General features: G+C 45.1%; 2 protein-coding genes and 1 pseudogene across 9 annotated transcripts; 1 reads left to right on the top strand and 2 right to left on the bottom strand.

The window, feature by feature from the left end:
- Nucleotides 1-36,903: 36,903 nt before the first annotated feature.
- LOC146797927 (5S ribosomal RNA) lies at nucleotides 36,904-37,015 on the bottom strand (annotated as a pseudogene).
- Nucleotides 37,016-47,297: 10,282 nt separating this feature from the next.
- LOC146797925 (uncharacterized) lies at nucleotides 47,298-244,151 on the top strand. 8 transcript variants are annotated; one of them, XR_014968555.1, is made up of 5 exons: nucleotides 81,657-82,151; nucleotides 86,192-86,278; nucleotides 226,441-226,575; nucleotides 242,671-243,050; nucleotides 243,757-244,146. XR_014968555.1 is itself a non-coding variant. In XM_085625134.1 (2 exons), exon 1 carries the CDS (start codon nucleotides 82,610-82,612, stop codon nucleotides 83,540-83,542), a length of 933 nt encoding a protein of 310 aa, XP_085481260.1. In that variant the 5' UTR covers nucleotides 81,657-82,609; the 3' UTR covers nucleotides 83,543-83,556; nucleotides 86,192-87,263. The 8 variants fall into 8 exon arrangements, 1 of the variants encoding a protein (XP_085481260.1); XR_014968553.1 differs by lacking the exon at nucleotides 81,657-82,151 and adding an exon at nucleotides 82,163-83,556; XR_014968556.1 differs by lacking the exons at nucleotides 81,657-82,151; nucleotides 86,192-86,278 and adding an exon at nucleotides 47,298-47,878 and having other exon boundaries at nucleotides 243,757-244,151.
- Nucleotides 75,197-80,838, bottom strand: LOC146797926 (uncharacterized). Its single transcript, XM_085627784.1, has 2 exons — nucleotides 78,939-80,838; nucleotides 75,197-76,303 (listed from the first exon to the last, which is right to left on the bottom strand). Exon 1 carries the CDS (start codon nucleotides 79,883-79,885, stop codon nucleotides 78,953-78,955), a length of 933 nt encoding a protein of 310 aa, XP_085483910.1. The 5' UTR covers nucleotides 79,886-80,838; the 3' UTR covers nucleotides 75,197-76,303; nucleotides 78,939-78,952.
- Nucleotides 244,152-288,358: the final 44,207 nt, after the last annotated feature.

The raw sequence follows: 288,358 nt of genomic DNA, 5'->3' as shown, positions 1-288,358 counted from the left end.
ACCAACAAAGCACTGATGCCTAAAGCTGAAGCCTGAGTGCATCAATGGGGGTGGGGCAATGGAAACGGCTGAGGAGAAAAAAGCGAGAAGCCACGTAACAATGGGAGGTTTACATTGCCCCGCCCGCATTGGCTCACTCAGCCTTCGGCGGACATACCATAAATACCAATTGCTCACATCTTATGTCCTGATGAAGAGCTCAATCTCTTGAGATCAAAACGCCATCGACCTCCTTACAACAAAAAACTCCTTTTATTCCAAATGATTTGTACCAAGGAGTTTTTATCTAGGTTGTCAATGCAATGTATTTTTTTTTTATTTCTTCTTTCACCACATCACGCTCTTTTTCACTTCTATGTGAGTACTGGATCTATAAACCCAAACAACCTATATTGTTAAATAAATAAAACTGATTCTATAAAAAAATCTCTTTTTTGCCTATCTTTCAACATTATCCAGTAGAGGTTTTACTGCCAGACTGTATATGATTAACAATCACGTTTGATGATAAGCCTTTTTAAGGCCTTATGGGCCTTGTATGAACCATTGTCTCTCTCAAAACTATCATAAACCCCAGGTTCAAAGATTGGGGTACCCTTGTTATGTTATACACGGAATGTTGGGTCATTGATGGAAGGTTGCCCAAAAGAGCGTATGTTCAAGTTTGAATGTGATGCAAAATCAAAACAGTAATTCACTGAAAAAACAAAGATTAAAGTGATGTAATATGTGCTGAAATGAGACAAAAATAACTTTACTGAGCTAATTATAACTTGTGCCCTCGTCAGGCACTGCTTATGACCTCACATTTTACATTACCCAAGGCCTATTAAATTACATCATTTGTGACATCACTGACGATATCTCAATCAATATCATTGATGACATCATTGATAACACCATAGTCTTATTAGCATAGAGTTACTACATGTATACATGTGGGTGCACAGCATGGAAATAGCATAATTCCCAGTGAAAAGTGTATTTCTGCATATTGAAAGTTAAATGGCACTCTATTTACGAACTAGTAAAGTCACCTTAGTCATCAATGTGCATAGTTATGGCCGCATTTCCTGCGAAATAGGGTTTTTTGTTTTGCCAATAAATTTGTTGCCATTTGACAAACCTTCACGAAACGTTCCCAAAAACAATCCATTCACCTCAGCTCCTTCCTGGCAAGTTTTAGGGTGATCTGTCAAGCGGGGGCTGAGGGAAGGGTTGGTCCTAAAACCCTTTTGCCCCCGTGCTATTTCCATAGGTAATTTTAGCCAGCGGTACAGCCAAAATGGCTTAACGGAATTACACCAAATTTGGCAGGAAGCTAGATCTTTATGTAGAAAGTGTTCTTTTTGTGTTTCGGTGTAAATCCATTAAGTATTTTGTTTTAGAATTCAAGGTTAAAAATGTATGGATATATTAACAGTTGGGCTGAAATAAAAAAAAATCAAGCCTTCTGATTGGCTTAGTGGTCTTTTTGGTGCAAGTGGTCTGATTGGCTGGCCACAAGATGATCAGAAATGCTGCTGCAGCCATTACAGGAGTCTGGAACTTGGTCCCCTGCACTGAAATAGTTTTTTACAGAAAATAAATAAGTGGGCAGGTAGAGATACCATGAACACCTAGCCAAAGGGACCATCAATGGGGCCCTTTTGTCTTCACTGTCCTGCGGGACACAGGATTTTTTTTTAAGGGTAGGCCGTCGGGGAGGATAACGGTCTGTGTGACATCACATATTTATTTTTTTATTTGGGAAGGTGTGTGGAACCTCCTTTCCCTTACCATCATATGGCCCCGGGGACCCCATGCCTCTGGGCTAGATATAGCTTTGTCTCAGGATCCATATCCTCTGAGAATGAGTGAGTGAAACAGTGTTTTCACTGTTCTGCTCCTTTCATGGGCGGGAAACAAGAGGAAGGCAGTTACGGCCCAGTGGGAGCACAAAGGCAATCATTGCTGGCTCCAGCATAGGCCCAGACTATAAGAGCTGCGTGCCTGGAGCCGGTGGGGCTATAGGAGCCTTGGGGCCCCGCAGACTCCCCCCAAAAAAAAAAGCTCTAAGGGGCAAATGTATCAACATCACCATTTGCGATTCTCAAATAGCGATTTTTAAAGAATCGCTATTTGAGAATTGCAAAACGGGATGTATTTAAAAAATTGCAAACTTTTTGCGATTTCTTAAAATTCCTTAATTGCGATTAGCAAATTGCGAAATCGCAATTAAGGAATACCTGCCCATTAATTTCTATGGGCCAGGAGACCCATAGGAATGAATGGGAAGTAATTCTCAAATAGCGAATCGCAATTTGCTAATCGCAATTTGAGAATAATTTCAAAGGTGCAAGGGTGTCATGATGACACCCTGATGCACCCCTGAAATGAGCATGTGTGTGCATATGGCGCACATACATGCCCTAAGGGCATGTATGAGCGCACGTGGCACTTTGTAAAATTCAAAAAAGTGCATTTTGAAAGGAAATCGCAAATTACCACCAACTGGAAGTTGGTGGTAATTTGCGATTTCTTAAGGATAATTCGCACAACTTGGGTGCTTTTTACATATCATTTAAGAAATCGCAATTTGCGATTTCTTAAATGCTTACGCAAAATTAAGAAATCGCTAAATTAGCAATTCCTTAATTTTGCGATGGGATTTGGCTCATACATCCCGATTACCGATTTTTTAATCGCAAACGCTGTTATTTTGCGAATCGCAGCGTTTGCGATTAAAAAAACGTTTGATACATATGCCCCTTAGTGTCCCAAATGGAACCGGGTTAACAAAAAATACCCTGCTGTGGGCCAAGAGGGCCCTATAAGGCCCTTCGAGGGCTAATTTACATATTTGTCCTGCTTTGTGGTCACGAAATCTGGGCAGGGGCACCACCAACATGCTACAAAATGCTGTGTGGGGCAGCAGCTGTGCGTGGGGCTGCAGCGAGTGCAAATCATTTATTGAAAGTAACCCTATGTTTCCTGGAGCAAATAACATGACCCGCAGGAAACGTTCTAGCCTTCCAAGAACTGGAGTGTTTGCTCTTTCCCTAAGAATTGTAGGGCCCCCTTGTGGTGAGTATCATGGCAACATTACATAGCATGTAAAGCATAAAAGAAAGACACTGATAGTGTTTACTACTGTTAACAAAGCAGTAGGCTTGTCTTCATATGTTGATGTGATCACTCCTGGGCAAAGCCAATAAGATTGTTTCATTTATCGATGGTGGTCATAGACATCCATATAAAAGGCATCAAATCAGTGATGTCATGAATGATGTCATTGAAAAGCTCATGAATGATGCAATATTTGAGGTCATGCATGACGGTGACAGAAGTAATAGTTAGCTCAGTAAAATATAACTAGTGGATTTCAGTGTTTTGTTTACTTTAAATGGTATTTTAACTGAAATGTTTGCTTATATATATGCACACACACATACATATGTGTATATATATATCTATGTTTCGTAATCCTTTCTGTCAACGGTCTCTCCACGATCCAGTCCCCAGAACCAAGAAAGGCGCGAACTCCACTTTTTGCAGTGCAAGTATAGTTTTTTATTATTTCTTTCAGTGCATGGCCGCCATGACGCGTTTCGAACCTCCAAGGGTTCTTGATCACATGACACACCACGTCATTTCCCCCCGCTTTTAAAGTGACAAGTGCATAGTTTTTTTCTTTTTCTCTTTTCCACTGAAATAATGGAGCAAGAAAACATACTATTCGTGCGATTTCTGCAATATTGCAAACAACAATATTAAATTCATGACAATTGTGTTTACTTTATGTTTGCATAAATGCCCAACATTATTGAAGAGTGGAGATGTTATTTGAATTTTGATAACTATTGTCAGTTACTCGGTAACATTTCTTTGACGATATCATTAACATCCCTGCAATGACCATTGCTATAAATGCGTAATGCAAAAAATGCGTTCAAAGCACAGTACATCATTATCTAATATACCAATTGATTATTATAACGATATAAGTACGAGTTCCAAATACATCATAGCATAATGACTGTTCATCTCTTTGTTATACTCATGTTATTTCTGTGCAAAATACGCTAATGGATGTAAACATTTCCGACTTATGTAAACAATCAAATTATCATACTAATATGTAAACTCTAATGTTTGTGCAAAATGGCAAAAAAAGTGCTGGTGCTTAAACTTTAACTGTGCCTATAGTTAACTTTATCTAGAGGTGTATTGTACAGTGCACATGAGCCCATGTGCTTACCATAAACTCCTAGACTGAGGAAAACGAATCTGGGAGGGGGGAGGGGCGTTTTTTTTTTTTATTGAGATGCCAACCTTGTACCGAAATCAATGATGTTATAGCCACGTATGTAAGTCCTCTGTTGTATTTAAACCATGTGGGCTTTTGCTGTCTAGTTCTAGAATATATTTGGTTTCTAGACGCCTCAACATGGCTTCCCTGTTTCCTCCTCTTCTTGGGGGTGGCATGCTGTCAATTGCATAAAACTTTAAGTGGTCCATATTACTGGAATGGACTTCCTCAAAGTGGCGGGCCACCGGATAACTAATATCTTTGTTTGTGATGGCCCGCATGTGCTGGAGTATTCTCTTGTGGACCTTTAACTTTGTGCTTCCCACATAACGCAGTTCACAAGAGCACTCCAGCACATACACAACAAAGTCTGACTTACAGGTTAAAAATTTGTTTATAACAGAGGGCTTGCCTTTAAAAGCTGTTGAAAATGATGTTTTATTCTCACCGTGTTTACATGCTTTACATACCAAACAACGGACAAATCCTTTTCGATTGGTCAGCCAATTGCTACTCGTGGTGACCTCTGGACTACTGCTGACTAGGTGGTCCCCTGTGCTTTGTGCCTTTCTGTATGTTATCTTGGGTAGTGCTGGCATTTGACTCCCTATGACTGTATCACTTTGCACTAAATGCCAGTTGTCTTTGATTATTTTTCTTAGGCTGTCTTTTTGTTTGTTATACGTGAGTATTAAGCGGGGGCTACTCTCTGTGGCAGAAATTTTCATTTTTTATATATATGTATATGCGTGTATATATATTATCTACTGGCGGTCGCCAGTAGATAGTTATAGTTAGGATCGTGTTTCCATAGGAAATCCGCAACATTCTATTTGGAATAACTTTGGCGCCGATTGACGAATCCTCGCAACATTTTCAAAATAGGTGGGGCGCTCCGCTCCTTCCCTGAAAGTCTCGGGGGGATTCGTCAAGCGGGGGCTGAGAAAAAGGGGGGGTCCCAAAACGCGTTTTCCCCATGCATTTTTCCATAGGACCTTTAGTCCAAGCTACAGCCCGAACGGCTGAACAGAATTACTTGAAATTTGGCAGAGAGGTAGTCCTCTGGTGTAAATCTGTTCAGTATTTCCTGAGAAAATAGCATTTAAAAGCATATATATATCTATAAGCGCGCACCGTGCGCGTACGGTAAACTTACCGTACGCGCACGCTGCCGTGCGCGAGCGCGATTCTGATTGGTTGTTAGATCTTAGTAAACATTCGAATCGGTCGAAACCAGGAAGTGTCGTCCGCCATTTTGTCTCTCGCAGTCTGAGGGGGTGAAAAACAAAGGTGGAGAACGTGAAAAGGGGGCAGGGTGGACAATTCCTGACCCCCTAGCCTTTGTCAGGGGGTCCCAGAAGGCCCCCAAGGGCCAAAATTTCTTTTAATTTTTTTTCGAAAAATCGCGGAGTGTGCGTAGCGTGCGTGTACGGTAGAAACGGAAAAATTCCGCGAAATGTGTAACGTGGGCGTGCGGTGCGCGAAGCGCACCGTATGCCCACAGCGCGCGCACCGTGCGCGTACGGTACGCGCACGGTGAAAAACCTTAAAAAAAAAAACAAAAAAACATAACTTAGCATTTAAAAAACCGTACAAATTCACTGAAAAGACCATAGGTTTCACACACGTTATATTTAGGAATTAGCATTTAAAAAACCTTGCAAATTCACTTAAAAAACCATAGGTTTCACACATGTTATAGTTAGCTGGACATTTCACTCATGAAAAACCATTGAAATTCCCCCGTTATAGTTAGTGCAGGCAACTATAACTCACGCGACCGCAATCCTCTGCTGATGACGTCAGATATTACATCACTGATGACATATGTGTCTTTCTGAAAAAAAAACATTTGTAATCTATGTATAGCTAAAAATTAATGGAAAAAGACATGGGTAAATAAGTGTCTAAATACAGTGATGTAATATCTGACGTCATCAGCAGAGGATTGCGGTCGCGCGAGTTATAGTTGCCTGCACTAACTATAACGGGGGAATTTCAATGGTTTTTCACAAGTGAAATGTCCAGCTAACTATAAGATGTGTGAAACCTATGGTTTTTTAAGTGAATATATATATATTCACATATATACACACACACTTATATATATATAGAGAGAGAGAGATAGACAGACAGATAGATAGACAGATAGATAGACAGATAGATAGATAGATAGATAGATAGATAGATAGATAGATAGATAGATAGATAGATAGATAGATAGATAGATAGATAGATAGATAGATAGATAGACAGACAGACAGACAGACAGACAGACAGACAGACAGACAGACAGACAGACAGACAGACAGACAGACAGACAGACAGACATACACGTATATATGCCAAAACAATTCTGCCACAGTCAGTGAGAAGAAAACGGGTCACTGTGGATTATCATTTCAACTAACTTTCTTTATTGCGGCAGAAAACTGATAGCACGGTTGACCTCTCCAGGTCTTGGTCACATGACCACAGATTCAGAATTGTGCACTTTTAAACCACGTCACATAGGATGCGACAATAATAAACACACTGAAAAGAATTACATTTCCCAGACCCACTTTAAAAGCATAATTGTAATATAAGTAGAAAATTAAAAGGACGATATTTCATTGACTTCATGTCAGTCACATGAAAGGTGACAAATAATAAACAATAACCATGCGTAATAACAATACGAGAATTGTTAGCATGACACAGGGATGTGTGGTAGGTAAACACAGTTGAAGGCTAGTAGTAGCCAAAACTACATGCATGTCCTAAGATCCCATTGCACTAATGAATAAACCGAAAGTTTGTGTGACCTTGTTTTCGGCCATCTGGTCATTTAATAATCTTTACTACAGGGTCTAGTACACATAAAATGTAGTTTGACATAAATGGGGCAATATATTATAAATACATTTGATAGGCAACGTAGCACACCACAAAGTCACAGTAATATCACAACTTTTCCACTTAACAGATCATATCCATCCAAACATATAGTTTACGTAAGACTATAGATCATTGCCCAGTTCTTCATTTTGATGTTAGCTTCTTCTTCAACATTCTGCAGCTCTTCAGTCTGCAGCTCTTCAGTGCAGTGTGACCGGCCCGGCGGCCTGCCTGGATCAGAGGCGGTGCAGTACCACTACCCCCGCACTCTGAGAGAGAAATTGGCAGTGCCGTCTGCCATTATCCTTGGGCGGAGCTTCGGTAGCAGAGCAGCAGGGAGGCTGTTACGGAGTCCGGCTGGTGCTCAGACAGCTGGTCCTGTGTTTCCACGTTGGAGACTGTAGAGCTGCAGAATGTTGAAGAAGAAGCTAAGGTCTCTCATGGAGAGAATGAAAATGGCCTTGAAAAAGCCCTGCGGGCGAAACGCGCGTCGGCTGCTGTGTTGAAATTGGAAATAAAATTGGAAATAAATATTGAATACAACATCAAAATGAAGAACTGGACGATGATCTATAGTTTTACGTAAACTATATGTTTGGATGGATATGATCTGTTAAGTGGAAAAGTTGTGATATTACTTTGCCTTTGTGGTGTGCTACAAACAAATGACAGAAAAACAAATGTGCAGAACAGGAAAAGGGGGCAGGGTAGAAACACCCTGACCCCCTAGGCCTGCTCAGGGGTTCCCAGAAGGACCCCCAGGGCCAAACAAAAAAACATTTTTTTTTTAAATCGCGGGATGCGGTGGGGAATCCGCGGATCTGGCCGTAAAAAAAAAAGAAAGCGTGGGGTCCCGTGCTTCGTGTTAATAAAGCCTGGGGCAGTTGAAAAAAAGTGTGGGGGGCCCCAAACCCTCCCACACTTGCCCCGGGGACCGCCACCTCCCCGGGGCTTGATGAAATAGGCGTGGGGGTAATGCACCCCCCCCGCAGCCCCGGGGACGTTACGGACCCCCGAGCCTTGGGGACCACCACCCCCTGGGGCTTTGCATTATGTGGGAGGGGGGCGCGCGGCCCCCCCTCCTGGAGCCAACGATGGCCCTGGGGACCGCCACCCCCCCAGGGCCTGCTCCTGCAGTGTCCCGGGGTGCCCACCCCCAGGACACTGCTGTTTGCAATGACAGGATGGAAGCCTCGCGGCTTCCACCCTGTCATTGCAAACTCTGCTCTTCAATGAAGCAAAGCAGAATTGCTTTTCCTAAGGGTAGCTGCATGTCAGCAGCTCCCCTTGTGGAACAGCAATGCCGGCTCCCGCAGGACGCGGGGTGCCGGCGGGACCGTGGGGGGATTGGGGACCCCCCACGGTCACCAACGGATAGGGCCGACCCCGGGGGATGGGGTCCCCAGGGCCAGAAGTGGCCCGGGAGGGGGGCCACGCAGCCCCCTCCCCTAAAAATGGTTTCAAAAAGGCAGGCCAGCTCCAGGGGATGGGGTCCCCGGGGCCATAATAGGCCTGAGGAGGGGGGCCACGCGGCCCCCCTCCAAAAAAACAAAACAAAAAAGCAATGGCCAGGCCCTGGGGGATGGGGTCCCCGGGTCCAGAAGTGGCCCAGGAGGCCTTAGTAGGGGGGCCACACAACCTCCTTCATAATAAAAAAAAAATTCCATGCCCGGGGGGATGGGGTCTCCGGGGCTGGAATTGGCCAAGGGAGGGGGGCCCACGCGGCCTCCTTCCTGTAACATTTTTATTTATTTTTAAAAATGGGGGTCAGGCCCTGGGGGATGGGGTCTCCAGGGCCCATAAAATAGAAAAGGAAGGGGTACATACAGCCCCACTTCTTTAAAAATAAAGAAATTTAAAAAGACTGGCATCGCGCCGGAGGCCCTGACCCCTCCCTGCAGCACTCTGCAAACGCGCCCCCTGGCGCATTGTAAGATGGGGAAGTAATTCCCCTTGAATACTGGGGTCCCTGGGGGCCAACTAGCCCACCAGGAACCTCCAGTATGCGCCACGGAGCTGCGTTGCAGAGAGGTGTTCAGAGGCCACGCCCCTTTTACACCTCTCTGCAACGCAACGGTACCTGGTGGGCTAGTTGGAACGCAGGGACCTTCAGGGTTCAAGGGGACTTAATCCCCCAATTTAAAACGCGCCATGGGTCACGTTTGCACAGTTGTGATGGGAGGGGGAGGGGCCTGAGGTGATATGTGTGCAAATACGCCCAGTGGCGCGTTTGAAGTTGGGGAATAAATTCCTCTTGAATCCTGAGGGTCCCTGGGGGCCAACTAGCCCACCAGGTACCTCCAGCAAGCGCCACAGAGCTGTGTTGCAGAGAGATGTAAAAAGGGGCATAGCCACTGAACACCTTTCTGCAACACAGCTCCCTAGCACATACTGGAGGTACGTGGTCGGCTAGTTGGCCCCCAGGGACACTCAGGATTGAAGAGGAATTAATTCCCCAAATTACAACCCGCCACAGGGCGTGTTTGCACACATGTGACCTCAGGCCCCGCCCCTTTCCTTCACCACTGTACAAATGCGCCCCCTGGCAAGTTGTAAGTTGGGGAATTAATTCCCCTTGAATACTGAGGGTCCCTGGGGGCCAACTAGCCTACTAGCTACCTCCAGTATGCACCAGGGAGCTGTGTTGCAGAGAGGTGCTCAGAGGCCATGCCCCTTTTTACACCTCTCTGCAACACAGCTCTGTGGCACTTACTGGAGGTACCTGGTGAGCTAGTTGGATCCCAGGGACCGTCAGGATTCAAGGGGACTTTATCCCCCAACTCAAAACGCGCCAAAGGGTGCGTTTTTGCTCAGTGGTGAAGGGAGGGGGCGGGGCCTGAGGTGACATGTGGGCAAACACACCCTGTGGTGCGTTTTAAGTTACGGAATTAATTCCTTTTCAATACTGAGGGTCCATGGGAGCCAACTAGCCCACCATTTACCTCCAGTAAGTGCCACTGCGCTGCGTTGCAGAGAGGTGGCCAAGGCCATGCCCCTTTTTATACCACTCTGCAACATAGCTCTGTGGCGCTTACTGGAGGTAAGTGGTGGGCTAGTTGGCCCCCAGGGACCCTCAGGACTCAAGGGGACTTAATCCCCCAATTTACAACACACCAGGGGGTGCGTTTGCGCAGTGGTGCAGGGAGGGGGTGTGGCCTGATGTCACAAGTGCGCAAACGCCCTGTGGCGCTTTTTAAGTTGGAGAATTAAATCCCCTTGAATCCTGAGGGTCCCTGGGGGCCAACTAACTCACCAGGTACGTCCAATAAGTGCCACAGAGTTGCATTGCAGAGAGGTGTAAAATGGGGCATGGCCTTGGACCACCTCTCTGCAATGCAGCTCTGTGGTGCTTACTGGAGGTGCGTGGTGCGCTAGTTGGACCCAGGGACTCTCCGGATTCAAGGGGACTTAATCCCCCAGCTTAAAACGTGCCACAGGGCGCCATTGCACAGTGGTAAAGGGAGGGGCGGGCCAGAAGTGACATGTGCAAAGACGCACTGTGGCACGTTTTAAGTTGGGGAATTAAGTCAACAAGGCTTTGTTGCAGAGCGGTGGTCCAGGCCATGCCCCTTTTTACACCTCTGTGCAACGCAGCTCTGTGGCGCTTACTGGAGGTACCTGGTGGGCTAGTTGGACCCCAGGGACCCTCAGGATTCAAGGGGACTTAATCGCCCAACTTAAAACGGCCACAGGGCGTTTGCACACATGTCACCTCAGGCCCCCACTCCCTTCACCACTGTGCAAACGCACCCCATGGCGTGTTTTATGAGGTAGTTTTAATCCCCCTGCCCTTTAATGTACTAGGGATTTACAGAGGAGGTAATGCTAATCACAGGGGTACCCCAACGCATAGTGTTCCCTAGTGTACGTAGGTGTTTTCACTGTATTCTAAGTGTCTTTTAGCATAGCACTGGCTCTAGGCCTGGTTAGTCAGAGTCAGTTACCACCAGTACCAATCTGAAAAAGTTGTGGGCACAGGATGATTTTGCAACAAGGCCTCTTTCTGCTCCTCTGTCGGTTCTATCTGCACGTCTTTCTTCTTCCTGCACTTTTCTTCATCTTTGTGGACTTCTGTTGCTTCTTTCTGCATTTCTTTTGTCTCTTTCTGTGCTTTTTTTCTTCTTTCTTCACATGTCCTACCTCTGTAGGCATAGTTAGAAACTAGCATTTAAAAAACCTTTGAAATTCACTGAAAAAACCATAGGTTTCAGGCATGTTATAGATAGAAATTAGCATTTAAAACGCCTTTGAAATTCACTGAAAAAACCATAGGTTTCAGGCACGTTATAGTTAGAAATTAGCATTTAAAAAACCTTAAAAATTCACTAAAAAAACCATAGGTTTTAGGGAAAGTTATGGTTAATTGGACATTGCACTCGTAGAAAACCCGTGAAATTCACCTGTTATAGTTAGTTCAGCTAACTATAACTCGTTCCCCCGCAATGCACTGCTGATGATGTCACATATTACATCACTCATGACATGGTCAGTGACATCACTGATGACATCTCAAATGACATCACTGATGACATCATCCATGTGATAAATTGATGCATCTTCTCACACCCTAATATAACCTTTGAGACACCCACTATAAATTACAGACGGCCATTCTCAAAACCATTGACACTCCAACACCAATAACTACATACCCACTCGCTGATTCTTAGGTCTACACACACATCCACTCACTCATCCGTACAGTTACTCATACTTATGGTCACTCAGTACAGGACTATCATATGCACTCATACACCTATATAGACACTCACACACCACCACTCATCCAGAGAGGTACTCACACATCTAGTCAGTTATGCAAATAAATAATCACACACCCATTTACTCACCTATATAGTTATACACACACTTGCTCACTTACTCATACAAATACTAGAACATTCTTACGTTCTTATACAACCACTGATACAACCATACACTCATCCATACAGCCACTCTCACAATCACACACTCGCACTTATAGCCATTTAAATACTCTAACACACATATATACTGCATTTTAAATATGTAGTTACTCGCAAATGTACCACTGAGATATACATTCACTCACTAACACACCCATACACGCACTCACCCACCCATGCAGTCCATCACAGATGCACTCTTGAAACCATGCACCCAGTGAATCACCCACTCACATATCTATGCACAGAGTCACACACACCCCACCCACACAAACACTCAGCCACCCATACAGATACTCAGACAACCAATCAATAACACATATAGACACTCATGTAGCTATTCACAAACCCATGCTGCCACTTACACACCAACAGACAGATGGATACAGACATTCACACAGTTTACTCACCAACCCATGCATTCAGTAAGGTATGTTTAATCACTCACTTATAGACTCAGTTACGCACCCACTAAATAAATCATCCATTCAGACACTTATACACCCACTCATTCTTCAATACGCCTTTCCCTATATATATTAAACATAGTTAAACTTTACAGAAACACACAGTCACTGGATGATGTCACCAGTGATGTAATTTGAGATGTCATCAGTGATTTTATCAGTGATGTCACTGACCATGTCATGAGTGATGTAATATGTGACGTCATCAGCAGTGCATTGCGGGGGCGCGAGTTATAGTTAGCTGAACTAACTATAACGGGGGAATTTCACGGGTCTTGTACGAGTGCAATGTCAGGTCAGGCACCTGGGGGGAGGAGGGTGCGCCTGGGAGGGGGAGTTGGGTTTTTCTATGTTTTAATCCACTGCATGTTACCTGTGGCTGAATGTTGACGTCAAACTTGCACATCTTGCTGTCGCTTTGAACTACAGTAAAATGTACGCAGTATAATTATAATATTAAAACAAATTTAAACAACAACAAAAATTAACATACATGGCAAGACAAATACATGTCCTCATGTTGATGCTAATGTATTAAGAACCTCTTTTAAATGCAATAACTGTGATTCACACTGGCAATCTCTCCGTGCCCACAAAACAAATTCCCTAATAATGATTATTGCCTCCCAGATTAAGTCGCTGCCTAAAGATGGTAATTATAAAGTCAATTGCCTGCTTCTCAATACTCGCTCCCTGATAATACACACTGTAGAGCTTGTGGAGCTATTGGAGCAAGGTGATACGGATATCGCTAACTTAACAGAAACATGGGTAGATGATGCATCTGACCCCGACTTCATTGCATGTCTGCCAGAAGAATACGAGCTAGTTAGGCATGACAGACTACATAGAAGGTTATCAATAATTCATCGTAACACAATTAAAGCCAAGTTTAAGCCTCTTCCTCACCTTAATTCAGAGGCTTTGCTCTTTGTGCTAAAGATTCAAAACACCTACACCTTTTATAGTCTACTGATCTATCATCTTCAAGGCCCAAAAGAGAATTTCATACAGTCCTTTTTGGACTTTATGGAAACCTGTGTTGACTATTCCTCATTCGCCATTTTAGGTGATTTTAATTTTCATCTAGAGCGTCGGGATGATACAAATACAGAAACATTACTGGATAACCTTCAAAGATTTGACCCCCAGCAATCAATCAAAGAAACCACTCATGCTGCTGGTCACACACTACACGGCATGGTCTCTAACAACTTTACCTTAGGGATTGATAACTTACTCCTATTTACATCAACTGCCATCCTGTTCAAACTAAATATACCCACAAGCAATTCCTGTCATAATAAGGAACCAATGATACGTAAACATCAGGTTTAGAAAAAGGTTGAAAGTGTCAAACTTGATGCCTTACTGAAAGAAACAATCCTTCCACTGAGTGATGATTTAGAGCAGGCCTCAATGGTATATAACTCATGGATAAATGAGGCTATATCTCAGCTAGCCCCGGCAATGAATAGAGTAAGCCATTGTTAAAAACGTCCTCCGCACCATGGTTCTTCCAAGATCTTTGTGAGCTAAAGAAAAAATGTACACACCAAGAGCAGGTGTGGAGAGCGCAATATAGTCCCCAAGAAAAACTAAACTATAAAAAATTACTAATATTACTAACTGAATAGAGAAAGCAAATTAAAGTAGTTAAAACAAACTTTTACACAAACAAAATAAAAGCAGTTAACAATTCCTCCAAGGAGCTACTTAAAACAGTTAAAGTGCTAACAACGTTTGGGAATAAAAATAAAATCCCAGCCAGCTAAGACCAACTCATCTTTCACTTTTACAATTAGGAGAGCTAACAAAACTCCAGCAAAAGACGGCCAAGATTCTTCCCAGTTCTTAGTACTTTTACACAAATCACAGTAGATCAAATTGCTTCTACCTTAAAAACGATCAAATCTGAATCTCACACTGATCCCTGTCCTCCTGAGGTGATGCACTTGGTCTCTGAAACAATTGCATCACACCTAACCTCAATAATGAACAAGATTTGGGAAACAGGATGTACCCAAGCACTCTGGAAAAAGCTTCAATACTACCATTGATTAAAAAAAAGCCCCCTGGATCCTTTTGAAGAAAGAAATTATAGGCCCATCTTATGCCTACCACTACCAGCTAAAATACTAGAGAAAGTAATGAACCAAGAGATTATCTCCTTCCTAGACAATAAAATCTGCCTTGACCCTACTCAACATGGGTTTAAGCCTAGGCACAGTACAGAGTCTGCTCTTCTGGCGGCCACAGAAGAGATTAGGTACATTGTTGATAAAGGAGATAGTGCGGACCTAGTCCTATTGGACTTATTAGTCGCATTCACTACGGTTGACCACTATTTTCTTGTACAATGCATAGAACAATAGGCATAAAAGAAACAGCTCTTAATTAAATCAGATCCTTTCTCATCAATATATAGAACAAGTTGTGTCACTGGGTGGATATACTTCTACTCCTTTTAAGCTCCCTGTGGAGTCCATCAGGGGTCTTCTTTGAGACCAACTCTTTTTAATGTTTAGATTACTCCCCTTGTTCAACTGATTTGATCCTTTGGGTTCTCGTTGTACTCATATGAAGATGATACCCATTTAGTGGCATCGGTCTCATCTGACCCAGATAAAGTTGCATTTCAGTTCAAGGCATGCATGAACAGCATCGCTCAAAGCATGAGCGTGAACTTTTTAAAGCCTAGCGCTGACAAAACATAGATGCTGTTGTTTGGCAACAATAACACCTTTTGGGATAGGGCCTGGTGGCCACCAAACTTAGGACCTCTATCAGTCTGGCACAGAGGCTAGGAATCTGGGTGTTGTGTTCAACAGAAGATTAACATTTGTTGAACACTCAAACCAGGTAACCTCCTCCTGTTTTCAAATCTTGAAGATTTTAAAGAAAATTCTAAGAAAAATTCTATCCTATCTTTCACATTGAGTTGAGTAAAACAACACTTATCATTTTTTTAAAAATGACTTCTGCAATGCTTTATTTGCAGGATCTCAGATACGAGTCCTCCATAAACTTCAGACTCTCCAAAATGCAGCAGCCAGAGTTTTACTAAATCTCCCAAATGTCTGCTTGGTGTCTTAATCTATGAGAGAGCTTCACTTGCTCCCTATCTAAGTATGCATTCTGTTCAAAGTGCTCTGTTGGCTCCTCAAAGGATTACATCAAGATGGTCCATATTTTCTTCTTTAAATGATACTCTCCCCCTCTAACTGGTCTAGCACAGCCAAGAAAGTGCAAGTACATAGAATAAGTAAATCTCATTTGCCGGAGAAAGTTTTCCTGCTCCGCCTCCAATCAGTGGAACCTGCTTCCAGACCACCTGAGATCCCAATCTAATCAATTAAAATTCAGGAAATATCTAAAAACCTGGATTTTTAAATTTACTGTCTCATTCCTAGTGCTGATTCGGGTTACTGTTCTTTTTAAGATGCTAGCGCCTCATTTGCATTAGCACGATCTATTAAACCCCCATAACATTATATATATATATATATATGTATATATGTATATATATATTACCTGCTGGCGGTCGCCAGTAGGTAGTTATAGTTAGGACCTATTTTCCATAGGAAATTCGCAACATTCTATTCCCAAAAACTTTGGCGCCGGATGACGAATCTTCGCGAAATTTTCAAAACTCGTGGGGCACTCCGGTCCTATATATATATATATATATATAAACCTAATGGTGGTCGCCAGTAGGTAGTTATAGTTAGAACCAAAGTTTCCATAGGAAAATAGTTTTTTGTTTTGCCAATAACTTTGGTGCCGCTTGCCGAATCTCCACAAAACTTCCCCTCTTTGGTTCAGCTGCTGTGTTGAAAGTTTCAGGGTGATGCCCCAAGTGGGAGCTGAAAAAAATGGGGAGTCCCAAAAATGTGTTTTCACTATGTTAAGTCTACAGTGATTTTTCATTTTTTGTACACGCCTACAGCCCGAACAGATGAACGAAATTACATCAAATTTGACAGGAAGATGTTAATCCAGAAAGCGTGCTTTTTAGGTCTCGCCTGCGCCAGCGCATGCGCTACTCTGCGAGACATTTAGTAGGTGGGTTTTCAAAGTGCTGCCACAAGCTTTTGGTGGCCTAAAGCTTGCGTGCACGTGAGCGTGCACACATGCAGCTGCCATCTGTCTTTCCTCTGTTGATCACGATTGCAATCACTTTCACTTTCACCGCACGGCCGTGTCACTTTCATGGCCGCGCGGCCAATGCTTGCTTTTAACCCTATGAGGTGGGATGGGCTGCGTTACACACAGTGGCTGGCTCCCAGGACTCGCCTACTTCTGACGTCAGTGTTTACACACTGTGTTTGAACCTGATCTGTATTTCATGTCTGAAATAAAAGTACAACTAACTGCCTGAGTAAATAATACCACTGCATAGTGTGTGGCAAAGAATAAAGCAAATGTTGGAATTTATCATCACAGCATCGCAACGATGCTTTCAATTATTTGAGAATGAGAAATTATGATAAACACTTGGGTCAACTTTGAGTGTTTCCTATTTTCAAGGAAGTCAGAAAACAGCACCGTTATCGTTTTTGAGTGTAAAGCTGTGCGTTACAGCCTACATAGATCACGGTACTCATGGCATCATCACCATTGTGCCCTGTGCCTTTCTTTTCTTCTGCACAGCACCCTCTTGTTTTAAAACTCTTATCAGTGCTTTGCGCCACCCCAGTCACCCTCCGGCATCTTGTTGCCTCTCCCTTGATCCGAACTCGCTGCTTGTTATTAAATGCAACACCTGCGAATGTTGTGCTCCTGGCGCAGCATGCATCGGCTTTGTGTTCTCATTTCATTTTATTTTAATTCTGAAAGAGCACTCGATCAGTGCACGTTTTATGGACGCCATGCTTTATCTTTCAGCATGGAAGCCCAGTGCCTTTCTTTTCTTCTGCAAGGCGCCTGCTTGTTTTAGAACTCCTAGCAGTGATGGAAATTGGAGTGTGGATAATGGTAGACCAACTCCTTCTGAAAGGCGGTTTAGCTGTTTTTAGGAGATTAAATGCGGCGGTGTTGGCCTGCATTATTTTTCATTGCAGTCTGTTTCCTAGTTTTCCCTCCCAAGACTGCTGCGTGCTTCTGTGAAACCCCGACCCAAATCCATATTGCTCTCTCTTACCCCCTGCCACTTCGTATTCCTCCTCCTTTTTCGTATTTCTCATTGTTTTCCCCTCCTATTTTTGCCCTCTTGCCCCTTCCTCTCTGCATCCTTTCTTTTTCTCCCAACCGTTTTTTAAATGCACATTGGTAAAGCGCAAAGAAGAATCCGAGCACTTTACATGAACATCAGTTGCATTACAAAAGGTCATATTTATTTTGTGTTCACGGGGAGATGAAGCGATTTTTTTATGTTAGGTTAGGTGGTTGACTTCAGTGTAATTTTGTAATCTGCATCTGTACCTTCTAAAAAATTACATTAGTCCGGCTGAGCATACCATTGATGTTGGCATCCGCCATGCTGGCGGTGTTACAGGGAAGGGCGTTCATTACACATGTTCAATGTTTTTGAAATGTGCCTGTGCTCCTCTCTGTGTTGCTGCACGTTAGCGTGCCACCCATTCAATATTGGGAAACTCATCTACCTTAGGTAACCTGCCCCAATCCCTGTGTGCGGGCTTTCCTGCTTTCCTTCCAGGAATATATTCTACTATTTCTGTTAAGCAGTTAAAACCGCATGTATATTTCGGCTTTTAATTGACTCCTCCCGCCTCCAAGTTCTCCCCACCAGCATCCGGGCAGTATTTTCACAATCAAAGTTACTTTTGCCCTCGAGGCTTGGACAGCATGTTTGGTCCGGAGGCTTCCTGTGCTGGGAGAGGATGTGGCATAGCGGCCAAAGCTGGCGATTAAGGGACTGGGGAACCAGGTTTGATTCTCGGCATCGTCTCAACATCCAGTGATTCTGGGCAAATCATTTAATCACTATGTGCCTTTAAAAAAGTGTTCCCTTGTTTGCAATAGGGCCCGCTGTATATTTGCTATGCTGCTGAAACCAGCTTCACAGTGAAGCAGCACCCAGGCCCCCACATCACAGCTATCCTCATTTTGAGCCTTTCATTCCCTCGGTTGCACCCCGTGCTTCCTGATCGTAGTTGGAAGAGATCATCCTCATTTATACTGCCTGTCAGGTTCAATGTGCATTCAAACCAATCTGCTGACTTAAGGGAAAAACAAACAAGCGTTTGCAGTGCAATAGTTCTCGCAATAGTTCTCGCATTTACACGAGTTTGATCTATTGTCATTATAAATGACAATGCCTTTTATTTTTTGTTTTGGTTTTTAAAACATAAATAAAAGGCATTGTCATTTCTATTGCCAATAACTTAAACTAGCATAAATGCGAGACCTATTGCATTGCAAATGCTTGTTGTGAATTGGTGTGAATCCGTTCAGTAGTTTTTGAGATATCAAACTTAAAAAAATATAGATATCTGGGGATGCGAGTCCTTGCAGTGGACTCGTAGATCCTACTAAAATTTGATTGGCTGCCAACACTTTAACCATGAAGTGTCAGCAGCCATCTTGGGACTCGGCTTGAAGCTGAGTCCCAGAAAAAAAGTAAAAAACTAAAGAAAAGGGGGCAGGGTAGGAATACCCTGCCCCCAAACATGGTTGGGGGTCTCTCAGGGACTCCGCCGAGGGGAAAAAGCATTTATTTATCTTTCATTTTGCTGCAGACTCCAAGGTGGATCTGCAAATCTGTAGCAAAAATGTTCTTAAAAAGCAAGCGGGGCTTCCGCGCTTGCTTTAGAATAACACCTGGGTGGGCCAGGTCTTGGGGCATCTGATAAATATAGGAGGGGGCACACCGGATCAAAGTCTCAGGGACCTCTTCCTCACTAGGTCACTTTTAATTATGTTTGCAGGAGGGCCCACTGGGCCTGTGTGCAGCCCCGTGGACATCCTCCTCCCTGGGGCTGATTACAGCAATGTGGGGGGCCTCGTTGACCCCCCTGTCCAGGTACTGCCACCTTCCTGGGGCTAATTAGAATAATATGGGGGGGCCTTGTGAAACCCCCTGCCCTGAGGATGACCACATCCCTGGGCTAATAAGAATGAGGTGGGGGACCGCCACCTCATCGGGGATTTATATATTTGTGTTAGGTTCCTCACAGACCCTACGCCAGCCCCGGGGACCACCACCTCCCTGGTGTGGCCCCTGTTCCCGGGCTGTTCTCAGACCCAGGGACTGTCACCTTCCAGGGCAAGCTCCCAGTCAAGGAAGAAGGGAGGCCAGGTGGATCTACTACTGTAGCTGTACATGGCCCCAGGGACGGCCACCCCCCAGGGCCAGCTCCAGCAATGTTCCAGGGTGCTTACTCCCGGGACATTGAAGTTTTCTATGGTTTGGTGGGAGCACCGGTCCCGTCAAAACAAAGCAATCTCTGCTTTCAGCAAACAAGAGCAGAGTGGCAGAGAAAGAATGCGTGGCCACCAAAAACCTCTCAGCAAACCTACTGTGTGGGACTTGCTGGAAGTAATAGGAGGGTTAGTTGGCCCCCAAGGACCCGCAATAGCCAAGGGGACTTAATCACCCTACTAGTGGTACAACAGGAGGCGTGTTTGCAGAGTGGTGGAGAAAGGGAGCATGGCCTGCTCCAGATCTCAGCAATCCTGCTGTGTGGGACTTACTGGAGGTAATAGATGGGGTTGTTGGCCCCAAGGACTTCCTTGGGCCCCAATTGCCCCTACTATTATCTCCAATAAGTCCCACACAATGAGATTGCTAAGAGGTCTTCGGAGGCCATGCCCCCTTTCTCCAACACCTCTGCAAACGCGGCTCATGGTGCACTACTAGTTAGGGGATGAAGTTAACTTTTCTCCTGAGGGACATTGGGGGCCTAAAAACCCTTCTGGTACCTTCTTGTGTGTCCTACACAGTGGGATTCCTTAAAGCTGGTCGGAGGCCCACTGATTCATAGGTTTACACACACATCCACTGACTCACCCATACAGCCACTCATACACCAACCTACTTACTAATAAATCCACTAATATATCCACTCATACACCCATTCAGCAACTCACACACTGTCAGTCGCCCATAGAGCTACTAACACACCTACTCACTCACCCATAGACTCAATCACACAGCCACTTACTCACATACACTGTTATACACAGGTACTCAGTCAATCAATCTCCCATACAGCCACTCACATACCAACTCACCAACCTATATAGCCACTTAGACACCAACTGACAGACTGACACAGACATTCACACAAACTAGTCACTCACCCATGCATTCCTTGTGACTCCAAATCACTCACTTATACAGTCAGTCACACACCCACTTCATCATCCATACAGGCAATCGTACACCAACTGATTCACCATTACACATAAGGGTTATTGATTGGTTGTCTGAGTACCTGTATGGGTGCATGAATGTCTGTGTGGATGGAAGAGGGGAGTGTGACTCCCTGCATGGATGTGTGAGTGGGTGAATCACTGGGTGTGTGGGTTCATGAGTGTATCTGCAAGGGGCTGTATGGGTGAGTGAGTGTGCGTATGGCTGTGTCGGTGAGTGAATGGATGTCTCAATGGTATATGGGTGAGTAACTACATATGTGAAAGGCAGTATATGTGAGTGTTGGAGTATATAAGTGACTGTATGAGTTAGCGAGTGACTGTAAGAGTAGCTGTATTGATGAGTGTGTGCTTGAGTCAGTGATTGTATAAGAGAGTAAGTATGTGTTAGTATCTGTATGAATAAGTAAGGTGGTGTGTGTATAACTGTATAGGTGAGTAAGTGGCAGTGTGATTGACTCTTTGGGTAAGTGACTAGTTGTATGAGTAGCTCTATGGCTGGGTGGCAGTGTGTGAGTGTCTGTATGGGTGTATGAGTGGATATATCAGAGGCTGTATTGGTGAGTGACTGGGTGTATGAGTGGTTGTATGGGTGAGTCAGTGGATGTGTGTGTAGACCTTTGAATCAGTGAATGGGTATGTAATTACTGGTATTGGTGTGTCTATGGTTTCGAGAATGGTAGTCTGAAATTTGGAGTGGGTGTATGAAAGGTTATATTGGGGTATGAGTAGGTGCATCAGAGATTATGTGGATGATGTCATCAGTGATGTCATTGACCATGTCATGAATTATGTAATATGTGACGGCATCAGCAGTGCATTGCGGGGCTACGAGTTATAGTTAGCTAAGCTAACTATAATGGCTGGATTACCCGGTTTTCGTACAAGTGAAATGTCAGCCTAACTATAAAGTCCCTGTAACCTTTGTTTTTTCTGTAAATTTCTAAGGTTTTTCAAATGCAAATTTCTAACTTTAACCTCCCTGAAACCTGTAGTTTTTTCAGTGAATTTCTAAGGTTTTTTTAATGCTAATTTCTAACTATAACGTCCCTGAAACCTGTGTTTTTTTATGTGAATTTCAATGGATTTTCTAACTAGCAGTCTCGTTTGCAGAGTGGTGGAGAAAGAGGGCTGGGCCTCCAACCATAGCTCAGGAATTCTGCTACGTAGGACTTACAGGAGGTACCAGGAGTACTTCTTGGACCCCAAGGGCCCTCAGTAGTAAAGTGGACTTCATACCCCAACCAGTAGTGTGCCAGCAGGCAGGTTTGCAGAGTGGTGGAGAAAAGGGGGTGTGGCCTCCGAAGACCTCTTAGCAATCCCACTGTGTGGGACTTACTGGAGGTAACAGGAGGGGTAACTGGCCCCCAAGGACATCCTTGGGTGCCAACTACCCCTCCTATTACCTCCAGTAAGTCCCACACAGCAAGATTGCTGAGTTCTAATTCCAGGCCACGCCCCCTTTGTCCACCACTCTGCAAACACGCCTCCTGGCGTGCTCTTGGTTGGGGGATGAAGTCCGCTTTCCTGTTTGGGGTCCTTAGGGGCTAACTAGCCTACCTGTTACCTCCAGTAAGCTCCAAACAATGGGATTGCTCAGAGTTGGTCGCAGGCCACGCCCCGTTTTTCTGCCACTCTGCAAATGCGCCTCCTGGTGCACTCTTGGTTGGGGGATGAAGTCCCCTTGCCCCTTGAGGGTCCCTGGGGACCAACTAGCCCTCCTGTTACCTCCAGTAAGCCCCACACAGATGGATTGCTGAGACTTGGTCAGAGTCCACATTACCTTTCTCCACCACTGTACAAACGTGCCTCTTGGCGCACTGCTGCTTGAGGGATGAAGTCTACTTTAGTGCAGAAGTCCTCAGGACACAAGGGGACCTCATCGCGTTCCAGCAGTGCGCCAAGAGGTGTGTTTGCAGAGTGGTGTAGAAAGGGGCGTGGCCTCTGACCACCTCTCAGCAATCCCACTGTGTGGGGCTTACTGGAGGTAACAGGTGGGCTAGTTGTCCCCTAAGGATCCTCAGCATTGAAGGGGACTTCATCCCCCAACCAAGAGCACGCCAGGAGAAGAGTTTGCAAAGTAGTGCATTGAGGGCGGGTGGCCTCCGGCGAGTTGCCGGCTTCATTTTTTTTTTTTTGGAAGAGAGGCTGTGTGGCCCTACTTACCCTGATTGTTTTAAGCCCCAGGGACTCCATCCACCGGGGCCTGACCCATTTTGTTTATAACAAATACAGCGAAAAAAGAAGGGGGGCTACAAGGTCCCCCTTCTGAGGCCGATTTTGGTCCCGGGAATCCCATCCCCTGGGGCACGCCCATTTTCTACATTCATTTTCAAGGGAGGGGGCCCAGCGGCACCCCTCCGGGCCTTTTCGGCCCCAGGGACCCCATCCCCCGGAGTATGGCCACTTGTTTGGGTACCGCAGGCGGAGCATGAAGGCCCCGCAGTTCTGCCAGCTCCTGCCTCCTGCGGGAGCTGGCATGGCTTTTTACCCCCCGCTCCCTTGGGGTAAAAAGCAGTGTGCTCCACTTTGAACAAGTGAGAGAAAAATACTCCCACCATCCCATAGCAAACTGCAATGTCGGGACACTGCTGGGCCTGGCCCTGGGGGGTGGCGGTCCCCAGGGCCATTTACAGCTCCATGAGGGGGGGTTACATGGCCCCCCTCAACATTATTAAAGCCCCTGGGAGGTGATTTTTCAAAATAGGAGGTGGCGATCCCTGGGGCTCCGTGGGGAGCCACTTGGCCCCCTGCATTTAACATAATTAGCAAAGGGGAGGTGGCTGTCCCCGGGGCTGTGTGGGGGGCTGAAGGTCCCCATGCATTTATTTTAAAAATAAAGCCGTTCCTTGGAGGTGGCTGTCCCTTGGGCTGCAGGGTGCCCGTGGGTGCCCATGTGCCCCCCCCTGCATTTAATAAACACAGCCCCGGGGAGGAAGCGGGCCTTAGGGCTGCGGGGGCCTCGAGGGCCCCCACATCTATTTTAATTATTTTAATTATTGCCCCGGGACCTGGCCCACTCGGGGCCTTACAGAAATCTATGTGCTTCATTTTTTAAAAATCTTTCTGCCAGATTTGTGGATCCAACATTAATCCTGCTGCATTTTTTTAAATGCTTTTTTGGACCCTGAGGGTCCCTGTGGGACCCCCTGAGCAGGCGTGAGTCCCGTGCTCTCCATGCCACTGGAATCAAGCTATCCTGGCTGAAGAGGGGTGAAACCCCAAAACCGGTTCTAGGATGCTTGTTTCCGGTCCAGGGAGGACCTGGCTTGGCAGTTCGGGCTGGACTGTTCCCATGAGGCACAGGGTCAAGACTGATTTGCATATGGCAAGGTCTAAACTGGGGTGGCATGGTGAGCAAAATAACGATGAATTTAGGCCCAGATCTCTGTACTGGGGTGAATGTATGGCATTGTTCTGCATTCTGTCCATTAACTGTTGTTTTTGCATTTGTCACCCCGAGTGGGACGGGTATGTTCAGACGTGAGTCCTGTGCTCTCCATGCCACTGGAATCAAGCTATCCTGGCTGAAGAGGGGTGAAAACCCCGAAACCGGTCCTAGGATGCTTGTTTCCGGTCCAGGGAGGACCTGGCTTGGCAGTTCGGGCTGGACTGTTCCCATAAGGCACAGGGTCAAGACTGATTTGCATATGGCCAGGTCTAAACTGGGGTGGCATGGTGAGCAAAAAAACGATGGATTTAGGCCCAGATCTCTGTACTGGGGTGAATGTATGGCATTGTCCTGCATTTTGTCCATCAACTGTTGTTTTTGCATTTGTCACCCCGAGTGGGGCGGGTATGCTCATACGTGAATCTCATGCTCTTCATGCCACTGGAATCAAGGTATCCTGGTTGAAGAGGGGTGAAACCCCGAAACCGGTCCTAGGATGCTTGTTTCCGGTCCAGGGAGGACCTGGCTTGGCAGTTCGGGCTGGACTGTTCCCATGAGGCACAGGGTCAAGACTGATTTGCATATGGCCAGGTCTAAACTGGGGTGGCATGGTGAGCAAAACAACGATGGATTTAGGCCCAGATCTCTGTACTGGGGTAAATGTATGGCATTGTTCTGCATATATATATATATATATATATATATATATATATATATATCTTCAAGCGAGTATATTGCCTCAATCTGAATTTATTTGCATACGCGCAAATTTCACCACAACCACCACCGACGCATTTCAGCCCAAGCGGGTCTTGCACCCGGTACTGTGAGTCCATCCTCTCTTTCTCTATTTATGCTCATTCCCATAGTAGCCCATTATAAGGCATAATGGGATTTGTAGTTTCTCTTGCAACGGTTACAGCTGTAGTTAGTCCATTTAGTTGCTCAGCGCTTACGGTTACACAGTTCGTTGAGTTCTATTTTTATTAGGGGATTTTATCTTCCGGTTGGTTCGTATTTATTTCCACCATATTACTTACGGATATTATCTGACGTTAGTAGTTATCTGGCTTAGTGCCCAATGTGATTCCATGTACAGTTACACAATGCTAAGTGCTCATGCCAAGTTTATTTGCTATCCTGTGTTTATATAGTTTAAAACACTGACGTCAAAGTGCCTTCTGAAGTCTAGTGCTTCAGTTTACTTTCCTTTTTTCCCTTCATACTTGTAGCTATTGTCATTTAGCGCTTAGTGCGATTGTCATATTGAGAGCTCAGTGCTCTTGTTTAGCTTATGATCTGTAGTAGTTGGATTTATTCAATTCTTGTCTGGTGTTTTCATTACACTCCTTTCCTGTCCGGCATGAATCTCTGTAATGTTTCCACATACCGCATGCAGAAGTTCCTTATGTTTCCATAATTAATGTTTCTGGTTATTTCTCTCCCCTTCCTTTTTCCGTATTCATCTCGCTTTCAATGTGTGCCATGCTCAATTTATAGATTGATGTACAGCTCTTCATCTCCATTTAAACCATAAGGAGTCTTTGTTCTGAATCTGATAATCATTCTTAATTCGAGTCGTCTTAATTTCAGAGTTCTATTTCCCCCTGTTTCATTTTTTGGGACCGTTGCTATTCCAAGGTACTTTATATCTTGCGAGTTCTTATTGGAATGGGTGCAGAGATGTTTCGCAATGGCATAGTTAATATCACCATTTTGGATCACTCTCAGGTGTTCCAGGATCCTCTTCTCGAGGGGACATATAGTACTTCCTATGTATCTTAGTCCACAAGAACACTCAATAACAGACACCGCATACGTTGATTTGCATGTGATTCTCTCACTGATGTTGAAGTTTCGTCCCCTGTAATCCTGTATCTCCTTCATGTTCTTCCCAATTCTGCATGCTTTGCACTCATCACAAAGGATAAAGCCCATTTTCCATTTGGTTAGCCAGTTATTTGTTTGAGTCATAGTGAAGTGGCTTTTAACCGGGAAACAGCCATTACATCGCATGCGATTATAACTCAGTTGTTACAACAATCGCGTTGTTTCATCGCAGTACCACAACTACGGAAGTCGTTACAACGACTTGCTGTAGGGGGCGCTCTAAGATAAGGAATAGTATAATTTACTATTCCAACACCTTCCCTACTGTTGCACACACTGGAGTTGGAATAGTAAATTATACTATTGCAACATCCATCTCGCCCTACAGCAAGTCGTTGTAACAACTTGCATAGTAATGGTACTGCGATGTAACAACGCAGTCGATGTAACCACTGTGTTGTAATCGCATGCATTGTAAACGCATGCGATGTAGAAGTATATATTCCTTTTAACCACCTTATCTTTAAGCAAGGGAGCTTTACGCTAGGTTACACTCAGTCTCATTCCTATTTTGTCCCCCATGTCAAGGTCCTTTTTTTTTTTTTGACTTTTGCTCCATGTCCAGGTCCTTTTTGAGAATATTCCAGTATTTTTTTAGAAAGTTCACAATTCTGTAATTCTTTTTGCTATATATGAGTATCCCTCTCATCGCATTATCCTCCTTGTTCTTTTTTGTTTTATCTTTGCTGACAAGAGTGGTTACTCGTGCCAAGGATCTTGCCTGTTCCTGGCCTTGTTTCATGTCTCTGTGCTTGTAGCCTTTCTGAAGGAATCTTCTGTCCGTCTCTTGAAATGTATTCTCCATTACCGTGTATTCAGGGCAATTACATCTCATCCTCACAAACTACCCATATGGAATGCTTTTTTTCAGTTGATGGTGATGAAAGCTCAAACCATGCAGGAGGCTGTTGGTTGATGTTGGTTTTCTATATACCTTGGTCTTAATTTGATTGCTCTCTAGGTACACTGTAACATCTAGGAATTGTATTTCCGCCCTGCTGATGTTATATGTAAACTTCAGACCTACTGATTTGTTGTTGAGGGTCTGGACATATTCAATTAATTCATCTGAGCTCCTGTTCCATATCAGGAAAAGATTGTCTATAAATCTCAGCCATTATGCAATTTTTGCCGTACATTTTTCGTTCTCCTCTCTCCAAGCTATGATTTTTTCCCACCAACCCATGGTGAGGTTGGCATAGCTTGGAGAGAAGGAAACTCTCATGGCATTTCAGCATTTCTGGGAGTATATTTAATGATTGACTAGAAAAATATTATTTCTGAGGCAGATTTAAATCATTTCCATCAGCATCCTTGTGTGTTTCAGTTCTTGGATGTTTCTCTGTTTTAAGAAATTGCTAATGGCTTTGAGGCCAACTTCATGACTTATTGACGTGTATAAAGAAACCACATCTATTGTTCCAAGGTGGAATCCTTCCTGCCATCCTCTGTTGGTTAATATCCTCAAAAAGTCACCGTTATATTTGATATATGAGCTCAGGTTCATTACCATTGGTGCCAGGAAGTGAACCACATATATGGAAATGTTCTCATATAAGGAGTTGCAACTCAAAATTGTTGCTCTACCTGGAGGGTCTTTTAGAGTTTTATGTACCTTTGGTAGAAAGTACATTGTTGGCATTACTGGGCTGTCATTTTTTAGGAATGATGCCTCCTCCTCGTTTAGAAGTCCTTCATGATGCCACTTATTGACTTTGAATTCTAGTTCCAAAGTCAGATCGTTTATTGGATTTGAGGTTCGTTTTACGTAGCTTTTACTTTCATTGAGTTGTCTCATTGCTTCCCGAATAGAGTACTTTTTGTTCTGTAGCACCACATTTCCTCCTTTGTCCGTAGAAAAAAGAGAGGATGGTCTCACAGTACCATGAGCAAGACCCACTTGGGTTGAAACATGTTGGTGGTGATTGTAATGAAACTTACACGTATGGAAATAAATTCAGATTGAGGCAATCTACTTTTTTGATTCTTTGGTGATTCATATGTTCAAGAGACAGTCCTCCCTCGACACCGATATATATCCTTGTGGCAGTTGACACTCCATAGGAAATGCATTTTTTGTGTTGCAAATAACTTTGGCACTGTATGACATTCTCCCCAAAACTTTCCTAAAAAGGTGCTACTTTTTCAATAGTTTGTTCATGAAACTTTCAGGGTGATTCCTCAAGTGAGGGCTAAGAAAAAAGGAGGGTCCCAAAACTCAAAAACCCTATGCATATTCCATAGACTTATTTAGGCAAGGCTACAGCAAAAACCTGTTGAAAGGAATGACAGATAATTTGGCAGGAAGCTAGATTTTGGTCGGCACATTGTGAATTTTTGATTTGGTGTAAATCCATTCAGTAGTTTTCGAGAAATTAATTTAAAAAAATATTTGTATATCTGGGCAGTTGAATCTGCTAGAGGCTTGCAAGAGTCTTGTGGGAGCGCCAGTTTAAAAATGAAACATTCTTATTGGTTCACAGAACTTTTTTTCCCTTGGGTCATCTCACTCCCACTGGAGTCAGACTCCTGCGGGAGCGAGAGCTCTGATTGGCTGATATCAACATGAGAAAAAAAACTCTGGCAGTCATTACTGGACTTCAGGAGTGGGACTTAGTCCCCTGTCCTGAACTTGTAGAAAATAAATAATATATGTTGCACAGTAGGGATACCCTGCCCCTGAAGGCTCAATGGCAACACAACGAGGGACCTCCCCGGCCACATTTTTCTTTTAATGGCTGCTCTGACTTCATTGTTTACTTAAGGGGAGAGGGTGCGTGACCTCCCCCTCCCGAGCTGTTTTTGGTCCTGGGGACCCATTCCCTGGGGCCCAATCTAATAATAATGGGGAGGGGAGCATTCAACACTCCTTACAAAGCTGTTTCGCCCTGTGGACTTTATCCCCGTGGCCGAAGTTCCTTATTATGGTGAGCTCCCACTCCCTGAGTTATATTCGGGACCCTTTCGGCAAGCCTGTGCACACACTACACAATTCAATACTTCTTTCGATATAATGTATAATTTTTGTAGAAATCAAGAACACGTATCATATCAATAATATCAGAGAACAGTGTGGTTGTGATTGTACTATCGTTTTTAATCCTCAATGGTTGCCCAGCCAACACGTATTTCTTCTGGCGAAGTACCCCACAACTTCTTCAGGGCTGAAAAGATGTACAATAGGACATAATGTATCCTTCACAACAACAAGATGATATGTACATACCATATTTCAACACAAAATGAGAACCCTAAGTGAAAACATGCACTTGCCTAAAAGTGCACGCATGCTTCAATGAAGCATAACATAGTATTTATTCTTAACACACTAAGCCTGTGGGGTCCAAAAATAATAGTACAATACCCTTTTAACATGTGATATTCTATGAATGTCAATAATCGGTGGGAATAAAGACTGCAAAATTATTGAGCCGGTAGTCTAGCGACAAAAAAGGAGAGAAGCAGAGATCTGGAAGAGAGAGAGATTTATCTCCCTATTGTGACACATATGTATCTGTGGTATGCACATATCATCTCGTTGTTGTGAAGGATACATTATGTCATGGGGTACTTCCCCAGAGGAAACACGTGTTGGCTGGGCAACCTTTCAGGATTAAAGAAGATATTACAATCAAGACCACACTGTTCTCTAATATTATTGATTGGTCCTCCTCCCGGTGCCTTTAACAGGCCCTGTTGACCCTATCCCCTAGGACATCTAATCAAAATATAAGGGAGGGGGTCCCCTTCCCTGAGCCTTTATTGGTCCCAGCACCAGCTCACTAGCTGTGAGCCAGGGCGCCAACCTCAGGATACAGTAGTTTCCTTCAAATCACCCGCCAAAGGGAAGCAACCACAAAGTCTGCTTCCAGCAGGTGAGAGCTTCAAAAATGGTCCAACTACAAGAAAGTGTGTCTGAGTGCACTTGGTCTGCTGTGGGGTGTCTGTGCTTTGTGTTGTGAGGAATTTGTTGCGTGTTTGTGAGTTGGCTGAGCTACGCTGTAGTCTTACGGGCAGAGAAGAATTTCACTGAGTTTTTATACAACTCCGCGGAAGTGAAGCTCTACGATCTCCGCCCACCCCTAGTTACCAGGGACCAAAAAAGGATTCTGGGAAGGGGGCCACACAGCCCTCCTCCTTTTTTAAAAAATAAACAGCCCCGGGGATGGGGTCCCAGAGGCCTTAGAACGAATGGAGAGGGGGCCGTGGAGGCCCCCTCCCCTTTGTTATTACATATGGCCCTGGGGGCAGAGGTTCCCAGGCCTATTAAGGGTCAGGTAGGGGGGTTTCATGCCCATTCTGTGCCTGTTTAGTTGTGTTTGGCCCTGGGAGATAGGGTCTCCAGGGCCAATTAAGGGTCTGGGAGGGGGCTGCATGCCCCCTCCCCTTAAAAAATATGTTTTGCCCCAGTGTATAGGGTCCACGGGGTCTGAAGGCCAACCCTACACTACACACACACCAAAGGCTGTGCATGGTGTAGGGTTAGAAGCCTGCTGGGGGGCCTCACAGCAAGAAAAACCCTGTGCCTAATACCTTGCCGTGCTTGGCCAAAGGTTGTGTGTGGTGTGAGGTTGGCTGCCTCTGGGTAGGCTGATCTGCGGCCAATCCTTGTTGCCAATCCCCTGCTATGCACAGCTAAAGGCCTTGAACGGCATGGGGTTGGCTGCCTGTGGATGTTTTGCCGCAGGGCCTTGCGGCATGTTGGCTTTACGTATGGTAATAGAAGATTACTTTACGTTAAAAAAACTTGAAATTCACTGAAAAAAACAAAGGTTAAAGTAATGTTATAGTTAAGTGTGATAAAAAGATCTGTTTTTGTTTTTAAAAACACCTTGGAAATTCACTGAACAAAACAAAGGTTAAACTAACGTTATATTTAGATGAATATGTCAGTGACAAGTATAGCATAGCATGTTCTATGAAATCATTTATGACATCACTCATTCATCTCAAATAAAATCATTGATTACATCACTGATTACATAATTGATGACATCATCTAATTAGTGTGTTAGTTTGTTTTATAGTTTATATAGTGGTGGGTAACTACTGTATTACTTTTCTACCTAATTTTGTACAGCATGTGTCCAGCTATTGACAGTAAGTGTTTATAAAATGCAAGTGCTCCTAATGCATCATAGGTGTGTAGAGGAATTGAACACTTTATACGTCTTTGTATTGAAGTGTAACTCAGTGTGGAACTTGTGTCCTGGATGTTCCACACGCTTTTTTTCGTTCTGAAGAAAATGTTTCTAACAGGGCAAATATTTTACAGAGTAGATACTAAGTATTGTAAGCAGCCTTGAGTTAATAGACAGAAGTGTCTCAGAGTGACAATTTCTACATAACATTAAAGAGTGTGTACAGCAGGTACTTATCTATGTACATATACTTCTTTTTCTTCAGAAGATGGGCTCACTGTAATGTTTTCACCACAGTATGAACGCTGCAGATAGTATGATCTTTAGCACATTTAGACCTTGGTTAATTTAAGTGAATTGGACAAGTTTTGCATTGAGTGTTCTCTGTTCTTAGTAGATACTTTGTAATACTCTGTGGTATATTTCTGCAAACTGTGTGGTACAGAGTAAACTGTTTCCGAAGAGTAAGGAGTATTAACAGCACCCACATTTCTACTCATGTCCACTTCATTTCTCACGGTAGGTTCAGTGACTGTGAGGGTTTTGATACAGATAAAAGCTGTCTGTAGTAAGACGTTAATTTTGGAACAGACATTGAGTATCTTAGGGAACTTGGCTTTGGCTTTCTCTGAACAGTTGTGTATATATTGAACACCAGGTGCAATGAGAGTTTCCCAGATATCTGTGGTTGATTGTTAATGTGAACTAGGCTACTCGTGAAGTGTATGGTATACGGACAATGTGGCACATAACCCATGCTTTCTACACCTAAGAGAGTTGTTTCTGTGATGGCATTAATGATGCTTCATATTATTCTGAGCTATGTTCTACTTACCTTCAGGCCACTAATACTATGCTAATTTATAAAGTAATGTGTACAAAAGAAGATTGAATGATGTCATCAGTGATGTCACCAATGTTTTTGCAGAGTGGTGGAGAAAGGGGAAGATGCCTCTGACCAACTCTCCGCACTCCTGCTGTTTGCAACTTACTGGAGGTAACAGGAGGGTGTTTTGGCACTCAAAGACCCTCAGCTTCCAAGAGGCCTTCATCCCCCAACCAGTAATGCACAAGGATGCACATTTGCAGAGTGGTGGAAAAAGAGGGTGGGGCCTCTGACCAGCTCTCAGCAATCCCCCTGTGTGGGACTTACTGACGGTAACAGGAGGAGCTCTTGGCCCCGGGGACCCTACCCTCGGGGGTCCGGTCTTTTATTTTATTTATTCATTATCATGAAGGGGGTCTACGCAGCCCCCCTCCCCCGGATGATTTCAGCCCCTATTTCTCCATTTCCTGGGGGCCCGGGCTTTTATTTTATTTATCCTACATTGAGATGGGGGGGCGCGCGTCTACCCTCCCCAGGCCGGTTTTGGCCCGGGGACCCCATCCTCCAAGGCCCAGTCTTTTTCAAATGGAGGAGGGGGCGTGCACCCCCCTCCCTCCACAGGCCAATTTCGGCCATGGGGACCCCTTCTCTCATGGGCTGGCCATGTATTCTGGGTGTCCCCGGGACACCCAGTCTCCGCTGAGACCACTAAAAGGAGCATGAATTCCACCGCAGTCCGGACCGGCTCCCGCCTCCTGAGGTAGCCGGCATTACTTTCAGACACAGGGAGCTGCTAAAGATGCAGCTCCCTGTATCTGAAACCAATTTGTCAGTTTCCCTGTTCGCGTGATGGTGGGCAGATAAACAGACGAATGCTCTGCTTCCAGCAAGCGAGAGCATTTTCTCAGCTCAAGCCGAGTCCCAAGATGACTGCCAACACATCCTGGTTTGAAGTGTTCGGGAGGGGTCGCGGATCCTCAGTGTACCTATATATACAAATGAAAATGTATTTTAATAACTCCACAACTACTGAATGGATTTATACCAAATGATAGAAAGGCACTTCCCTGGACCAACATCTACCTTTCTGCCAAATTTGGTTTAATTCCGTTGAGCAGTTTGGGCTGTTGCTGTGTCTAAAGCTCCTATAGAAATTAATCGATGGAAATGCATGTTTTTTTCACCTCCCCCCTCCTTTTTCATGACCACCGCTTGAGGGATCACAACAAAACTTTACATGCGCAACAATAATCACCAGCACACTTTGTTTGGAAAATTTTGTGAAGATTCGTCAAACGGTGCCAAAGACATAGGCAAGTCAAAAAATGCTTTCCTTATGGAAACATGGTCCTAACTGAAACTACCTACTGACGACCAGTAGGAAAAACAAATACATATATATATACTTTTGACATTTTGAACACCATAAGTATCAACCAACGAGGTACCTAGTTCCCTTTCCCTGCTTTGTTTCTGTCTTTGTGGAAGGGAAGGAATGAGGCATACAGACTGGCTGGAGCCTGCTCCTAGCTGTGTGCAGCAGCAGAAACGTTCCTGATGCCACATATCTCTTTGCAGCTTTTCATGCATTTTTGTTTTTTTACATGTCTACTTTGCAGTTTACAAAGCACTGAAGTTTAAAAGTGTGGTGCAGTAAACCCTCTGACAAGTTTGCACACCCCTGCCTAATAAAATAATTCAGACTTTACAGTTATGTATCCTCCCTTTCTATGCACATGGTCAATAAAAACAGTTAAAAATTGAGTTATGGTTTTGCTAAACGTGCAAAACCAATGAAACTCACCAGTTATGCTAACCAATGGACACATAACTCACGTTGCCCGTCATGCTCCAAACCCTTTCACAACTGGGCCTGGGTCTTTCTCCCATCTCTTTTGAGGCCATCCAAGTTTGTTCTGAGATATTGCTTTTTTGCCCTTATAGCCTCTGGCTGTCTTCCCTGTAGAGGTAATACTCCCAGCATTCACATCTCCCCTTAATGGAAGAAGCAGCAACATGCTTGAAGTGCTAATATTGAGTTGCCTGCTTGTTTTGTAGTGTGTATTTGGTTTGCGATGTGTAAATGGTAATTAGTGTCTACCAAGTAATAAAAGAAGCTTTATTCAGGAAACAAACATGCCCAGGATAGACAACACTACACTGCATTACAGAGCTCTGTTTAGCCACTCATCTAATAAAAAAAGACTTCAACAGGAGTTAAGGGTACAACAGGGGTACAATATGAACCTTAAAACACATCTTGAAGGCACTGAAATACATTAGGAAAGGTGCTTTTGAAAGAAATCATAGTGTTATGATACAAAATGGTTGCAAATTGAGCATTCAGCCTCATCTGTTAGAGTGATTGTGAGTGTTGAGGATATCTGTGCTGTTCATGTGTGCATGCAGCAGCTACCATTCCTTCTGACAACACGCTTGTCCCTCAAGCCTGAGAGTAGCCTATGTCCTGGGTTGAATCACGGCCAAAAATTGGCATGGGCATCCACAAACAACTGCCCCACCTTTGCAGATCACAACTTTTCATGAAACATTGCTTGGATAGTATCAGGGAGTAAATCTGGGGAGACTTTCGTGAAAAATTAAACTTCTCAAATGTTCTAGGACCGTTAGCATTCTCCACTTGCTGGAAACACTATTTATTCTCTGCAGCTCTCTCACACATCTTCCAATGAATCTGTCCCTGAAATAGTTGCACACTCTTCGATCTTCTAAGCCCTTACTCATCCTCCGAGTCTCTGAATCCTCTCTCTGCAATCAGGTCCTAAACCCCTGGTCAGTCCTATGATCCTTGCTTGGCCCTGACTAACGTGACCCCAGAAGCTCATGCGGATCCTCTTGCCAGTAGGCTTCTGTTCACACTTAAGAGTCCATAGTTGCTGCTCATCCTAAGGCCTTCAGACTCTTGCTCACCATCAGTTGGTCTCTAGCCTACCCACTTATTAAAGGACCCTGAAGCTCATTTCCACTCTCCGGTCCTCTGAGACTCCTGCTCAGGCTCAGATCCTTAAGGTTCCAGCTCACTCTCAAGTGCCTTTGGATTCCAGCTCATCATCTGGTCACCTGATTTCCCTGTTTGCTGTCAGACCCTGGAGCTCTTGTTCACTCTTACTTGGAAGCTCCAGGGCATCCTCCTTTAACCATGAGATTCTGCATAACTTATATATCCATATAGCTTCCTTGATGTTTTGCTCAACCTAAGGGTAGTGTCACCACCAGATGACTGAAGCTCCTGCTCTCTCTCAATCCTCACAGGGGACATTGAGGGTGAACATTTGCTTCAGAGGTATAGCGGAGTTTAGGTAACTGAGCCTCAAGCTCACTCTCAGGGTCCTGAGGTTTATGCTTACACCAAGTTGCCCGAAATCCTGCTCACTCCAAGGTCTTCAAGGCTTCTGCTTGTCCCAATGGCTCTGGCCCACCAGGGGGTGGTAAGGTTCCTGCTCAGTGTCATTTACTTGTGGCTCCTGGCCACGCTCAAGTGCCCAGAGGTTCCTACTCAAGGACATTTATCATTGAAGATCCGGTCCACCTTAGACCCCTGGAACACATGGCATCCCCAGGTTGCTGAATCTTCTGCTCAATTTCACATACCAGAGGATCTTGTTTACCTTCAGATCACTGACTTTCCTGGTCACTCTAAGGTCTCTTGATATCTCTGCCCACCCTTCATAAGTCAGAAAACTCACTGCTAAACTTCAGGCTTCAGTGGCTGTACAAATCCAAATCTTTCATGGACTTTTTTGGTTGCCACACAGAAGTCTCTATGTGTGTGATGTCTTAGGTGGTATAACAAAGCTTTGTACTAGGGGACTTTTATACTGTGGGAAGACAAATGATATGAATCTGCTTGACTTGCTGAAGGACTTCACTTCAACTATATGCTTTCCTTTCATTTTCCACAGGTTATCTGTGCCTTTGCTGCCTCTTTCATTCCCCCATGCGTATCAACAGCCTTTCACTCCTCCTGCTAGCGTTTATCCCTCTCTCTCCCCTTTCTTTACTCTCTTATTTTGCATGTACTCTCACGTTCTCACCAACCACATGTCAGGTTCGGAACTCTTTCTTCTAACCTTTAGGAGTGAAGATGTTTATCGGTTCCGTGTCTTGATAGTTCTGGTCTGTCTGAGGTAGGGGCTACCCTTTCTGGTAGCCACAGTGCTGCTGACAATTCAACGTCAGGGCAGACAGTGCCTTCCCGAAGGAGTCTCCAAGATGAAAAAAAACAGAAGGCAAAAACTCTGATTGAAGCAGTGACTCCAGAATCCAGGTGACAGGACACACCAAGGAGGATAGTCAGCAAGGCGACAACAGACCTGGGAAGAAGAGGAGAATTGCAGAAGAAGGAACCCACAGGAACGAAGTACCAAACTGTAGCAAAGTGTCACCAACAGAAGCGAATAGATATCAACAGGAGAAAACAGACACCAACAGAAGTGAAGAGACACCAACAGGAGCAAAGAGGGTTGCAACACAAGAAAAATGAGAATTCCACCCACTTCTATACACAAGGACAGCAAGGAAGTGACGCAACAGGAAAAGGAGAACCACCATCTTGGTTTAGGAAGAAAAAGGAAAAAGGTTAGAAAACCTCCATCTTGGAATGGTGAAGGAAAAACAGTACTCAAGGCATTCAGGGAAGCAGACAGAAGAATTTTGGAAGGCATGAACACGAAAAAATAGCCTCTAACCATGACTGCAGGCAACTCATTTTAAGGTCCCTCTAAGATTCAAAAAAGTCTACAGCACCTGGTATTCCCAGGCAGTTTCCCATCCAGGTACTAACCAGGCCCGACCCTGCTTAACTTCAGGCGAGATCAGGTGCTTTTAGGGTGGTGTGGCCGCAGGCAGGCCACTGCCTACACTGGCGGCGTGCCCCAAGAGAAAAGAGAAGTACTGAAGGGCGCATCTTTGTGCCCCGAAAAGAAACGGTGGGGCACCGCACTGAGTTGCAGCATACCCAGTGTCCAGAAATAGGCGCCGTAGACTGAGTTACGGCCCACAGTGGTGAGGCAGGAGGTGCGCGAGTCGTGACCCTGTCCACCGCGTAACACCACATCTAATAGATTTTCAACGTTTCTGTAAGTATGTCCATATATCATACCAACTTTTCATTCTGTCTCCCTCCCTCTGTCTTTCTCCCATTCTACAAACCCCTCCTTCATCATACTCTATCCCATTATTCCATCTCTTTCGTTATCGATCCCTCTTTTCCTCTCTCTCTCTCTCTCTCTCTCTCTCTCTCTCTCCGTAGTTACCCTGATTTTCCCCATTTCAATTGCCCCTGCGCTATTTCCCTCCCTCTCTCTTAGTCTACAATGCACCCCTCTATCTCACTCCTGTCTCCCACATACATAATAATAAACCAATATTTGTAAAGCGCGAACAAATCACCCCTAAGGGTCTCAAGGCGCTGGGGCTGTCAGGGAGATTAAGCGAGTTATTGCCCAGAGTCACATGGTGCTGGGCTGAGCTGCAGCCAGTGCCGGGGATCGAACCGTGAGCCCTGTGCTCCGGAGTCAGCTGCCCTGGCGGCTGCACCACACACTCTATACTTTGTTCTATTTCTACCTCCCATGTCCTTATTCCCCACTCTCTCAATTCCTCTTGCCTCTTTGAGATTTCTTTCTCCTGTCTTGAAAAGTCTCCCTTTCTTCAGTTATGTCTTCTCGTGCCAGTCACCCTCATTTCCCTCTAGCCCTTGAACTTATTTGTGTCCTACACCTAAGGTTATATTTCATTGTGTCAAAATTACTGAGTTGCTGCTGTCAATAACTACCTGCTTTATCAAACCTTGTCCTTTGCAGAAGACCACTCTCTGTAGACATTAAATAGATTCATGTCCCTGTGAGTGCTTTCAGTTCTGCATGCTTCTAAAGGTTAGGAAAGTGAAAAGACCTTGTTCTAGCTTTGGTAGACATTAGACCAAAAGAATGTTTATTGCTGAGTGGTAAAGGAAAATCCACCTATTTCTGGAGGAGTTGTTAGATACTGTGGAAACTCCACATGTGGCATTTCTTTTACCATACTATCCTTTTATTGAAGTGATAGTGCCATATTAGCCCTTTCTTGGGTTCTACTCCTGATTTGGCACTTCTTCAAGGTATCGCCAACCTCTAAATCAAGCTGTAGGCTGCTCAAAGTCAGAACTAAGAAGTGTGGGTGAGGACTTGATTCATCCTTTCCTTATTATTACTGACCAGGAAACTTCTAACATCCTTTTCTGCATCCATTCTTCGCTTTGTCATTCACTATTCTTTTTCTCCCTTTTCCATCGCCCTTCTCCACTTTTGTTTCCTACCCTATCTTTACCAATCTCTTGCTCTGACCTTCTCTCCACTTAGTCTGTTCTCACTTCATCTTACACTTGGCTGTTTCCCTCTCTCATTTCCCCCCTCTCACTCTCTCATTGTGCTTATCTATAATTATTTGCCTCCCTTCTCGCCTCTTTTCCTCTCTTCTCTCGTCAATCATTTCTCCCTCTTTCCTATCCCCCTCTCCGTTTGTCTCTACTCCCCACTCCGTCTCTTATTTCCTTTTGGCTCTGTCTCTTTTTTATCTCTCCTCTGCTCTTACCTCTCCCTTTGTCTTAAAATGGAGGGTGAATTACATTTTTCACTCCAACATTGTCAAAATCGAATGTTCATTTTTACCATTTCTAGTCATATTGTTCTTTAGATGTAGTTATTTCAGTCCGAAGTGTTTTTTCGGAAGTTCCTTCTCTCTTAGCTGTTGTATATAGCACTCTCCCCATTGCACAAATGGATGGAATTTCATTAGAATGAAATTTCCAATTTCAATCTGGTCTGTCACTGCGCAGTTTGTAACCAAGAATATTGGCACTAGCCCCTTTCCCCAAACCTCCCCACCCCCGCCCCGTAGCTTTCTACCCGATCGTTGTGGCCTGCTGCGAGAGACTGAAGCTCACGTCAGGCGGGTGCAGCTCTGAAAACCAAGTAAGGGGGCGCGCTTTAGCTTACACGAGGGACGCCTGCGCACGACCTCGACCCCATACCTCTCACACTTATCATTTCTCTTTCTGCAGAGTTTGACTGAGGAGCGCACTCCTCCCGAACCCCGATCAGCGATCAAGCTCAGCCATTGTGTAAATATCGTTTTCCACCCTAGCGCTGCCTACAGGAGCGACGCCGCTCCACTTGTTTCTTTAAAACTACCCTGATTGAAAGAGCCACGCGCTCCGCACTACGGCTTTCGCCAGCTTTCTCATATGTGTGTTCACGCACCACTGGGTTTTCCACCGTGGCTAGGCTCCACAATTGTATGATGCCTCTCTGCATTTCACGGTGTACAAATACTTCTTCATGACAACCCTCAGTTGCCGGTAGTCTAGCATGAATAATATGCACAGCCTTAGATCAGACATATTTTCCATCTGCTGCTGCACCTTCTCAGCATGCGATATGCTCACTGTATGTCCTGATTGCATCCACAGGTACGATCACTTGACAGATACGTTTGGATAATCGCAGCACCTAAGATAGCATTTTATAATTGCTGAAACACTTTATTTGTTATATATGTATACATGTTGTGTGCTGTCTCCTTCTCTCCCACAGGTCTTTTTCGCTTCGGTGTCCGCAAGTACGTAGACACCCGTTCCACACACCTTAGCGAGTGTGTAGGTATAAACATTTTTTTCATTTTTTCACTTCTCACGTGGCACTACTCACTTTGCCACTCACCACTTTAACTGGTCCTGAAGAAAACCCCACATAGATTTCCTTGCGGGCTGAAACATGTAGACCCACCACACATACAACTATAAGATAATTATTACTTTCTTAGTTGCATCACGTATAAAGTTTTAACCATATCCTGAGCCGCCAGTAATAAAATTAGAACGGCAAGGATTCTCAGAGGTATTTTTAATCCACACCACATCACACTTTTGCACCACACCAGCTCCGCTGTAACCAGGCGTCGTAGCACAACCGGGGGGCATTCGGCCACCCGGTTGGGACCCCAATGATGAAGCATGACACCAACCAGGTTGGTGTGTGAGGGGTCTTTTAACTAACCCAGTGGGTTCCCAAACACTGCACCGCAGTGATCGTACCACACATACTTGGGTTTGTCCACCATTGATTAAACATGGGAGGAGATGCACCATGCTGTGCCTCCTCAGCCGGCCCATTGACATTCTGCCCATGACAATGGACCGGCCTCACTCTGTGGCTTGTTGAGAGTCACACTCGAGCTGTAGCAACCTTTCAGGTTTTGCCCCAGCAAAGAAAGTCGGCACAGGTATGTGGGCCTGCTTTTCCACTTCTGAATGGCCTTGGGTGGGCCAGGGCCTTCCTTGGCTGGGCCTGGCCCACCCTCTAGAACCGGGCCTGACTGTTTTTTTACGGGTCTTCTTGGGAGAGGGCGAGAAAGTAGCCGTCCCCGGGCTCCGTTTTGGCTCCTCGTTTAACAGACCTACAGAGCACTGATCCCGACCTTCGCCAAGTTTGCAGCCGCCTAGACTCGCTGTTATATTACATCTTTGAACAAATATTTCACCTGTATTGGTATCAATGCATACAGGCGCGTTAATATATCACTGGTGCAGCTGGTGCAGCGGCTCCAGTCCCTAGGGTTTGTAGGGCCCACAGCAAGCTGATTATGGGCAGCTTACTAAACCAATTCCAAGCTCGGAGAAAGCATTTGAAGGCCTCTGGAGAGTATTATTAAATACAACATAAATGGCATTTTAGTCTCCAGAACCTACTCGTCGATGTCTCCCGTGGAGACGGCAGGGGTGGGGGGAGGGGGCTGGGGGGGAATCCGTGGGTGAGTTTGAGTGTAGTGGAAACATGCCTGCATCTCTTCTTGCCTGACACTGGAATCAGCTGCCACCAGCAGCGGCGTGCGCAGTTGACGTCACGGCGCATTACCTTGACAATGAGGCGAGCCCGGGGGTGCAGCCTGCGCACAGTGGGATTCGAGGAACTGTGGGTGTGCCGCGAGGAGCTGACATGCACCGCTCCAGGAACTGGCGACGGGGGAGCGGCAGGGGCTGCGGCGCTGGCTTTCGAAGACAATCCGCCTCATTCCTGCCTTCTGCAAACACAACCTTTTCTCGTGCCGTTACCACAGCAGCAGATTGCTGCTGAGTACAACGCTCAGTTCACCACAGGGATGGAAAAGACTAACGTCCAGTTTCCAAGGGTCATTCAATATGCAGTATGTGATTACGTTATGCAAATATAACAAGCCCTAAGGAGTGGATTAGTGCATCCGCGTGGTGCGATTTATATATTTAATCATTTGGATTTATTAAAGCTATGGAGGGCAAGAAGCGTATTAAGATTCAAGGGTAAAGGGACATTTTTAGCAGAATGTCACGATCTCGCGGACGTCAATTAGGAAAACGATGGTAGCAGATGTTATCGCCGACTTGCCACTTTGTTACTAGGCTGACTATATTTTGAGAAGCAAAAACCGGGACAGGCCGGACATAAAAATAGGACTAACGCATTTAGGGGCATATTATCAAGCACGGCGTTAAAATGATCGCCGCTTTAGCGGCAGAAAACTGCCGCTAAAGCGGCGATAATGGGCTTGATAATATGCCGCAGAGAATTCCAATAGAAGCCCATGTTGACACCAGAACATGGAGTCCTATGGGAATTCTGGAGGGCATATTATCAAGCCCATTATCGCCGCAATTTTAACGCCGTTTCTTGATAATATGCCCCTCAGTTTCATTATCTGGCCTTTCCTGTTGTTTGCATTGCTTTGTAAATGTGTGGACATGAAAGCATACACACTCGTTTGTAAATGTATATGTGTTTGTATATGTGTGTGCACAAAAAAAAAATATATATATATATATTTTTAAAAACACACGTGCTAGGCTTGTAACTGTATATATACATATATATAAATATATATGAATATATATATATATATATATATATATATATATATATATATATATATATATATATATATATATATATATATATATATATATATATATATATATATATATATATATGGACCCTCATGCCCTCCTCTCCCTGTCTCTGCTGGGAGCAGGCAGCCACCCCCGTCCTGTGCTGCCTGACAGAAACAGATAAATTACTTAAGTTAAAACATTTCAGTCTTCAGAGACACCTGCTTTAAAGAATTACTTGGCCTTTGTAAAAAAAAATCGGGACGTTTACATAACATTAAGAAAATTGTTGGGACTCTAGGACAGTCCTCTTAAAAGCAGGACTATCCGGGCTGTGGGGCACGACATGTCCCTACTTCAACAAAAACAGTTCCCCTGTTTTTATGTTATAAGATAACCATCCCGGGTCTGATAATGTCTAAAGCTGAGAGGTCTCACTGAAGTGGAGAGGAAAGAATCTCTGGGGCATATTATCAAGAAACGGCGTTAAAATTATCGCCGCTTTAGCGGCAGAAAACTGCCGCTAAAGCGGCGATAACGGGCTTGATAATATGCCCTTGAGAATTCCCATAGAAGCCCATGTTCTGGTGTCAACATGGGCTTCTATTGGAATTCTCTGCGGCATATTATCAAGCCCATTATCGCCACTTTAGCGGCAGTTTTCTGCCGCTAAAGCGGCGATAATTTTAACGCCGTGCTTGATAATATGCCCCTAAGTTCTGTAAAGTGGAGTGAGGGACAGGCAACTAAACCAGCAACCTTACCAGGGTCCCTGCTGCCTGAAAGAAATATACATGTGTGTGGCTGATTAATCTGCAAATGTAAAGGCTCCTTGGAATCTGGTTATCTAAAAACTATTGGTTTGCGTATTTAGTGGCACCTTATTTTACAATGTATGTAATGCAAGTTAAAAGTAAAGACTTACAAATTCACAGTGCGTTTTAGCGCAGGCTGGGACATCATAGCACTAAAAATACACAAATCACTTCCACCACTGCCCCAACCAAGATTCATTTCCCACTTATTATTTTAACTTTCCTTGATTTTTCATTCAAGGTGCGCTTTATTTTATTTGCAGTTACCTGAAGGTGAAAGACCTAGAAAATAGTTTTAGAACAGTTTGTTTCTTTTTAGCCATGCCTTTGGACTCTGCCCCACTGCACTCAGGATCACAGTTCCCATGTTTTATTATGCGCTTCTACCGCTGGGTTAAAGGGGAATGGAGGCTGTACAGGAACAAATAATAAACTTAGAATCCTGTTTAAATGTTGTATCTATCCACTCAGTGGCTTTTTAGTGCTTCCCACCAGCAAATAGGAGGCTACTGAGGGACTAACAGTAGGATAAGGGGGTCAGTTGTTGGAAGTCTGCATCATGTTCAAGGGCGTAGCTTCCACAGCAGGTGCACCAGGGCACAGAAGTTGGATGGACATTCTGATCTTTGAATATTGCTATATTTTATCATTCAAAAAGCAGCCATGGGGGCGGTGGGGGGCAATTCCTTGCTTGCACCAGGTCCCATGACACCCCAGCTACGCTACTGACTGTGTTTTAAAATATGAAGGCAGGGATTAGTTGAAAGGGTTCAATCATGTCCGTTTATGCATCCTCCAGCAGGCGTCTAGCTACCTATGCCCTCTAGACATGAGGGTGCTGTTCTCGCCTCCTAGACAATTTGTTGTGTGACTAGTGCCAAAGGCTCATCCATAGGGACAAATGAGAGTTTCCCTTCCTCCCAGGAGCTGCCACACAATGTCTGATAGATGCTCTGTCTGTTTCGTCAAGTTTTAATTCACCTTTCAGAGTTAGCATTGTGTAGTGGAGGAGGCGTGGTCCTCCTCTTGAAGTGCTTGTAGAGGATAGGTCTGCAGGGCTGCCATGAATCAAAGTGTGCATGTTGGCCTGCACAAAAGCTGTAGCTATCGGAATCTGACATGCGAACTTTTAAGGCCTCTAAACCGCGCCGTACTACAGAGCCTGAGGGAGGGCTTTATTTGTAAAAAAAAAAAGTGCCAGGGCTCTAGTCAGGAGGCCTCTGCAGCTTGCACCATTCGATGCCACTGACGTTGTTGCCAAGGACAGTACCTACACAACTACTACTAACTAGCACACCACAAATGTGACAATTGAGCCTGTTCCAGACCTCCAAAGCTATAAAAATATCTTGGGCGGCAGTTATTAATTGTTTTTAATGTGTACTGAATTAATAAACAATTGCTGTTCTGCTCATCTCTAATTTACACAAACAGCACCACGATGTGGCAGCTGTCATAAGTGCCTGTGTCAACAATTAAGTGCCAGTGCCAAGCACCGGAAACCACTGGCTTAAATTAAGCCCTGGCCTGAGGGACTAAGACGGCAGGTTTCTCGTTTCCAATGGAGAGTTGACTTGCTCTTCTCAAGCCAATCCCAACGCCACTCCCATATGCTTTTAATAAAAGTCTTGTACTCTTTATTTTAAAGAGCAATGTTGGGATTGGCTGGGCCAGGCCTACACAAAGCAAGCTTCACCGCACTGAATGGCATGCAGCCTCAGGGTGGTGGAATAGCATACGGCTCAAGGCTCTGAGAGGGGCTGGTCCTCCGCATAGCAGGGTGAGAGCATCACTGAGTGGGCATCGCTGCAGGACTTGGTAAGTAGCACTGCTGAAGACAATCGAAAGAGCATGGAGCCCTGTTAGAATCATCACTAGATGAGTGGTAACAATCACAAGAAGGCTGCACTGTTGAGCTGCTCTGTCAGAAACTTTGAAATAATGTACTGTGTATCAGTCCGCAATGAAGGAATATACGATGTTACATCGCGGTCTATACACCGCGATACCTTTACAACACAGGCATTTCAACGCAAGTCGTTACAACGACTTGCGCTGGAGGGGGCTGGACTTAGGAATGGTATGATTTACTATTCTCCATTCTTTCTCTATTTACTCCAGTAAATCATACTATTCCTTAGCTTAGAGCGCCATCCAGCGCAAGTCATTGTAATGGCTTGCGTTGTAATGCCCGCGTTGTAAAGGTATTGCGGTGTGAAGACCGCAATGTAACCGATTTTTACCGTGATGAAGCATCAGTCCTGATGTGCATTAAGTACAGCTGCGTGCATGTCTGTGGCCAGGAGGCCTCACTTAATATTGAAACTAACCAAGCTTGCTGCACCACTACCTTGTACAGGTGAAGTGACAAAAAAGCTGCTCACATTGGGAGTTATTTTTATTTTCACAATCTACAACTTCATTAAACTCTTTAAAAAAAGTTAAAATGAGGGTTTCTGTTCTTTTCTGAAAGGTCTCCCAATGAGAATTTGTGTTGCTCAGTGATATTCAACTCTCTTTCAGATATCTGGAGTTTTGAAGTAAGGCTTGCAACTGAGGATTTCTTATATGTTACATAAAAACATCTAAATTCAGACTTCTGAAGGTTTGAATCTTTTTTTGCGCTACCCTTATTGGTTGATCAATAACAGCAACTCTTAGTTTTCTTTTTAGTCTGCCAGGTACAAATATCTACAGCTTGTTACGTTTAGAAATGTTTGTAATTAACTCTTAATGTTTTTGTTAGGCCTGGGCTAAAATTCCGTTCCGCTCGCGGAAATTCCGATAATTTGACATTTTCGTGTTCCGCGGAGAGCGCCAAAATGTCAAAATTTCCACAATCCGCATTTTACCGGAAATTTTTTGCTTGCTCGCGCTGTAAAATAATACATTCTCGCGTGCGCGCGATCGCCTTACCTGAAACCCGCGTTCGCCGACAAGTTTTCCCGATCCGGTCGCGTTCTCCACGAGATGTTGGATTGTTCGTAGCCATTTGCGCTGTCTCGCGACAGTTCGCGTCCGCAGTAACATCATTCGTTGCGCGATCACGTCTTTCTTCTCGCGATCATGCACCGCGAGACAAGTGAAAACAAGATGGCCGCGCCCGCGAGCAACCACGTTGGGTAAGTTGGCGAGCTGCGACCACGCAGAAAATACCACGAACGGGCGGGAAAAAAACTTCTGCATCTTCGCGATATTTCCGCGTGTTTGCAGAGATTTTTTACATTTTCGCGATAATTTGCGAAAGTGAATTTTGCAAATTCCGCCCACCTCTAGTTTTTGTTAAAGGAGTTCAGTGGGTTACTGACCCCGCTGCTATGATCATTGTTTCACCTCCAGGATTGTAAGAATTGGGTTCACCCAGCACATGGCAGTCATACAGTCGTTCACGCCTCACCACTTTAAACTATATCCAGTTGCCACTGGTAAGTAGGATAGTTGAAGTTTGGTACCACTTCATATAGTTGACCAAACTGTGTAGTTCTGGAAGCATACAGTTATGCTGCTATGTGCCTCCATTTCCACCGATGCGGACAATTTGAGATCACTAAACAACAAGATGTTTTTTTGTGTTAAGACTTGTGTAGAAACAGCTTTTGCATGATATGCACCAGTGGTTCTTAACCTGTGGTCTGGGAACCCCTGGGGGTCCGCGAAGTCTACGAAGGGAGTCCGCGACTGCTCAGAAAATAAAATAACATAAACAGTTTAATAAATTGTATATAAGTGAAGAAGCATAATGTAAAATTGAAAATTTTAGAAAGTTCTGCATATTTGAAGGACTTCGAAATTGGAGGCTAAAAATTAGCTTAGTATCCTCCGATTGATTTGTATGGGAGATGAGTGACAATTGAATTTAAGGAAGCTCCAACCTTCCCATTACAATTACAATTTTGTTTTTTATATATATTTGTGAATATAACATAATAAATTATAATATAGTATAGTATTTTTTCTGTATTTTTGTGGGGTTTTTTGTAGCACAAATCATTAAAAATGCCGAATCTTGGTCACCAGATTCCCAGAATGAATCAGTGGCGGGGTCCTCGGGTTCCAGTAATGATTAAATGGGGGTCCACATAAGTCGAAAGGTTAAGAACCACTGATGTACACATTTGCCACAGAGGTTGCAAATGCAAAGCCGGGACTTGACTTAACTAGGAACTCTGGTTTTCCTTTATGCAACATTCCCTAAGAAGGAATGGGCAAGGAGCATGCTTCAGACGGTGAATTATAGTGCCTCTAGATGGCGCCAGAGGTTAGCAAAGGGGCAATGGTCGTGTTTTTCCACAATGAAGGCATAACACCTGATCTAACGCGGTGGTTCGAGGTATTCTGGTACCCTGAACTTGAGCATTACATCTAGCTTGAAAAAAACGACGACGTTCCTTCCCTTGTGCCCTCTGTTTTTGCACACGAGTGTGGGGGGAGAAGGAGAATCTCTGCTGTGGCAGGGGCGGACGAGGAGGGAGTGCACCGGATAGCGCGAAGAGCTAAGGGAAGGGTGGAGCTGATAAGGAAAAAGAAGGCGCTGTCGGGGAGAAAGGAGGTCCGCACACGGGAGGGCTGAGCCAAACTGGAGTAAACAGAGGAAAGGCAGAGGAAAATGGCGACCGTGGAAACGCCGGAATAGTACGAGAAGCAAGGGAGCAGCGAGGGAAATCCGACTGCTGATGAGACAGGGGCAGAAGGTAGAAATGATGAAGAGCGGAGCCTACCGGGACGGCAGGCGGGTGAAAATTCGGAGCGTAAAAAAACTGCAGAGCGGAAAGAGCGACGTATGTCCGAAAGAATCAGGGAGAGCAAAGGATGCCGACATTAAGGAAGCAGATAGGGAAATAGAGGGAGGGAATGAAACACAGAAATAACACAGCAAAGCAAAGAACATGCACGTGTAAGAAAAGGAGGACGTACAGAGAAAACTTCAGATGAGAAGGAGCGCAGAGACAGACAAAAGCTGAACAGAGACTGAGGAGAAAGCAAAGAGTAAAAAAAGGTAGGACAGAGAATGCTTAGAAGATAGAGGACAGAGGTAAGGCAGTAGGTAGAGGGGCTGTCCAAGCGGCGGGCGAGGTAAGGCCTCAACCACCAGCAGGGGACGCAAAATAAGAAGAAAATAAAACGGGAAAAAACATTTTCTTTTAGTGGACTAGGAGTTCACCAGCAGCAAAATTGTATTTTCCCGACTCCCCTGACAATTTCACTGCTCACGCAGAAGGGAAAAATAACGAAAAAGAGGGCGAGGTATGGTAAAGAAAGACTACACAGGTGAAAAACAAGTAGTTTAGGAACTGTAGAGGGTAACAAGGAAATCATATCAAAGAGAGAGAAGAGGAACAGGGTATTGAAGCACATGAGAAACAGAAGAATCAGAAGAAAAACGCGGTGGATAGGAACTTCGCCAGACAAACCCTCTAATAAAAGTATGGGGAAAATATTATTTTAAACGAGCGGCCAAGAAAGGAAAAACATGTTTAGTTGTGTTCTGGGATCACTGCCATAAAAAAAGAAATACATCCTCGAAGCACAGCTGGGCTATAAAGAGAGAACATTTAACACTGCATTAACAGTTTTGAAGAAGCCTTTTACGAGGATTACCAAAATGAAGAACATTCCTGACATGCTTTTTTTCCTAGATTTAACCATAACACCTTTCATAGCACTACTCCAAACCCTAATCCTACCTGCAGGTCTAACTTTTAGGAGAGTTCTCACCCTAAACCTATCCCCAACACTGTCAATTTAAGGATAACCTGAAGAAAAATTCCAACTTTGACTAAACTTTATCCTTACTAAAGTCCAGGACAAAAACCTTACACCCACTTTAACCCAACCCTTTTATTACTCATCACCCAAGTCCCAACAAAATCTTTACCCTAGCCTTTTCTTCAAGTTTAATCCAAACTATTACCCTAACCTGGGGCCTATGTGAACGAGCTTGGGGGCATATTATCAAGGTCTTGCTATAGACTTATCGCAGCTTTTAGCGTCCATTTTCAGGCGAAAAGCGGCGATAATTCTATCGCACTATTATCAAGCAAGCGCTAAACTGCTTTAGCGCTTGCTTGATAATGTAAGCGACCGTTTTCAATTACGCCTTGCATGTCATCGCTAATGACATGCAAGGTAGGCGTTCCTGACTTAAAGTCCATGAAAACGGTCGCTAACACAACATCGCCTTATTACCAATGCGGCCCGAATCCAGCGACACAATAAAAAACGTGCGATAAGCGCTTTTATTTCCCTAACGCCTAAATGAAATATGACTTAGCCATACATTACAAGGGAGCTGGATAGTCAGGTTACGACCACGCTTGCCTATTAGCAAGCTTTTTTTAATCGCACTGGCTTTATTGCAGGATTTCTCCCTCTATCGCTGGCTTTCACATCGCATCTTAGCGGCGCCTTGATAATAGGCCGCTAATGATGCGATGTGAACCAGTGATAGATGGCGATAAAAAAAAATGCGCTAAACGCCCTTAGCGATATTTATCGCATTTTGTTGATAATATCCCCCCACGTGTTTGTGATTCCAAGATCTCATGGTAATCGCTATGGTGTAGTGAAGAAAGAAAGACAGTGGAGATTTACTGAGAATAGAGTGTTGGGGTTCACAGAAGGACCCGTTGGGAAGGAGGATACAATTCTGAAAAAGTATATAATATTCTTACTGTTATTAATAATATATCAGACCATAATCCCCAGCCTACAGAAAATAAATGGCTCAGAGAGATGGTCCATTTAATAGCTATCACACAGTATAGTTAGTTTTTAATATTGCATTCAATCTTACATTGTACATATTAAAAATCTGGACTACAAGGCTATGTAGTGACTTGCCCACAATCACATCATTTTTGATGACATGGAAACACCATGTTTAGAAGTTAGAACTCACGAATCCATGTTTCAAAGTCATGATAAGTCGATGAGAAAGGCTGTTTTGGGAATTGGACGGTAGAACCAATGTTGCCTTTTCACTGCTTGACTCCACAACCTCATAAAATGTCCTTGCATCATTCAGTTGACTCAACTTTGACAGAAGGAAAAAAGAAGGAACATGAATACTATTTACTTTGTTCCAAATGACAGTATTATCTTACTAAAGAGAAAAAAAACGAAACTAGGAAGCGGGATGTAATATTTCTGGGGATTCTAAGCACATTCCGTACTTCACGATCAGTGCATAAACATACAGGGATATTTGGCACATTTCTCTCTATCCCTCTCTCCCTCTCTTTCTCTCTCTCTCCCTCTCTCTCTCTCCCCACTTCTCTTACCCTCTCGAAAATCCAAACACTTTCCCAGCAGAATGTTATTGGTATGTTGCCTGCTCTCCCTCACCCCATCACAGCAAATATTATTTTACAATGTGTTTTTTTTTGGACCGCAACGCAGTAGAAAAAAAATAAAAACGTGAAAAGTACTTTCTCGGGGTAGAAGGGGAAGAAACATCGGTTTTACTGCAAAGAATTAAGGTGTGCTACTTCCTCCCCTTACTTTCCAATTCCCTGTTGGGTGTGTTAGATGGTGGACGTTTCTGAAAACACCATGAACACTTCAGAGAGGTTGAGTCTGAGACACATTCCTAGAGGAAATCTAACATTAGACATAGCAAAGGCCCCAAAACACTCAACTCTGAGTCCACTGACCCGCCTCAAACCCAGCACACATCCTCCAAGAAGACCATGAGCCAAACCCAAACCAAAACCCTAGAACTAAATGTACACTCAACCCTACCCCGTACCCAGCCTTCAACACAAACCTTCGAGGGACTCTACTGAGACCCTCAACTGGTGTTACAGGATTAAAAGTATTAATGATGAAAACATTGTTCTATTCTTTAACTGGTGTTCTTTATTGTAACATAAAGAAAAGAAATAAAGCTTAATTTTCACTTATTCGGTTCGTTTTGGTTTCGTGACACCAGCATCTTTCAGGGGAAAAAAAGGGTGAGGGACTTAAGAATATCAGAGCAAGACTCTTGCTTCACCATTTCTACTCTACGTTCTGCATAACAAATAATACATGTATGAATAAATACTCTTATTTTATCTTCACCTTTATAGGTTTTTCCATGACTGAGAAGGTGGAGTGGGGGTGGGGTGGTCAGGAAGATGAAATGAGAAGAATGGTAGCTGCTGAGAATATGTAATGGGAAAAAAAAAGAAAAAATTATGTCTTGTGGTCAAAGGAAAAGGGAGGGAAAGAGGACCAATCATAGATAGTAGGTACTGCCGAACATGTGCCGATTTACCTATAAATAATGAACTCAGATCCTGATGACCATAGTTACGTTTCGGCGCCCCGTCTGTAGTTCTTCCACTCCGCAAGGTCTGTCATGTATAACAGAGGGCCCACCCACACTGTATAGGGATCTCTTTAGGAGTTCAGTCAGATACTAAATGAACATCATTCTACTATGCTCTCAATTCTGTTAATAATGTGCACACAGTGCTTAATTTGAGCTGGTTGTTGCATGTCGGGCCCAAACGTTCTCATTTTTGGGCAACGTCAGTTATTGTTCCTTATCAGACTTTGACCCTTGTACAGGAGAGTGAAAAATAAAGATGAAAGGAGGGAAAGATGGAAAGAAGGTGGCAAACAGTAAAAGCAGGGACCTACAAGAGTGGGATAAAGGGGCAGGGAGTGCCTGGCAGGGGATTAAAACGATTTAAGACTAGCCATCCTTGGTATTCTTGACACCGAAATACAATAGCGTGCCCGGGGGGCTTCTTAGCTAAATCTTGGGCCATAGAATTTTTTTTTTTTACAAATTAACAGGCATATTATCAAGAAAAGGCGTTAAAATTATCGCCGCTTTACCGGCAGAAAACTGCTGCTAAAGCGGCGATAATGGGCTTGATAATATGCCACAGAGAATTCCAATAGAAGCCCATGTTGACACCAGAACATGGGCTTCTATGGGAATTGATAATATGCCCCCAAGTACTGTGTACACACCAGTACTCTAAGTGGGAAGAAGTGGGAAGGTGGGTGGGAAGGGGTCGATGATGGGTGTGACTAAGAAGGATATCTAAGAAACCTGAAAAAGAGCCTCGACCATTGAGACAAAAAAGCTTGATGTAATGTCCTATTACTTACCAGTAATCTTCATTACTCCGGGTCCCGTAGTCCTCGACACCGTCATGGACAAGTGAGATGTAACTATCTCACTGACAGAAAAAGAACGAAGGAATGCTGGACCTACCCTTCCCCCTCCCACTGGGAGTACTTAAGGAGTACCGTCCCAGCATTCCTCCTGAAATACCAAGCCCCAATGAAGGCCGGCAGACAGGGAGGGAGGGAGGGAAGTCATGACGGTGTCGAGGACTACGGGACCCGGAGTAATGAAGATTACCGGTAAGTAATAGGACATTACCCCCAGGTCCCTCCGTCCTCGACACCGTCATGGACAAGTGAGAAATACCAAAGCAAACACCGGCATTCATACCAGAAAACACAACAAACCACCAGGATAGCAAACAAACCCAGAGATTTATTGGAAATAAAGTAGAAAAAAACATTAGGAGCGAACAGAGCTCAACACCCCCAATGCAAAACCTCCATCATCCCCCAACAGATTGAGGAGGCGATAATGCCTGATGAAAGTATTGGAAGAGGCCCACGTGGCAGCCCTACAAATCTCAGAGAGAGGATCACCCTGAACCTCCGCCCAAGAAGCAGCCACCCCTCTCGTAGAACGACCCTGAACCCCCAAAGGAGGAGGAGAACCAGACAGAGAGTAGGCCAAGGAAATGACTTGCTTCAGCCAACGGCCGATGGACACAGAAGAAGCCTTACTCCCAAGCGAAACCGCACCAAAGGAGACAAAAAGGGAGTCCGACTTGCGAAAAACCGCCGTACGGTCCAGATAAATGCGCAAAGCCCTGCACACATCCAACAAAGACCACTGGGGACCACCAGGAGAATCCAAAACAGATCCCAGGGCAGGTAAAACCAACTCCTGACATCTGTGAAATTGCGAAGAAACCTTCGGCACAAAAGAAGAATCCAGTCGGAGCACCACACCCTCCTCCGTGAAGGAAAGAAAAGGAGGCCACGCCATCAAGGCTCCCAACTCCCCAAGACGACGAGCAGAGGTGACAGCCACCAGGAAAACCACCTTGAGAGTGAGAAATTTTAAATCCACCACATCCAAAGGCTCAAAAGGAGGACCGATCAAAACCCGCAGGACCAAAGGCAAATCCCACAGGGGAAAAGAAGGACGAGGAACAGGCCGAGAAACAGTAAAACTGCGTAGAAGACGAGAAACCAAGTCTTCAATATCCGAAAGATTCCCCCACGGGGAACGAAAAGCCCGAACAGCGGCCCACTGGGCCCGCAGAGTAGACACAGCCAAACCCTTCTCGAAACCTTCCCACAAAAATTGAAGGACAACCTGCAAGGAACAGAACAAAGGGGAGACCCCCAACGCCGAACACCAACGATCAAAATAACCCCAATGCCTATCATAAGCCTTAAGGGTATGAGGCCGCCGGGAACGCTGAAGAGCCACCGCTAAATGTTCCGGGAAACCGCGCCGTCTCCAACCCTGCCTCTCAACTTCCACACCGACAACCGCAACCGGAGAAGTGACAGGCACGGGGAAGACCGAAGTGGAGACGGAGACAGGGGAAAAAACCAGGGACCCTGCACCGCCAAAAGACGCACCGTCGGAAACCAAGACCTCCGAGGCCAAAACGGCAGGACTGCCACCACCTCCCGATCCTCCTGACACAAACGGGCCAGAAACCTGGGAACCAGAGCCAGGGGGGGAAGGCATAGAGGAGACGCGACGGCCACGGGAGAGACAGAGCGTCCACCCCCCAGCAACCCTCCTGCAGAAACCGGGAGCAAAACCGAGGGAGCTGAGCATTGTGCCGGGAGGCAAAGAGGTCCAGAAAGGGATGCCCAAACCTCCTGCACACAAGCCGAAACGCAACCGGGGTGAGAGACAACTCCAGAGAATCCGGAAAGCACCGACTCAGGGCATCCGCCACAAAGTTGTCCACTCCCCGAAGATGAACCGCCGTCAGAGACAGCAGATGGCCCTCCGCCCAACAAAACAGGGGCACCACTATCGCATTCAAAGAAGCCGAACGAATCCCCCCTTGATGATTCAGATAAGCCACCGTCACCATATTGTCAGACTGCACCAACACGTTCCGACCGAGCAACAGATCCCGAAAACCCATCACAGCTCGGGACACCGCCGTGAGCTCTCTCCAGTTGGACGACCGGCGGCTTTCCAGGAGGGACCAACGACCTTGAAGGGAGCGAGACCCCAAGGTCGCCCCCCAACCCAAGGCGCTGGCATCCGACGTCAAGACCAGAGAAGGAGAAGACTGCAGGGGCAGACCCAAAGACAGATGATCCCTCACAGACCACCAAAGAAGAACCGGGAGGACCACCGGAGACACAGGAATAAGAACATCCAAGTCACGGGACAGGGGATCCCAGAGAGACAGGAGGTACACCCAAAGGGGGCGCAGATGAAAACGTGCCCAGGCCACCGTAAAAACTGTTGCCGCCATCAGACCCATAAGACGCAACCAAAGGCGCACCGGAAAGGCACCCCCCACCCGGAAACGACGAGCAAGGTTCACCAACGTCACAACCCGAGGCTCGGGGAGGAACACACGGTTCAGATCCGAATGGAAGCGGGCCCCAATGAAAACCATGTCCTGTGACGGAGTCAGTTGACATTTGGGCAAGTTGATTAGGAAACCATGGGCCCGCAACGCCGAGCACACCACCTCCCTGGCCTCCAGCAACAGGACCCGAGATGAAGCATGGATCAACCAGTTGTCTAAATAGGGGTACACCATCACCCCTTGGAGATGAAGCCACGCGACCAAAGGCGCCACCACCTTTGTAAACACCCTTGGCGCCGACCGGAGACCGAATGGCAACACCATGAACTGGTAATGACGCCCCTGAACACAAAACCGCAGAAACCTGCGGGAACGAGGATGGACCGAGACATGGTAATACGCATCCTGAAGATCGAGGGTACACATGAAGTGACCCGGCAGCACCAATGGAATCACCCTCTGCAAGGTCTCCATGCGGAAAGGAATCTTGGCCACCCATTTGTTCATAACCAAAATCAAGCGGAAACCCCCCGTGTTCTTTGGAACCAGAAAGACCAGGGAATAGAAACCCAACCCCGTCTCCAACGGAGGAACCTCCTGAATGGCACCCTTCCGAAGAAGGTCCAGAATCCCGAGAGAAAGATGAGACCGCTTCACACGACTCGAAGGCCAAGGAGTCGGCCGTACACCCGAGTCTGGAGGAGGAGCCGTAAACTCCAGAACATAACCCTGGCGAATGATGTCCAACACCCAGACGTCGGAACAAGACTGAACCCAGGCATCCAGGAAGAAGCGCAGCCGCCCTCCAACCAACAACCCGGGAACCACCGCCAAAGAGTCAGGAACGTGGCTTGGCAGGGGGAGGGGATTTAGCCTTACAGTCCCGACCACGGCCAGAAGCAAACCTACCCTGGCCTCTCACAAACTGCCTACGAGAAGCAGGGCGAAAGAAAGATTTGGGTTTAGAAGGGACAGGAGCAGTAGCAGAGACTTTAAAAGAAGAAGAATGTTTCTTTTCCTTAAACAATTTGTGCAATTTCGCCTCCAACTCCCCCCCAAACAACATTGTACCCTGAAAGGGCAACCTCAAAGCGCATGCTTTCTGCGCAGAGTCAGTTTTCCAGTCCATAAGGACAAGACTGCGACGTGCAGCCACACAAGCCCCCCCGGACAGAGCAGAAGCACGCACAACGTCAAAGGAGACATCAGACAGCAGCTCCACTTGACGCTCAATCTGCTCAAGTAAACCAGAACAGTCCGTGGCATTATCCATAGACTGATAGAGAGACTTCAGGTCAGACAACAGGGACTGCGACACATAAGTTCCGTAGATGCCCGCCCTCAAGGCCAGGTGGGAACCAGAATACACCTTACGGAGCGCCACATCCGCCTTCTTGTCAACCGGATCCTTCAGCACAGCATCTTCAGCAAGGGAAGTACGCCCCACCAAACTAGCCACAAACGAGTCAATAGGAATTGAATCAGGCAGTTCAGTAGCCATATCCTGCAGAGGATAGAGTTTAGTCATGAATCGCGGAATCAGAATGCGATCAGGATCAGCCCACTCGCGCTTCAAAACATCCTTGATGAAGGGATGGACAGGTACATCGACAGTGGCAGCACTCTGAAATTGTCGCAACAAAGGGCCCCTAGAGGTACTAGGTGCGTCCCCGTCAGGGAACCCCATGTTCTCTTTAACATGCTGCACAATAATGGTCATAGCATCCTTGTCCACATATTTGCCCTTCAACTCTTCATCCCCCAAACCAGCAGACTCATCGCCACTAGAGGCCGAAGAAACAGGAGCAGGACACCTGCGACGGGATCCAACATCACCCATCTCAGTCAAAGTTTCCCTGATCAAGCGCTTAATATGCGCATCAGCACCAGCATCACGGCGCCTGGACCTGGCAGGTGAGGGAGACCTGGAAGCACTAGAAGAAGAGGAAGACCTCTCCCGGTGATGTCTTTTCCTGGAATGCTTTCCCATCGTAAAGAACACACCAACAACAGCAAAATCGCCAGAGATAACAACCGCTATGCAGTACTCACCCCAAACGCTCGTATATAACGAGTTTCCCAAAGCCGGTAACCTCGAGGCGCCTGACTTCCGTCCACACGATCAAAAACCGGAAGTCAGGCATGACGACTTCCGGCCGGGGAAGTAGCTCCAACCAATCCAGAGGAACAGCTCGGCCGCGCCCCCCAGCAAGCCCGGCAGGCCAGGAGAGGCGGCCATCGGGCCAAGATGTAACCAACGCGGTATTACACCGCCGCGAGGCTGACGAAAATGGAGAGGCCCGCGCCACTCCCCCCAAGCCCAGCAGGGAGTGAGAGGCCAACAACGAAGGGCCGCCGGCACCAGGTAAGAACCAGCAGCCACAACGCGCGATCCAGAAAGAAGGCAGGAGCGCCCCCGCTCCTGCCGCGTCCTCACACTGTCAGGATGACAGAAAAAGAACAGGAGGAATGCTGGGACGGTACTCCTGAAGTACTCCCAGTGGGAGGGGGAAGGGTAGGTCCAGCATTCCTTCGTTCTTTTTCTGTCAGTGAGATAGTTACATCTCACTTGTCCATGACGGTGTCGAGGACGGAGGGACCTGGGGGTAATACATTTGAAATGTAACCCCATGCTTGAGAAATTCATAAACAGTGTCTCACAGGACAAAGAATAACTGAACTCAGCAGGCAACCAAGTATTTATTTAAAAGTTATATATTTCTGTTATTGTCGACCATAAGGTACATTTAAAAGTAAGTGGTGATACCTTAGTTATTCAATGGGAATAAAAGTGGATAAGCAATGGGGCAAACAATGTTTATTAAAGTCTACCGAGCACAATTTTAAAACAAGTAGTAGATGGGGTGATTAAGATCATGTTTATCTTAATGTGAATGTAAACATGTTTCTGCCCTAGCTTATGTGCCACTACGTTGGGGTATTCATCAGGATCAATAATGTACCTATCCTTTCCCCCAAGACAACCACTCACCATGCACTAGTATTTATTCTATATAGGGATTTTACAAGAAACACGTATTTATGAGTATGTTGTGGGGTTGGTGGCAAATCAGTAGCATGTCAGGTTTGCTGTATCACCTGACATCATATTAACATGACCAGTGTTTTGGGGACAGACCTATTGAAAATCCCCAAGCGCAGAAATGGATTGAGAATCAAAGCAACCCTGACAAAAATGCTCAAACCAACCCTGCTCCCTTCATCTCCTCGCACATCTCACTTTTTCCATCCATTCTCTCCTCTCTGATCCCTTTCTCTCCCTCTGCCACTTCCCTCTCACCCTCTATCGCTCTCCTTCTCTTGAAGCCTCCTGTGCCTGATGCAATTATCCTGGGGAATCAGGGGGGGGGGGACTGACAGAGGCACCAGGAGAGGCCCTGGGCTTTCCAAAGTGGGCTCTAGCCCACCAGAAAAATGCCCAGTGGAATAAAATGCCTGTCCGGCACTGCCAAAGTGTCCTCACCACTGCTGCCCAGAGTGAAGGGGGCAGAGTGGGAGTAGTGATGATGCAGAGCGCAGACAAGTGAACAAACATCCAATAATGTTGCACTTTAAAAATTGGTTTCCAGTAGAAAGACACACACACACGTACGTTATTAGAGCGTAGTGCCAGGGGGTGTTACACCCCTAATAAATATATTTTTTGATGAATAGTTGGGTAAAAGTGGTTTCAGTTGGGTATGGTGTGGTGCATGTAAGATTTCACCAGTGATGTTTACATATACACAGAATAAAAACGTGCACACACTCTCCCTCACTCTGTTTTCCAACTCTTAAAAATTGTTGGTTATTTTGACAAAATCTGGGGGCATATTATCAAGCAGCAGCGATAATTATCACTGAACGCGCTTAGCACGTTTTTTTTTACTAACGCTGGCTATTGCTGGAATTCATCGCCATGCTAGCGCTCTATTAACAACGCTTAGCGCAATGGCAAAAAACATTCCAGCGATAGCGGGGAAATGGGACAACATCGCTGGAAAATCTGCGATGTTTACTGAAAAACGGCGAAAAGCTTGTTGATACCACTTTGTGGCCGTGTCCCCATAATCCACCTCCCATGTTAGGTATGCCTAAATCAGGATTTTAACCCCTTCCACGCGTGGCAAATTCCACCGCGATGCAAGTGGGGCGGGGCTGAGCGTGGCGCTCAGGTACCCAGGACGGCTCCAGGCCGTCATAAATCACGGTGGGTGTGTGCTCGTGAAGGCCGGGAGCCGTCCGAACTCCGCCCACTAATTAATTCGCCCGCACAGGCGGGGAATTAGCCACGCGTGGGCAGAGCGGCAACGGTCGGACAGCTCCTGGCCGTCATGAGCACACGACTACCGTGACTCATGACAGCCGGGAGCCGTCCTGAGCATGGATGTGGTTAACAGACAATAGAAACTAGCGTTAATGGCGCGTTAGCGTGATTATGTTTATCGCTACGCCAGACGGGGCCTCGTGGTTAATATCCCGATGCTGCCTTAGCGATACTTTCCCTGTGAAGTTTTGTCAGGCACGCCTACTTTGCATTCATTAGCGATGCGATGGGATGCATAATGAAAATGTGCGCTAAGACTTGGAAACATGCGCTAGCGCGCCCTTGTCAATAATGCAATACAATTATCGCCGCTTTTCGGCCGAAAACGGACACTAAAGCAGCGATAATGGGCTTGATAATATGCCCCCTGGTGTTTTCTCTCACTAAGGGGCATATTATCAAGAACGACGTTAACATTATCGCCGCTTTCCTGCCTCTAAAGCGGCGATAAGGGGCTTGATAATATGCCCTTGAGAATTCAAAATGAAGCCCAGGTTCACACCAGAACATGGGCTTCTATTGGAATTCTCAAGGGCATATTATCAAGCCCCTTATCGCCGACTGCCGCTAAAGCGGCGATAATTTTAACGCCGTTCTTGATAATATGCCCCTTAGCGCTCCTACCAATCCGCGCTCCCCTCCCTTTCCACTGCTCCTTAAGCCTCTCTCATGCGCCCTCCTCGTTTTATACTGGATTTTAATTTACAATGCCAGCTTGACTGTTGGGAAATCTGAAGCCACCCTCATCTCACTGACCGAACGACGCCCCTGCGAGTTATCCAGCCTCAAAAAATGTAGGGTCGTTTTTTCGGGATTTCTAAAGTGTTATTACTGTTATTTTGAAAAACAAATGTGCTCTGAATTACTCTACGCGGCTCCGACGATCATCGAGAACATTTACTTAACGTTCCCCTAAGGCCTGTTTTCTAGAATTGAGGAGTACGCTGGAAGCCTCGAAGTACCCTTCGCGAGACCCTTTAATGATTTCCGGGGGCCTCTGCCCCCCCACCTCTTTCTTCTCGAGGCGGAGGGACTTCCACGGATGAATCAGAAGTTGGTCGCACTCTGCTCGTCACACCAGCAAGTTGCCCCAAGGAACTGTGGTCAATGTAGTGGCGACGGCGAGTACGCCTATGCCACGGTGTATGTAGAAAAGTATGTGTCGCATTAGCCATCCCTGGACACGTGTTTCGAGGTAGTTGCCTCTCGTCAGCAGGGAGCAGGTCAGTGTAAAGGGGTGCCGCGTGGACTGCCAAAATGTAATTAAAACAGGTAGAGTACCTCTCATGGCGCGCAGGTGCAGGTCCAAGGCTCGTCAGCCCGTTGGCTCAAGGGAGCCGTAATAAATGAATCAGAAGTTGGTCGCACTCTGCTCGTCACACCAGCAAGTTGCCCCAAGGAACTGTGGTCAATGTAGTGGCGACGGCGAGTACGCCTATGCCACGGTGTATGTAGAAAAGTATGTGTCGCATTAGCCATCCCTGGACACGTGTTTCGAGGTAGTTGCCTCTCGTCAGCAGGGAGCCGGTCAGTGTAAAGGGGTGCCGCGTGGACTGCCAAAATGTAATTAAAACAGGTAGAGTACCTCTCATGGCGCGCAGGTGCAGGTCCAAGGCTCGTCAGCCCGTTGGCTCAAGGGAGCCGTAATAAATGAATCAGAAGTTGGTCGCACTCTGCTCGTCACACCAGCAAGTTGCCCCAAGGAACTGTGGTCAATGTAGTGGCGACGGCGAGTACGCCTATGCCACGGTGTATGTAGAAAAGTATGTGTCGCATTAGCCATCCCTGGACACGTGTTTCGAGGTAGTTGCCTCTCGTCAGCAGGGAGCAGGTCAGTGTAAAGGGGTGCCGCGTGGACTGCCAAAATGTAATTAAAACAGGTAGAGTACCTCTCATGGCGCGCAGGTGCAGGTCCAAGGCGTTAGCGTGATTATGTTTATCGCTACGCCAGACGGGGCCTCGTTGTTAATATCCCGATGCTGCCTTAGCGATACTTTCCCTGTGAAGTTTTGTCAGGCACGCCTACTTTGCATTCATTAGCGATGCGATGGGATGCATAATGAAAATGTGCGCTAAGACTTGGAAACATGCGCTAGCGCGCCCTTGTCAATAATGCAATACAATTATCGCCGCTTTTCGGCCGAAAACGGACACTAAAGCGGCGATAATGGGCTTGATAATATGCGCCCTGGTGTTTTCTCTCACTAAGGGGCATATTATCAAGAACGACGTTAACATTATCGCCGCTTTCCTGCCTCTAAAGCGGCGATAAGGGGCTTGATAATATGCCCTTGAGAATTCAAAATGAAGCCCAGGTTCACACCAGAACATGGGCTTCTATTGGAATTCTCAAGGGCATATTATCAAGCCCCTTATCGCCGACTGCCGCTAAAGCGGCGATAATTTTAACGCCGTTCTTGATAATATGCCCCTTAGCGCTCCTATCAATCCGTGCTCCCCTCCCTTTCCACTGCTCCTTAAGCCTCTCTCATGCGCCCTCCTCGTTTTATACTGGATTTTAATTTACAATGCCAGCTTGACTGTTGGGAAATCTGAAGCCACCCTCATCTCACTGACCGAACGACGCCCCTGCGAGTTATCCAGCCTCAAAAAATGTAGGGTCGTTTTTTCGGGATTTCTAAAGTGTTATTACTGTTATTTTGGAAAAACAAATGTGCTCTGAATTACTCTACGCGGCTCCGACGATCATCGAGAACATTTACTTAACGTTCCCCTAAGGCCTGTTTTCTAGAATTGAGGAGTACGCTGGAAGCCTCGAAGTACCCTTCGCGAGACCCTTTAATGATTTCCGGGGGCCTCTGCCCCCCCACCTCTTTCTTCTCGAGGCGGAGGGACTTCCACGGATGTGGACCCTAGATACAGCCCCTCTTTCACCACCTGCTAAAATACCACGGCGCTTACCAAGAAGCATTTATGCTGCCTTTTTCCAGCGTTCTATAATTGGATTCCTTTAAAAATGTCCGACCTGCGCTCTGATTGGCTGCCCGGGGAGCGCCGAATTTCTTGGAAAGAAGAGATTTCTGGTGAACTGCAGGCGCTGGAGACAGAGCGCGGGGGGGGGGGGGGGGGCGTGGGGGAGTTATTTTTCCGTCCGATGAGCTCATACCGCGAATACCTATAGAGAGTGAGGCTTAAGGGGGGGGGGGGGGGGTCGTTGGCAGGGTAGACGTGATGGGAAGACATCGTGGCGGGACAGGCAAGAGGGAAAACGGTGATCTAGCGTTCGGGTGGGGGCAGAACGAAACAATTCTAGGGAGTTTGGTGACCGAACGAGAGGACATTACCGAAATGGGGGGGGGGGGGGGGTTGAGTGTGCGTAGAGAACAGATTAAGGAAATGGGTGTATTAGATAAATGGTGGTATGTAGGTGTCAAGTTTGGGTACAATGTGACTGCGTGAGACGGTGTGCACGATTTTGGGGAGAAAGGGGGTTAATGCGTGGTTAGTCTGAGCCGGTGGTGTCAGTTGGGGCACGCAAGCACTCATTTTGGGCCGGCAGACTTTGACCCAGAGCAATAGAGTGAGAATACAAGGGGGGGGGGGTGTCGGAGAAACATGGGAAACATGAAAAAAAGATAAAGCAGACACCCGCAAGAGTGAATTAAGTGTCTGGTGGTGGACAGGTGCGTAACGCCCATTAGGCTCCCCCCCCCCACCCTCGTGTGTGGCAGCCCGGGCTCAGACAGCTTCCCTGGCACACACACAGCCGCACCTGAGTACTTCACAGGTCTTTAAAATAACAAATACCATTTACTTGCTAACGAGGCTTTTTTGTGTTTGCACCCCTTCTTAGAGCTTCTGCATCTCCACTCTACATATTGCTGGAAGAATTACCCCCCACACACACATTTTTGGGTGCCCCTCCCCCGAAATGTGGCTCTAGTTGCGCCTCTGGTGGTGGATAAGAGGCCTGAGATTGAATCCATAGTGCATGGCCTCAGTTGTATTGGCCTGGCATTCATTAGCGTACAAATTAACCACCGCTATACCCTGATAGGATGAAAGGGGGGGTGCTTGTACTGCACATTTGATGAATTACTGGAGGGTTTTAGGGGACAGACATTATTTTGGGGTCAGGGACTGGAAAAAGTGCGATTCTAGGGTAATAAAAATATTTTGGGGAGGGAGAAGTGGAGTTCAGGAGGGAAGTGGGTTTATGAAGGAGCAAAGTTATTATTGGAGTAAAAAAATGATAAGTGAATGTCTGACAATCTCAGCTACTGGTAATTATTTGGCTGTATTAAAGCCCATTTTATTTTGCTCGCTAAGGAACTCTCAACTTATGCAAATCGGCTTCTGCTTTAATGGATCCCTTTAGATGAAAAAAACAAGCACCCCCAAACTGAGTTTGGACAAGGCTTCTTCAGTGAGGCATACCTTGAGATCTACAACACAGTGATCACAGGGCGGCTCCTCGTGGACTTATCCATTGCACTTTGAGGGGCCTGGGGAAATAGAAAGATTCTGGGTGGAGTGCAGGAATCCATCTCAACCACTGGCAATTGCTTGGGCAGTATTCATGTCCGTCTTGTTTTGCCAAACATGCCTCTATAGCCAAATCTCCTGATCCTGGGCCAATGGAAACAGTCCTATCTGACTTACCAGTCCAGGTCCTCTCCTAATGGACCACTGGCAACCATAGGCTATATTCAGTCTACATATGCCTCATCAGTGAGGTGTAGCATGAGTTCTGTGTCACAGTGGGCACCAGATCTGGGCATACCTGCCGCACGTAGGGTGTTCCTATTAGAGTAGGAACAAGCAGATTTTACTCTGCCTAGAGTGGCATGGTGGGTGAAAAACAATAGAGTGGAATGCCAGTGTAGCAACTGCCAGCGGCTGAGACTAAATCAAGCATTCCTTCCATTGCTGTGCTGTTTGGGGTTGACGTTGGGTGTCTTTCAGGGGTAGCAGGTGAATTTGAGGCGGAAGTGTGGTTGACTGAGGAGACAAGGGTAATTTTGACAGCAATCGAGAGCTCTAAACTGGCCCCGGAGGGAAACGGTTCTGGCTAGGAGGAGCAGGGTATTACGGGTACCTCAGAGAGTTACTTAGAGAAATAGTGGAGGCAGAAGACAGAGGTGGTGTTGGTTGGGTGAGAGGGGTTAGGGTGACCAGGCGACCCACTTTTTCACCACCTGTTCCTGCAGATTTAAGCAAATGTGGCTCATGTCCCGGTTTTCAGAGAGGGCTGGCTGAAAACAGTGGGAGGAACTTTTTGTGTGTCCGAAAACAGGACTAGCAAGCAGCTCCTATCAGAAAGAAATTCAATTAGCAGATAAAATACTGGGGTTAAAATTTACATTTTATTTCCTTAGTACTTATCTGCTCTGTCATTCTGTGCCCCTCGGCTGATATAAAATGACAGTCCTCCTTCTATTTTTGCGAAATGTCTGTTTTTTGGTTTTCAAAATCTGGTCACCCAAGAAGGGGGTGCGTTGAGATGCCAGTCTTGTTCTTCTTGTAGAAAATGGCCGATGGTAACCAGGGAAGGGGCGGAGGAAGAGCTGTATTAGGTTTAGTTGCTGTGGAAGCATTCTCAGAGGAAGGTAACATTGTGGTGGTACAGCTCAAAATGGAAACCAGTGGCCACCACACCTTTAAGTGCCTTTAGGTGCGTGACTCCTCGAGCGTCATCTTTGGAGGTCAGCTTCTTGGGCGTTGAGGCTTAGCTCAAATAGTTAACACATTCATTTGAGGTACAGGAGATAAGGGGGGGGGGAGCACATATGAAACTGAAACGGGGTGGGGGCTGTGGGGGGGGGGCTGAGGGGTTCTAGCGGCCCTAGCACACGTCCCTCAAACAATATACAACAAGAACAACACTTTTTGTTCTTAGAGAATACATGAAAAACATTTCATATTTCCGGTTGCCATAAAATGAAACATTCGATTTGTTTTCCCTGAGCTTTACTGTGTGTGGCACGTTTCACAAATAGCCTTCCTGGGTCTTCCCCCGTCCTCCAACGAGAGGCCGTGTCTGCAGATCCGTCGCGGATCTCCCGGCACACCGAGCAGGATGCGCCGGTGCCATTCACGGCTGGTATCCTCGGGCAGGGTGCCGCCACCCTGGGCAGTACGTTCAGAGACTGGGCTAGGGAGGAAAGAACCCTGGCAGCGCCCGCTGCCCACCCTGAGAGTCTTTCACCGGTCCCTGCGGGATTCAAATTACCTTCCATCCATGGAAGTTAGTAAACCTGTTCAATAACGCAGTCTCGTTTAGAAATCTCTCTTCAGTAACTAGATGACCACTCCCTCGCCCCCTATTCCACCCTTGAGAAAGACTACACACGGAACAGCTTGTTTCATGGTCCACTGACAGGAATCTGCAAGGTGGATTTCTATGCCACAACCTACACGTCCCATGTTTCCTTTCTAATCCAGGCTGATTCACTCAGCCTTTTATCCTTAAGATTTGGATGAAATGCGCACATTGCGTTATCAAGAGTCACTTGTCCTTCACAGTAGATGGTAAGTGAGGTATAAAACGTCGCAGTAAGAATATCTGTGAGTGTGACAACTATGTATTGTCACATTATGTCTTTATCCCTGTTGGAAAGTTAAATCCTCCCTTGGGACTGTTTCCCTGCTTAGAGCATCTCCTCGCAGCTCGCGCCACATGGCGTCATTCTAGTAAATTCTTCTAACACTGCTCTCCCAAGACCGCGAGGGAAATGAGGCAGAGCGCTCAACACGCGGGCTCCCTTCAGCTCAGTTTTCTAAGAGAAAACTAATCGTTCTCTTTGCCGAAGGTAGCATCGTATGTTTTTTTTTACTCTACACTCCCTTTCGTCACCTCATAGCCTTGTTTCAAATATCTTTCCTTCTGCGTTTCTTTCTTTCGTTCCCTCTTTCATTACTTTGTGTGTTTTTCTTTTTTTGTGGTATAGCCATCTTTTCCTACTCTCTTTAACACGTTCAACGTTTGCTAGCTTTTACTCCCTTTTCTCCTTTCTCTTTGGATCTTATTTCTTTCTTTTTCCCCATCATTTACTTTTACATTCTCTCTTTTTCTCTCTTACTTCCTCTCTCGCTCCCCCACCCGAGATTCTTTCTATTTTTCCTTCACTTTATCTCGGGTTTCTTAGCACCCCTCCCTTTTGTTTTACTTAAGCAAATGTCTTCCTTTTTCAGAAACTTTGCTTAAATATTTCTCAATTTCCTTCTTTTCACTGATTCCTTGGCCTCTTCACCCTCTCTTCCATCCTAGCCTTTGCTTTCACCTCATTATTTATTATCTATTTATTTTCATCTATTAGTTTACAGTGTGGAACTGTTAAACCTAGTTGTTCAATTGTGATGTTCCTCATTTCCCCCATTTTTTTCAGTTCTTTTACTGACCAGTGTGTTTTATTATTTTTATTTTGGTTTCTGATGTCATAATATCCAATTTTACTTCTCAGGTTGCTCTTCTCTTTTCTTTTACTATTTTCTTTTACTTTTTGCTTTGTTTTTCAAAAAACTTTTTCACATTTTAAATCTCCTTTTCATTTTTTCCGTTATCTAATTGCTCTTTAGTCTTCCCTTTTCTTTTTCTACTCCAAAGTTTTTTTGGTCTGCTTGTATTTCACTTCTTTAGGTTTTTATACAACATTTTGCTTTTGTTTTCAAATTTACGTTTTTTTAGTTCCTATGATCTCATTGGCATTTTCTAATGTACCCTTTTCCACATTTATTTGTCCTTTTACATTTCAGCCATTACTTTTTATTAACCCACTTTCACTTTTATGGTGTCCCCTTCACTGTTCTATTTCTATTTACTTTTTTGTTTGTTGATTTATATTGCCTGAATGCTTAGTGTTTACTTTTCATTTCTGTATTTAATATACCCACAGGCTTTCCCCCCTTTGTTGTGGTTTCTCATTTATGTGTTCATTTTCCTTTTACCATTTGTATTTATTTTTTCTTTCCATGTCACCTTTTTGTTTACCTAGTTTTAAGTGCCTCCATTGTGACAACATTGGCAATTATCCTGACTGGTGCATTCACCTCAGAGCTATACAGCAAAGGTGCGTGGCCTGTTTTGAAACAGGTGTTATATCCCTCAAATTCTCCGACCAATACACACACAAAGCGTACTGATGACAACTTTTGAAACGTCTTACAAGAAATGCATCCCTGGAGTCCACTCCCAGTGGTATACAAACCAGTTGGAACAGTACCCAGTGCTGCCTCAAGGGAGGCAAGTGCATGGCGAGGTGGTGAGTCAACCCACAGCTATTGTGTCTGCCTGAAGGGCCCAAAAGTGCCAAGCTAAACCTTTGCTTACTTCAGTGATATATAACAATTCCTCCACAGTTATCCTGCACGCAGGCCTTGAAAGGCATCTTCAGTGCTAAAAACATCTCCCCACAGTCCCGCTACCCCATTGTGTCCCTCTATTAGGGTACGTCTCATTGTGTAAGAGCAGTCCTGTGGCATGACGCCAAATAATTGTGCCCGCCACAAAATAGATTGAGGAGATTCTGTGATGGCTCTTGCCTAGTACATATACTTCTCAGTTGTTACACTCGCAACCTAAGATCTGCTACTCAAGGCCTCCTAAGTGAATGGTAGCAGAATATTTTTGTCCAAATAGCATTTGAAACTAATATTGACATATATTGTTTGACATATATATTGTGTACTAAATATTATTTTGCGAATATATCACCCGTCTAGAGGTAATAATAGAAAATCTAGCACCCAATGATATGATATTTTTGTAATCAATTTTTCGGATAAAATATTTGTGTCAGACAATTTTTTCTGTATATGATATTCCAATATATAAATCTTTTAACTTTACCAAAGCTGCCCAGCACAGATTCCAGATTGTGGAACTTCACTCTGTTAAGACCCCGCAGCTAGATTTCACTTCCACTGCTTACTTAGGCTAATCATTTAGCACATGAAAGGAAAATAACGCTAAACAAACACTGGCGAAGAATAGATGCCAGGATTTAATGTGCTAAAACACAAAAAGAAATTGCCTGAATTGACTGAAATCGCCCACTCGATGAAGACCAACTGTCTGTAGCTGAACACTGATGAGGCAGAAATTGGGATCCTTGGGAAGACCATAGCACTGTGGGACTCCATCAGGTGGCCAGCAGAGCTAGAACCAACACCCACCCCCACCACCTCGAACAAGAACCTCAGGATCGTCACTGACAGGAAACTTGACATGAATGCCCAAGTCTTACTGTCATTGCCTCATTCCTCTATACCCTGAAGATGCTGAGGAAGATGTTCAAGTGGCACCCTCTATGCTGGGATCAACAAAAAACTCTCCCGAAAGTTGCCGACCATTCAGAACTCGGCGGTCAGAATCTGCCTTAACTTCCCATGCTGCACTCATGTCACGCCACACCTGAAAGAGCTCCACTGGTTCTCCATACACAAAAGAGCACAATTTAATCTCCTCACCCACACTTTTAATGCATAACACTGTCCTAGCATAAGTCAACAATTGCATCTGCTTTCACAAACTTTCCCGACACCTCCACTTATCCGGACCGCTATGTGCATACATCACACACATACGGGTTACCAGATCCAACAGTCAAGCATTCTCCTACTTTCCTCCCAAAGTATGAAACTACCCGCCACTACACATAAAAGCCTGGTCCTCACTTCTTGAATTCCATATGAAGCTGGAGACGTGTTTTTTTAATAGTTCCAATAGGTCATAGGTTGACTACACTCACCCCTGCTCAGCCCCAGTTATCCTCCCGGGTGATAGCGCACTCTACGAATTTGCGTAACATAAAATAACAGGACAATGATAGGCACAAGCTCATTTGTCCATACGTTAGCAAAGAGGAACCAACAGAATGAGAGGCATGGAGTTGCACAATTGTCGCTCATGCATTGCAACGCATGCACGCCACTGAAGTGGAAGTAGACTCCCAAAAAGCAAATATTAATAGGTGACAAAGAAACGCGCCTCTGCTCTGAGCTGAAATATGATTGACAAGATGTCAAGCCAATGGCTGAAAGAGGTTGATCAAGAAAAGTCAGCAGTTGAAAGAGGTGGTCCGAAAACCCATTGTATAAATACTGGAAATAATGGAGCCTGTTTTGATAACGGCGGTGTCAAATTCAGAACTAACCGATGTGTTACTTGAACACACTGAATAATAAGCTGCGCACAGTGCCAACCAACCAAACAGTGTCAATGTGTTTTTATTCAAAAGATGCAACACATGGCAGAAAACTTGTTTGTGTCATATGCTTCAGTGTGTTTTGTCCTTAGACTCCGATTTGCGTTGGTTTCTTTTGTACATCATTCCTCATACCATACTCAAACATGCTGCTATGAGTAATCACCCATTCTCGCACCTTTACAGTTGGTGCTGTGGAAGAGTGGCGGGGTGGGGAGGTGGGAAGTGGTCGAGGGGGACAAAAAAAATGTACCTGCAGCCGTCCGCGTTGCTCTCTTCTGCTCTTCTCGCAGGCACAGGCTCCCAGACTCCACAATGGCCAATCCTGGCCAAAATGGCCAATCCAGACGCTGCTCTCATGTCATGAGAGCAGCGTCAGGATTGGCCAGAGCGCTGAGGATTTGTGCTCCCAAGGAGACTGGGAGACTGCCTGCTGTCCCCAACCCAGCAACGTAGCTTCAGCTTCAGTGCGTATAACGGTTTTCCCGTATTGAGGTGGTTGGCCAAACCGTCAGGCGCACCGATACACCGCTCCTTCTGCGCCTGTCGTCCCCCATGGCCCGCCCCCAAAGATTCGGCAGAAAAGGAAAAATAAAACAATAACAAAAAAAAGTTTATTATCGTTGTATTGTCCTTTTCCTGCCATTTTAAGGCAGCTTGCGGGGGATAGGGGGGCGGGACGACACTGCGCCACCATAGCTGATGAGTTGCGGCTGTTGTACTATGTAGCAGTTGATTGAAAAAGTCCCTATTGTACAACATTTCCGACCAAAATGTTGTATGGTGCTGTTGTTAAAAAAATACATGCATAAATGAATGAATTAATTACTTAATGAATGTATCACTTAGTGATACTCTTTAGTTTGAAACCACAAAGGCTACAGAGCTGCATGTTATGCCCCTTATACATTCCATCATTTAAAAAACGCTTTTACGCTGTCCATGCATACACCTTGGAAGAATCCCTAACAAGAATGTATCACTTTCCCTCGGCTATTTGTGGTACATTCCATCTAAATCTAGTGGTGGTAGCAGGGTCCAAGATTAATAGGAGGACACCTTTTCGCAGTGGGATGTGCAAGTGTTGTCATCATACTTTGGACCCCTGATCTGGGACACCAACTACGAAACAAGGGCTCCGCCATCTTGGGCACCTTCTCCTGTCCAGAAGCATCAGTATGTCTGTTTAATCCACTGAGTCACCAAGATGTTTGGCGTAGGCTCATGAGTGTAAAGGCGGTTACTCCCTTTTGGGCCCCCTTCTTAGCCTGCATTCTTTTTACACTCGAGAGGTGTAGGATAATCAGGAGCCCCATACGACATTTTCAGGGGAACCAATCACAGTGCTTTCGCAATCGTCCTGTTGCCTGGGCCATTACATACACCTCTTTTGACATTGCTGTGTGTATTACTGCAGGATCGGTGCATTATTCCCAGGGCTACTGGAATTATGTGGCAATTGAGGACCAAATTATGCGGTGGAGCTATTAAATTATACGAAAAGTAAAAAAAAAATGTGCTGCACCTTAAAGAATGTGAACAGTTCGCTAATATGACATGTAATGTTTCAACCTATCCGAGAAACAATGTCACCCCATTTACTGCCTGACTACAGCAACCAACAGCTGAACGGTGGCCGTTTAACTTTTGCAGTTTGTCTGGCGTGGCACTGCACCCCGTTCACAGCAATTTGAATAACTTTTCACCCGTTTGAGCGGATTGATGCTGGGTTATGTGGAACATACGGCAAGTCCATATGTATGTGGAAAATGATGTAACTGCACAAACCAACGGCCCCTTTTAATTTGCATCTCATATTCCCACGGAATCAATGGTAAAGTTAATTTGACTCTCTGCCCGGAAGTGACGATGATTAATAATGTTTTTTTCTGTGCAGTGTTGATACTGTCTGCGAGCACGAGGTTCTTGAGTGGAAATGGAGCATCTGACATAGATACTTTGACTGTATTTGTGCTCATTTTGAGCGTTTCGTTGAACTCTCTGCTGTTTGCAGGTTTAAGGAAGAGAAAGTGGGCGGGAGAGGTGTTCTGCATCGTTCTTACCAGTGCTTTAAATGGGCCGGTACTGTCAGGTACGGAGTACCGGCACTTTTTTTTATTTTGAACGGGAGAGTACCGGCACTTGTTAAGGGAAATGCCATACCTTTAATAGGAAAGTACCGGCACTTGTTAAGGGAAATGCCATACCTTTAATAGGAAAGTACCGGCACTTGTTAAGGGAAATGCCATACCTTTAAAAGGAAAGTACCGGCACTTCTCAGAAACAAGCAGGTACTCTGTTACAGAGTACCTGCACTTCTATTTTTCCATTTCAAGCACTGGTTCTCACTTACTCACCTCAGTATCTTTGTGACTTACTCCTGCCCAACTTCTCTCTAGAATAGTCCATACCTCAGTGTCACCTCTCTTCCCATTAGCCTCCCATTTGCTTTACTTCCCTACAATGTCATTTAATGTACAGCCGTTCTTCGACTACTACACTACTCCATTTTTTACGACACTAAACTCCTGTGCCCTTTGACTCACCCCATCCGTCTACACCCCCCCCTGTCACAATCTCTCTTTTGCTTTCCTCTTTCTGTTTCCTCCTCCCTCTCTCTTTCCCATCCTAACTTCCAAATGCCCCAGTTTATGTTTTCTCTTTCTCTGCTCTCTTGCTAGTGCACCTTTTCGAACCTTTACCTGTTTCATTCCCCACTTTCTCGCGTTTCACTGCATCCATCCCTCTTTATTCTATTAGTCTTAATATCTCCTATCAACTTTCCAATCATTATTTTCCCTTTTTTATCTTTGCCTTTTTCTGGGGTTTTCTTTTTTCCTTAATCTTGTCCCTTTTCACAGCCCAGGTCCCCCTCCCCTCAGTTTATGTATCTCTCTCCTTAGCTATATGTCTCCTTCTGTCCCCTCTTAGTCCCTCTCTATATCGCTTTCTTCTGTTCTCTTCTGCCTCTCAGTACGTCCTTTTCGGCGTTCTTCTCGTTTCTGCCACTCCTTTACCCTCTGGCTCGTCTTTTTCCCTATCGGTATCTTTGTTTCTTCTTTCACTGGCTCTCCTGTTCAGCTCTTTTCCTCGTTTGAGTTTCCTATTCACTTGTCTCTCACTTCTCTCCTCTCCCCCTTTCCTTTCACCCTTTTTCTAATTCACCACCACTCGCTCCTCTTCACCACATTATTTTCCCTCGTCGTCTCCCTATTTTACTCTTCTATGCCTACCTCACTCTCAACTCTATTTTCTCCCTCCCATTTACTATCACAAGGCCTCTCTCGCCTTTTAGTCGCCTTACCTAGCTCCCGCCAGCTTCTTTCCCACTCCGTCCACCCGAGACCTGTCGCCCTCCTTCCCACCCACCCCCCTCAGCCCCAAGTCCCTCTAGACTTTTAGTTGGCAAGCGACACGCAGGCGGGAGTGCAGCGGAGGGTGGAGGGACCCTTTTGTTCTCAGGAGTGCCGCGGATTCTAGGAAGCCTCCTCAGGCCTCACAGAGGCGATTCCTAGAACTGAGGCTTATTGCTGTTGCTGACTCTGCCTGCCTCCGATTCCTAGTAAAGCTTCAAGCTCCCACCCCCTCTCCCAGACCTGCCAGCACCGCGCAGCCAACAGGGGAGACGTTTTATCGCTTCCATGTACATTTTATTAAAAAGAACTTTAACGGGGAGGCCTCGCCGGAGAGGGCAAGGAACCCGGTGCAGCCGCCATTTTATCCTTTCTGGCCCACGGTGTTGTTTTTTTCTTTCATACAAGGCGGTTGGCTGATCTATTCGTAGATTTCTCCAGAGGCCTCGTTTGCACATCCCTTCCCACCCTAAGTTTAATTCCCGTTACTTATTGTTTTAATCGCCCTTTTCTCAATTTTTATTCTAGGAGGCGGGTATCCTCCCTGCAGTCCTGCCTTCACACAGCCCCTTCACTAATACACGAGAGATGATGACGACATTCAGTCATTGGTCGCAGTACTGCACTATATTAATCAGTTTTCATATGCCTTCAATATTAGCTGAATGTTCGTTCTGCTTTAAGGCTTTGAGGGCCGGAAGTGAGAGCGCCTGCGCCAACGACTTCTTATCCAGGCAGTGGTCAAAGTGGGTTGGATCGGAGGGGCACGAAGTGCCCATACTTTTACATTTAATTTAAGTAAAACAGTTCCTCTACTGTTTGTGAAACGACAACCGTACTGGGACTGTTGATTCCCAGAGTTGAAATGCTGCAGGTGAAATGTAAGGCAGGGAGTCTCCTGTTCTGTGAAACCAGCAGAGGGGCAGACAGCTATACAAGCCTTCTTGCCAGGGTGACTGCTTGCCTCAAAGAAATGTAAATGTGCGCAATTTGTTCATTTGCAAATGCACAGGGAACTTGAAAGTCGATATTGCCTTTGATTGATGGAATCATTTGAAGTTTACTGATGTGACAGCTGTATTCTTTTTGAGTGGCATTGCAAAGAATTAACCAGCTGAGCTGTGAATGGTGTGCATTTAACCTCTTCTATGCCCATGACGAGATTGTCTCGTCATGGAGCACGGTTGCGCTGTGCCCATGACGAGACTATCTCGTCATGAACCCCGTCCGCTAATGTAACGCCCGGCACATGAGGGGGAAAGGGCGGGGCACTGAAGGGGTTAAAGGACAGGTAAAAAAAAAGTGCACTATGTACAGTCTGGGTATTACTACATTCTATATTTTGCAACACTTTTTTTTATCATAAACCTTTTTGCGCATTTTGTAGCAGCCTGTGTTAAACTGTGTGTAATGCAACTTAAAAATAACGACTTACATATTCCCAGTGCTTTTTGTCACAGACTGGGACCTCACAGCACTAAACAAACAAAAGCCACTATTCTCCAATGCAACAACCGGGATTCAATTCCGTGGCTTATTGATTACAGACACATACCTCTGCAGTGCACTAAGCAATAGAGGTTTCATAATGTACAATATTGCGTTTCCCACTGATTAACTTAACTTGCATTTATTTTTCATTTAAGCTGTTCCTTACTTTATATGTCATAGTAATAATATAAGTTTATTGTATTCATCAAAAGATTACTATAAAAAGATACAAAACTACACAATCAGTACAAGTATCAGGAAAACAGTCAAACATTCAAAGAAAAAAGTATTTTATAATCAAGGCATAAAATGCAGTTTACTTGCATCTGGACACAGGTGGATACAATTCAGAGCACAGGCAATTTCATTTAATCACAGAGTCGATGATTCGTACACCTGTCCTAAAATTTTCATATTGTTGCACAATTGTCCTCGAGGTTGTCACAGTTTCAAGCGGTTTAAATGGTAAATGTTGTTTTTCCCCTACCGAAAATCCCTGGGAAATGCCTTTTCTTTAATGCAATTTTTTGAGGGAGTGCACAGACGTCCAGAGACATATGGTTTGCAATCAGTATATAGAAACAGTTTGCAAAAATCTTGATATAAGTGTAATCAAAGCAAAGTATAGACATTTACATGTTGGAGGCGCTTTATAAGTATATTCTGATAACCTCACTAGCATTATTATTGCACTGTTGTCCTGGACACTTTTACAATCTCGAACAGCCTCTACAGTTGATCTTATTTGATCTACTAAAAATCTATGGGAACTAACTTTTCTTTTTAAGTTCAAAAGTGAGTTTATTGAGATAAAAGAAAATACTAGCACAGAAAGTATAAAGATAATTAAAAAAAGAAAAATTATATATAATAAAGCAATTCAGTTTTGATAAACACAAAGGATCAAAAAATGTAAGTCAAGTAAACATGCCAACTGTAAGAGAAATAACAATATCATATAAAGAATCGGTGAACATATGAGTATTACATTCTATGTTAATATGCGCACTACAAAGTAAAACATAGTTAAACCATAAAATATTAATATGAAGGGAGTCACGGAGGTTTAGTCACTTCTTGCTGGAAGGGAGTGGGAAGCAGAGAGCTTTGAGCACAAGTATCAATAAACAGTGTACACTAACTTTTCTTAAATACGCAGATGTGGTGCAAAAGTACAAAGTATGCAAAAAACATCTAATTTAGGATACATTGTGTAAAAACAGCTTGCTTGAATCCAGATACAAAATAATCACATCAGGGTATATATATATATATATATATATATTCACCAAAGAATGACCTTGTTTCCTGGAATCCGTGTCCCATTGGCAGGTGGCGAGTAAAACCGAGCAGGTCTCCCGGTAATTTTATAAACACACAGCGTCTTCTTCACAGAAGGACTCGCACTCGGGAAGGAGAATGGACTGTTTATTAGTCACTCGTTACGCGTTTCGTCAGTGAAACTGACTTGATCACACGAAGTGTACAACAAAAGGGAGGTGTATACATAGCTGAGAAAATAAACGACAGACAAAAGTTTGTCTAGTGGTGTCTGTAACGTTGGCGGCCATTACTGAATGTCAAAAGGTTGCCAGTTTGTACATATATACACGTAAATAAATGGTTACATGCTGTATCAGTGACATCAGCATATGCAAAAATAAATATACATAGTATAACAGCTTAATGTAACCAGTATTACTAAAAATTACGCAACAGACAAAGATTTGTCTCATACTGCATACATCTTAGGCAGCCATTACTAAATGTCGAAGAGTCAAATGACAAAATATAAAATTCCGTGACTATGTTCTTCAATACATATTGTGCCCATTGTTCAAATTAAACCTCAGTGGTCAAAATCAAAGTACACAGGTATCTGCATAATGGGCTGAATCTAGCTGATTATGAACCTATGATTTGCATAGTGCCATGTATTGAACACGCTGTCACAAAATAATTACAATATTGCAAGCATATAATTCACATACACAAATAGTGTGTGCTCGCTAGTGCACTACATTACTCCACAGCAAATAAATAGAGGCAATGTAAACGGTGCATAGAAACATGTCCCATATTGGGGATCTTGAGTGGTCACATGACATACTGTATATTTATATATATATTACATTAACTTATTTAAGAAGTCAAGTAACCCCATGAAATTCAATTTCAATACAAATCCATGTTGGAAAGGAAATATATACGGCATAGTGCCTTTATGCACATAGAGCTTTTGCTTGTTGCAATGTCAGTCGCCACTCAAATCAGACACAATTCTAAACCATCAGCACTGTACCACCTCCTATGCAAAATCAGTGCTATAAAAAATCATAAGCTCATCAATGAAACGAGAAAATTACAAAGAAAGAATGTAATGTAAACTTCTTTCCTTACTGTGCCCCCTAGAACCGGGAAGAAAAGGGTAGGGTAACCGGTGCGGATGAGAGTAATCCAAAAGAGATGGCGACCCTTCCTTTCCTCCTGTGCAACAAAAGAAGAAAGAAAAAAGAAGAGAAGGGAAATTATGCCCAATTTCCTAAGAAAACATAAGTTTAAAATTGCACATATTAGTACTATTAGGTCATAGTACCTATAAATGGCTAAAAACATTCATTTTTGAACAACCAGCAATAGGATATATCTAACCCCAGTAGGGGGCTATTTCCTTACGGAAAAACAGAAGGCACATATGAGAAAGTAATTATTCTTCATGTAGGTGTACGCTCAGTTCCTCATCCAAATTGTGTCCCTTAGGGAACTTAGTTTCCAATATCAATATCCATTTAGACTCACGTTTACGGAGTAGTAAAGTTCTGTTACCCCCTCTTGGGCCAAGATGGATTTGTTCAAGGATGAAGTAACTAAGCAGGGAGCTGTTGGATAGATGGAAAAGGTCAAAGTGTCTTGCAATGGGATAGTTGGTATCTTTCTTATTGATGGCCCGCATATGCTCTAACACTCGTTTCTTAGCCATACATGTAGTGCTCCCCACATACCATAGTTTGCATGGGCATATCAATACATAGATACAAAAGGACGTACTACAAGTTAGAAATTGGTTAATCATTTTTGGTTTGGTTTGGCCAGGAATATTCACGGTTTTGGTCATATGGCTGTTACGGCATGCCTTGCAGTGGCCGCAAGGATAAAAACCAGTAAGGTTCTGTACATTACCTGGCGTTCTGTAAGTTACATCACTGTGTACCAAAAGATCTCTCAAGCTACGACCTCTCCTGTAGCTTATTCTAGGTCTACTTTCAAAAGTATGGCCAATGATAGGGTCACTTTGTAGAATCTTCCAATTACTGGTTAGTATTTTGTGAATTGGGTCTGAGTTACCACTAAAAGTGAGTATCACCCTGTTGGTTCCCTCTGTGGAACTTTCTGTAGTGTCCGTATTAAGTGTTTGTGCATGGTCTATGGAGTTAACTTTAGTAATGGCTTTGTTAAGGACCCATTGAGGGTAACCTCTTTCCCTGAATCTTTTGACCATGATTTCCTTCTCACGATGGAATGCGTCATTAGTGCTACAATTTCTCCTCGCTCTTAGCAGTTCACCATATGGAATGCTCCATTTGAGTGGTTCTGGGTGGCTGCTAAGAGCGTGAAGAAGTGTATTGCCCGCTGTAGCCTTGCGAAACAGACTTGTGTGTAGTCTGTCTCCTTGAGGTTTGATCAGTAGGTCTAAGAACTCCACTGAGTGCTTGCTCATACTACTGGTCAGGGAGATGTTACGATCATTGCTGTTGAGTTTATCTAAAAACTCAATAGCAGTTTGTTCGGTGTCAGTCCAGATAACAAAAAGGTCATCTATATATCGTAACCAGATTTTGACTTTACTGAAAGAATCATTGAGTGTGCTGTCTTTCCTGATGTCCTCCTCCCATTTGCCCATAAATAAATTGGCAAAACTTGGGGCAAAACAAGTCCCCATTGCTGTACCAAGGATCTGTTTATAAATGATGCCATCAAACATAAAAATGTTGTTGGTGAGACATAGATGCATCATTTGGAGTACCATGTTCGTGTGTTCTAAAAATTCGATCGGTCTTTTGTTCAGATAATATTCGCATGCTTGCATCCCTTGTGTATGATCAATAATACTATACAAAGAATTCACATCCAGTGTGAGCATGAGGTCATTCGGTTCCCATTTGATATTATTGAGTTTGAGTAAAAAATCTTTGCTGTCCTTAACATAGGAAGGGAGTTCTACAACATATTCTCGCAAAAAATGGTCAACGTATTTGGATACATGCTCAAAAGTACTGCCTATAGATGACACAATCGGTCTTCCAGGGGGTGTTTTTGGGTTCTTGTGAACTTTAGGGAGAAGATATAAAACAGATAATTTCGGGTAATCACGTTTTAAGTAGCAATACTCTTCCCATGAAATATAACCCTTTTCCTCCCAAAGTTTAAGTTTGGCCCAGATGTCAAAAATACTGGCATTATACATGTCAAAGTTTGATTGCATATAGAATCTGGTATCATTAAGCTGCTTTTGTGCTTCTTCCATATACATTTGTTTAGACCACAAAACAATATTGCCCCCCTTGTCAGCGGGGCGTACAACAATGTTGGGGTCATCACTAAGTGTTTTCAAGAATTCTTTTTGTTCAATAGATAGATTGAACTGTACATTTCTAGTTTTATTTTTTTGATGTTTCAATTTTAATAAAGATTGTGTCACCATTTCATGGAATGTATCTATGTTATCATGGGGAAGGTTGGGATAAAAAATGGACCGGGGTTTGAATTTGGTGGACACCGCCGAGTCCGTTGGGATGTCTAGGTCTACTGCTTCGCTAGAAATGCTTACCGGTGTCTCATTGGCTAGAACCTGCATATCACGCAGGATATCTGCATCTGCAACATTCAAATTATACAGAGGACGGCCAACCTCTTCATTTACATAGCCTTGGTTGGTCTGATCCCGTTTGTATAAATAATGCCATTTCTTCAGTTTGACTTTGCGAATAAATCTGTACAAATCAATACGTGTATTCGCATAATTAAAAATTTCCGTAGGGCAAAAAGTCAAACCTAGGCATAAAGTACTTTTTTCGAACATTGTCAGTTGTTTATCACTCAAATTGATAATGGTTTTATTTACCATGTCCGGATCCATTATTTCCTGTTTCTTGAGCCACGCATCTTGTTTCCCATGAGCTCCTTTGTGTTGTTTTGATTCCCTTTGTTTTCTTCTTTTGCGTCTTTGTTTGCTCCTCCCCTCCCTCTTCCTCTTCCACGGCCTCTGCCCCGTGGTGTTCTTCCTCTTCTCGGTGGTGACTGTATATTCTCTCTTGGTACTTGTCGGCCTTTTCGTAAGACCCGAAACTCGTCTAAAAAAGTAGCTGTGCGAGTGGTGGGTGGTCTCTCCAAAGATGAACCTGTAGTGGAGACTGAAATATCTGAATCCGATCCATTCGTTTCTGGAATTGAGGAGACCACTTCATTTTCCACTGGTTGTGTCGGTTCAATGTTGGGTGGTAGGTCATTGTACAAGTGATCATATTTATGACTATACGTTAATATCCGTCCGGATTCATAATCCACACAGTCTCTGTGGAGTTTTCTCTGCTTACGATTTTTTATGTCCTCTTCATGTTGTTGAAGTTTGGGTTTAAGGTCTGCCATGAATTTCTGTATCATATCTTGTTCACTGCATTTAGAAAGATCTGTTTCAATAGTATTGATCTCAGACAGAATCAGTTCACGGTCTTCCCATGCGTATTTTATAAGTATGTTCAGCATATTTCTAGAGCTATTCGCTGAATTTTCTTGCCAATCCTGTAACATGCGAGGATTCTGAGACTCATATGAGGGCATGATATAAATTCTTAAACCCCTCGGGACCATTTGTTTATCCACATAGTCCTGTAGAGAAATGGCTTCCCACCACTTTGCAGTTTCTGATTTTTTAAGTTTTTCCAAGCGTTTCAATTTTACGTTCAGAGAAGTGTCCATAGGTTGTATTGGTCTTGAGAGGCTACTCCCTACACCAGGAGTACGTGCTAGCAGAGTTATCGCTGCTGCTCGTCGTTCTGTTTCCGTATCCATGCCGGTGTTCAACAGGTTCAGTGAGACAATTGGCCACTACCATCAAGTGGTCATGCGTATTATATTCAAATACCAGCACTTTGCATAACACTGTCTTTCTCCCTCCCCCTCCACTTAGTTGGAGGTTCCTGCTGCCGCAATATACTAGGATGCAATATCCGAGTGGTATTCACGATTACGGCGGTTTTGTGTCTCGCTATATTCTATTGATTACTATTGATCAACATAATCGTTGCTGTATCCCATGCTTCACGTTGTTAGATGAGTTAGGCTTATGATCCGCAACGTGGATCTAGAACAGCGTGCACATCTGATACAGCCCAGATGACCTGAACAGGGGGAACGGAGAGCGTCTCCTAAAGCAAATGCGGGTAGGAGAGGCAGGGCACGCTTGCTCCCAAACGCTATCCGCCACCCACCTCGCATACGCTCCCCGTTAGGGAAAAAGAGACACTCACCTCCCGAAGGCTGTTGAAAACCGCGCAGTCTCGGACCACAAACTGCAATCTTTTCCACGAAGTCGAGGCGGCCGGCCGCTGGATTCCTCCGTAATATTCACCAAAGAATGACCTTGTTTCCTGGAATCCGTGTCCCATTGGCAGGTGGCGAGTAAAACCGAGCAGGTCTCCCGGTAATTTTATAAACACACAGCGTCTTCTTCACAGAAGGACTCGCACTCGGGAAGGAGAATGGACTGTTTATTAGTCACTCGTTACGCGTTTCGTCAGTGAAACTGACTTGATCACACGAAGTGTACAACAAAAGGGAGGTGTATACATAGCTGAGAAAATAAACGACAGACAAAAGTTTGTCTAGTGGTGTCTGTAACGTTGGCGGCCATTACTGAATGTCAAAAGGTTGCCAGTTTGTACATATATACACGTAAATAAATGGTTACATGCTGTATCAGTGACATCAGCATATGCAAAAATAAATATACATAGTATAACAGCTTAATGTAACCAGTATTACTAAAAATTACGCAACAGACAAAGATTTGTCTCATACTGCATACATCTTAGGCAGCCATTACTAAATGTCGAAGAGTCAAATGACAAAATATAAAATTCCGTGACTATGTTCTTCAATACATATTGTGCCCATTGTTCAAATTAAACCTCAGTGGTCAAAATCAAAGTACACAGGTATCTGCATAATGGGCTGAATCTAGCTGATTATGAACCTATGATTTGCATAGTGCCATGTATTGAACACGCTGTCACAAAATAATTACAATATTGCAAGCATATAATTCACATACACAAATAGTGTGTGCTCGCTAGTGCACTACATTACTCCACAGCAAATAAATAGAGGCAATGTAAACGGTGCATAGAAACATGTCCCATATTGGGGACCACTCAAGATCCCCAATATGGGACATGTTTCTATGCACCGTTTACATTGCCTCTATTTATTTGCTGTGGAGTAATGTAGTGCACTAGCGAGCACACACTATTTGTGTATGTGAATTATATGCTTGCAATATTGTAATTATTTTGTGACAGCGTGTTCAATACATGGCACTATGCAAATCATAGGTTCATAATCAGCTAGATTCAGCCCATTATGCAGATACCTGTGTACTTTGATTTTGACCACTGAGGTTTAATTTGAACAATGGGCACAATATGTATTGAAGAACATAGTCACGGAATTTTATATTTTGTCATTTGACTCTTCGACATTTAGTAATGGCTGCCTAAGATGTATGCAGTATGAGACAAATCTTTGTCTGTTGCGTAATTTTTAGTAATACTGGTTACATTAAGCTGTTATACTATGTATATTTATTTTTGCATATGCTGATGTCACTGATACAGCATGTAACCATTTATTTACGTGTATATATGTACAAACTGGCAACCTTTTGACATTCAGTAATGGCCGCCAACGTTACAGACACCACTAGACAAACTTTTGTCTGTCGTTTATTTTCTCAGCTATGTATACACCTCCCTTTTGTTGTACACTTCGTGTGATCAAGTCAGTTTCACTGACGAAACGCGTAACGAGTGACTAATAAACAGTCCATTCTCCTTCCCGAGTGCGAGTCCTTCTGTGAAGAAGACGCTGTGTGTTTATAAAATTACCGGGAGACCTGCTCGGTTTTACTCGCCACCTGCCAATGGGACACGGATTCCAGGAAACAAGGTCATTCTTTGGTGAATATTACGGAGGAATCCAGCGGCCGGCCGCCTCGACTTCGTGGAAAAGATTGCAGTTTGTGGTCCGAGACTGCGCGGTTTTCAACAGCCTTCGGGAGGTGAGTGTCTCTTTTTCCCTAACGGGGAGCGTATGCGAGGTGGGTGGCGGATAGCGTTTGGGAGCAAGCGTGCCCTGCCTCTCCTACCCGCATTTGCTTTAGGAGACGCTCTCCGTTCCCCCTGTTCAGGTCATCTGGGCTGTATCAGATGTGCACGCTGTTCTAGATCCACGTTGCGGATCATAAGCCTAACTCATCTAACAACGTGAAGCATGGGATACAGCAACGATTATGTTGATCAATAGTAATCAATAGAATATAGCGAGACACAAAACCGCCGTAATCGTGAATACCACTCGGATATTGCATCCTAGTATATTGCGGCAGCAGGAACCTCCAACTAAGTGGAGGGGGAGGGAGAAAGACAGTGTTATGCAAAGTGCTGGTATTTGAATATAATACGCATGACCACTTGATGGTAGTGGCCAATTGTCTCACTGAACCTGTTGAACACCGGCATGGATACGGAAACAGAACGACGAGCAGCAGCGATAACTCTGCTAGCACGTACTCCTGGTGTAGGGAGTAGCCTCTCAAGACCAATACAACCTATGGACACTTCTCTGAACGTAAAATTGAAACGCTTGGAAAAACTTAAAAAATCAGAAACTGCAAAGTGGTGGGAAGCCATTTCTCTACAGGACTATGTGGATAAACAAATGGTCCCGAGGGGTTTAAGAATTTATATCATGCCCTCATATGAGTCTCAGAATCCTCGCATGTTACAGGATTGGCAAGAAAATTCAGCGAATAGCTCTAGAAATATGCTGAACATACTTATAAAATACGCATGGGAAGACCGTGAACTGATTCTGTCTGAGATCAATACTATTGAAACAGATCTTTCTAAATGCAGTGAACAAGATATGATACAGAAATTCATGGCAGACCTTAAACCCAAACTTCAACAACATGAAGAGGACATAAAAAATCGTAAGCAGAGAAAACTCCACAGAGACTGTGTGGATTATGAATCCGGACGGATATTAACGTATAGTCATAAATATGATCACTTGTACAATGACCTACCACCCAACATTGAACCGACACAACCAGTGGAAAATGAAGTGGTCTCCTCAATTCCAGAAACGAATGGATCGGATTCAGATATTTCAGTCTCCACTACAGGTTCATCTTTGGAGAGACCACCCACCACTCGCACAGCTACTTTTTTAGACGAGTTTCGGGTCTTACGAAAAGGCCGACAAGTACCAAGAGAGAATATACAGTCACCACCGAGAAGAGGAAGAACACCACGGGGCAGAGGCCGTGGAAGAGGAAGAGGGAGGGGAGGAGCAAACAAAGACGCAAAAGAAGAAAACAAAGGGAATCAAAACAACACAAAGGAGCTCATGGGAAACAAGATGCGTGGCTCAAGAAACAGGAAATAATGGATCCGGACATGGTAAATAAAACCATTATCAATTTGAGTGATAAACAACTGACAATGTTCGAAAAAAGTACTTTATGCCTAGGTTTGACTTTTTGCCCTACGGAAATTTTTAATTATGCGAATACACGTATTGATTTGTACAGATTTATTCGCAAAGTCAAACTGAAGAAATGGCATTATTTATACAAACGGGATCAGACCAACCAAGGCTATGTAAATGAAGAGGTTGGCCGTCCTCTGTATAATTTGAATGTTGCAGATGCAGATATCCTGCGTGATATGCAGGTTCTAGCCAATGAGACACCGGTAAGCATTTCTAGCGAAGCAGTAGACCTAGACATCCCAACGGACTCGGCGGTGTCCACCAAATTCAAACCCCGGTCCATTTTTTATCCCAACCTTCCCCATGATAACATAGATACATTCCATGAAATGGTGACACAATCTTTATTAAAATTGAAACATCAAAAAAATAAAACTAGAAATGTACAGTTCAATCTATCTATTGAACAAAAAGAATTCTTGAAAACACTTAGTGATGACCCCAACATTGTTGTACGCCCCGCTGACAAGGGGGGCAATATTGTTTTGTGGTCTAAACAAATGTATATGGAAGAAGCACAAAAGCAGCTTAATGATACCAGATTCTATATGCAATCAAACTTTGACATGTATAATGCCAGTATTTTTGACATCTGGGCCAAACTTAAACTTTGGGAGGAAAAGGGTTATATTTCATGGGAAGAGTATTGCTACTTAAAACGTGATTACCCGAAATTATCTGTTTTATATCTTCTCCCTAAAGTTCACAAGAACCCAAAAACACCCCCTGGAAGACCGATTGTGTCATCTATAGGCAGTACTTTTGAGCATGTATCCAAATACGTTGACCATTTTTTGCGAGAATATGTTGTAGAACTCCCTTCCTATGTTAAGGACAGCAAAGATTTTTTACTCAAACTCAATAATATCAAATGGGAACCGAATGACCTCATGCTCACACTGGATGTGAATTCTTTGTATAGTATTATTGATCATACACAAGGGATGCAAGCATGCGAATATTATCTGAACAAAAGACCGATCGAATTTTTAGAACACACGAACATGGTACTCCAAATGATGCATCTATGTCTCACCAACAACATTTTTATGTTTGATGGCATCATTTATAAACAGATCCTTGGTACAGCAATGGGGACTTGTTTTGCCCCAAGTTTTGCCAATTTATTTATGGGCAAATGGGAGGAGGACATCAGGAAAGACAGCACACTCAATGATTCTTTCAGTAAAGTCAAAATCTGGTTACGATATATAGATGACCTTTTTGTTATCTGGACTGACACCGAACAAACTGCTATTGAGTTTTTAGATAAACTCAACAGCAATGATCGTAACATCTCCCTGACCAGTAGTATGAGCAAGCACTCAGTGGAGTTCTTAGACCTACTGATCAAACCTCAAGGAGACAGACTACACACAAGTCTGTTTCGCAAGGCTACAGCGGGCAATACACTTCTTCACGCTCTTAGCAGCCACCCAGAACCACTCAAATGGAGCATTCCATATGGTGAACTGCTAAGAGCGAGGAGAAATTGTAGCACTAATGACGCATTCCATCGTGAGAAGGAAATCATGGTCAAAAGATTCAGGGAAAGAGGTTACCCTCAATGGGTCCTTAACAAAGCCATTACTAAAGTTAACTCCATAGACCATGCACAAACACTTAATACGGACACTACAGAAAGTTCCACAGAGGGAACCAACAGGGTGATACTCACTTTTAGTGGTAACTCAGACCCAATTCACAAAATACTAACCAGTAATTGGAAGATTCTACAAAGTGACCCTATCATTGGCCATACTTTTGAAAGTAGACCTAGAATAAGCTACAGGAGAGGTCGTAGCTTGAGAGATCTTTTGGTACACAGTGATGTAACTTACAGAACGCCAGGTAATGTACAGAACCTTACTGGTTTTTATCCTTGCGGCCACTGCAAGGCATGCCGTAACAGCCATATGACCAAAACCGTGAATATTCCTGGCCAAACCAAACCAAAAATGATTAACCAATTTCTAACTTGTAGTACGTCCTTTTGTATCTATGTATTGATATGCCCATGCAAACTATGGTATGTGGGGAGCACTACATGTATGGCTAAGAAACGAGTGTTAGAGCATATGCGGGCCATCAATAAGAAAGATACCAACTATCCCATTGCAAGACACTTTGACCTTTTCCATCTATCCAACAGCTCCCTGCTTAGTTACTTCATCCTTGAACAAATCCATCTTGGCCCAAGAGGGGGTAACAGAACTTTACTACTCCGTAAACGTGAGTCTAAATGGATATTGATATTGGAAACTAAGTTCCCTAAGGGACACAATTTGGATGAGGAACTGAGCGTACACCTACATGAAGAATAATTACTTTCTCATATGTGCCTTCTGTTTTTCCGTAAGGAAATAGCCCCCTACTGGGGTTAGATATATCCTATTGCTGGTTGTTCAAAAATGAATGTTTTTAGCCATTTATAGGTACTATGACCTAATAGTACTAATATGTGCAATTTTAAACTTATGTTTTCTTAGGAAGTTGGGCATAATTTCCCTTCTCTTCTTTTTTCTTTCTTCTTTTGTTGCACAGGAGGAAAGGAAGGGTCGCCATCTCTTTTGGATTACTCTCATCCGCACCGGTTACCCTACCCTTTTCTTCCCGGTTCTAGGGGGCACAGTAAGGAAAGAAGTTTACATTACATTCTTTCTTTGTAATTTTCTCGTTTCATTGATGAGCTTATGATTTTTTATAGCACTGATTTTGCATAGGAGGTGGTACAGTGCTGATGGTTTAGAATTGTGTCTGATTTGAGTGGCGACTGACATTGCAACAAGCAAAAGCTCTATGTGCATAAAGGCACTATGCCGTATATATTTCCTTTCCAACATGGATTTGTATTGAAATTGAATTTCATGGGGTTACTTGACTTCTTAAATAAGTTAATGTAATATATATATAAATATACAGTATGTCATGTGACCACTCAAGATCCCCAATATGGGACATGTTTCTATGCACCGTTTACATTGCCTCTATTTATTTGCTGTGGAGTAATGTAGTGCACTAGCGAGCACACACTATTTGTGTATGTGAATTATATGCTTGCAATATTGTAATTATTTTGTGACAGCGTGTTCAATACATGGCACTATGCAAATCATAGGTTCATAATCAGCTAGATTCAGCCCATTATGCAGATACCTGTGTACTTTGATTTTGACCACTGAGGTTTAATTTGAACAATGGGCACAATATGTATTGAAGAACATAGTCACGGAATTTTATATTTTGTCATTTGACTCTTCGACATTTAGTAATGGCTGCCTAAGATGTATGCAGTATGAGATAAATCTTTGTCTGTTGCGTAATTTTTAGTAATACTGGTTACATTAAGCTGTTATACTATGTATATTTATTTTTGCATATGCTGATGTCACTGATACAGCATGTAACCATTTATTTACGTGTATATATGTACAAACTGGCAACCTTTTGACATTCAGTAATGGCCGCCAACGTTACAGACACCACTAGACAAACTTTTGTCTGTCGTTTATTTTCTCAGCTATGTATACACCTCCCTTTTGTTGTACACTTCGTGTGATCAAGTCAGTTTCACTGACGAAACGCGTAACGAGTGACTAATAAACAGTCCATTCTCCTTCCCGAGTGCGAGTCCTTCTGTGAAGAAGACGCTGTGTGTTATATATATATATATATATATATATATATATATATATATATATATATATATATATATATATATATATATATATATATATATATATATATAAGTAGTAAAATCATGCGGATAGGGCTTTGTAGGCCTGATCTAAACATTTTGTCAGCATTATTATTGCACTGTCTTCCTCTGACAGCCTCCACAGCTGATCTTAATTTTGCCTTGTTGAACATAGGCCGCAAATGCTTTTGTCTTGAATGCAGAAGTTTAGGGCAGATACATAAAACGTGTAGAAAAGAGATTTAGTCGAATTCCTACAAAGCAGACAAGCGGTTTTATCTTTAAAAACTGGGTTCCATTTACCCTCTAATTCATAAATTGGGATATAAAACAATCTGAACCTTAAAAATGTCAGTTAAACATACCCAGGCAAGTTTGACCCTAGATGTTCTTGACTCTGCAAGGAATAGGTATCAAATACTAAGTTCTTATGGCTGTATCATTTGACCTGTGCCAAGTCAGAGTCCCTCTGTTTGAGAGTAAAGGTTCTACAGAGCAGGTTTTTCTTGGCTGGTCAATGTATCTATGCCAGTTCCTGTAGATCAGGTAGATTGAAAAATGACTACGTTTGTGGTGAGGTGTGCAACTTCAAGTCCTTGTATGTAGTTTTGCTTACTTTCTGATAAATAAAATATTATAGTGATGTTGTATCTGCTTTTGCATAGTGACAGAAGTAATTCATTATGCTTCTGTGGTGGAGTGATGTTAGAGATCTTAAACTTAATTCTAGACTGTTCAGTGAGGGGTAGCTGTGCGGAGATGTAGCAGATTGCATACATGTTGTATAAAAATTGGATCAAGACTGAAAATGATCTTGTGGTTCAGCGTGGGAGATGAATAAAGCAAATATGGAATAAGTTTCATTTTTAGTGCTTTCAGGTATAGCCAGATTGCTTTCTTGCCAAACAGATTTGCAAAAATCAGCACCAGTTTGGTGAACTCAAGCTTTCTAATGGCTAGATGGCTGGACCATGATATCTTGCTGTCAAATATCACCCCGAGATAATCATATCGTTTGACTATTTCGTTACCTTGGACCCACCCCACAAGTTCAGTGTTCTTTCCGAAAGGTCATGATGTTTTGGACAAATTTGCAATTAATCTGTTCTCCAAGGTAAATGTATGCAAGTGGTTTAATTGATGTTGTAGGCCTTTTGGCATTTGTGACAGAATCACCAAGTCATCGGCGTAGGGCAAACATGTTATTTTTGTACCTCCCATCTTAGGTGAAATGCCATGATCCGACTCCAATGACTCGATTAAACCGGCGATGTATAAGGAAAATATTAAGGGGGCCAAAATACAACCTTGTTTGTGGGGGAAACATCGTTTACAACGCATGCGATACATGGCATGCCATTACAACGAGCTCATTACAATGACCGCATTGTTACATCGCATACCATTACAATGCAAGTTGTTACAACGATTTGCTGTAGGGGACAGAAGGTGTTGGAATAGTAATTATACTGTTCCAAAATCCAGCACCCCTCGTACAGCAAGTCGTTGTAACAACTTGCATTGTAATAGTATGCAATGTGACGACGCGGTCATTGTAAGGACCGTGTTGTAATAACTATTCATAATGTGTACTCCAGAAGACAACATCTAACTTGACCAGATCTACCGCTAAGCCGCTTGGACCGGTTGCCTGAGACGAACATGAGCTTCTTATTTGTTCTGATATTTCCTCCTTAGTAATATCAGGAAATGTTGTGAAGTCTTTTTGAGGTTCAAATGAGCAGGTGATGACTGATTTATACAGGGACTTTATATGAATTTCCCACTTATTGTTTGAGAAAAACAGGTAATCGGGCTGCTAATATAACCTGAGCCATGATCAACCAGAGTCCAAAAGGTGCTTTCATTTTGAGGTAAGATGGTGGGCCACAATTTCGCCCAGGCATTTTCTTGGCTGTCTCTTTTTATCTGTGTATTTTTTTTTCATGAATGCAATCTTCCGATATTTGATTCTTACATCGCGATCATTAGACGCAGGTAATTTTAAAGTGTGTCACAATGTCTTACCATAGACTCTTTGACTCACTTAGTTGCTGGGTGAATAAGACATGTTTTGCTGTACATTTTGTAACTTCGTCATCAAAACAGACAGTATGTAATCTAATGTATTTTACCAGGTGTTCATCCAATTCTCACTTATCTTGAGTTTCGAATGGTCATTTTTGCAGAATGAGCGAAGTGGTTGTAGGACTCCAGCTAGATTTAATGATTTGTGTTTCAAAGTTGTGTTCCATTTGAGCTTCTTGCCATTGACAGTGATCATATGATTGCAGTTTTCCCTTTTCCGAGTTTAAAGCTGATCTTGTTTAAAGTTAACAACTAACTTTAGAGGGTTGTGGTCACTGCCAGGCCTCTGAATAATGAAATACCCTTTGCAGAGACTATGGTAGGTATAATGGGCAAAGGTGTAGTCAATGATAGTGGATGTAATTGGACCCCGGAATTTAGTTGCAGCGGGTTGGTCTTTGGCAAATCTCCCATTAAATTATATAACCAGAGTCTGCCAGAAGGTTGTAAGTGAATCTGTTTTGGGCATTAGAACCCTTCTGTTTTCTCTGATGTATTATTTTTGGCTGAGGGATATTATAGCTTAAGTCTGGGTCCTCTGTGGCTGGAGAGTGGTTCGCTTGTGGGTTTAGTTAAAGTCCCCAGTCATGATTACAATTATCTGCCCATACGTTTCCATTAATCGCTCCAGTTCTTCTGAAATTTTGTCATACCTTTGTTTATTTTTTATGAGATGGGGGAAAGTAGATATTTATAATCAGCAACTTTGCGGTGGATTGGCTTTTGAGTAAAACTGCCAGCATATAATCAGAAGACAATTTTAATTTGATACTTTTCATGCAGAGTTTGTTACTGATTAATGTTGCCAACCTTCCACTCGGTCTCCCAAGGATCTTCTTTTTTGCTTTGATTTCATGCTCAGTGTAATTTGAGACTATTACGGTAGAAGGGCGATATGTTTATTGAAGACATATTACACCGTGATATTGAATGAAGTTTAACAACTTTACCCCCTAGTAGTTCGATTGCCGGTAGTAACCTGCGATATTCCAAGATATAATAGAAAATTAATTGTACCGAGATTTCACGGTTCTCTGCCCATTAGGTATACTAGTTGCTTATTAGGAGTAGAGATTGATCGGTTTGTCAAGAGTTTGCTGGTCATGAGATAGATCACACTTTGGGTGCAGTTTCTCGTGATGAGATTTGTAGGTTTTCAAATCTCGTAGTTGTCTCTGGGCCTTTATAATCCGGTATAATTATGAAAGAGAGATTATGGTACACAGCGTGCCTATGTGAATTCCTAAGCACATATTCATATTTTGGCTTTTCAGGTTGTGAGACCATTATTCCACAGGCTACTAAGATCAGTCTGATAAGGTCTCTCTTCGGCCAATATCCTTTGGGTGGTACCTTGTGTGGACCAGTTAGTTCTAGTAGTTTCAAAGTGTGAGTTTATTTTGCGACAGAGGATAAAACGAACGGTTAACAGCGAATGTGAGTCAAGATCGTTTAGGTCATCAAAAGAAATTAATAGCTTCAATATGTTCTAGTGACTTAATATGTCATGAGGACCTTCAGATTTATATGATGGTGTAAAGTCTATTATGTACTTCTCTTGACTGGAAGGCAACTCATTGTGGATAGCTTTATAGTGCAGTGGCTTGGAACGTTTGTGGCCGCCGTCCATGCCTTCTCTCTGTTGTAGGCGAAAGAAACTTCCATTAGATTCAGATTCTTTTGCTTCCAATATTGGATACGAAAGGCTTGAATTGGATGAAGCAGGTAAATTAGAGGGATTGTCATCTAGTGATTTTGCTAACCTGGCTACATCAACCAGGATCTGCTTGAGCAGCTCAGAGTCATTTATTTGTGATGGAGATAGATTAGTAGGCCATGCAATATGTATCCTAGACTGCAGCACTTCACTGTACGATGGTTGTGGTATCACCGTTGACATATCAGAGGTTGATGGCGCATCTAAAATGGCCAGGGCAGGAGTTATGCTTGGGTGTCATTATTGCCATGTATGGAGTAGGTGTCAGCTGTCTTTCTGCAACTGTAGTATTTTTGACTTGCTTATTATTAGGTAATTGTCTGCTTGAGACTGATTTGGTAGATCGTTTTTCTCTGAATTTTCAAACGTTATGGAGCATTGGGGATCACTAGTATTACAGGCAATTGTTTTCATTGATGGTTTGTTAAATATAGGGACATTTTCCCTTTGTTCCATGATGCTTGGACCTGGATTTACTTGTTTGATTAAGTTTTTATGGTTTTTTGAGACGTCTCTTGCTTAAATAAGGAGCAAAGCCATCTTGGAGGTCTTGCAAATCTTCCGAAGTCTGCAACTCATTGGGGTTTTCCACTTAGGGCGATTGTGGGATCAGTGCAATTCTTGACAAATGGTCCAAACTCGAATCCCCTGCTGTAGGGATATCAGTTGTGAGAGACAATAATGGTACTTTGTCTGGTCTGCTAAAGGTTTTTTACCTTTAATGGTAGAAGTTGTAGGGAGTCATCAATATCATCCAGCTGCTCGAGGTTTCTTGAGGATGTGGTCAATTTGCTCAGGTTCTAATTGATCAACAATAATACTTTGGAATATTCTTTCATCAGTGCCAGTTCCCCAGTCATCTGTTTGAAAAAAACAACCAGCTCAGCTACCTCGGGTTATTATCATTTTATTTTTCCTTTTTTTACACTGCAGAAAGCAGTGGGGCGACGCTCCTCCGCCTTAGCGGAGGAGCTGCCACTGGTAAATATGACTCGCTGCAGTCATTGCAGCCAGGTAAGCCCTTGGTGCCATAAAAGAGATGGTCTTCAGGAGATGATATGATGTAAGCTAAACCAGGTCACGGATTAAGCAGTTCATCAGTTTGAAGTCCAATGCACAAGCAGCCTGGCAGTCATGCGGTACAGCTCAACCGCTAGAGCAAATACCATGCAATATAGAAACTTATCAAATAGAGAATGCAACAGGAATGATGACCAAGTTGGAATTGTATTCTGATTCTCCACTTGGTTCTTCGGTAGACCTGATTTGAGACGGTCAGTATATAGCCTCACATTCACACCAGACACAGAAGGCAGTATTTCCTCGTCCAAATATCTACAAGCAAATTCGTGGGTATCTTTGTTGCATATCGGCCCTGACTCACCTAGAGACACTTGTTTTGAGACAGAGATTAGGTCACTGAGAAACATTCGAAATGAAGTGGCCAATGGTATAGTTATTTTTGAGAAGTCATAGCAGAAACAAATGGCAGCTGTGGAGCTGGAAGCTTATCACTGCAGCAGTATCATCATAAAAAGCATCGGGCAGATTTACAAGCCCCTTGCGTCTCTTTTGCGCCGCTGTTGCGTCACTTTTGTGATGCAGAGGCGGCGCAAAGCCAGTGCCATGCTGCGGGGTATTTACAACGTGACGCATCTGGGAGATGCGTCACGTTGTTAAAGCCCTGCGCCACATGTAGGCGTTCCGGTGCAGGGGGGGGCGTTCCGGCGCAGGAATGCCTCCTAAAAGTGGCTGAGTGAAATCTACAAGATTTCACTCAGTCACTTTTGAGCCCATGCTGCGTCAAAACCCTGCGCCTGCCTGAAGCAGGCGTAAGGATTGACGCAGCATTGTAAAGATAGGGCAACCCAGAGCCTTGCTGGAGCTGCCTCGCGCTTGCGACGCAACTCCAGCAATGCGCTGCCTTTACGGCACAGATGCGTAATGTATCTGTCCTTTTTTGCCCCATGGTGTGCCGCATTGTAAATGCGGCGCATCCATGGCGGCGGAGCTGTGACACACAATAACTGGCGCATCCCTGCTGATATGCAGGGATGCGCCAGTTATTGTAATTCTGCCCCCATGTATTTATGAGGATGTTTTCTAGTTCTGGCACTAGCCAAGACTTTTGATTTAATAAATTATATGTTTAATAATAAGTGATTTCAGGCATGCCTCTGCATCTGTTGGTCTGCTTTTGTGTCATTCACATTTTTCTTCAACCCACTACAGCATACAGCACAGGACAATGGGTCAGCCCACTTCAGCCATTGGTTAACTTCACTGTGAGCGAAGGCATTCTGCTCATTCACAAGAAGAACATACACACGCAAAATAGTTCCTTTCAGTGCCAGCAAAAACTGTGGCAAGGTGTGGACTTTTTGAGACCCCAAAAATATTTTTGCTTTTTCCAAAGTTTTTCAAAAATTGACTACAGCACAGCAACTTCCACAAAAATGTCCTTTTAAACTAAGGGTGAGCGTAGTGCTCCGCTCCGCCAGCGGAGTGTGCGTAGTGATGCCTGCTTCTTTGTCCACGAAGTAGGCGTAGCAGGCAGCGCTACACACACGCCACGGCGGAGCAGAGTTGCCCGCCACCCGCCACCCGCCCACCCTCATTTTAAAATAACTTAAAGTGTTTAAAAGTAAGAAAATGTCTTACCTGAGGTGCGGCGTCCCGGGGCTCCCTCTTCCTGCTTCAGCGGCAACTTCTTCCTCACAAGTGCGCATGCGCGGGCGCCTGCGCATTTCTCGTGAGAAATGCGCATGTGCGGGCACCTGCGCATTTGCATTTGTGAGGAAGAAGTTGCCGCTGAAGCAGGAAGAGGGAGCCCCGGGACGCTGCACCTCAGCTAAGACATTTTCTTACTTTTAACCACTTTAAGTTATTTCAAAATGAGGGCGGGCGGGAGGCGGGCGGCGCGCAGTGGGGCTACGCGGAGTGCGCAAGTGTGCGTAGATTTGGCCACACTATGTGATGCTTCGCGTAGCCCCACTACGCCCACTACGCCCACTACGCCCAGGGTTATTTTAAACCCCATGGCAAAACAAAGTAGGCATTATCAAAGCCAAAAGACTGGCAGCCAGTGCCATGCCGATCGACTTTGTAAATGTTTTTTTGTTTTTCATTATCCAGACTGCTATCCTAAGGAAGACTAATGTCCTAACATACTAAAGGCCCTACTGAAAACCTGGACAGCTGTCTAAGTTTCCAGATTAAAAACATGGCTGCATGTCCAAAGTGTGAATTTCCTGCAGCTGGTGATATGCATATATCCTTCTTGGTCTTTTCGCCACTCCCCCGCTGCTCATCCGCCTTGGTTCTCCTGATCGGGTGACCGTGCCGCAACCCCCGATCCCCCTCAGTTCTGTCCTGCTATGGTGACCTTGCCAGTGTCATTGCACTTTGTTATCCTGGCTCTGTTTTGTCTTCTTGATTTTTCAATCCCCTTATAGCTTGGTTTGCCTCATTCTCCTTAAGGATTTCTGCCTTTTGAGTGTATGACTGTATTGCATGACTGTATTGCTGCCGATTTCTTGACACTTTTTCCCCACGTCCTGCTCCCAGCCTTCTGGCCTCTCTGCCGGCTGCTCCCTCCTCCCAGGACTACTTATGCAGACCGCTGCGCGGCCCCCTGTGAGTAGTCCTAGACCCTATTGGCCTTGACGTCACTCCCCAGCTGCCTCTCCTCATCTGCTGTCGCTCCCTCTGTCGGGTGACCGCACCCGAACCACCGAGCCTCCCCCCCCGCCCCACATGTTCGGTCCTGCTGTATTGACCTTGCCGGTTTCATTGCACTTTGTTTGCCTCACTCTGCTTTATTTACTTGATTTTCCAATCCCCTTGCTGCTTAGTATGCCTGATCCTCCTTACGGCTTTCTCCCTTTTGAGTGTGTGACCTTATTGCGTGACTATATTGCTGCCGATTTACCGTCAGTTTTGCACTGCAACCCGCTTCCCACCCTCCGCCTCTCTGCCAGCCCCTCCCACCTCCCAGGACTACTTATGCAGGCTGCTACGTGGCATCGCTGGTACGTCAAGGGCAAGCCCACCTGCACCCGTTCACGCCTGGACCACGCCCAATGCCAGGACCACTGGTTCTTCCGCCCCACAAAGCTACACTGATGTGGACCTCCGAGCCCTGGACAACGGATCTCCCGACAACCACTTCTGCCGCACATCAGGGCATACCACCAGTGGGCCGTTCTCTTTCTAACACTGCCGCACCACCTTCAACACCGAAGCAACCAGCGACACTGGAGAAACTGCAACACGGCAGCATCCACCACATCGACCGAGCCCACCACAACACAACTCCAGTGCATCCTACTGAATGCATGATCCCTTGACAAATGCACCAAGGAGATCTGGAACACAATCTCATACCTCACCCCGGACAACATCTTCCTGACGGAAACTTGGCTAAATCCCATTTCAACCCCAGACATCACCATCGCCATCCCTGAGGGCTATAAGATAACACACTGGGAGCGACCCAACAAACACGGAGGTGGAATCGCCATCATCTTCAGGGACAACATCCACTACACGATATCCCCAAATGACCTGACCCGATAATGGAACACATCAACTTCCAACTCCACACAGATGGAAAAAGCACCATCAGACCTACAGACTACCAGGACCACACCCCAGTGGTCCAGGTGTAATGCCATCTCGGACCTCATCGCCCCGTTCGCAGTCGACTATGAGCACTACATCTTCCTATGGGACCTCAACTTCCACCTCGATGACCCCGGCAGCGCCAAAAACCACCAACCACCTGGAGAGCATGAGCAACATCGGCCTCAAGCAGCTTGTCACCAATTCTACCCACATTGCAGGACGTATGCTGAATCTCATCTTCACCTCTAGTGACAGAGTCCGGTACAACCACACCACACAACTCACCTGGTCTGACCACCACAACATCCACTTCTCCATCTCAGGATCCACCCAATCTGACTGTACCTCCCAGTTCCATGTGCAGAGGCTGGAAAAAGATATCGGAAGTAAGCCCGGTGGTGTACTCCTCTCTGTTTGTGCAGGTACCAAAAGATGCACAGAGCAGAGAATTTTCCTCGCTTGCTCTCCCTAACGTCAAGTTCGTAAGTGAGGTAAATCCACCTCCTGGTGACTTTTTTCCTCACTCGCACTCCCCAACGTCAAGTTGGCGAGTGCAAGCGAGAAAAATCCTCTTCCCGGCGAGATTTCCTAAGGTGGGCAGGCGGATTTCTCAACAGGGGTGGGTGCGGATTGTTACGACCACTCGCGTTGAGAAACCTTCTGTTGGCGTTGAGAAAGTTGCCACTCAAGTAGAAAATCTACATGAGCAGCAGAAAAGAAGCAGCCCCCACTTGCGCTGCGAAAGGTGCCATTCCCACTGACGTTCCAGTGCAGGACAAACACCATCTCGAAACTGGCTGCAACGAATCCTATCAAGTTTGGTTTCAAACATGTTGGAATTTTACTTCCCACACCGTAAACCATGTGGGAGGTATGATGCCATGCACCGTAAAGCTCTTTTGGGAGGCCCTCGGTGCTCCCAGTACCAGTCTTCCAGACCCAAACAGCAATCTAGGGCTGCTGCCGGCCAGAGACACATTTCTGCCCTCCTGGTGGTGAGCCAAACTCAGGCTGGGGAAGGCAGAACAATAGGTATCCTGTCACAGGGAGATGTGACCACCTCCCAGACAGGGCTTAGTGTATTTGGGCAGGGTGGGAGTGCTTGCCAACACCACATAGACTGCGTGCAGGGCACACTTGGTGCCCTCCATGCATAGTACAGTTCAAACCAGTTCAGGGGGCCGTTGGCTCCCGCTCTGCTGCAAAACTGGACATAGGACAGGGGAATATCCTCCCCGTTATCCAGCTCCTCCTTAGGGAGGGACCCTGAATCATCCCTACCCTTTCCTTAGGGTATTTAAGGGCTTACATGTGGGTGGGTCCCTAGATTCGTCGTGGAACAAGATTCATTTCAGACACCACTTCTTCTTCAACTGTCTGGGCACTCTGGACTTTGCTCTGGGCAATAAGGCTGCAACCAGGAAGATTGCTGCGGCTCCTGATTTCCTCACCCTGCTCGTCAGCTGCAACCATACAGGAACCTTCAAAGGCCTGTAGGCATCCAAGACACTTGAAGGAATCTCCTTTGAAGTGAAAGAGTCACTTCCCTGCATCTGCAGGCATTGCAACTAAGCTGACCAGTCTACTAATTCTGGGCTCCCTCGTACTCCAAAAGACACAGCAAAACAGTTTGTGGTTCTTCTCATCCCTTGAGACCTGCGCTGTCTTCTCACCAAGTATTAGGCCAGTATCGCTCGCCGGAGCCGCAGGAACTGAACCAATGTGCACTGCGTAGACTTTCAGTTGCAAAGGCTTGTTGGCTTCCTTCCACCAAGATCTTCAGGCTCCAAGTAGCGCCACCCTCAGGTATCTCCAGTGATCAAGATCTTTGTCCTCACCACACCACTTGCATCTTGGGCCCGCATCTTTGGTGAGTTGCTCGAGGTCCTCTTGTGACTCCAGTGCCTCTGGTCTATGGGTCCTCTTTTCGGTCATCGTTGAATTCTTTGGGCTCCCCTGATTGCTCGGGGCCAGCCTGACTCCCCTGCTTGTAGGCGTCTCCTGGACCTTGCTGGTCCCGACATTACACATTCTTCAACTTCCATTTTGGTTGTAGTTGCCAAGGCTTGTTGGTGCTCCCGCCAGACTCTGACCCCCTCAATGCTCGACATCTGATGTGAGACAGCTCGTGTACAGCTCCTGGTCTTCCACAGCATCCCCTGGTCTACACAGCCACAGTTTTAAGGTCACCGTCAGCTCTCCTGCAACACTTAACATCAATCAGCATTTGTCTTCCATGCCTCCTATTCACTCCTGAGTGGCATTGACTCGGTCCCCTCTGCTTGCAGGTTCTTCACATCTTGACTCCACCTTTGGGTTCCACCGGAACACTTTCACCTTCTCCAGCTGCGGCATCTTCCTGAAGTCCTCCATTGAGTTCAACACCTGTTTCCGATGCAAATTCACACCTATGCACCCAGCTTCCCTGGTGCAGGTATCCTGTTTCTAAGGTACTCACGGGTGGGGTGGCTCTCCAACCTTCTGTCTTCCACTGGGTTTCTTCAGGGTCCACTGGAAGGGATCCTTCTTCTTTAAAATTCAACCGTGACTTACCCATTGACTTGCATTGATCCCGCGGTCGTGTTCCCACTCTGTACACAGATTCTGTGGGGCTCCTGGTTACCTACTTTGGGTGGTTCCTTGGGACCCCAGCACTTTTACGTCTTCTAGGTATAGTCTTGACTCGAGTCATGGTTTGCATTCTACTATTTTAGTATATGGTTCGGTCTCCCCCTGGTGACCACTGGTTCTTACGTGCTACCTACCTGTTTCTATTGAAACGTATTGTGTGTATTGTGTATATCTCCAGCTAGGAGATATTTGTATGTGTTAATGAGTGTCTTATATAAATACATAATTTTATAAATACACTGTGGGGTTCTTTTTCACTTAATCTATTCCTATAAGATTATGTTCTGGTAAAACAAGCTGCTTTACACTCCTTCTGGACTCCACAGCTACCTCTTAGAAAGCTTTCTAAGGTTGTCTAAGACCACTAAAATCAACATAAGGGTTGTCTGGATTGGTGCAAGGTGCCCACTTACATAAGTGTACACCATATACCAAGCCAGCTTCTCACTCTAAGCGTACTCCAGCACTTACGGAACTCCGCGTAGGGCGGCGGAGTATTTTGGAACGCGGAATATCGTAAACTCTGCCATGGTTTAATCAGAAGACCAGTGAACAATGCTTTCTGCTACCACCTCCCAGACTCTACACAAGACCCAGAACAAACAGCAAAACCTTCTCCCAGTGGATCACAGAATGCGCCAACACTATCGCCCCCTCCAAGACAGCCAAGTTGAAAAGACCATTCAAAAGAGCCAGCTGATTCACTGAGGAACTGCACTCCACTGAATGCAACTGCTTGTTACTAAAAAGGTAGTGGCACAAAAAGACAGAAGACCACAAAGCCTTCAGGACCGCTCTCAAACAGTACTACTTCCTCCTAAAAGAAACTAAGAAGAACATCCTTGCTGACCGCATTGAATCCAGTGCTAACCACAGCATAAACACTTCGCCATCGTGAAGGAGTTCTCCAATCCTGCAGCCACAAGAGTGACATAACACCCTCCCAGGAACCGTGCGACAATCTTGCTGACTTCTTCAGTGATAAGATCTTGGCCGTCTATGAAACTTTGAATGCCAACCCTCTGCCACCGACAGCATCAACCTGCTCACACCCTCAAAACCAAACACATGCTCACCTACTGCGACCTCCTCACCATGCAAGACACTATCTTCATCATAAACTCTGTGCACCTTTGAAGCAAGACAATCGGCGATGATCTAATGAAGGTCTTGAACACCACCACCAGCATGGCCACCTTCCCTGAGGACTGAAGACATGCTGAAGTTAGGCACCTCCTGAATAAACCATCTGCCGAATTAGCTATACCAAAGAACTACCGTCCCATTTCTTTGCTCCCCTATCCTGAACATTTTTGGGAGCAAGCGATTAACCAGCAACTCACCCAACACCTAGAAGACCATGACCTTCTGGACCCCTCTCAATCTGGATTTCGAGCTAACCACAGCACCAAGAAAGCCCTGATTGCGGCCACCAATGGAATCAGAGTGCTCCTGGACCGTAGAGAAATAGCAGCCCTCATCCTGTTTGACCCATCTGCCACATTTTACACCGTCTTCTATCACATCCTGATCAGCAGACTCCGCCACACCGGGATCCAGGGAGATGCCCTCAAATGAAATGAAATGAAATGAAAAAAACATTTATAAAGCACATGGCTACCCAGGAGCATCCCAGTGCTAGGACTGACACGGGGGAGGCAGAAAGAACTAAGGAAACAGAAAGGTCTTCAGTTGTTTACGGAAAGCCAGATGATTGGAATCTATGCGAAGATGTAGTGGCAGAGAGGTCCAGAGTTTAGCGGCGTTATAAGAGAAGAGCCGTCCACCACTTCTAGCCTTTTCGATCCTAGGGACCTCGGCCATATGCAATTCATCTGCTCCGAAGTTTCCTATTAGTTTTGTGAGGTCGGATCATCGCTGAGTGGATAGGAGGCCCGTTCCCCTGCATGGATTTCTATACTAGGTACAGGGCCTTGAATCTAATACATTCCTGCACTGGGAGCCAATGAAAGGAGAGGAGTGTAGGTTTCGCCGATTGTCTGTTGGTAGCTCCAGTCAGAAGTCTGGCGGCGCTGTTTTGAACAGACTATAGTTTGGAAACTACTGTTGTGGGGGCACCCAGCTATAGTGCGTTACCATAATCCAGTCTGGAAAGTATAAGTGATTGGACCAGTACTTTTTTAGCTTGAAACGGGAGTAGGTGGAAGACTTTACCGGCTATTCTAAGCAGGACAGAGCAGATGCCTGCCGTCTTCCTAGCCTGTACTCTAAAGTTCAAATCCTGGTCCAACCAGATGCCCAGGCTCTTGATTTCTGACTTAGGGACCGGGGGGAGGACCCATACCGACTGGCCACATGGAACTGGATTTAAAGCTAAGGTGGTTGCCGAATATCATGAGCTCAGTTTTTCCGCCATTAAGCTTGAGCTGAGACGCATCCATCCAGTTCAAAACGTCCTCTAGACAAGAATAGAGGCCCTTGGTTTTTTGATCTGCTTGGTTTAACGCTACCACCAATTGCGTATCATCGGCATAGGTCACCATGCGGATTCCAGAGGGGGCTACAATGGTTGCCAGAGGAGCCATATACACATTAAAAAGGTTAGGGCTAAGCGATGAGCCCTGAGGTACTCCGCTCGTAAAGAGGTAGGTTTAGATCCGATGTTCTCCTCAAATACCTGAAAGGATCTTCCCTCCAGAAAGGAACACAGCCATTGGAGCACCATGCCTGTTACTCCTATATTCCTGAAACGATGAACCAGGATCATATGGTTCACCGTGTCGAACGCTGAGCTCAGGTCAAGGAGTATGATGGCAGACGAACCTCCTGAGTCTAAGATTTTTCTACTTTCCTCCACCACTGCTAACAGGGCCGTTTCGGTGCTCTGACGCGGTCGGAATCCTGTTTGAGAGGAGTGAAGCAGGTTGTAGGTTTCAAGGAAGCCGGAGAGGGTTTGAATAAGGCATTTTTCTGGCATCTCACCTATTCCTGGCAGAAGGGAGATAGGGCGGTAGTTGCCCATATCCGCTGGATCCAGATTAGGTTTCTTAAGTAGAGCTTTCACCATGGCCCCTTTCCAGTTGGTAGGAACTATTCCTGTGGAAGTGAGGCGTTAATCAGGTCCGTCATGTTAGGGGCTATTATCGAAGCTGCCTGCTTCAGAATGTTAAGCGGTGCGGGATCCTTGGGTGATCCGCTCTTTACGGAGGACAGCAAGGTAAGGAGTGATTCCTGTGGAAGGGGGGGGAGACCTCTAGTGTGTGTTCAGAAGGACGTGGGTCGGGATCCATCTGCTTGTAAGGGGTCTTGCCATTGTCATCCTTATACGGCAGGGATTCAAGAATATTCTGAACCTTTGTGGTGAAATATTCTGCCTGTTTATTGCAATGTAGACCAGAGGTGCCTGGTGCTATTCATGGGATGGGGCTTTAAGTAATTTTTTAATAATAATGAAGGTTTCTCTAGGAGAGTTGGCGGCTGATAAAATCTTACCCACGTAATAGTCAGGGCTTTTTTTTATTTCTGATTAATAGACACAAATAGCTGCCCTGTATTCCAACTTTTTGATGGGTAGGAACTCTTTCCTTCAATGTCTTTCCTTAACCTTATGGATTGCCCCATTCCTCACCGGTAGAACACAAAGGATCTGTCTCCCACCGTTTACCTCGGTGCTTAAAAATATAATCTGCGGGGTACCCTAAGGATCATCCCCACCCTCTTCAACACCTACATAAGCCCCCCCTGGCTGACACCATCAGATCACACGGGCTCAACATTATCTCCTATGCTGATGATACCCAGCTCATCCTCTCACTGTCCTAAGACTCCTCCACCACAAAGCTAACTTTGACAGATGCATGATGAACATCATGGACTGGATGAGTGACCCTGTCTCAAACTTAACACAGACAAGACAGAAGTCCACATCTTTGGGAACAACACCTCGCCATGGAACAATGGATGGTAGCCCGTGGAACTCGGCCCACCCTCTTACCCCCAACAGACCATGCCACAACCTCAGCATCATCCTAGATAGCAAGCTATTCATGAAGAAACAAGTCCGGGCAGTCTCATCCGCCTGCTTTCACACCTTTCACAGGTTCCGCAAGATCTTCAACCGGCTCCCAGTCAACACCAGAAGGACCATCAGGCAGGCCCTCATCACCAGAAGACTGGACTATGGAAACACACTCTACGTAGGAATCACTGCACGCCTCCTGAAGAGACTTCAGACAATATAAAAATCAACGGCAAGACTCATCCTCAACCTCTCCAGAAGGACCCACATCTCACCCCAACCCAAGAAACTATACTGGCTCCTGATCCAGAAGAAGAAATGCCAGCTTAAGATGCTGACCCACGCTTACAAGGCCTTGCGCGACGAAGGACTAGCATACATCAACAAAAGCCAGACCATCCACTAGCCGACCAGACACCTTCCATCTGCTTCCTTCTTCCCCGAAGACACCCCTCGCCTTTGCCGTACCAACAGCAGTGGATGCTCCTGGGGCCCTCAAACAGTCTGAATTGTCAAACTTGTAGTAGTGTCATGATTAGTAGATGCGTAGTAATGTCAGCGATGGCAGAGACAATGGGTGGTGCAAGCTGCGTTGGGCTCTTGAAAAGGGCCTTGTCACTTATTTTTTCACAAATTAAGCACTGAGTGTTAGCGATTGTTGGATAATGTCTGGAATGCTGGATGATGAATGTTTTCTAACATGAGAAGAGCAATACCTGTTACTTCATATGGGGCTAGTGGCTTGGAGAGAGACTTCTATAATTTGCTTTCCGCCTGCCTGGACTCCGCCAGATGTATCTGAGCTGTAAAACCTTTTTTTTCACACTGGACACCAAGGGCCTCATTACGGTGGTGGGTGGACTGCCACCGACAGGCTGTCAGTGGGGGTCTGCCCAACATCCAGGCCATCGGCCGAACCGCTGGATTACAATACCAGAGGTTGGAGCACAGAGGTGAGGGGGAAGACTGCCTCCTCCGACAAGATCGACTATCCTGTTGTGGTGGTGGTCAAACTCCTGTCCCGACAAGGGAGGCGGTGCCTGTGCAGGCCCCGATTTAGGGATTAGGATGTCCCTTTCCAACTGCCTTTTCATGGTGATCCAAACTCAATGAAAAGGCAGACAGAAACAGATTTTGGCAGCTTCAAGCAGGGCCCCTGTCTCCCATGGGCCACTGCTAAGTGGCCTGGGGGGCACATGTAGTGCCCCCCCAACACACTCATGCACATGTGCCAGACAACACATGGTGCCTGGCACAAGGTGCATGGATGTGCACAAAGTGCCTTTATCTACTGCTGCTTGTGCTTTGGCCCTTTTCCCGGGCCACAAAAAAGTTGCAGTACAAAAAAGCATTTTTATGACCGCCTACATGACAGTACTATCCTAATAGGGCAGGTGGAAGCGCCAACTCATTGTCGGACAGACACCTGCCCGATACGATAGCGTCGCCTGTCCGACTGACCGGCATCGTAATCAGGCCCTTAGAGTTGAACAAGAAAAGAAACTAGTGTGTTGAGGCTCTTGTAATGATTACGACCCAAAAAGTGGGGGTAATTTAGCAAGTGATGCAGATTTTCTGCAGGCAAATGAAAATTCCCAGATGTTGATATGGTCCGTGATTCTTTTGGCTTTGTGACTATATGTCAGTCTTGTACGCTAATATATGCTAAGCAATGGGCAGGGATTCCAAATGCCTCAAAGTAGGAACAGCTATTTTGCATTCTTCTAAAGGCAACACGAGATGAAAAGTGACATGCACATATATTCTTGGTGTTGAGGAGAGGAGTACTACTCAGGAAGTCATCTGCACACACATTTTATTTTTGTTTTTGTTTTCTTATGATGGGTACTGTTGTGTTATCATGGGCACTGCAACGTTTTTCTTTTACCTTCCACGGCAGAAACATTCATTTGTACAGAAGTTTACTTGGCATTAATCAACTTTCATAGACTATTGAAAGAGACTCTCTCCTGAGCTACATTATTTAAAAACCTGAAAGAGGACGTAAGCTTCTTGGGAAAATGCAGGTGCTCTTAACTTCACAGTTTCATGCCCAGATTCCCACTGCAGCACGGGCGGCTCCTCCGTAATGGCGGAGGAGCGTCACCCCACTGCCTCAGCCGAAAAAATAAAACAATATTTTTTTTATTTTTTGGCTGTGTGGGGATGGGCGGGGCCAGGCAATGGGAGAGGGAGTGGAGTGATGTGCACTACTAACTCTGCATGTCTGTTTGGCCGGCCATCTTAGGTTTCTCCAACCTGGCTGTATTGTACGGCGAGGCAGGAGAAACAGCACACACTCCCTGACCTGAGTGGAGCATCGAAGCTGTCCGCTCAGGCCAATCCTTGCACTGCTCTTATAAAGCATTAGAGCAGCGTGGGGACTAAATGAGGAGTGGGACCAGGAAGCAGAAAAGCACTGAGGCATGAGGCGGCAGAAGTAGCATGAGATTTTTTAAATTCTTTTTTTAACCCCCTTGCGCACTCCCCCTGCCGCTCCTTCCGCACCCTCCCTCCAGACGCTCTCTCTACCTGCCCCACAAATGTCCATATGTATAGGCCGCCACTGCACTGCAGAGACCACTCTTCTCCATGCATGCCTTTCTAACACCTTACGCAGATTGCCTTCCAGCTGAGCGCAAACATGTTATCTCCCTGGAATGAGATCTGCTATGCTGATGCATTCTTACTACTATCTATGTTATGTTAGTTTTTTAGGTCGAGAGAACCGGCCAACTACAGTTTCCTTACTCTTGTAAGTGTTGATCGGTTCATTTGGAACTCCTTGTTTTATTTCCTCCTACTGTTACTGTGTGGAGTGCCACGGACACCGCGTGTCATGTTTTAGCAATGCACCCGCTTTAATGTTTTTCAAATTTAATTACTTTGGCGCCCGCTTTTCATTTATAGTGCGTGCTTATGCACCGCTTGTTATTTATTTATTCTTGCTCTCTTATGACAGTGTCTCTGCTTCCACTGTCAGTGCTATTGGTCCACAGACACCGCACGCCATCCCTTTAAAGAGCCTGCGCTGCTCCTTAACCTGGAAACAACGGGGCAGATTTATGAGCCCCCTGCGCCTCATTTACGCCGCCGTTGCGTCACTTTTGTGACGCAGCGGCGGCGCAAATCCTGCGCCATGCTGCGGGGTATTTACAATGTGACGCATCTGGGAGATGCGTCACGTTGTAAAGCCCTGCGCCAGCAGTAGGTGTACCTGTGCGGGGGGGGGGGCGTTCCGTCGCAGGAACGCCTCCTAAAAGTGGCTGAGGGAAATCTACAAGATTTCACTCAGTCACTTTTGAGCCCATGCTGCATCAAAACCCTGCGCCTGCTTGAAGCAGGCGTAAGGAGTGACGCAGCATTGTAATGATAGGGCACCCCCGAGCCTTGCTGGAGCTGCGTCGCGCTTGCGACGCAACTCCAGCAATGCGCCGCCCTTCCGCCATCAGATGCGGCACGCATCTGTTTATCCCTGCGCCACGATGCGCTGCATTGTAAATGCGGTGCATCTATTGTGGCGCAAGGGTAAACTTTCATGACGCATCCCTGCTGATTTGCAGGGATGCTCCAGGAAACATAAATCTGCCCCAACGTTTTCCTTCCTGTTCGGTTGATAGGAAGGAGCCCTACAGCCAGTAGCCATCACCTGTCCTTTGCTTACCATCCTCCTAGCTCAGCCTCCAGAGAGAGCAAGCCCGACAGAGCCCCTTCCCATGCCTGCCCCTTCAGCACTGAGCCAGAGAGAGCGGGCACTCTTCCTCCCCATGCTCCAGCACCCACCGTAGGGACGGAGAGGGGGGCTGGAAAGAACAGCTGCAGCCCTTCTCCAGCTTCGGAGACCACTTATCCGCTCTCTTGCCACAAATCCCCTTTTACTGGCTTCTGCCTTGCCAGGCTGGACGTGCGCAGCTTCCAGCTCCCACTCGCCACTCTGACAGCTGATCTCATGTAAGTACCAACCAGCCCACTTTCAATCGTGTCTTCTGCAGCCCACTCCCCCAATGTGGATTTCTGTAATTTCATGTATTTCTTTGTGCAATGTTCGAAATGGGGTTTCTGGTTGGCTAGGGTATACATATAAGCCAGGTAGAACCCACCACTCTAGTCAGGGTAAGGGGGTTACACATACAAGATAACCCTTGCTAACCCCCTTGGTAGATTGGCAGATCAGTCAGGCTTATCCCAGAGACAATATGTAAAGCATTTGGGAAAAACACACACCAGTGACACAATGGGCATTCCACAAAAAGAGATTCCACACAAGGTTATTAAAAAAATATCCTTTGTATTATTCAGAAAAACACATTAGACCACAATCAAATCAATCAGTAATCACTTTGCAAATTGGCAATTGTCATCAACGTAACATATAGTGCACTGACGTAATTACTCCTAAGGAGCCCTGGACATAACTCACTTTGCGAACTATCATTTGTCATAACACAATAGGTAGGGCAATACAACGAAGACATATATGTAGCCCATGTCATAAATAGGCATATGAAACACCTACATCATCAAAACATCATTACTGTGGATAATGAGCAGTTCCTGACAGTGAGACTCGTTATCTTGTCTCTACAGGTACAATATAGACTATAGTTACCAACATCATCAGGACACGCACCTGTAACCCTCATGCATCCTTATATGAGCCTGGAACGTAGGCCATAGGAGCCTCTGTGAGAGAAGCTGGCCTTATATATGATGTCCACTAATGTAAGAGGGCACCCTGCACAAGTCCAAACAACTCTTATTGTGATTTAAGAGGTCTTAGACAACCTTAGAAAGCTTTCTAAGTGGTAGCTGTGGAGAGCAGCCTTCAGGCTTAGTCCAGAAGGAGTGTAAAGCAGCTTGTTTTACCAGAATGCAATCTTATAGTATAGATTAAGTGAAAAGAACCAGACCAAGTATTTATAAAAAATATGTATTTATTTTATAATACTCTCTAGCATGTTTCAATATCTCCAACACGGAGATGAGCACAATGCACACAATACTTTAGCACAGAAACACAGTAAATATCACGAAATACATAGTGGTCCTGGGGAGGACCAAACCATATACTAAGAAAGTGGTACAAGAATCAGAACTCAGATCAAGACAGGGTCGAGAGGACGTAGAAGTGCTGGGACCCCAAGGAACCACCCAAGATGAGTAGATAGGGACCCCACGGAGAGCATGTGCAGTGTGGGTACATGACCGCGTGCTCCATACAACTCGATGTGCAAGTCACGGTTGGATTTGTAAAGATTAAGGACCCTTCCCAGTGGACCCTGAAGAAACCCTGTGGAAGACAGAAGGTTGGAGTGCAACCCCAACCGTGGATACCCTAGTACCCACGTTACATACACCAGGGAAACCGGGTGCATATGTGTGAAGTGGTGTCGGAAACTGCTGTCGAACCCAATAGAGGACTTCAGGAAAGTGCCACTGTGGAAGAAGGAAGAATTGTCTGGTGGAATCTGAGGATTGGTTCTTGATGAGAGGTACCTGCAAGCAGAGGGTACAGAGTCTGTGTCACTCAGGAGTGACCAGGAGACTTGGAAACGAATGCCCTCCGATGTCGGGTGTTGCCGGATGGATCACAAGGATCTTGACTCGACAGCTGTGAGGATCAGGGGATGCTGAGGGGGACCAGGAGCCATGCACGAGCTGTCCCACGAAGGATGTCGAGTGCTGAGGGGTCGGTGTCCGGTGGGAGCACCAACAAGCCTTGCAAATGCAACCAAAGCAGTAATCAAAGAAGGAGCAACGTCGGGACCAGCAAGTTCCAGGGGACTCACCACAAGCAGGGGAGTCAGGGCAGGCCCGAGCAATCAGGGGAGACCAAAAGAAACAAGTGCATCCACAGGCCGGAGGCACAAGAGTCGCGAGGGGACCTCAAGCAGCTCACCAAAAGATGCAGGCCATGATGCACACAATGTGGTGTGGCTGAAGATTCTGGTCACTGGAGGTGCTCAAGGTTGGGGCTACCTGGAGCCGAAGATCTTCTTTGAAGGAAGCCAACAAGTCTTTGCAACTGCATTTTGGAAGCGTTGCACAGTGGTTGGGTTTTTGCAAACCCCCACGAGGGATACTGGCCTCAAACTTGGTGAGAGGGCAGGGCAGGCCTCGGAAGCAGTGGGAAACCACTGCCTGTGTGGCAGAGCCCACAGAGTCCGTAGGAGCTCTGGATCTGCAGATCGGGTGACTTAGTTTCAGTGCCTGCGAATGCAGGGGAGTGACTCCTTCACTCCAAGGGAGATTTCTTCAGGTGTCTTTGATGCTTCACAGGCCTTGGAAGGTTCCTGTATGATGCACAGGCACAGACGATGCAGCAGACTGGAAGGGAGATGAAGTCAGGCCCAAAATAAGTCCAGCGAAGTCCAGAGTGCCCAGACGGTAGAAGTGGAGTGGTGCCTGATCTGATTCTTATCCCATGAAGAATCTAGGGAGCTACACCCAGGTAAGCCCTTAGGTACCCTAGGGAAAGGGTTGGGAAGATTCAGGGGACCCTCCCAGGGGAATGTCTGAACAGGGGGAAGGTTACTCCCATTTCCTTTGTCCAGTTTCGTGCCAGAGCAGAAGCCAACGGTTCCCAGAACTAGTTTGAACTGGCCTATGCACAGGGATACCAAGTTTGCCCCTCAAGCAGACTTTCTGGTGCTGACAAGCGCACCCACCCGGCGCAATACACTAAATCCTGTCTGGGAGGTGGTCACACATCCCTGTGACAGGATGCCTATTGTTACACCTTCCTCTACTGGAGCTTGGCTCAGCAGCAGGAGGGCAGAAATGTGTCTCTGGTCAGCAGCAACCATTTTATGCTGTCTGGGTCTAGAAGGTTGGCACCGGGAACACTAAGAGTCTAACGGAGGGCTCTTTCAGTGCTTGAAATTATACCTCCCACACCGTTTACGTTGTGGGGGTAGGATTCCAACATGTTTGATAGCAAATATGATAGGATTCGTTGCAGCCGTTTTCGAGATAGTCATTGCGTACTTACGCCATGCCCCTCTATACAGTATAAGGCTGCATCACTGACAACCCGGGAGAATGGACTCTGTAGGCTGCACGAGTGTCCTGCTCATGCAGGGGCACCCTCTCACTTAGAACCAAGCACCCTGCATTCAGGATTGCAAAGGCCTGCTATAGAGGTGACATATTGTTCAAGTGCAGTGACCCTTAGATATAGGAAATCTATATCTTAAGTAAGTGGTGCAAGCACCAACTTACACAGGCTGAAATGGCAGGCCTGTAGTCCCATTTTGCATGGTCTTTCATGGGCGGCACAATGCAAGCTTCAGCCCATGAGAGACCTCTGGGGTACATATGCCCTGGGCACTTTGGTACCAAATACTAGGAACTGGTAAGGGTACCCCAGTATCCAATCTGGAATGTACCTAAGTACTCAACAAAATAATTTATGGAGAAAGCAGAGAGACTGGGGATCTGATTGGCAGGAACCCAGTCAGACTAGTCAAAAACAGCATCACATCAAGCAAAAAGTAGGGTAACCATAGAAGCAGATCCTACTTTCCTACAACCCCCAAATGTAAGGAGATGAGACTAACCTTGCCCAGTTGAGTCTTCATTTTCATTTTCTAGCTGGAGAGTCCATCTGCATTCACATGGTTACTCCCATGTCTATGTTCCACTTTATAGTCCATCCCCTGTAGGGAAATGGAGAACCTCAAAAGTTTGGGGTTTTCATTCTTCATCTGTTTAAGCCATAAGAGGGGCTTATGGCATGTCTGAAAATTCAAGTGAGTGCCAAACAGGTATGGCCCCAACTTCTTCAGGGCCCAGACCACAGCAGAGGCCTCCATCTCTATAGCTCACCAACGTTTCTCTGTGGGGGTCAAGCTTCTGCTGATAAAAGCGACTTGTTGATCCTGGCCCTCTGCATTAAGTTGTGACAACACAGCCCCTACCCCCAACTCAGATACATCTCTTTGGACAATGAATGTTTTAGAGTAGCCAGGACTTCGCCAAATGGGAGCAGTGCTCATGGCCTGCTTGAGGTCATCAAATGCCTTCTGACAGCTAACTATCCACGGAAATTTCTTGGGCATTTTCTTTGATGTAAGATTATTCAAAGGAGTCACTATGGACCCATATCCTTTGACAAATCCTCTGTAATACCCAGTCAGGCCCAAGAAAGCTCTGACCTGAGTCTGGGTAGTGGGAGCAACCAATTCCATTATGGTTTGTATTTTGCTCTGAAGTGGTTGCACTTGGCCTCCACCTACCAGGTGGCTCAGGTACATAACTTTACTCTGCCCTATCTGGCATTTAGTAGCCTTGATAGTTAGGCCTGTTTTCTGCAGAGCTTGCAAAACATTCTTCAGGTGGACCAGGTGATCCTCCCAGGTGGAGCTAAAGACACCTATATCATCAACATATGCTGCACTATAGGCTTCCAGGCATGTGAGAACTTTATTCGCCAACCTTAGGAATGTGGCAGGTGCATTCTTCAAGCCAAAGGGCATTGCAATAAATTGCTAATGCCAACTAGGGGTTAAGAATGTTGTTTTTAGTTTGGCATTGTCAGCTAGTCTGATTTGCCAATAGCCGGCAGTAAGGTCAAATGTACTTACGAACTTGGCTGAGACCAAAGTGTCAATAAGCTCATCTACCCTAGGACTTGGGTGAGCATCAGTCCTAGTGACTGCATTGAGTCTCCTGAGGTCAACACACAACCTAATCTCTCTTTTTTCACCCTTGTTGTGAGGTTTAGGTACAAGGACCACTGGGCTAGCTCAAGGGCTATCTGAGGGCTCAATCACTCTCAACTCCAGCATCTTTTGGACCTCTGTCCTTATGCAGTCTCTGACATGGTCATGCTGCCTGTAGATTTTATTCTTGACAGTTATATTCTTACCTGTGTCCACTTCATGGGTACACCAGGTGGTTTGACTGGGAGTCAGAGAAAACATGTGCCTGTATTGATTGAGGACCTTCCTGCATTCAATCTGCTGTTGATCAGTGAGGCTGCCTGCCAAGGCTACACCATCACTGACCGATCATCAGGGTTTTGTGAGAGGAGATCAGGGAGAGGGTCACTCTCTTGCTCCTGTTCCTCATCAGTTGCCATGAGCAAGCCCATGCCAACCCTGTCAACAAAAGGTTTTAGCCTGTTCATATGAAGTACCATATGAGGACTTCTGGGAGTGCCAAGGTCCACCAAGTAGGTGACCTCACTCTTTTGGTGTGGGGTCCACTCCATTTGTCCTAGAGAGCTGCTGGGACCCCAGGCTCCAACACTCACACAGCTAGGACAGCCTTATGGTCATGCCAAGCGTTTTTGAGTTCTTGGCTTGCCTCAAGTTGTTTTCTGGCCTTCTTCATATACTCAGCCATGCAGGAGCGCAGACCAAGTACTTAGTCCACTATGCCCTTTTTGGGAGGTTTGAGAGGTAGCTCCCATGCCTCCTTCACCAGACACAAGGGACCCCTAACTGGATGCCCAAACAGAAGTTCAAAATGGCTGTAGCCAACCCGCTTCTGAGAGACCTCACTGTAGGCAAAGAGAAGGCAGGGCATAAGAACATCGCATTTTCGCCTAAGCTTTTCTTGGAGGCCCATGATCATACCCTTTAGGGTTTTGTTGAATCTTTCAACTAACCCATTGCATTGAGGATGGTAGGGTGTGGTGAATTTGTAATTAACTCCACACTCTTCCCACATTTCAGTAATATAACTTGACATGAAGTTTGTACCTCTGTCAGTTAAGACCTCCTTAAGGAAGCCCACTCTGGAAAAAGATCCTAAGAGGGCCCTGGCCACCACAGGAACTGTATTGGTCCTAACGGGTATGGCTTCTGGGTACCTAGTGTTTTGGTCCACCTCCACTAGAATGTACCTGTGCCCAGATGCAGTTGGAGGGTTCATGGGACCAATTATATCAATCCCAACACTCTCAAAGGGAACCCCAACCGCTGGAAGTAGAATCAAGCGGGCCTTTGTGGTGCCACCTGACTTGCCACTGGCTTGGCAGGTGGCACAGGAGTGACAAAACTCCTTTGTGTCCTCAGACATGTGGGGCCAGTGAAAGTGAGGGACAAGCCTGTCCCACGTCTTACTTTGCCCTAGGTGTCCTGCCAACGGAATGTCATGTGTCAGGGTTAGTAGGAATCCTCTAAACTTCTGGGGTATAACCAGCCTCCTGATGGCACCAGGCCTGGGGTCTCTACCCTCTGAGTATGAAAGTCCTTCATCCCAGTAGATCCTGTGGGACCCACTAACATTCCCAGCAGCCTCAGCAGCAGCTTGCTGTCTGTGGGGTTCAAGAGAGGGGCAGGTCTGCTGTTCCAAACCCAAGTCTGCTCTGGAAGGCCCCCTTGCCCCTAAGAACTCAACCTAATCAGGTTCAAGTTCATCTGGGGCAGTTCCTTTACAGTGCCCAGGATCATCTCCCTCAAGAGACAGATCCTCACTCTGATTCTAGGGGGTAGGCCCAGGCTTGCCCCTTCTGCTCCTCTTCTTGGATGGCACCTGGTCCATTGTTCCAGGATCCAGGGCCTGTTCAGTGGAAAGCTGCTCGGCCTGTGACCAAGTCACAGCAAACACACGTACAGAGAAAAACAGCATCACATCAAGCAAAAAGTGGGAGTAACCATAGAAGCAGATCCTACTTTCCTACACTCTGCATGGCTACACAGATAATGTGTCCTCGTACATGAAATGCTTCCTTTTCCCTCACCATGAGGGCCACAGCGCACTGGCGCTTCACTCCCAGGTACTTCCTTATGGATCTGTTATGGCCCCGCTGGACCAGGAAGACCATTGTGACCATTTTGCACCCCCTTCCCATGTGTCGCAAGGATAGAGGGAGGGTGCAAATGCTGCAGGAAGGGCGGGAGCCCTCACTTGGTCTCCCGCATATGTTAATTTAAGGAAGTGCAGCTGCCCGTGAATGTGCGGTGCTGCTGCGGCCCCAATACCATAACAAGAATGCCAATGGAAGGGATGTGGGCACACCCGCACTGCATGCCAAGTGGGGAGACGTCCTCAGTCTCCTGCCCAACAGCTAGAGCAACATACAGCTGCCCGCAAAGGAGCGACCCCCTCGCACCTCGAACCCAGGGTATCAGCTCCTGTGCTATTGGTTCCGTGATTCCTGTTGGGCAGGGCAAGGCAACATGACATTGGTGGTAGCTTCCCCAGGCGTGGTGGCAACTCTTTTTGCCCTGGGGAAACTCTGTGTCAGAAAGTGTGGCCTTTCTGTGTGGCCTGGACTTCTGCCGATACCAAGGCTTTGGGTAGGTTACCAGGTGATGCCGGTACTTGCTCTGCCGTCTTCCGGGTCGAGGCCTCCATGATCACTTCCTGGTTGCCCGAGGAAATGACATGGAGGCTCTTGGTGGGTGAGACCAACCAGAAGGATTCCAGCACTGGCTGCCAGCAATGCAAGGGGAGCGCTCCAGGGAGAAAAATGGTCATCACTTTCCCCACTCTGCTCTTGCAATTTTTTAAAAAAAATTAACATAAATAAAAGGCAGGAGGGAGCGCACATTTTCAAGTTGTCACTGCAGACTGAGCCCACGTCTCGGGCTCAAGGAACCCACACAGAGCGCTCCAACTGCTGATGATGAAAGGGAAATTGCTGGAAATAGTGCTCAGCAAGCACCACACGCTCCTCACACGCACTTTTGAAATAAAAGGAAGAAGAAGGGTAGTCCAGTCCTTCTGGCGCTCCAGACAGGAGTGGCAATAACAGGCCAACCCACTCCTCACGTCAGGGGCAGCACTACTCACACAATCTGCAGCTTTTCTTCCAGACAGGTTTTCCCTTAAGATCCAGCAAGGATCCTTCCATTAAGTCTTTCATATGCCTGAGACATCTAACAGGAGGCCAGCACACACAAGCCCTTGGAGATTCTTCACAAGCAGGATACCACAGCAGGGCAAAAAAGAGTCAGTCCTTTTTCCCCACCACAGACAGAAGCAGCAAATGCAGGACAACCCACCCTTCACTCAAAAAAGGCAGTGCTCCTCACACAGTCCTTCTACTCTTTTTCTTGGCAAGGTCCTCTTGTTAATTGAAGTAATCTAAAGTTCTGGGGATTTAGGTGTAATAATTATACCCCAAAATGTCACTGTTCTCTTTGTTGCTAGGTCTCTGAACCCAGTCCAAACAGATCCTGTCCTCCCTGGTGCAGCATGAACACAGGGGGCAGAGACAGCATTTTGAAAAAGGAGACACAGCCTATTCAGGTGCAAGTGAAGCTCCTCCCACCACTCTAACTGCAGACCAGGTCTATTCAGCCCCTCGATGAGTCACACAGGCAAGGCAGGGCACACCTCAACCCACCCCTGTGACTGTCTAGAGTGAATGCACATCCCAGCTCCTGTCACTCAAACACCAGACACTGAATACACAAACAGTCAGAGGCACACAGAGTGCACTACATTGGTAGGTCTGAGACACATTTACAGGGCTTCTCATGTGGGTGGCACAACCAGTGCTGCAAGCTCACTGGTAGCATTTGATTTACAGGCCCTGGCACACACCGTGAACTTTACTAGGGACTTACCAGTAAATCAAGCATGCCAATCACGAATAACCAATCATTGTTACAATTTATACAGAGAGCATATGCAGTTTAGCACTGATCAGCAGTGGTAAACTGCCCAGAATTCTAAAGCCAACGAAAACAGGGTCAGGAAATTTGAGGGAAAAGGCAAAATGTTTGGGGATAAACCTGTCAAAAGGACCAGGTTTAACAGTGCGGATGTATAACTAGGTCCAAGGGCATCAATGCAGTACTATAATGTGCCTAGTTATTTAAAAGAGGCAAAAGGGGTGCAATCGGGCAAGGGGAGTGGGTTTACCCAGCTGAATTTCCTACTATACAAGAACACACGGACACTTTCTGCAGAGGGAACAAGGGGCTTTTAAAATTACACGTTCAAGCATCAGTAGCAGGGATTACATGGGGGTAAAGGAAAGATCCAGTAATTGCAGGTATGCTTGTAACTAGAAGCTCTCATTATCCTGGGTTTTCAAAGCAACTCAAACATAACAAGCATTGGCTTAGCCAATAGGTCTCGCCTTTGGGACCTGATAAGTGTTTAGCAATGCAACAGTTGCATAACTAAATACTTATAAGGTCCCAAAAGCGAGACCTATTGGCTATGCCGCGAAAGTGAAAGTAATCATGGTAAAGCGCGGCGCGCACGCCCGCGCACATGCACTGTAGCTCTAGGCTGGCCTGGTAGCACTTTTTGGAGCCCTCTCAATAAGTCTCGCCAGACCAGCGCATGCGCTGGGTCAGGCGAGACCTAAAAAACAGCGTGCACACCGACTTCGAGAAGGAAACGTAGTTCTGTTGCCTGTAAATATTTGGATGGGATTGCAGCTGTGCCCTATAGGCAGATATCATGTCAGGTAAATGTCTCTCTGATTTTCTTTTTTAAATTGTATTGTCCAGGGATGTTTCTGTATTCTGCTGCTTTGAAAGAAGTGTGCTGGTGCTTAATGACCTCTTGCTGTACAGTTGTATGATAATTACTTATTGCTCACAGTATTGGACCCATTAAATGTCTCAACGTTAAAATAACACTTGTGCCAACCCAGTCCTAGCAGCAATTGTACTATTCAGGGACAAACCGCTGGTTTTGATATTTTTTAAGCCAGTTCAGAGCTTATGCCATTTTTACTGGTAAATAATGTAGATTTGAACGACCTCATTCGATATAATGCGCCATACCCGAATAAAAGTGGATTGCCACCAGTATCCTGTTGAAATGGTATCCTCTGGTGTACAGTATCAATTTACTTGTTTAATCGGTAACCTCTTTCGGCATACACTTCTTTTTCTCCAGTTTGCCACCATTTCAGAACTGGGTCCATAAAACTTGAAATGAGCGACAAAAAGAAGTGAAGAGTCTTTCTGTGTTGCAGCGGCACCATTTCTATAAAATGTCATGTAAAATGTCTCGCCTGCTTCTGCAGTCGGTAAAGTGTATTTGGAGCTAGAACTCATGTTATCCAATCTGGCATATCGGAAATTTCATAGGACCCATTTTGACAAAGTCACAGGGGAAGATTTACAAGCCCCCTGCGCCACCAGTACGTCACTTTTCGAAACGTACTGGTGGCACAGGGGGCTCCTCCATATTTACAAGGACAGGGAAAGCCACCCTGCGTGACTTTTCCTCTCCTTGTAAATACGGCCCCTTCACACGCAGCACTTTGCGTTGAAGGGGCGTTCCATGGGTGTGACTGTAGGTGTTCCCATGCAACACCCATTGAACAAGACACATCTCCAGATTTCCGAGAAATCGTAAATCTGGAGATGCGTCTGAATGCTACCCCACCCTAGAGGTGGCGTAGCGAGGCGCAACGAGGAGGAATGTTTGCATTTCTCCTCGTTATTTCCTCTTTCAAAGCGTGCTGCATTTTGTAGCACGCATTGAAAGAGGAAAATGCCTGTTGTGATTGTTTTTGTGCAGGAAGGTGCCCTTTCCTGCACAAAAACAATGATCCCACGACGCAGGCATCCTTGCGCCATGGTGCAAGGGTGCCTGCGCCAGCGCATGGCTGCAGTTTGTGTGCCAGCGCAGGGGGAAGCAAAGAGATGCGACATATTCTTGTAAATATGTTGCATCCCTGTGCTTCGGAAGTGCCGTAGCGTGGAGTAGCCAAAGGGCTTGCGGTGCCGCGCTGCGGCACTTTCTCGTAGATCTATCCCACAATGTTTAGATATTAAGGAGTAAACAGGAACATATGTTGCAAATAGTATCTAATTATAATATCTCTTTAAAGTGGCAATAATATTATTATTCAAAAAGGCACATCATGAAAATAATAGTGTTGATAATATTGGTAAAACTAACAAATACACTACACCCCACACAATTCCACAACTAAAAATTCCAATTCAACCCACATAGTTGCACTCAAACCACTTACATCCACTCCAAAACACATGGTTAAAAGACATTCTGGCACATGCATCAAGCTAGGATTTTGCGAGTCCTTAATTGCGAATATTAAGGATTCGCAATTAAGGACTCGCAAAATCCTATGCATGTAGGAATCGCTATAATAATAGCGATTCCTACACATTCATTATTTGCGACTCGCAAATTGCAAGTCGCAAATAAGGAATAGCTTCCCATTCATTCCTATGGGCCTACAGGCCCATAGGAATTAATGGGAAATTGCTAGCACAATTTGCGAGTACCAATAGGTACTCGCAAATTGTGCATGCAATTTCAGGGTGCCAGGGTGTCAAAAGGACACCCTGTTGCACCCCTGGAAACGACCTGTGCACATATCTTGTGCATACACATGCCCTAAGGGCAGGTGTGTGCGCAACATGAAACTTTGAAAAATGCACAAAAGTACTTTTTTGCAAAGGTTTTGCAAATTACCATGAAGTTCTACTTCATGGTAATTTGCGCACCCTATTAGCGAAATCGCTAATTTTTGTACTTTACTGCATTGCATTTAAGGAATCTCAATTTGGGATTCCTCCAATGCAATCGCAATTTAAGTAATCACAATTTAGAGATTACTTAAATTGCGATTTTTGCATTTGGGATGATGCATCCCAAATACAAAAATACCGGTCGCAAATGGGCAGATTCTGAGCATCTGCCCGTTTGCCACCGGTTTTTCTTTTGATGCATGTGCCCAATTATCATTTACAACGCCAATATCTCTAACACTCGCCAATGCGAGACCGATTGCATTTCAAATGCTTGTTTATTGTGCTTGTACACACTAAGATTGCGACACTGTACAAGATAACAAACAACAATAAGGTAGAATTTTTTTTTAAAAAGAGCAAATTACTTGCTTAACAGATTTTAAAAGTAGAGTTTTCATATTTTTTTGAAACAACAAAATTCAATCTGTTCCGCCTGGCCACAGAGAAGGATCTGCCCCCAAGAGACGCTGTCCAGACATTAGGACCCTCAAGTATGTCTCGGCCAATAGATCCCAGAGTGCATTGTAGCTTTTGCAGGTGAAATTCAGAGGTCAAAAACAGAAGGAGCAGGAACGACGTATAACACATTGGAGACTATTGAAGGTAACATGACTCTGTAATAAAAAACAACTGCAACGGGCACGGATGGGTAACATTTTGCTCCCTGACATCATAGCCAGCGATACCCGCACACAGCAGTGTTCTTTGGAGTAAACCAAGCACCACACAAGGCAACTCACAAGTAATACAACACGCCCCTGAGAAAATAATACACATCGTAATGCTAACAAATGAACAATAATTATCAAAAAATGAGTTCATTTGTTTAAAATGTAATAAAATTCTTGATTTAAAATGAAAATTAAATTAAACGTTTACGTAAAAAAATGCAAAATTATTTAACACAATTCAACACAAAACTATTATTAACGTGCAATGTATATTAAAAAATATTTATGCGGGTGGACTTTTTTTAATTAATAGTTATGAAATATGTTTTACAAATTAAATATATTTTAATTAAATATTGAAAGCACATTCACTTTAAGCAGTTAATACCCTTTAACATTTTATTTGTTCAAGGTTAATGATAATGTTTTGAATAATTGTCCATTATATTTTATATTAAATTATTTTATTGAACTTTAAATAAACGTTAATACTTATTCCCTATACTTTCCTTCAGTGTGTTCTGTGCCACAGTGGTGGAGATCACCACCTGCACGTGAAAAGTTACTTGCAGTAACTTTACACTTATAAATCCTCTGGTACGAGACTCCACCAGGAGGGTGGAGACATGTAAGCCTACATTAAGGGACTGATTATGGTGCCGCTTGGAAGGCCGAGCCGCATCGTAATGGTCTCCTCGGTTTACTTTCTGACTGCCTAATTAAGATATAGGTGGTCGGAAAGTAAACCGACCGGTCATTCCGGCTTGCTTCCGACAGGCTCAGTCAGAATCTGGCCAGTAATCTCAAGGGCAGGCCTTTCTGCCCATGAGATTACAATGCACAGTTTCTGACATGGTTACCATGCTGGTCTGTCCGACATGGAAACCATTTCAGAAAGCGTGTTTGGGGGCCCCCAGCAGGGCCCCCTTTGGTGCACAGTGAGCGGGCACCATTGATTCCTGCACCATGTGGCAGGTACCTTGAGGTGCCTGTTATGGGGTGCAGGGTTGAACCACACCTACCATTTCACTATAGGAGCATGCATTCTGGCCGATTTAGGGCCCTAATGCATGCTCCTATAGTAAAATGTATGAATGAGGCCAAACAGTGATCGGCCGCAACCGAATGAGGCAGTTGGGACTGCCGACAGGGTGTCAGTGGGTCACAGGACTGAGTCGGTGTCGGGCTGAAGCAATTCTGCCCAACATCGAAAAAGGCCCTTAGTTGTAAATCTACACCCGGAAATGATGAACAGCCAGTAATGGCTAGCAGGGAATGAGGGTGGCAGACAAAATAATACAATTAAAAAAATTCCATTTACCTAGTCAGCCGGCCGCATCTCTCCTCTGCTTCTCCGGAACCAGGAAGTAGCCAGGCTCTCCATAGCCAATCACAATGCTGCAATGAAGCATTGTGATTGATCTGAGCGCTGTGGATCGGCGTCAGATGGGAACTGGGGGCCTGGATATGTTCCCCACAAGGTTGTGTGGTGGGGAACATGCAAAGTGCTTATGACTGTTTGATCGGGCCAGGACGGCCGGCCAAGCAGTCATGTTCACTTAGAGAGTGCAAACCACTCCTCCCCCTGTGCCTCCAGCCCAGCCCCGCCCTAACTCAGTCCTGAACCTGTGAAAAATAAAATGCTAATAACTACATTATTATAATTTTATTTTTCCTGCTCAAAGAGGAGTTGGACGACACTCCTCCGCCTTAGCAGAGGAGCCGCCCCTGTGAACAGCATAAATAGTGTAGCACTTAGGTGTAGGTGTAGGGGTAAATGTGCACCTGTGTAAATCTACATATGCATATTTGGCTTTGTAAATAGACTCTAAAGTCTCTGGTATGGCAAGTAGAATTGTTAGTTTCACAATTTGCTAATGGAAGGCATATAAGCATCATACATCAGGAGAGGAGCTTAATGTGCACACCTATGTCAACTGTTTTCCTTTGTGACGCTGAAATGCAATTTTTATAGATAGAAAACATTTGCGTAGATTTGCTTTAAGACACTATGGGGCATATTTCAAGCTCCTATCGCCACAGGCATGTCACTTTTTATGACGTTCCTCTGGCAATAAACCCTTCGCCTTATTAACAAGGTGACGTTAAGTCAATTAACGATAGCTTAACGCCTCCTTGTAAATAAGCCTGCCTTTCATGCTACACTTAGCGTAAAATTGGCGGGCAATTGGTGTTGCGGTGGGGGTTCCGCTGCAGCATCCATTGATTGTGATGCTGCCCCCTATTTACAAGGGTGGCATAAATAGGAGAGATGCAAATGAAACAATTGATGGACGGAATGCTGGGCAATGCAAACATTCACCTCCAGTCACAAAGATCTGGGTTTAATCCATACCACTCCAGTTTGGACCCAGTCATATGCAAATCAGTCTTGACCCTGCACTTTGTGGGAACAGTCCAGCCCGAACTGCCAAGCCAGGTCCTCCCTGGACCGGAAACAAGCATCCTGGGACCGGTTTCAGGTCATCATCCTTCCTCAGCCAGGCTAGCTTGAATCCAGTGGTGTAGTGAGCACGGGACCCACGCTTGGGCATACCCTTCCCACATAGGGCGACAAATGCAAAAAAAACAATTGATGGATGGAATGCTGGGCAATGCAAACATTCACCCCCAGTCAGAAAGATCTGGGTTTAATCCATCATTCTTTTGCTCACCACACCACCCCAGTTTGGACCCAGCCATATGCAAATCAGTCTTGACCCTGCCCCTTGTGGGAACAGTCCAGCCCGAACTGCCAAGCCAGGTCCTCCCTGGACCAGAAATAAGCATCCTGGGACCGGTTTCAGGGCATCACCCTTCCTCAGCCAGGCTAGCTTGAATCTAGTGGTGTAGTGAGCACGGGACCCACGCTTGGGCATACCCTTCCCACATAGGGCGAAAAATGCAAAAAAAACAATTGATGGATGGAATGCTGGGCAATGCAAACATTCACCCCCAGTCAGAAAGATCTGGGTTAAATCCATCATTCTTTTGCTCACCACACCACCCCAGTTTGGACCCAGCCATATGCAAATCAGTCTTGACCCTGCCCCTTGTGGGAACAGTCCAGCCTGAACTGCCAAGCCAGGTCCTCCCTGGACCGGAAACAAGCATCCTGGGACCGGTTTCAGGGCATCACCCTTCCTCAGCCAGGCTAGCTTGAATCTAGTGGTGTAGTGAGCACGGAACCCACGTCTGGGCATACCCTTCCCACATAGGGCGACAAATGCAAAAAAAACAATTGATGGACGGAATGCTGGGCAATGCAAACATTCACCCCCAGTCAGAAAGATCTGGGTTTAATCTATCATTCTTTTGCTCACCACACCACCCCAGTTTGGACCCAGCCATATGCAAATCAGTCTTGACCCTGCTCCTTGTGGGAACAGTCCAGCCCGAACTGCCAAGCCAGGTCCTCCCTGGACCGGAAACAAGCATCCTGGGACCTGTTTCAGGGCATCACCCTTCCTCAGCCAGGCTAGCTTGAATCTAGTGGTGTAGTGAGCACGGGACCCACGTCTGGGCATACCCTTCCCACATAGGGCGACAAATGCAAAAAATGGATTTAGGCCCAGATCTCTGTACTGGGGTGAATGTATGACATTGTTCTGCATTCTGTCCATCAACTGTTGTTTTTACATTTGTCACCCCGAGTAGGACGGGTATGCCCAGACGTTGGGTCCCGTTCTCTCCATGACACTGGAATCAACCTATCCAGGCTAAAGAGGGGTGAAACCCCGAAACCGGTCCCATAGGATGCTTGTTTCCAGTCCATGGAGGACTTTGCTTGCCAGTTCGGGCTGGACTGTTCCCATGAGGCACAGGGTCAAGACTGATTTGCATATGGCTGGTTTCAAACTGGAATGGCATGGTGAGCAAAACAACAATGGATTTAGGCCCAGATCTCTGTACTGGGGTGAATGTATGACATTGTTCTGCATTCTGTCCATCAACTGTTGTTTTTGTAAATAGGAGAGAGCACCAAAATTAAGACCAGAGAAAACCTGGTCTTAACATGGCAAACCTAGGAGAAATGCTTAATTTCTTCTAGTGTTTCTGTTTCTATGTGTGCGACATTGTGCAGCACACATAGAAACAGCAAATCACCAGGAATAATTGTATATGTGCAGGAAGGTGTCCCTTCCTGCACCTACACAATCATTAACAAAATGGCGATTTGCAACTTCTAAGGGTGCTGCACAATGCAGCGCACATAGGAGTTTCAAATCGGCATTCTGAGTTGGTTACGTGCCAGAAGAAACACCTTCCTGCACATACACAATCATTCCCCCCAATGCATACACAGTTGCACAATGGTGCAAGGGCACCTGCGTTGGCACTAGGCAGCTAGGTTTAGCACCAGCATTAGGGAAAACACAGGGGAGTTCCGCACTCTTGTGAATATAGCGAATCCCTGTGTTTTTCAGAATGGCGAAGCGTGGCATTAGCAATTTTTGCTTGACGCCACTCTTTGCCATACTGTTGTAAATATGCCCCTCCGGGTGTATTTTAGTGGTAGTAAGAGTGAAATACTTGACCACAATCGTTTCAGCTTGATTACCAGATCTTTCTAATCTTATTGTATGGCCTATTAGTAAAAGTTATGGCATTTATCCTTTCATATCCTTAATGAAATATTGATACACTACTGGGAAAATCTAAAAATTAGTTTAAAATGTTTCCTAATGATCAAAATCATCTAGCAGTGGATTCCATGTGTGAGTATTTAGAGTTGTGGCAAGTGAATTTAATGTGCAATATCTGAAAGAAGTTAAAGACTGCACATATTTAATAGAGTCCACAACAATTAATCTAATGTGATAGTTATAAAATGATTTACTGTGCAAAGAAGTGTGGCATAAGAGCACTTGCAAGACACCCAATTTGGTCCATTAAACAGTTCATTCACATGCCTTATTATTAGAAATTGTGCATTGAAATTTGTGATGTACATGTACATAATTAGCATACATAATCACCATATTGTTCAATGTATGCAAAGTATTTTGTGCGCAAAGTGCATAAGCAAAATGATCTCTAAAACAAAAATACTTCGGCATGTTGAACAATTATCACACGCAAAACCATTTCATAGAAGGCTTTCCTTATGGGCAAACAATAATGCTGATTCATCTTTGTTCATTGGTGTATCGCTGCCAAGTGGCCCTGTGTAATATCTGAACCTTTCAGCCTGCCCTGGTTGCTCAGGTCAGAGCACTTTTCATGGTGGGTTCTTGAGCCTATGCCTGTGAATTATATTTAAGGCTTCCAGTTTTCTGTTTTTGCTGATTTTTACAGACAGAAACCAATCTATTTCCTGTCTTTTTTTTTTTTAAAGCAGAAAAATACAGAAAATTGTTCTTCTTGTGAGTGTCTCTCCTTGTTGTCCTTTATGAATTCCAGATCAACTGCTAAGCAGAAAGACGCCTTGGGGATTTAAAAATCAGGATGAGATTCGCTTAAATACAAGCATTTTAACATATATTTGTATATGATGCTAATATTTACCTGTTGGTGTAATGTTTTGTTATATTTGGCTTATTAATTTGCTAAAAGGCGGCAGGCATCAAAGTATGAGTGCATGTTTATCAGTTAAATATATGTGGAAATATACCAGGGGAGACCTTGGCTAATATTGAAACGAGTGGCAGCTTTCCATTTGGACTCCGCTGGGGAGCGCGAGGGGGCAGACGCTCTCTTCCGTGTGTTGGGGCGGGTGCTGGCAACTTACCTCGCCGCTGCTGCTGTCGACTTGCCACCATACGTTGGGAGCACAGGACTACGGCTCCCAGGAACCCCAGTGACTCCGCCCCCACCCGGCAGCACTTCCGCGCCCGGAGGCGCTAAAATCAAACGGCTCCCTCGGTGGAGCGGGAGACCTTGGCTAATATTGAAACGAGTGGCAGCTTTCCATTTGGACTCCGCTGGGGAGCGCGAGGGGGCAGACGCTCTCTTCCGTGTGTTGGGGCGGGTGCTGGCAACTTACCTCGCCGCTGCTGCTGTCGACTTGCCGCCATACGTTGGGAGCACAGGACTACGGCTCCCAGGAACCCCAGTGACTCCGCCCCCACCCGGCAGCACTTCCGCGCCCGGAGGCGCTAAAATCAAACGGCTCCCTCCGCGTCGCGGGACGCGCGCGGGCGGCGCCGGGCTAAGCCCGGGCAAAGGGCGGGCCGTCTGTGGCCGTCCGGGGCAGGAGGAGGCAGGGCAGGGCCATGGACTTTCGTTGTGGTCAATTGATGTAGAGAAACCTGGACCTGGAACCTGGGCTGATAGCAAGGTATACAGCTAAAACCTGTCTCTTACTCCGTATACTATACCTGTAGGTCGTGTATTAATGTGGGGGCCTCCTGCCTATTTGGTAACCGGCTAACTTATTGAGGTACTATTGACTTTGCTCCTTCCACTATGTCCAAACCAAGGGCCGCCAAAATGGTCACAAATAATGACTCAAGGACTCTGGATAACTATCTTGTTAAAGTAGTTAATAAAATTAACAAAGATAGGAGATTATCATTAACTAGGGCTAGCCCAGAAACATCTCCCTTAAGGCAGTGTTTATCTCCCTCACCAATGCCTCATAGTGCTCCGACCGTTTCTAATAATGAGAATGATTTTAATACTGATGGATCTGTGGTTGAGCAGGATTATTGTTCCGATCCTATCCTAGTACAGGATCGGACACCACCACTAAGGTCTCCTATAATTCAATCTCCCACCATGAGAGCGGTGCATGCCTGCAGGAAGGGGCCTGTTAAGAAAGTAGGGGGTCGTAAGCCTAAAAAAACTGGCCCAATAACTACTAATAGGGGAAATATTCCTGAGTCCACTAATAGCATAGAGGGGACTAAGCTGCTCCCAAGTCAAATTGATCTCTTGGTTACAATCCTTGAGTCTAAATTGGAAGTATTGATTAGTCCCTTGGTGGCTAAGGTAGAATCTGTGCTTCTTAGGGTTACTAGATTGGAAGGCCTTGTAGAATCCTGTCTGACTCGGTCTACTGTTTTATCTAGTGCCCAATCAGACTCATCAGGCTCCATGGATAATCGCCTAGTGGGTTCAGCTACACACTCTATAATCAGTAACAGGGTGGAGGGCTTGGGGGCTACTGTTCAGGCTCCACTAACTGTAATTGTGCCAAATGCCCCATCCTCGTCCTTATTGTCAGTAGGTTCTGCTAGTGCTCACAATATATCTAGTCAACCACAAACACTACAAAGGAGCACTCAGGACACTATAAGAGGGGCAGCCACTGTTGGAAGAAGTAAATCTAGGAGCTATAATTTTATTAAACTCCCGCCAGAGTGTGTACCATATACTGTGGTTCTAACAAATGTCCCAGAGGTTGACTCCCGTTTGAAAGGTCCTGGGTTAGAAACGTATCTTGCTCTCAAAAACAAGACGCTTGCTTGGTTGAATAAGAATTGTGGATTTCCATGTGCCCTTGCAAATGACATTTTATTTACCCGCAGAGTTAGTTGGATTGGCAATGGCCCTAAGAATACAGGAGGAGACTGCATTATTATAAATTTTAAATACCCGCAACATGTGGCAACAGTTCTCCTCAGAGCTGCCAACTTGCCAGCCCTAGAAAATGCGGTCTGTGTTAGACCTCTTGGTTTTTTCTATAATCATGTGGTAAATACCCAGTGTCGCCCGTTACATGTGCAAGGGCACCCTCTAAATGAGAATGGAAGAGGGATGGTTGCTTGTGCCCCGAATGTATCTGAGAATATGTCCCGGTCTCAAATTAGTGGGGAGTCAAATCGCGTTGACCTGATTAACAGGCAGACCGTTAACGCTCTACCTCTTCACAATCGGTATGCTGCTTTATCCTCCTTGGAGGAAAATGATTGACTGCCCAATGCCGTGGGGTGTTCTTCTCAGTCTCCAGCATCGTCTCTTAAGATTGCCACATGGAACATCGCTGGCTTAAAGAGCAAGACTGGGCTAGCCGAATGGGAGAGGACTTTAAAATCTTTTGATGTCATCGCTTTACAAGAGACTTGGGACCAATCGAACAGCTTTTCCCTGGATGGCTATTGCCATTTTTGTATTCCAGCCACAAATAGCGTGGCAGGAAGATCTAAGGGGGGCCTATTAAGTCTCTTCAAATTGGACATTAAAGGTACCTTAACTCAGTGCCATTCGGGTTCAGTAAATTGTCTAATTGTTGAGCTTTCTACCCAGAATAAGGCCAAGATCCTTTTTATAAATTTTTATAATTCGCATGCTAATGAATGCACAAGTCAAAATTTGGATGACTTGGATACATTTCTGTCAGTCTATAGTATAAATGTAAATACTTTTGAGTTAATGTTATTAGGGGACTTTAATATACATCCATGTACCCTACCATGTATTAGGAGGGATGAGGAAGGCCCTCCCTTTTCCTCAACTGCTCACCCAGAACATACTAGGCAGGGTGATTATCTTGAGCTTTTTCTTGCTAAATGGAATTTATATGAGTCTGGATGTGGAGATGGAAATATTAGGTACCCTACGTTCAAGGGCAAAGAAAAGGGTACTATTATAGATTATATTTGTTTGTCTTCTTTTTTGTTAAATAGTGTGTTAAATTATTGTACTGAGGTGTCAGTTTTTAGTGATCATAATCCTGTCGTACTTGTTTTTAAGAATTCTGAGTTAATTTCTCTCAAATCAGTAAAAGTGAGTGGGGGCCTGAACCTTAAAGCCAAAGACCAGAATCGTAGGCTGAAGTGGACAAAGATAGTCCCTGAAACTTTCCACAAAGAGGTCTTACTTAAAGTGGAAGCTGAAGTCTCTACATGTTTAGCGGAAAACCCAGATCCCAAGGAGGTTATATTAGCATTTGATCAGATTTGTACTGAAATTAATCGTAGCCTCCAGGTTAAATCTAGCCAGAAGGCGTTAGATGGAAATAGATGGTTTGACAAGAATTGCTCTAAAGCACATGGTGTATTACTAAAGGCATTAAAAACTATCCCTAAAGACAGAGCAGTTATAGCAAATGCCAGGAAAGTGTACAAAAAAAACATTCTAGAAAGGAGGAAAAGGAATCTGAAAGATGATGCCTTGGCTCAACTTGTAGATCCAGAAACCCTAAAAAACAGTGGTTTATTCTGGAAAATAATAAATCAGCCCCTTTTTTCTGATGAAACTAATACTCCCCTAGAGGCAAACATTCCAGATGAGGACTGGATTAAACATTTTAGTCAGATATATTCTAACATTGGCCCTCCTGTTGGATCCGTAGAAGATGAAGGCGGGGAAACCTGCTCTGACAAGGATGTAGTTATTTTTGCAGTTGCAGATGTAGAAAGGGCTATAGATCTAACCGCAAAAAACAAAGCCCCGGGCCCAGATGGGGTACCTGGGGACGTTTTCAAAAGTTTTCCAAAATTCTGGTCCAAGGTACTATGCAAGGTTTTTAATACTCTTGCATACGATAAAATCCCGCCTTCCTGGAAGAAATCTATAATTATTCCAGTGTTTAAAAAGGGTAATAGGCAAGACCCATCCTGTTATAGGCCGATCTCACTGATTGATTCATCAGTGAAAATTTTGGGCCGAGTTATTTTAACTAAACTGAACGATTGGCTAACAGAGAAAGGGGTCTTAGCAGATGTGCAGTATGGTTTTAGACCGAAAAGGAGTACCATAGATCAAGGCTTGAATTTGTATTTATTAATAGAGAAATACACGAAGGCGAAGGAGGGGTCCATGTATCTGGGGTTCATGGACCTCTCGTCAGCCTTTGACCTTGTAAATAGATCCAAACTATGGAAAATCCTACTTGATCTGGGACTGGATAAGGCTCTTGTTAACCTTTTAGCAGACCTACATACTGACCTAATAGCTTCAGTTAGAGTTACTACTGCGGGGCGATGCACTAGCCATTTTAACTCAGAAAGGGGAGTTAGGCAGGGGTGCATTTTGGCTCCCCTCCTTTTTACTATTTATATAAATGCTTTGGAGGCCACACTAAAAGATGCCACCCAGGACATCCCACGCATAGGAGAACTCGGTATTCCGGTTCTCCTATACGCGGATGATGCTGTCCTGCTTTCTCGTACTGGTGTTGGCCTCCAACGATTATTGGACGCCTTTGAGGTATTTATGACTTCCCTGGATTTAAAGATTAACGCTAAAAAGTCCCAGATTATGATCATGGGTAAGGGTAACAAAAACAAACTCCCTAAAACTTTTACCTGTGGGAAGCAAGAATTGTGTAGAGTAGCAACATTCCCATACCTAGGGATTACTTTCGATGAGAAAGGCTCCTGGGGTCCCCAGATAAAAAATAGAAACGTTGCCCTTGTAAAGTCATCTTCTGCTCTTCGGGGTTTTATGATTAAACTTGGCGCAAGGCCAATTGTTACTTTGTTAAAAATTTATGAAGCAAAATGCCTTGCAGTTGCAACGTATGGAAGTGCCATATGGGGTAATTGCTCTATGGAAAGTATACAGATCACGGAAAATAAATTTCTAAGATCGGTTCTTTCTCTCCCTCAGTCTACCCCCACACATATTGTTCACACTGAACTGGGTGTGGGTTACATTTCACATCTGATTAAACTGGCCCCCGTTTTAGCCTGGCTAAAGACTTGGTTGAATCAAGAAATTCCGCTCAACCATATCATTCTAAAAGGCTGTCTGCAGCTGGATAAAGTAAATAAAATAACGTGGTTAGTCTATATCAAAAACTGTTTTGATAGATTAGGGAGACCGGATCTTTTCCATTCCACGGATTTAATAACTGTTAAAGATATTGGATTGATTAAAAGTATGATGAAAGATCTGTTATGTCTAGAAAGAGAACAAGTAGAATATGAGAAACCTTCGGTGCGGGCCAGTATCATTTTGAGTACTCATGTGGGCCCTGAATTATACCTGTCTATTGTTAATCAACCGTTCCACCGGTTTCTACTTACACGCTTTCGGTTTAATCTGATTTATTTTACTCTTGGTCACTTTCAAACTTGGTGTCCTCCTGAAAAAGGAACGCCGTGTAATTGTGATGATTTCTCGATCCAGAACACAATGCACTTCTTGATGTTCTGTGACCATTACGCGGCTTTAAGAAAGAAATATTTGTTCCCAATTTTAAAGGAGGCGGGGTTTATACAGGTCAAACCGCCCTCCTGTATCTACAGTTATTGCAGACCCCCAGGATCATGTTCCATGTTGCAAGTTTTTTAGTGGGTGCTGTTAGGGCTAAGAAAAGGAAGCCTGTTATCAATCCGATTATTTTAATGTAACAAATTGGCTGATTATTTAACTTTTTACATGAATTGTAACATCTGCGAATTTGGGAGAATATTAATGTTTTATACTAAATGATGTTTTTATGATGTTTTATTTTACTGACACCCCTTCTTAAACATTTTAGATAATATGAATTGTTGATTTTTTGTAATATTGTAATATTGATTGTACTGTTTCTATGCCTTTTTATGATATTTATTTATCGAAATAAAGTACTGACTGACTGACTGATACCATTTTACAATTCCATTTATTCTCAAAACATAAAATAAATATGGATAAATACCAATAAAATGGCCCAAAAATAAATATGTATAAATACAGACAGAAATGTTAAAAGAATAAATACCATAAAACTGGGAGCCCTAATTATAATGTGAAAAGCATAGGTGGAGGACCTAGAGAAGCAGACTAACTGAATGGTAATGATAACAAATGTGTTCTCCATCACCATGTCTTCTGTTTGGAAAAACTGTATTTTTTATAGGATTTGAACTAACAAGGGAGAGAAGGAATATTTTTCACATCTTTCTTGCTAACATTGTATCTATGGCTGTAGGGAAAGATGACGCTGAAGAGATCCATCTTGGAAGGAAGGAAGAAAACAAGCATTGGGAAAGCCAAGTGATTTCACCTATGCTGGATGCTAACATTATATCTATGGCTGTAGGGAAATATGAGCCTAAAGAGATCCATCTTGGAAAGATAAAAGAAAGTGATTTCACCTATGTTGGATCTATTGACATTGTCAATTTTTTTTTACGTGTTACACAGCAGCGCAAACATTTACCATGCCATAGCACTTTATGTCTTTTTACTTTAGGCCATGTTGTGCAGAAACGTGTGCAACATATAAAAAACATTGTCAAAGCCAATTGATCTCACTTGGGTGAAACATATTGGCTTTGCTAATGCTTGTTTTTACTCACCATGGCATGGCGGTGTTTTACTATTACTTCCTTCACCTCGAGCTACTCTCAAGAAATACAAAAACTTAATAGGGTGAAGTGTGTTAATCATTATTAAACATCTTTGAAAGATGTATCATTTTGTTGACTAAGTCACATTTAAAGTGGTACTGCCTGTAAAAGGACACATTACCCGAAGATTTTGTTAAAGGATACTGACTTGTTTTAATGAAAAATGTCTGCACTCAGTTTTTGCTCGCTCCCTAATGCTCTGTTAAAATTATATAAATTGTAACAGCTAGAGCCTCAGACTTTTGTACTAGAGAACGAGGCATGAGTCCTGGCATCGGCTCAACTCATCCTGTGATTCTGGGCAAATCATTTAATCTTCCCGTGCCCAAAAAAGGAATCTGACATTGTCTAATGTAACTGGTGCTCATGTAAAGCACTCCAATGCCTCAAGTATATCAAAACTTCAAAAAAACACACACACTCCTTAGGTCTGGCTGAATTCGAGTAGACTATTTTCTCACTCATTATAAATCGACAAACTTCCACTTGATAATAAAGCATGTAAAATTATTCATGTACCAATTAAAATAAATAAATAAATCAAGCAGTTGCCCTTGGCGAGGAGGGACTGGCAGCACTACTCACTTTTACTGCTGTTTACGAAGCAAAGAAAAGCAATCTTGTCTCAGGAGGCAACAAATTGGACCTGCCGTACAAATAATACGAGAACAGTTCAGAAAAGGCTTTACGTGCATGTGCTTTGTTTTATACTTTGTGTTTATTTGGGTGGCTCAGTTGAGCTACAAATAATCCCAGTTTATGTATCCATCTTTTTACAAAACCTAGTTTGAATAAACCATTGGCTCTTGCCATCAATATGACATTTGTTAAACTCTAGCCACCAAAATTGGCTGTGATGAGCACCTCCCCCTTGCTTCATCTCACCTTAACATCCATACAATATTCTTCAGTCTTCTTCCACATAGTTGTGCCACTTAATATGAGGCATAACTCATCTGTGAATGCAAATCTACATGTGCGACGTATAATGAATGAATAGTATGTGTAAATACATACAAATAAGGTACACTGATTGCATTAATGTAGGTTCAGCAATGTTTCAGGAGTTTGTTTCTATTTATAATTAAATATTACCTTGGCAACGAACGTCGCATTATTTGCCCATGAAAGGTGAGTGTCTATGCTGAGCTTAATTATTCCCAAAAGATCCATGCATAAACATTGGAGACAAAAGTGTCACATTTTGCAGTTACCAGATTAGTAATCTTGAGAATTTCCCATTGATCAGCAAAATGTCGCTATCAATAAAAAAAACAAGAGATTTTGCAGGCGCAACCTAATCCAATAGGGGAGCAAACCATTGCACACATACACACGGTCATCTGTAGCCGAGAGAGCCCAATGCCATCACACTCACTCAGAGTATGCCAACACAAGCATAGGCAAACTGCCGCCTGTGACACTGACATCAGAGGCACAATCCTTGCTAATTGCGCCTTGCAATTTGCGCTCAATTGCGAGTCGCAAATTGCGAGGCGCAATTTACAATGAACTACAGTGTCAAAGACACTGATTGCGATTCTTAATAGGGGTCGCAAAATGGGACGCTCATGAATATTAATGAGCCTCTCGCAATTTGCGACCCCATTGGGAATGGCTGGCCTTCCCAGGGATGATGGCCTGCTGGGCTCAGCAGACAAACATGTCTGGGACTGCTTTTCAATAAAGCAGGTTTTTTTTAAAAATGCAGCCCATTTTCCTTAAAGGAAGACGGGATGCATTTTAAAAATAAAATGAAATGTTTTAGTTTAATTTTTTAAGGGCAGGCAGTGGTCCTTGGGACCACTGCCTGCCCCTAAAAAATATTTTCCCTTGCATTTGCAAAGGGGAAGGAGTCCCCTGGGGACCCCTTCCCTTTTGCGAGTGCATGACGGTAATTTGCAAAACATTCATACATGGCTTTGGGGTCGCTATTAGGAAGGGAATGCCCCTTCCTAATAGCGAGTCGCAATTCCTAAATAGCAAGTTGCAAATAAATTGTGACTTGCTATTTAGGAATTGTACATGGCCCTGTGACATTTTGCATGCACAAACAAAATAACGGAAGGCGGGAGTGCGTTTTAAAATACAAAAAGAAGAGCGCGAGGAGGGCAACATGGGTTTAAAAAAAAACAACGGCGAGTAGGGGGATATAAAAATAATGGAGATGGGGAGGGTGTTGAAGCTGGAGAACAGGGTCAAGCCTCGTAGGGAGGCTCAACATTCTGTGATTGTTGTGGTGAGGAGGGAGGGAACAGAACTCAGCAAAAAAAAGGATGAGAGTGGATATGGCGTAATGGTTAGAGTTGCCGACTTTTAAGCTGGTGAACCGGGTTTGAGTATCGACTGGAGGCTCAACATCCTGTGGTTCTGGGTAAATGACTGAGGGGCATATTATCAAGGACGGCGTTAAAAATGATCGCCGGTTTAGCGGCAGAAAACTGCCGCTAAAGCGGCGATAATAGGCTTGATATTATGCCCTTGAGAATTCCAATAGAAGTCCATGTTCTAGTGTGAACATGGGCTTCTATTGGAATTCTCCAGGGCATATTATCAAGCCCATTGACTTTGCGCCGCCGCTGCATCACAACAGTGACTCATCGGCGGCACAAATCTGGCGTAAGGGGCTTGTAAATTTGCCCCAAAGGGTTTTGCAAGCTCAGTGTAAGCCCTAAGCAGGCGAAACCTAAAAAGTAGCAATAGCTTCCATAGCTTCTCAATTCTTCCTCAAAGAGCCATTTTCGGAATAAGGCTGGAGCTGAGCATAAGTGACTAGAGATGGGCGAGCTTACAAAATAACAGGGAGAGCCAAATCAGAGCCAAGGCAAGGGTCTGGCTCGGATCTTAGAGCCCTTTCATGAATCAAGCCCTGCAAACGTGTGCTATGGAAATCATATAGCAAACATGACGTAAAATATGGCAGCCCTCTTCAAAATTCCAAAAAGTGTTTAGTCGAAGAAGCTTTGACATTTACATGTCACATTACAGCACTGCACTGAGAAATACACATTAAAGGTAATACTTTTTAAGCATGAACCGTTAGTGAACTAAGGGGCAAGATGGTTGTCAGGTAAACCTTGTACATTGTTATGGAACAACTTTACAATCTATTAATTCAAGCACAATAAGTTTTGTATAACAATTATTCTGAACTCACATATTTGAAAGTGCTTTATTAAGCTATAATGAAGAAACTTGAGTTTTGCTGAAATAAAATATTTGCCTAAAATCACAATTTAATCAGCAAGCCGAGATTTATTCAGGTTTTACAGTTCCACTTTGTTCACATCTGCCACTTAATGGGTATCTATTTGTATTTCCTTTTTATTTAAATACGTTGTTTTTACCAGTTTGTGCATTTTTTCCCAGTTTTGATATAGCGCGAACTCCACCTGAAGGTAGTGCAGCACTTTATATGAGCACCAGTTACATTACACCAGACTATATTCATTTTTGAAAGGCTAGGGGGTATTAAATGATTTGCCCAAAATTTCAGTATGCTGAGCCGACGCTGAGACTTAGGACGCAGGTGGAAGCCACATACGCAACTCAGTATGGGGTTGAGGTCAGGGCCGGACTGGCCGTAGCTGGCACGGGCAATCCCCCGGTGCGCCGCACGGGTGGGGGCCGGTTTTGGGCCCCTGGGGGCCGTTTTTGTTACAGGGCCGTTTTTGCAGCATAGCTGCAAAATCGACCCTGTAACAAAATCGGCCGAAAACCGGCCCAGGCAAAGAGCTCGGCGGAACCCCCAACTCCCCTGGGGGGGAAGGGGGCCGGCCAAGCACTTTGCAGGGCCGGTTTTGGTTCCCAGTCCGGCCCTGGTTGAGGTACAAACAGAACTTCGAACTGACCCAGACTTAAGGCTTGAGCCTGCCTAGAGCTTTCAGTGGCTTGCCCACCTCTATGAGTGACCCGACCTCGTTTCATAAGACATCATTGGTAATAAAGGTATCTAAGGTGTTGATGCAGAGGTGAGGTTAGACACAAGAACCAATTGCCGAGGACAGATACTGAAGGACTGAGTTGCAACTGCCGACCCGAAGACAGCATAAGGTATAAGTGAAAACTATAAGTGGCCTGGCATAATAAAAGCTTAGTAAACAAATATAGCTATATAAGTTAGATGGCTATCAAAATGTAGGATCTTTGGATAGGAAATAGACTAATAGGTTAGAGATGTGTGATGAGATATGTTGAGGCTTATCTAGAATTCGTCCTAATATGCATATTGTCTGCGGAGTTGTTGATAATTGTAATGATCACTCTATTACACATGATATGAGAGAAATGCAACATATTAAATAATTATACAACTGTAAAATACCATTTGTGTGTGCGTAGTAATTTGTAGGTACATGGACAGGACTCAATATATCATCACCTGGAGATAAGGGGTTTTTCTTAGTCTTAACACTCACTGTCTAACAGAGTATAACTCCTAGAGGAGGCATAAGAACACCGACCACTTCTCCTTTTGTTTGAAAAGGGTGTACATTTTCTTTTGAGAATCTACCTAGTGTGACCTTAGTAATATAGTGGTGAACATTAGAGGTGTGTTTCCCACACAATCCCACACCCACAGTTGTAATCCTATGATGTCCACGCCAGATGCGCGTAACATACTCAGGGGGGCTGTGAGTCATTGCTTTATGGCAGCAGTGTTGCTTTTCCAATTAGATGTGCTGTGTGTTAAATTCATGTAATTTGCTTTTGCATAATTAAGGCAAATTTGGCGAAATTAAGCGAAATTACGCAAAATGCAAATCTGTCATTTAGCACTACATTGTAGCATGAAGCGGGTACTCACATACAAAAAATAACAGGAAAAACAAGTGGTGTGAGGAACAGCCCCTTACATTCTGGCTGTTCATTTTATTCTCATGTACTCGCACTAAAATGTTGCCGTGAATGGCATTTATGGGAGGTGTCACAATTAGTAGCAGCTGCTACAAGACCCGGCGGAGGAGATGGAGTGGGAAAGTGAGGGGGCAGCGGGAACGGGAACAAAAAAAGAAGAAAAAAAGCCACCAACCTAGCTACGGCAGGCCGCGTCTCTCGTTCGTCCTCTTTTTTCGTAGCTCCGGTCGGCAGCAGGAAGCTACTAGGCTCCCCTGAGCCAATCACAACGCTGCACTGCAGCGTCGCGATTGGTCTGAGCGCCGTGGTTCAGCGCTCAGACGGAGTCTGGGAGGCTTTGCTTGTTACTCACCAAACTGTATAATGCAGCCTTGTGGGGAAGATGCAAAGTGCGCAGGACTGTTTGGGAGGCCCAAGATGGCCGACCTAGCATTCTTGGGCACTGAAGGAGTGCAACCACTCCTCTACCTGCTATGCCCAGCCCCACCCGCCTCGAAAACCACTGACTCTAATAGGAAAACTAGAATGATAATAACGATACGTTATTATCATTTTAGTTTCCCTATTGAGCAGTGAGGTGAAGCTCCTTTACCTTAGCCGCCACTATTCACAATATAATTTTGGGAATTTTACATAACAAGCGTAACATGAAATTCCCGAAATTACCTGAATTACATCTGCATAATTTTAATTTCGCCAGAGTCTATTAGGAATGCAAATGTGAATAAAGAACTGGAAGCAAGACTGATGACTATCATGACACATCTTGAAATTCTTTTCTTGAAGATCAGTAATAGGATTTGTTAAAGAAAAGCGATGATGGTCTGTCCACAAGTGTGTCAGCAAATTCAAACACATATTTGCAAACTCTACAGGTTTAGAAGGTAGGCCATTGCTTTTTGGCAAAGCTACAGCATGATTTATTGAGGCCACTCTTCTTTTTGGACAGCTGCAAATTAAACTTTTTATGAGGTATTTGCCAGTTCCCCGAGCAGAAAAAGAATTGCCAACAAACAATTCCCTGAAAGTGGCATAGTACCTTGAATTCCATTAAAGGCAGACACAGGTGGAGTTACTGGAAATACTGCAGGCGTTGCCATGTTTTTGAGTGAAGATAAGTATTAGTGAGATCAAGGCTGGCCATAGTCCTCTAAAGTCACATCATCATGACTATATACCTGGGCCTAACGCTGCATTGTCTTGGACCTTAAATCTGTGTCTAATATGATTGGATGTGACTTCCTCTGATACAGTTGCCAGGCTTTAAGCAATTCAATATGATCATTATGGAAATTGGTGAGCGCGAAAAACTCCTATAGGTTTCACAATTTTGTCAAGTATAGAAACATACTCATGCTGTGATTCCCACTCACATTGTAAATGAAACCAGGTTATTATATCCATGGATTAATCTTTCCATGTCTTTCGGTATCATGTTTAAATATACATTACATTACGCAATAATACAGTGTACATTAAAGTGCAGATAACAGAACACTCACAGATAGGAATCACTTATTGACCCATGCCATGGTGTTTTATTGTCACCTAAAAAAAGACTAATATTTTAGTTATTACTTTTGGAGTTGACATGCTTCAATTACTTACTGGTAATTCCATTATTCCAAGTGCTTTTTGCCTAGATTAATTACATAGTCAGCACGCATCGAGCCTCATAGACAGTAGGCCTGGGCGGAGTTCGCGGAGTTCCCCTTTGTGGAACTCCAGGAAGTGATAAAAAACTCAGCGGAGTTCCGCAAGTGGCAGAGTGAGGCGCAAACTGCCAATCGCACTGATCTTCCTGCCGCTCGAGTAGAAATTCTGCCCGACTGGCAGCACAAGCTCGCCAATTTACCGTTGGTGAGCACGAGCGAGGAAAAAACTCCGCTGCACTATGCGGAGTGGTGTTTTCTGCACTCCACCAGCTCCTCTGTGAGCGGAGTGCAGAAAACTCAGAAAACTCTGTGAATGGAGTGGAGTTCACCGCGAAGGCCTAATAGACACACCCTCGAAAGAAAGAAGCACATAAAAGACTGCCCCACCCCCTCACCATACTGTTTTGTTGACTCAATCCCAAATATACCCAAGTTGACCTGATCCGTGCAAGAAGGGAAGGTGGGAATAATGAATCCAGGCAAAAGAATTATTCAGAGTAATGCAATTATCGGTAAGTCATTGAGCCATTACCAAACTGTGACTTCTTTCACCACACTGAATTACATAGTGAGATGTAAACAGAAATAAGCAACCAGGACAATGGCCCAAAGTTGACCGAGAGACTATTAGAACCAGTGGCCTTGATGCCTTTTATATATCAGAAGTGTTTGCTTCAGATCAAGTGAATGGAGAGCTAGCTCCTCAGGTGACTGAGGATCAGGAAAAAACACCTGGTAAAATCATCTCCTGTTCTGTGTGAAACAGAGAGTTTATCTTAGGGACGAATGAGGGACCAATACACAATACAACGCTGCCTTCAAATACACACAAAAAATGATGCTTGTATGGCAAAGATCCTAATTCCCCCAACCTCCTACCCAAGGTGATAGAAACAAGGGAGGAGGTTCTAAATGTTGCCATCCTTAAATCCACTGACAGTAAAGATTCAAATGGGGATAATTCAAGGCATGAAGAAGTAGAGGTAAGCACCAGGAAAGAAATGAACGTTTCACAAGAGGTCTGATATTAGTGAATCCCTTAAAAAGCCTTTCTGCTAAATCCTGGCACCTGTCAAAATTCCCCAGGAACCTCTAAATGCCTTGATTACTGCCACCTGTGTTCTAAGGGTAACCACCTTGAAGGCCTAATGAAAATCCATCCTGGTCAAGGTCTAGAATGTACTGCAACTAAACAGACGGAGGGACTGGATGTCTTGCAATACAGCACCTTATGAATGTCAACCAGTGTGCAGTAATAGGACGATAGTGTAAAACTCCTTGTCGAAGCTTGAATAGAGGACACTAATCTGCTAAAAAACTCCCTGTGAACTAACAATGGGGCATATCATCAACGAGGCGATAAAAAATTATCGCCGCTTTTGCGTCCATTTTCGGGCAAAAAGCGGCGATAATTTTATCGCCTAATCAGCAAGGTCACGATATCGCGTGAGACCTTGCATTAGCGCCTGAATTCTGAACGCACAGCTTTACATCTCTAATGAGATGCAAAGTGGGCATTCCTGCCCTGACATGACTGGAGAAATGTCGCTAAGCGACATTTCTCCTATCATCAAGCCCCACGCTAAGAAGCATAGCGGCAAGAAAAGTAGCGATAACCCCTGTTATCGCTACTTTCCTTACGCCTGCTTCAAGACTGACTTAGCCATGATATCCTATGGAAGGTGGATATCATGGCTAAGTTTACCTTGCCCTATCATCAAGCTAACGCCAAACTTTGAGATTATCGCTGGATTTCCAGCAATAATCTTACGTTTGTCAGTTAGCGCTAGGAATTTTATTGCTTTTGAGATAAGCGTTGCTAATAGCACGCTATCTCAGCGATAAAAATCCACGTTAGCCGGCGATAATTATCCTAGCGCTAAGTGTGCTTAGCGATAATTATCGCCGGTCCTTGATGATATGCTCCAATGTCCTTTCAATTTCTAGGCCGAATTTCCTCAAGCTACTGACCTGAAGCAGGGAAAATGTATGGGGAGATGGGCGAACTGGAAGCAGCCATTCTCTTTCGCTCCACATGGCTACTATCAGAGAGAACCAAGTAGAACTAGGTGCTGGAGCTACCAAAGTTACTTCCGCTCTCTCTGCCCTCAGCATGACCAAAAATCTCAGCAGAAGAGGAAAAGGAGGAAAGGTGCATAGAAGACCCCCAGCCCAGGTGTAAGAAAAGGCATCCAGATCCCAACGGCCTTTGTCATCATTGCTTGAACAAAAGAAAGGTAGCAATGTTTTCTAATGAGTAGCAAACAAAGCCAGAACTAGACTACCTCACTTCTGACAAATCTGAAAGAAAACTTGAGGAGTTAGACAAAATTAGATGAAGGGTGTAATCTCCCTTCTCAGTTTGTCCGCGACAATGTTCACCTTGCCCTGAATGTACATTGCTGTCCATGACAGAATTATGGCCTGAGCCCAGCTAAAGACATGATTTGCAATGTTAGTTAAGGAATTGGTTTTTCTCCCTCTTTATCTGGTGAAGTAAGCTTTTGCCACACTGTTGTCCATCATGATCAGTACAGCTTTGTTGAAGCAGGTGAAAACAAGAAGTGAGAGCCAAATAAGTGATCTCTAGTTCTCCCTGGTTGAATGATTTGTTCAGTTGCATGGGAGACCACTGTTCCTGCACCTGAGGGAAACTGATCCAAGCTCCCCAAACTGTCATGCTATCCTATGTTGTTATAATCACTGGCTTCACCGGAACAGTCTTCAAGATGTTCAAAGGTGCCATCGATCAGACTAGGTTAATCCTGACCTCTTGAGACATTGGCCCCATTTATGATAAATCCTGGCACGCACGAGACATATTATTGAGAATATGACTGACTAGTTTGTTCAAATGGAATCTCTCCCCGGATACAGGAAGATGGTTTCCTTAAGTCTCCCTGCATCTGAGATCAATCTGCTACTGTCCTGTGTCAAGAGGCCTGAATATTCAGTGCCCTCTTCACTGGAAGCGAGACTAGGCCCTCGTCAACTTTCAATTTGGATGTTTTGATCTTGTTCAGGAACCAGGTGTTATTTGGACCGATTCATTAGTAATAATGACTTTATAGGGTTGAGAGCACTGTCTCTGTGAGTTCCTTTTTAGTCTGTCACAAGAAGAAATTACCAGGCAATCACCTAGATAGGGTTGGACTAAAATTCCCTTTGATGTAATGTTGTATCGCCATCGGAGGAGCCAACACCTTTGTGAATACTTGGGTGAGGACTTGAGGTCAAAGAGTAGAACCTGAATTGCAAGTAATAAGAAGGCACAGCGAACCTTTGATAGTTCTGTTGTGCTGGGTGCATTCAGACATGTAAGTAGGTATCTATGAGCTCTACCATTGCTAAAAAGTCCCACTCCGACACTAGAGGGATACTGTTGCAACACTACCATCCTGAAATAAATGGTTGTGACCCATGCAATCACAGCTTTTATGTCAACTACCGAACAGCATTCTCTCAACCCTTTCTTCACAAGAAAAAGAATGGAGCAAAATCCCTTTCCCTTTTCATCTGTGGGCAATTGAATTATTGCTTCTTTGTCCATTAATGTTTGATTACCCAACCATAAAAACACTCTTTTTACCGGATTGGAAGGGATGGATGTAGGAATGGTCCTCGACTCTGGTGGCAAAGTGTTGAACTCAATGCAATAACCTCTCTTCAGTGCACCCAAAGTCCATTGATCCCTTAAAGTTGATTTTCAAATCCTATAACATTTTAAAAGTCGGCCTCCTACTGAGGTTGTGATGGTAGATAGTCAAGGGTTATGTTTTGAAGTCCTATGGTGACTAGTATACCTGCACTTACATGCCTTCTGCGGTTGAACCCTTGTTTTCCTAGAAAAGTATGACTTAGAATGTACCTTCGAATAGTGTTTAGTGACTCAGTTCCAAAATCTAGATGATTTTGACAAAGCATTCTTATAAGGAAGGGCATGTTTCCTACCCCTGTGAGACTTGTTAATCGTTGAAACACGTTGATACCCAATTAACATTTTACCCTCAGATGCTAGCGCTGCTACCCGAATGATGTTTGAAGACATGCCAGGTAAACACTTGGGGCTTGATTTAGAGTTTGGCAGATGGGCTTATTCCAACACAGACGTGACAAATGCAACACACATACAAAGAGCAAAAAAACAAGGAGAAATTCATTATTTCTCCTCGTACTGTCATTCTAAGACCAGGTACTACCTGGCCTTACGTTTTGGCACTGGCCCAGCCTTGTAAATCTGGGGCACCGTCAAAAAGCAATGGGGTTTGTGGTGGAAAGCCCACTGCAACACCGATTTACCGCCCCTTTGCTGAAGCAGACTGCGGTGGAAGGGGGCATATTTACAAGGTGGTGTTAAGCCATGTTAAGTGGCTTAGTGACGCCTTGTAAATATGGGGAATGGCGCAACACTCCAGGCATATCAGAAAAAGTGACACACCGGTGGCGTTAAAGGCTTATAAATATGCCCTAGAGTCTGTTTTCTCGGAGGACGCCAAACTCCATGCATTCCTATAGATGCAGGTCCCAGTAACGTGTATGCCATTCCATATTTTTGTTTGCATTTCCTACCGCCGAGTTAGCAGTTACTTACTATTGTTAACCCTCACAATTACACTGGCATTCGATAGTAAATGGAGCATGCACTACTGAAAACACACAGTGTAGCTTCAAATAACATATTTCACTGTTACAAAAATAACACTGGATTAAAACTGTGCGTCCCAAAATGCAGCATGCACTGCTGAAATCACACTGGGTGGTGACAAATAACATCTTTAACTGTTACAAAAATAACACTGGATTGAAACTGTCGGTCACAAACACTTTAAGTGATTAGGGCCGGACTGTGGAGCCTAAAGAGGCCCTGGCAAAAATGCTCAAACTAGCTGCAGTCTCTCTCTTTCCATCTATTCACTATCTCTATCGCGTCCCTCTCTTCTCCCTCTCTGATCGCCTTCTTTCTACCTCCCAGCAACCAGCGGTCAAAGTGGGCGGGATCTGAGGTGCATGACATGCCCCAACGGTTTTAATTTGACAAAAACAGTTTCCTTACTTTATGTTAAAAGGCAACCCTCCTGGGATGGTTTATTCTGACATTTGAGATGCCTTAGCTGAAGTACAATGGGAAAGAGTCTCCTTTGCTGTGAAGGGACAGACAGCTGACCAAGAAACAAGCCTTCTAGCCAGGGTGCCTGCTGCCTGAAAGAAATGTAAATGTGCGCATTTGGTTAATCTGCAAATGTAAAGGCTGCTTAGACGGGCATTGGCTTTAACTGATGGAGCCATTTGAAGAGTTTATTTTGGTATGTATTGTAAGGTGACCTGATGAGTTGTGGAGTGCATGCTTTTAATGGGCAGGTAAAAAATGCACTAGGTACAGTCTGCACATTACTCAGATCATATATTTTGGAAGCTTTTTTGTTGTTGTAGCTTAAAACTAAACCTTTTTGTTCACTTTGTGGCAGCCTATCTAATACCGTGTGTAATGCAAGTTTAAAATAATGACATACATATTAAAGGTGCTTTCTGTCACAGCCTGGGACCTCATAACACTAAAAACACACATCACTATTACCCAATACACCAACCACAACCAGAATTTAATCCTATGGCTCTTTGGTTACACACACACACACAGATATCTGCAGTGACTGCATTGACCAGTAGAGGTTTTACAACAAAAATAGTGAGGGCCTGATTCACAAAGGGGCTCTGCGCTCATTCAGTGTGGGGATTCAGCCCGAGTGCAGAGACTCTCCAACGAATGCGGGGCCTCCGCAACGAGTGCGGAGTCAATTTGTGAATCAGGCTCTGAATCTCTAACAGACTGGTTTAGCTTGCAATTATGTGTTATTATACATCCAGTTACTTGAAGGTGAAAGGCAAACAAAATAGTTACAGAATATTTTGTTCTGTTTAGCCACGCCTCTGATCCCAGCCCCTCAAAAGCTCACTGACTCCACCCCCAGTGGACTCAGGATCAAAGTACCCATGCTTTTTTTAAGGCACTATACCGCTGCCTGCTCCCTATCTACCTCTGTCTCTTGAAGCCTCCTGTACCTGCTGCAGTTAACTTCAGGGATCTGGGGAAAGTGACAGAGGCACAAGGTGCTGCCATGAAAACCGGGCTCCAAGGGCTCCAGCCCACTGGGTAATTGCCTGGTGCAATAAAAGAAGGAAGTGTGAAGCACAGTGTTGGGTCGGCTGGTGGGAGCGGAGTTCTTGCTCGTTTGCCATCTCTTCTGGCAGCAGATACTACAACTGTTTGGGCTACTGTGAGAACTGCAAGGTGGTAAGTTGCTGATCAGAGCAGCCGCTGGAGGACTCCAATGCCCACAATCCCTTGCATGCCCATCAGTTGATGCTAATTGCCTGCATTTAAGGGTCAGCGCTGCCCCAAGGGCGGGTCCGTCTGCCCCGTCAGAGCCTGGAAGAGGCTGGGCTGGGCCACCCCCTAATGATTATCTTCCAGCCACCCATAGGTACTGTGTGAGATCTTAACCTTATCCAACCATCAAGCTGGTAAAGGGACAGTCCAGCGGCCATTTTGTGCCCCCAGTATGGCTTTTTAATACTTCGATTCACTTCTTTTTGTGTTTTGCTTTGAGCTTTGAGTGAGTGTTGACCAATGTAGAGTCATTGTTACATCTGAGTTCAGCGATGGTCAAGAGGAAGGCTGCTGAGGGAGGGACTGGGGTGGTGGTAAAGAAAGCCCAAAAAGTCAAAAATTACTTGAAACATGCAAGGGTAACTGTGTGCATGATTGCATAGATGCCTTCTTGTTGAATGTGAGTAGATTTTAGACTCACCTGTTTCGGACCCGTCCCCCAGCTCCAGGTGCTGCCCAGCAAGCAAAAGCGGATTCCAAAGATGTCTAAGAAATCTCTCACATGGGCTCAACAACCTGGTATTCCCCCGGTAGTCAGCCCTAAAGATGCTGGGCCTGGTGCCTTGCTGGAACCCAGCCACCCCCGACTTGGCCATCACATGTAGTAACCGGTTTCTACCTCTTTTAAACTCAGATTATGATTCTCCCAATACCGAGGGGCAGGTGGGAGAGGGGTATCCGATAGTACTAGCAACCAGGTCTTCGCCTCCTCAACTAGACATACATGCGTACAATAGTGACCTAAGGGGGAAAATCGACACCCTCAGGTCCATGGTAAGTGACCCTACTGGTCTGGTGAAACAGTTATAAGTGGGGAGAGAGAGGTCCTGCATGCAAACTCACGTATTTCACCCCCTTCTGACTAGCAACTCTACCCTCAAAACTTTGAACCTCATCCAACCACTGTGACTGCAAGTACTCCCTTCGCTTCCCCTGATGTCTCCAGTAGGAGGCTTTTGAGAACCCATAATGAGTTAAGCCTTGCTGGTGTGGGCCAGTCACTTTTTAGAGGAATGGGCCATCCTGTGGTATCACCGGCTAGCAGCGCCCCTAGGAGGCAGGTCATGGCACAGGAGCATTCTGTTTCCTCTGCCTCTCGCAAAATCTATATGGACAGTGTGCCAAAAAACACTTTGTGCTTTGGGCATGAGGTTGCCAACTCGGTCATGCTTTGGTTGCAATGCTGTTAAGGAATGTTATGTTATGTTATGTTATCATGATTTATAGAGCGCACAGCTGCCCCAGCAAAGGGGCGTCCCGGCGCTATAGTAGAAAAGGAACCAGACAACAAACAGTACCAGGAGAGACGATACAACTACTCTAGACAGCCAAAGGAAAAAGGAAGGTTTTTATAGCCTTCCTGAAGGCTGTCAGTTCCTCGATAGCACGGATATGAACAGTAAGAGAATTCCATAGCTTAGCCGCAAGTACTCTGAAAGAGCGACCACCTGCCCTAGCCCTCTTAAAACGCGGGATTGTGACCAGATGAAGCCCTGAAGATCTTAGAGATCGCGCTGGTATGTACGGCGAGATAAAATGCTCCAGAATCTGAGGAGAAGAATACTTCAAAATTTTAAAAGAAAGACAAAGAGATTTAAACTGGATCCTCTGAGCAACAGGGAGCCAATGAAGTTTATGAATAGTTTTTCTGGCCGAGCAGAATCTCGGCAGGCCAACCAAAACCCTAGCCGCAGCGTTTTGAACGCATTGGAATCTTGAAAGTTCGGCCAGATTGGCTCCCAGCAAAAGAGAGCTAGCGTAATCCAACCTAAACAGGATTGTAGCTTGTACAATGAGCTGTCTGGTAGGGGCATCGAAGAATTTCAGAATAGGTCTGAGTCTACGAAGAGTCCCAAAACAAATGGCAGCAGTTTTCTTAGTGTGGGAGACAAAGCTAAGTTTTGAGTTTTGAATCTGTCACCCACATAGTTTTTGCTTGTCCAGCCTATGCGCTTCCATGAGATAAGTGGATCAAACGAATCTGCAGTCAGTTGGGAACACACAACAATGAATCTGCTCTGTGCATATTAAGATTGGATGCCAGACCCTTTTTTGCCTGCGCTGTTGCTAAATATTTAGGGCATATGTGGGGCATCAGGAGGAAAACTCAAAAGCATGAATGTATTATTTATTTTTAGCTGACAATTGTACATACATAGGCGTAGATTCCGATCTCGGTCGGAAGGGCTCCGAATCGGATTCGGATTTGCCTAAGCCGATCCGGAGCACTTATTTCCCACCAAATCATTTACAGTTCCGAACGACCAAGTACGATGCCTGGAAAGCCTTAGCGCTGACCGAATTGGTTCAGGAAGGCATTTGAAGAGATAGAGACCTCCGGAGCCGATTCGTACAGCTCTATGGAGTAGGTTTTCCAAGCGAGCATATACGATAAACGATTCGGCCAGCCTTTCCGATTCGGTTTGCCCGGCTCAAAAGGGCTTCCGGAATTGGTCTTTAAGGGCACGTAGCTGGCCCCCCTTCACCTGGGGCCCTCTGAATCGGGCCCGTGGGAGTACCCATGGGTCCCCTTTTCCCAACCATGCACAGTGTGGCAGGCACCAAAGGGAACCATCCCTTTTGTCAATGCGAGACGATGTTCGCGTTCGGAACACAGGCTCCCATTGAAGTCAATGTGAGCCCGACCAAATCGTATCCGGAGTCATTCAAATGCATTGTACTCATTCGGTCGTACTCTCTGTACCCAAGTCGTCTGGAAAACATTCCAGACCGAGTCGTTCGGTATGCTTCCCGAACGAGATCGGAATCGGGCCCATAGATTCTATCTCCCAACTAAACACAACTGTACATTCAGTGCAAGCACAACTAAACACAACTGCAAGCATAATGCAAAGCAATTGCTATTCCTGTGGTAATAAACGTAACCAGACACCATATCTGTTTACTGTAGATCATTAAACCTGGTTTAGTTAATGCATCTCCCCATACATCCCGAAAATATGTTCATGAGCCCGATCTTAAGTGCTTTTTGGGAATTTAAGTCTTTCATTGCTTAATGTTATCAATTGGATTAATATGTCTAATAACAATGGTTTTCAAAATTATATTGGATGCAGGTTATGTGAATAGGATAATTTTGGTAATTTTGTGTTACTCTTGTTACCAAATGTGCCGAATTTACTGCAAATAAACAGAAACAACGAGAATGGCAGAAAGTGAGTGGCTATTGTTCATGGTGCTTTTGTTTATTTTTCACTTTTTCTAGTGTGAAATGCAGCCTCGTTTTGTGCTAAATTACATTGCTAAATGCACGTTTTGCACTTTGCATAATTTTGCATCATTTTGTGTAGTTTTTTTGAAATTGGCATTATTATGCCCAAACAAATTACTTGAATTACACACAGCCCTTAATCATTATAAACATTGTCTCCAGCCCAGAACCTTTCATCTACAAATCATTGTTTTCAGGTGTGCTAGTATGATCAGTTTAATGAAAGCAAAGCAAAACTACAACACCCAGAATGCATTGTGATATTACAGCAACACAAAATGTGATCTGTGTAACATTTGTGAGATACAAGTACAGCATCCCAGTGTTATAAAGGCATATCATACATAGGTGAACAATGGTAGAATTGGCATGGAGATTGCACTGTATTGATATCTAAATGTAATAATTCCAAAATGTGCAAGGAGTAGGTGGCCTTGGGACATTACACTTCCTTCACGTAGGGGCCGATTACGGTGTCGGTCAGAAAGCATCCCTACGATTCGGTCTCTGAAACATTTCCGACCGAATCGGATTTGGAAAGTCCGACCGACCGATTACGATGTTTCCGAACACCGTTCAGTTGGACTCCCATTGACTTCAATGGGAGCCTGTATTCGAACCGACTACATAGGCTCCCATTGAAGAAAGGAGAGGGTGGGGAGAATCGTGTACCCTGTGGTGGTCACTCCATGATGCCTGCCACACTGTGCATGGTTAGAAAGAGGTAACCCATGGGTCCCCCCACGGGCCCCAACGGGCCCCAACGGGAGGCCTCCAGGGAAAAGGGGGCCTGCTACTTGCCCCTAAAGTCAGATTCCGCAAGACGATCAATGTCGGAACAACTGATGGGGAAAGGCTGTATGAATCTGACATCGTAATACATCGGTCGGAAACGCGGTCCGTACACCCGTACGAGTAGGCCCTGAATGACTCGGTTACTCCGAATGCCGCCCGGAACCAACTCGGAAAGTCTGAATGGTTTCCGACTAACGTAATTGGTCGGTCGGAAGGCTTTCTGAATCGGTCGGAAAGACATGTTCCGAATCAGATTTGGCCGAACCGAATGCCATTCAGGGCCTTTCCGACCGACATCATAATCGGGCTTTTAGTAGAAGCAGTCTCTACAAAGACAGACCAAGGATTGCAAAGGTTTTGGCTTACTATAAGTTGCCCCATCATGATCTCACATGTGATTCCCTTTGCAGAGGGGCTAAATATTAAGTGCTTGAAGGAGCCATCTACCTACCTCGATGAGCCGTGGTGGGAGACATTGATGTGCGATGATCACCCATACCTGGTGGTGAAGTCTGACAGGTCGCATGGAGACACATTGCTGACCTGTGTGAGAAGCCCGGCTTGTGCACCTTGGTGAAGTCAATGGTAGAGGTGATCCTGCGCACCAACGTAGTGAGGTCCGCTTCGCATACTATAAGCCACCACTACACCGGGGTGCATGGAAGGAATTACCAACGGTGGGTGACGTCTCCCTGCATCACAGGACGGATGATGTTGGGCTGGCCGGATGCTATGGAGGGTGAAGCCCCTGTGCTACGCTGAACTTGTGTGCTCTGAGCGCTACAACTACACACCTAAGGGAGCCCTGCTGCATCAACTGCATCGGGTGGTCCACCAGCGGACTACGCAGTGACTGCTGTACCCAGCCCAGTGAAAGCACACCTGGCTCAGGCGCCTGCTGGCTGAGTCACAGATTTGGAGCGAGTGCAGTGGACTGCGCCACAGGTCAATGTCCCGGTAAGGAGAAGGTGGGACGCATAGCGCAGGAGGGCCTGGGGGGGAGTCGCTCATGCCAATCACACGTGGATGATGCACCCCCAGTGGGGGGCTCCACCACTATGTTGGAAGAGCGTTGTCCCACCACCTCAAGCAGGGCAGAAGAGCAACAATCATCACATGATGATAACTCAATCAATCAATCAATCACTCAGGGGAATTGTAATTGCGCTATTCACCCATGAGGGTCTCGCGTCACTGAGGGGGGGTTTAAGGGAGGGGGCACCTCTGATGTCTGCCGGTAGCTCGTTCAAGGTATTGGATGCAATGTGGGAGAAGGATCTTCCATCTGCTCTGGCTCTGTGGATGCGCAGGGTTTCGGACAGTGTGAAGTTGGAAGATCGGATGTCTCATCTGTGTACGTGGAAGTTGATTCTGTCGTTGAGGTATTTGATTAAGTTGTTGTGTAGGCATTTGTAGGTGTGACTGATGATTTTGAAGGTGACTCATTTCACCAAAGGGAGACAGTTGAGTCTACTTAGGTGTTGGCTGATGTGTCAGTGCCGGGGCATGCCGAGGACGAGTCTGGTGGCGGTGTACTGTAATGTCGGTAGTTTGCAGAGTAGGGACTTGTAAATGGCGGTGTAGAGTGCATTTCCATAGTCCAGTCTGCTGGTGATGAGTGCATGGGTGACTGTCTTCCTTGACTCTGGGGGTATTCATTTGAAGGTCTTGCAGAGGATGCGGATGGTGTTGAAGCAGCTGGAGGTGATGGCATAGACCTGTCTGTTCATAGTGAGGGATGGGTCAAGTACGATGCCGAGGTTTCTGGCGTGGTCCGAGGGGTAGGTGAGCTTCCTGGGCGAAGGCCAACAGTTGTTGTCCCATGCTGAAGGGGTGGGTCCAAGGACAAGGACTTCTGTCTTCTCGGCGTTGAGGTTCAGGCAGCTGTTGGTCATCCAGACTGCGACGTCCTGCATTCCTTTCTGGAAGTCGAGTCTGGCGGTGGTGTGGTCTTTGGTGAGGGAGAGGATGAGCTGGGTGTCATCAGTGTAGGATACGATGTTGAGGCTGTGTTGTCGGACGATGACGTAGAGGCTGCCATGTAGATGTTGAAGAGGGTCAGGCTCAGAGATGAACCCTCTGGGACACCGCAGGTGATTTACGTGGTATCAGAGAGGAAGGTTGTCAGTCTGATCCTTTGGCCTCTTCTGGGGAGGAATGATCGGATCCAGTCGAGGATTGTTCCTTGTATGCTAGCGTTGTGTAGTCTGGCGACTAGTGTGCGGTGGGAGACGGTGTCGAAGGCTGCTGAAAGGTCGAGTATGATGAGGGCTGTGGAGTGGCCTTGGTCCAGAAGGGTGCGGATGTCGTCTGTGGCAGCGAGTAGGGCGATCTTGGTGCTGTGGTAGATGTGAGGAGGGCAGGGGTCGGTGGGGTCCACCGAGTAGATGCCTCTCACGGTTGAGGCGGTGTATTCGGCTGTGACGGGCGTCCAGGTGGAGATGGTGGGATGGCTGGTGTGTTGGGGGTGGGGGGCCAGCTGTGGCATCTGGTGGATGGACAGCAAAGTTGTTGTTGAGTATTTTTGATCTTGCGGTGGAACTAGGTTCCACGCTTATCGCAGAGCTCTTGGGATGGGGTGATGTCTGTGGTTTCACTGCATGGGTTGGTGAATTCATAAATGACCTTGAAGAGTTGCCTGGAGTTGGTGGAGTTGTTGAGGATTTGGTTGTGGTAGTCCGTCATGGCGTCCTTGTAGGTGGTGTAGATTTCAGGTGTCCTAGTGTTTCTCCAGTTCTTCTCCAGGCATCTGCAGGTGTGTATTGCTTCTTGGAGATCAGTGGTGAACCAGGCGGCTTTCTTGGGGTGCTGTTTGTCGGGCTTGCGTAGCGGGGTGAGCTTGTATGCGCAGTTGGAGATCCATGTGTGGAGTTCACTGGCTGCGATGCTGGCGTTGGCTGTGTTGGAGGCTGGGTTGGTGGTTAAGGTCTGGCGGCAGTGGAGGCAGGTGAAATGGCCGTGGGTCGTGTTTAGCGAGGCCTGTTGTCAGTTTCTGAGTTTTCCGTGGTTGAGTGTGTGGAGGGTGACTGAGCTGTAGCAGTGGCTGGCTCGAGATCCAGGGTTCCTGGCGCTGGTTGCGGTCAGGATACGGACGGGCTCAGATGGGCTTGCCTTAGGTGCGCCTTCAGCCCACCAGCAGCGCGCATCTGCTGCACGACTGCGCAGCGGGTTCCATTAAGTAGAGGAGGGGGAGGAACGATGATCTCGGATGCAGGAATGCACAAAGACAGGGGTGCGGTGAATTCATAAATGACCTTGAAGAGTTGCCTGGAGTTGGTGGAGTTGTTGAGGATTTGGTTGTGGTAGTCCGTCATGGCGTCCTTGTAGGTGGTGTAGATTTCAGGTGTCCTAGTGTTTCTCCAGTTCTTCTCCAGGCATCTGCAGGTGTGTATTGCTTCTTGGAGATCAGTGGTGAACCAGGCGGCTTTCTTGGGGTGCTGTTTGTCGGGCTTGCGTAGCGGGGTGAGCTTGTATGCGCAGTTGGAGATCCATGTGTGGAGTTCACTGGCTGCGACGCTGGCGTTGGCTGTGTTGGAGGCTGGGTTGGTGGTTAAGGTCTGGCGGCAGTGGAGGCAGGGGAAATGGCCGTGGGTCGTGTTTAGCGAGGCCTGTTGTCAGTTTCTGAGTTTTCCGTGGTTGAGTGCGTGGAGGTTGACTGAGCTGTAGCAGTGGCTGGCTCGAGATCCAGGGTTCCTGGCGCTGGTTGCGGTCAGGATACGGACGGGCGCAGATGAGCTTGCCTTAGGTGCGCCTTCAGCCCACCAGCAGCGCGCATCTGCTGCACGACTGCGCAGCGGCTGCCATTAAGTAGAGGAGGGGGAGGAACGATGATCTGGGATGCAGGAATGCACAAAGACAGGGGTGCGGGGCCGCAGGGGTAGCAGCCGCGGGAATCGGGAAGTACGGGCTCAGAGAAGACAAAAATACAGAACGAAAAGGGAAAAACAAAGGATAACTAACTGATGTGATCATGCTATATATCCTCAGTGCGTGGGAGGGTGTGTAGGACTTCTCCAAACACAAAGCAGGCCATGGGCGGATTGGCATGCCCACTGAAGTGCAAAATGACTGTTTGGTCAGCCCACTCATTACGCCCAAAGCAGTCATGCGCACTTCCCTGTTCACAATGCAGGCTGCATTTCAGCCTGCACGGAGAACATGGCCACCCCTCCGGCCTCTAGCTTCATGACTTGTCCCATTGCCAATTACCAATCACACCGCCGCATTGCAGCGTTATGATTGACTCAGGGGAGGGAGCCTGGCTGCCTACTTCTTTTTCCTGGAAGCAGACACAGGAGAGCAGGAGCTACGAAGACATGGGACACGGCTTTGAGGTAAGACTTTACTCAATACATTTTTAGCAACACCCGCTCACACACACATCCCCACGTCCATGCACCATCCAGTGTTCTTTCCGGCGTTTACCACCTCACAGCTGTGCCTCCCCGCACTTTTCAATGGTGGCCACTGTGCGACCATGCACAGCGGGCGTACCACTCTTGTGCCAAAGGCACATAAATACTTGCAACGCATGCCATAACATCGCATTGCATTCCAATGCATATTAATAGTAGGCACATTGCAACAGTAGAGTAGGTGTTGCATAGCGGAGACTTTAAGAACACTGTTCCCACTTCAGTGAGTGCAACCCAAAACTATCCTTTGCACCACCAACCCAACCGTGAAGCCTGGAATTCCTTTTTGAGTACCCACAACACACCCAAAAATCTCATTTGAGACTAATGCACACCCCATTTTTCATTTTTAAGCCCTTAATACACCCCATTTTTCATATTTTACCCCAAAATACACCCTATTTTTCATATTTTACCCCACAATACACCCCATTTTTCATATTTTACCCCAAAATACACCCCATTTTCATATTTACCCCAATAAACACCCGAAATTTCAATTTTTACATCCGAAACCCATACCCACCCGAAATACTTAAATTACACCATTACTAACCTCAAAATGCATTGTATTCAAATGCGATGTTACGGCACCTGCGTTGTCAGAGTTGCGTTGTTAACGATGTACTGACTGCGTTGTAATGGTCGTCTCCTGAGCCAAAGGCACCCATAGGCTACGCTGTTTGTGTCCAACTGGCCCTGGACCGTGCTCAGCACCAAGGATCATTCCTCTTGGACACTCCACCGATATGACTCTAGCAACCTCCTCGCCATCAACCCTGGACGCCACCTCGCTGCCAGGACCAACCTCTGCTCCGGACATTGCCATCGCCGTCACTGATGGCTGCAGTGTCACCCGCAAGGTGCACCCCGACCGTCAGAGAGGAGGCATTGCCATCACCTACAGAAGCACACTCCGACTGACCACGCACTCTTATGACCCAAGGGTGACCATGGACTACGGCAACTCCAAATCCGGACCAGGCCCATGAACATCCTCTGCAGGACCCTCATGTGCATGGTCTCCATTCTCCAATTCCATTGTAGACCTCATTGCACCCCAGGGACGACATCCAACTCGGTGACCTCATGTTCCACCTGGGCAACCCAAGTGACCAGAGCACCACCCCCTCCTGGGAAAGGTCACCGACATCAGATGAAAGTAGCAAGGCAACTCAACAGACCACATAGCAAGACACACGGTCATGCACGTCACCTACGCCAGCGGGTACTTCCACTACAGCCACGACTCCGGACTCTCCTGGCACTACCATCATTGGATGAATCACGTCTTTACCTTGCCCACCAGACGCCAGTGCCATCATCGCACCCCCTCGCAGCTGGATCAAGGCCACCGCAGAACGCCTAGTCAACTCCCTCTGCACCGACACTTCACCAATGCGATGACACCGCAGCGCGAAACGACCACCGATGGATCTCCAACAACGCCGACATTCGGGCACCCCTCATGAACGGCACTGGGTCAGTACCTTCCGCCTGCCGCATGGCAGGCCTGAGGGTGGGGCAGTGCCATAGGGATAGGCTGGCCCCATGCATTGCTGGAGGTGCATCATGGTTGCAACACGACTGCAGCAATGCGTGACTTTAGTGCAGACAGATACGTCAGGATTCCTGACATATCTGTCATTAATTGCGTCATGGAGCGCTGTCCAGTGAGTACAGCGCATCCATGCTGTTGCAAGGGGGCCGTAATGAGAAGTTTTGCAACGCTGTCTTGCAGCAGCGCAGCAACACTTTTCATGTCTTGGGCCCAGGTATGCGCACTATCTTATTGATGGTGTGCATTCCTGCACTGTATTTTTGTCACAGGGCAGCACTGCAAAATTGCTTGCAGCGCTGTCCAGCACCAAAAACATGCATAGATGTGGGCCCAAGACTTATCCCCCTTCTTAAGACCAGCTATTTTCTGGTCTTAAGTTCCTGCAGCTAACGGGCCTTAGCGCGACTTTTTTTGTCACTTCGCGGGTCCGGACCATCCTTGCTAATAGGGCGAAGTGCGGTTAGCATGAGTTTTTGAGATATTTAGAGATGGAACGCCTACCTTGCATGTCATCAGCAAAAATTATCGCTGACATTCAAGGCGATAGAAAAACCATCTGCTATCGCCGGAAAGCTGCTGCTAACGCCTGTTAACGACAGCTTGCTAATAGGGAGATAAATATATCGCCAGTTTAGCGGCAAAAAATGACGCTAAAGCGGCGATAGGCCCTTGCTAATATGCCCCTTCATTTGCAATATATAACTGATTATATGATAGCCATACTATGGGGGGGTATAACGAATTGTGAGGCCTTACAACTAGAAGAAAACAGGTTTTGTAGATGGCTCTTAGCAGCCCCTATCTCAACTTCTCACCTCATTTGTCATAAAGAATTTAGGGGCATATCAACAACAACCGGTGATAATTATCGCTGAGCGCACTTAGCGCTCGGATAATTATCGCCGGCTAGCGCCGATTTTTATCGCTGAGATAGCGTGCTATTAGCAACGCTTATCTCATCAGCGATAAAAATCCTAGCGCTAACTGGCTAACGTGAGATTATCGCTGGAAACCCAGCGATAATCTCACGTTAGCTAGTTGATAGGGACTCACACACTTAGCCATGATATCCACCTTCCATAGGATATCATGGCTAAGTCAGTCTTGAAGCAGGCGTAAGGAAAGTAGCGATAACAGGGGTTCTCGCTACTTTTCCTGACGCTATGCTTCATAGCGTTAGGCTTGCTGATAGGAGAAATGTCGCTTAGCGACATTTCTCCTGTCATGCCAGGTCAGGAACGCCCACTTTGCATCTCATTAGAGATGCAAAGCTGGGCGTTAGGAATCCTGACGCTAAAGTAAGGTTTGACGCGTTAGCGTGACCTTGCTGATTAGGCGATAAAATTATCGCCGCTTTTCGGCCGAAAACGGCCGCAAAAGCGGCGATAATTTTTTATCGCCTGCTTGTTGATATGCCCCCTAATTTGCTTTACATAACTGATCATATCAGAGCCAGACTACTAATATTCTGGTTATCAACTTCATAAGAATGAGGCAGCGGCTGTAACCAGAGATATTATTTTGGACTGTCTCTCTTGTGATAAGGCTCTTTAAATCCCGTGGCTGGCCTTTGTCAAATTGGAACTGGGCAAACTAGGCTCACAGAGGGCTTTTGCAGAGCCTAAGACATGCTTATCCCTTGATATAAAAGACGCTTTATTAACTTTTTATGATTGTGAGGAGGCAGGCTGTATAAATAGAACAGAAGGGAAAATGGCATATCTCTGTCTAATAGGGCCGTCTGGTCCCTCTAATTATCTTTGCCAGCCACAGGGGAGGTGGGAACGCCCTTTTTAGGTCTCGCCTGACCCAGCGCATGCGCTGGTCTGGCGAGACATTTTGTGAGGGCTCCAAAAAGTGCTACCAGGCCAGCCTAGAGCTACAGTGCATGTGCGCGGGCGCGCGCGTCGCGCTTTACCGAGATTACTTTCAATTTCGCGGCCGCAGGGCCGCTTTGATGTTTGATCGCGATTGCGATCACTTTTAGCGGCCGCTTTGATGTTCTCCGTGAGGCTTCAATAGATTGCAGCAGTTAAAACAAGCATTGGCATAGCCAATAGGTCTTGCTTTTGGGACCTTATAAGTGTTTAATTATGCAACTGTTGCATGGCTAAACACTTATAAGGTCCCAAAAGCGAGACCTATTGGCTATGCCAATGCTTGTTTATTTCGTTTGAGAGCAGACACAGTGAAAAACGTGTTGTTTTTCCGTTTAGGGTTTAGCCCAATTTAGCTGCTCTTCCATGTCCATGTGATGGGACAACAGGCCAAACAGTGATACACTTTATGCTTTTTTGTAAATTCTATGAGTTTTATACCAGGTGTTTCTTAATCCCACTTTAAAAAAAAAAAAATGTAAATGTAAAATGTGCTAGAGTTGCATTCTCCTTTGCCTCGCAACTACCAGATGAAGAAGTTGGTTTACATGTTGGTGCTTTCATAAGACATGCTGTCAGGGCGCGAAGTACTATGCTATCCCCTTGAAATGCCCTGTCAATGCAGCCTAGGAAAAAGCACTCCAAAGAGATAGAGGCGAATGATCTTCAGATCCCTTCAGACAATTTAAGGCTGATATGGAGTAGGCGTGACCCTGCCAGAATATTTGAAATTATAATTAAGGAGAATAGGGGGTTGGTGGTTGAGGAACACGCCGAGCACCAGATTCTTAAGGATTTTAATGGGTTATGTCTAAGTATGAAAAGATACCCTCCTTAAACCTGTACAGCCAATAGATAAAATTCAATGTTGGTTTGATCATGATTGTACAGTGGCTAATCGGGTCGTGGGGGTAGCCCTCGGGAAGAAACCAAGATATCAAGCACCTTGCAGAAACAATATAAGGTTATGTATTACCTCCAAGAGATGGAAGGAGGTGTTATGTGATCAATGAAATGCATAAGGACAGGCAGCCCTTCTGAAAGATAGGAGGCAGTTCTGGGTGTCTATCTCTGAAATGAGACGTAGCAACCAGCCAGTGTCTTAAATTACCTGCCACATCACTAGGAAGGCATCTGAAGCTCATTTTAGGAAAGTATATACCGCCTCATCGTTAGAGGATGATTTTGAAATTACTAGTAGGATGTTGACAGATATTAAGCTAACTTCGACTGAGGTAGAAGAGGTTATTAACCAGAGTGCGGGGGTGGGAGGGGGGAAGGCCCTTGGGCCTGATGGCATCCCTATTGATTTAATAAAACATAATATTGATTTCTGGGCCCTTCTTGTGACCAATGTGTTTAATAACCTTGTACACTCAGATCTGCCGACCTTGTGGAATACATCAGTTATTGTCCCTATATTTAAGAAGGGTAATAGAGCACACCCTAGTTGCTATAGGCCAATATCGCTTATTGACAGCTCTGTTGAGCTATTGAGTTGTGTTATCTATAGCACAATGAAAGTGGGTCCAAGCAGAAGGTATACTGCACTCATCAGAGCATGGCTTTAGAAATAAGATTGGGACAATCGAGCAATCTATAAACTTGAATCTGGTGATAAGCAAATATACTCTCGCTAAGCGAACCCCTCTGTATTTAGCATTTATGGACTTATGAGCTGCCTTTGATCGCGTTAATCATCCCAAGCAAAGGCTGATGTTGATATCTAGAGGATTGGATTCAGCACTTGTGCACTTTCTTGCTTATATGCACACTAACATGAGAGTCAGGGTTAGAATTAGTGAAAAGGGGGATGTGACAAAAGACATAGAGAGCAAAAGGGAGGTGAGACAAGGATGTGTGCTGGCCCCCCTTTTGTTCATTTGATATATTAATGATGTGCACCCGTTTTTAACAGATATTACCAGTGATGTACCAAAAATTAAAGGTCCGCTTTTACCAACTCTTTTATATGCTGACGATGCCGTGCTCATGGCCTCACCCCAAAAGCATAGTGCATGTTAGTGCATGCCTATGTTGAGTTTATGGCCCCTCGGGACATGTGTACACATTTTAAAAAGTCACATATGATGTCCTGTGGGCCCCGTTGCAGTCAGCTTTCAACCCTGTTGGTGGGGTCAACTGACCAGTGCACATAGTATTCCTTATTTGGGAGTTACTTTTGCTGCATCGGTTGTGTGGACCCCTGGTATCATTCATCGTGGAACACAGTTATCAAAAGCAATTGGTTCCCTTTTTAGCCTTCCACAACCTCAGGGGAGGACAGCTGGCACCCGTGGTGCACATTCATAACTCCCAGGGGCATATTATCAAGAACGGCGTTAAAATTATCGCCGCTTTATCAGCAGGAAACGGCCGCTAAAGCGGCGATAATGGGCTTGATAATATACCCTTGAGAATTCCAATGGAAGACCAGGTTCACACCAGAACATGGGCTTCTATGGGAATTCTCAAGGGCATATTATGAAGCCCAGGAAACTGCCGCTAAAGCGGCGATAATTTTAACGCCGTTCTTGATAATATGCCCCCCAATGTCTCCATACGGCAATGTATAGTGCGGAACTATGGGGTATTGCGAATTGTGAGGCCTTACAACTAGAAGAAAACTGTTTTTGTCGATGGCTCTTAGCAGCCCCTATCTCAACCTCTCACCTAATTTTCATAAAGAACTTAATTTGCTTTACATAACTGATCATATCAGAGCCAGACTACTAATATTATGGTTATCAATTTCATAAGAATGAGGCGGTGGCTGTAACCAGAGATATTATTTTGGACTGTCTCTCTTGTGATAAGGGTCTTCAAATCCCGTGGCTGGCCGTTGTCAAATTGGAACTGAGCAAAATAGGCTCACAGAGGGCTTTTGCAGAGCCTAAGACATGCTTACACCTTAATATAAAAGAAGTTTTATTAACCTTTTATGATTGAGTGGAGGCATGCCTGATTAAGAAAACAAAAGGGAAAGTACAATCATGTCATACCTCTCTCTAATGGGCCGTCTGGTCCTTCTAATTATCTTTGCCAGCCACAGGGGAGGCGGGAACGCTCTCTTATATTTCGTTTGAGAGCAGACACACTGAAACATGTGTTGTGTTTCCCTTTAGGCTTTAACCCAATTTAGCTGCTATTTCATGTCCATGTGATGGGACAACAGGCCAAGCAATGATACACTTTATGCTTTTCTGTAAATTCTATGAGTTATATACCAGGTGTTTCTTAATCCCACTTTTAACAAAAAAAAGTTACAATATTAGGCATGCTAGAGTTGCCTTCTCCTTTGCCTTGCAACTACCAGAAGAAGAAAATAGTTGTCATGTTGGTGATTTCTTAAGACATGCTGTCAGTGCGCGAAGTGCTGTACTATAACGGTTCATATTTTTAACTATGCTGCTACGCTTTTTTATATATTTTGATATTTTGTGACATTTGAAACTATTTTATGAATGTTTTGATGTATTTACGACTTTTATGGGCGAATTTTCGCCCAAATAAATTTTGTTCGATTGATTGATTGAATGAGTGGTGTGTAAAGTATGGTTGGAACATGCAAAGGTTACATTTGGAGATGCCTCTATCCAAAGGGTCATTTTAGGGTGAAGATGGTAACATGGCTTCTCATACATTGACCGCTCCCCCACAAGGTGCATCAGCTTGGAAAGTCACAAGGCCTTCAAGTCTATTAAATCATGGGTCAAATGCCTTTGGCCCATGAGCCCAATGACCTGTTCCTGGGAATTTGAATTTGAATTTAAAAGCATTTATTAAGCGCACTTATACCATGCGGTTTCATGGCGCTTTAAGTGATGCAGTGGCCGTCGGCAGTAGAAGGCTAGGCATTGTAGGCTTGCTCGAATAAAAAGGTTTTAAGATCCTTCCGAAATAGTATGTAGGAAGGAGATGTACGAAGAGCGGCAGGAAGAGAATTCCAAAAGAGCGGGGCGAGAACAGCGAACTTCGCTCCGCCAGATTTCTGTTTCTTGAAGCGAGGAATGGTCAAGAGAGCCATATGGGTGGAGCGGAGTTCGCGGCCCGGAAGATAAGATTTTATGGCAGAGCATATAAACTCGGGAGCTGTTCCCGATCTAGCCTGGAAGGTGAGGCAACCGAGTTTAAAAAGGGCACGCTCTCTCACCGGGAGCCAATGCAAAGCTTTAAGCAGTGGAGTGGCTCGGTGGTATTTGGGTAGGCCGTGAATCAAGCGAGCCGCTTGATTCTGTATCAGCTGCAAGCGATGGATCGCATAGGCAGGGGCTCCATTGTAGATAATATTGCCATAATCAATTCGTGATAGTACCATGGCCAACACAATGATTTTTAACGCAGAAAGGGAAAAAAAACAAGAAACTTTCCTAATTATTCTTAATGAAAAGAAACAAGCGGAGACCACTGAACCAACTTGTGAGTGGATAGAAAGTTGTGAATTTAGAAAAATCCCGAGAGTTTTGACCTTAGGGACAGGAAGAGGGGGAACACCAAGTGACAGGGGCCAATGAGAAGGGGCCCATGGACTGCAACCACCTCCGGTCAGGACTAACTCAGTCTTGTCCGGATTGAGTTTGAGGTGGTTGCAGTTCATCCAATCCTGGATAAATGTCATTACTGTCCGAACATTGGAAGCGGATGAAGAGGAATTAGAGAGATTAAAGATTAGCTGGAGGTCATCGGCGTAATTAAACACCGTGACCTCCATCTGCTGTAATGAAAAAATAAGGGGGTAAATGTATAAATTAAATAAAAGGGGGGAAAGAGATGAGCCCTGAGGAACCCCGCACTCCACCTTACGAGAGACAGCGGTAAAATCGGCCAAATGGACTGCTTGGGCCCTCCCTGTAAGGAAGGACTCAATCCACGAGAAGGCTAGGCCTTCTATGCCCGCCGCCCTGACACGGTTAAGGAGGATGGAATGATCCACCGTATCAAAGGCGGCGGACAAGTCTAATAGGATCAAGGCTTGCGGGAGGTTGGTGTCAATGCCTTCGCGTAGCACATCCATTACCGAAATCACCACTTTCTCGGTGGAGTGCAAGGGGCGAAAGCCAGCTTGACGAGAGGAGAGACAATGATTCATTTCTACATGGGTGCTTAAGATGGTTGTGACGTGAGTTTCCAGGATTTTTGCTAAATAAGGCAGAAGGGATATGGGACGATAATTGGAGGGGGAGGAGGGATCAGCGTCAGGTTTTTTAATGATAGGTATTACAACCGCTGATTTGTGTAGGCTAGGAACAATTCCTTTCCTTATCGAGTCATTAAGGAGGGTCAGGGGAGGAGTGGGAGAGGTTAAGTAAATTTCCCTAAGAATATGGGCTGGGGCAAAATCTAGGGCAGAACTAGATTTGACTCGGTAAAGTAGTGGGAAAAGTGTATCATTGGTTAACAGTGGAATAAAATTGAGTTTGGGGGAAGTGGGCGGGGGGGAAGGATTGACAAATGTAAGGGAAGGTGGGGGAATGTTAAGTTTAATTTTGACTACTTTGTCAATAAAAAACTCGTTGAGCGAGTTGCAGAGGGACTGAGAAGGGGGAATAGTAGCCATGGTTCTACTGGATAGTGCTAGTTCATGGACCGTGGTGAAAATTTCCTTTGAGCGGGACTCAGATGCCATGATCCTGCTAGTGTAGAATTCAGTTTTAGCCGCAAGAATGCCCTTTTTATAAGTTTTTGGAACAGACAAATAGATTGTCTTTAGCTCTGGACTGTAGGTTTTCCTCCAAGCTCGCTCGGCTCTCCTGCTAATTTCTGTCCTTTTAGGTCTGAGGTAAACCATCGATTGGCTGCATGGGCCCGCTTAACTGTGAGCCGCCTCAGAGGGGCGAACTCGTCACCCGCCAGGGTCAGCCAGTTGTCAATGGCGGCCAGTTGGGAGGTAGCAGCGAGGTCTGCAAGATCAGGACTAGTTTTGGCCAGGGTTGAGCAGAGAGAGGGCATATCCTTTTTGCCCCATTTCCTGACCCAGATGTTTTTGGGAAGTGGAGGTTTGGCCAACGCGGTCAGTGCAAGGGAAAAGGAAATAATAAAGTGGTCTGACCAAGAACACGGAGAAATTATGGGAGATGTGGATGGAATGTTTAATGCCCAGATTTGATCCAGCATGTGACCATGTATATGTGTAGAACCGTGAGTAAGCAATAAAAAATTTAAAGAGGTCATAAAATCCGTGAATTCTTTGGATTGGGGACTCTCAGCAGGTTCGTTGGGCCAAAAATTTAGGTCCCCTAGAACTAGTACCGATGAATTATTAACCACCAGGGTGGCTAAGAGAGCCTGAATGCTTGGGAGAAAAAATGGGGTAGGTTGGGGAGGGCGGTAAATTAGAACAAAAGTGAGTGGTGCCTGATGGAAGGTCGAACGAGCTACAAGGTAGTCTACATCAGGAATAGGTGGGGAAGGGAGAATCTGAAAACTGAAATCGGTCCGGGCTATTAAGGCCACTCCGCCACCCCGTTTGCCCTCTGGCCGGTCTGCTCGAATGGCAGAGTATGATGGGGGCAGCGCAGCTAACTTGTTGGGTAGGGAGTCAGCCTTGAACCAGGTCTCAGTTAAAAATAGGAGGTCTGGGTTATGAGTATCGATGTAATCAAACAGCTCGTACTGATGATTAACCGCAGACCTAGTGTTTAGAAGCATAGCTGAGGTATTGCATAATGGAGCGGAAGGAGCTGATGGGAACAAGGGAATAGTAGATGGGGTTATGGGTGAAGGGACTAGATGTGGAACGATAATGGGAGGACAGTGAGGAGGGGAGGAATATAAACCAAGCTGTCTCAGGTAGGTACTAACCAAGGGGTCAACAGCTCCAGGGACCCAATAAGAGTGTAATCGGGCAGGCGGATACGTAATTAGACGGGTAGTATCTCGTGCCCCTGGCCCCGGTCGGCCGCGGACGGGCGCAGACGGGCTTAACTCAGGCGCAACTCCGGCGCGCCTTTGTCGCGCCTGCTGCGCTCGTCCGCTGCGCTGACACATATTGCACGATTAAGTAGGGGCGGAGCGGTGGAGGAGGGGCAGGGCTGGGATGGAAGGCAGCCCGATCAAAGATGGCGCACGCTGCCAGTGGGAGCCCGCAGACACGCCAACCCACCCTGGCAACCCAACTCTGAAACCCCAATGAGGTGAGAACCTGCACAAACTTTAAAACAAGTTAGTGACAGTAAAATACAATGCTAACATAACATCGCCTGCGCTCGTAATCAGCGGGGGCGGGGTGCAGGGAAATAATGACAAGCTCTCCAAGCGTTTTACCGGCCAGCCCACTGCCACCGGGCTACTAGCAAACACAGAAGAGAGCAGATCCTAGCTCCTAAGTAGGGGCGGAGCGGTGGAGGAGGGGCAGGGCTGGGATGGAAGGCAGCCCGATCAAAGATGGCGCACGCTGCCACTGGGAGCCCGCAGACACGCCAACCCGCCCTGGCAACCCAACTCTGAAACCCCAATGAGGTGAGAACCTGCACAAACTTTAAAACAAGTTAGTGACAGTAAAATACAATGCTAACATAACATCGCCTGCGCTCGTAATCAGCGGGGGCGGGGTGCAGGGAAATAATGACAAGCTCTCCAAGCGTTTTACCGGCCAGCCCACTGCCACCGGGCTACTAGCAAACACAGAAGAGAGCAGATCCTAGCTCCTAAGTAGGGGCAGAGCGGTGGAGGAGGGGCAGGGCTGGGATGGAAGGCAGCCCGATCAAAGATGGCGCACGCTGCCACTGGGAGCCCGCAGACACGCCAACCCGCCCTGGCAACCCAACTCTGAAACCCCAATGAGGTGAGAACCTGCACAAACTTTAAAACAAGTTAGTGACAGTAAAATACAATGCTAACATAACATCGCCTGCGCTCGTAATCAGCGGGGGCGGGGTGCAGGGAAATAATGACAAGCTCTCCAAGCGTTTTACCGGCCAGCCCACTGCCACCGGGCTACTAGCAAACCTATGCAATTCAAATAGTGGCCATCTGGGCCCTGAACTCAAGACGAAAAATGTGGACTTTGTTATGTTGTTTGACTATTAAATGTCTACTTTTTATAGAAGTTCAATCTAGCATTTTGTATTGGAAATTGAGGCATTGAAATTAGTAAAACTTGTGATACTGAAAATGAGCACATAAGTTTATCAGCCTTTGTGCTCAGTTCAAGACTTACCTTTGGGTCAATGATTATTGTAAATCTAATAATGCAGAAGTGAAAGCACTTCTCTAAGAAGGATATTGATGTAATCCCTGTAGTGCAGGGTATAGAGTCAAATGTCAATAAGTCTATTGTGTCGCCCAGAATAAGAACAGTGAATTGGTGTCAGCGGTGCATGATAATGCCATACTGCAAGGAAACCCTAAGGGTGTTTGATATTGTATCAATAGGTTCAGGGGGCAGAGCAATAACATTTTTGGAGCATGTTGAATATCATCCTCTGGTATTAGAGCAAGGGGATGAGTTATCCAAATGGAGTTGGGTGGTTGGAACCCTGAACAGCAAACGTCCTAAAATACAAGAGCCTATGTTGCGGAGGTAGCTCCCTGAGAACAATCATATCATGGAATTTGGCAGGCATGGGTCATCATGGAGTCAATTTTAATTCTCTAGAGTATCTTAATCCAGTGATTGTATGCCTGCAGGAAGCCTAGGCATCCTCCCAGTTCACGCATGAAATATATTTTATATTTGCTTGTAAGGCAAAATCGGTTACCAAGGGGCATGCTAGTAGGGGAATTGCAATTTTGTTAAAGAACAGTGTCAATTGGAATAACAAATTGCTTATTCATCATTCCAAATTATGCCTGTGTTTAAAACTAGCTATAAATGAAGGTTTAGGGGGTTAGTCCTATTTTTTGTTAGCTGACATATATATTCGTCCAGGAAAAATATATGATCCTCTAGCAAGCGCAATCTTTATGTTTATCCATGATATTAGTGTGTCGGAGGACTGCCCGAAGGTAATAATTGTAGGCCATCTAAATGCAAGAATCTCTAATTCAGCATCCTTGTCCTTTCAAATATGGAAAAGGAGGAAGCTTGGTCTATCCCCGAGATTGTATTGTATTGTATTGTAATTGCATTTATATAGCGCTTACTACCCCTGATGAGGCAACAAAGCATTTCCCATTAAGAACAGGACAGATTTTTTATTGGTGGACTCCATCAGAATTAATGAGTTGTGTTCTTGAATGGACGGATCCCAATTAATATGCACGCATCCTTTAATTTTCATTCCTCTCAGGGTGAGTACTTGATTGTTTATATGATTGTCTCCTATCAGACATATGGGCCATGCTCTAACTTAAATGTACAGTCATCTGTTTTAAGTGATCATTGTATCTTGAGCATGCATGTGAAACTAGTGCTGCAAGAATCAGAGCCATGGAACCCTTTGAGGTGTGATGTAGCGAATAATAAAATGAATGGGGGCACCTTCTGGGTCTCTAGCAGCATAATAGCTCGAGGTTTAAAACTTTCGAAGGTCATTAATGGTTTAGAGGAGATAGCTTGCTTGGATGCAATAATACAGTAGGAAATGCATATGAAATCCTTATTTTGGGGGGTAAAGGAAAAATCCCCATATTACCTAGAAATATTAATCAGCATTTAAAGGCAGGATATCAAAAAATAAATCAGCTGGTAAGGAAACACTTTGTGTTCATCTCTTTTCCCAGACAAGGTGAAATATATTGACTTAAATGGAAGAGAACTAGACAGAAGGGAAGTGAAATGGATTAAACTGAGAGATGCTGTGGCTTCAAACGATCTTAGAAAGTTTTGGTGCTTAGTAGCACGGTACTGCGATTCCAGAGTAAATTAACAAGCAATCTCCATCTCCAATGATGATTGGGCAACCATTATTCCCATCCATTGTGCAGGCATTCTCAGTGCTAGTGATCCTTTGGATCTTAAAGTGTATGCAGAACATAAGTATTTGTAAAGCATACGTTCACCCAAGGGTATCTTGGTGCTGATTAACATATGTTTATTGTTACCCAGCTCAATGGTACTCATTTTATCAACCTCAGAAGGATGAAAGGCTGAGTGGACCAGGCAGGATCTGAACCTGTGACCATGAGGTCGAACACAGGCCCCTACAGAAGACGCATTCGTCCACTAAGCCACCAAACGTGGCTGCAGAATTGTTTGGTTTGTATGACCCCCCTACATTTCAGGAGCTTGCGGGTTTCATCAAAAGTGCCAGTGTGTCTGGCACAATGGGCCCTGATGAAATCCAGGTCTCGATTATTAAACAGAAGGATACACTCTGGGCAGCTTTTTTTGTGCTCACTATTTGAATACTGCTTTCTTTCAGGGAACCTCCCCCTGTCTTGGAAAAGTTTCACTATTGTGCCACAATACACAACGGGTCCAAAATTCTCTTCAGCAAGCTATAGCCAAATAGTGTTACTAGATGCAATAGGCAACTATTTTCTAAATGTTTAATGTATAATAATCCACCTCCAACAATGGGCAACTGAAAATAACATTATTCAGAACAGGCTGGATTTAGAAGGAATTGTTGCACATGAGATAACATAGCAGTACTACAGGCAATTATGGAAAAGTAGCCCCAGTCACTGGGAATCTATCTAGGTGTACATGGCCTTGATTGACTTCTCTACAGCGATTAATAGCATTGATAGTTGGAAGCTGTAGAGAAAGCTGTCTCGCCAGGGTATGCCATCACCTTTGTTGAGGCTAGTTATAGCACTTCACTCATCAACAAGGAGTCAAGTACTGATGGGTGGGAATCAGGGATTTTCCCAAAATGTTTGGACACATAATGGCTTGAAACAAGGCTGCCTGTTGGTGCCTTTGTTGTTTTCCTTATCTATTAATGATTTCCCGTGCAGGGTAGGAAAGGTAAAGGGGGGTGCTCCGAAAGTAGGCAATACAGGCATATTTTGTCTCCTTCATGCGGAATACCTTGCCCTGATGGACCCAACCACTGTTGGTCTTCAAAGATGCCTTGGTGCACTGGAACAGTATGCAGAGGAACATTACTTAGAAACAAACATCTTGAAAAGTAAGATCTTGACTTTCTGGAAGAAGGGCTCTAGACAGTGGGAAACTTTAATTGGTTAATGGGGCATGAAAAAAATTTAGAAGTTTCAATTATATCCCTATTTATGTAAAATCGTATCTAATAACTGCGGTGAATATGATAATGGAAAATGTTTTTCGAGTCACAAGCTAGTGCTATTAAGATATTACACACAATTTATGTGAGAAGGCGTTTTGCCCATGTACTGTCAGTTTTTAGTGTAAAAAAATCCTTCTTACTTAAGTTATGCTTGCGTGGTGATGGATTTGAGGAACTGGAGTTTCTTCAATGTAATCAAAGGTCACAACTCGCATCAGATTTGCAATTTGAATTCCATAGCAGGGTCATATGTGCTACTTCTGGAGTTTGGACTATTGTCAACCTTTGTTACAGCACTAGCTGCAGTTTTGACGTGGGTGTAAATTTGTTCTGGTGTTTGGACTGTAGTGGCGTTTAAAATCACTGCAGGAAATCACACTGGGATAACACTTTTGCGACCCTCCCCTTTTTCTCATCGCCCACTTGACAAGCCACCCCAAAATGTCCCAGACAGCAGCTAAAGTGAGTGGCATGCTAGTTTTTAAACATTTTGTGAAGATTCCTCAAACGGCGCCAAAGCTATTAGCAAAACAAAAAATGCTTTTCCTATGGAAAGTAGGTCCTAATTATAACTACCTACTGCAGACTGCCCACAGGTAATATACATATATAAATACATATATTATTATTAATAATTAAATTTAAAAAACTCTAAGTTACTGAAAATTACAAGTTATATCTAAACAAATATTTATATAAAAAATAGTAACATAATTAATATATCAACTAAATCACATTAAAATAATCTAAAAAAAGATCTTTTAAACAACTATATTACTGAAAACAAAATTAAAAACATCAATATTCGGCGGGGCGTGGCCAGCTGCCAACCAAGATGGGCACAGCTTTGAAGAGCTTGGGCCAGCCGCCGGTAAAAACCCTTAAATATCCGTATACCTATCTGAGGAAAGTTGCCAGATGGAGTCAGAGAAGTGAGCCTGACCCCGGAGGGGGCCGAAGCGGTCCTTGTCTCCCAGGACGAGTGCTCTGCGAGAGGGTGGCCCGCAGCGTCCTGGATCGGGAGGTGAAGCCCCGAAACACAGTGAACGGGGGCCTGGAAGAGAGGTGTGCCCTAGGGCCTTGATCGGGCTTCCACGGACGCAGTACCTGTGCCCCGTGACTGTCATCAGAGGGGCCGGAACGAAATCGGGTCTGGATGTGTTGGCGAAGGATAAGGCCCCCACTGGAGCCCTCCGGGCTGCCTTTGAACAGACTGGACTGGTGCCTCCCCTTCTCTCCCTCCTTGTCTGTGAGGAGAGGGGAAAAACAGGAGTCTAGGGCTCTGGGCGGATCTCCATGAAGATGCCGAGGGGCGGGAGGGGTGCTGTGCTCTCGGAACGAGTCAACCGGCCTGGTTGGGGGAAAGAGCAGTCCTGGTGCACAGCCCGTGGCCATTGTGTCCTGACACTGCTGGGGGCAGATTCCGTGAGTGACGGCTGGTCAAAGCGGCCTGTCGAGGCCTGGACACAGGCTGAGGAATATAGGGCTGGGACTCCCCTGCCTTCCCCGAGACAGCAACGATTGGGTCCAGAGGAGTGGGAAGTAGTGGTCTATCTCAAACAGAGTGAGTGTGGCTGTATTGATGCTTTTACATGGACACAGAGATCCTGAACTGATTGTGGGGGGATGTAGTGGATCCGCCGCCCCCTGGCTGGTGGAGCTAAGATGAAGGTGCAGTAGCGTGGTGTCTTTGGCCAAAAACAAAGAGGACTGATAGTATATAGGTCCACCACGGACTCTGGCTAGTGTCACAGGAAACATAGTTTGCGACGCTGACACGTGGAAGTGAGAGGGCAGCGGTATAGGAGCGAGCTGCCGGGCACCCGCAGAGGGAAAGACGGTGGGGGAGAGACCCGACAGGCAACAAAGGGAACTTTGCCCCCTTTGGTAGGTGGCCGCAAAGATCCCCTCTACCCAGCCTAAATTGTGCAGTAAGCAAGAACACAACAGGAAAGAAGGCTTTTCCACATGGAGACAATGGTGGGCATGCTGGGAATGAAGGGACCGCGCTTTACCCTCCAGATGAAAATGGAGAAGTATGCCCAGCCCAGGCTAGAGGCGGCCCCCCGCTGCAGCGGTGGAAGACCAGCTGCCCCCAGTGTCAAAACCAGCCCCGACCAATGAAGAGTCCCTTACTTTGCGAGGCATTATGGCGGCAGTACAGGGCATTAAGACGTCCTTGGTAGGCAAGTTAGACTCAGTAACAACAGAGATTACGCTCATCCATGCTGACCTGCTCATCGTCGGCACCCAAGTTAAAGAGGCGAAGGACTCGTTGTGGTGCTCCAGACGGGGACAAGGGCACTACAAGACCAGGTGGGAGATTTGAAAGAAGCAGTGAGGATGTTGGAAAACAGAGTAGAGGACTCCGAAGGACCACTCAACGTAATAATATTTGAATAATTGGAGTCCCGGAGAGAGCGGAGGGCCCAGCGGTGGATCTGTTTGTTGAGGACCTAATGCTCTGGCACTTGCAGCCCCGGGGCTTCTCAAAATATTTCTCAGTGAAACAGGCCAATCGGGTGCCTGGGGCCTCACTGAAACAGGGTCCCCCTCCACATCCCATCATAGCCCGTATTTGGTATTTAATTACAGAGGTAGAAACGTCATTTTCCATTCGACGCGTAGTGCTCCTCCGGTTAAATGGGACATAACACCATCACTTTCTTTCCAGACTTCACTCTAGTGTTCAGAAGATGATATGTACTTTCCTAGAGGTTAAAAAGGTCCTGAGAGATAGAGAACTGAAATGTGCAATGCTATTTCCAGCCAGACTACGAGTGGTGGCTGAGGACAAATCCTGGTTCTTTGACATGCCCGAAGAAGTATGAAGTTGGCTAGATGGACGGCATACAGTCAGAGACAAAAAAATCCAGAGAGAAGAGAAATAAAGATGGGGCCGGTCTGCAGACTAAGTGGCCATGCATAGACACTCTGGTAGAACAAAGGGGTGGACAAGATGAGACGACAGCAGCAAATATGTTAACTAGGTTGGCATGGCCAATGGTACTGAGGCGATAGACACATGGTGCAACCAGCGGTTCCGGAAAGGTCCCCCGGAGGGGTTGGGTGTAGATGGCCCCACGAGACTGTAGCCAGGTGAGCACCCTGGAAAGACTGCTGTGGGTCCGTGCTTGCCTTCAAGGACACAGATGTGGCAATGAATCCAACTAAATGATTCAGGGGGTCGGCGGTAAAGGGGTAGTTTAGGTACATGTTTCTCACATGTTAAGGCACAAGAAAGGGGTCAAGGGTGCTCTGCATAGTTTGAAGTTCGTCACGCAGAGAGGCGGGGGTTTGTAACAGGAGTTTGTTTGAGTTGTTTATGTTTATTATTACTAGCTATGATGACACAACCTAATAGACGTATGGTCCGACATGGGGTTTCCCAAGCAGCCCGTCCCAAGCAGCCGCAGAGCCCCAGGGACAGTGATGAGATTGGGGATGGTTCTTCTCGTCCGGCTTCTCTGGGGTGAGGTGAGCGGTCCCTTTCCTTTTAGGTGAACTCCAACAACCAGTGAGGATGACATCTTTAGGGCCAAACAGAAAGTTTAAGATACTCTCCTGGAATGTGAATGGCTTGAGTGACAAAATAAAAATAGGGGTAGTCCTGCAATATTTGAAAAGACACTTTCCCAAAGCGGTCCTGTTACAGGAGACACACCTCCAGGGAACGAAATATAGGGCGCTGAATAGGTGGGGGTACAAAGTGATGGTGCATGCAGGATACATTAGAGACTCTAGGGGAATGGGCATTCTCATACGCTCCTCTTTCCCCTTTATGGTCCAGAAGGTCACACACAACATGGGGGGATGCTTTGTGGCAGTCATGGGTCACTGGGAAGGTCAGGTATTTAACATAATTTTGCTTAATATTCGTCCGAGACTGCAGTCTCAAGAACTTTCGGAGGTGGTGGGCCTGCTCTTTGGCCTTCCTAAGGGTAGGATGATAGTAGGGGGAGACTGCAACGTGGCCCTTTATCCCATGATTGACCAATGGCCCTCACGCCAGAAGGAACAATTGGGTACTACACTGGGAGACTTCTTATCAGCTGTGGGTTTACGAGACACTTGGAGGGCACTCAACCCCACGAAACGTCAGAACACCTTCCATCAGGGGCACACGGCAGTCTATCATATATTGACTACATTTTCACTTTGGCCAATCAGCTTTCCTGCTTTTGCGATCTCATCCTCTGGCCTGGGGTATCTCCGACCACTCCCCGTGTGTGTGTATGTATTATGAGAATGGCCCACCAGGCCAGGTGTATATGGGAGGGATAAGCCCCGTGCATTTTAAAGTGTCCCATATTAGAACAAAGCTCCAAGAAGCGACAGACCACTATATCCTAGAAAATGAAGGGACGGTTGACTCGGCTTGTACACTCTGGGAGGCATTTAAGACAGTAATTAGGGGACAGGACATTTCTTTAGTTGTAGGGCATAAAAAGGAGAAAATGCCACAGTTAGATGCAACTGAGCGAGAACCCCAGGACATGAAGACACTCTTGCTGCGAGCCAGTAAAACAGCACCTGGCATTTGAGAGGTATAAGTTTAAAGAAGTGGCCAAAAAGGCGGCCAGGGCCAGATACCGTGCAACACGACATAACCTATATGAGGTAGGGGATAGAGCCGGCAGGCTCCTTGCATTGTTAGATGAATGGACAGCAGCATCGAGATGGGTGTTTGAGATTAAAGACAGAGATGGTTCCAGAGTCTGAGAGGGGCAAAGTATAACAGATGCACTCTCTGACTATTACAGATGACTCTTCACTCCGGCTTCCACTGCCTCCATTGAGGAGGCACAGGAGCTCCTAGCGACTCTCCAGTTGCCCCGTCTCGGGCCTGAGGAAGAGATCTCCTCGAACAGGATCTGACAGAGGCTGAGATCGTCCAGGCCATCCGGGATCTGCGATTCCGGAACACAGGAGGCCCTAATGGTCTTTCCATTGAGCTGTACAAGCAACAAAAATTGCACCCCTTCTCCTGCAGATGTTTCGAGAGAGCTGTGAGGTCAGATTACTCCCAAGAGACCAAAGGATAGCCAATATAGTGGTATCCACAAAGAGGGCCAAACATCGGATGAGTGTGCCTCATACAGGCCAATGTCCCTACTAAACACAAAAATAAAAATATTGGCAAAACTGGCCGTGACCCGACTGACCCAGGTTATACAGTCACTGGTTCACCCTGACCAGTCTGGCTTTATGTCAGGGCGGAGCACAACGCTCAATCTGAGGAGACCACATGGGGCTTTCGGCAGAGCGGCGACATCTGTAAAGATGCATCTGTGATGTCCCTGGATGCGTGGATGGCTTTAGACACAGTTGAATGGACGTTCTTGTACACAGTGTAGGAAAAACAGGGCTTCGAAAAGCAATTTTTAGCATGGAGTAGACTCCAAAATTCTTACCCACTGGCCACGTGTCAGTAAATGGGGCATGTCAAGGGTCTTTCCATTACAGCGGGAGATGATGCAGGGTTGTCCCCTCTCCCCGCTTTTTTTGCACTGGTGTTGAAGTCCTTGGAGGTATGAACACGAGGTGACCCTTTGATCCGAGGGTTGCACTGGACCATGGAGTGGGAGGATAGGATCTTTCTCTATGCTGAAGATATGTTGTTGTATATAGCGAGCCCCAATACAACACTTCATAGAATACTACATATTTTTGAATTGTACAGCAAATATTCGGGGTTTACCATCAATTGGGAGAAGTTGGTGATTTATTTGCTTGCAGGTGACCCGCCACGCATCCCCAGGTACTGTGCGATACAGATAGAAACAGAGGGGTTCCGATATCTGGGACTCTATATTACCAATGATCCAGAGATTTTTTATGAACGAAATTTGGAACAACGATTAATGCGTCTGTGAAGCAATGTCCAGCAGTGGTTATCTCTGCCTCTATCCCTCCTGGGACCAGCATTTCTTTTTAAAATGATGGCCCTGCCCAGGTTCCTTTATGTGCTCCAAAATACTCGACATGTGGTGCCTCCAAAGTACTTTCAGTCAGTGGATGTGACAGTGCGTTTTCTGCAGTGGGACGGGGCGCTTCTAGGGCCTCTCTCCCGAAGCTGACAGGAGCTGGTACGATGGAGGGATAGCACTCCTGCCCCTCTGGAGTTACTAATGGGTGGCTCAGCTCACGGTGATCAATCACTGGGTCCATAGACCCCATGAGGACCCGGCATATAGAATGGGCCACCACAACATGAAAACAGGAGGCTACCTCAGATGGATCTATGAGGGAAGGAAGGCTAGCTCATTGCATGGACCGACTTCGATCATGCTGCAGGTCTGGCAGGAGGCGCTAACAGCTTTGGGCTGTCAAGATAAAATTAAGCAGATGACCCCGATGTGGGAATCCTCAAAGTTGGGTTTTCTGGTACGACAAAGGGGTTTTGACAAGTGGGATTTAATCGGCCTTTAGAGGGTTGGTGATCTGTGGGTGGGAGTTGACATAATATCATTCACAGACCTACAAATGGACTATCAGCTGACATAGCCATAGGCCTTTTGCTACCTCAAAGTCAGCCATGCACTAAGGGCAGTGCTGCTGAAAGGAATGGAACTTCCTGAGTCCTCCCAGTTGGAAGGTAGGATACTAGATGATTATCTAGATAAGAAAGCGATCTCCATAATATATCATAAATTTATGAATAACACCCTGGAACTTTTATCAGATCTTCAGGTCCACAGGGAGGGGGATGTGGAACATATTGAGGATGAAGAATGGCAGAAGGCTCCCCGCAGATGGATCAGAATTACTCTTTTGAGGAGACAGCGGGGCCTCAGCCAAATGTTGAGCCTTGTCAAGAGAGGCTGTATGTCTGCGACATCCAAGAGAAACCTGAGCCCCAATTCTTCATGAACAATTTACATGGGGGCACTCTGGGGGACACGGCACAATTGCCTTCAAAATTTCTTTTCAAGTACAGATATTTCTAAGTAGCACCACACCTTGCTCCCATAACTTGCAGAGGATATGCGTATTGATTCTGAAAGCTTGACCATGGCTGCTTTTCCACTCTGTGACTGCAGAGGTAAGTTTTGTCAGTGTGTTAAATATCCTCTCCAACAGTGGATTGCAAGTGCCCCTATTGTCGAATACTCCTCTTAAGTCCACTTTTGCGAGCAGATAACCATTGGCCCAGAACTACTGAGATATAACATGCTTGCAGCCCTACCACCATCATGAATGATTTCACATATTTGGTAGATAAGTCAAAATCCCCCATGAAGGCGACAGATGAGTCCAAAAGCAGCTACAGACCCAGCGCAGTCGTGGCTAACAGCACTGCATCATCAGCATATAATGCCGGGATACATCGAGAACCCACCCTTGGTGAATCAGCCACAAATTTCAGGAGATTCTGTTCTGAGTTGTCAATATACAAGGTGAAAAGGAGGGGCAGCAGGATGCATCCCTGGTGCACCCCCCTCTTCACCTTGATCCTTTCTGTGCAAGAACCATCTGGGAGATATCGCACCATCACACTCACATTTGTGTGCAGATCCCTCAGGAAGAACACAGTATCTGAATCTACCCCCATAATTAAGGCCATCATTTTGTAACTGTTTACCCAGTCGAAGGCAGAGGTGAGGTACATTAACGCCAGTTAGAGTGACCTAGAACCGGCTATTGTATGTTTACTAATCAGGAGATGTAAGTTTAAGCCTCGATCTGCCCTTCTCAGTCTGGTTTTAAATTAATACTGGAGTGCCCCCGATGCAGGTTGTGAGGCTATTGAGTAGAACTCTACCGAGCACCCAAACTATTGAGTCAATCAATGAGATTGGCCGGTAGCAGTGTGGGGCAGCCCTGTCCCCCTTATTAAAAACTGAATAGAAGAGCCTCAAGACAAGGGGAGACTCTCTCTCACAGCGATATTTAACACACAAGTCAACTATGGGGCCCAAACTTCCGTAAGATCCATATACAAATCAGAAGGAACACCATCAAGACCAGGGGCGTTATTGTTTTTTTGCATGCTGAGAGATAGCTATTAGCACCTCATCCAAAAGGAACAATAAGTTAGAGACTCCTACAAGTGGTGGAGGTGCAGCAACACTCCCAGATAAGTACGCTACATTATAAATCCCCTCAAAATGGGAGATCCGGACCATTAGCTGTAAATGAGCAATGGCCAGGTCACCCTTCTGATGGTTCAGTATAGGAGAATTTGTTGTAGGGGTGGGCAGAACTTTCAGAGTTCCACTCCGTGAATTCCACGGTGTTATATAAAAACTCCACGAGATTCTGCATAGTTCCGTAAACAGATGGAAATCGGCACGTTGCACTGCTCACTTTGGTTTTTTGCACCAGGAGCTTATTTCGCGCTGCAAAATCAGCATGAATGGCACCACATGGCATGGCAGAGGGTGCTCCTTCATTGCAGCTGCTCGAGTCGTTTCTCGATTCAAGCAGCAGCTTTCCCACCACTAACGGCCGTTCAGAAAATCCCACTGAGTACCCTCCTAGCCACTGAAAATGGTGCTAGGGGATGCCAATTCTCTCTCACGCTCACCATCTTACTGTTGGTGAGCCTTGCGCTAGAAAAAACTCTGACAAGCAGCAGTTGGCGGAATTTGGCTGGAACTCAGTAGCCAAAACTCTGCGAACTCTGCTGGCAATGCAGAATTTAACCCCTACCCCTAATTTATTGTCTTCCAAAATATGGTACAATTTGTAGTTGCTCCCTCAAGGAGATCCTCCCACACCTTCGTTTTTAGGTCTGTCTGTGGTCTCTGTAACTCAGATTTATACAGCTTTTTGCAAGCTGATATCAGCACCCTATCCTTCGGTACTGCTTTAAGAGCATTTCTCAAATTTCAGTTTGCTAATGAGCACTCCCCATCGAACCACCTCTCAGAACCTTCATTATTTGGATTTGAGGGTCGGGATTGTAATGTGCGCACTGTGCTGGTGATTTGCATAAAGGCTTCTGAAACTTTAGGGTTGTTCTCATATTCTACCAGGCAAATGCCCAGCTGTGATGCACTGCTAACAAACAGTTCTTTAAAAAGCGGCTCTGGCCCCACCGAGGACCATTTCAACCCTCTCCCTTGGTCCATTGAAAAAAATTTGCTCGGCCCCTTAAATCTTGGTTCCACTGCTTCATTAAAATTCCAAACCGATGTTAAGAATATGGGGTTGTGGTCACTATTACATGATCTACCCGCATGGATTTAAAAAGAGTGAAAAGAAAACCAGACAAAAAAATATAGTCTATAGACATAAAACAACCATGACCTGCAAACATATAAAGCAGGGGACTACAAGAGTCAATTAACAGCGCATCGTAGGGAAAAATTAATTGATAGTTACAAAGAAATGAATTCAAATTATCACCAAGTGATGAGTGCTCTAAATGACAACCCCTACTTCTATCCACTGTAAGGTCTAGATGAAACAATTGACAAACCTCTCTACATGGGTGTATATTGAGATCAGCATTTAAATTGACATTGCCCGTCAAACACTTCAAGACTCCCACGCTCTTCAAGACTGATTCTAAGGCCAAAATACGTACATTTGTGGGCTGTTGAGAGATTGTGTTATAAAAATGTATGACCAAAATGTGTACACCAGAGGGGAAATGAAGAAGAGCTGCCAGGATATTTGGGGAGCTGGTGGGTAAAGGCTTCACCATGCACCCTAGGGTTGGAGCAAAGAGCAAGGCTAAACCACCCTTTGGGACTACCTGAGCCCGCCCTAATCACAGGTGTCACTAGGGTTACATAACCATTTTAAAAGAAGCCGCTCAAAGTATCCCATGTCTCTTTCAGAGCAATGATCTCATGACTTCCCAAAATTTGTAGTAAAGAGGGGTCTGAGCTTTTGTTGCTTATCCCTGCTATATTCCAGCTTACTATCTAAATTAGGTTATTGCTATGCAATCCATTAAGAATTTGACACGGCCCCCTGCGAAATGATCCACAGGTTACAAACTGTTTGAGGGGAGGGATTAGGGTCAATTATCGACCTGCAAGTCACTTGGGGGTTTAAACCAGTTAGCCAAAGAACAGTAATCTGTTGATTAACAGATGGGCCTTCAGGAACCCCCTTAGACACTAAAGAGGATGGGCAAGGTCTCATCTGCCTATAAAAAGCTCCTAATGGCTAACAGGGGAATTTAGAGAGAAACTTTTGTGCAACCCCCTGACAACTAAAATGAACTAACACACAGTCATCATCAACATTTTTCGGATATGGTCTAACTCTGTTCACTCATCTGACCATATCAATGTAGTCACACAAGGGTTTCATGCGTCTTCAGTGGGAGCCCTTCCAATGTGTTACTTTGTTTCTTAGCTGAGAAAAGTTCCCACTCACTCTCATTGTCAACTATAACACATTACACAAAACAGTTACTAAGGGGGCTGCTTCCGGGGGTAGATTTAAAACAAGGCCTTCATCCACAGCACTACCCTCCCTCTCAGGTACACGTGTGGCCTGTACACCAATCGGGGTGTTAGTAGCTCTCTCTCTATTCGGCTGCAGCATACATTTGGCACCCTCAGAATTCACAATCCCTTTGGTAGTAAAGTTAAAGTGAGACTGACCTGGATTAGATACATTTTTGACAATCTGAAAGACAAGAGCAGATGATCCCGCTCCCTTTTTTCCACGACCTTGATTGTCCTTCTCTACATCCCCCCCAAACAGAAGTCTCAGCCACACTGTTCGATGGTTGAGCTTCAGATTGGGCGGATGTAGCTCCCCTGTGAGAGTTCGAGCTGGTTTGCAAAATGGTTATAGCGTATTGAATACGGCCAAGTCTATTATTAAGGGAGTCATACTGAGATTTCATCAAAGTTTCCAATCGTGCCATCAGTTTGCCCAAAAATGCCTCAATAAAGGCATCAGTCTCACAACATGGGCCAGGGTCACTTGGCTTGACTGGGACTTGACATCAGACTCAACCAGTTTATTCTTACATGCTTTCTTTGCTTTATTCGGCGCATCTTATTTGAGGCTCGCCATCGGTGTGCTTAGTGTCCTCCCCTCCACGGGACCAGTAAGCCCCTCTGAAAAATCTGTCTATGAGTTATGGATCAGGGCAATTGTTATTATCTTTCCACCTTGGTCACCCAATGAGGACTCTGTTTGAGAACCTGCCCTGTCCACCCCTATTGGTGAGTTTGCCACTTTAGTGGTGGGGGTGACACTGGTGAATCGTCTTTCTCATGTGGATCAGCAGGTGAGGCTACCCCCTTACATATGCCAAGTTCCTCCTCTGCAAATATAATTTGTTCATTCGGAGCCTCCACTGCATTGGTCAAATAATTCTGAATTGTCTTTTTATCAAAGGGATCCTTATAATTGCCTGAGTTAGTGCCAGCAGTTGACTTATGTTTCCCCATTCGTGAACCTTGATAGGAATATCCGGATGTATTCCCCAGTAGTGACTTTGTTTCTATAACAATAATAGGCCTTCCTTCTTACAGTAGACTGACTTGGTTGCTAACTGGTCTTTGCCCTCCTCCCAGGACAAGAGAGGACAAAACCCAAGAGGGAGGGCCCGGCTCCTACAGGCGTGGACGGGCCCGCCCTTAGCTCAGGATTTGCCCAGGCGCAACCAGCGCAGGCCCCGTGCTGAGGGGTACAACGGCGCTAATGAGAACACTGAAAGGGGACGGGGTAATGCCCAGCCGCCTCCTTGCACAGGGGGCTGGTGGGAAATGTAGTCCTTCCCTCAACGAGGCAGCAAGTGTGGGGTCTCTTGGCCCCCTCCTCATGCAGGGCTTATGTGTAGTTAGGGTTTCCTTTCTTGGCCCCAAAAAGCAATTTGCTTCCATTTATTCAAATACTGGTTCAGTCAATAGGCAAATCAAGCTCTTGGTAAAGCATTACAAACTTCAAACAGTTCTGCACTAAGTATCACTCCGGTCAACAAAGGAGGAAGCAAGCTTTGTGCCTTTTGGTGAGGTAAAGGGTTGTCTAATTGAATGACCAAATTAAACCTGTTGTTTGGTCTGGTCTTGGGATTTCTGCGCAAGGTGTTCTTGCAAGACTTGTGATCACAGCACTCCGAAAGCCCTCTCAGGGAATAATACTTACTCTCTTTGCTCATACCTCTAAATGGTTAGAGTCATAAGTCCATTTAAGATGGAGGCTGCATCCATCTGGGTGGGTGGATGCCAGCAAAGGTTGGCGGAAAGGTCTAAACTTTGCAGCTCACAAGCAACAGAGTTTATGTCTCTCTGCCAGAGTATTTGTTTGACCTTCTAGGAGTACCAGTAATATTTTAAGGGAAGTGAGAGGCCTGGTGATGCTGCAAAATTTCATTATTCCTCCTCCAACTATTCCTTCACCACAAGCTGCTGTGTCAGTAATTCAGCAAGCTCTCAGATGTACAAGATAAATATAACAGACCCTGTGGCGGCAGAGCCTGTTAGGGCACACACAATCTGTACCATTAAACTGACACACCTGGTGGTGAAGGAGCAAGCAGTACACACAGAGATGCTAGAATCTGATAGCAAATGTCACTGGCACGGAACACCAATGTGTGCATGGGTGTATGAGTATCTTCTGGGTGTCTGGCCCTCTGAGTCCTTCTAGATATATTCAAAGGGTGGATAGCTCAGCGAGTCGGAACATGGCTTCTACTTCAGTACTGCATTTGGTTTCGTGCTATTTCATCTGGGGTGATTTGCCATGTAATTTTTGAGTAATTTTTTTACTGTTACACCCTCCTTTTCTTCTTTCTATCTCTATTGTGCAGACGCTGTTGAGATGTTGGCCGAGGCATCCGCGCCCCTGCCACCTCTGCTGGCATACGAAAGGGTGCCTTTTCCTAGTGTCTACCCAAAATCATGAAGCCGCCATGACTCTCTACCTCAAACCACTGAGTCCCAGCAGCAAATATTTCAAGCTGTATGTAAGAGGTACCTCCAATACACCACGGTGCAGACCTCCTTAAGCATGCCACTCTTAAAAGGGCCATGCTCGGTGTGCATGGAAGTACTGGCAAACATCAAAGGTATGGAACAGTTTACAGTGAACCTAATCGCATGACAACAAAGTTTATATATTTTTTCATGCATTTTTTACTAGGGTCCGGCAACTGCAAAGTGATACTAGGCCACACTCTTCTTTTTCTAAACATTGCACACCTCTTTTCATTTTGTTCAAACATTTTAATTAACCATTTAACCCTGCCATTCGTCATGTTTGAATGGGAAATTAGAAATTGCAGCCATGTGCCACACGCACACCTCACAATGTGCATTTGTGCACGAGTGGCCATCTTGGCAGGGGCGGCTCCTTCATAATGGCGGAGGAGCATCGCCCCACTTGTCAGAGTTAGTCTCAGAAAAATAAAATGATATTAAAACAATAATATCATTTTTTTTTTGTGTGAGTGGCTCTGGCGGATGGTGCTTGCATGTGGGGCGGGCCATGACAGGCAGTAGTAGTGGGCACTGAGTAGTGCGCATGTAAGCTTGTTGAGCTGTCTTAGGCCAGCCAAACAGACATGCACACTTCTTTTCTCCAACCCAGTTGTGTTCACAGATGGGTTGGAGAAAAGCCGTAGGCTCTCAGAAGTGTCTGAGCGGCAGAGCAGGCCACCCAGACCAATCTGAGAGCAGCGTCTGGATTGGGCGAGGAGCCTGTGCCTTCCCGGAGACTGCCGTTTGTGTCAGGGCATCGGAAAGTAAATCTTTTTTTAAATATTATATTTTCCCTCAATCCCATCCCACTCCCCCTCCCCTTTTCTTGTGCGGCAGCCGCCCTGCATCTTGGAATGGGTTGCTTCAATTATCAAGATATCCAGCCATTCAGTGTGCGTGGTTCTTGATGCATGCACACACGTACAAGAAGCATTTGCAAAGCATGTAACTCAGCCTTTTACCCTCAGGACTTGCAGGAAGGGCAATGTTTTTTCAATTAAGAAAGGAACAACTAAATAGCTAAACGGCTTTACAATAATAAAAACAACTCAATTGAATTAGGACGAAGGGAAATGATCTATTCTAGCTTCATAAGAGGTTCCAGATTTTCCCACATTAGCTGTTGATCTCCTATTTGTACTGATTTTCACTCCATTTTGTTACTTTTAGTTCTCCATTGATAATGGAGCTGGAAGAGCACTTACAGTGTGGCATCACCTTGAGGTCATCTTCTGCACTTTCACTTGCACCTTCATTTTACATCAGCAAGTGGCCCCAGTTTCACTACACTATGTTATTTATGAGTGTGGCATAAAGAATTAAGAGTGAAGAGTGTGAAAAAGAAAATGGCAGGACCACGCAGGTGAAAATTAAACTGAGCGAAAAACAGACATATCTTATCAAGCTTACAAAAGGGGGGTCTTACAAAAGGGGAGGTCACATGCTTTGCAGAAAGGTGGCAAGACAGGGTTCCAGACAGTTGGGCCAAGAACAGAAAATGCGTGTGGAGGAAGTTGGAGTATTTTGTGGTGATGCTGGTTAGGATTCACCATGCAATACTCTTACAAGATCCCAAAGATGGTCCTTGGATTCACAATAATAAATTCTTTGCTTAGGCCTGGTAGAGTGGCAAAGAGCAGTCAGGCTTTACTAGAGGAACATGTGTTAAGCATTTCAGAGTACCACCATGGATGATAAGTAATTGACACGACTAGAAAGAAATCAGAGACCAATTTATAAAAATAAAGCAGATTTTTATAAAAATGTAGACACCAAAATGAAATAAATCAGATAAGTAAAACCAGAGGTATGGATTTTAGAAGCAATAATAGCGTTTGCATTGCGCTCAATGGAAAAAGCACTTGTGATAACCAGTCACTTGCAGGTCGAGTTGCGTGGAACCCAGGGAGGATAAGGTAATGTGGGTGTCAGGACCAAGACACGACAGTCGGTTTGATTTTACGTGGTTCGACTCCCGGATGCAGAGTTGAACTGGCTGTTATTAATGCTGCAGCGGGAGCCGTAGGGGAGCTGGTTTTACCTCTGAGATTGTGCTAGTGAGGAAATGGGTGAAAAAAAAGTTGACAACAAAGACATTGCATGAAAATGTTGAGGTGTTCCCTCGAGAAGCAGCATCTAATAAAGGTGGTGATTCTTGGACTGGCAACCAACAAGCTTAGGCAGGGGTAAGCTCAGTAGAAAGTTATTTTGACATTAGTAGGTCCAGAGAAAAACATCAGCTGCCTGAAACTTGCTGGAGTTCAAAACTACGTTTCCCAGCATGCACCATCTACTTTTGGCCGCTCGCTGGGAGGGCTCAAGGGGCAGTGATTCTTTGGTTCTGGTGCATTGTTTTTACCTGCGGTGCTCAGGGGACTAGTGCCATTAGTCTATGGGAGTCTGGAGTTGCATTTGTCTTTCAAAGAGGCCACTCTGTCTAGAGCAGAGGTCTTCAAACTTTTTGATGCTGAGACCCCCCTGTCAAGATTTTTTAGGCGTAAGGACCCCCCTGACAAAAATATCTAGAACTTCGTACTCCTCATCATTGACAACTATCGACAACTATAAACGCCCAATACCCATGGCAAATCATTTTTACAGTGGGAAATATTATTAAACCGTGTTTATCACACCAAAGGTCAGTGAGCGTAGAAGCATTTATAAAAGTGTGGCAACCACAAAGGGCCTCATTTATGAGGAATTGTCAAAGGGCAACACAGCACGTCTTCTTGCTGCACTGGCCTATGCCAATGTGAAAAGGCAGGAATGCACCGTATTTCTGAAATATGGTGCATTCCTGTACTTCCCCCTGAATTGACGCACAAATTGCTGCCTAGCGCCAATTTAGGCAGGATTGTTTTTGTACAGGAAGGGGCACAATCCAGAGAGGCGTTTTCCTCTTTTTATGTGAGCTGCAGAATGCAACACACATGGAGTGAGGAAAAAACGAGAAAAAAAGAAAACATTTCTCCTCGTTACGCCTGCTGTGGTGAGGCGTAAGGTTTTGGCACTGCTCCAGGTTTACATGGTTTTCTAAATCTGGGGCAGTGTCAAAATCCATGGATGTTTGCGCAGTGGAGATGGTGACTTTTGTATTTTTAGTGCTACGAGATCACAGCCTGTGACAGAAAGCACTGTGAATGTGTAAGTCATTATTTAATTTTTGCATTACACACTATAAGATAGACTGCTACAAACTGTGCAAATAGTTTTAGGATAAAATAGAGCTTACAAAATGTAAATTTTTAATAATACCGCAGCATAAGGGATGCTTTTTTATTTTTGTATAACTGTCCCTTCAACACCACCTCAGGGGTACTAAGCGTTGTGTAAATTATCATTAAAAGCATCCACTTCATAGCCCAGTTGTTAACTCTTCCTACTACCACCCCAAACAAAAACAAATCTTTTTTTCATTACAAAGCAATTAAAGCCAGAATTTCTCCCAAGCACCCTTTACATTTACAGATTAACTACTAACACACAATTGCATTTTATTCAGGCTACCTGGCATGAAGGATTGTTTTACCTGTCTGTCCAGCCTCTTCCTTTCACAGCAGAGGAGACTCAATTAACTTCTACTGAAGCATTTTAAACACCGGAATGAAGCGTTACACTTTCCACAAAGAAGAGCACATGTTTTTGATTCCAGGCAGAAGTGAGGCCTGGAAATGCGCGACCCCCTTCCCAGTACTCCAGGGCCCCCCTCAGGGTCGTGCCCCACAGATTGAAGATCTGTGGTCTAGAGGAACTGGTCTTTGGTCCGGGATGAGTCGCAGTCCTGCAGTTCCAGGAAGGCGACCACAGGTGCATGATATCACACATCTGCTTTGTGTAGATCCTGTTGTTGCAGACACGGGTCTCTTTGTCCTTTGTTGCAAGCCAGATCAAAACTGAGGTTCGGGTGTCAGGGGTAGCTATTAAATCTTACATTTAGGGTTGTTAGGGGTGTGGGAGCAAGTGGCCAATGGGCTTATCTGCCTTGAGGTGATCATATATGGAGGTGTGTGTCACCTTTTCTACCCAGAACTCTCTATTCTGCCCTTTTTGAAAATTGACGAAACCTTCCTTAGCTGTACAGACCAGTTGGCCCACCCTAGAGGTGTTACTAGGCTTATGGGGGTGTACATCCCCTGAATACGTAATGTGCCTGGGGGCAAGAGGAAGGCTGCTTGCTCCTTTGTGAGACAGCCTGGTTGCATATCCAGGCATATCACGGGCGTGAAGGCTTTGAAGCTCACCACCCTGATGTGTCACTTCGCTAGCCATCCTGTCAGGGAGTGAGGTGGGACCTCCTTCCCTTCCAGGCTATTCTTTCTGACTCATGGGAGAGTTCACACCTCCTGATAGGGGGTCAGATTCCTGTCTTGGTGGCAGCAGCTGCAGGCTGCCAGACAGAGCGCAGGAAATGCTGGGGCACCAGGTGGACAACTTCTAAGGTAGTCACCTGGGTGCATGCTACATCGTCCTCACAACTAGAATCATGTCAGGGGCGATGAGACACATTGTTTTTTTACCAAACATGAGATATTTCATAGGTACCATACTGGAGCTGGCGACCTCGAGTTTGCATGTGTGCCAGCCCATGTTATTCTACGGAACGCTGAAAATTTATAGTAGCCTTTAATGGGAAAGGCCACTATTGGGACATATAAGCTTGCTCTTACCTGTCCACACCTTTAATATGATGCACCCTGACTCCTGGGCTCAGGACCTTCCTTGGGGGGGGGGGTGACTGGCATGTATTAAAAATAGTGCATTGTCTTTGCAGCACATGGTGAGGGCCAAGTTGAGTTCGAATAGTTTGCACTGCTCCTGCAGTATGCAATGGCAGGATTTTGTCATCAGTGTACTTGAGTCACTTGGAATGGCACAAACAGTATTTCAGGCCCTGGTGACCCCTTTATCACCCATGCCCTGGTATCAAATACTAGGGACATCTGAGGGGGTTAAAGTCTTTGCCACTTGGGTTTGCCAATTCACATGTGCTAGTTTTAGGGAGAGGGCACTGGCACTGGCTGTGGCCTGGACAGCAGGCTCCAGTGCACTATCAGAGTAATAACCATCAGCACTGAAGCAAAAACTGGATGGGGTGACCATACAAAACAACACTTTCCTACAATGTGACCACCCTGTTTTTAGGTTGAGCCTGGGCAGTGCATGCGCTGCTGCGAAGCATGCAGTATTGGATTATACTCATACTCTTACGAGTATGCCCATATTTTTCATTGGCTTTTGTCATGGCTTCTGATTCGTTAACAGGCTTGTTAGTCCCTCTTTTGTAACCTCCCATCAGGACTGGACCTTTTACGTGTGTACTTTCGATACTCCCTGCATTAGCTCTTCCGGAGAACTCTTTGTCTAATTAAATTTGAAGAGCTCTGGTAGGACACCATCTTTAGCAACGGCGGCTGTTTTTTTAAATTGGTATTTACAGCACACTATGCACGCTTTCACTTTCTCTTAATGGGCGTCGGGTTAACTTTCAAATTTCTCCCCTCCACTCTCTTGCATGGACGCCGTGCGAAGCATGCCCTGTGTTAATCACAGCCATCTCCGGATTCTTCCTCCATTTTTCCCCATCCCTCCCCCATCCATGCCCTTCGAGTAGCTTGTACTTTTAAAAATTGTATTTACTTACTTCATGGTGTTTGCATTTTTTTTACCTTATTGGGCAGCACTCACACTCCCCAGCACATTGCGGGCCCTGGGGGAAGCAAGGTCGGCAGACCAGTCTTCCCCCGGGGTATTCGCGAGTGGCCACAGGACAGGGTGGGGTTAGCTAGTGGGAGGGGGTGGGATTTAGGCAGGCATAAAAGGGGGCAGGGGAGGAAGCTCTTCCTCTTCCTGCCTCCCAGTGCTGTCAGGTTAGGGGCGTTAGGAAAAGTTTTGACCACCCGCCCACCCTACTTGCTTCAGGAGTGGGAAGAGGGGGTATTGGTTACAGCGTGCCAGTTTAGGATGGGTTGAAGTGGCGTGTTGGCGTTATTTGGGAAGGGGGGGAGTCCATGACAGGCATACTCACCCTTTCGGGGAGGGGGATACAGGTGCAAGGTGGGGGTATGTCATGCAGGAGTGCGATGGCTGGAGGTGTTGGAAGAGGTTAGAAAGAGAAGTGACAAAGTGAATGGGATAAGTGAAGAGGTCGCTGGGTGATGTGGGAGTGAGTAGTTGGAGTGTGGGAGTGAATGGAGGAATGGAAGACATGAGGTTGGGGGGGATTGATTGGGGTTGTTTGAAGTTATGTTGTATATTTGTTGTCAACCCTGTCCTAATAAATGGCCTTTTACGCTAGCTATCCAGCGTGGAGTGGTTATTGCGCAAACACAGCGCTACCTCTCCACTGGTTTCAGCCACTGCTCCTGCAGCTGCGCAACACCCGACTTCACCACTTTCAAGTTGAGGCGAAGAAAGAAGAGGAAAGATCGGTGAACCTCTGCGAGGGCCGGTCACGTCATTAAACTAGAAAGTACACACGGGAGACTTTTGCATGCATAGCAGGTATTTTTTCATTTATTTTGAGTTTATTAACTTTGTTCAAAAATATTTCATTACTTTGAGCCTGTTTCATGTGGTAAATTCGCCCTCCTCCCCGGGCACTGTGTTAATGAGGAAAATCTCCTTGGATCTTCCTCCATTGTCCACTCTCCGATGCGGCTGCCCACCGAATACGAATATGACACTTTACAACGCATGCGTTACAACGTGTGTCATTACAATACATTTTTTACATCGCAAAATCTATTACAACGCATGTTGTTACAACGCATTTCATTACAACGCATAATCCATTACAACGCAATTGCTATTCTAACTCCGCTGGGGCGTTACTTTGGGGAATGCGTTGTAATGGATTATGCGATGCAATGACATGCGTTGTAATGGATTTCACGTTGTAAAACATTTGTTGTAATGACACACATTGTAATGCTTGGGTTGTAAGCGATGTTTCCCACTGAATACAAGCATTTGCAATGCAATAGGTCTCGCATTTGCGAGAGTTTGAGCTATTGGCATTATAAATGACAATGCCTTTTATTTATCTGATATTTTTCAAAACCGATAAACAAAAGGCATTGTCATTTATGCATATGCAAATGCGAGACCAATTGCATTGCAAATGCTTGTTGCCTGTACTGAGGAGGGAGCTTTAGATGTTCTGGAGTGGGCCACAGAATAATTGACAAATGTCTTTTGAAGAAAAAGTGGGGCTCAGTTATGCATATACAAGGGTACACAATAGAAAGGGGGTCATTGCATATTTGGCAGATGGCCCACTCAGAGCCGTCTTAGCAGCATTATAGGCCCCCAGGCAAAGCAGTGCACTGGGCCCTGCCTACACAACCAATCACAGGAATACAAATGTTTAACAGAACATTTGTGTTCAATTCTGGTCTGCATGGGCCCCTATGCTCGTGGGGCCCCCTGGCAACCCAACTGCCCAGCGTGCCCATGCATTAAGACGGCACTGGACCCACTAATCACCAGAATAGCAGAGTCGCTGGTCTTTTTATTGGCATTATGTTGAAAATGGGAAATCCGTATGTTGCAAACATTGTTGCATAATGTCCTGTTCGCACATAGGGATATTACAGAAGATGAGAAAAAAGGATTACACAATTTTGTATGAATGGAACAGACAATGCAAATGTGTCAACCGCATGTAGGCCTCAAGAAGAGAGAAAAAGAAAAAGCATAGTGACGTCATCAATAAAGTCAGTTAACTGTTATGTGTAGGAGAATAGCCAGGTGTACACATGTGTAAGTATCTCAAGTGCCAATAAGTAAAGAGGGAAAGAGCCTGTTCATTGAACAACACATAAGAGAAATGTAATAGGGATGAAACAGGGCAAAGAGTGGTGGTGGGGAAGAAAACTGCACTCATTCTTGAAAGAGCATGATGTACCACTAATCTCTCAAAGCCCAAAAGGGGAGAGGTGGGGGGAATGGGGGTTGCTGATAGAGTCCCTGGCCGTTGCTCCCTGGGGTGGGACCTGCGCGGTATCTAGAGATCCCTGCTTGCCTGTTAGAGACGTCTATGTCTTCTGTGCCAGGTGCAGTGGATGCACTGAAGGTACCGAAAGGGCACCATTTGTATTTTTTGCTGGCTGGTCATTCTTATTTAGTCTTACTGTAACAAACTACCAAAGTAAGCAGTGGCATGCTGAAAAATAATGGGTCTTCCTACAGAATTGTATGAAAGGCTGCTGATCCTCCCATATCTTGCAGGTATATATTGGCCTTGGGCTTAAATGGGGGGGGGGGTCCCTTGAACGTTTTGGGGTCCCCTTCAGGGCTGGGTGCCACCCAGGGCTGCAGGAACCTGCATTACACCCTTGAAGGCAGTGTGGCGTAACCAACAATCTGGCCTGGCGGCCTTGTGGCAGACCAGTGCCCAGGTCAAGGGTTTCCAACAGTGGAGCCAACTCATGCCATGCCCTCACACACCCAGCAGTCCATGTATCTATAAGGAGGTGGGGAGCAAGGCAAGATGTCTTCCAAGTGATGGTGAAGCTCATGCTGAACCAAACCCTAAATGATCCCATTCTCTAAAGGGAGCCAAAGAAGAGACTGCAAAAGAGGAATCGCATGCCAGAATTTGGGAGCTCCCAAAGTGAACGTAGATATCGCCCGATTAGATTAAATGTTCAGAGAAGGGACTTTAGTGAGGACAGGTAAAGGGATTTCATAGTCTCGCCTTGCCCCAATAATGGCAGAAACAGCTGATTTCTTTCCCACTGTTGTAATGTTGGGTTTGGTGCTCTTCAGCTGTTTTATATGGAAGAAGCAGGTTGAGAAAAGCTGGTGAAAATGACTGTTCCTCTCATAGAACACCACTGTGTGCTCTCCTTGTACATAACCAGGGGCGGCTCCTCTGTTGAGGCGGAGGAGCGTCGCCCCGCTAATCAAATTGCCCCAGAGATTAAAAATAAAATGGCAATAAAGTTCATTTGTTACCATTTTATTTTTCAAACCCAGGTCCCGAGCCGTTCGTCAGGATGAGGGGGGGGGGGCTTTCTGCTACTGCCAGTCACGCAGCAGCGGAAAGCAGTGATGGCCAGGGCACTTTTAGGTTTAAAGTTCGCTAGTCTCTTTGGCCAGAAGTCTTGCAACGGCCAGCCAGATATGCACATTTTAACCTCTCTATCCCAGCTGTCTTAGAGAAAGCATAGGGCTCCAGTGTCCTCAGAAGGGCAGAAGGAGGCCGCTCCCTCCAATCCTGGTGCTGCTTTTATGCTGCATGAGAACAACGCCAGGACTGGTTTGTGCAGTTCCCTGGGTCCTGCATTGGAGCCTGCCTGCCTGGAAAAGACCGTAGCGACGAGGACGTTGTGCCAGGAAGGTAGGTGTGGTTATTTTTTTACTTATTTTATTTACTTTTATTATCATCCCACCCGCCTCACCACCCTCCGTACATGCCAGCTGCCACTGCATAACACTATAGCTCCTGGTGAACACCGCTTTTTGCTGCATATCAACACATGTAGTCTACTGTATACCACCCTTTACCCGTTCATGCGTAGAACAGAGTGAATTTGAAATGTACACCCCACATTGACCGGTGCTGCACAGCTAGTGCTCCCCAACGCATAGCACCCAGTGATGCTCTGAGATACTTCACCCACTACTCTCTGGAGCCCATTAAAAAGCCCTCCCCGAGAGCTTCACACCCAGAGCGCCCCTGGTTCACCCCACTGTGAGAAGTTGGCATGGTATATGCTGTCCACTAGTTATAGTGGGCACCTTGCACCAGTCCAAACAACCCCTTATTGATGATAGATTAAAGACAACTTTTATTGAAAGCTATCCTAATGGTAGCTATGGAGCAGCCTCCAGGCTAAGTCTTGAAGGAATGTAATGCAGCTTGTTTTACCAGTCTATAATCTCTTGAATGACCAAATGAAAGGGAACCACACCAGGCATATATATAACATATATGTATTTATTTCTAAACACACCCTACTAGTCTCTTTATGAGGCTAGATGTCCAAAAACATAAGTTACACTTCAAATAGTACAGTAAAATAGAACAAATACACGTCAGGCCCTAGGGGCGAGCCAAACCATATACTAAAATAGTGGTGTAAGAACCACAACTTAACTAGACACAAGGCCTAGAGCCAGTAGAATCACTGGGACCCCAAGGAACCACTCTTGGTAGTGACACAGGGGACCCACGGGGGCCATGTGCAGTGTGAGAACACAGCCTCGAGCTCCCGTTAGCTCCTATGGGGAAAGTCGCGGTTAGATTTTTAAAGATTAGGGACACTTAGAAATGAGTCAGGTCCAAACTCTTTTGCACTTAGGAAGTTTTAGGGTCAACACCCACGGGAGCACCAGAGTACTCGTGTTACCTCACCTAGGGAAGCCGGGTGCATAGGTGTCAAATGGTGTCGGGTCGCGTCGTCGTTTTCAATGGGAGCTGTCAAAGAAGTGCTGCTGCCGGGAAGATGCGAAGTGTCTGAAGAGATCCAAGCCTGGATTGAAGTCGAGAAGAACCTGAAAGCAGAGGGGACAGAGTCTGGGTCACTTGCCAGTGACCAGGGGCACGATAGACGAATGCCCACCGATGGTGGGTGATTTAAGGTGAAAGAGGTGAAGCTTGACTCTTCAGCCACGAGGACCAACAGGTGTCGACGATGACCAGGAGCTGGATTGAGCTGCCCCATGAAGGATGTCGAGTGCTGCAGTGTCGGTGCCCAAATTGCACACAAAAAGCCTTGGCAACAGCAACCCACGCAGAAAGGAGAAAGATTCTTCTGTGCAGAGCAGCAAGGTCTGAGGGACTCACCACTTGGTAGAGAATCAGGGCACATCTGGAGCAACCAGGGAAGCCCAAAGAAAATCAAAGTTACCTTCACAGGGATCCACCAGTTGACGGACCAGGGATTGCGAAGGGACCTCAAGAGGAATCACAAAATGGCGGTCCACGGGTCACTCAGGGTGACTAGGCTGACAATCTTCGGTGGATTCTCTGCTCGGGATTGGGGCTACAAGTAACCGCAAGCACGACTTCAAGAGACGTCGAGAAGTCAATGCACTTGCAAAAGTGCACAGTGACCAGGAGTTCCGGTTCCACATTACTCACGAGGGTTGTGGGTCTCAGCTTTGCTGGGGACTCGGGATGGCCTCTGAGAAGTCTGAAAATACTCTTCCTGTGTTGCAAATTCTTCAGCGTCCGGTGGGAGCTTCGGAGATGCAGACCAGCAATTGTTTTGTTGGTGCCTGCCAAGCAGGGGAGTCACTCCTTGACCCCAAGGGAGATTTCTTCAGTCCTCCAGTCGTTAGTAGAGCGTCGAAGTTCCAGGATTCAGATGCAGAGTTTTGTCCAGGGATATCTAAAGTCCAGGGGTTCCTTACTTATACCTAAGGAAGGGGTTGGACTAGCTCTGGGGACCCACCTATGGGAGGGTTTGGAAAGAGGGGTGGCTACACCCATTTACTTTGTCCAGTTTCGCACCAGAGTAGGGGCTGGAAGCCCTTGAACCGGTTTGAGCTGGACTATGCACAGGGACACTAAATGTGCCCTCAGTGCAGGACTTCAAAGCACTCTGAGAGTGCTCCAACCCAGCCCCAATACACATCAGTCTGTCTGGGAGGTGGTTACACCTCCCTGTGACAGGAAACCCATTGTCCAGGCCTCCCCTGCCGGAGTTTCGGTCAGCAGCAGGATGCCAGACCCTTGTCTGTGGCTGCAGCATCCATTTTGTAATGCCAGGGCTCTGTTAAGTTAGTACTGGGTATACCGGTGCTGTCATGTCTCTCCCTCTAGAAGGGTGGGATCACATTCTCACATCAGGAATTGATGTCGGGGTATGATTCCAAGGTGTTTGACACCAAACACGACATGTTTCCGTGCAGTCAGTCAAAAGTTAACATTAACCGTTTTAGATATATTGCACTTAAGAGTATATGGTCAAGCTGCACTACTGACAACCCCAGTGGATAGATTCCAAAGGCTGCAGAGGGGCTCAGCTCATACCTGGGCACCCTCTCACATATAACCAAGCACCCTGCCTTCAGGATTGATAAGGCCTGCCATAGGGGTGACTGTTAGGTTTCTATGTGCAGTGTTAGGTGAGATATAGTGAACCTATATCTCTGTAAGGGGTGCATGCCCCACCTTACCCAGGCTGCAGTAGCAGAAATGTATTAGTCATTTTGGAGGGCTTTCCAGGGGTGGCATAATACATGCTTCGGCCCCTGGTAGGCCTCTGGGGTACCTATGCCCTGGGCACATAGTATACCATATACTAGGGACTTATAAGGGCACCTCAGAATCCAATCTGTGGTGTACCTAAGGTACTAGGAATCCATTTGTAAGAGAAAGCAGATAGGCTGGGGACCTGATTAGCAGGTTCCCAGCCAAACTAAGTCAAAAACAATCAAAACACCAGGAGAAAAGTGGGGGCAACCATGTAGTCAGATTCCACCTTCCTACATAACCCCCCCCCCCCAAACGAAAGGAGATAAGGTTAACCTTGGCCAGTTGAGCCTTTATTGACTAATTGGCCATATAAGGAAGTACCTGCAATAGCATGGTTACCCCCTGTCTTATGGTCCACTAAGCTATCTCTCACCCTAAGGGTATGAGAGGGTCTCCGCCATGGGGAATTACTACCTGTAGTGTGTTTTGATAAAGACAAAGGCTGGTGAGGTGTCTGAGTAGGGAAGTGAGGCCCTAAAAAAGTTGGTCTCAGCTTCCTCAGATCACTGGTCACCATGTATGCCTCTCTTTCCATGACTGAGTTGCACTTTGTTCTAAGGGTCAACCTTTGGCTGCCTACAGCTGGGGGTTGGGTCCCTTTGGGTGAAACACTGGAGGGACAGGGCAGGTTGGGAACCTTTTGGTCCCAGGTTTGCCCTTGCGCAGCAGAGCCTTCCTGGGGGAGGTCCCTACACAAAGGTATGGGAGATCCCTCAGTGTGCTGAGAAATTTTCACCTGGCTAGGGCTACTAGACTGGGTGCCTCTAATCTGCTGATGGGGGGGTTCCTGTGGACAGGGGGTCCTGTGGGGTCCACTGACCTCCCTGACATCTGCAGCCCTGGGCTGACTGAGGCAGGGTAGAGAGGGGCAGGTTACCTGCTCCAGACTGGGTACCACCTTGGAAGGGTCCCCTGCCATCAGAGGTGTTGCCAGGACTGGCATGACTACCTCTGGGGCAGTTCCTTCACTGGGGGTAGGATCAATCCCCTGAGGAGGCTGACCCTTACCTAAAGTCTGGGGGGATGAAGAGTTCTCTTCAACCTGTGTGCTCTCTTGTGGAGGAGAGTGGGCCATTCTTTCAGGATCCATCACTCCAAAATTTCCCTGGGGTTGGGCTGTGGCCACCACAGCCCCATCAACTTTCTCAGGGAGGCCTAACATTCTTAAATGGGCCTGTATCTCAACTTCAGCCCAGGCTGAAATGTCCAGATCATTGCCCTACAGGCACGTTTGGGGACACTCTTTGGGACAGTGACCCCTTCCCAGCTGAGATTGACTATGGCCATGAGATGAACTGTCCTGATACCATCTATGTTGGTCACCTGGCATTTATTTAAACTCAGGTAAAAGCTGTTGAGGGGGGACTAGTTTCTCTGTCACCATGGTGACACTAGCCCCTGTGTCCCATGCCAAAGCTTTTTGACCATTGAGCAAGGGCTCCTGTCTGTATTTGTCCAAAGGGTTGGGACCCATGGTACAAGTGGCAAATCCCATACTACCATCACAGAGTAAGGAGGCTTGTGAGGGGGACCTGTCTAAATTAGGACCCACCTCTATTCCCCATGAGAATGCACCTAATTTTGTGGGTGCAATACTACCACCTGGGGGATTACTACTAGTAGTACCAGGAGGAGTGGTAGTATTAGTTGGAGGAACATTTTCTTTATTGCCAATCCTGGGGCAACTGGGATCAGTTTTCCAGTGGCCAGGCTTTTTACAAACATGGCAATAGGATTTCTTTTCAGGTGTGGAAGGAGTTTGGGACCCACCCCCAGAAGAGGAATTTTGGTACCCTGCAGGGGACTTATCTTTAGATTTATCCCCACCTTTCTCTTGGGACTTGGTAGAATCTTTCTTCTGGTCACCACCCTGATTATTAGACCTTACCCTGGTTCTGACCCATTTGTCTGCCTTCTTTCCCAATTTTTGGGGAGAGGTCAGATCAGAGTCCACCAGGTACTGGTATAAACGCTGGTTTTGACAACTATTAAGGATCTGCTCCCTCATAATCAAATTGTACAATCCTAGAAAGTCATGCACCTTGCTGCCATGTATCCAACCTTCCAGAGCATTAGCAGCACAATCTACAAAGTCAACCCAGTCTTGAGTCTGAGCCTTTTGGGTATTTCTGAACTTCAACCTATACTGTTCAGTGGTTAGGCCAAACCCATCAATTAGAGCACTCTTCAAGACCTTGTAATTGTCAGCATCCTCTCCTCTAACAGTGAGGAGCTTATCTCTACCTTTGTTTGCAAAGGAGAGCCATTACATTGCTGCCCACTACTCCTGGGGGACCCTTTGTACTTTACAGGCCCTTTCCAGTGCAGTTATCCATTTGTGGATGTCATCCCCACTCTGGTAGGGAAGGACAATCTTATTTAGGTTTCTATGGTCATAAGACCTCTACCTATCTCTAGGGATGTTGCTGCCACCATGGGACTCTAGTCCCACATTTTGTCTAGCTCTGTAGAGCTCTAGAGCCTCCCTGTCTAGGGCTACTTGCTGCTTTGTGATTTGAAGCTGGGCTTCCTCATACTTCAGCAGTCTCTCTCTCCTCTCCTGGGAGGATTCCCTCCTATGAGCAGAGAAAGAAGTCCCTATAGATTAACGAGAATGGTTAGACTCCACTGAGGGAGATCTAGACCTTCTAGGCCAAACACCAACTCTTCCAGAAGGGACAAAGAGGGGACCATTGTGGCCCTCCCCCTGATCTTCCAGGGGAGCTGGATTTCCCAGGTCAAGATCATTGTCATCTTCCTGGTCAGCATCAGAGGTCAGGTCCTGGGGAAGTTCACCCCTAGGCCCTTCCTCATTTGCTGTTCCACCCACTCTGCATACCCCTTCAGACCCTATAGGTCTTCTGAGATCATTCAGCCTGAGTACCTCTATGAGATGCTGGGTGGTTGGACTTTTGCCTGTCTTCAGTCTCCTAGTACTGAATAATGCTCTCAATTCCAAGAATGGGAGGTCATCATACTTGGAGATAAGAAGCCCATTGGCTTCTGGTAGGGACCCACTGGTTCATGGCCTTGAAGACATTACTAGTGAGGTGTGGTGTATTGCACTACCTACTCTAGTGTGGCCTACTAAACTCTCTTGAGTTGTAGAAAGGGTGTGCTAAGCCCTTAACACACAACTCTAAGTTCAGTAGAACTTACTGTATTCTAAAGCTTGTATTATATGTACCTTGGGTACCTTTAGTGGTTTTCCGTTAGTCAATTCAATTGAGATTATCTGTTAAAACAATAGCAAGCTGGAATCCCACACGCTGCACACCAATGTGAGAAGTTGTCCTGGTATATGCTGTCCACTAGTTATAGTGGGCACCTTGCACCAGTCTAAACAACCCCTCATTGATGATAGGATAAAAACAACCTTTATTGAAAGCTATCCTAGTGATAGCTATGGAGAGCAGCCTTCAGGCTAAGTTTTGAAGGAAGGTAAAGCAGCTTGTTTTACCAGTCTATAATCTCTTGAATGACCAAATGAAAGGGAACCACACCAGGTATATATATTATATATATGTATTTATTTCTAAACACACCCTACTAGTCTCTTTATGAGGCTAGAGGTCCAAACACATACGTTACACTTCAAATAGTACAGCAAAATAGCACAAATACACGTCAGGCCCTAGGGGCGAGCCAAACCATATACTAAAATAGTGGTATAAAGTGGGGGCAACCATGTAGTCAGATTCCACCTTCCTACACCCACCATGTGCTTCTTTGCTGGAAATGACCCCATGCTTCCATATAGTATATCATCCTCTGGTTCCCTTCAGCATATCACGCTGTGTGGTTTGTTGCATGTCGTCTTATGCTTTCTTGATACACATCAACCTGGCCTGCCATTCCATCTGTTGTGTAGGACTATTCGTCAGTATGCATGAATGCTTCTACGATGATGGATGGTCTGTGTCGAGGAGTGATTGAATGATGGTCCACTTGGATGGATGAAATAAACAATGTGGTCGGACCCACTGAATAAATGTGTGATAATCACTGTTGTAGTGAGCACAAGAGACCCTTAGGTTTGTTTAAAAGACTCCTCACACACCAACCTAGTTGGTGTCATGCTTCATCGTAAGGTTCCAACCGGGTGGTCGAATGCCCCCCGGTTGTGCTACAACGCCTGATTACAGCGGAGCAGGTGTGGTGTGATTTGTGTGAAGTGCCGGCGTGACTACGGGAGACCACATCAGGTTACTAACGGGATCCTCATCTATACCAAATTGGGACTACAGATGATACCTCTCCCGAGCCTCGAATCTCTCCCTAACACTATAATATAGTGTTTTTTATTCATTGTCAGAGTGTCTGTGAGTATACCGACACTATTGTCAAACACCTTAGCGCGTGTGTAGGCACTTCACTATTTCACGTGGTGAATCCACTTTTTGCCATTCACGTTTTCACTCACCCGGTCCTGAAGAAACCCCACCTTACGTTCCTTATCAGGCTGAGACATGTAGACCACATTATCAGTCAACTAGGAGTAAGAATACCTCCCCAGTAGTTGCATCACAAATTTTTAACTATATCCTGGGCCACCATTAATAAATATTACCGGTAAGGATTCTCAGAGATATTTTTAATTCACAGCACTTCACACAAATCACACCACACCAGCTTCGCTGTAATCAGGCTTTGTAGCACAACCAGGGGGCATTCGGCCACCCGGTTGGGACCCCTATGATGAAGCATGACACCAACTACGTTGGTGTGTGAGGGGTCTTTTAAACAAACCTAAGTGTCTCTTGTGCTCTCTACAACAGTGATTATCACACATTTATTCAGTGGGTCCGTCCACATTGTTTGGTTCAGTATTGTATTTGGGACAAGGACGCACCCCTTATTTTCCCTTGCTCTCTTCTTGTTTTTCGACCACTTGAATGGATGTTCATAGCTGTGTTGGTCTGTGACCATGTATGTCTCCCTTTATGCTGAGGATTTCTGTGTGTAAGGACAAAAAATGCTAATCCTATTGGCTTTGTCAGAGATTGTTATGTTCGATATGGAGTTTATTACGAGATGAATCAGCGAGCACAAATGTGTTACACAAGAAAAGCAGTGATCAAAGCCTCTGCTACTGACCCGAGCCCCTTCGATATAAGAACCCATCAAACAGCCACATTGTACATCTCAATCCAAGAACATTTATTTTCTGCACTATCAGGCTTTTGGAGAGTGTAAATGGATGAATCAATTAAAGCAAAGTAATAGGAGCTGTCTTTCTGGGTTTGGGAAACCATAAGGCTCCAGGAAGTGATGGGCTTAGCATATTTTCGAAAATCTTTCTGTGAAGTAATAACACTTTCACTGGTAGCCACAGTTTAATAAAATACTTCATAATGAAGAATAGCAAGAAAATTGGAAAGATGTAGAATCAGTCATTACGTGCATCATTGTCTATTAGATTTTCAAACAAACTGCCTAAGGCTCATTAATGAATAACCTGATCCATAAAAACCAACATTAGTAGGTCAATATTTGACTGATGTACTCTCATCAATAGCCGCAGTTATTGGGATATGTTGCAAGGAGCAAAATGAAGTGAAATGATGGAGGTCATAAACCAGTGACCTGATTAATGTCTTGTGAAATTCAGATATATGTTTGAAGCTTTCTAAAGGAAAATCGTTTTATGAGTTCAGAAGAGAAATGTATACATCATCCTAAACATGATGGTATTTATATATTTAATACGATTTGAAAAGGGGCATAACACAGCCATATCATACAGCAGTAGTCCACAATTCAACAGTGCTCAGATTGGTTAGAAATCAAGGGCCACATAAGTCAAAAGAGCATTTTGCGATTAACGAATAGTGATTTTTACCGAGTCACTATATGGGAATCTCAAAATGTTATGTATGTAAAGAATCGCCAAAGATTTAGCGAATCCTTAATATTACCAAATAGAGATTCGCTAACTAGGTAATCGCTATTAGATAATGCTACTCCATTCGTTCTTTTGGGCCTTAAGGCCCATAGGTGTGAATGGTTTTGCATTAGCTAATTTGTGATGACCTAAGGCCTCCCTGAAGCACCCCCCAAAAAAATGTGCATATGTAAAGAGCACACATGCCCTAGGGGGCTTTGTGTGTGCTACCAGGCACTTTGAAAAATGCCTTTTTGTGTATTTTATTTCAATTTGCGCATTGTTACCATCGACTTGAAAAGTCGACAGTAATAGCATTTTTCCTAATTGCACTGTTTGCATTTAGAAAATGCTTGGTACATGTGCTAAGGGAATCACAAATTGTGATTCCCAATTTGTAGTCGGAATTTTAGGTAAAAGATATTTCAGCAATTACCTAAAATTGTGACTACTAAGCCTTTCATACATCAAATTACCAATTTGCACCGTTTACGAATGCAAAATTGTTTGATACATGTGCCCCCAAATTGTTTAAAGCCAGAAGGCAGTTGCTCTATTTTTCGTCGAAGTCCAGATTTGATCTGCACTTGATGGGTTTTGGCACCCACGATGGTTATTTGGGAAAGAAGCATCATGGGGACTTAAAAGGGGAGCCTCTCCTGATACTACACGATGCTGAGAAGTCATACAGTCCTAGAAGACCTTACTAATGGACAATGGTTGAAGAGATGAGTTCCTGAGGGAATGTTCAGAAAGTCATTCAGTCAATGCATCAACACTACAAAGCTGAAATATGACTGTGTTAAGCAACAGTAGATACAGTGATGATGATACAATGTTAAAATTAACAGGAATGCTTATTATCATCATATTGTTATGATCCAGGAAGTTGGCATCAGAAATTTGGATCCACACTATGTACCAAGTAAGAGCTAAAGGCTGAGACTTGAAAATCTCAAACCAACAGATTCTCACAAGGGGAATAGAGAGAAGAGGAGAAACTGAGGGCCCAATTTGCAAAGGTAAACTCTGCACAAAAAAAGATCAGTGTTAGACCTGGCATCCTTGGAGTGGTTCTCCCCTAACTTTTTGACTTCAATTCTCCCTTTCTGTTGACTTTGTTTTTGCTGACTTTAGGACTCAGCACATTTTAACACTGCTAACCAGCGTTAAAGTGCTTGTGTTCTTTCCTTTAAACATAATAGAATTGTCTCACACCTAACTGGCCTATTTAATTTAAGTCCCTAGTAACATCATAGTACCTGTGCCCATGGCCTGTAAATTAAATGCTACTAGTGGGCCTGCAGCACCGATGGTGCCACCCACTTGAGTAGCCTTTTAAACATGTCTCTGGCCTCCCACTGCAGAGTGTGTGCTGTTTTGAATTGCCATTTTGACCTGGAAAAAGGATCCTTTTGCCAGGCCCAAGTCTTCCTTTTTTAATATATGTAAGCCAGCCATAGGTTAGGCCCTGAACAGCCAAGAGGTCAAGGTGCAGTGTATCTAAAAAGTAGAACGAGTACTTTTATAATTGACATGTCCTGGTAGTAATAAACTCCTAAATTTGCATGGCCTACCTCTCCCAAAGGCTAGCATAGGGGTTACCTTATTACATTTAATACGCTGTAACTTCCAATTGGGAAAAGGTGGACAGGTCATGTTTGGTGTCTAAAGACTTGTAATTAAAAGCCCTCTTTAACGGTAAAGTCAGATTTCTAATCACAATTCTGAAAATTCCACTTTTGGAACGCTGGTATTTTCTTTTCTTAACCATTTTGTGCCTGCAGCCTGATCCTGAGACACATGTCTAGGTGTAACTTGCAGTTGTTCTTTGTGTATTGCTCCCAGACAATGAGACAAAGGGAAGTTAGGTGTTGGCAGGATGGGCCACTTTGAGCTAATGAGGGAAAGGAGCTACCTACCACACTTGCACTTCACAAAACACTGCCTGAGCACTTGTCATTTGAGACCCCATACAAGATTGGGAAAGGCCAGGGAGGAAGGGGATGCCTGACAAATCAGGCATGTGGAAACCTATAGAAACTTCTGCCACTTCAAAGTGGGCACTATATATAAATACTGGACCCTTAGGCCCAACTCTTCAGTACACTTCTGGAGCTGTGGACTCTGCCCGGAAGATGGATTGATGTGCTGATGAAAGGACTGTCAATGTTCAACACTCCATCCATCATGCCCTTTGATTTTGCTTTGTTCACCCTAAGTTGGCAGGGTATGCCCAGATGTGGGTCCCTTGCTCACTTTGCCACTGGATTCAAGCTAGCCTGGCTGATGACGGCTGATTAGCCAGAAATCGGTCCCAGGATGCTTGTTTCCAGTCAAGGGAAGACATGGCTTGGCAGTTTGGGCTGGACTGTTCCAATGAGGCACAAGGTCAGACTGATTTGCATATGGCTATTTCTGAACTGGGGTGGCGGAGTGAGCTAAAGAATGATGATGGATTAAACCCAGATCAGTTGACTGGGGGTGAGTGCTTGCAATGTTCAACACTCTGTCCATCATCCCCTTTGGTTTTGATGATGAAAGGACTTCCACTCTGCTGGACTGCTCCCTTGCTTTGATGACCTGCTGTCCTGGTGCCCTGTTGCCTGGGTGAGAAGAACTGGGACTACATCTCTAAACCCAGGACCCCAGAGTGACTCCAAGGGCTAGTTAGCTGGCCTCCGGATCAGAAGCCTGAGGGGTAGAACAAGCTTCCAACAATATTGAACCTAGCACCTGGACACTGCCATCTGTGAGCCTTGTCCTTCCAGGTGGTGCCAACACAGCTGTGGACCCTTGGAAGTGGGCCTGAAGGTGTTCTGCCAGTCCCTCTGTGGACCCAGCAGAACCAATGCATCCCCTCTGAGGCACAGCGCATCTCCCACAGAATCAGCACCCAGCCTTTGTTGCTTGATGTACGCCCTTGGAACTAATGTATCATCTCTGCCGCACTGACTTTCCAGATGCAAGGACTTTGGATTTCTCATTACAACCCATCGGAGACAATGAATATCCATGCAAGGACATCACCTCTCCCAACGCAGCCTATTGGAACCACTACTGCGTGATGCATCTCCATGTAAGGAAATTGCCTTGCACTTTACAGCTTCCTGGAACTGCTGATGCACAACGCATGGGACTCTGCATCTCTTTGCAACCAGGATTTATGGTAATCTTGTTGAGCAGGCCTATGTGAGTACCTGTAGCTGTCCCGCACTCACTCCATTGCGGTCGACCTGAACTTTTGACTTTGTCCCAGTCCAGCGCAACCAGATAACCACTTTTGGCTCTTTGTGCATTTTGGCTCTATTTTCACTTAAAAACTTTAAAATTGCATATCTCTAACTCTACAGATTGGAATTTTGTTGTATCAGTCTTGATTTATTTATCAATATTTACTCTATTTTTCTATATTGGTTTGGGATTTTTCTTATGTTGTGTTTTCACTTTATTACTGTTTGAAATACTGCATAAATACTTTACACATTGCCTCTATTTTAAGCCTGACTGCTCTGTGACAAGCTACCTGAGGGTTGAGCACAGGTTAATTTAGGGTTTGCTTGTGGATTCACCCTGACAAGGATTGTGGTTGATGCTTGAGTAGGGTTTCACCCCCCTCAACCAATAACCTAATTACTTACATTGATGATCAGCGGTGAGGATTTGGACCTGTGTTTGTAAAATGCCATACAGTGATTTTGTTACACTGAAAATCCGAACTAAATAACTTAAGACCAATTCGAGGTTTTATTTTTCCCCGTGATGGGCCTTTTTGTTTTTTGCAATTTTTCCTTACTCTGCATGATTATTTGTATCTGTGGCTTCACTTGAAAGGATGGAATTTGAGCTCCCCAGTCCGGGAAAGTACACTGTGGCTGAGCTTAATGAATTTTGCGAGGAGAGGGGGCTGCCCGTCTAAAGGAGCAGCACGAAGGCAGAGCTCCAAATGGCTCTGAGGGCATGGGCAGAGGCTCACCAGGTGCCAGTCACGACAGAGGAATGGTCAGGATGAAGAGGATGATGTGGAGGGGCTAGAGCAAGAACCAGATTAGGGTCCTGAGATGCAGCGGTCAGCTGAGTGGGGACAACTTATCTCCTGAGTTGGAGCTGCCTGCCAGAGCAGAGAGCAGTGTGTCTTCTCAATGCCTGTCTCCACAGAAGCTGGCGGACAGGAAGGTCTCAAGGGAATTAGGCTGCAGATAGCCCAGTTGAAAATGGAGGAAAAGAAACTGGCCATGGAAGAAAAGAAATTCGCCATGGAAGCAGAAAGAAAGAAGACTGCGGCAGAAAGAGCCTCGTAGAAGAAGACAATGTTGTTGCCTCATGAACTGAATCTTAGGGCTAATGGTGTGATGACTACAGCTGATTATGTAGCACAATTTCCTGAGGTCTTTCGGAAAGAATTAGGACACCTAAAAAGCTATGTATATGGTATAAATGCTCATGAAAGTCACCGTGGAATATATAAGACCAAAGAGAGAATAAGAATGAGTTACTGGTGGCTGGGTATGGACAACTTGATAGAGAGGAAAGTGTGAGATTGCATTGATGTAGCAAAAGTGATAACATTTTAAAATGCAGGATTCATGCCTTGGTGATTAGGGAAAGTGTACCTGGTCCTTAGATTGAAATTGCTTTGGATGGTGTGGATCCAATTGTGGTGTCACATGTTGATGAGTTCATTACTTGTATAAACATGTTTTCATGCTGATCTGAGTTAAAAGTAGTAAATGCAGTGGAAACTAGTGTTATGATTTTATTTTTGGAAGAAATATTTGGACAAGAAGTGAGTCCTGTCTATTTGCTGATGAATAATGGGTTGCTACTAACCTCTAAGATGATGGAGATGTTTTTTTGATGACAAGAAAATTAAGTATAAAACAACATCCCTATATTATCCAGCTGTCAATGGGATGATAAAGTGGTCAAGGAGTGCATGCAGCATATGTGGCGAATAGCTTGAATTGGATGGAGGAATTTGTGAGTAAGGTTTACATGTATAGATTAACTCCCAATTAGTGGACAGGTGTCACTCTGTTTAGTACGAGATCTCCCAATGACATGGTGGATCCTGTGTGAGTGAAAAAAATTAAATTATGTGACACAGGAAAAGGGGCTCAGAGTGAAGAGTTGAGATTGGAGAAGGAAACAGGTTGCGAAGAAAAGGAAAGAATATTTTTATAAGCGGATGGCTGTGAAGAACACCAAGGTTAATATTGGTGGTTAAAAAGAAAACACCCGAGGAAAGAAGGTCTGATGGATAAGTTGACTCAACCCTTGATAGTTATTAAGGTCTTCAAAAATGCGATTTAAACTGACGATCATCGCATTTGGAGTACAGTGGCTGTGTGGGAACATGCTGTTCAAGTAAATTCTGAGGTGGACAGGGAGTCTGAACATTACATTCCTGTTACCACGGGTAGGTAGGAATGTCAAAAAACTGGAAGATCTGGTGGGTAATGAGATGCAGAATGTGAAGAGGAAACATTTGCGTGGAAGCTACAGACCTTTTTGATTTAAGGATTTTGCAACAGCACTTATTTTCTGTTCAATATGTATTGTACAGAATTGTATATAATTGTTTCTAGCAATGTTGTTTATCTTTCAATCAGAAGCTAAGCAATGTGGGTCAACATTTTGTTTTGTTAAAAGGGGGAGGTATGTGGTATGCTGTGTTAATCATTATATGGCAGGTTTGTTAGGTGCTTTAGAATTAGAATGTAATCCAGTGCTCCAGATAAGAATGTTATGTTTTGAAGTGAGAAGGCAGTTGGAGCTGTGTAGCTCTGACCAGTGATGGATGGGGTCTGGTGTACTGGGCACAACCCACTCATTAAAGGAAGAAGGATTCATCAACCTGTGTGGATGTGTATCCTTTCCACAGTCCCCAAAATAGTTTCAAGGGTTGGGACTCTCAATCCTCACCTACGCAGAAACAAAAGAATGGTTCCCTGATAACAGGTCCTCAAGTAAGGTAAGGCACGCCAAAGTGCTGTGAGTGCCAACAGGTTGGGTACTACAAGGAGGGTGCCAAGAGTCGCAAGTGAGCACAGCCCCCCACTAGTGGGCAGACACCGGGGATGGCTAGTATGGTGCTTGGGGAGGATATTGCCCCAGAAAGTGCAGAGGTTACCCTAGGATCCCTGGGTGACATAGAGATCGTGCCAAGGGCTCACATGCCTAGTAATACTACGAAGTATAGGCAGTGTGTCACCATCAATGGGAAGAGGGTGGAGGCTCTGAGAGACACTGGATCCAGCATTAGCACTTTCAGATGTCTTCAGGTGACCTCATATCAGGTAGTCCCTAATGCATTCCACCAGGTTGTTATAGCTGAGAACCACGAGAGCCACCGCTATCCAGTGGCTCTGGTTCCGTTTGAGTACGGGGGTCACAGGTTCCTTAAGGGTAGCCGTGAGTCCATCCCTAACTGTGAATTGTCTGCTTGGCAATGACCTGGTGCACACCATCTGGAAAGAGGTGGAGCTCAGGTCCTACCTGGAGATGATAGGTTAGCGTGAGTGGGTGTGCCTGATCACACTGTCAATGGCCCCCTGAGATGGTCGTCTGGAGGACCTGGAGCCTGGAAGAATATCCCAGATAGCTGCCAATAAGAGGAAGGGCAAGGGGTGCAAGAACACTGCTCCTGAAACTCCCAAAATCCGGGAAGAGACTGAGCCAGAGGTCGGTGCCCAGGAACCTACCGGGGACAACATTGCTGCCCTGGGACACCTACCTGAACTGACCAGGTAGTCGACATAGTCAAAAAATGAACAAATGTGAATTTAGATTAATGAAGTGAGGTCAAAGAACAATCTCATACTAGAGAGGTCGGTAGCGCCCTAGTACATGTGAGCAAGTCCATCAGGATGGCAAAATAATGCACATTTGGAGTGCACATGGTGAAATATAATGTAAAATCAGCGTTTGGACTTTTTGTGGTCATCCAGACAACATTTTGTTTTTGCTATCCAGCTCAATGTGCATAATATTGATGGACAAGCAATGCCAATGTGCCTTATTTGAAATGTTCAACAAATTCCCAGACTAGGCAGTGTAGCATAAATCATAAACAGAAGGCTAATTTCACCACCTAGATAACTTGATCTTTGAAAATCTGGCTACTGAGATAGAAGTAACTTTGCCACCCAAAACAATTGAGGACCTGGCCATGTGGCTGATATTATTAGGAAACTGATTGTATGACAACGAAATCAGGGTCATCAGAAGGCATGTTAAACGAGTTGGTGAGCAAGGTTAGGGTCAAGAGAGAAAGGCTACTGGGATATTTAAACTTTGGTTGCAAAGTGGTAGGCCACGATAGATTTTTCTTTTTATTGAAGTATGAAATCGGCCTGTGAAGAGTGAGCAAACCACACCATAGATGGATATGTGAGATTTGGCAGTGGGTATGTATTGCTAGAAGTATATGATTGTCACTGTGAATAGGTAAGGAAGCACAAAGGTGGCTATTGGCGCTACACTGAGATACATCAGTTGAGACATTCTTCAGTTTGTGGTGTTGGGCAGAACAATGCCCCTGGGCTGAAAGAAGTGAAGGCACAGCATTTTCTTTTGCATTTTTTTCAGTGGTGAAGGCAGTGAATCTACATGGGAAGGTTTTGGAAAACAAGAAAGTACACTAATTTGTAGTTGACAACAAAGCACTAGTGTTAGTGATTAATAAAACAGTGGCGAATGACAGATGGGTAACTGAACTGCTTTTATTTTGCAGTCCCTTAGGTGGAGCTGTTTTCGGTACAGATCCCACTGTGGAGTCAACAACCGCGTTGCTGACACTTTAATTGATTGGCAGTGGGTGAGCTATCTTGGGATAATGCAAGAAGCACAAGAACATCTTCCCCAAGTTCCATTGGTCCTCTGTAAGCACATAATTTCAGTTCAACTTTTTGAAACCATTAGTGGCAGCTAATCTAGAGGTCTAGAGATGTAGAAAGAGTGTCAGTAAAGTGTTGAGAAGACCAGGGATGGTGGTGGGAGAACATCACACATAAGAGATGACAAAGTGACATATATAATGACTGAAAACAGACTACTCCCCTGCACAACAACAGGGAAGTTCGCAGGAGTAGTTCCCTATGGAAAGTTGTTTTCAGGATACCAACCAGAAGAAAGACAAAAGTGCAAATGGATGCTTGAGGGTTGACCAGGACATAAGGAATGGGCGAGGAATGCGCAAGAGATAAGAAAAGGCCAATTACAATAGATGCTTTAAAGAGAGTGATAGTGGAAATGAAGAGAGTTTGTCTATCCACATAGAAGGAGAACCTATTCAGAGCATGTTTTAGAGAGATTATTTCAGGTCTTGTATGTGTTGAGATAATTGGGAGCAAATGACCAGGGGGGCCTGTAGACTGGGAAAATCAAAATAGACAAGAGAGGTAAAGGGGTGGTGGTGGTGGTGATAATGAATCATTGACAGGAAGCCTACATCTGGTGAAGTTATTGAATGGGCATGGCAGTGCGGGATTAGAGGATGGGTTTCATTTACCAAGATAGAAAGAAGATATTGGCAGTGGTGAGAAAAAGCTTGAAGGAGATCAGAATGAAGTCATATAAAGTTGATTTTCACATGTTCAGGACCGGCAAAGCAATAGAGTACACGAGGATTCAGCTGGGAAGAAAGAGATGATGTAGTTCAGATAATGGAGATCAAGATTGCAAACCTACATCAAGGAGGGAGTTGGTTTTGGTCATGGAAGGTCTGGAGCTGTCCACTGGTGGGATTTTTCTTTCATCTTTCATCTGTGGAAATAATAAGAGGGTTAATACTAAAGATCTGCATTTGAAGACATACCATAGTTAAATGTTCCAGGACCCCTGCTGAGAATCGCACTGATGGGCTGCTTGTTTGGAGAAGGTGACATGGTATCCTCAGGAAGTAGCAGTATGGGTGCCACAGTTGTTTATTAAGTTTCAGTGCACAGAGTGGTAGAAGAGGATGCAAAATGTGTCAGCTATCTATCATGGGATTTGGTGCCGACAGATGTTTTGGGTTGATCGAAGTGATTAAGAAAAATATAATGACAATAAAGCATGAATGTCCCAGTTGCAGATACTAGCAGAACACTTGCTACTTAGGACGTAAAGATTCATATACCTTTCTGCTTGTATTAAAATTCGTTAACTTGTTTTCATACCTCCTTCAGGCACACTAAAGCCTTAGTATTATTGTACATTTACGGGCATTTTAAATGCACTGGCATTTTCTTATTCCATGTTGCACAATGCACCTTTAGCTTAACTATTCTAGTAAGCATAATCTCCAGTGGTGGAACAGGGGAGGCAGGGTGAGGGGAGGGGGAAGAAAATAAACCCACTTACCCAGTGCTTAATTTGCAAAAACATTAGTGCCGGGGCTAGCAATAGGAGGGCATTAGAGCCTGCACCATCTGTTGCCACTGGCAGAGCTGCCAATGACAGCACCAACACACTACTAATCATCACACTCTGGCAACCCATACTATTCCAGGGCTCCAAAGCTATAAGAATGGCTTGGGAGGCAAACACTAATCATTGAAAATGTCAATTGAACATTAAACAGATGTTGTTGTGCTTGTACCTAAATTTGGCTTATATCACTACCATGAGACAGACAGTCATAAGTCTCCGTGCTGGCATTTAAGTGCTGGCGCCGAGCACCGTAAGCCGCCGGCTCAAATTAAGCACTGATCTTAACTCTATACAGCTGGTGCCTCTCCTCCGTCACCTCTCCTCCATCCTCTTCGACTCCCTAAGCACACAGGCTCCCAGACACCCCTAAGCCAATCATGACGCTTCTGACACCAGCACGAGAGCAGCATCTTGATTGGTCTGAGCGACCTGGTTCGGTGCCCAGACAGGAAATGGGAGCCTGTGCATGTTCTCCACCCAGGTGGGGAGAACAGCCAGGTGGAGAGCATGCTAAGTGCACATAACTGGCTGGCCCTAGACAGCCGGCAAAACCGTCATGCGCACTTAAGAGCACCAACCACACCTTCCCCTGCTGGCTGTGACGACAGCCCAGCCTCATCCAGCCCCAAAACTAACTCAGTACGGAAAAATAAAATGATAATTATCATTATCTATTTTTTTTTTGCACTGCTCAGAGAGCAGTGGGGCGACGTTCCTCCGCTTTAGCGGAGGAAACGCTGCTGTCTCGTTCTGAAGCTGGCACAATGGAGTAAGACTACAGGTTCAGTGAAGTCAGCCTTTTTAGGTCTTGCCTAGCAGCGCGCATGCGCTGCTCTGCGAGACTTATTGTAAGGGGCTTTCAGAAGCTCACCACACGCGGGTAACCGCAAGCAATAGGCCACACACGCATGAGTGTGGCCTATTGCTTGCGGTTACCCGCGTGTAGTGAGCTTCTGAAAGCCCCTTCGGGTGCCATATATTTTCAATTATCGTGCCCAGACACGGGCGCGATAATTCAAAACACATTGCTCGCTGTGGCGCACGCGCGCACCACCAGTGTGCTTTTTTTTTAAAAGATTTTGTTCAGTGTGTTTCGTTGGCCTGCGCTGCCCCTCTCCTGACCCCATGCGCGTTGGGCAGCGCTTTGAAATAGAACTTCATGAGAGGCCTCAGGAAGAATGGATTGCTCTTTCCTTACGACCGATTTCACGCAGCTGCGAAAGAAATCAGAGTGCGGAGGGGGCCCCCTCGGCATAATTCAACGGTTCTCCGGGTATCTGTATAGGTCTGTTTGAGAGCTGGCAGTGAGGCTGAGAAGATTCCATGGCATTATTCAGCCGTGCCCTGTCTTAATTTCGGGGGTATCAAGCACCGCGCGTTGTTATTCTGGGAACACCCTAACAAAGCTTTAATATTACGTATAGAGTCCAAGGGTATTTCATAATATTAGGAAGTGCGTGGTACAAAGCCAGAGAGAAGATATATGGCTTGTGGCAGTTCATTTCTTCCCACCTTGACTGACTGGCCTTACAGTTTATCGCTAGCGTGGTTGATTCACTACAGGAAACCGGGGAAGTGGTAGTATGTTGAGTCACTGTGGCCTCATGGATAAGGTCATAGACACTTACTCCAAAGGTTATGGGTTCAAAGCCTGGTGTCCACTGGATGTGAGTTCCCAGTCAAAAATAAAAGGCAATGTTATTTCATGTTTATGCCTTCGAGTGGGAAGTCAAGCAATCTAGTGCTTCTTTCACCTAGATATGTGCATATATGACCATAACGTGCTTCTAAATGGCATCCAAGTAACTTTCCAAACTTGACATGTTATTATTGCAATGTGAACCATTGCGAAAATGTATGTTTGTTCGTTGTTACAAAACATTAAAACTATTGCTTTTTCTAGGATGCTGGTACTGTTTTTTTAGGCAGCAGTATGCTCTTGTCTAGTGCGTAATTTAAATTGAGCCGTATCCAGGTGTTTATAGCAGGGCACAATTGGGTTGTAGTTGAAGGCAATGCGAGTTTCTCTCAGTGGGGCAGAATGGTTTTCAGTGGGAGAGAGGCTGTGGCACTATAGTCAGAGCTGCCGAATTTGGAACTGGAGAACCAGGTTCAGCCTTCATGGCCAGTCCCCCAGACCACTCACCTGAGGGAGCACATTCTGTGCTAGACCTCAGATGGCCCAGCTAGTCTTTAGAAGCCCTGGTGTCTTAGCACCAGCAAGTGGACTCTTGCGGTGGCAAGTGTGGGTTAACCTTGAAGGCCTGTCCACCACAACCCATACTGAGTTCACCTACAGTATTGCGGACAGGCCTATGAAGCGGCACACACTAGAGCAACAGTGACTCTGTCACTGAGGTCACAGGCTCCTTGAGAAGGGCCAGCTCTAGGGCGGTGCGACCAGTGTGATCGCAATGGGCGCTGACTTTGGGTGGGGGCATTATGCTTGCAAGTATATTATGGTTCTAAAAGCACTTGCTGCCTATTTCCTGGCCTCCAGCAATTTTCGGCAACAATACAAATGTCATGATAACTCCAGTGATTAATGTTCTTCCTAGAGAGTTTTTGTTTTCTCTAGGGGAAGTTTTGACTGGAAAGGTAGCACAGACGGTTAATGTGCCTGCTGAAATGCAGATCACAAAGTGCACATAATGTAAATAGGTCAGTGAGTCACTGCTTTTGTCAGAGAGATCCTTTTGTTACTTGCAGTTTATAAGTTAAAATCCTAACATAGAACAGGGAGCTATTAACTGTCGTCCAAGAGCTGCATGCAAACTGCAAGGTAAAAATTAGAGCGTTATGTTTTTTTCCCCCGTCTTTGATAATCCTAATGTTGCAAAAGGTGATCATTCAGATGGAAATCAAGTCTCATTATTAAAGAGAAACCCAACCGTGGTATTACGTTTAAATTCTCAGTTTGTGTTTCTCCAGACCAATCAATATTAAACTGTATTGCCTACTAGTATGGTGGTCATGAGGCTCCTACACTTTCTAGTCCTTTGTCTTATGTAACATTTCCTATACAGAGATTTACACACATATGATTAATTGTCTAACTGTAATGAGTGTGATGTAAAGTGCTCTGACACCCTACACTGGTATGAGTGGTGCTGTAAATCCAGTTAAATGCATCTGGGAGAGAGTGTGGTTATGGAGACTTGAGGGGCACTGAAAAGGGGTGGTAGTGAGGGTATCTGTGGTGGAGGTGGTCATCGGGGGGCACCAATAAACATTGTTGTACAGAGCGCCACCAGCACTAAAGCTGGCCCTGCCCTTTAGGCCAGTCTGCATCACCCATTGGTACCTCCATTGGCCTTGTTTCAGCAGTAGTAGCTGCAACTCACCAGGGATCAGCAATGCAGGATTTGCACGCACACCAAACTAAGGGGCATATGTACAAGCCCCTATCGTCACGGGAACGTCACATTTTGTGACGTTCCCATGGCGATAGGGGCCTTGCCTTGTGTACAAGGCAGCGTTAAGCCACTTAACGTGGCTTAACGCTGCCTTGTACAGAAGGCACCCTTTAACGCTATGCTTAGCGTGAAATGGGCGTGCAGTGGGTGTTGTGGTGGGTTTTTCATCGCAACACCCATTGTATTTGACGCTGCCCCCTATATACAAGGGTGGCGTACTTAGGAGGCAGCGCCAAAATTAAGACCAGGAAAATCCTGGTCTTAAGTTGGCAAAACGAGGAGAAATGCATTATTTCTCCTCGTTTTTGCTCTTTCCATGTGTGCTGCCTTGTGCAGCACACATGGAAAATGCAAAATGCCAAGGTTTGTTTATGTACAGGAAGGTATTCCTTTCTGTACATAAACAAAGCTTTTCAAAAAATGCCATTTTGTGACTTTTATTTATGCTGCATGAAGCAGCACACATGAAAGTTACAAAATGGCATTTTAGGATTGTTTATGTGCAGGAAGGGTCTACACATAACCAATCCTCCACTGCACACAGACAGCCTTGCACTCTGGTGCAAGTGTGCCTGCGTTGGCGCTAAGTTATAAAACATAGCGCCATTGCAGGGGAAAACGCAAGGCTGCACCACATTCTTGTAAATATGGTGCCGCCTTGCATTTCAGAAGTGGCGGAGCTTGTCGTTAAGCCAAGGAGGCTAGCGATACACTTCTCCACTTCCTTGTAAATAACCCCCTAAGTTCACAAACTTCACTGTCTCTGCTTCATGCACAATCACTTTTAACATGTGCTGCCTGCTTTGGAGGTCACTGGAATTATGCAGCAAAGGAGGACAAAATTATGCAGCAGTGTTGACAAAATTATGCAGCAAAAAAAGGCTGCAGCGTAATACAGTATATTTTCTGATACTTTATTATTTTGACATTTTACACATGCTAACAGTCTCTGGAAATATTTTGCCTTATTAGTACCAGTGTAAAATACAAATACAGTATTGAGAAAGGTGATCAGTCAACCTTTGTGAAGGGCTGTCTACTTTGCAGCAACATAAATCATTTTTTTTGTAACTTTTGATCCGTTTGAGCTACAATTGTTTTTTTTGTTGAAATTGTGCAGCAGGTGATATATTATGTGGCAAATATGGCAGGGCCATGATTATGTGGAAACCATTTGCAAACTAAGATATTTTGCCATTCATGTTTGAACCGTTCTTGTGGGATAAGGGAGAAGTGCTAATGACAGAAACTCCATGGCTGGGAAACAAATGTCTTGTGCTTCCACTTTTAAGCATATTTGGGACATTCTGTGATTGGAAACATGTCCCACTTTATGAATGTTTTTTAAAGTCAATAACTCTTATTAAACCTTAAATAATCATGTGTATCCATTGGTTGAATTAAAAAACATAATAAGCTGTAACTGGTTAGTGAAATGCCAAACAAATACAGAAAAGTAGGATGTTTTGTGCATTCTGGCCACACCTCTGACTCCATACTCTGGTTTTTCCCGCCCTCTGATTCTCTGCCCACAGTTCCCCTACTTTTTTCCCCCCACTTCGACCACTGGTACTGCGCAGCAGAATCGATCAACTCTGAAATGTGACACGACCAGTTCTCGCATCGGGCTTAATATCTAAGGCTAGACCGTATGTGAGCCATAGCAGCGTGGGCAGATACGGACATGGCTGGTGAGCTCTAATGTCATGCCGGCGTTTTAGCCCACATCACTTTGAATCCTTAAACGTACAGTTTCTATTTACAACGTAAACGTGAGCTCAAAATCTGAGCATGCAAGCCTCCGTTGGCATAAAATTTAAAACAGAGTGACCGAGTCGCCCACGGCATGGAGCCACTGGGAAGCAACGGAAACAAGAATTGGCATAGCCAATAGGTCTCGCCTTTGGGACCTTATAAGTGTTTAGCCATGTAACAGTTGATGTTGTTTCACCAAGGATATTGTGCTGGATAACTAAACACTTATAAGGTCCCAAAGGCGAGACCTATTGGCTATGCCAATGCTTGTTACTTTAGCTTACTGTATCGCCTTTAAAGTCTCCTTGCATTCTTTCTGTGAGAACAGCCCGTCACCTGCCAATAGTGTCTATCTGCAGTTTCATTTTTACCACCTGTTCTTTCCTCTATACAATTGCATTGATTGAAAGGGTATAATGTAGCTCTGAAATCTATAAAACTCAGCATACATGCTTCAATTGAGCAGGTAGGGCGAAGCTCTTGCCGATATGGCAATCTTAGTGGTGTACTAAATTTACATAATTTCGGTAATTATGTGAAATTTCGGGAACATTATGCATAAATAGGCAAAATGAAAATTCTTCATTTACAGTTACATTTTAGGGAAAAGACGCATTCTGTGCTGAAAAAAGAACATAAAAACCACAATTGCTGCAAACAACAGCAGGTGGCGTTCTGGTTGTTTGCATTAATAGGCACATCACATGCCTGTTTTCTTTTACTCAAACAAAACAGCATGTGCAGAAGAACCAGTAAGTCGGCAATAATAGACAAAACCAAAAACACGTTATCTGAGGACTAATTGGGGTTGCTGAGGTATAGAAATAGTGCTTCTTGTGGCCTTGAGGCCATTGTGTAAAAGTGTTCAGCTTACCAAGACATACACAAGGATCAGCATTTTCTCGTTAGTGACGTCTAGCACCGTGGTTGCTGCCATCTCTCAATTCTTAATGGCAGTCAGTGATCTAGAAACTTGCAGTCACTGCTTGTGGGGTTGATAGTACTGTGTCATCTTCAGTGGGCGGTTGCGCCTCATTATTGTACGCCCATCTGTTGTGTAGTGGAGGAAATGGTTTTCAACTTTTTTTGTGCTCTGTAAGGCAGAATACGGTACTTCTTGTTGGGGGAAAGGTGTGGTTGCCCAATTCTGCCTTTCTATCAGGCGCGCAACACCCATTGGGCTCACCGGGCTTCAGCCACCCCCCCCCCCCCTTCCACGTCTTTAAAAGACCATTTACTCGTTAATGAGGTTTTTGTTGTGTTTTCACCCCTTCTTACAGCCACTCTGCCTATGGCTGGAAGACTTAGCCCCCCTCCCCCCCCCCAAATCTTTTTCAGCCCCCCCACCCCACCGAAATTTGGCTCTAGTTGCCCGCCTGCTTTCTATGATGGGGCTTTGTTGCTCCTGGAGATGTCTGCCCTTCTCTGCACGTTTTCCGCTGCATTGCAACAGCGCCTGGATATCCTCACAGGTGACAAGAAGCACTATACAAATCTACTGATTGTTTGATTGATTAGGTCATGACAAAGTTGTATTGTCTGGGTCTGGTTCAGTGGACTAATGCTTCCACTGCAGGAGCCTGTGTTTGACCTCATAGTCACAGGTTCAAATCCTGGTGGGTCCACGCAGTCTTTCATCCATCTCAGGTCGAAAAAACGAATACCATGGAGTTGGGTAACAATAAAGATCTGTAATTCAGCTCCATGATGCCTCCAGGTGAACCCGCGCTTTACAAATACACGTTATGTTATTGTGAATCTTTGGCAAGTGTGCTTTGATCCACATTGGGGTGGAGACTATAGCGCTGCTGCTTAGGCAAGGATGGCGGTCTGCAGTTATTCGTTTGCTGGTGGTGAATGACAGATGGAGAGTAGGTGGATCTCAGATATGTAGCGGTGGCGATGCCTGGATCAGTCAGCAGTTGTCGTCTGTGATAAGTCGCGAGTGCTGAGACGAATTTACTAAGCGCACATCTCAATGGTGCTTGTTGGCTCATGCAGTAGCTCTTGCTGCAGACCAGCGGTGATTTGAAAGTTGTTTTTAGATCTGTCCTCGAGCAGGTCAGATGTTGGTGTGAGCAGATATGTGAATGATATCTGTAAATTCCGCTACCTGGATGATCACATGCTATCCACAAGGATGAATGCCAGGGGTGCTGGTTCCATAGTAGCCTGGTTCCAAGTATGCTGACGCACTCTTATTTGAGCGACTGTGACTTCTCTTGTGAATGGAGAGCAAGGTTTTTTGTGCACTTAGGACTAGGACAGAAAATAGCTTATGGTGTATTTCTGGTTTTTTATCGTATGACATGGTGTCCGTGTTTGTATGGGTTGTGAGACTCAGCTGCGTTATTTTTTTTCCCCTATGTGTGTGAACAAGGTACATGATTTTTCTGTCCTTTAAGGTTACCACCATTCTCCAGGGCAGTAAAGGATTCTGGGCCAGATGTATGACCATTTTTAGCTATCTTAAATAGAAAGTCTGTCCGTTTGTGACTGCTAAAAAGTAGGCCTGGGCTAAAATTCCGTTCCGCTCGCGGAAATTGCGATAATTTGACATTTTCGCATTCCGCGGAGAGTGCGAAAATGTCAAAATTTCCGCAATCCGCATTTTACCGGAAATGTTTTGCTTGCTCCTGCTGTAAAATAATACATTCTCGCGTGCGCGTGATCGCCTTACCTGAATCCCCGCGTTCGCCGGCAAGTTTTCCCGATCCGGTCGCGTTCTCCACGAGATGTTGGATTGTTTGTAGCCATTTGCGCTGTCTCGCAACAGTTCGCGCCCACAGTAACATCATTCGTCGCGCGATCACGTCTTTCTTCTCGCGATCATGCACCGCGAGACAAGTGAAAAGAAGATGGCCGCGCCCGCGAGCCACTGTATGGGTAAGTTGGCGAGCCGCGACCACGCAGAAAATACCGCGAACGGGCGGGAAGAAAACTTCCACATCTTCGCGATATTTCCGCATGTTTGCAGAGATTTTTAACATTTTCCCGATAATTTGCGAAAGTGAATTTCGCAAATTCCGCCCACCCCTACTAAAAAGGGTTGTAGCATATGCAAACCCTATTTTGTGAGTCGGTAACGTATTACCGACTCACAAAATAGTGTTTGCGAGTAACTATTAGGAAGGGGTGTGCCAAGGGCATCTCTTCCTAATCGCAAGTCACAGGGTGATGTGTGATTGTTTTGCGACCGCAAATGCAGCCTTAAAACAATCGCCGTTGCAACCAATTTCAAATTGGTGGTAAGCCAGTCACAAAGGAGAGGGAGTCCCCAGGGGAACCCTTCCCCTTTTGTGTTTGGCAGCTAAAAACTTTTCATTTTTTTCTTTTAAACGCATCCCGTTTTCCATTAGGGAAAACAGGTTCCATTTGAAGAAAAAAAAAGTTGCTTTAGTTAAAAAGCAAACATGGACATGGTGGTTTACTGTCTCAAGCAGGCCACCATCCCTTTGTTATTGCCCATCCCCAATAGGTCGCAAATTGCTACCTGCCTTATGAATATTGATGAGGGAGCTAATTTGCGACCCCATTGGGAATCGCAAAATGTGTCTGAGGCACATTAGTACAATCCGTTTTGCAAGTTGCAAATTGTGAGTAGCAAAAATTCGCATTTTGAGACCCACAAAATGGAATGGTCGTACATCTGGCCCTCCCTTTCCAGTCCTTCACTTTCGAGTGATATTCCAATAAACTTCTGGGTGTTGTAGTCTAGCTTTGCGTCCAATAAACAAATATACTTGAAATCAACAGTGTCAACAAATTGTAGGTAAAAGGTTCAGGACTGGAGTCAGAGTCTGTAATGACCTGAAGTGAGGTATTCATCATTATTGACCCCTGCCATTGGTGTGTTGGCATCTTTTTTGTGGATGCTTTGCAGATACACCTGCGTTGGGACACGCAGTCTGCTTTACATTTTTAGGTTGTCATTTGTTGTAGCTGGTTTCATGAGCTGGTCATATCTTCACATTTCTACACATATGTGTTGTGAGGTGTGTGGCCATTATGATTTGTAGTTCACTATCAGAAGTGTGTTTATGAGTCTCATATTGGGCCATCATTGCTGAGAACTTTTTTTTTTTCAGTTTTCAAAAACCTTTATTGAGGCACCGAAATACAGACACATTACATCGCGCAGTAAAACAGCTCAGATGAACACAGTATAGATCAAGTCAGGCATTAGGGAACAATTCAACTGCACCTTGAGAGAGACATGACTATGTTCGGGCTAAATCACAGCGTTTACACACTAGGGACAAAACAGTAATGGTAAGCCACATGAAGCAGCGCGGCCAATGAGGAAGAGGGGAGCAGTCACCGGCCAGCACCGGCGGCCACTGCGGGCACAGGGCCGGCGGGGTGCGCGGGAGAGGCAGCGCTGCTGGGGGGAGTGCGTGAGTGGAGATAAGTGATCAGAGGGCCCCAAATGTCCACTGGACGGGACCTGGTGGGCAGTAAGTCCCAGAACTCCGATAAAAGAGTCTGACACCGAGAGGCGTCCTCCAGCCAGCTCTTGACCTTAGGAGTAGACCTGCGTCCCCAGCACATCGCCACCCTACGTCTGGCCAAGACCAGTAGCATCGCAATTAGGCGTCGAGAAGCATCAGGGCAGAATTTAACAAAGCCAGGCAAGCACGGGGGGGGGGGTCCGGGTGCACAACAGCACCGGTAATGTCTGAAACAATGGAGCACACTGTCCGCCAGAATTCAGAAACCATCATTGCTGAGAACTTTGGTGCGTTTTGAGATCATACAAGTGTGTGCTCAAATAGTGCACCTCTAATTTTGTGCTTAAATAGTTATTTGGCAAATCTCTTCTTTTCAAGATCTAGGTGGTTGCCATCTCTTTTTCAAAGTTTTTCTAGGATGAGCACATATTCTCTGGGGTTGTATAGTAGCATGGTAACAGCCTTAATGGGTAAACAGCAGGTTTTTACATGGCTTTCTGATCTTGACTCCTTTGATAGACTTTATAGACCACAGTTCCTCAAAACCCAAATGAGCAGCTACAATGGTTTACTCCCCCAAGAGTCTGGTCATGGAAAGGCCTTCAGAAGATACATCTCAAGGAGATGGTGGTGGCTCGTTGGATTCTTAGATCATGTAGTTTGCCTCCTTACTGTCATCTTTCATTTAGTGAAGGTGTACTTACAAACACTAGTTAAACCAAAATTTACCTTGAGAGGACTCTTGGTGAAAAATGTCACAATAGAGTATTTTATTCAACCAAACCATGGCACATTGTGGTGATGTGAGGTTGGGTAAGAGGACAGACAATTCTAGCATTTTTCAATGGATTTCCCTGGTGATACCCGCATTTAATAAAAGGAATGTCACTGCTTAGGGCATGTTGCTTTAGTCTCCTTCTGGTGGGTGCTGTGAACCTTTGAAATGGCATGAGCTCTGCTTTAGATACCTGGTCTTCTTCAGTCAGACTGCACCTTGTTTTCAGTTCTTCTCCTATGTTGACCTATCTAGTTGTAGTTAATCTGCTAAGTATTTATTACTAGATAACATAACATAAAATAACACAATTTAATATAAGCATAACAAACATACCACAAATAAAATATGAAATAAACATATTATAACAAGACATACACACATCATTTGTACAGTGCACCTTACCCAGAATTGTTCCTTTGCAATGAAATAAAAAAAAATGTATAGTTACCTAAATTAGTGGTATTCATGCTTCATACATCACCCTCCCTTATAGCCGTTGACAGCTGCTATATATTGTGGAGGGTTATATTACATTGATTGCCTCACTCCTTTGTCTCCCCCTTTTGTGTTTGATTCATAACAACAAATAATTCAAATGTTTGAACAGAAGAAGTGCTTTTGCCAGCATCTATTTTTCGTGCCTCGAGTTCAAGTTCTTCCATTAGCTAGGAGTTCTGGATGTAATCCGTCACTCTTCCATTTTGTCTACGTGCTGCTGTCTCCTGGATTGTATTTCTCTAATAAGCAACCCTCACCAACCCAGATTACCTATGCCCTCTTAAGTCTTAACCAGTCCCCAGACACATCTTAGTCTGGTAGTACTTCTCTAGGACCTATGGCTAACTTACTGAACGCCACAAATACTTGGTCGGCTGAAAAGTTTGCAACCCTCTGGGCAACTGGCTTTGGTGGTCTATTTGGTCCCGTTGACCTCGGATTGGACTCAGTGGCACCTTTCCTCAGTGGTGTCAGTTGGCTTGCCTGCTCATTCACAGACAGAGCACCTTATTCTGATATCAGGCGCAAGAGCCTGAGCCTACAGTATCTACTGCTCCCCTCAACCTCTCTGGAAGTGGTGCAGGTTTGACTCTTTGACTCTCTTTGACTCTCTTTGACTCTGATTAAGTCATACCTGCAGCAGGTATGTCCTAATCAGACTCAAAGGGACTGATATAAAGGGTGAGGCCTGTTTAAAGTTTGCTCCTGTTCATACAGTTTGCTGTTTTGCTTGCTGACTAAATATTAACTTTGACATCCTGCTTCTGTTTGCTAGTTAGTCTACATATGGGTTACACCCTTTCTATAACTGTTTCTCCCTCCCAGTGGAGGCGATTGCAAGATTGTACGGTATAAATAGCCCTCACACTACCAATAGATTCCAGATAATACACAAATACAGTATCTCTTCCTTCCACCTACCCACTTGAACTCAATTGCACTGTGATCACAATCAAGCCCTCCTTAGCTGGTTTGTTGGAAACCTAGTCACCTGATTCAGTGCTTTAATGCCACTGGATTAATTACACAGGCGTACAGTGTTGCCAGTTCTAGCAATGCTCAACAGAGAGGAGGAAGAATCTCTCCTTTTATTGTTATTTCCTCACCAGCATTAAACCTGCCCATAAGATTCTGTACTAAATCACCATCTCTTGTGCCTGCCAGGAAGCCTACAGCCTAGACGTAGACAATGGAAAAAACTTTGTCTGCAAAGTGCTGCATAATTCAAAACGATGTTTCGGTGAAAGTAGATATTGATTCCATCCTTCATCACAGCATAGTTACCCAACCAGAAGCACATAACTGGTCTGTGTAAGATTCACCTCTTCAGGAACACAGGAGGCAGTAGTAATAGAGTTGAGTTTATCTTTATTGAGTTGCTGACAACAGAGACCCCATCCAGCACCGGAGACTGGCAACTGTCAACTGACAAGTTCCGCAGCCTTCCTTAGCAACCTTGGGGTTCCATATTCCATGCATGGTCACAAGGCAACATTTTCATAAAGCAAGACACTACAGCCAGCTTTACTGCCTGCTGGCTGTCCCGCCTTTGATAGGTAGCGCATCCTGCAGGCTGGAAAACACTAGAACATAATAGCTGTGATGGCTAGCCTGGGGGTGGGGCTAGTTGGCTGCGGAGACAGTGTCTGGGAGAGGTGCAGACTTATCTTTGGGTGAAGTCTCATGACCCTAGGACTCTATGGCGGATATGGTACAGGCCATGCGGGGGATTATGGTTCTGATGAGGGACTACTGCAAAGCACCTGCTGCCCCTCATGAAAGCAGGAAACATTTTTCACTTCTGCAAAGGGCTGCCACAGCAGCTCTTCTTAAAAACATTATTTTGGAAGTGCCGCCCTTTGTGAAGCTTTTTTTTTTAAGTTGTGGAATTGTGAGTTGGAGAACTTTGCAATTGTGTGCCCCATATCAATGTCACTGTGGTTCCTCCCAGTAGTAGTCTACGAGGCGGTAACTTGTCTGGGTCTGATTTCTGCACCAGGAGACAATGAGTTGCTGACAGAGGGGCAGATTTACAAGCCCCTTGCGACACTTTTGCACCGCCGTTGTGTCACTTTTGTGATGCATTGGCGGCGTAAAAAATGTGGCCAATTTACAACGTGACGCATCTAGGGAGACGCGTCACGTTGTAAAGCCCTGCGTCACATTATACCTGCGTAAGGTATAATATATGCAGGGTGGGTGTTCCCACCCAGGAAAGACTAATAGAAGTGACACAGTGAAATCTACAAGATTTCACTGTGTCACTTCTAGGGCGCCACTGCGTCAAAACCTTACGCCTGCTTCAAGCAGGCGTAAGAAGTGACGCAGTGTAGTGTGAATAGGCCTCAAAATGCATTGATGGAGTTGCGTCGTGCTTGCGACACGACTCCAGCAATGCGTGACTTCTGCAACAGATGCGTCAGAATTTCTGACGCATCTGTCAATCCTAGCGCCATGTAAATAGGGCTCATCCATGGTGGCGCAAGGGTTTCTCAGGGTGGGGCGCAGGGAAAGTGACTCATCTGTACAGATGCGTCACTTTCTTGTAAATGTGCCCTGGATTTTTTTCATATAAACTCAAATAAACATCTAAAGTATTATATCCTCATACCACGTACTCCCACCCGGCACATTCTAGAAAAATCTGGCAAGTCAGTGTACCCCACCATTCTTTAACACGCTAGTGATCCGAGGGACAGGTATCACTCATCTTTTAGGCTACAGCACAACTGAAGACCAGATGTGAGCATCCAAAGAATTCAAAGTGCATCTAATTAAAACAAAATTACCCAAAACTTCATACTATCAGCTACCCTCTTATACTTGGGGTGTTATAAACATGCACATACAAGGGGCAGGGAATTCAACTGTCCAGTAATCCAGTTAACAAAGGATGCGCTGTCCAAAAACGCAGACCTTCAACGCTGAATGTTTAATTAAAATATACAACGTCAAAAATATTTTATACTTATATTAAACATTTTAAATGATAAAAAAAACTATTGGTAAGCATTTAATAACTACCTGTTTTTGGAGATTCTTAGAAAAGTAGAATTTTAATTTGCAGTCTTTGGTCCTTCCTGGAAAGCAAATTGTATGTATTAAAGCCGCTTCCCAGATATCCAGGAAGCTTACCCGATTAAAAAAAAAAATCCCACTCAGAGAAAATCTTCCTGGAAAGAACTGCCGTCAGTCAAAGAAAAACCCTGTTTTATGTTTTTCGTGGTAGTACGAAAACATTTACTCGGTTGCCAGATGCCTGCCCATTTCTATGAAAGTAAGTCTTGTCATCAGAACATTTCCTTCACGTAAATAAAACGCAGTTCAGCAGTCCCAGCCTTACGACTCACTCGTTTTGCAAGTAATTCTTATGAAAAGATTAACCTCGATAGGAAGAGCTCTTCTAAGTGCCAGCGGGTTTCCTCCCTGTGGAGCACTTCCTGGTAGAATACGCAGACACCTTCGTAAATCTATCACTTTTCATTACGCAACTGTCCTGGATAATTGGTGATCTTCAGGCTCCACTCTTGCAAGGCAGTGACGTAAGTGGCCAACAATACTGTTATTGTCAGCCATCTTTGTCATCACCTCATTGTGAGTCACAGAAGCGGTTCGGCTAATCAAGGGCGGGGAGAGTGCCAAGGGAAGTAGCAGACACTGTTCGGAGAGGAATATTAATGCAACAAGGACATTCATTATCAAATACTCTAATAAGCACAGGGAAAAGAGAACAGGATATGATTCTTGTAGGACGCTGGCTCTGTATATACCATGGGTACTCACAAACATTTTACCGGGGGCCGCAAAGTTTGGTCTATGGTGTGACCGAGGGCCGCACTGATGCCAGCGGGGGCTGTAAAGTGGGTGTAGGGAAAGCAAAGCACCTGTATCTAGTGGCTGTCTTTAAAAATGAAGGTGTTTCTAAAGTTAAGTGCCTAGTTACTTCTTTTCCCTAACTGCAATTAACCTTTAAATAAGTCCTTGAGTTGAGTAAACAGCAGCCCAGTGCTGCTTCTGCCCAGGGGGCGGCATGTAAAGGTCAGAAGGGCCACATGCAGCCCCCGGGCCGTACTTTGAGTATCACTGGTATGTACTATACCAAAGTAAGGTATAGTGTGAACAGAATCCAGTGGATCCCCAGAGGTATAGCAGAGGTTAATGTAGATAACACTTTACTCTCTTTTGTGGTAGTGTGTTTGAGCAGTCAGGCTTATCAGGAGTGTAGTGTTAAGCATTTGCTGGACACACTCAGGCAAGAAATGATGTCACACTCAAAGACTGAATCCAGGCAAATTGTCTATATAAAAAATTGTTATTTAGTTTTTTTATTTCTAGAACCAGGATTTACTCAGTAGCAGGTAAATTAAACCCTTCATACAATGTTACTTTTCAAAAGTCAGTGAATGCTAGTTTGGTAGGAACATATAGATTACTTTTGCAGTGAGAAACACCATTGGAAAACTGTTCAAAATCACTTTAAATTACTGTTAGATTACTTTTGGATTACTTCGTGAATACTTTTCTGGCTTGGCCTGAAACACACTCCTAACACAATTTAAGCAACACAGGACATTTGTAAGCAGGTTAACTCTTGTGAAGGCAATAGGTTACTTTTTGTGCAGTACAAGACAGTTCAACAAAGTAGAGAAAACCCACCATTCAGTCCTATGGAGAAAAACAAAGTGCTATGTTTACAGGTAAGTCGACAGTTTTGGAATAGAAGTTTTGGGGGGTAGAACCAAGGTTCAGGTTGGCACTTAAGGGGCACCACCAGTGGCACTAGGATGGCTGGGTGCAGAGTGCAGGGTGCCCATGTTAGCCAATGGGGCACCTCGGTTGGGAGCTGCTCACAGGCAAGCCAGTCGGTCTCAGGAGACAAGCTCCTAGCGTTAAGGTAACGGCACAGGGGTCCCAGGTTGGCATCAAGTCCACACCACCTGCAGCGCAGGGGCGGCCGGGTGCAGGGTGCTCAAGAGGTGTCAGGAGCCCAATGCTGTCCTATGGAGGACGTTGGGCCTGGAAAAGGACTGCAGGCTGGAACCAGAGGACTGGACGAAGGGAATAAACAACTGGAGTGTGAAGTTGAAGAGCTGCTGGACACCAGGACATCGTCGGTCAAGCACCTCAGGACTCACGAGGTGAAGGGGTGTCTTTTCATGTCGGGTTCTACCTACCCGTTCTGGTAGCAGTTGGGGTGAACTCTTTAGGATGAGGCTGCAGGCATCAAGGAGTAGGTCGGTGGCGGTTATCCAATGTTGGTTCACGGGTCAGGATTGCTGGGGAGACCTTGCTGGAGTGTTGAGCCACTCAAACTCGGGCTGTGGGTGACGGATGCAGGATGGTGAAGACTTGCGGGTCCGGCTGGATCTGTAATCCTGGCTTGGGTTGGTGTTGGACAAATCCGGTGTCCACAGGAGATTGGAGTTCTTTGGGAAGGCAGGGCAGGTCTCCGGGGGTTCTTGGAGGCTGCTGGCTGCAGGACACGCTGGGTTCAGCTCGCAGTGGTTTCAGAGCAGGAGACAGGCTGGTAGGGTTGGGGCCAAAGCAGTTGCTATTCTCCTCCTCTTCTGCAGCACGGCTCTTCAGTCCTTCTTATTCTGGTCGGTCAAATCTGAAGAGGCAAGGTTCAGGGATGCCACTAAATACCAGACTTAGGGGCATTACAGGGGTGTACGGGTTAGGACCAATGGGTCTCTTCCCTGAGGTATCTACGCCCCCTATGATGTCACCCTCCAGTGGGAGGGGGGCATAAGCATCTTCCCGATTGGAGGGGTCCCCCATCTTCAAGATGCCGGGGACTGAGATGGGTGCTTCAACTCGCCTCCTACACCTGAGGGGTGAGGATGGCAAAGGTGGGCACACCTCTATTCCTAGCTAGATTCACCCGCCGGGTCTCACACCCAAAATGGGGGTCAGAACAAGTGGAAGCCAGTTGCTGATAGCAGCAAAAGGCTGGGGCAGCTAACAAAGGCGGCAGGCCTTTGAAGCTCCATCTTCGGGGACCCTGCCCATCCTGGGGAAAGAGGCATGACACCTCTGCCCAGGATCTGTATAGTTTCCAGACCCAGAGAGCAGAGGGCTCTCTACCCAGGGGTCCTGAAACCTGTCTGGTCATGGCAGATGGCTTGGAGTGAGTCAGGAACCACATCAAAGTTGGTAGTTTTTAAGGGGGCATCGCTAAAATGCCCTCTGTGTGCATTTTTCATTAAATCCAACACTGGCATCAGTGTGGGTTTTAATGTGCTGGAAAGTTTGATGCCACACTTCCCAGACTTCAGTAACGTCATCATGGAGCTCTGGAGTTTGTGTTGACAAACTCCCAGCCCATGTACTGAAAATGCCTTCACTGCACCTACAATATCCATGAATGGCACATACACTATATGGGCATATTGCTCATGCACCTATGCCCTCACCTGGGGTATGATGCACCCTGCCTTTAGGGTTATAAGGCCTACTAAAGGGGTGACTTACCCATGCCAGAGGCAGTGTTGATCGGCATGGCACACAGGGATGTGTGCCATGTTCACTCATCAGTTTGGTCTGCACCACAACACGCAGCCTGCAATGGCAGGGGGTAGGTGTTAAAATGAGGAGTCTCTGAGGGTGGCACAATACATGTTGCAGCCCTCAATGGCCCTCTCTGGTCACAAGGCCCTTGGTACCAGGGGTATCTTTTACAAGGGACTTATAGGTGGCCGAGAGGTGTGCCAATTATGGGTAACAAAGGTACAGTTTTGGGAAAGAACACAGGTGCTGGGGCCTGGTTAGCAGGATCCCAGGACATATTCAGTCAAGTTGGTATCAGTTGAGGGATAACCATGCAAAAAGGGGCACTTTCTTACATTACCTGTATGGTTGGATTTGAGTTGTAAGAACAAATTATTTTGGAAAATTGGGGTTACAAAGATATATGTGCCTATTGAGAAATAAGGTGCTGCTGACCCTCCTGACTGCACATGGCATTAGGGACATACTTAATGGTAGCAGGGGCACTCTGGTACCTTCGCTGATGGAGGCACCCTAACTGCCTGCTAAGTATTGTCTCCCCCCCCCCCTTAAATGATATTCCTGTAAGAATAACATTTTGAATAGGACTTTGAAGTTGATGGAGACTATTTATGTTAGAGTGAAAGGGAGAGTATGTTTGCACACCTAGCACAGTGGCAGGCAGGCAGGCAAAGGAGTTTTTGGAGAAAAAGAAGCAAAAGTTATAATTAGATGTTGAGCTTAATTTGACCAAATTGTTGCAGTTGGGGTCTACCATCACTCATTTTTGGGGATCGACGCTTGTTTCTTCTCATCACACTTTGACTAACAGCAAGAAAAACACAAAAGGGTGAAAGGAGGAGCAAGAGAAAGACGAAAAACAGAGACAAGGAGAGGAAGTGGGGATGAAAAGAACCCTCAAGAGTGAGACAGAGGAGCAGGTAGTTTTGGTGGTGGATGAAAGAGGCATGCGGTGGAATCAAGACTATGCAGAATTGTATTCTGCACCCCTGACATTCAATGGCATCAGCCCTGGGTTTCTAAGCAAAATATTGGGCTTGGCACATATTCTGTTACAAATTAAGCACTGCTTTAACAGCAATATCAGAACTGTAGTAGTCTCTCCAATTGTAGAGGGAGGATGCCTTCTGTTGCAAAGGGGGTACTTTGTCCCTTGCACAACGATGCCCTTGCTCTGTACTCATTGCATGTCTTTAAGAATGAACAATAATCAAAGTCAACACAGATCGAAGGGGAAGAGGCAAAGGGAAGAGAAAAAAGAGGACGTCCAACCAAGACTGCAATGTAGTACAGGTGTCTAGCAGGGCCCATCTAAGACTCCTCCTGTGTAAGAGAATCAAATGAGTGCCTCAGTAAGAATGCTCATACATGTGTCGCTACAGCTCTGGTTAGGTACGCTTCTCTAAAAATAACTTAATACCTGTATGACTGCCCTCTTCCGTCTATTTGTAGATACATAAATGTCAATGTGTAATAACGCACATCTAATGACAGGCAAGGAAAAAAATGAACGGGTGTATTTGTAATAGAAACACAATAGAACGTCATGTAATGTTAATCATACCAAGAATATAGCATACCTCATGTATTACTCATGTCTTCCTAAGAAGAAAGAACAAGCATTTACAGGTACAGTGCATTACTTCACGCCTGTCTGATTTAGCCATAAAACCATGTCAAAAACACCAAAAGTATAAAAGAAAAAAGTAATAAGCCTTTCAGCAACTGCAAGAGAAATGCTGTGAGTTCAAAGTAAAAGGACATAAGTAACAATTCTGAGATAATCATTGGTCATTTCAGTTTCTCTGTGATTCCATTAGACAATTCAGATCCAACATATCTCTGCAGAATTCACATAAGGTGTGACTAGACCTGAAAGTCAGATAAGTATTATGCCTAAAACAGTTTTAGGTCAGAAACTCAAGGCTCGTTAGCGTGTTACCCAAACAGGATCCGTAGAACTCGACACTTGTTCGTATTTCTTGTTCTTTACAGGTGTAGTGTCTTCAGAATTTGCGAAGTATTAAACGACTGCTGGAAGAAACATTCCCAACGCACCACGGTGAAAAGATCAACAACGAGGAGTCGATGGAGGATGCTGTGACCAGCGAGGATGACCCGGAAGCCGAAGTAGGTCAACTGACAGCAGGAAGTTGCAGGCCAAGCACCTTCCTGACCATCAATGGGCATTATATTACATACGCATTCCGCCCCTGCTGCACATGGACAATGGCTCGGGGTAGCAGGCACAGGAGGCATGACAGAACCATACAACTCAAATTAGGACAACTAACAAATGCCTGACAGGTACATAATTCACAGTGCATGATGACTGTACTGTGCAGTACATTATTCAATCTTAGGAACCAAAATCCATAAATTATATGTCCAAGCATTCTAATTATTTGACGTTTTGACCCCATTGTAATTAAGTGGGGTCTTCTTCAGGACGCTAGTTATGGTGTTCCCTCCATCAGACTCGAATCCTGCCAAAATGGTCCAGGGAGAAACCACTTCAATAATGAGCTAAACCTGATCTAAAAACAACTGGGTCAATGACTTCCCAATGATTCCCTGGTCTCTATTTTGCACATGCTGATGTTAGGAAATGAGTTCAGCTCACACTGGGCCCCTGAATCAGTGCATGGCCACCAAACACTAGTGCTGTCCACAAATGATCGAATGGGCCTGGGCAGCTGGCGTCCTGTCCACCTCCAAGTGCTACATGATTAGATGCACACTTGCTTCCTGGCCTTGACAGATACAGCACCTGCACGCCAAGATCAAGAAAGCAAAGTTTACATTCATGGAGAGGGGCTTCGGCAACATCAGTTATATGCTCCAATGCCCCCATGTTAGTCCAAGAAGCCCAAAGTAAGAACAGTTTCCCTGGATTCAAGAAGGATGACATGGGAAGGCTACAGGTCCTGTTTTAAGTAGGACCCTCCCAGGCTACTGCAGGTCCCTAGGGAAGTAGTGACCTTTCTGCACCTCCCTACTGAATCTGACATTTAGCGTGCCAGAGTCCTTCTGAGCATCTTAGTCAAAAATGGAGTGAGGATTTTCTGCACCTCTGTCAAAATTCTGTTTTATATGCTGCTGCACTGTCCATACAATGAAAAGAGCACTCTCTCTGTCCTATAGTAATTTGACACCACCACTATATGGCAAGCTAAGGCTTGCCTCTCCGTGAGAAGCAGACAACCCTGATCTTTCTAGGATCCAGAGATTTGTATTTTATGTCACTTCAGCTTCATCTTGTTGGCATGTGGGTGGATCCTTTCTGTAGTGCAACGCATCCTAGCTATGAAGTCAGGAGGCAGGAGTAGCACTCCATCGGCAGTTGAACATTGCAGGTACCATTCGTTTACTGTCTAACTCTCTTACCACAGGATTTCAGCAAAGTATCTATGCAAAAATGTGGGTCAGCTGCATCTAACCTATGTTTGTTCACAGAGGAGGTGAATAAATATTTTGTTTGCTTTGATCCTTTTATCTGAAGATGTTGGATCATGGATGGTATTCGTCTTTCATTGTGTAAGGATCACGTGTGTGTTTTTACTATTCCCATGGGTTCTATTGCTTATCCTAGTGGGTGTAAATGTGGATAGCCTCAAAGCTTGCAGTTGACATACTTTTCAAAACTACACATAGAGATGATAAGAGAGCATGTATTTATAGCCTAAAATGAAACAATAAGGGGCTTTTTAGTGCAGGACTGGTGCTTCTCCACTACCGTCCACCATATAACCCTGCTGTGAGTGCCCCAAGTCCATGCTAAAATTCAGGGGCTAAATCTAGTTACATAAAAAAATGCATCAAACCCACCAACATTCCGGGCTCGGCTGCATCCTTCCTACTCTACCCACTCATTTGTATACTTCAGGAGCGGCCGTGCAGGTAAGACCGGTGGGGCGGGGTGGGGGCGATTGAACAGACGACGATGAGGGAAAATTAATTATTTATATAATTTCTCCTCATCGTCGTCTGTCGAATCCCCACCCCACCCTGCCGCCTCACCTCTCTTACCTGCATGGGCCGTTCCCGGTATACTTCCTGCCCCCTGCATACCCCACAAGTCTCACTTGCTTTTCCTGGCACCCAGCTGTGTGTTTTTGAGATGATACAAATTTTTTGACGACATTCTCTTCTCCAGGATGTCACAATCCAGGTACATCACAGTGCAGAAAAAGGTATGGACTCGCGGTGTATGGGTAGTTGGCAGCACTCTGACTACCACATGTAGCAGTTACCAAAAAGGGGGGGAATTAGAGGTTTCTAGAGGTTAGGTTCACCCTCCATCTTGTACGTAAATCAAAAAAGAACCTGAATGAACAGGTAAAAGAACCTAACCTGGGGGTGCCGGAAAAACAATTGGATTCCGATAATCACCCAAATAAGGAAGAAAGGGGCAAGACTTTTCCTTTCTTGAATGCCCTCACTCACCAGGGTTTCCCCACAGTGACATGCTTCATCATTGGGGTCCTCTCAGTACTCTACGAGCTGAGGCGTGCTGCAACTTGCAAATTTACGTAGGAGCACTTAAAACAGATTATGTGTAGTGCAAGTGTAGTGAAATGGAGTGGGACAAAGTGATTTAAAATAATCAACTAGTGGGCCAAATATATTTTTTTCTTGCTCCTAGCTAATTGGTTAAAAACGGGGTAATATGCTAAAGGCCCTAACTATAATGGATAGGTGTACCTAGCATATGGTCAACTAGTTTCGAGCTTCCCCAGCTCTTCTTCAGGACTACACCGGGACCAGCCCAGTGTACAAAACCACTCCTAGTAGACCTAAATAAGGTGAAGACAGTGAGACGCTGCAACTAATAGGCATGCGTTAGAATTAATACATACGTAAGTATACGTCTGGAGATATCTGTAGGGTATAAGAACACATATATTAAAGGATCAAAGACAGTCAATATGCAAAGTTGATAGAGTCATTAGTGATCACACTATACACCAGTGTAGAGTACACTCTGTTTTCTAATGTGCCGCTATGTGGATATTCAAAAAGGCGTTAAATAAATGCTCCATGCAGGCGTTGTGCTACAAGGTGAGTAAAAACGTCTTATGAATGCATATATTGCACATAAAACAAAAAAACAATCATGCGTCTGACACAACATATAACACATACAAGACTAACAAAATGCACAACATTACATACATGTTTAGAAGCAACAATATGCCTCATGGTCAACGGAGGGGGTGTGGAGATCTCGTACACCTAGAAGGATAATATATCAGGTCGTTAATAGGCATGGTCGTTATTAGGATGGGCTCCGTATCTTTTAGCAAGCCATTGGAGGGAAGGAAAACGGAGTTAGAGTAAAAAGGTAAAGAGTACGATCTCCGTAATACTGGAGGGCGTGCTGGACTTCCCCACGGGGCTGTTGACTTACTTGTACGTTGAAAACCACACTCTGGCACACCTACTAGAGTCCAAGCCTCCCGGACCGCATACTACGTGGTTACGGGCGAGGGGTCTGATATCTGTTGGCATTTCCGCATAGAAAACAAGGAAGGACTTAGCGGTGGAGGACCTTGTCTGTGGTGGCCATATTGAAACGGGAAAAACTTATGAGTGTGTGCAGAAGACTCATAGGTCGTTGGGCAATGTCACTGGTTATGAAACAATATTGTGGGAATTAAAAGGAGAAAGGATGTGAGATAGTAAAAACAAAATATTGGTCAGTGGGCCATGCGCGCTAAATGTCAAAAGATATGACGAATAATGCGGCCATAATGGATCAGGGTAAAGCCGGGTAGGAGGTACTATAGGCATTGGAACAGTAAAATCCCTGGGCAGTGTAATCCTCTGCAATAACTCTAATGTTAGAGTGGGAAAACTGTGTAAAGGTATAAATCCATCGCCCTATTGCGTTGTGGAACAAAAAGTATTTCAGGAATGGGTTTACAAACGATGTAAAAAAGCTTATCAATAAAGTTACATGATTCAGGAAATGAAAAAAATAGGAAGTGGTAAGGATGATAAAAAATGTCTATTGCAACCCTAATTTGTGGTGAAATGTCCCCATGGTATGTCATCATTGAGACCATTGACGTCAGACCGTAACTTAAAAACCCAACGTTGCTCCTTTTCATGTAGTTTTCTTTCAAAATTGGGGTGGTTATCCACATGTTCAATGATCAACCAGCTGAAGTCATTAGGTGTGTGTTGTTGTTCAAGGAAATGCGTGGTCATTTTTGTATTGTTACGTTTGCACCTAAAATTGCTTCGGTGTTCTGTCATTCTTGTGTTCACTTTTCTTGTGGTCATCCCCACATAATGAAGGTTGCATATGCAGGTGATAAGGTATATCACACCTGTCGTATTGCAATTAGTGAATGATCTGAGGTTCCATGTTATGCCATTGTTACAAGTGATAGTTTTGGTTACACTGGTTAGGTGACATACGCTGCAGTTACCACATGGGTGATGGCCCTCTGGTAATGGGTGGAGCAAGCGTACAGGTCCGACAGACTTTGCAGGGTTGGGCCTGGTGTGTACCAGATAGTTTTTCAAGTTTTTTGCTTTCCTGTGACTGAACATAGGTTTTTCTAAATCCAGACCACCACTATTTAGGATACGCCAATGTTTTTTTATTATTTTTGTTACTTGGTCTGAAGCGGTGTTGAAGGTAGTGATACAGATTTGTCTTTTGTGGTTCTTTTCTGTATCCTCAGGTTTGTCTCACTGTCTTCACCTTATTTAGGTCTACTAGGAGTGGTTTTGTACACTGGGCTGGTCCCGGTGTAGTCCTGAAGAAGAGCTGGGGAAGCTCGAAACTAGTTGACCATATGCTAGGTACACCTATCCATTATAGTTGGGCCTTTAGCATATTACCCCGTTTTTAACCAATTAGCTAGGAGCAAGAATAAAATATATTTGGCCCACTAGTTGATTATTTTAAATCACTTTGTCCCACTCCATTTCACTACACTTGCACTACACATAATCTGTTTTAAGTGCTCCTACGTAAATTCGCAAGTTGCAGCACGCCTCAGCCCGTAGAGGACTGAGAGGACCCCAATGATGAAGCATGTCACCGTGGGGAAACCCTGGTGAGTGAGGGGACTCAAGAAAGGAAAAGTCTTGCCCCTTTCTTCCTTATTTGGGTGATTATCGGAATCCAATTGTTTTTCCGGCACCCCCAGGTTAGGTTCTTTTACCTGTTCATTCAGGTTCTTTTTAGATTTTTTGATTTACCACATGTAGCAAACATTTTCCAATTTTTGCCAATAGGCATGTGCACGATAAAATAGGCCTGAAGCTCTCACCTGCAATGATAATAAATACATAAATAATAATTCCTATTGTAATGCGGAGCATATCACCCCCTTAAGCGTTTCAAGGCGCTGGAGGCCTTCGGCGAGATTAAGTGAGCTATTGCCCAGTGTCACATGATGCTGAGCTGTGCTGCCACCGGGGACCGAACAGCAGCCGCGGCCCATGCGGACAAGAGCCCTGGGGCGGTGGGGCCGGGTGGGGGTTATTCCGACAGACGACGATGAGGGGAAATTAATTATTTATTTAATTTTCCCTCGTGGTCATCTGTCGAATCCCCACCCAACGTGGCCTGACCGCTCTTACCTGCATGGGCTGCGGCTGTCAAACAATGAGACCCGCGCTCTGGAGTCAGCTGTTCTGGCCGCTGCGCCACATCCCTCTCTCAGTGATAAGGAAGAGTCTTACGAAAAACTAAAATCAGTGAATCCACATTTTTACATTTCAAACTAATATGAACTTGAACTATCTGCTCTGGAAGTGCAGGAAAACTAAGCAACAAAAAAGAATATGCACTTCTCCAAGATTGGCTGAAGTGCATGGATGCAAAAAATCAGTGTATTTGCTTGGCTCAGGCTTCTTGTGTTTGCCTCCGAATGCAAAAACTACTGTGCCCTTCCACCCTGTATTTTGGACGTCATTTGGACATAAAAGGGACTCTTGAGTGCCATCCTTGAGCAAATGTGTTACCTAGAACAGAGACTCTATTTGGATGCAGACTGCCTCTTCTGGTTGGCAGACACTGTGCTGCTGTGGCTTGTGATGAGAAAAGGAGACTTGTTGAGAAGTATTGGGTTGCCACTACCAGGACAGAAGCTTTCCTGATCTTGGGACGATGTGCATTAGGCTGAGGGACTGAAGAAGCTAATTGTAGGCACTCAAGAAACCAAGGGCCACATGTACAATGGATTTGCGGCTCTCAAATCGCTTCGCAAATGCAAAAATGGCTGTACGCGATGTACGACAAGCATTTGCAAAATGGATTTGCGAATCGGTAGTTTAGCGACTGAATTTTGCAGTCACAATTAGGAAATCCCTAATTGTGAGTCACAAACGGCATTTACAAGCAAATTGCAAATTGCGAATACTCACAAAAAGACCCGTTTGCACATGCTAGTTAACACCAATACAACACAGGAGGTAACAAGGCTCAAATTATAAAAACAGCCCCAGAATGCATCAGGGACTTCCACAATGGCTGCCCTGTACGTGTTAGCAAGAAGGATGTGCATACTGGCTGCTCCACAGAGGAGGCGGAGACAGGAGAGGATATTCCGAGTCACGCTGACCAGGTTTGAAAAGGCAGAACAAGAGATTTATGAACAATACAGGCTGAGTAGCAATGTGATTTTAGAGCTAATACCCACCTTAAAGCCACAACTTGAAAGCAGCATGCAGCACTACATGCAATCCCCACCCATGTCCAGGCGTTGTGCTCCCTCCACCTATTGGCCAGTGGCAGTTACCAAAGTGTGATAGCAGTGGACGGAGAGGTGTTGCAGAGCGCGCTTTCGTGTTTTTTCCACAATTCCCTAGATGCCATACTCCTCTACATGCACAAAAACATTTATTAGCCCATGAATGATGTGGAAATGCAAACTGTGAAATTGCAATTCTACTAGCTAGGCAGATTCCCACAGGTCATTGGGTGAATGGAGAGGACCCATGTTTCCAAATATCTGCATCCCTTTTCAGGAACCTCAAGAACACCCATTTCCTGAACATCCAAGTTGTCTGCAATGCACACAATATCATCACAGATATTGTGGCAAAATATCCAGGGAGCACCCAGGACCTCTACATGTTCAGGCACAGTGGTATCTGCCAACGACTAGAAAGAGGGGATTTTGATGAAGGTACCTACTAGGTACTGTAAAGTAATGTAAACACTTAAATGTGTTTCCCATTCATTACTGCCTGTATGTTGTCATACACATATACTTGCTTTATCAGGTGACAGTATGTATGCCCTGAGGCCATGGATCCTCACACCCTACCTGTCTTCAAGCAACCCACATGAAAGGTCATTGACATGTCCATTAACACAGTACTCACCCAAAATGTCAAAGCAAGTAATTAAATGCACAAAATGATGTTCCCTTTAATGGCAGGGTTCAATAAACATTGTTAGACAAGTTGTCCATCAAACAAAAACCTGTGTTAATTGGGTGCTCATGTTGGGCAGTTACATCACATGAAATAAACAACGCAAAAAACAATGTCAGACTGTCACAGTGCACTAATCTTTTAGAACTGTGTCCAGTATGGGAGCTGGTGCCATGTGTAGGTGCAAGTGGGCGGCTGTTACTCCGTCGCAGCACACAGACATCTGAGGCTTCTACTCTGCTGAGGCTTGATAACTCACTGTCCGGTGCCTCAGCACTCACCCTTCTTGAAATGTGGACAGTTTGAATGGCCTTCCCAGCAGCTGTGATCTGTGCCAGGCCCAGTGAGACATCCCCACTGTAGTGGCCCATCTCCACCTGTATTGCCACCGTGCGGTTATACAGTGTTGTTGTTGCCTGTGCAAGCCTCCCTATGGCCTTTGTCATGGCATCCATCCTAACGCCTCTGCTTCTCTCCCTGCGCCTTTGCAGGCTCCTGTCCTCAATCAGCTCAGTGCACAGTTGCCTAATGTCTCCTGTAAGTGCAACCATTTTGGACTCAATGTTGGGTCAAGGTGATGAAGCCCAGGGTCAGTTTCCAGTTAATCAACCGCATTTAGTTTTTCTGTTGGCGCTGAACCAGCAGCATTGCCTCTTCCAGCCCGCTGAAGGAAGTGACCCGATTAGGGCCATCTGGGTCACTCACGACCACCTCTCAGCCTTCCATACAAATGAAGAGTCGGTCAGACAGTAGAGAATACAGACCAAAGTTATTTTATTAGTATACGCATACACCTCTAAGACACGCCACAGACTGCAATTTTCCATCCTGCGCACAGATAAACAAAGGAGGTGCAGAATGATGAGCTACCATCCTGAGACCAGGAACACACTATCTTAGCTTCAAGGTTACTCAGCCCATGCCCGTCTCTCTGACAGTCGGAGCAGGGCTACATATGAGGAAAGGCATGCAAACCCAAAATAAGCTATTAATTAGTGCAACGAAGCTCAACCTTGAATAAAAAGAAACAATCGAGGCTGCTTTTCTACTGAGGCAGACAGTACGAGACAGAAGCTTCATTTCGATCATGACACAAAATGGCGGCTGAATATAAAATGGTGCTGCAAATGCTTACTTAACTCACACAATGGTAGAAAGAGTTAGCTAGGTATATTCTCAGCCCAACACCACCATACCTCACCTGTTTGTTGGACTTGCCCTGGGACTGAGATGTCTGCCTTGCCTGCTGGTGCCTATATGCCTATTGAGTGGAGCGCTCCTGCAGGACCTTGGTGACTATATTGCACCTACGAGTGGGAGGCTGGTGGCTGTCCTAAACCTCTATTGCAGCTGGCTGTGGGGAATTGGACACATCACTGGACTGGCCAGGTGACATGGTTGGCAAACTCACATGCACCTCACTCTGCTCTTCCTCCATATGGCCCTTGTCTTCTCCCTCATTTGCCGCCCATTCATGTACTTCCACAGGTGTATCTATATAGTAAATGGGAAGATCAATAAAACGTTATATGTGACACACTATCTCATTGGTCGTACAATATTATTCTACAAATGTCTGACACTAACTTCACTGTTTATGTCTATTATTCCATTTCCCATGATGCACCATGTGTGTTTTGTGAGCATCTACATGGACCATCCAAATATGTATGGTAAGGAAGGGTGAGCGTAGTGCTCCGCTCCGCCCACGGAGTGTACGTAGTGCTGCCTGCTTCATGGTCCACGAAGTAGGCGTAGCAGGCAGCACTACGCACACGGCACGGCGGAGCAGAGCTGCCCGCCACCCGCCTCCCGCCTCCCGCCCGCCCTCATTTTAAAATAATTTGAAGTATTTTAAAGCAAGAAAATTCCTTACCTGAGGTGCGGTGTCCGGGGGCTCCCTCTTCCTGGTTCAGCGGCAACTTCTTCCACACAGATGCGCATGCGCGGTCGCCCGCGCAAGCGCATTTCTCGCGAGAAATGCGCATGCGTGGGCGTCCGTGCATGCGCATTTGTGAGGAAGAAGTTGCGGTTGAACCAGGAAGAGGGAGCCCTGGGACGCCGCACCTCAGGTAAGGCATTTTCTTACTTTAAAATACTTTAAATTATTTTAAAATGAGGGCGGGCGGGAGGCGGGTGGCGTGTAGTGGGGCTACGCGGAGTGCGCGAGTGTGCGTAGATTTGGCCACACTACGCGATGCTCCATGTAGCCCCACTACGCCCACTACGCCCAGGGTTAATGGTAAGGGGTGTGCTGCATTCATGTAGACACCAGGTTTAAGGGCAGAAATGCTAGCATAGTATAAGTTTTGCACTTACCTGGTGATGGTGGAGGGGCAGATGTGTCCAGGTTCCCAATTCATGCGAATGCCTCATGCTCAAGGGTCGTCTCAACCATTGCCTCTGTTAACGGTGGATATGCATGTGAGGGAATACATCCAGTTGCCTGAGAGTCCTGCAGGCATGTTGCCACCCTCTCTTTGGCATGAGATCGCAGGTCATACCAGCGATTCTTGATTTCCTCTATGGAACGTTCGGCCACTCGCAGGGCATTGATCCTCTGCTGCATGTCCTTCCATATTTTCCTTTTTTGGGACTCTGCCAGTCATGGAGGCATGACCAAATTGTTGGTTGTGGTTTTGACAGCATTCTTCTGTTCAAATTTCAAGTTCACTCCCAGAAAACTTAAATGTTCTCCTTCTCTGCCCTGCTGCCTTCTCTGACTGTTGGTTAGCAATTGGTAGGGATGGTTTGGATGCTGTGTGACCTAATCTGCTCTCTTCGTGTGTGCTGCAGGTCACCGCTTCTCACTCTGCCTGCTCTCCTAACTTATCCTGGCCAGCACCTGCCTTTGGTGTTCTTAACCTGACAAAAAGCAAAAAGGTAATTTTCAAGCATCATGGTTGCTAATTGCAACCGCAATTGCAAATTGCTACCGCAGTCACTATGTGCACGTGAATACGAACTCGCTATTAGTGATTTAAATTTTTGCGATGCAACTTGTTAGTGAGTTGCCATTTCGTACCCGCATGTGACCGTACATTTAATTTAGCAATTCTGTAATTGTGAGTTGCTAAAAATTGTAATTTGCGAGTCACATAATCTGGCAGCCGTACATGTGGCCCCTAGACTCCCTATGAAAAACCAAATCCCTGCTGTGTAGCTGGCCAAGAGCAGCAATTACATAGACAAAACTTTGTCTCATCATAGAACTGTCAATTCGCCTTTTCATCAAATGAACTGGTGAACCTACACATCCCCGGCCCTCCAATGTATATAGGTCGCTCTGTATTACCTACCTCCCCACTCGATGCCTTCTTGTCCTCACACTTCAATATAGGATTTGGAGCCAGATGTATTAACATAGGTATTACCGATTTCCTAATTGCGATTCTCTCCGAATTGCAATTAGGAAATTAGTATTCCTAATGTATGGAACTCTTTTGAGTTTCATTAGCGATTCGTAGTGGGTCGCAAAAATACCTACCTCATGCATATTAATGAGGTAGGTCGCAATTTGCGACCCATTAGGAATCGCAGTCATCACGGAGCTTATAGCACTAAGATGGGTAAGCACTTCCAAATGTACTTCCAAAGCCCTCCCGGAGATGGAGGGACCTTTTACATGTAGTAACTGACAATTTCACAGTCTAGAAAAGCTTGATAGGCAGTTTAAGGTCAGTGGAGGCATAGCCATTGTTCATAAGGATTCTATTAAGGTAACTACTTTAGAACAATGCAGTGGCAATTAACTAGAAATTCTTGTTTTCAGAATTGACTCACTATTGTTGGAAAGGTGCACTTGTATACCGGCCGCCAGGCTCCCTTCAGGATTTCTCGCTACAACTCATGGAACTAATTGTCCCCCACTTTATCTCCACTAAACATTTTGTACTATTAGGAGACTTTACTGTACATAGGGAGATCGTCTCTAATGTGGACACCTCGATGCTCCTGGCGGACCTTCGCCCCCTTGGGACTGGAGAAGATCAATGTAGGCCCCACACATCTTGTGGGACACACTTTAGATCTTATCCTGACCTCTTCTCCCAATACCTGCTGCGAGGCCCCCTGCCCACTCACATGGTCAGACCACTCTCTACTTAGATTTCAAATAAAAGGACCAACTGGTACTCCTGCTTCCACCAAAGCCTCCCGCAGTCTTCGCAGAAAATGGCATACAATCATGCCTGATTGCTTCGCGGACACATTTCCAATTAATGCCAATCTGGCACTAGGAAATATCGAGTATTGTCTGGCTAGCAACAATACCATAGTAGAAACTACTTTAGATCAGTTGGCCCCATTAAAATCTTATCCTAATGAGACTAGACAAACACATGCATCATGGTTCTCTCCAAATCACGTAAGGAAAAAAGCCTCTGGAAAAAGCTGGAAAGACGTTGGCGTCTCACCCATGATACAAACGATAAAGAAACATACAATAGCTCTCTTGCTCACTATCATAGGAAACCTAAAGAAAGCATGCAAAATCCATATTGAGTCACAACTGAATCAGGCAGGAAAATCCTCTAAAGAACTCTGCCGCATCCTCAACTCTTTCACGAATCCTAAGGCCTGCCATAATGAAGTAACTCCTTCACAAGAACTCTGTGATAAGTTAGCCAAGCACTTTATCCAGAAAATTGAGAGCATCTACGATAAAATTACGAGAGATAGGGAACCTTTGAATGACATCTCAACCCTGTGTCCCTCTCACCCCCCTACTGCACATTCATTAAAATGCTTCCCCTGCTCACAAATGATACTGTGGAGTCTCTAATGAAAACGGTCAAATCAGGTTCCCCTCAAGATATTCTACCTGCAACAGTATCTTCATTACTCCATAAACAGTTGTCACCTGCTATCTGCTCAATTCGTAATTTTTCCTTGAGCAAGGGCCATTTACCACCCGAATGGAAGGCTGCCCAAACAATTCCCATCTAGAAGAAACCTAAGGCCCCTCAGGATGATCTGTCCAACTACCGTCCTATTTCCCTGTTACCTTTTCTGTGTAAACTTTGGAAACACATATTAAGAAGCATCTCTCAGAGTACATTGAAGTTACAGGATGCCTCGACCCCTCTCAGTCTGGGTTCTGACCTAGGTTTAGTATGGAGTCAACAGTGATTGCCGTCACAGACAACCTAAGACACTCCCTGGACAACGGACAAGCAGCACTACTAGTGCTGCTGGATTTGTCAGCGGCGCTTGACACTGACGTAATTATGTAACTTGTAAACCGCTGATCCTCATGTAAAGCGCTCTGATACCTCCGGGTTTAGTCAGCGCTATATAAAACTTTGCAATAAATAAATAAATAATAATAACTATCTCATTCCATCCTACTCAACAGACTAAGAAAGATTGGAATCCACGGCTCAGCCTTTCAGTGGTTGTCATGTTTCTTAACTCACCGCACTCAAACCATCAACCTTTGTGCCTTCCGATCTCAAACCTCAGAGTTGACTGAAGGAGTACCTCATGGATACTGTCTCAGTCCCACTCTGTTTAACATTTATGTGGCTTCTCTAGCGGACTTACTCAGGGAACTGGGCTTCATTCCAATTTCATACACTGATGGCACCCAGCTCCTAATGGCTTTTGATAAAAACTCTTCCAAAATCCAGTCAACCTTTTCCGAAGGCATGACAGCCATTTCGGCTGGGATGAGGAACAATTTCCTTCAACTTAATGCAGGTAAAATGGAGATTATCCTATTTGGTGAAGCTCCTCTACTCTGGTCCCCAGATTGGTGGCCTACTGACCTGGGTGCAGCCCCGGTCCCCAAAGCAGTGGTAAAAAACTTAGGTGTACACTAGGACCAGAAGCTTACGATGAAGGAGCAGGTCACTACCATCGTAGGCTCCTGCTTTCACCCGTTAAGCCTCTTGAGGAGGGTTTTCCCTTTTCTCCCCATGACAGCCCGTAAATCACTCCTTCAGGCATTAGTAATAAGACGCCTAGACTACTGTAATGCCCTCCTGATCTCAGCCAACGAATCCTCCCTCAATAGACTTCAGGTGGTCCAAAACACTGCAGCCCATCTAGTTTTCAATTCTCCTGCCAGGACCGCCTCTCTGTCGCTACTTCATGGACTACATTGGTTATCAATCCACAAACAGATCCGATTTAAGATCTGCTGCAGAGTGCACAAGGCACTACACGGCAATGGCCCTAGCTACTTAGCAGATAGACTCACCTGATATCAGCCTTCCAGAACACTCTGGTTAGGCTCTAAATTGCTTCTTTTGGTGCCCCGTGTTAAGAAATCTCGCATAGGTGGGAAAGCTTTCTACTACCTAGCCCCCTCCTATTGGAATCAACTCCCCAGCCACCTCCGGAAATGCCCTGACTATCTACTCTTCCGTAAGCTCCTCAAAACTGAGCTTTTCTGAAATCCTCTTCTTGTCCTTACTGTAGCACTCCTGCAGCATGGAGATACCCCTCTGGGGGTGATTCTGGTGCTTTATAAGACACGAAAATATATATATATTTATTTTAAGATAGTAGACTGCTGGGGTCAGCAGACCCCTATGTCTGTGATTGCTTTTTAATAAAGCAATTGTTTTTTTAAATGCAGCCCGTTTTCCTTAAAGGAAATGGAGATGTGTTTAAAAAGAAAAAATGAAACTTTGAAGTTACAATTTTTTAAGAGTAGCTTAAAAAATATTTCTTTTCAATTCTCATTGTGGGAAGGGGTCCCCTGGGGAACCCTTCCCATTTGCAAATGTGCTACCACTTCCTTCAAGGAGTCGGTAGAATATTAAAAATTTCTGACCATAATTTGGTAGCAAAACATTCATACATCTCATCCAGATTGGGTATTTGGAATGGACACCCTAAACACGCCCCTTCCAAATACCGAATCACAAACACAGATTGGGATTCAGTAACGTGTTGCCGAATCTCAATTTATATTTTGTACATTTGTAAAAGCATTTTTGCAGTTGGAACTGTCCTGATCAGCACTTCTCAACAGCAAAAATGCTTCGTAAATGTGACCCTTAATTCTGTTGGCTGGGCAGGTGGTGCTCTGATTCCAGACCCATTTTAACCATCTCTATTGCCATTATGGTTTAAGAGATATTGTTATTTATAGTCACAGATGATTCCTAAACTTTAAGGTCCACTTCCCTGTGGGAACTTGTGTAGCCTTAGCATCTAGTATGTGTCCTCGGTCCTCCTGATGCCCCTATCACCAGATAAAGTCATTTGTGAATACCTGTGGCACTGCCTTGCAGCTCCGGCAACATCAGCTACCACTGTCCTGACTGCTCTCCATTTCCCAATGTGCCAAGTAGTTAATACAATCAGAAGGAAGGCATAGATATGCATCCCTCCCACTTTGCTTTTTCCTCACATGCCCACCAGTGGTTAATTTGTGAAAAAACAAGTGCCGGGGCTCTAGTCAGGAGGCAAATTCCACCAGACCATTGCTACTATTAGAACCACCTTTCAGTGGCGGCTCGTGACCATTAAAAGTGGTGAGGCGTAATCCATTGCTCGAATTCCAGTGAGCAAACCTGACTTCTCGGAGGGTTTGCGGGTGCACTCACACTCGCTTGCACTCAGTGTTACTCTCTCACTCAGTCTTATTCACTTACTCTCATTTGTTCTTGCACTCACTTTTACTTACTCTGACACATTCGGTCTCACTGACTCATGCAGTCCCACTCATTCTCATTCTGACCCACTTAGTCTCACTTATTCTCTCTTAGTCCCACTCATTCTTATTGTCTCAATCTCATTTAGGGTCAGATGTACAACCAATTTGAGAGCGCAAAATCGGTTGCAAACCAATTTGCTCAAGCAAAATTGGCCGTACGCAATGTACGAAAGGCACTCGCTAAACAAAAAATAGCGATGCAAATGAATACTGACACGCAATAAAAGCAACAGGTATTTGCGAACCAAAAATAGTGAATCGCAATGTGCAGACCATTCACAAATAGTGAATATGTGCAAAATGGCCCACTTGTGCATGCAATTTACAATGAATCAGAAACAGGTGGTAACCAGGCCCAACCTATAAAAACAGGCCCAGAATGAATGAGAAACCTTTCGATAATAGCTGCCCTGTACGTGATAGCCAGGAGAATGCAGATATTGGCTGCTCAGCAGAGGAGGCTGAGACAGAAGAGGATATTCATAGTCAGGCTAACCTTGTTTGAGAAAACTGAAGAGATATATGACCTGTACAGGCTGAGTAGCACGCTGATCCTGGGCCTCATAGACATCTTGAAGCCACAATTGGAATGTAGAACCCTGCGCAGCAATGCAATCATCACACATGTGCAGGTTTTGTGCTCCCTCCAACTGTTGGCCACTGGTAGCTACCAAGATGTCATTGCAGTGGCTGGAGGCGTGTCGCAGAGTGCGCTTTCGCGTTTCTTTCACAATTTCCTGGATACCATACTACACCACATACATCAACACATCTACCTGCTCAGGGATGATGTGGAACTGGAAATTACAGAATAGCAAGGTTTCCACAGGTCATAGGGTGCATAGATGGGACACATGTGCCCATATGTCCCCCCATCCCACATAGAATATATATACCACAATAGGAACAGCACACATCCCCTCAGCATCCAAGTTGTCTGTGACGCAAACAGCATCACCACAGACATCGTGGCCAAATATCCTGGTAGCACCCATGACTCATACATCTTCAGACACAGTGGCATGTACCACAAATTAGAAAGAGGTGACTTTGATTTAGGATACCTACTAGCTACTCATATGTCATGTCAACACTGAAATGTTTTTGCACTTTCATGTATGCAAGTTGCCTCACCATCATATTTTCATTACCAGGTGACAGTGCGTATGCCCTGCGGCCATGGATACTCACACCTTACCTGTCGCCAAACAACGAAATTGAGAGGCGGTACAACATAGCACATAGGCGCACCTGGTCTGTAATTGAGCGCACATTTGGCATCCTAAAATCGAGCTCAAGTGCCTTACCAAGAGTGGCGGAGCCCTGTAATATGCACCTGAGACAGTCTGCAAAATAATGACAACATGTGCCATGCTCCACAACATGGCCTGCAGAGGTGACTTGCCCATGAATGTGTCTGGCTCAGATTTGGAGGATGATGACCCAGGACCACCTGCCCAACAGCAAAGGGATGGTAGCTCTGCAGCAGAGGGGAGGAGGTGCAAGGACTAGATAGCCAACAATTATTTTCAAGGTACGTCCAAACTAACGACACACTACCCTCTACAAAAGACAGTACAAAATGTGAATGTAACTTTGAATTTAGCTTTATGTGCATATATAAACGCATGAACGAACAAATGCAGCAGTGTATTGTGGTTATAGCATCACAAATGCAAACAATGCTATGGGCCCATGCCTGTGCAGTTAATGTCCACAAGTCACTTCCTGCCTTGACGTCCAGCTTGGGTAGAGCTTGCACCTGGTACACCTGCCTGGTGACCGCTGCTTCTCTGTAGTATTGTTGTGTCCACTGCAGACATGCTACAGAGGCTTGAGACCTCACGGTCAGCTCCCTCAGTTGCACACCCAATGGCAAACATGTGAGTTTGCAGTGTCTCTACTGCTGATGTAATGTGTTGCAGGCCATGTGCCACATCACCATTGAGGTGACCAACCTTCACCTGGAGCCCCAGGGTACGCTTCATGTGTTGGGAAGTTGCCTGAGCTAACCTCCCAATGGCCATGGTCCAAGCGCCCATCCTGTGTTCTCTGTTACGCTCCATGTGTCTTTGCTGCCCCCTCTCCTCAGCCAATTCCTTACACAGATCCCTAATTGCACCTGTTAGGGTATCAAATTTCTCCTCCATGCGGCATTGGTTATCAGTCATCTGCTGAGTTATTTTCCTGAATCCCTGGCTCAGCTTCAGGTTCATCAGCCTTACTTGTTTTTGTTGCAGGTGCTGAATTCGGAGCATTACCTGTTCCAGGCCACCAAACAACACCTGATTGGATGCCCCAGCAGGTGGCTTGGTATTCAGATTGTCTTGCATCCGCCTGCTGGACTACTGGGTTGGACACACCAGACGGACCCTGGTGACAGGAGTGCGTTGTGCTCTTGCTGTGTGCCGTGATGCTGTCGTCGCACTGGCTGTAGCCTGTGTTGAGGTCGATGCACCACTGTCTTGAACTTCGGGACAACTTGGACGACTTGATATTTCCCCATCCTCCCCTTCCTCCATCTGGGCCTGCTCCTGGCTTCCCTCAGTGTCATCTGCACTGTGCTCTCCTCCCAGAGGTGTATCTGTGTGACAAAATATATAAGGAGACAATAAATTATGTGAGTCACTATCTCAATGGGGTTGTAATGTCTTTCAGGTTATGTAAGTCCGTAACTACACTGTGTGTCATTGATTATGTTTCCCATAATGCACCACTTGGGTTTCTTGGGTGTGAGGATGGACTTTTGTGTGTGTATGATTGGCATGCATGTGCAGAACAGGCTTCAGTGGTGGAGTCAACACATCTCACACATTTCACACTTACCATGGTTTGTTGTTGACTGTGATGTGTCGAGGGTCCCCAAACCAAAAACTGACTCCCTCTTCAGGGTACTCTCCACCATGGCGTCTGCTGCAGATGGTTCAGATGCAGTGGATGGCCCTCCTCCTGTACCTTGGACTTCTCACAGTTGTGCTGCCACCCTCTCCTTGGCCCTGGAGTACAGATCGTACCATCTTTTTTTGATGTCGTCCAGGGACCTGTGCGCTGCATTTCCATCCAGATCTTGCTTTGTCCACTTCTGGGACACTGTACAATGGCATCCTAAACAGATGCTCATGGTTGTTGCAGCATTCCTCTATGATGACTATCTCCTTTTCTGAGAATTTCGGCTTCCTCAAACGTTCCTTTCCAGCCTTGTCACTGCCCTTGCTGCTCATGTTTTTTCAGGGAGCCTGCCTGCAGTGTTGATCTACACGTGACCATGTGTTTGCTAATCTGCTGAGGACTCTCCAGGGACACCACTTCCTGTTTTGGGGTCTCCAGCTCTCCCAGGAAGTGTTTTTGCCTTTTTTTCTCATGTTTGCAATTTACTTGTGCTGATTGGACTTGTTTTGGCCACTCTCACTATTTGAACATGCTATAGGTCCTTTTCAACCGGGGACACTATTTGCAAGCGCGTACCGACTTGCAAATAGCCGGTACACTAAACTGCGATGCGAGTCATTAGCAACTCGCAATCGTGATACCTTTTTGGTACGTAGGTATCGTTTTGCAAGTCGCAAATTGCGAGTCGCAAATTTGCGACTCGCAATTTTGGATGGTCGTACATCTGGCCCTTACTCTTACTCTGGCTCACTCATTGTCACTCAGTCTCCTGACGTATCTGGTCTCACTGATGTACTCAGTCCCACTCATTGATTCATCATTCTAATTCTGACTAATTCCAAGCAACTCCGACTTACTCATTCTCTGACTCAGTCTGTCTCACTCCAATTTACTCAGAGTCAAACAGAGTAACACTCACTTACACCTATTTGCTTTCTCCCTCACGCACTAGCATTCATTCTCACTCACTTGATTCACTCCTTCTCCCACTTCACTTTCACTCATGCACATACATACATGCTCACGCATACACACGTTCTCTCTCGCAGACACACATTCTCACCTGTACACACACAGCATTTAAAAGCTTTCTTACTTACCTTGAACCAGCACTAATTATTTTACAAATTTAGCAATGAATATATCATATTGTTAGCCCCCTAAAAAAATCTCAGGTGGCGTAGTTCGCTGCGTTTTGCTACGCGGAACTGCAGTTTGTGCTGTTATTCCTGCCGCTCAGGTTAAAATTCTAATCGAGCGGCAGCTCGCGCTCCCGAACGGTAAGCGAGCGGGGAAAAAACTCTACTGCACATCGCGAAGCGGAGTTTTCTGCACTCTGCGAACTCTGCGGAGTGTAGAAAACTCTGTAAACTCCATAAACGGAGCGAAGTTCACCGCCCAGGCCTAACCAGGACCTCAAACATTTTTAAGATCACTCTACAGCTGTGGCTCACCATTTTGTACAATATTAGATTGTGGCCTTTGAAATTGTGATGTCATGTAATGTCCAGCATGAACACATTCTCTGTTAACCAAGCATGTACAGTTGTTTACAAAAATATTTAGATTTGCTAGAGTTCATCAAGTGGTGTGCCATCAGCTGTACATGATAACAAATATGGTGACTGTAATTTATTAGACGGCGCTAATAGACAATGGGAATATTTTGTCAATTATCCATCTCCAAAAAGAATAACTTTTACATCAGCCATTAATCAATTAACTTGGTCAAGGAGAAGTGCCAACAAGAAAGTGTGAAATAAATGACCCATTGCTGCTGCTTTTGAGTGCTTGAATGTATTGTTATGTGTGTGATTTACAGCTCTCAGTTCTGGAGGAGCAGGGCGGCGGAAGGCAAGGGTGTGACCATGAAGGCCCCATGATGGTGCCAATTGCAAACACAGTCTTCTCATTGCTTTAGTCCTGCCGCCCATAGATTGTCCCTTCCTAACTACGGCATAGAGTACAGAGGCTCACCCACTAAGGACTCTTTCTCCCACTTGCTCATGTGATTTCTCTGGGCGATATTGAGTTTATCCTCAATTGGGAACATTTGAGATTTTTTTTTTTTTTAATTACCAGTTGCATGCCCTAAGTCTGCTGTCGTCTAGATGCATGTCCACGAGTGGCCTCAAATCCACAGAATAGGCCTGGACTGTCTTTGAGGCAGCCTGCACGCAGGTGCTCTGTAAGGACCTGTGAGCTGGAGGACGAAACTATAAACCTGCTGTCTGCTACATGATTTCCCTCCTGCACAACGTCATGACTGACATGCGTGAGTGGAAGAGTAATAGTAACCAGCAAGGAACAAAAACATGCCCAATCACTGTGCAGCATCAAAATAAAGCCCCACAGTGATTGGCCACGTCATTTAATACTCCTGCCCCTGTGATACCTTATGACGGCCGGCCACAAGTGTCTTGACCAGAACCAATCCAAATGTTGCTCTCATTCCGTTTATGCAAGTAAACTGCATGAGAGCAACAAAAGGATTGTGTTGGGAAGGTCAACCCAGCGCTCCAAAAGAGACTGTGGGGCTGTGCTCTGTTCCCCTGCAGCTCCTTAATACAGCGCAGGTTCAACAGGCTTGAAGTGCGCATGTCAGGCTGGACACAGCAAGAGACCTGTCCAAATTGACATGTGCACTTTACTGATAATGTAACTAGCATTTCATCATTCTTGCTGAGTGCCAGTCAAGAGGACTGGCCCAGCCCCGCTAGCCTTACACACGTTAATGGAATACTCTGGACACGGGAAAGGAAGGAAAATACAGGTAACTTCAAATTATACTGGTGACAGCTCACATGGGGGAGGGGCAAAGCCCTTACGTCCTAATGCCGGAACCGCCCCTGCAGCCTATAACTGAACTAACCAAAACCCTACAAGTGGGAATAGTATGTGGCATAAGGGCAGAAGCTGCTGACGTGGGAAACCGTGGGGCAGATTTACGAGTTCTGACGCATCTCTGCAAATCAGCAGGGATGCACCAGAACAGATGCGACACGCAATTCCCTCCCTGCGCCACCAAAAGCGGCACATTTACAATGCAGCGCACTGTGGCGCAAGGATAGGCAGAAGCGTGTCGCATCCTGTGGTGTAATGGCGGCGCATTGCTGGACTCATGTCGCAAGCGTGACGCGGCTCCAGCAATGCTCAGGGGTGCCCTATGCCTAACATACTGCGTCACTCCTTACACCTGCTTCAAGCTGGCGCAGGGTTTTGATGCAGCAGGGACGTAAAAGTGACTCCGTGAAATCTTGTAGATTTCACTGCGTCACTTTTACCAGGCGTTCCTGCAACGGAACGCCCACCCTGCGCCGGAACGCCCATATGAAACCTAACGCAGGTTTCATGTGGCGCAGGGCTTTACAACGTGACACATCTCCCTAGATGCGTCACGTTGTAAATAAGGCGCAACGTGGCACATGGTTTACGCCGCCGCTGCGTCACAGATGTGACGCAATGGCGACGAAAATGTGGCACATTGGGCTTGTAAATCTGTGACCAAGTTCGAGTCTCGGCGTAAGCTCAACATCCTTTGATTCTGGGAAACTCACTTAATCTCCCCGGGTCTATGAAAAATGAATGTGTCCATAAGTAGTGCTCATGAGAAGCTCCCCTATGGGTCAAGTTCGCGCTATAAACGGTGTTGACAATTAAGTGCTGGTGCTGAGCATCGGAAACCATCGGCTCAAATTAAAAGCTGACGCACATGTTTGCTCAAATTGTTCCTCTTTCTGTTCCTCTCTCTCCTTCGTGTACACTCTTTACTTCTCTCTGATTCTTTTTTGTCTCCAACTCTCTCTCTCTTACACACATACTCACACACACACTTTCATTTCCTCCTTCTTTTCACACAGTCTCTCACCCAGTCTCATTACCTCTTTCTTTCCCTGGGTCTCGCTATTTATATCAGTTTCTGTCACTATCTCGTGCTCTCAAATTCTTTTTCATCTCCCCTTTCTCAACCACAAGAACTCTCTGTGTGCTGTTCACTTTATTTTACTGTCCTTTCACATCTCTGTCGCTTTCATTTTTCGGCATCACTCACTCTCTCCCCTTCTCACTGCCACACTATGTGACACTCAACATTGTGTATATATGTAAATAAATCCCCATAAACATAACAATGTTTTACATGCAGAAATGAAGTGCAGTAAAACATAAAAAATATACCTAATTATACAACTCTAAATCCTTCCTAGTAAGTTATGTGAGCCATGTGATTTTTACATTTTGGTGCTGGTCATTAAAACTGTGTTTTTACGATTCTATAATAGGGATTTTTACCGAATCGTTATTTTGGAATGACAAACAGGCACATGCATCATCATAGGGTTTTGCGATTCCTTAATTGCGATTATTAAGGAATCGCAATTAAGGAATAGCAAAACCCTATGCATGTAGGAATCGCTAAAGAAATAGCGATTCCCACAAATTCCTTAATTGCGACTAGCAAATTGCGAGTCGCAATTAAGGAATGTCTTCCCATTCATTCCTATGGGCCTCCAGGCCCATAGGAATGAATTGGAGATTGCCGGAGCAATTTGCGAGTACCAGTAGGTACTCGCAAATTGCTCCCGCAATTTCGATGGTGCAAGGGTGTCAAAATGACACCCCATTGCACCCATGTATGTTAACTCTGCACATATGTTGCATACACACATGCTCTAAGGGCATGTGTGTGTGCAACATGAAACTTAGAAAAATGCAAATAAGTGCATTTTTCTAAGTTTTCGCAAATTACCATGAAGTCCAGCTTCATGGTAATTTGCTCACGCTAATACCGAAATCGCTATTTTTAAAACTGTGATGCATTGCATTTAAGGAATCTCAATTTGGGATTCCTTAAATGCAATCGCAATTTAAGGAATCGCTATTTAAGGATTCCTTAAATTGCGATTTTTGCATTTGGGTTGATGCATTGGGATTCGTTTTTTTTTACTCGCTAACGCGAGTTATTAGCGATTCGGTATTTTACCGACTGGATTTTGGCTTGATGCATGAGGCTGAAAATGTGATGTACTAGCACTGCAGTCGATGACCTGACATTCAGGACCTGTTAATTCATTCTGAGCCTGGGAGAGGAGCAAATCTCTACAGCCCTTCTGAAAGGCTAGAAAGGAAAACATCCTCACAGGAACCAGGCAGCAGAAAGAGGAAGACAATACTTCATCACAAGGAATGAGAAATCTTTCTTGAAGAAGGTTTTGGGAAGAATGAAGAATTGTTTGGGAAGTCCTCGATTAGAGTCCCAGAGTCTGCCATTAAAATAGATCTGGAGAAGAATCCAAAGCAGGATAAATGCTGTTTGGGTTATAAATAGAAGAGTGAATGAGATTCGAAAAAGGTAGTGTAACCTTAGATCAGGAACCAAAGAAATACCAGTCACCAGAAATAAAGAGGCATCTTAAATAGGCTGGGGCCCCAGGACAAAGGATACACCATCACCTTTGCAGCATTTAAACATATCAACTCTCCAGCCTGCAGCAGTGCCAGGAGTCTGTAACAGTGAAACAGTGACTTCTGCAGCAAGGAAGGAAATTCAAGGTATTTACTTTTTAAATACTGTTTTACATGTTATAATTAAAAACAGAAGAGACGTAACTATTTACAAAAACATATTTACAAAAAAACCTGAACAAAAATCCATGTTACGTTTTACAAAAGCCATTAGTAGAGGATTGTGGGTAATGTATTCCAATCTTTTTTTCAACAGATTGAGGCCAAAAACTTTTCCCCCCAGATACCGGAAACAAAAATCACTGTAAGTGTTACATGGAAAAATGTAGCTTTAAAAGGTAATGCAATTCTATATTATACTTATTAAAAATATGCATTGTACTTATAAAATATGAGGACAATATTTACATATTTCATATGTGTCTGAACAAAAACGTGTTCACAGAGCAGACAGACATATACAGTGCAAAAAACATCGGACTTTAAAGACCCAGTGCTTAATTTGAACCGGTGGTTTCCGGTGATCGGCACTGGCACTTAATTTTAAATACCAGCACTTATGATAGCTGCCACATGGTGGCGTTGTTTGTGTACAACTAATACCTGCTGCCAAATCATTCCTATTGCTTTGAGGGCCTTGAACCGTCTGAATTGTCACACTTGTAGCAGTGTGATGGTTAGTATTTGTGTAGGATACTGTCATTGTCAGTGCTGCAAGCAGCAATGGGTGGTGTAAGCTACGGTGGCCTCCTGAGGAGGACCCTGGCAAATAATTTTTTTCAAATTAAGCACTGTGCAGATCTGGAATTTACTAAATGTGACCGAACCGAACGTCACCCACCACTGAAGATGAAGAACATATGGAAGAAATGGACACTGTGTTGCCAACTAATAACAAACCTGAAGTAAGTGATAATATTAAATCGAATATGGACAATGCACCCCCTACTAAAAGTGCCACTGTTACATTTGATCAGTGCTTCTCAAACTGTGGGTTGTGACCCACTGGCGGGTCGGGAGCCAATTTTTAGTAGGTCACTAAAGTCCAGAGAATGAAAAAAAGATGCCTTTAAATTAAATTCTGTATTTATCTGTCACATTTGCGGCACTTCAAAGCAGGAGTCAATTGTCAGGCTATGTCTTCTGCTGCTTCTTATTAACAGGGACACTGGTGTTTAACAAACTCCTCTCTCTCTGCAGTCAGAGAAAGAAAACTAAAGTGAATTATGTGACAATCTTGCTGGGGTACATGAAGTATGAAATACCTGTAAATCAACTGTAAACACTCAACAGTTACCCAAGCAAAATTAAGCAATTTTTTTTGTAATTCTGTGTGATGGAAACAAAGACTGGGGTAGGATCAGAACAAATCAAGGCACTTTACTTGGTGATGCACACATCATAAATGTTCACAGAAACCTGATTTCTACCCGTTATAATTTGTGTGCAATATATTTTTATCTATAAACCTGTACATCTGTGAAAATTTTGTTGCCATTTCAATGGAAAATGTGCTGTCTGCAAATAATGCGCTACCACACGATTCTTTAGTTACATAAAAAAATAACCCACCTTATGTCTATTAAAGCTAGGTGTGTTGCAAATGTTTGTTGTAATAAAAAGTGGGATGCGGTTATAAAAAGTTTTGGAAAGCAATGATGTAGCGATCAGTCTGTATTCAAACAGCGCAGAGCTACTAGGCAAGCAGGGTCTACATTAGTGAAATACATGCCTGTAGGGGCTTCAAGTGCATCTTAGTTTCTTGCGCTTGAAACGTCGATGTTAATGGTTCTGAAAACATAGAGGAAGTTGTGAGATTAGTAGAGGGATTAACAAAACAAACACAACCATGCATGAGTGCAATAACATAACCCGAGCTGGTATGTCAGATAATACTGAGGACGTGAGGGATCTATGTTGTGCAATATCGTCCGAGGCACAGGCAAACAGGTGTAGAAAAAGACATAATGATATATGCTCAGACATAAGGAGCTATCTGTGCTTTCTTTGGATAGAAATCCCCTGATTCTTTCTACTTTTCCTCTGCTTAACAAAGAACAGCTTCAAATGTTTATGAATCAGGTTCACTGATCCATGCCCTGCTAAGTGTTTAAAACCTTTTCTTTGTGAAATAGTAGGTCCTTTTCTTTCTTTGTTGAAAAATTATCTAATGAAAGGTATACCTCGGAATTCTGTTAAGAAAGCAGTGGCAATCTAACTCTAGAAAAGGCAAGGAGAAGATCCTTTGCTTTTGAAAAGCTATTGTCCCATCTCCCTGTTGCCCATTTCTGATAAACCTTTGGAAGCCCATGTGGCCCAGAGTGTGTGCTCTAATTTTGGGAAGTTCTCATTTCCTAAATCCACTGCAGGCTGAGTTTTGAGCTGTGTATTTCACAGAAACTGTCATGATATTTGTGCTTGATGACATGCACAGAGACGGTGACAAAGGTTCAACCTCCGACTTGGTCCTGCTGGATTTATATGCAGCCTTTGACATGGTTCACCACAATTTACTTGTGGACGTTGGTATAGGTAGCCCTGCCCTTGAGTGGGTTAAGTTCTTCTTCAATGGTCGCACTCAATCTGTTTCGGCCCTTATAAGGCCAATTGGCTCTGCATCTGCAGGTGGTATGTGGGGTACCTCCCCAGGGCTCCTCCATGTCCCCCAATGTATTAAACATCTATATTAGACCATTAAATCAGATACCTGCAGAAATAAATTGTAGCATGTACAATGATGGGGACAATTCACAACTATTACTCATACTTCACGGATCACCTGTCTCCCTCTAAAACTTTTAGATAGTTATCCATTTAATATGGGACTGGATGGGCAAGAAATATTTGAAACTCAATACAGAGAAAACTTGAATTGTGATTCAGAACAAAAAAGTTGGTTTCTGGAACTCCCATTATTGGTCTTTAGCAATGAGTGTGGTTTCAACTCCTAAAAGACTGGTAAAACATTTAGGTATTATAATTGACAGTAATCTGTCTATGAAACTCCAAATAGGGTCCGTGATTTCAGTTCAGCACACGATCCACAGGAAAATTAAAAGGATTTCAAGTTTTCTTATGCAAGCTGCCTAAACCACTGTGCAATGGCCTTGGTAATTTCTCAGCTTGACTCTGCCAACTCTATACATATTGGCCTACCTAAGACTCAATTGTATAGATAACAGATGATTCAGAAGCAGACAGATCAGCTAACTTACAAACAGCATAGAATATGCTATGTACCTCCTTTGTTAAAGGACCGCCACTGGCTTCCTCTTTAACAAAGAATCAAGTTAAAATGTTTTGTATTGGGGGCGTGGCTTGGACGCTGTTGGGGATGGTCACGCACCCGTGAGCTCCGAGGTGGTGTGGGAGACTATCATCGTTTTTGGCAGTTGGAACCTCGATGGACGGCTTGGAGAGGAGCCGCGGCGATAATGAACATGCCAGCCACAGTTTCCACTAATATGTGAGGTCCCCGCGGTAAGCGGAAAACTTCTTTCACATTCTTTGTGCCGACGCGAGTGTATCAGGATCCGCATCTGCCATTTTGTTTTTGCAGCGAGCTGTATTTCCTCACAGAATGAAGCAACATACCTCACAACCATGAGATATCAAGGTCTTGTTGCATTATCTTCAAAATTTTAATGGTGGACTTTCTGGTTCTGCTTATTTTACACCTCTTGAATAGTTTTTTGAGGCTTTTTGTGACATTCATGTATGGGGAGAACAAAATCTGCAAACCGTTCCAAGACGACATCTTCTACTCCTGTGGTGGATTATAAACCTTTCAGTGTTCTCCAAGATAATATGGCAGACTCTGAACAGGTCTCCCTAAGTTCGCCCCTGACAAATGTTCCATTACCTACTTCTAAAGTTACATCGAAGTTACCTAGCACATCAACGCAATCACCTGTGAAGAGGGTAAAACAAGATCCAACTTCACCAACGATATCTTCTCCTCCAATTTCATTGGAATTAATCCTTGAAGAAATCTGAGCTCTTAAGCCTTCCATGGAAGAGACTAATATCCGTCTTCAGCAAATAGACGATAAATGGTCGCATATGGAAAGTAGGGTTGTTCAGTTGGAGAATAAAGTAGACTCTTTTCATTCTGTTGTGGTAAAAGTTCCCACAATGCAATCTCAGATTTTGAGTCTTCAAAAGCAGGTTGAAAACCTTGAAAATCGTAACAGGTGCAATAATCTAAGTATTTATGGTTTAATAGAGGGTCTTGAAGGCACTAACCCTCTCTCCTTTTCTCAATCTTTTCTCCCAAAACTTTTGGGTATTCCGGATTCTCCCCCTTTGAACATTCAGCGAGCTCATCGTTTGGGTCATATCTCACATTCAACAGCCTTATCGAATAAGCCTAGAGGAGTAATACTGTATTTTTTAGAGTACACAGATCTGTTGAAAGTCTTACAAGCTGCCAAAGTCAAAGGTAAAATCTCCTGGCAAGGCTCTGCTATCTTCTTTTCCCCAGACTATGCCAAAGCAACAGAGGATAGAAGGAAGCAATTTTTAGACATGAGACCGGCACTACGGAATATCAATGCTAGATTTGGCCTCATTCATCCTTGACTTTTTAAGGTCACATATAAAAATAAGACTACAGCCTATGAAGATCCCCGTCTTCTTCTGCGATGTTTAGATAATTGAAGACAAGAGGATATGGACATCTCAAGATCCACTGTTTAATTTTATTATGTCTTTGTATTCTTTTACATTTTTCCGGTTATCTGTTTGTATAACGTACTTTTTAATTTGTATGTAACTTGCTCTTTTTCTTTAGGTTCAGTCGTCTCATAGCCATACATGTGAATTCCCGTTCATCTGATGGCATTTTGTCTTCCTCCCGTACCCGTCACAAGAGCTCCAGTTGATATACCATCACTGTTGTGGCTCCACTACCCTCGATTTTTATGTGTTGTTCGGTATGTCATTTTCTGTATCTTATATTTGGTTTATGTCTTTTTCTTTTTGCTTGGCTCTATCTCTTGTGTTTTTGTCTTCTCTTCCTCCTTTTCCTTTTCTTTTCCTCAGATGGTATCCATCAATTACTTATATATCTTTTTTCTTTCCTTTCTTTTTTCCCGTGCTTCTCAACACTGGTTCTGTCCATCAATCTATTTCTTATTTCTCTTCTTTCTCTTACCTTCTAACTTTAATCTTTCCTTCATTTGCAATTTACTGTATTGTACGATTATCTTTTCAAGGTTGTTTCTTACCATATTCTTATTGTTCTTATAAAACACCAGTTACTGTTATATATTGTAATGTTTATAGAAATATTATTATGTTGTAAATGACTTTGAGAATCATTTCATGGAATGTTAAAGGTTTAGGCTCCCCTATAAAACGTCAGAGGGTTTTGTCTCACATCTCTTTTTTAAAGAGGGATATTGTTTTGTTGCAAGAAATACATATTGCAGTTGAAGAAATTGCTAAGCCTAAACGTCAATGGGTTGGTCATGTTTTTGCTTCTCCAGGTTCAGGAAAACTCAACGGGTTAGCAATTTTATGTCATAAACGTCTCAATATACAATTGATTGCCCAAGATTAGGATTGTGATGGCAGATGGGTTTCAGTTTCTTTACTTGTTGATATAATTCCTGTAACTATTGTTAATTTTTATGCACCTACTACTCCGGATAAATCTTTTTGACCAGGAGTGTTACCTAAATTAATGACCTACACTGACGATTATTTGATTGTTGGTGGCGATTGCAATATGGTTTTTGATCCTATTATAGACAGAAATTCCAAAACTAGATTCATACCTTCACACATGCATTCTAAGTTTAAAACAACTCTAGCCCAAAGATCTCTGGTTGATGCATTGTGAGTATGTAATCCAACACTTCAAGAATACACTTTCTTTTCACCTGCCCATTTTTCTCAGTCTCAGTTGGATTATATTTTTATCTCCAATAACCTTGCTCAGAGAGTTATCAATTCCGATATAGGATCTATATTGGTCTCTGATCATGCACCTGTAACTTTAGATTTGGAATTCCTTCCTCCTCTTCAGGGAACCCGATGGTGGAGGTTTAATAACTCTCTTCTGTCAGACTTGCAATTTACACGTACTTTTGAACAGTTTGCTCATACTTTCTTTATGGAAAATGAATCCCCTGAGATTAGGGATGGGCGGAATTTGCGTAGTCGCGCTACGCAAAGCTCCGCAAAATGGTAACAAATCTTCGCGAGCACGCAGAAATTCTGCGAACACGTAGAAGTGCTTGCCGCAATGCTTTTTTCCTGTTCGCGAACGCTGTTTGCGTGCTCGGGGAGAAATATCTTTTAAGAACGCAAATAAGTAAAAAATTCTGCGAAGCCGCGGAATGCAGAATTTTGGACAGTTCCGCGTTCTCCGTGGAACGCGAAATTACCCAAATTCCGTAAATTCCACGAGTGGAATGGAATTTACCGCCCAGGCCTACCTGAGATAACACCTCAGGTGGTTTGGGATACTTTTAAAGCCGCCTCTACAGATTTTATTATTAATTTAGTTTCTCAAAAACGGAAATCAGCTACCAACAAGTTAAGGACTCTCACTTCACATATTAAGAAATTAGAGCACTCTTTTTATAACTCCCATTCTACGAATACCTTGAATGATCTTCTGAAAGCTAAATTTGCAATAATGCTAACTCTTATTGACTCAAGGCCAGTGCGAAATACTATGGAGGTCAAAATAAAACAGGGAAACTTCTTGCAAATTATCTTAAGATCAAGAAAGAGCGCACTATAATTGATTCTATTCGTGTCTAACTTCTTCTAATCAAAATTTATATAAGAATGAAGATATACTTTTAGAATTTACAAAATGTTATCAGACGCTTTATTCCCTAGAGTCCCAATTGAGCATACAAGAATCCTCTAATTATTTGTCATCCATTCCCTCACCTTCACACTCTGACTTAGATTTTTCTTTATTGGAAAAGTATATTGAAATACAAGATATTTCTACTGCTATTCACTCCATTAAACAAGGCAAAGCTCCTGGACCTGATGGTTTTACTATTGAATTCTACTCTTATTTTTTTCTTTTCTCATACCTAACTTACACCAACTCTGTCTTTATTTAATTTCCTCTAAGACATCCGGTGGTTCTTTTCAAGAAGCGTTGATATGTCTTCCTCCAAAGATGGTAATGATCATAGATTATGTAAGAATTATTGACCACTTTCTTTAATTGATTTAGATTATAAAAATTTTGCAAAAATGTTGACTTTGCGTCTGGATAATTTTTTACCACAATTTATTGGGAGAGAGCAATGTGGATTTATTAAAGTCATCCGGAACATCAATGGGCAATTGCGCCACCCTGGCATATGGGAATCTCTTTATGTATCGGTTTGAAATTGATCACATCCTCAACCAAGAAGTATGGAGTAAAAACATTATCTTATACAAAAGATACATTGATGATATATTCATACTGAGGAAGAGGTCTAAGGCCGGCCTTAAGAGTGGAATTGACAACTTAAATCGAGTGAATGAAAGAATTGAGTTTACAACTACCATAAGTACCGAAGTTGAGGACAAAACCCGTGAGAGTTTATTAAACAGCTCCAAAACAGAAAATAAAGAAAACAGACTTGTGTTTGTATCCAAATTCTCTACACAGTGTTTTCAGATTAAAAAAGTGGTATTAAAATACTGGCTCATGCTAAGTACGGAATCCGAATTTTTGAAACATCACCTACATTCGCGTATTTGAGGACAAAGAATCTTAAACAAATTCTAAAAAAAACGTCACTAGACACCAATAAGAAATCATTTCAAGGTACCTTGCCGTGTGTGAATTGTGGAAACTGTAATTCAATCATCAAGGGGAACATCACATGGCATCCTAATCGAGGAACTGCGATTAAACTTAAGATGACCGTTACATGTAACAGTTCCAAAGTTGTTTACTTACTGAAATGTCCTTGCGGTCTAGCATACGTAGGTAAAACTGAACGGAAAATTTGAGTGCGCATTAATGAACATAAGAGTAATATTCGCACAAAGAACTTGAAATCAACTGTAGCTGCGCACTTTAACTCCATTAAAGTCAATTGAGATTCCTAGTTCTTGAACAAGTCCCCGTCATACAAGGCCGAGACAATACTCAATTTCTTTTGCAAGGAGAAACTTTCTGGATTAACCATTTGGACACCGTCAATCCGAGGGGACTAAATGAATGTTTGGACTTCAGTTGCTTTCTATAATTTTTTATTGTAATTCTACATTTTTGCTGTGATGTTTATCTTTTCTAACATTGTAATCTAGATACACTGATAGATTTCGTTTGTATATGCATGTATTTTATTCAATGATCTAGTTCAGTATACGGCCTGTTCTGTTACTCGCCAGGCTGTTACTCTGAATTTCCATTACTCACCACAGCATTCATAGGCATACACCCGGATTGCTTTTCGTTAGGATTGAGTTTATCAAGATGTCATTGTAATTTTCAGAATGCCTACTATTAGTCTGTTCAGTCACTAGCCAGGCAGTTACTTTGATCTTCGGTTATTTACTTTTGCACTTATATGCACACATTGTGTTTGGGTATTTACATTGATCGTATTTATTTAGATGTCATTGGAATCTTCAGAATTTTACAGTTTAAGCTTGTTTTCTGTTTCACACAATCTGAAATTGTCCTGAAGTGTTTAACGTTTGTTTCTTTTTGTTCGCACCAGGCTTCCCCTTTTTGTATAATTGTGGTACACATTTTTCTAGGTATATTTGGGATTGACTACACTCGGAGATGGGTCTGTCTTCCGTATAGGGATCTTGTAGTTTTTGAGTCTTTTTGCGATTTTTCACATCCGCATCTCACTTCTTGGTAACCCGGGCTGTCTTAATCATACACGCGAAAATACAGATACTCTCGGTAGACTAGAGACAACCAGTCAACTTGTTCACGCAACTTCACACGGGTGAGTGTTGGTTTCGCCACAGTATTACTGTTCACTTGTTGGCCTATTTTCACGAGAGTAAGACATTGTTTTATTTCACAGCATTGCCGTCGGTTAACTTTGACAAGCGTTCGGATTTATTAAAAAATTATCGTCCGTGAGTTTTATCACAGTTTTTTTCACAGCTCGTTTCTTTCACTTCAATTCTGTCGCATTAGTATCGTAAGTGTTGGCACTTATATATTACTTTTGTCTTCTCCCACATAAGGGTGAAGTTACGGGAGTGCTGTCTTGAACACTAACAGTTCACAAGGTCTGCTTTCACTACGGGTCACGTTTGAATTGCACACGGGCATATAATCTTTTATGGGCATTTCTTTTGGTGTTTCTCACTTTATTGCGCCATCACACATTCTTTTATGACATGTTTTTTGTTTCAAACTGCCATCACGCGTTCTCGCATTCAGCACTGAACCACACGTGTATACTAACAGCTGATGGCGCTGTTACTTCATGTACTGATACCCAGTCTATTCAATTATGCAGACATTGAGCCCCTGATTAAGGGCAGTCAAACGAAATACACTGGGACCATGGGCACATATACCAGTAATTCATCACCATGAGAAATTGTAACTGTTGTTATGATGGAATAACACAGGACATTCTAACAATTCATTGAAGCATTGAATAAAATTCGAAGAATTTCTTTAAAAAGGATCAATTGATTGATTTTGCTTTGTTTGCGTGCTGGTCGGGGACGCACATCACGCGTGAGGTCAGCGCATCCTTATATTCTCATAACTATCTTCACACTCGGGAGGATTTACCTACCAGCACCACCTACCTTTTTTTTAACTTAACCAAACTATACACCGAGGAGTGCGTTAGTTTTTTTGATTAGTTCATAATTTTTGATTAGTTTATATTTATTAAAGGTAGACATCTCTCCGATAATATTTGTTTCTTTTTTAATGTTATCGTTAAATCCAAATCTTATAACTCTTCATTAGCAGTGATTTCTTTAGACGCAGAAAAAGCGTTTGATAGAGTTAATTGGTCTTTTATTTTTTCCACACTTTCCTGGTTTGGGTTTGGTCCCAAATGTATTCAATTTATTTCATTACTTTATTCTTCTCCCAAATCTTCTATTTTAGTTAAAGGTTTGATGTCTCCATTTTTTCCCCTTCACAGAGGCGTACGACAATGTTGTCCTCTTTCTCCCCTATTATTTATACTCGCCTTGGAACCCTTTTTAATAAAGATTCGTTCTAATCCAAAAATTACTGTTTTTTCTTATGGGAATTCCCAACTTAAACTTTCTGTTTATGCTGATGATATCCTGTTATTTATTTCACATCCACAATCATCTTTACCAGCGTTTTTATTAGAAGTAGATAATTTGCATCGGACTCAGGTTATAAGTTAAATGCGGATAAATGTGAAATCCTTCAATTAAATAATTTATGTTTCCATGCTGATTTTAATGCATCCTCTTTTCTTTGGAGTCTGGATAAAATTAAACATTTTAGTCTATGGTTTTCGGACACTGTTAAGAATTCTATCACTCTAAATTTGAACTCATTATCTACAACTTTAATAGAACTTACATCTCGCTGGAACCTATTATTTTTATCCTGGTCAGGCCGTCTTGATACTATCAAAATTATGCTTGTTCCTGTTATATTATTTTATATTTCAAATATACCTGTTACTATTCCCAAATTTTACTTCAAAAAGGTTTTTTAAATTTTGTCTAAATTTTTATGGAATGGCAAAAAATCTAGGGTGTCTCTTTGTAAACTTAAAAGACCAAAACATGTGGAAGGAGTCAATTTTCCAGACTTCGGTAAATATCATCTAGCTTTTTGTCTTAATCACTCTTCCTTTTTATTACAAGATGATGATGCTGTACCTATACCTTTATGGGCAGATGTGGAGAGATCCTGTTTGAGTCCCTTTTCTCTGTTGGAATGCTTGTCTTTCACGTCCAGGCCTATATTCTTATCCTTTCCAATTTTTAAGAATAAGTGCAAGATACTTCCCCTCTTATTATTTCTTATAAATCACCTAGAGATCAATTTTTAGCTTCTTCTATTTGGTATAATGTTTCGATTAAAATTAATAATTTTTTGGAAAGATTGGTATTCCAAGGGTTTAAAGTGGGTTTCTCAGCTATATTATGAGGGTTCTTGTCTTCCTTTTTCGGAAGCGCAGTCACCTTTTTCTCTCCCAGTCTCGTACAAGAATAAGTATGGATTACTTGTCACAAACTCCCTTCTGAACAGTTATCCTCATTTTCCCCTTCTCCTATTTGCAAATTGCTAGATACGTTACCATCTGAATTTCATGTATATAAATACATAGCTCTAATCCCGGTGGAGAGAGATAAAACAGAAGTGGAGCATCTTTGGAACTTACAAACCACTTTTTCTACATCTTTTTGGAATATAATTTGGTCCAAAATAAGAAAGCCTTCTAGAGCGGCTAACACAACTCAAACATAATTTTTTTTATTTATGATAGACTATTAATCACACCTGTTAAACTCCATAAACTAGATTCAACAGTATATTCCAATTGCTGGTCTTGTTCTCAGCCATTGGTAGATCTTAAACATATGTTATTTGAATGTCCTCTTATATATGACTTTTGGCTGAAGGTTTGGAAATAGATAAATTATATTTTTAATTCACAGTCCCCTTTTAATTTCATTAATCTTTTTCTAGGCAGCACCTCTGATTATTGGTCATCTCAGTCCAAGGATTTTTATATAGATGATTTACTTCTTGCGGTAGCCTTTCAACAGATTACCAAATCTTGGAAGGATACATCTCAAGTGTCCTTTTGAGCATGGTGGTATGGCGTATGTTACCACCACAGACTTGATAGGGCATACATATATCCTGTTTCATTAGCTATTAAGAGAGACCTTTCATGGCTTCGTGTTACTTCCTTTTTGGACAAATCTGCTCATGGCACAAATCCATAATCCTTGAATTGAAGAAGTGCCTAAACCTCCATAATTTGTTCTTTGTTAATGAAACTGATCTTTTCATTATGTTTTATTCCCTGAATTTATATTGATTATTCCATTGTAGTTATGTAACTGTTATCATTATTTCCTGATGGTGTTATGTTGTTTTCTTTTTCAGAATTTAATGATTATCTGCGCAATGACTATATTGTTTATTTACGTGTTATAATTGTAAATTTCTTTCAATAAATCTTTACTTTAAACTTTGAAAAAAAAAAAAGTGTTGCATTGTCTTTAAGGCTGTTAATGGCAAGGGATCGCAATTTCTTACAGTTGGATTAGGCCTTAAACTCCTGGCCATGAACTTGGTCCCACTTCTCTAAAGTTATTGCTTACTCTAAAATTTAGTGAGGATCAAAGGGCGGCCAGAGCTTTTCTGTTCAAGCCCCTATCATTTAGAATTCTCATCCTCTTTTCTAATGTTAACACATTGAATTTTCTTTCTGTAAGAAAGATTTAAAGACCTTGTTCTTTAGGCAAGCTTACCCACTGCATTAAGGCTTGTTTTCACCATCCAGCATTTACTTCCACTTTTACATCGGGCACCAAGAAACCTCAGGTGTATGTGCACTTTCCAAATTACAAATACCCTAACATAACATTGCAGGGTCTAAGTCTATCAGTGGAAAGGTTGGCATCTTCTACAATGACTGTGCAGACACACCTCTGATATTCAAGTAGAAATGGTACATCAGAGCAGTGATGTAGAAAGAAGTCTGGTAGAAGTGACATATACACTTGAAGAAATGCAAACATCTAATGTGTCCAGTTGATCCCATATTTGCCAACAAGATAGCGAAGAAGAATCCAATATTAGTATTGTATTTGATACACCTAAGCCTTGCCCTACTAGAACAACTAGAAGTCAAACTTCACACAGAAAATCCAGTTTAACATTATGTCCAGTTAAAAGATCAACTTGTACTACTAGACACAAATGAATACATTAGGTTACATTTTACAGATTGTTTAAAACTAGAGTGGGCAAGCAAAATCCCTTGGCTCTCCTATGTTAAAGCCCAATTGAGGAACCTGGGTCTGTCAGATTGCTTCAACAACCCAGTAAATATTGCTAAAATACCAAGGGCCAAGTTAAAGAAAGAATATATGGCGTACTTGTATTTGGAAAGAGACACGCAGTAGATGGGAAAAAGAAGGGTTTTTGAACACTCACTTTTGGTTTGCTCAATGGGGACCGAGCCTTACCTTTCTTTTTACTTTAGCCATGTCAAATTATATTACCTCATAAGGTTTAGGTTTGGAACCTCACATCTATTGGTTTCATATCCACAAAATGTATATATAGATGCTGGACTGGATGTCTGCCCATGTGATTCACAATCGAAGCAGAGCACATTGCACTTTATGTTCTTTTGCAATCTCTACATTAATCCAAGGCGCACCTTTTTAATACCACTTTTAAAACATTTGAAAATAAGAAGATGCCAGGCAGCTTTGCACTATCTCCAGCTTTAAAAGGATGAATTTATCTGTCTGATGGTTCGTAGCTAAATCTCCTCTTCAGTTCGACTTAGAAATATTGTTGGGAAATGAGTTTGTATTACATCTTATCATTGCATTATATTTATTGATGTTTTAAAAATGTTGCCATTTGGCACCAGGAATGTAGATTCTCTTCTGTCTTAGTATAATTATTGTTGTGCCTAGGGCGGTGATATGAATTCCATGAGTTTTTTTTCGCTTGGACATTTGTAAATTGTTTTTCTCTTCCTGTTAAGAAATATTGTTTATATTGTTTATTTTTCTAAATCAGAAATTCTTTGTCTTTTATAATGTATTCTTTTATGGCTTGGAATACAGCCGAATAAAGGTTTTTGAATGAATGAACATTAGTTTAAATACATTTCTTTTTTTATTAACTGAATTTGATAGATTTTTAAACATCAAACGACACAAGACATGGTCACAGGCACAGCTTTTCATAATACAGTAAAGTATAAACATAGTAAGTACATCTCCACAACCCACCCATTCATATCTATCACGGTACTCCACGATACTCCAACAACCATTTACCCTATATCTTTGCATGCTTTTTGGGGCATCCCCTGGGTTTGTAAATGGCTTTCTCCTGCATTGTGCACCAGCCTATCTCTTGTTCCAACAGAGCCAGGGGAAGAGGAGAAGGCAGCCGCCACCATTTATCCATATCTCTCTTAGCCAGTCCCACACCAATCCCCACCAGATTCTTTTCCCCACCGGCATTACACACTCCCTCCAGGACTCCCAGCAGAATGGGCAATGGTGAGTTGTCAATGGGCCTCCCCACCACCCTAGACATGACCCCAGTGACACTGCCCCAGTATCTCACTATCACAGGACAGTCCCACACGATATGAAAAAAATTAGCAGGGGTCCCGGAGCAGGACCAATATGCCAGCAACTACAGGGCACCTGCACGCCAAAGACGCTTGGGTGTTTTGTAGCTCATGTGTAAATAGTTAAGCAATATGAGCCGAAGCCTGAAGATATAGCCTGTATTCTGGGTGCCTTGCAAGCGTCGCTCCAGTCAGAATCCTCCTGTGGCCCCACCCATTGTTCCCACTAGGGGCACAAATAAATCAGAGTGTACTATGAGGGATCTATAGTTCTGGTAAATTCCTTTCTCTGCTTTAGGTCCCATAAGGATCTGGGATTCCAGGGGGCTACCTTAAGGAATGTTTCCCAAAGAGCCATATTGGTGCTCTAGGGTATGGCGTACTTTCAGATAACTAAAAAAACTGAGATCTACAGATGCCAAATGCCTGATAGGATTTAAATGCCAGACGTCACCCACTCTGGAGATTCCAATCTTTTCCCACTCACCAAACCGTTCTAATGCAACCACCTGCCCACTCATAAGTTGATTACCTGGGTAATCTTCCGGTCCCATCCCGTCCACTGCAATGCCATGCACCAGGTTCCAAGAACCACCCTGGTGGGTTCACGGCGGGAAGACGGAATAGGAGCACCATACAACATCTCCTCAATCTTGTCCAGACCTATCCCGGCCACCTCTTGCCTAAATTGTGGGTCCCACATCCCCCACTCAGTCACTCGTTGACCACCGGTAGCTGTGCCGCCCAATATTGACGCTCATCTGCCATACCTAGGCTGCCATCCTACATGGACTGATTATATTTCCCATGTGCTATGCGAGAAGGTTTATCAAGCCACAAGAAGCTCCAAATGTTTGGCCTGCAAATGGCACCATTAAACTGCGCCAGTCATAAGGGATAATTTTGTAAATCGTAGAGTAGACGCGGAGAGCGATCATTTTAGACAGTACGGTGAGGCCCAAGATATTAAGATGCAACTTCACTCACTGGTTGAGGTCATTCAAGCCCCAGGTGAGGCCTGGCTCCACAGCCACATACATTAGTAAGTACTGAAAGCTCAGTATATAAACCATAGGCCTCACAGACCATTCTACCTCAATCTGTGCACCCCCTCAGGGGGACCAAAACCAATCTGAACCAGTTGATAGTAAGCCCCGATGCATCCCTATACAGAATAAGGTTCTGCATCACTCTAGGAATCAATAGCGTCAGGTGTGAAATATAGAGAAGCACATTATCCGTGCAGAGTGCGATGCGTTCTTCTGTCGCCCCCCCTGTCAAAGCGCCACACAAGAGCATCGCAGAGAATCCACATCGCCAATTGCTCAATCGCCAGTACGAACAAAATGGTGATAGAGGGCATCTCTGACAGGTGCCCTGACGAATCAAAAATGTGGCAGATGAAGTATCAACCCGCACTTGGGCCCTGGGGTTTAGAGTAAAACACCTGTACGAATGCGTGGAATCGAGGACCCAGCCCCACCTTGACAGGACTTCCTTTAAAAAGGCCAAGCTAACTGGTTGCTTCTTTTCTTTCCTTCCAGCTGCTTTCATGTAACTTTAAACCAGATGTAGAAAGGGCAGTGGCAAGGGATCCAAAGGCCAAGTCAGTGGTAGCAGCTGTTACTCTTGGCTACCTCTAATTAGCTTCCATGTCTTGCAATACCCCATATCTGCATTTACATCTGGATGTGAAAATGTGCAAAAGGAAAACTACCTCCTGAATACTAATGAGAATGAATTCTTGCAAATCTTTGCAGCCAGTTTCTTTTCACTATGCTCGGCTGATACATCGGATAAGCAGAGAGAACACAAGATTGCAATGTAGAGATGCTGCATCAGCAAGCTGATGTGTTCGGACCTAGATAGTGATGGATTTCGCCAGAAATGTTACACCTTCAAATGGTCAGGTAATCTTTGCTTGCCTCAAAGGCATGAGAAGAGTGAGCATTAACAAAAGAACAGGTTCCCTAGTTTGAGCTCATTCAAAACTTGATGGAATAATTCTTAAATAAATCAATTTAACTCAAGAAATCTTTTACATATGCTAAAAACACCTATAAAATTAAAATAAAAACTGTTAAAGCCATCGTCCATAATATAAGGTCGAATATAAATATAAATAAACCCGTTGTAAAACCATATTAAATTCACAGCATGTAAAACCTAATAATAAAATTAGTACAGCCTGGGGAAAATCAATTTGATACTATGCCTTATAGGGTATCAATCAGAATACATACTACTTCTTGAATAGACAGTTAACTTCAAGAAGGAACCCACATGGTAACACCAATCAACATCCGGCAACTGTTGAAAATACTTAAAAGCTACTCGACACTGCTGAATGTCACGCTTTTTTATCAATGGAATTACAAATTTTGTGGTGTAGTTGGCACAAAATTTACAAAATAGGGAAAAGTGCAGCAGGGACTCAGTGGAAGTATCATCGTATTGGGCAGGGACGTGCTGAAACTTCTTTGGAATATGCAAGTGGGAAAAAAGTTAATAAACGACTGTACCTGCCCTAAGTCGAAACAATGAGAAATGTTTATTTGTGCCAGTGAAAGGTGTAAGTTTGGCCAGTCAAGAAAAGGTGTAAATTTGGCCAGTCAAGAGCAGCTTCCTCTTAGGTGCACTTGAAGGGGCATGTCTGTCTTATCTCCTGTGCCTCTGGCCTAGACAGATATATACTTTTAGATTCAGGGTTAGTGATAGCATGTGTGAAAAAGAGCCAAAAAGTGAATGGCTATTTATAGCGCATGTTTGCGGTGCCCAGCATTTCGATTGGAGGAATGGTGGGGGAATAAGAATAAAGGGGCATATTATCAAGAAACAGCATTAAGATTATCGCCGCTTTAGCGGCAGAAATCTGCATTCCACTCCCTTTCAACAGCCCCTTAGGCCCCTCTCCTGCACCCTGCTTGCACCATAATGTAGTTTGACATCATATGCAAGCCTGATTGTCACGGCTTTAGTGGCAGAAAACTGCCGCTAAAGCGGCGATAAAGGGCTTCATAATATGCTCTTGAGAATTCCCATAGAAGCCCATGTTCTGGTGTCAACATGGGCTTCTATTGGAATTCTCTACGGCATATTATCAAGCCCATTATCGCCGCTTTAGCGGCAGTTTTCTGCCGCTTAAGCGGCGACAATCAGGCTTGCATATGATGCCAAACTACATTATGGTACAAGCAGGGTGCAGGAGAGGGGCCTAAGGGGCAGTTGAAAGGGAGTGGAATGCAGATTGGTAGAGGCACTAAGAGAGAAAACACAATATTTTGTAAAATAATCAATATTTTGAGGACATTCTAAACGGAGTGTGTGTGTGCATTTTTTGTCTGTGTGTATGTACACATTCCTGGTGAAATCCGACTACCATCTCACAAAACCTACTGACAGCATCTGTACCTAACTATTTATCAGAAAATTCATCTATTAGAGGGGTGTGACACTCCAAACACACCCATGACCCTGCGCCCCTGAAAACACTGTTACAACATGAACTGCATTTTACATTCCCTCATCATAAAGGCATTAAAGATTCCATAGCACCTGGCAACAGAAGGGCATGAAGTGAATGCACTGTACAACACAGTGATTAATAATAAGCTGGTTTGAACTTGCTTGCTGGATCTGCCATATCTAAATCCATAAGATTATGGGTCTCAATTTAATGCAGTCCTCAGTATATCTATGGGGCATATTATCAACAAACGGCGTTAAAATTATCGCCGATTTAGCGGCAGAAAACTGCCGCTAAAGCCGCGATAATGGGCTTGATAATATGCCCTTGAGAAGCCCATGTTCTGGTGCCAACATGGGCTTCTATGGGAATCCTCTGCGGCATATTATCAAGCCCATTATCGCCGCTTTAGCGGCAGTTTTCTGACGCTAAAGCGGCGATAATTTTAACGCAGTGCTTGATAATATGCCCCTAAGTTCTTAACCAATCATTTGGGTTTAGGTAGGAGCAAACATGAGGGTTAGCAAATCTCCTTAAATATAAATTCTTGTAGTTTTTGCATTGCATGGACATCATAAAGAATATTATAAACCTTGAATAATGGGATAATGAAATATAAGGCCCATCCCACAAAGTATCCTTACTCGTTAACTCACAGCCTGCATGTAGTCTCCAGTACAATGCAGTACTGGCCGGCAAGTTGACAGAGTGGTGGGGGGAGGAGGGGAACAGAGGGGGGAGACAAATAAAAAATAAACACCTGCTCACCGCATCACACTTCTCTCTTTGCCAAGCAGAGGATCCCAGAGTGCACTGCGGCCAATCCTGACGCTGCTTTCATGCTGCTGAAAGCAGAGTCAGTATTGGCCTGAGCGCCGATGAATTACGCTCCCACACAGACTAGGAGCCGGTGGCTTCTCTCTCTAACCCAGCAATGCAGCTGGGGGAGATGGAGAGAGCATCACTGTGCGTGTGCGCCAGCCACTAAACCCACATGCGCTGTGCAGGCAGTGCTTAACACTCTCCCTCCAGCCTGTCATTACCCTGTCCCTGCCCCCAAGCCTTGGCTCTGAGAGAAAAACAAAACGATAATAAACAGGAATTTATTATTGTTTTATTTTTCATTTTTCCGGCTGCTGGCAGGTGGGTCGAAACTCATCCGCCATCGTGGAGGATCGCTGCTGGAACAATGAAGGAAACCCAGAGCCAAGGGGGAAAGGAGGCATGGAGGAGCGAGACACGTGCACTGGGAGGATGGTTGGTGGAAGATCTGGACTGGACACTCAGATTACGGGAGACACATCACACATTCGCAGCACCATGGCTGTAGGAACGCAGAGAGATGGGAATAAGGTAAGCAGAGAATCAGCTGTATAATCAATGGGGCAGATTTACAACTTCTGGCGCATCTCTGCTAATCAGCAGGGATGTGCCAGAACAGTTGCGACACGCCAAACCACCCGTGCGCCAGCACTGATGCACCGCATTTACAATGCGTTGCACCATGGCGCACGGATGGGCATATGCGTGTCGCATTCCCCGGTGGAAAGGCGGCGCATTGCTGGAGTCGCGTCGCAAGTGCGACGCAGCTCCAGCAAGGCTCGGGGTGCCCCTATGCCTAACGTGCTGCGTCAATCCTTACACCTGCTTCAAGCAGGCGTAAGGTTTTGGCACAGTGGGGTCGGAAAAGTGACTGAGTGAAATCTAGTAGATTTCACTCAGCCACTTTTCCGAGGCGTTCCTGCGCCAGAACGCCCCCCCCCCCCTGTGCCGGAACACCTACATGTGGCGCAGAACTTTACAACGTGACGCATCTCCCTAGATGCGTCATGTTGTAAACACCGTGCAGCATGGCGCTGGCTTTGCGCCACCACTGCGTCACAAAAGTGACGCAACGGCGGCGCAAATGTGGAGTACGGGGCTTGTAAATCTGCCCCCAAGTGTACAGACACAATGGGGGCAGAATATAAATGGCTACCCCGTGAGTGGAGGAGTTTCACTGTAACTAGCCCAAAAGTAAACCTGCAAACTCACCTGAGAACCAAAGATGATCGAAATCCGCCACTTCAGGGAAATGCTACACAGTGCAGAGAAGCCAAACAGGACTGCAGTTGAGAATTCATGGTAAGGTACAAATCAAAGCAGGACTGAAGGAAAGGACAATCAGAGTCCCTTGAAAGACCGAGTGGAACGAACAGAGGAGAAGAAAATCAATAATGGCGAGGGAACAAGGTCAGGTGAAAACTGATACAAAAGCAAGAGAGAGTAAAATGAAAGAACACTCTAAAGCATTCTTGAGAATAGGTAGACAGAAACTTTGTGCAACTCTCCATGATGGTAGGCGAATACAATTATCTAGCAACTAACTCGCTGTCAATGTACATTGTGGTTATTTGAGATGGTGATACCCACTTTGAGAAGGAAAGTAAGTTTCTCCACAGAGAGAGAGAAACGATTTTCCTGAGTGGAAAAAAACAAAAAGAAAAACAGTGTTTTTGTGCAGTGGCGCTGCATTTCCCCAATGAGAAACCGCACTTATTGATGATACGCCTATATGCAGAAAATTACAAGACATTCCCAGGAGTATGTCTGAAACAGCTTTCCAGACATCCTACTGGGAATACCTGTGAGTTGTCAAAACGTCTAACTCTTTAACCATGCCTAGGAGTATGTGTACAAGTGTAGTTTTATTTGTTTTCTTTGTGAATGAGCCCCACCTTGTTCAGTGGATTACAGACATCATGCACCTCAGATCTAGAAACTGGACCGGCTTTTTAGATCACGATGGCTTAGCGAAGAAAAAACTGGAGCATCATTCTCCAAATATCATGAAGAAAGCTGGTATTGTATGGATCACATTTGCTTATCTGAATCATTGAACCTGCTTCCCCTCAGTTTGAATGAGATACTAATTGCCCTTTGCAAAAGTTGCACAACACACATTATGGATTTGGCCCCATTTCTCAAAATATAGGGTCTGTAACCTATACCTTTCTTATAATTTTTAACGAATCGTAGTATAACATTTAGGAAAACTGTAGTGAGGTTTCTGAATCAATTTCATTTTCATCCTATTTTCAAATACATATATTCATCATTAGGGCATTAATTAATACCTAACGGGATGAATAAATATATTAATCTGTGGATTTTGTGAGCTATTTATATATAACTCTGTAACACTGTTAATGGAATATCCAGTAAACTTTTCATCCTAAATATGTTTGATCATAGAAATAGAATTTTGAAACAAACACAGCTACATTCCGCCCACAAAAAGAGTATTACATCTACTACTATCTATATTGTGGATCATATAATGTTGTTTATTTTGAACTGGCTGCTGTGGGACACAAAACTTTTTGGGACACAAAAATATGTTTGCAAGCTTATGATGATGTTCTATGTTTAGGCCAGCAATATCAAAATATTGAAAGAGTGTAAAAAACTATGCATGCATTCTATAGTATATTAGGATAGTGGATGAACAAGGATACAAAGAAAGCGATTTTCTAAAGCTAATATTGATAGGCATCTGTGTTATCACCCGAACCCAACAGTGCAATATCTGTGCATATGTGTCTCTTGGAAGCCTAAGGATTTATAGCCAAGGTGAATTACAAACATTTGCTTAGGAAATGTAAACTGGGTGTTCAAAGGTGGAGGCTTTTCTACCTCTTGTGAGCAAGAGACTTTAATTTTGTTTTAGGCTTTACCTTGCTTTTTGAGGTAAACAATTTGAATCACCTTAATAGTTTGCTATCTTTGTTTACCTAGTCATAGAAAGGCCAGAGAATAGCTATACAGGAACATTGTACTAAGCTAGTTAATGGCAGATGGATAGCACTCAACTTTATGTATAAGAAATAATCTAGGCCCAAACTCACAGGCATCTACTGTGTGGTTATTTCAGATATTAATATCCAATTTATATGGGCTACAGTAGTGACATTACAGAAAAAGTGATTTTTGGATATGCTTCAAAACCAAAAGAACTACACTATTTAAAGACACATTTAAAAAGTGTCAAGCTGTTAGGGATATGGATCCTGTATGTGGAGGTTGTGCCTAACTGGGAAGGTCAGATGTGTATGTATGTATGTGGCATTTCTATATTGCGTACCGGGCCAAAATGCAGCAGAGTACTATGAAGGGCCAACTACCGCAAGACTAACCTAATTCTATTGAATAATAACCCATTCAGCATTTGGAAACGGTACATCGATTACATTTTTATGATTTGGCATGGCTCCGATGACCCTCTGATAGAATTCTGTAATGGCTCATCAACACACACTGTGGTAGACTAAAATTTTGACTCCACATAGCAGTTCAGTAATTGCCTTTCTGGATTTGCTAATAAAAACCTCTGAAGGTGAGCTTTTCACATCATTGTATCATGATCCCATGGAGAGGAACACTCTCCTCTCCTATGAGAGTCATCACCCCAGGGCCCTGAGGGATTCCACTTTTCTCTCAGCAAGGACACACGCAGAATGATTTTCGATGGCAAGTGATCAATGTGGTCAAACCCTCGACCAGAGGTGCTGATATCAACTCAATATTGAACAAAGAAGAACTAAGTGGATATTCTGCACTAATAGTCTACATACTGGCTTGAACAGGATGGATGACTGGACTTTGTTGGTGTGACTCCTCTGAGTCTGCATTACCTTCTGAAACTTGTTTTACATATATATACTTCCTCACTTTCAATAATATGGTTTATTATTTAATATGTAGATATGGGGCTCCATATCTAATATTGCCTGAGTTTTGAAAACGGGCCCTCCTTTCATCTAACAGGTGCCCTGTGACACTGACTGCTTTCTCTGCTCCCCTGCATATAAACTTTTATGTAAATTCTCATATGACTGAACAATATGATTTAACTTTCTTAGAATTGTTTTTAATTTTTCCTGTCCACTGTACATTTTCATTGTCCTAATTGTTCATGTACATAATTTCCTAACTGATTGCTCCCTGGTACACATAACTAATTAATTACCGATTTTCAGTTAAATATTTGAAATGACTCTTAATTGAAGTTATATCTTTTTCAGTAGCGGTCCGTGGAGGGAGTGACGGTGGGGCAGTGAGGCGGGGCGGGGGAGGGGCAGGGTGGTGAAATGTAAACACCGGAATATGGATGAACGGAGGTAAGTACACATTGAAATAAGTAAAACGAATTTCGTTGCGCGCGCTGCATCGCATTTTGCGATGCATGTGTACTTACCTCCGTTCATCCATATTCCGGTGTTTACATTTCACCACCCTGCCGCTCCCCTGCCCCGCCTCACTGCCCCACTGTCACTCCCTCCACGGACCGCTACTGATTTTTTTGGTATGCACTCGGAATCTCACTCTGCTGTAATTTACCTACAGTCACGATCTGTTTCACATCATGCCTTTGCCAGTTGCATTTCGACAATGGTCTCCTGATGCCATGATCTGCTTCACATCCCACCTCCTTCCATAAGTCATCAGTGGGTGCCGCTGCTAGCACTCCATATGTGAAGGTTTAAATAATCTGATTGTCCATTTTGTATATTTTTTTCATGCTGATCATTTTCAATTGCCACTTAAAATATACTGCTTGTAAATCTTATACATGAGTCCAGCTAGTTCCGTACCTTATCTAACCGGCTGATGGAGCAAGGATTCGTGAAAGAAACTTGCTTGGATTCAATCCTCTCAAATAACGTGTAATAATGTAACAAATTTGTTTTGTTAAAACTAAACTAATACATCATGAACACTTTTATCTAGGGGAAGCTTTTCTATGTGCATTACTAACCTGTAAGTGAATGTCCTAAAATGGCCTACAAAACGTGGGAATTCTATTGCGCATGCGTCTACTGCATCTACCTAGCATGACTCTGTCGCTTTTGGTGGGAAACTTTTGCAGCTGCGCAATGGCACTAAAAATGACTGCTTTGAACTCACATGCTAATGCACCTGCTGCTGATAAACTAAAACTCATAAGTTGTATTAAACACTAATGCAAAAGATTTAAAATAAGTAAATGGGGATAGAGTAGAGATAAGTGGTATACAGTGAAATCATTTGTTTCTGTGTTCTAACGTGTCTTTTTCTGACTTTGTTATTAGTTCTTATTTGGGCCTCGGAGGGCGACTGGAATGCCTACTACGCGCATGCTCATAAAGATTGGCTGAAAACAATGACGGCACCCGTGTCAGCCTAGGACACCATGAATGAAGAAGCATGGGAAACTCAACTGATGACCCCAGCGAAAGCAACAATGTTGAATAAAATGTTTAAATTACTGAATAATGTGAAATGCTTGTGGGAATAAAGCTATGGGAAAAGAATATTAAGGGGCGGGTACATAGACAATGGTTCATGGAGAAAGTGTTAACTTCTAAGTGGTGTGATCAACTCACCTCCTCATCCCAACCAATCAGAATAAGGGAAAACATAAGAATTGATACTTGGAGGGTGGTACACGATCAAGAACAGTATAATTGAGGTAAGATAGCTAGAGACCTCGTCTGACTTGTCATATCTGTCATTCTGACTCCTCACTGACCCAACGCGTTTGATGCTCCAGTTCTTGTCCGAGACGCTGTCTCAGACCCTGCTGCTGCCAGAAACTCTGTCTGAGAGTTTGAGATACTGATCGATAAATCTATTCATCTAGAGGGATTGCGGAAAAGGGACACTCGAGGAGAGTAGTGCCAGAGAGGGGTGCAACGCTGGGGTTGTACTTTAGGAGAAGATATCCTTCCAGATCTGATTCTGCCTGTTCCTCTACCTGTGACCCGTTTTGGAGATCCTATTCTGGCCTCTCATTACGGAGTTGGGTTCATCTTGACCAATAGGTAAATATAATTAGAAAATCTGTCCTCTATGTCTATTCTCTCCTTTTTCCCCCCCCTACTTCCCTTTCCAGGTACCGTCATCATTGATCATTTAGTTTTGCTATGAAATTATTTATTGTATTTCTGCCTCTTGAAATGAAGGTGGTTACTGTAATTGGATTTTGACTCCCAAATTAATTTTAGATAAAGGTTTTGAAAACTTCTTGAGACTGTGGTAAATGTCATTCTACCTTAAACTAACTCAGCACCCTGATTCATTGAGGAATGAAACTATATTATCAAATTGGTAAGACTTGGTAAAGGTGAATAACAAAGTTACAGGCATTTTTACACAAAATTGATGCCAGCGGGGTTTACTAGCTTACTGTATGAATGTGGTTTGGACCCAGGTAAGTATTAGGTGAATGTGTGAACAGAGCTGGTGACCCGTGCGCCATCAGTTTTGCTTGGTAGCAGAGGCATGGTTAGGTTCTAGTTAGTTAGGTAGGGAATATTGTAATTAAAATTATTGATATATGTATTAACATTTGCTGTTGTCGTCATCATTATTCATGTTGTCTGAAGTTCTCAGGAATAAAGAATAGCGGCTGGTGAATGGAAGCCATACTGCAGTGAGGTTACTTGTCAGGATTCAAGAAAAGCACAGAAAGTTAGGTAAAACTAGAAGCAGTGTTTTAGGGATTATTTTCTGTATGTAAGAGAGAGTAATTGGTAGCTAAAGAGGTCATTGATTAAACTTTGGTCTTATATCACCTAGAAAGGGTAATACCGAAGGAATAGCAGGTTCTCTGATGCTTGAGTGAAAAGTAAGTAGAAAGGTTTTATTTGTAGTGTGTGAAGAGTAGGTGAAAAAGTTTTACATGCAATAAAAGAAAACTGACAGTTCTTTGGAATTTAGAGAATCTGACACAGTAGCGAATGTTTTATGTTGTCGATTTGTGCAAAATACATACAAAATACTGAGAAATCTAAGTTACGCATTCCCTTGTAAAGGAGGGGTCAGTTGCGGGTGCTGCACTGACGTCACAAAAATTCGGGCTGGGATTGGTAGGACAGCTGGTGTGTGACTTAAGAAAGTTTTTGCAAAGGAGGGGTCCGTAGAAGGGAGTGATACTGACGTCACTTAAAGCCGCGGTAGCATTGGCTAAGCGCAGAGAGTAAGTTGAGTTCTAATTGGATACGAAAATAAGAGACATGCTAGTATTGGAGGAAAGGATTAAGTAACTTTAAACATAGATGTCCGAAGAATAATAATAGACAACGGATTGTGTATGTACGATCCCACAATAACTGGGAGTCGCCCAGATAGATTTATTTAGGGTTTGCTTACCAGCAATACTTGAGGGGAAGATCACGAAAAATATACGGTGAAAAAAGAAAAATGCCGTTTATGCAGAAAATAAACAATTATTTTAAGAAGGATAAGCCCATTAAAACTAGAGAAGGAATTCTCATTCCTCCTCCGAAAACTCCTGCATCATACATGATGGTAGAAAGAAGTTATCATACTTGTGTATGGTTAGAAAATTGGATCGAATACACAAAGGATGATGGAATTTTGGCTTTCCCAGAATACAGAACATTTAATGGGAGAAGGTTACATAATTTGTGTTCAAGAATAAATGAATTAGAACCCAGACTTAGGTTGACTCAGTATGAGGCAATAGAAGAATGGGAAACTGAGGCATTTGAACAAGATAAACGAAGGTGTAACAAGAATTTGAGTAATTTCTATCCAAAATTTCCGCGTGAAACTCGAGACAAACAAATGAAACAATGGAGACAAGCCATGTTAACCGAGGGATTATATCCTGTATTAATGGCTGATGAACAGACAGGAAGTAAATGTACAGAGAAGAAAAAACACTTAATGACATGTGGAGGAGACTCTGATGAAGATTATTTAGATGAGATATTAATGAAAAGTCCTCCACCATATCAGGAAGGACCAAGTGGAATTACCCCGAGCGCTCCATTCTTAGAGACACCCTTGGTGCAACAAGTAGTACATGATAGAACAATGGAAAGGGTACTCCAAGAAAAAGAAAAAGAGGCAATAAATGAAACTAGAGAAGAAATAATACAAAAGATAACCCAGTTAAACAAACATCATGAAGCGCTAACTATACCTGTGACTATAGGTCCAGTTGTCCCGTTATATGGAGATAAATCAAACTGTTTAAAACTCCTGTCATGACCACAGAAACTCATTGAACCTAGAAAAGGAAAAATAATAGTCGATGACCAAGCTAGTGATTGTGAGTGTGTAATTTCATTAATGGATTTGCTGATAAGAGGGCAAATAAATGACACACCCCAAAGAGACACACCAGGCTGTTCGAAAGAACTGAGACTTGAGACATCCACCGGAACAAAGAGAGCCACACTAATAACACCAGAAGAGCTAGACAGATGGACAAGAGACATAGAGAAGCCAGATCCACCACCAAAAATACTAGATGTTTTTAAACTAAGAGTAGAATTGGATGAAATGATAGCAGGAACTGTAGGGTTGGAAAGGTTGAATACCTTTAATGAGGAAGAATAGCTATTTGTCTGCAGAAGTATACCTCGAAATACAAAAATATTTCATGAAAAATTAATGAATTTGGCTTTAGAAATGGGAATCGATGTGGGAAGATCCAAGGTTCTACAAAAACCCTATAAAGCAGAATTTTCTGATGAGGATTTGGAAAATATGAACGTCTCTGGGAGAAAATTGCAAGTTAAAGAATTGATGAAGATATTGCAAAAATGGGGAGACCCAGACAGATGGAAAGCAAGGTGGACAAAGAAAAAGAAAGAAGCACAGGCCACTCGAGTAACATCAGAGTATTTAAAGAAAGAAACAGAATAAGCAGAACGGTTGTACCCAATGAGAGAAGTTCCAGGGGGAGGATATGTACATGTCCCATGGACTAGACAGGGTATATTATCGTTTACAAATGATTTCCCAATCAATCAATCAATCATAGCATTTATAGAGAGCACTTCATACCTGTGAGGGTCTCAAGGCGCTGTGGGGGAGCTGCTACTGTTCAAAGAGCCAGGTCTTGAGAAGTCTTCTGAAGGTTAGGAGGTCTTCGGTCTGCCGCAGGAGGATGGGGAGGGTGTTCCATGTCTTGGCGGTGAGATGGGAGAATGATCTGCCGCTGGCGGTCACTCTTTGGATGCGGGGGACGGTGGTGAGGGCACGGTCTGTGGAGCGGAGCTGGCGGGTGGGGGTGTAGAGGCTGAATCGGCTGTTGAGGTACGCTGGTCCGGTGTTGTGGAGTGCCTTGTGTGTGTGGGTGAGGAGCTTGAAGGTTATCCTCTTGTTTTTTTTTTTAAAAACCTTTATTCATCAAAAAAAACTGGGACACAGCTATTCAGCCGACAACCCGGAGGTTCGGCAGCTTCAAGAGAGCAGTGCAAATGAACGTCCACAGTGCACAGAAAGGAGAAGCAAAAAAGGTTCTATTTTAAATAAACACAAACACAAACCAACCCCAAGCAAGGCGAAAAACACTGAATACACCTGGTGATTGCCCCTCAGGGGAGACCGGACCCCCCTCGTCTATCAGTCACAGTGCTGTGATAAGAGGAAAAGGGGAAAAGCAGAGACCCAATAAGTCAATTAACAATCAAAAATATGTACAGAGCTGGAAAGAATGCTAAGGAGAGAGCTGCTCCTCGGGGGGATCCAGATCAGGGGCAAGACATATGCCCCCCCTATATTGGTTCCACCGCCCCCAAATGGCATGCCACTTCCGAGGGCGCCCTCTAGCGCAATGTACTGTCTTTTACCTAAACATACTCCAGTCCATGTTTTCCTTCCACGCAGCCAATGTGGGGGGTCCCGCGGAGCCCCACAGGCGCGCGATGTCTCGCTTAGCCACCATGTTACCCAGAGTCACCCACTGGGTCTGTGCCTCATCATGATCAGTAGGCCCCCAAACATTCAGGAGACAACACCGCGCCTCCGGCTGCATAACAATGCCCGTCACCTCCCCCATTACCGCATGGACTCTCCTCCAAAATTCCATGATGACGCCACATTCCCAAATGATATGTAGGAAAGTACCCACCACTCCACAGCCCCTCCTACATAAGCCCTCCTCAGAAAATCCCATACGAACCAGCCTTGGCCCCGTAACATAGACTCTGTGGAGTATTTTGAGCTGCACCAGCCGCAGACGCGACGGAATCGCGACCTCCTTAGGAGAGGAAACCGCAGACTGCCAGTCCTCGTCATCCAGCTCAAGACCGTCCCTAGTCCATTGATCCCGCAACCCCAATAGCAGGTCAGCCCGAACATTAATCAATTTCTTATAAATAAGAGAGATCGTACTCTCTGGCATATGGCCATCGAGGATCCGGTCCTCCAATGGAGAGGACTCAGGCACCTTCTCAGCTTCTACGAGAACTGACCGCAGGGCATGACGCACCTGAACATAGCGGAAAAACTCGGACTTCCCCAACTCATACTCCTTCTGCAGCTCTTCAAAGGACTTCACCCTGCCCTTAATCAGCAAATCTCCAACCCTGGAGATACCGATCAAGTCCCATTTCTCAAAGCCTTTTGTATGCCAAAGCTTCCCCAATTTTTCAGAGTCAAACAACGGGGTAGCAAGGGTGAGCCTATCCTTCCAGCCCAGCGAGTCAGTCGCCAACTTCCACACCCGCACCGCCACCCCAGTGGGCCCTGTGAGGGACGAGTCCAGCGACCTCGAGTACAACGCTCTGTGATAATTACCGCCGCGCAACAACCATCGGTCCATGGCGTAGCCGGGGCTTAGAGCCGGACCATAGAAACCATGATTAATCGCGCTCAACTGGGTGGCCCAGTAATAACGTCGAATGTCCGGAAGCGCAATACCCCCGTCGTACCATGGAAGCGTCAACTTAGCTATCGCTATGCGCGGCCGCCCATCCCACAACAACGATCGTTGGAGGCTTTCGACCTCCCGAAAGTAACTGGCCGGGACCCAGTCAAGAGTATTCTGCAAGGCGTAGAGGAAACGGGGAAGGGACATCATTTTGAACAAGGCGGCGCGTCCGAGGAGGGAGATCGGCATCCTCCGCCAGCCCGCAACATCCCGCCGCAAACGCGCCAGGGGAGGGAGAAGGTTCCTCTCATACCGCAAAGTGGAATCAGAGGAGATAAAAATCCCCAGGTACAAGAAACCCTGCTGGGCGATCTGGATCGAACAAGTTCGCGGGACAGGTGGAACATCGCCACTCAGAACATACAGATATGACTTACTCCAATTGATGACAAGACCAGAGTTCTTACCAAAAGATGTCAGAACGTCACAAACCACTATAAGCGAGTTCTTGGGCGAGGCGAGATATAACAGGATATCATCGGCATAGAGCGAAATACGGTCCTCGTGATCGGGCGACCATCTAAGTCCACGTATATCCGGGTGCCAGCGTATCCACGCCGCCAGCGGCTCGAGAGCAAGGGCGAACAACAAAGGTGACAGGGGGCAACCCTGCCGGGTGCCCCTCCCACGCTGGAACGGAGTCGACGCCCGCCCGTTTACCACAACACTCGCAAGGGGACCCTCATAAAGCAACCTCACCCAGCTCACAAAACCAGGGCCAAAGCCGAACTTGGCAAGCACAGCCCACAGATATGCCCATTCCACCGTATCAAAAGCCATCGTGGCATCAAGAGACGCCACAATAGCTGGTTCTCGCAGCGTGCTCGCCCTGGCAATCACTCCATGAAGACGCCTAAGGTTTAACGCAGTGTTACGGTGCGGGATAAAACCCGATTGATCCGGGTGGATCAGGTCTCCAAGTACCCGGACCAAGCGGCCCGCCAGGATTTTAGCCAGAATTTTCGGCTCAGCATTAAGGAGTGATATTGGCCGATAGGAGGCACACTTGTCCCGGGGTTTACCGTCCTTATGTATCACAACAATCGTCGCCAGTCGCTGGTCCAACGGAAGGGACCCACTCCCCCGCGCCTCCACGAACATGGCGCGCAGGTGAGGAGCGACCCTATCCGGAAACAGCTTATACAAGTCAATCGGCAAACCATTGGGGCCTGAGGCCTTGCCCGAGTTCAGCGCGCGGATAGCACCCGACACCTCATCAACCGTTATATCTCCATCGAGGTCATCTCTATCTACGTCAGAGAGGCAGGGCAGAGCGATGTCACGCAGGAGGTCACACGAATCCTCAGTTGGCCTATCCGAAACCGAGGCGTAAACCATACGGAAATAATCCGAAAAACACTGTACTATACCCTCGGGATCAACAACCACCTCTCCCCCCTCTCTCGTCAGCTCCGGCACCACTCTATTAACACGTTCTTTTTTATCCAGCCACGCTAGGAGTTTCCCGGCCTTATCGCCAACATCGTACAAGCGACCCTGCTGTTCCCTACTGAGGGTCTTGGCGGCATTCGCCACCAGGTCCCTATATTCCGCTTGCTTCAAGCTCAGATTATGCAGTGAGGCCGCTGTAACCTCCCCCTCCAGGGCCACCTCTAAAGCCGCGATCTCATCCTCAACCTGTATAACCTCACCATCTCTCCGTCGCTTGGCGGCCACTACCAAGGAGAGGGCCTCCCCTCTCAACACGGTCTTAAATGCTTCCCACAACGACACAGCCGAGTCAACGGAACCCTGATTGTCCTTAAAATAGTGATCAACTGTCTTCAGCAGCGCACTGCGCATCTTGGGATCACGAAAGTACCAGGGGTTAATAGGAGCAACCCTACCCCCTCCCTCGCGGCCGACATCCAGCCGGACCCACACTGGCGAATGATCAGATATGCCCCGCGCCATATGCCTAGCCTCCGATACCAATGAGGCATGCGCAGCCAGAGTGAGCAGGTAATCAATCCGAGAGAGACTACCATGCGCCCCGGAGTGGAAGGTATATTGGCTCTGTGTGGGGTGCCGAAGCCTCCAGCAGTCTACCAAGCCGAGAGTATCTATAAAGTCTGGAAGCCCCTTCTGAGCCCCCCCGGTGTCCCTGGGCGGGTACCTATCCAGCAACCCAGAGCCGACAGCATTAAAGTCTCCCCCCACCACTAGCATACCCTCCGGGAGGTCCAACAAGGCCCTACCCAGATCTGCAAACGTGGAGGCCTGCAGGGCAGGAGGGACATAAACCGAAACCAACACCAACGTTCTTCCCTCCCACCTCCCCGCCACCGCCACAAACCTCCCCCTATCATCAACAATGGTGGAGTCCACCTCGAAAGGTAGTGAAGCTCTAACAAGGATGCCCACACCCCTGGAGCCTGAGGATAATCCTGAGTGAGCGATGAATTTGTAACCTTTTCTATTAAGAGCATAGCAAGTATTACCTATAAGGTGTGTCTCCTGCAGTAGGGCCACATCCGGCAAAGACCGTTTCAAGAACTGCAAGACTATCCCCCGCTTAATACGATCTCCCAAGCCATTAACATTCCAGCTAATAATATTTAAGCCCCTACCCCCCATCCCCACACACAAAGAGGCCCACCCCCCACCCGAAGAGCCACCATTGAACAACCCTGACAACCATTACTACGCCTTGCAAAAACAAACCCCCCAACAACAACCCCAACATCCCAACTCTCCCCCCCACCCTGCACCCCTGCTGCAGCTTACAAAGCCCCCCCAACTTGCAGTGTGCCTGTCGCCCTACCAAAACACAAAACTACAAAAAGTACCCTGAGGGAGGAAAGAGCTCCCATCTTCCTCCCGCAACCCTCCGTATTACTGCAATCAGCGCAAGTCATTGTCCGGGACCAAAACAAGTCAGTCTGGCTCCAAAGGCATCAACCCTGCCCATCCCGGTCACCCTCCACGTCTGTGGCAGCATCCCCGCCGGTCCGTCGCCGGGGCAAAGCGTCCAACCAGTCTCCGGCCATGGCAGGCGACTCGAAGAAGAAAGTCCGGTCCTCATACACCACACGTAATCTGGCAGGGAAAAGCATAGCATACTTCAGGTCCCTCTCCCGAAGACGTCTCTTCACCCCCAGGAAACTCTGCCTTTGCTTTTGCACCAACTGGGTGAAGTCAGGATAGAAACTCACTGAGGCGTTTTGAAAAGGGACCGGGCCCGTCACCCGCGATGCTTGCAGGATAGCGTCCCGATCTCGGAAGTGAAAGAGCCGGGCGACAATCGGTCTCGGAGGGGCTCCCGCCCTGGGCCTCCCGCCAGGAACTCTGTGAGCCCGCTCGACTGCAAAAAACTTCCCAAGGCCCTTAGGCTTCAGATGTTTAAGCACCAAGTCCTCCACGAGCAGATCTACCGTGCTCTAGTCCGAGGATTCCGGGACCCCAATAATGCGCACGTTGTTGCGCGTGGCCCGGCCCTCAAAGTCCTCCAGCCGGCGGGCGGAGAGGTCAATCTCGGCCCGCAGCTTACGAACTTCGGTCTGAAGTTCCGAGACATCATCAGCGAGGCCTGTGGTCTTGAGATCAAGGGACTTAACCCGCTCATTGGTTTTGCCCAAATCCGCGCGGATCAGGTTGACATCCACCAAGATAGTATCCACTTTATGCGCCAGGGCATCAAACTGTCGCCCAATCGAGGCCTGCATCCCCTCGAGCGCACCCATGACATCCTGCAACGAGAGCTCCGAGGTCGGGGATGAGGCAGCTTTCTGTACGTCCAGCGACTGGCCCGATCCACCAGGCGATCCCTTCTGCTAGGCATAGCGATCCATATTGTTGGATTGGGTATAGGTTCCCCGCCTGGTAGCCTTGGGTTTCAGCCTATCCACCTCTGCTTTACCCGACATTTCTGGCATAGAGCAATCCGGTGCAAAGAGACGACCCTCTCTCAGTCAGAGGGAACAGGAGAAGCCAGATCTGCAATAACCAGTCAGAGTAGGGCGCAAGGCGTCCAGAGGATAGTGAAGCATCAGGAGGCACTCCCGGGCCTAGGCAAACAAAGGGCGAGAAAGTGAAAGTGAAAGTACGGCGTTCTCCATCCGCCAGTTCACACCTCGCCAGGCCGCTGTTGTTCAATTAGTGGCCGGGCATCCTGCCAACGCCAGCCCCTGGCATCCCTCAGAGATAGGCCTCAATCGTCCGCCGTGCACAACTCCGGTTACCGGTGGGCGATCCGAACCCGGGCAGCATCAAACGCCTCAGCAATGAGTCATCTGCAGGATGCCGTGCATGTAAAACAGGATTTAAGACAGGATAATCGACGGAGGGCGCGTGGGTCCCGGGAGCTCAAAGCTCACGCGGCCATCTTGGTCAAGCGCTAGGCTCCTCCCCTGGTTATCCTCTTGTTGATGGGGAGCCAGTGCAGGTCTCTCAGGTGGGGTGTGATGTGGCTGTGGCGAGGGATGTCAAGGATCAGGCGTGCTGAGGTGTTCTGGATGCGTTGGAGCCATTTCAGGAGTTTGGCCGGGGCTCCAGCATAGAGTGCATTTCCGTAGTCCAGTCTACTGCTGACTAGGGCCTGGGTGACTGTCCTTCTAGTTTTGGTGGGGATCCACTTGAAGATCCTGTGAAGCATGCGGAGGGTGTTGAAACAGGAGGAGGAGACGGCGTTGACCTGCTTCGTCATGGAAAGGCTGGATTCGAGGATGACCCCTAGGTTGCGTGCGTGGTCAGTGGGTGTAGGGGGTGCTCCTAGTGCAGACGGCCACCAGGAGTCGTCCCAGGCCGAGGGGGTGGATCCGAGGATGAGGACCTCCGTCTTGTCTGAGTTCAGCTTCAGTCGACTGTTTCCCATCCAGTTGGCGACGGCCTTCATTTCTTTGTGGAGGTTGGTTTTGGCGGTGTGGGGGTCTTTGGTGAGGGATAGAATCAGCTGGGTGTTGTCGGCGTAGGAGATGATGTTGAGGTCATGCCATCGTGCGACTTGGGTGAGCGGTGCCATGTAGACGTTGAACAGCGTTGGGCTGAGGGATGAGCCTTGGGGTACAGCGCATATGATCTCAGTGGCTTCGAAGTGGAAGAGCGGGAGGCGGACGCTCTGAGTTCTGCCGGAGAGGAAGGAGGTGGTCCAGTCCAGGGCCTTCTCTTGGATTCCAGCATCGTGGAGACGTGTTCGTAGTGTGCGGTGGCAGACCATGTTGAAGGCGGCTGACAGGTCCAGGAGGATGAGGGCCGCGGTTTCTCTGTTGTCAAGCAGGGTCCTGATGTCGTCGGTGGCGGCAATGAGGGCAGTTTCGGTGCTGTGGTTGCTGCGGAACCCGGACTCGGATGGGTCCAGCATGCTGTTCTCCTCGAGGAAGTTGGTTAGTTGCTTGTTGACGGCCTTTTCGATGACCTTTGCCGGGAACGGGAGCAGGGAGATGGGTCGGAAGTTCTTGAGGTCCGTGGGGTCCGCCTTGGGTTTCTTGAGTAGGGCGTTGATCTCAGCATGTTTCCAGCTCTCTGGGAAGGTCACTGTCTCGAAGGAGATGTTGATGGTTTTCCGGAGATGGGGTGCGATGGTGCTGCTGGCTTTGTTAAAGATGTGGTGTGGGCAGGGGTCTTCTGGGGATCTGGAGTGGTTGGTGTTCATGATCTTGACGGTGTCGTCGTCGTTGATGTTGGTCCAGGCGAGCAGGCGGTTGGTGCGGGTGGTGGTTGTGGGAGCGGGGGTCTCAGCGGTTGCTGGGGTGGTGACGGCATCATAGCTGTTGTGGATGTCTGTGATCTTGCGATGGAAGAAGGTGGCCAGCGAGTTGCACAGGTCTTGTGACGGTGGGATGTCGTTGGTATTGGAGCTGGGGTAGGAGAGTTCCTTCCCGATGTTGAATAGCTCTTTGCTGTTGTGTGTGTTGTTGTCTAGGCGGTCTTTGAAGGAGGTCCTTTTGGCGGATCTGATGATGTGGTGGTGTCTGCGGGTGGCGTTCTTGTGGGTTGTGTAGCTTTCAGGTGTTCGTTCACGGATCCAGGTTTTTTTTAGTTTTCGGCAGGTTCGTTTGGAGGCCTGGAGGTCTTCGTGAACCAGCTGGCTTTCTTGTTGGTGTGGGTGTTCGAGGGCTTCTTGAGCGCGGCGAGGGTGTTGGCGCAGTCGTTGATCCACTGTCTGAGGCTACGGGCTGCGGCGTCGGGGTCAGTCGGGTCTGCGGGCAGGCTCTGGGCGAGGGCGGTGGTTAGCTGGTCCTCGGTGACTTTGCTCCAGTGGTGATGAGGCATCTGCTGGGTGCGGGGGGTGTGGTGGGTTTCTGGAAGGTGAAGTGGATGCAGCGGTGGTCCGTCCAGTGGAGTTCCGTGGTGTGGTTGAAGAAGACGTGGGAGCTTGCTGAGAAGATGGGGTCAAGCGTGTGGCCGGCGGAGTGGGTAGGTGTTGTGACGAGTTGTCTGAGTGCGAGGTTGTTGAGGTTGTCGATCAGGGTGGAAGAGCTGGAGTCGTTGTTGTTCTCGAGGTTGAAGTTCAGGTCCCTGAGGAGGATGTAGTCCGTGGAGGCGAGGGCGTGTGCGCTGATGAAGTCAGCGATGGAGTTGTTGAACTGTGGTAGGGGTCTGGGGGGTCTGTAGATGAGGTTACCTCTGAGGGTGGTGTTGGGGTCGGTGTGGATCTGGAAGTGCAGGTGTTCGGCGGTGCTGAGGATGTCGTCGGTGTCTGTTGAGATTTTGAGAGTGTTTCTGTGGACCATTGGTGCGGTCCTTGCGGGTGATCTTGTAGCCGTCCGGGATGGCTATGGCGATGTCGGGTGTCGAGGAGGGGGTCAGCCAGGTCTCCGTCAGGAAGGCGACATCTGGGGCGTTGGTGTCAAGTTGGTCCCAGAGTTCGACTGCGTGTTTGCGGGCGGAGCGGGTGTTGAGCAGGATGCATCTGAGGAAGTTGGGTTCTTCTGTGGGAGGGTTGGCAGGCCGGATGCTGGTGAATCTGCAGTTCTGGCAGGAGAAGGGTCCTTGGGTGCGTTTCGGGATGGGCAGGCAGCAGGTGCGTGATCGTCCGGTGTTGAGTGCGTGGAGGGTGCTGGAGCCGTAGCGGAGGCGGACGTCGTGGCGTTCGCGGGGGCCAGGGGTCCTGGCGCTGGGCGCGGTCCAGGCGCGGACGGGCGCAGACGGGCTTGCCTTAGGCGCGCCTTCAGCGCACCTGCGGCGCATTCGCTGCGCGGCCTCCATATAAGGGGTTAAGTGAGGGAGGAGCAGCTGGGAGATCGGAGCGGGGCGGCGAATGGGCGCTAAGGGGGTGAGGCTGCAGGGGAAGGCAGTGGCGGGAAAAGAAAATGGCGGGAGCGGACACAGCGGATCACAGAAAAATGGGGGAGAAAAAACAGGATTAACACAAAATGTAGATACAACAATGTCAAGAGGGGCGCGGAAGATAGAAAAACGGCGGGAGCGGGCAAAGCGGATCACAGAAAAAAAGGGGGAGAAAAAACAGGATTAACACAAAATGAAGATACAACAATGTCAAGAGGGGGGCGGAAAATAGAAAAACGGCGGGAGCGGGCACAGCGGATCACAGAAAAAAAAGGGTGAGAAAAAACAGGATTAACACAAAATGAAGATACAACAATGTCACACGGGGGGAGGCAAATACAGAGGTGGCAAGACAACAACGGTGGCACAGAGGAGCAGCAGTGAGCGGTGTGGAGAGCGGCCTACCCTGAACCAGGGTCCCATAGCTAAGGGAGAAGCCTGTGGAATGGTATAGACAAGTCGAAAGGTTTGTGAAGGTTTCAAAAGTTCTGTTGAAAGATTTGGATGGGTTGTTTGACATAGAGGTACTGGCTGAATTGTGTGCTGAGTGTAAAATTACGGTTGATTGGCAAATGATGAGTATCTGAGAGACAAGAAATCAGTAGCCCCATCTGAAGAAGTAATGAGAAAATATAACCAGGTCATAACTTTCTTGAAAGGGAAAATTCCTCAGAAGGAAACAGATTGGGTATAGATAGATAGAAGCACTCAGGAAAAAGATGAATCAGTCCATGCGTACTATGAACGCCTCCTACAGGTGTTCAAACAGTATAGTGGGGTGGAAAGTATTGGGAATAAAGATATGACTCATTTTATCTATCGATTTGTCAATGGATTAAAGAAGGAAAGTTCTGAAATGATTAAGCAACATAATTTGTGTTGGCAAGCAAAGCCCATAGATGAAATTTTAAAATATGCAAGGTACTGTGGAGATGAAATTGACAATCGACGAAAGATTTTAGAACAAAAGGTAATGTGGGCTCAAGTTAATTTGGAAGAACAGCAAGAAATTCTGTTAAATAACATGGCAGGGAAATCAGGAAAAGAGCAAGGAAATGACGAAAATAATGGGGCAAAACCAAAAGGGCGATTAAGTAGAGAAGAGGCAAAGAAGAAATTCCCTTGTCACAGGTGTGGAAAATTGGGGCATTGGAAGAACGAGTGTAAGAATATACAAAATAATAATAGCCCAAATCAAAATTTAAATCCACAGACGCAGAATGAGGTGATAATGAGTCAACCACAACAGGTTGTAAACCTGCAGAATCAATTGCCACCTGCCCCTATGACAAGATTTGTGGGTCAAGCCAAGTACAGTACGGACACCGGATTTCAAGAAGGAAGTGGTAAGAAAAATTACCTAACATCACAGGTTTTTTTGCAGGATTCCTATTTTGAGGATCAAGATCAATGACGGTGCCTGAGTAGAAGGGAGGGATGAGGATTGCATACTTTGCGCATCCTTACCAGTAGATCAGTCAGGTCCGTATATCGATGGGAAGGTAGAGGGAAATGACATTACCTTTTTGTTGGACACTGGCGCTACCCGGTCTACTGTGAGAACAGCAGACATTCCAAACCTACCACTCTTGGGAAAAGCGATCCAAGTAGTGGGCGTTTCTAATAAACAAATTAGGACCCCTATTATGAAACCAATGGAAGAATGCATTGGAAACTTCAAAGAGATGCACAAGTTTGTAGTGTGCGACTCCTGTCCTGTAAATGTATTGGGAAGGGATTTGTTGTGCAAAATGAATTAGACCATATTCTGCACACAGACGGTGTTGCCATTCAAA

The sequence above is a fragment of the Triturus cristatus genome, chromosome 9 (assembly GCF_964204655.1).
Source record: "Triturus cristatus chromosome 9, aTriCri1.1, whole genome shotgun sequence".
NCBI classification, from domain to species: Eukaryota; Metazoa; Chordata; class Amphibia; order Caudata; family Salamandridae; genus Triturus; species Triturus cristatus.
Note: the sequence above shows the minus strand (reverse complement) of the source record. Positions and strands in the feature narration are given on the sequence as shown.

Bases quoted from the DNA above. Each gene is read 5' to 3' on its own strand.
- LOC146797926 (XM_085627784.1), bottom strand. From the start codon at position 79,885: ATGGATACGGAAACAGAACGACGAGCAGCAGCGATAACTCTGCTAGCA.
- LOC146797925 (XM_085625134.1), top strand. From the start codon at position 82,610: ATGGATACGGAAACAGAACGACGAGCAGCAGCGATAACTCTGCTAGCA.